The following is a 288358-nucleotide window of genomic DNA, read 5'->3' on the forward strand; positions in this document are numbered from 1 at the left end:
AAAATGTTATCCTCATTTTTCATCATTTTTGAACATGGGCTATAGCCCCTACCGTACGGCATACTATAGCACGCCGTTTTTCATCATTTTTGAGGATTTGAAGAAAATTCAAAATTTCAAAAAACATGGGTTATAGCCCATCGTTTTTTTAATTTTTGAAAAAAATGTTATCCTCATTTTTCATCATTTTTGAACATGGGCTATAGCCCCTACCGTACGGCATACTATAGCACACCGTTTTTCATCATTTTTGAGGATTTGAAGAAAATTCAAAATTTCAAAAAACATGGGTTATAGCCCATCGTTTTTTTAATTTTTGAAAAAAATGTTATCCTCATTTTTCATCATTTTTGAACATGGGCTATAGCCCCTACCGTACGGCATACTATAGCACACCGTTTTTCATCATTTTTGAGGATTTGAAGAAAATTCAAAATTTCAAAAAACATGGGTTATAGCCCATCGTTTTTTGAATTTTTGAAAAAAATGTTATCCTCATTTTTCATCATTTTTGAACATGGGCTATAGCCCCTACCGTACGGCATACTATAGCACGCCGTTTTTCATCATTTTTGAGGATTTGAAGAAAATTCAAAATTTCAAAAAACATGGGTTATAGCCCATTGTTTTTTGATTTTTTGAAAAAAATGTTATCCTCATTTTTCATCATTTTTGAACATGGGCTATAGCCCCTACCGTACGGCATACTATAGCACGCCGTTTTTCATTATTTTTGAGGATTTGAAGAAAATTCAAAATTTCAAAAACATGGGTTATAGCCCATCGTTTTTTGAATTTTTGAAAAAAATGTTATCCTCATTTTTCATCATTTTTGAACATGGGCTATAGCCCCTACCGTACGGCATACTATAGCACGCCGTTTTTCATCATTTTTGAGGATTTGAAGAAAATTCAAAATTTCAAAAAACATGGGTTATAGCCCATTGTTTTTTTATTTTTTGAAAAAAATGTTATCCTCCTTTTTCATCATTTTTGAACATGGGCTATAGCCCCTACCGTACGGCATACTATAGCACGCCGTTTTTCATCATTTTTGAGGATTTGAAGAAAATTCAAAATTTCAAAAAACATGGGTTATAGCCCATCGTTTTTTGAATTTTTGAAAAAAATGTTATCCTCATTTTTCATCATTTTTGAACATGGGCTATAGCCCCTACCGTACGGCATACTATAGCACGCCGTTTTTCATCATTTTTGAGGATTTGAAGAAATTTCAAAATTTCAAAAAACATGGGTTATAGCCCATCGTTTTTTTAATTTTTGAAAAAAATGTTATCCTCATTTTTCATCATTTTTGAACATGGGCTATAGCCCCTACCGTACGGCTTACTATAGCACGCCGTTTTTCATCATTTTTGAGGATTTGAAGAAAATTCAAAATTTCAAAAAACATGGGTTATAGCCCATCGTTTTTTTAATTTTTGAAAAAAATGTTATCCTCATTTTTCATCATTTTTGAACATGGGCTATAGCCCCTACCATACGGCATACTATAGCACGCCGTTTTTCATCATTTTTGAGGATTTGAAGAAAATTCAAAATTTCAAAAAACATGGGTTATAGCCCATCGTTTTTTGAATTTTTGAAAAAAATGTTATCCTCATTTTTCATCATTTTTGAACATGGGCTATAGCCCCTACCGTACGGCATACTATAGCACGCCGTTTTTCATCATTTTTGAGGATTTGAAGAAAATTCAAAATTTCAAAAAACATGGGTTATAGCCCATCGTTTTTTGAATTTTTGAAAAAAATGTTATCCTCATTTTTCATCATTTTTGAACATGGGCTATAGCCCCTACCGTACGGCATACTATAGCACGCCGTTTTTCATCATTTTTGAGGATTTGAAGAAAATTCAAAATTTCAAAAAACATGGGTTATAGCCCATTGTTTTTTGAATTTTTGAAAAAAATGTTATCCTCATTTTTCATCATTTTTGAACATGGGCTATAGCCCCTACCGTACGGCATACTATAGCACGCCGTTTTTCATCATTTTTGAGGATTTGAAGAAAATTCAAAATTTCAAAAAACATGGGTTATAGCCCATCGTTTTTTGAATTTTTGAAAAAAATGTTATCCTCATTTTTCATCATTTTTGAACATGGGCTATAGCCCCTACCGTACGGCATACTATAGCACGCCGTTTTTCATCATTTTTGAGGATTTGAAGAAAATTCAAAATTTCAAAAAACATGGGTTATAGCCCATTGTTTTTTTATTTTTTGAAAAAAATGTTATCCTCCTTTTTCATCATTTTTGAACATGGGCTATAGCCCCTACCGTACGGCATACTATAGCACGCCGTTTTTCATCATTTTTGAGGATTTGAAGAAAATTCAAAATTTCAAAAAACATGGGTTATAGCCCATTGTTTTTTTAATTTTTGAAAAAAATGTTATCCTCATTTTTCATCATTTTTGAACATGGGCTATAGCCCCTACCGTACGGCATACTATAGCACGCCGTTTTTCATCATTTTTGAGGATTTGAAGAAAATTCAAAATTTCAAAAAACATGGGTTATAGCCCATCGTTTTTTGAATTTTTGAAAAGAATGTTATTCTCATTTTTCATCATTTTTGAACATGGGCTATAGCCCCTACCGTACGGCATACTATAGCACGCCGTTTTTCATCATTTTTGAGGATTTGAAGAAAATTCAAAATTTCAAAAAACATGGGTTATAGCCCATTGTTTTTTGAATTTTTGAAAAAAATGTTATCCTCATTTTTCATCATTTTTGAACATGGGCTATAGCCCCTACCGTACGGCATACTATAGCACGCCGTTTTTCATCATTTTTGAGGATTTGAAGAAAATTCAAAATTTCAAAAAACATGGGTTATAGCCCATCGTTTTTTGAATTTTTGAAAAAAATGTTATCCTCATTTTTCATCATTTTTGAACATGGGCTATAGCCCCTACCGTACGGCATACTATAGCACGCCGTTTTTCATCATTTTTGAGGATTTGAAGAAAATTCAAAATTTCAAAAAACATGGGTTATAGCCCATTGTTTTTTTATTTTTTGAAAAAAATGTTATCCTCCTTTTTCATCATTTTTGAACATGGGCTATAGCCCCTACCGTACGGCATACTATAGCACGCCGTTTTTCATCATTTTTGAGGATTTGAAGAAAATTCAAAATTTCAAAAAACATGGGTTATAGCCCATTGTTTTTTTAATTTTTGAAAAAAATGTTATCCTCATTTTTCATCATTTTTGAACATGGGCTATAGCCCCTACCGTACGGCATACTATAGCACGCCGTTTTTCATCATTTTTGAGGATTTGAAGAAAATTCAAAATTTCAAAAACATGGGTTATAGCCCATCGTTTTTTGAATTTTTGAAAAAAATGTTATCCTCATTTTTCATCATTTTTGAACATGGGCTATAGCCCCTACCGTACGGCATACTATAGCACGCCGTTTTTCATCATTTTTGAGGATTTGAAGAAAATTCAAAATTTCAAAAAACATGGGTTATAGCCCATTGTTTTTTTATTTTTTGAAAAAAATGTTATCCTCCTTTTTCATCATTTTTGAACATGGGCTATAGCCCCTACCGTACGGCATACTATAGCACGCCGTTTTTCATCATTTTTGAGGATTTGAAGAAAATTCAAAATTTCAAAAAACATGGGTTATAGCCCATCGTTTTTTGAATTTTTGAAAAAAATGTTATCCTCATTTTTCATCATTTTTGAACATGGGCTATAGCCCCTACCGTACGGCATACTATAGCACGCCGTTTTTCATCATTTTTGAGGATTTGAAGAAAATTCAAAATTTCAAAAAACATGGGTTATAGCCCATCGTTTTTTTAATTTTTGAAAAAAATGTTATCCTCATTTTTCATCATTTTTGAACATGGGCTATAGCCCCTACCGTACGGCTTACTATAGCACGCCGTTTTTCATCATTTTTGAGGATTTGAAGAAAATTCAAAATTTCAAAAAACATGGGTTATAGCCCATCGTTTTTTTAATTTTTGAAAAAAATGTTATCCTCATTTTTCATCATTTTTGAACATGGGCTATAGCCCCTACCATACGGCATACTATAGCACGCCGTTTTTCATCATTTTTGAGGATTTGAAGAAAATTCAAAATTTCAAAAAACATGGGTTATAGCCCATCGTTTTTTGAATTTTTGAAAAAAATGTTATCCTCATTTTTCATCATTTTTGAACATGGGCTATAGCCCCTACCGTACGGCATACTATAGCACGCCGTTTTTCATCATTTTTGAGGATTTGAAGAAAATTCAAAATTTCAAAAAACATGGGTTATAGCCCATCGTTTTTTGAATTTTTGAAAAAAATGTTATCCTCATTTTTCATCATTTTTGAACATGGGCTATAGCCCCTACCGTACGGCATACTATAGCACGCCGTTTTTCATCATTTTTGAGGATTTGAAGAAAATTCAAAATTTCAAAAAACATGGGTTATAGCCCATTGTTTTTTGAATTTTTGAAAAAAATGTTATCCTCATTTTTCATCATTTTTGAACATGGGCTATAGCCCCTACCGTACGGCATACTATAGCACGCCGTTTTTCATCATTTTTGAGGATTTGAAGAAAATTCAAAATTTCAAAAAACATGGGTTATAGCCCATCGTTTTTTGAATTTTTGAAAAAAATGTTATCCTCATTTTTCATCATTTTTGAACATGGGCTATAGCCCCTACCGTACGGCATACTATAGCACGCCGTTTTTCATCATTTTTGAGGATTTGAAGAAAATTCAAAATTTCAAAAAACATGGGTTATAGCCCATTGTTTTTTTATTTTTTGAAAAAAATGTTATCCTCCTTTTTCATCATTTTTGAACATGGGCTATAGCCCCTACCGTACGGCATACTATAGCACGCCGTTTTTCATCATTTTTGAGGATTTGAAGAAAATTCAAAATTTCAAAAAACATGGGTTATAGCCCATTGTTTTTTTAATTTTTGAAAAAAATGTTATCCTCATTTTTCATCATTTTTGAACATGGGCTATAGCCCCTACCGTACGGCATACTATAGCACGCCGTTTTTCATCATTTTTGAGGATTTGAAGAAAATTCAAAATTTCAAAAAACATGGGTTATAGCCCATCGTTTTTTGAATTTTTGAAAAGAATGTTATTCTCATTTTTCATCATTTTTGAACATGGGCTATAGCCCCTACCGTACGGCATACTATAGCACGCCGTTTTTCATCATTTTTGAGGATTTGAAGAAAATTCAAAATTTCAAAAAACATGGGTTATAGCCCATTGTTTTTTGAATTTTTGAAAAAAATGTTATCCTCATTTTTCATCATTTTTGAACATGGGCTATAGCCCCTACCGTACGGCATACTATAGCACGCCGTTTTTCATCATTTTTGAGGATTTGAAGAAAATTCAAAATTTCAAAAAACATGGGTTATAGCCCATCGTTTTTTGAATTTTTGAAAAAAATGTTATCCTCATTTTTCATCATTTTTGAACATGGGCTATAGCCCCTACCGTACGGCATACTATAGCACGCCGTTTTTCATCATTTTTGAGGATTTGAAGAAAATTCAAAATTTCAAAAAACATGGGTTATAGCCCATTGTTTTTTTATTTTTTGAAAAAAATGTTATCCTCCTTTTTCATCATTTTTGAACATGGGCTATAGCCCCTACCGTACGGCATACTATAGCACGCCGTTTTTCATCATTTTTGAGGATTTGAAGAAAATTCAAAATTTCAAAAAACATGGGTTATAGCCCATTGTTTTTTTAATTTTTGAAAAAAATGTTATCCTCATTTTTCATCATTTTTGAACATGGGCTATAGCCCCTACCGTACGGCATACTATAGCACGCCGTTTTTCATCATTTTTGAGGATTTGAAGAAAATTCAAAATTTCAAAAAACATGGGTTATAGCCCATCGTTTTTTGAATTTTTGAAAAGAATGTTATTCTCATTTTTCATCATTTTTGAACATGGGCTATAGCCCCTACCGTATGGCATACTATAGCACACCGTTTTTCATCATTTTTGAGGATTTGAAGAAAATTCAAAATTTCAAAAAACATGGGTTATAGCCCATCGTTTTTTTAATTTTTGAAAAAAATGTTATCCTCATTTTTCATCATTTTTGAACATGGGCTATAGCCCCTACCGTACGGCATACTATAGCACGCCGTTTTTCATCATTTTTGAGGATTTGAAGAAAATTCAAAATTTCAAAAAACATGGGTTATAGCCCATTGTTTTTTGAATTTTTGAAAAAAATGTTATCCTCATTTTTCATCATTTTTGAACATGGGCTATAGCCCCTACCGTACGGCATACTTTAGCACGCCGTTTTTCATCATTTTTGAGGATTTGAAGAAAATTCAAAATTTCAAAAAACATGGGTTATAGCCCATCGTTTTTTGAATTTTTGAAAAAAATGTTATCCTCATTTTTCATCATTTTTGAACATGGGCTATAGCCCCTACCGTACGGCATACTATAGCACGCCGTTTTTCATCATTTTTGAGGATTTGAAGAAAATTCAAAATTTCAAAAAACATGGGTTATAGCTCATCGTTTTTTGAATTTTTGAAAAAAATGTTATCCTCATTTTTCATCATTTTTGAGCATGGGCTATAGCCCCTACCGTACGGCATTTGTAAGTGTAAGGCTTAATTGGGTCGTCCACTCACAGTTAACAGTCTTTGTATTGAGTTTGTGCTTGAAATGTAGGCCTACTGTAATTCTGCAAACTGTTAATAAATATTTCAATCAATCAATCAATCAAAATTGACATTTCAACTATTGATCAGACGCTGTGCATTGACGATACCTAGTGGTCATTCATTTTAATTGCATGCATGCAGAGAAATCACAACATTGTGAGACGCACTGGGTCGTTGCCATGTTTTGCCTTGTGTAAGTAAGTAAGTAAATTTTATTTATAAAGCACCTTTCTTAACAATGTTACAAAGTGCTGTACAGTGACACAATAAAATCAATCATAATTAAAACAGCACAGTACAACAAGCAAATAAGAACAACATAATCAAGTCAAATAAAATCAGAAAAATGTTCCCGAAATAAAAACGTTTTCAGTGGACGAAGCCAGGCTTGATACGAGCAGACGTGGCAACGCGATCGAAACACAGGGGCAATCTCCCGTTGGCCGAGAGGTTGGAACTCACGGGCCAATGGGAGCCTGTGTCGTGTAATTTCTCCCTTTACACTGACTATAATTCTATCTATTTGAGACAGAAACGGCTAAGCAATACGGCAGGCTGTAGGCTGTAGTCAAAAGCACCGGACGAATGAAGGCAGGCAGAGAGTGTTCTGAAGTGTAGTGTAGAGTCGATCATTTTATTGCAACCGAGACCAAGACAGAGAGCTTCGCCATTGTCCCTGAGCCTGGAGCTCAGGGACTCCCTCGTACTGAACTGCTGCCGCGGCCAGTTTAAGACTCCCTAAACCTTTCATTTTACAGGACATATATACAGTGTTTTTGCATAGACACAGATATACGGAGGTGGAGACTGAAACTTTACATACCGGTATTCATCAACATATTGCCACTTGGTAAGCAAAGGTCTCTCCTGGATACAATAGAATGCTAAGTTCCCTATCACACCTGGCCAGGCCAAGCTACTTGACTAAGGCCCACGACACCTTGACTTTAAATATCAAAGACAGGCCTCTGCAGACACAGTGACTGCAGATAGTGACAGTTGACTTATTTAGCATGCCCTTAGCACAGTGACCAAATGTATAAGTCGGACATTTTAACATGGCTTATATATGAATATCATGAAATATAGATACCACACCTGCATGCTTTTGGGTGGCCAATAAGGGCAGGGGTAAAACAGAGAGAATTGTTCCGGATCCTTAACATCAACTAGCACAGAAAAGCTGTGTTGTAGTAACCAGCAGTTAGCTCAGTGTGATGAGTGTCTGTGTTTGTGATCCACAGGTCCAGGGTTCAAATCCCACATTATTCATGTGTCTCTGTCATGCTTTGCTTTGCACACTGACTTTCAGAAGGACAACTTTAAAGCGGCACAGAAATTCCCAATGATTGTGTGCCTCAGTGGACCAACGGATAAGTCAAATGATATCCGTAGTATACCTCGTAGAAGTGTGCCGGTTCGAACCCCGACATACTCAAATCTTTACTGACACTTTGCATTCCACACTAACATCAACTAGCACAGAAAAGCTGTGTTGTAGTAACCAGCAATTAGCTCAGTGTGATGAGTGGCTGTACTTAGTTGTGATCCACAGGTCCACGGTTCAAATCCCACATTATTCATGTGTCTCTGTGATGCTTTGCTTTGCACACTGACTTTCTTGAATAAAAAATAAAAACTCAAAAGCACCAGGAGACATCTGCTGAATGCCCCAAGGTGCCTTGGCTCAATGGTGTGGAGCGCTTGACCCAGTTGCCAGCTTCAGACAGTTGGCCGGTTCAAGTCCCATGTCATGACATCAAGGTGCTGGGAAGGACCATCGGGAGACGGTGCTCTCTCCCCCTGTTTCCTGAAAAGTAACGGTTGGGGGTTATGCCGTACGATATAGGCTATAGCCCACGGTCCAAAATGATGAGAAACGAGGATAATTTTTTTTTTTTTAAATTTCAAAAAACATGGGCTATAACCCATCGTTTTTTTTTTTTTGCATTTATTCCGCAATTTCCGCAAATTGCGGAAATTGCGGAAATGGAAATTGCGGAAATTGCGGAAATGGTGAATGCGGAAATTGCGAAATTGCGGAAATGGAAATTGCGGAAATTGCGGAAATGGAAATTGCGGAAATTGCGGAAAAGGTGAATGCGGAAATTGCGAAAATGGAAATTGCGGAAATTGCGGAAATGGAAATTGCGGAAATTGCGGAATTGTGGAAATTGCGGGAATTGCGGAAATTGCGGAAATTGCGAAATTGCGGAAATGGAAATTGCGGAAATTGCGGAAATGGAAATTGTGGAAATTGCGGAAATGGAAATTGTGGAAATGGAAATTGCGGAAATTGCGGAAATGGAAATTGCGGAATAAATGAAAAAAAACGATGTGTTATAGCCCATGTTTTTTGAAATTTTGAAAAAAAAAGTTATCCTCGTTTCTCATCATTTTGGACCGTGGGCTATAGCCTATATCGTACGGCATAACCCCCAACCGTTACTTTTCAGGAAACAGGGGGAGAGAGCACCGTCTCCCGATGGTCCTTCCCAGCACCTTGATGTCATGACATGGGACTTGAACCGGCCAACTGTCTGAAGCAGAGGCAACGGGTCAAGCGCTCCACACCATTGAGCCAAGGCACCTTGGGGCATTCAGCAGATGTCTCCTGGTGCTTTTGAGTTTTTATTTTTATTCAAGAAAGTCAGTGTGCAAAGCAAAGCATCACAGAGACACATGAATAATGTGGGATTTGAACCGTGGACCTGTGGATCACAACTAAGTACAGCCACTCATCACACTGAGCTAACTGCTGGTTACTACAACACAGATTTTCTGTGCTAGTTGATGTTAGTGTGGAATGCAAAGTGTCAGTAAAGATTTGAGTATGTCAGGGTTCGAACCGACACACTTCTACTAGGAATACTACTGATATCATTTGACTTATCCGTTGGCCCACTGAGGCACACAATCATGGGGAATTTCTGTGCTGCTTTAAAGTTGTCCTTCTGAAAGTCAGTGTGCAAAGCAAAGCATCACAGAGACACATGAATAATGTAGGATTTGAACCGTGGACCTGTGGATCACAACTAAGTACAGCAACTCATCACACTGAGCTAGCGCGCATTTGAACCAGTGACCACGTGGTCCAGAGGTGAGAGCTCTACCAACTGAGCTAAGCAGACACAGTCAATTTTCTCATTGTAAATAGTAACATCATACAGTATTCATATAGGTATTAGATGCAGAAGAAGTTTCACAAAACAGCAATTTTCATTGGCTCATAAAAACTAAATTTTTTCACTTAGAAAAAATGTGTTACGATTTTTTGTTCGTATAAGTCCAAAGTTCAAGTGTAGACATTTTTGTACATTTTGATCAAAGATTCTGGGAGGAGATAGATTTTAAATGGTTTTCATATAATTCAAAATGGTGGGTAATCTAAAGGTCAGAGTATGAGAATATGGAAGTTGTTCGGCATGAGGAGACAGATATGTGGATCAAAGTGTCATTGCCAACGGTCAAACGGTTCATGAGATATGCACATTCAAAATTTGCATTTTCAACTTAATTCTCAATTTTCAGTGCTATAGCGCCACCATTTGGCCAATGGTCATGGGCTTCACATAGTCACCGTTTGGCATGGCCCTCTACCAGATTACCGAGTTTCACAAAAAGCGACTGCACGGTTCAGTCAGAACAGCTATTTTTGGCGGAAGGAGAAGAAGAAAAATAAACACAAATACAAGAAGTGATCATAAACATTTGGCTATACTATGACACATGTCAAACAATTATGCTTGTCCATGAATATATGACAAAATGTAAACAGCTTTCATCTTTTATTTCATTTGAAAAGCACAAACATAAAAAAGAATATGAGTAAGGCATCAGTTACATCAATGTAGTATTATATATATATAATCTTTCTCAATCACTGGTTTCCGATATTCACACAAATAAATTATTTTTATTTGTGTTTAGCTAGCCAGTAGTTCATTAGAAATTGTTGATGCATCACCACTGACAAGAGTATTTAACAATGAAATTCCATGTCTGATATCAACTAATGATTATATATTAATTTGTTATTAAAACATGTTGTTGATGCATTCATGATTTATCAGATTGGAAATGAGCAGAAAAACTGAACGGAAACTGTTATTTATAATATGTGAGCAAAACACATGGACAAGCCTACTGTGTTATAACTCATTTGGCAACAAAGGCAATCCACCAGAGATAAGGCAGACAAAGTAAATGGTCTAATGGTAGGGTCTCCCCCTGCTTATAAAAAAAAGAAAGCAAATGAATGAATGTGTAGTATGTCCACAAACAGAATATCAAATTAAACTCCATTTCAATGCAGAAGATTGGAATTTTGCGGCAAAGACCCAAAGCATGTTAAAAGGAACAAATGCATGCAGGCATGAAATGCATGAAAGGATCATGCAAGTATTTGAAAGGTAAGATGACTTGCTCTTGTTCAGTTAAATTTCCATATGCACTGGACTCAAATATTGTCTGAATAGTATGGCTATGGCACAAATATAGCTATACAAGGAATGAAATATTGAAGGGGAGAGAAATCAGACTTAAACATGAAAACAATTCTCATGCTGACGCGACACGTAATTTTCCTGAAAATGAAGGGGGGAAAATGCAGGAGCTGGAATAGCAGAGCCAGTTGTGCCCCGTACAGTATATTTTTGAGCGGGCACAATAGTGATGAAAATAGACAGTAAAGTGGGATTAAAGGGGGTGGAGATAGCAGACTGTGCTGCATCATGGGTAATAATAATCCTTAAATGGGGCAGGCATGGTGGATGGATAGATGGAAGCCCCCCCCCCCCACCCTCGAGGGAATGGTGACCCCAATAGAAAATCCACCTCACAGGACTGCTTTTCAGGAGACTGCTAGATCTTAATGAAATAGATGAATGCTTCCCCCCCCCCCCCCATTCAGCACAAAGAATAGATAGTGATAGTAAACAAATACTGTTTTCTGGGAGTTTTCCTGAGAGAAACATTAAGCATCTGTGGTTGGGTGGGTGTGTGTGTGTGTGTGTGTGTGTGTGTGTGTGTGTGTACAGTAGCTAGCTACTGTGCTGAAACTATTGTTTTCCGTCAGCACAAATGTATGTGAATGACAGTTGTTCATATGAGACTGTATACTGTACAGGTGCATATGTATACACACTGTACAGTATGTACTAATACACACAAACACACCCTGTGAGGAATAACATTTGATAGACTGGATCACGCAGGTGGAAATAAACAAAATCCGTTTTCTTTTTTGCAAAAAGTGACTCATTTCATTTGTCGTTTCATGTCTACTGTCTAACACCGGGGCTCCACCACGCGCGTCAGTGTCTCCGTCACCGTCAGGGAATGTTCCCTTTTTAATCAATGAAGGGTGGCTCCACTGCCCGCGTTGCGCGACTGCATTAAAATTGCCCTGGTTCGTTTTTGGACGCACGCGACTGAGACGCAACGCACCCGGTGGAGCCCCGCCGTAAGTCACATTGGGTAGAGAATCAGATTTATTTTATGTCCCTTTGCTACGTATCCATTAGATTACTTTGTGTACAGTCTCAGTAAGGTGGGTGTAGAGCTCCTGCGTTAGACAGTCTTCCTGGCTGTTAGTACCCTGACGATGCAACCCACTCCACCTGCTGACAGTGCCTGCAAGAGAGGGAAAAACTTTACTGATGATGAAGTGGATATGTATTTGGGGGTGCTAGCCCCTAATATAAACAGCTATAGTGTAGATTTTGTCTTAACACAAACATTAAATGCCATTGACAATGAATGGAGAATTTATGTGTCTGAGCAAATTGGCATATGTACAGTATGTCGGTGGGAAGCCTTGGCCAATAAGGGACCACCATTCTTGATGATGTACGATAATTAGAGCACGGGTGTGATTTTTCAGTTATCATAATTAATCTTTAAGGCCTACCTTCTCATGCCACTGTAGCAGGACTGCACTACTGTTCTCCGATGGTTTTTCAAAGCCTTTGTAGATGTACTTCATCAGCAGGTCCACACCGTTCTTGTCCAAGGACTGGACTCCTTTCTCTATGTCACTGCTTTTAAAGGCACTGAGCACTTTCAGCACCAAACCTTCAGCACGATCCTGTGAGAAAAGTGAGAAAAACTAAGATTGAGACCTAACCAACGAGGGGCCACAGTTGAATACAATTTCTTCAAAGAAGCAGATCCCGCAAACTGTCTCAAGCACGCAAAATCGCAAATACAAGTTTGAGACATTTATAGCCACACTGTACCTTTCTCTGGTCCTTGAGAGACCAGAGGAAGAAGCTGTGCGAGTTGAAAGTAAACGCTGCAAGACAGTAAACAGGATCTACTTCTTTTCTATAAAGTGTGCAGAAGAATTCTTGGCATTTTATTTTTGAGCCCCTCCTATGCCCAGCTTTGCAGGTTTGTGTAAACACACATTGAAGATAAAAGTGAAGACGGAAAAGTGAGGACGCAAATTGTGATTGGCCAGAATGAGATGATGTATGATGATTAGGGCTGACCTTCGATCACGTTTTTGATGATCAACGCTTCGAAATAAATTTGTTTAGATCGTCGACGCTTCGAAACTGCTTAAACGATAAGCAACAATTGTTGCTTTCGCCCAATTGTAGCAGCCTTCATGAAAGCAGTGACGCACAAATAATTAGGCTTACAATAAAACATCCGACCGTAACAAGTAAACATAAAATAAAACATTACCTCTCAAATAAAAAAATATATAATCCAGAAATTGTAAACGAAAGGCATTTTGCTTCTCTTCAGAAGTTCTTTTCTAATGTGAAAACACGAGAAAAAAAAACACCACCCGACCGCAACTTGAATGAAATCTTCTCCTCTTGCCGTAAATAAAGCTTTAATTTAATCGAGGCCTTATTACTTTTGATGAATTGAACAACCAGTGTAATGCTTAATTCGGCCGTCCACTCTTTGTATTTAGTTTGTGCTTGAAATGTAGCCTACTGTAATTCTGCAAACTGTTAATTGCCTCTGTTCATGTGATACGCCAATTTCTTGTCACATATGACACACTACTTGTTCTTTGTTGTCTTGGCATATTTTGTGGCGGCATGACTGCAGGCTGCAGCTGTTCTGTGTGTTGACTTCCTTGTTGTTACCACGAGTGAGGGGGAGAGGGGAGGTGGCGTTGCGAAGTGCTGCGAGGCGCGAGCATGGCTCGCGGACCAAAATGGGCCGTCTCGCGGACCAAAAGCGGACGCTTTTTATTTTAATGACTATTCGATTCAAAATTTCAAAATCGATTCCCATGCGTATCGATTGAACATCGTCGTCGATTAATCGATGATGTATTCACACAGGTGTGATTTTTTAGGGGCGCCAGCCCCTCCTGTATACAGCCTTTTGTCCTAACACAAACATTAAATGCCATGGACAATGAAAGGAGAATTTACGTCACATGTGTCAGAGAAAATCGGCTAACAAACATTAAATGCCTTTGACAATGAATGGAGAATTTACATCAACACATTTAGACAGTGAATGGAGAATTTACATTAACATATTTTAGAAGTGTACCGGTATTCATTTTTTTGTTTTTCAGGGGCGCTAGCCTCTCCTATATACAACTACTGTATAGTGTAGATTCTGTCACACAAACACAAACATTAAATGCCATTGACAATGAATGGAGAATTTACGTCATATGTGTCTGAGTAAATCGGATATTTGCTAACTGCCATTGACTATGAAGCAATAGACAAGGAGAGAGCAAATAGACATGTTAAGTCATGATGACAAAAGCCTCCGACACAAACACTGATACGTTATGTATATATTGGATCTCTCATTTATCTTGGTGATCAATTAAAAGTGGGCATAAAGCATCGGGATGCTGTGAAGTGGGAAAACAAATCACACCTGTGTGAAGTGAGGGGCGCTCTTATCATTATACATCATCTCATGAACAACTGAATGTATGCGATTGGCTCGCCGATTTGCTCGTCTACATATGACGTAAATTTTCCCTTCATTGTCAATTAATCTTTGCGTTGCCACAAATTTACATCATATTTGAAGGACAATAGGACATATGACCTAATTTCTTCTTTCATTGTCAATTTAGTTTAGTTTACTTGCACATATGTACATAACAATAATGGGAAAATAAAATAAATACAGAACGCAATACTTCAATAAGAAACAAGATTAGTTACATACACGATGTGCCACAAATATGAGACGTGAGGGGACACAAAGCTGTATATAGGAGAGGCTAGCGCCCCTCAAAAATCACACCCGTGTGAAGTGAGAGGCACTCTTATCATCGTACATCATCATGACCTAACATGTCAATTTGCTCAGACACATATGATGTAAATTCTCCATTCATTGTCAATAATGGCATTCAATGTTTGTGTTAGGACAAAATAGCCGATTTGCTCTTCTACATATGACGTAAATTTTCCTTTCATTGTCAATAGAATTTAATGTTCATGTTTCCTGTCCAAAAAAAGCCGATTTGTTCTGAAACGTATGACGTAAATTCTCCTTTCATTGTCAATGGTAAATGTGACAAGAGTTCAGGACAAAAAAGCCGTATAGCTGTAACTCATCTTTTCATCATGATCATGTAAGATGACAACTGAATTTATGTGTTTGGTTAGACGATTTTCTAGACTACATATGACGTAAATTTTCCTTTCATTGTCAATGGCATTTAATGTTTGTGTTGCCACAAATTGACCTCATATTTCAGGCACACATGACGTAAATTCTCCTTTCATTGTCAATGGCAAATGTGAGACGTGACAGGACGAAAAGCTGTATATAGGAGGCCCCTCAAAAAGATTCAGTTGGCTAAGCCGAAATCAAAGAGGGGATATCAAGACAAAACTCTACTACGCCGAAGAAGGAATGCAGAGACGGCTAACCTGGTAAAATCTGAGACAACAGGATAAGACACAAAAGATAGTGTAGAAATACATTGTGATTAGAATTTACATGCCGAAGGGAATATCAGAGATGAAACTTTGATAACAATAGGTAGGACAATGGAGGAGAAGTTAGAATTATCCGTCATACGTATTGTAAAAACCCCAAACCGATATGGACAAGTAGGCCCAAGCAGATCCTTGAAGCAGACATACGGTAATAAACTAACCTTGACGTTCTGGTTCTTTGTGTTGATGGGTGGGTTCTTCAGAACAGCATGTAAAGCCTCTGTGAGATTCCCTGTGCGAAGAACGTTAAGGAAGCATCATTCTGTAGATACAATTTAGAGTAACTTACAAAGATCATGAATGACATTTACATGGCAAATGGTCAAGTACTGGAAAGAAAACAATTAACTGCAACGAACAAAGTTACTGGGATATTACCAGGTATTAAAAATTAAATCTAGCATCTGTAATATTTTTTTTCATATTCCATCTGAATTAGTTAAAAGCAGGCTCTGTACCCAAAAAAGCCTGTATTAAGCCTGTCCCCAGCAAGTGGTCACAATTTCAAACTGCCAAAAAAGTGTCTAATACTGTCACAATCACATAAATATACATACTAAATGAAAGTAGATTGTCAACAACATAGCAAACCAATAAATATCGTCATCTCACAACAAATGTCAACTCCGTCTGACGGAGTTGACATTTGTTTTCATCTTAACCCTCTGTAGTACAATGTAGCCATTTAGTTTTTTCTTCAGTTGTTAGACCCTTTGTAGTACAATGTAGCCATTTAGCTAAACCTAACCCTAAACTAAAATACTAAACATTATTTTGTAATTCTTAAAAAAGCTGTGACCACATTGATATCAACATTGTTTGTTTAAAATATCAAACAATTGAATGCTTGTCAGACGAGGTGCTCCACTGTTGTAACAAATATAAACAGGACTTGGAAAAGGAGTCTTCAGGCTAAATCTGTCGACAATATTTTCTGATTAATTTAAGACTTTTAAAAAAACCTGACGGAGTTGACGGAGACGTGGGACACACATTTGATATGATATTTATTGGAAAATATAAAATTAACTGTGTATATTGTTTGCTATGTTGTTGACAATCTACTTTCATTTAGTATGTATATTTATGTGATTGTGACAGTATTAGACACTTTTTTGGCTGTTTGAAATTGTGACCACTTGCTGGGGACAGGCTAAATACAGGCATTTTTGGGTACAGAGCCTGCTTATAGTAAGCTAGCATAGTATACCTGTAGGCTGTAGCACCTCTCTCTACTCAAAATAATCCTCTTTCTGACACAGGAACTTGAACTGAGGTATGATATGAATGATACAGACTTATAAGGCAATATATGGAATAGCTACAAGCTACAGTACTCCCTCTTTTAAAAAAGGACCTATGCATCGATTATAACAGCCTGAATAATTGGCAGGCTACCCCTTTGTTAGAAAGCAAATGTTTACATATTTAACGTCCATGTAGCGGTTTACTATTATGTGTAGAAGCAAAACAATATTATTCAGATTATTCCAGCAGCAGCAGCAACCCTTGGAATGTGGGGTGTTTTTTTCTAGACAAGTCTGGACAGTGATTGGCCTTTGGGTGCAAGAGCTGTGGATGTACAACAAGACGCCTATCAAGTATCAATGAACGAAAAGAGCTATCGTCTAATAATAACGTAAACAAAGACATTACGTAGGCATACATAGTGTGCCATTTTGCAAACCGTATAGCCTAATTCATTGAAAGGATATTGTCTGATGAGTGAATCAACCTCAGCTTCGTCAGGACCCACTTGGTTTTCTCCTCCGTCCTCCTCGTCCACAAATTTGTTCTCGTCGTATTCATCCACGTCTACTCGCCTGAAGCGGTCGGACACGGTGTTCTTCGACATGTTGCAACGTCTGGGTGTTTTATTTTGAGTAAAAATAGGAGAATTTAAGATATAATCCCGGTCTTCGCTATAGTCCTTTCTATGGCCACCACTGCAGCTCCCTTCCTCCCTTTACTCTGCCTGCCCTGCACTTCCGCCTTCACCCCCAGTGGCCAAAATGTGAAAATGCGCTTTCTTGCTTTGTAGTTACAGTATGTTCCCACTAGAGGACAGTACAACCTAGGACATGAGAGAGAGAGAAAGAGCGAGAGACTGATTGATTGATTGATTGATTGATTGATTGATTGATTGATTGATTGATTGATTGATTGATTTGTAGAATGGGTACAGTTCAAGGAAAGTACATATACTGGTACAAGGATAAAAACAGAAAAAGCACTAAGAACAGTTTGCAGATGTACAGAGGAGATACGGTTTTAAAAGATTGTTATTGTTATAACTATTTTTTTAAGATATATAAAATATTTAAAGTGTTTTTAAATATAAACGCCATTGACAATGAAGGGGGGGGGAAACGTCATAATCATGTACCTCATTACGTCATATTGTCTCTTTATTGTTAATGGCGTTAATTAATGTTTGTGTTTGCACCATTTGTTTTACATCAACATTACATTACCTAATCAACATGAGTTAGACTTTAATATATTAGCAAGTTTAATATAAGAGAGAGAGAGAGAGGCTGTATGTGCTAGTTCTCCTGCTATCCTCTATTTACCCAGGCCTGCGCTAAATGATTACTGTAAAGAGCCCAAATTGCTCATACGTTTGCCAAATGTGCAAGATAACGATCTCGCTCTTACAGCAGAGAACATATAAGCGGCGAGCGCCGTCTAGGTTGCCCTTCTTCCAGTAGAGAACACTTGGAGTGTCCACTAGGCCGGGTGCCCTGGCAGTGTAGAGTGCCATATTTGTCATGCTCGAAAAGTATTTGGCCTCTATGTGCTCCTACGTGCGAGACAATGTGCCCTCACCCCTCATGATTGAAGCTGATGCCTTTTTTTTACCCCTGCTTGGCTCAGACAGCCTGAATCTAGCACTGGGCTCCAGGAAATATATAGCCTATTATCACATTGATACACATTGATTTAAGAGGTGACTGAAGCAATTAAAGTTTAGTGTCATATGTTACAGGTCAATGTCAAGGTCATTTTGGATCCCAAATTGGCATATCTTGGCCTTGACGTCTATGTTGACCGTGCCCTCAATAATACCCGTTTTCTAGCAAATAAACAACAAATGTTGTTTTATTGTTTTTGTTTTTCAATTATTATCACAATAATCACAAATATAATATTACAGTCTACTCTAAACAGTCTTAATATTCCAATAATATGACATTTGACATTAACTATGCAATATCCTCCTCATCAGAACTGTCCTGTTTTTTTTAAATAAATATATTTTTATCCCACGATTTTTCACCCCTGTGTCAATCATCTAATGTGATCCTGGGCTATACACACCCTCCGCCAACCTGGGGAGAGCAACGGACTTGAACTCATGCTTCCTTCATGCCTGAGTGTCCAAGTTGCTCCTTTGCACCTGACAGGGGGGAGTTTCCCTGGTTGGACGTAGCGTGTGGAAGGAACACGTTATTCCAATCAGTTCCTTTCCCCTCCATCAGGCGCCCCGGCTGGCCAGGGGGAGGCAGTTTAGAGACCAGGATTACTGCATGTTTTTTGTGAGGGTACCTACCCTAGGGGACACGTGGAGAACATGCAAACTCCACACAGAAAGGCCCTTTCGCCAACCCCGCCTTTGGGTATGGGCACTGATGACGTGGAGGAGGAAACACGGCGCCAGCACCCACAGTGTCCCAAGCAGGAATCGAACCCAGGACCTTCTAGCTGTGAGGCGACAGCACTACCAACTGTGCCAGTGCCACCGTGCCTCTCGAAGAACTGTCCTGTTTAACTGTGGATCTTAGTACACAGTTTTGTATAGTTCTGGAGTGTGCAGAGGTTCATACGTCATACAGCGCAACCAATTGCTGAGACAACTAGGATTGATCTTGCATAGTTCGTGCACATTTACAAGCCAAAAACACAAGGACTACATCTGGTGCAGGGGCTGTGCACATCCAGTGAATTGCTAACTGTCGAGCATCAACAGTTGTCCATCCACTCTGTATGGTATCTGGTGCAGATGGGTGAGTCTACAGATTAGCATTGGCACGGAGGGCATAGAGCATAGAGAAATCATCCCAATACCAAAGTCAGTCCAAGTTGTTTGAATGTAAATGTGTGTAGTGCAACCAGACTCTCACAGATGTTTTCTCCCAAAGCAAGGCATAACAAACTGTGTACGGTTTTGTGTACCATAGATAGGACAAGGGATGTGTTTTTGGAAGGTTAAACAGAGACCCATTGTCTCCAGAAGTAACAATTACAGCTTTTGCACCTGTGTGTGTGTGTGTGTGTGTGTGTGTGTGTGTGTGTGTGTGTGTGTGTGTGTGTGTGTGTGTGTGTGTGTGTGTGTGTGTGTGTGTGTGTGTGTGTGTGTGTGTGTGTGTGTGTGTGTGTGTGTGTGTGTGTGTGTGTGTGTGTGTGTGTGTGTGTGTGTGTGTGTGACTCACCTCATTCACTACTTAAAATAAAGGTTGCAGTGGATGTATTTATTTTACTAGGTTGGTTATGGGTGAGAGATTGCTGGTCATCCATGGTGGTCCATCATGACAGATAGGCTTTTAAGTCAGAGCTTTAACTCATGATGTCAGGTCAACGCCTACGCCAATGAAAGCATTTTCGGGAAATAAGCTGAAATTTCCACTTTGCTAATGTACTGTACTCATCGTAACTGTAATCATTTGTCATAAACAAATCATTGCATCTTCTTGACCAAACTTTTACATCATGGATAAATAACCAACAGTGATCTTGAAACCCTTTTAGCTTTAGAACTTAAAATGACAAATGCACTCTCAACCGGAGACCCTATTCATTGAAAAACATCGCTTCCAGAAAAGCTATTGGCAATAGGCTCATTATTTATTTAGAGTCTGGTTAAAGAAATCAGATCCAAAAACTTTCAAAGACAGAGCCTTGTTCTCAGGATTTCTGGGGGAAGTGACACACCTGCTATACTCTATATTACTGTAAGTTTTCATATTTCCTGATGGCACACTGTCTAGACTACTGGCACTTTGCCTTAGGAGGTGCAAAGATAACACAAACACACTATTTCCCATCTGGTCAAGACATACTGGAACGCCCCCGGGCCCTCATATCTCCCTGAGGCAGGCAGGTTCCGGCCTGTCCGGGTTGTGTCAACTCTCGTCATGAGAAACTTTTGCTCACTATGCTGGACATTCCAGCGGACGTATTTGAAGTGCAGTAATACAACCAGAATAGTAGGATGGTGTCAGCGAGGAACAGAAAAGGAGGGAGGGCAATAAACCCTCCCACATACCGTACTTGTTTAATGAACTCCAGGGCTTGACATTAAGGCTTGTCCACTTGTCCGGGACAAGTAATAAATCTTTCCGGACATCAACATTTTACTTGTCCATTGGACAAGTGACTTGGTTTCACTTTTTCTGCGACGCTCCTAGCAGCCAACAATATTGTCTGGCATAATTGTCTGGCTTTCCAAATAATCACCTTTCCAATATTGGTAATAGCCCTAGAATGTCTGTGATCTTACATAGGCCTACATTTCACAGTGAATGGGAAATTTACTTCAAAAACCTAACTCTACTGATACTCACCTGGGTTCAGAAGCTTCTGTATCTGAGGTGCATGTGTGTGCACACACACACACACACACACACACACACACACACACACACACATGCGTGCATTGGTCATGAGTGTCCTCATTGCGGGATTTGTGGTTTGCCACAGCCCGTCTGTGCTATGTGTATGACTCAACACATAAAAAGTCAAGCATACAGGCACATACAGGGCAATCACGTGAATGTGCACTTTAACAAGTATGGAAAACATTTGACCGCCTATACAGTCAATCGAGACAGGCAGGCATTGAATGTCTGCTGGGGTTTCACTGAAGAACAAACACAGCGAGACATTTCCTAGCCAGAGAAAAGAGCCTCCAAGACTTGCACCGCAGCAAAGTATCCTAAGTACATAATTAGTACTCTCATATGATGGAATATTGCTCTTGCATGATTCTTTAATTGGGGAATATAATGATTTACCAGGTGATGAGTTGGAGCAAGTCTGCAAGAGTCTGTGTGTGGCTGCATGCTGCCCTTGTCGAGGTGAAAGAAGCAGTTAAGAGACTTGTGCTGTTTTGTAAAACTCCTCAGCCATAAAACTTCATGACACCAAGCATAAGAAAAAGTGGACCAACGCATCAAATGCACTTACAGTAACCAATTTCATCATAAACCCCAAAATGGAAACAAAAGGGATGTATACTTTACAAACAAAAGGGAGTGAGCAAGTGAGCAGACAAACCCACAGGCCTCATGGGCTTCTTATCGCCTGTCCATCCACACGGGGTTTCAATGAGTGCTGCCATAATCTAGAAATAGAACATGTACAGGTACAGGTAGATTTTATACAAGCTAGAAGACAGTAGCAAAACGGCAGAAAGACCCGTCATAGAGCTGAGCATAATTAAAATAATGTAGTGCAAATATCTAAGGTTTTAGATTGAAGGTTTTTTCACAAATTGTATCCACAACACACCAACACTCTGAATCAAAGATTTGACAAACAACTTTGAACGCAATATCAAGCAACCATTTGCATGAAAATGGTTAATAGTAGGGAATAACATTTAATGTTCAAACAAAGTGAACGTAATACTTTTCAGGGGGCTTGAGAAATCTTTTCCAGAATAGGCTACTTTATATTATTTGCCAGTGCTTACACAGCTTTTCTCAGGGAAGAATAAACCTTATGAAAGTTGTATGGCCCCATTGAGGTCATACAGACAAAAGGACTAGGAATCTTCTTTCATATCTCTTGAGGATCCTGTAATGAAAGCTACATTTTAGTACAGTACACAAGAGTATCATTTGTTGCTGTCAGGAGGATACCTCATAACTCCATTTTTGAGGGTTTCTTTTTTATTCTTTTTGCATAAATCAGTGCTATTGAACACCCTTTACGTCTGTGTGTTTCGAAAATATTGAACCAATGGAAAGTAGTAAAAAGTGCTTTGGACAAAACCTCTCAACTCCATTGGACCCTCAAAATGTCTGCTAAAGCAACTAACTCCACCACCTCTCCCCCTCTCATGGAAGTAATTTACAATATATAAAGAACTACAACACCAACTTTGATGAGGCTGTATTGCTTTGTTTAAAAAATATATAAGGTTTTCTTAATTTCCTGAAAAGTGTATATTTTTCATTTCCTGAAAAATGAACATTTTAGAGTTTCCTCCCGACAGCAGAGAAATGTATACATATTGCTGTTGAGGAAGCATTATGCAGTCTACATTTGAATAATGAATTACCTTTATTAATATGGGTAATATGGGTAAGGCTACCTGTCTGCTGTTCAGTTACAATTAACAGAACAATGGCATGGTATCACAGTATCACGGTATAATTAACATAAAATGTAACATAAAATCCATGGGAGGGGGTCAGGGGGTACTGTAAAAGTATGTTTATTTGAAAAAGACACTGATTTGGCTAGCTCTCCTCAGGCAGGTTGTTCCAAAGCCTCAATGGTTGCCTTTGGTCTTCAGTCTAGACTAGTTTAACTACAGTACCAGAAGGGTCCTGTCAGAGGAGCAAAGGTTGCATTCAGAAAAATAGCCAGGGGCCAGCTCCTAGGTGAGCTGGTCAGTAAATTCTAAATCAATTCTAAAATGCACAGCTAATAATGTAAGAATTCAAAAAAAGTTCAGTTTGCGTTCCTTCCAAACATGATATTTCAGGGAGGGGCATCAAATAAAGACAAACAACTGTACATAGTTTCCCCCCCCCATGTTTTAATTCAATGATGTGTATTTTGCAACAATATGCATGACATTATTTATCCATCAAAGCTATTGAGCAAAGTGTTTATGTGCACAACTTGGTCCCCTTGATTTGATTTCCTGAAAAACTAATGTAAACAATGTTAAAGGACACAAAAAAGGTAGCACGTTAACACAAATAATGAAAACATATTTTTGCTACTGTAACAGTGCTTGACAAATATGTATTATATAGTCATTAAACCTACGTAATGTTAAGTATTTAACCTATTGCATAATTTCACTATGCTCCGAAATGAATTTGTTTCAACATAGAGATGTCTACAGTCTTCATAAGACCAGCATTGCTTGTCGTGTTTTGTTGCACTCAGCTTTGAGTATCAATTCAAGTCAGTCATGAAATACAAGAGAATATTCTGATAAAAGGTTTTAAATGCAACAAAGGTTTTGCCCGCTTTAGTAGAACTGTCTTCTGAGTTTATGTGATCCTATGAGGCTGGGGTTAGGGTGTGTGTAAAATTCCACTTCTCTCTGCACGGCCAGGCCCCCCTGCAGGTATAGGTGTAGTGTGTCAGATTCCAGGCCTCCAACGCTGCAGGTATAGGTGTAGTGTGTAAAATTCCACTAAGCGCAGCCGAGAGGCAACGTAAAGCTACAGGCGGATGTCGTGATCACGCGATCATGCTCTCCCCACCCCGCCTCAAACTTAGCCTCTCTCTCACCTCAACTCCAATTCTGAGAGAGAGAGAGAGAGAGAGAGAGAGAGAGAGAGAGAGATTGAGAGAGAAAGTGATGAGATAAAATGGACAGTTGTGCCTTTAATAATCCTGTAATTCCCGTCACCCTATCCACCCCTCCTCCCCTCTGAGATGTCCAACAGCAGTGGGTTTGGGGAAGGAGGAAATTAGTTGATAAAAACAATGTGTGCCAGTAAGGAATAGAGAGGCCTGAAATAACATAGTCAGGAAAATAACCACACCTTACATCATTTACCCTATAAATTCAGAGGGATGAACCTCAGTACGTCAGTAAGAGCAAAAGACCAGGGCAAAAGACCAGGGCCGTTGCCACGGCTCCAAGCCTTGTTTTTTTTTTTTTTAATGGTGGCTTTAGAGACCATCCCTGCATGCCATGAGGTGGTTAAACATCATTGAGAAGTTTCAGGTATCCAGACCCAGAGGGGGTGCACCTAGCATGTTTAGGAGTTGCCATCAAACAAACCCAATCGTTATCAGGTGCCGTTTCATGTTTTCACATGATATAGCATATTTGGACGAGCCAAACATGCTTCCTTCAGGGGGGCTGAAGGGAGCAGGGGAACATGATATCTGTGTTGAACACAGATGCTGAAAATTTAAATAATTGGGTCGGAGAGTCTTATATGGAAAGTTCCAAACAATGAGTAGGTGACCGTGAGACTCCTTATGGCTTCCAAACTCAAAGAATCTTTTACATAAAACCCTCAGCCTTTAGATCAGAACCACAAGTTTTTATCAGACCCACAGTGTTTCACATTATATACATAGGAAAAACCTCAGCAATTGTCTCCAAATTTGAGTCCTCAGCTTTTCACTTCCGGGGTTTCGTCCGGGTCTCTCTCTTGCCGAACTTCTTCTTTTGGATGTCGTTGAGGGAGAGGGACAGCGAGCAGCGTGAGGGATTGTCCTTCCGGTACACAATGCTCTCCTTGATGGCCTCTTTGATTATCTGGGGGAACATTTTATCATGTTAGAATAAAAAAACACTGGTAAAAGTACATTATTAAGAAAATATATCTCCAGTGTTAATGTGATTTGCTTTAATTATGCATTACTTTCATGGCTTTATAGGTGGGCCCAGGTGCAATAAACTTCTTCATGCCGAGGGTGGCTGAATAACTTCAACCCACGCAGTTAGCCCACATTGAATTAGTCCATTGTTAATCTTGATTGAAACGTGGTTGGCAAATAGATATAGAAATCAGCATATAAACATTAATTTGAAGTCTTATGGGAGAGACCCCATTAGTGCTGGATAATTTGGCCAACTTTGATGTTGCTGGGCAGATTTTACACATTTTAGATCATGTTCATTCTGGCGACATTTAGTGGTAATGTTGTTTTACAACAACAGCACTGGCTAACTGAGCTCGCCTCCATCAATATCTCTAAAGGCTTTGAGTAACAGTTGCATACCTACAGTATACACTACTACAATTTTATTGACAAACAGGGCAGGGCAAGTGAAAGTAAATTCCTACAGTTATGTGTAACACAGCTTCTGTGTAGTCAAAACTTGCGTAATCCTAATCCAGATATAGCCTTTCAAATTGGACATTGCAGTCTTGGGATACAAGTAAATGACAAATGCATTTAAGACAAATTAATTAATCAATGAATTAATCATTAACAAACAAGCAGTAGAGTGTGTGGGCTAATTTTGTGTGTGCTTGTTTGTTCATGACATTGTTATTTTGATGAGTATCAAAGCACTAGTCTGAACAAGACAAATTCCTTGTACATGTAATGCACTTAATGCACAAAGGTGACTGTACCTGTATAAACATTCATAGCTTTCACTGAATGGCATAACTCTCAAGTAGGCAGTTGTGTTATGCCATTTGACAAAACTATCTATTGAAGAATTCACAAAACCTGTGTGACCTGTGTGAGTGCGCGTGCGTGCGTGCGTGTGTGTGTGTGTGTGCGTGCATTTGTGCGTCAGTCAGACCGGCTGTTGTCCAGAGCCGAAAAACCTTAGAGTATATATGAATAGAGAGGGCACCCGAGTTCTCCTTCCATCAGAGTAGGAACAGAGAGCATTCTGGGATGGATTGGCCCCAAACACATGAACGCTCTGCCGTTGAACGTGCACAAACTCGCACGAACGCGCACGAGCGTTCTGCTGTCGTGAACTTGGCTGAGCTTTGTGTCACATCTGTGGTAGTGGGTACCACACTGGGTACCATACTGGGTACTCTAACAACGGATACAGCAACTACTCTGACAACAGGTACAACGGGTGTTGTACCTGTAACTGGGCGGAGCATGCATTCCCAACTTGCATCGGTCCCCGATACAAGTTGTGTACTTCCCAACTTGTACAAGTTGTACTTCCCAAGACAAGTTGTGTACTTCCCAACTTGTGTACTTCGGGCACCGAGTACACAGTACTGGTGCCCGAAGGACATCCTGTCTAGGTAATTCAAGAAGATAAAACTGACCTCTAGGTTGTTGAGTGTGTTAAATTCCATGAGGTCATGGAGCTGAATATAGGCCTTGTTGTTGTACTGGAAGTTAAAGGTGGAGTATGGCGTCTCAGGGTCATCAAAGATGTCAAAGTCGGCAGCCTCTAGCTCTTCCTCAGTGTCTCTTGTGACTCCTGCAAGAAATGGAGGGCAGATAAAAGATGAAGAAATGACGTTATGGCGGTCAGTTAAAACATGCCCACCCAGGAGGGTATCTACTCCATACAATCAAATGTTAATTGATCTCTGAGTGTAGAATTTGAGTGTACTACTGTATGCAAGGCAGTGAGTTATAATCCCATAAACCTAAGTTAGCATTACTGTTAGGGAAAAACCTTGCAGACATTAAATTTGAATGAAACGTCAACTAGCACATGCAAAGTTATGAATATGTCTCAATGTATGGTGTGCAATGAAAGCACAATTTGTAACTTCATAAAATTATATATAGTTTTTTACTTAGTCACTTCAACATGTCCTTTCTCCCAAATTTCCTGCAGTGTAAAAAACTCAACCCTATGTAACATATATAAACAGACAGAGGAAGTATGTAGGTGGATGACCTGTATGTGAAGAGGTATGATATCCTGTACCCCTCCTTAAAGTGGATAGGGACCTTCATGGATGTGGTGTTAGTGTGTAACTTTGTACGGCTGAAGATATGCGGTCTGTTTACACTCAGATCTCTCCCACTGATGTGAGAGAGAGAGGCCCCAAGGCACCGGACCCGCACTCAAGGTGTCCCCCCCCCCAGCACGCATGCCCCCACACACACACACACACACACACACACACACACACACACACACACACACACACACACACACACACACACACACACACACACACACACACACACACACACACACACACACACACACACACACACACACACACACACACACACACACACACACCACAGGCCAAGAGTTTATAGCAATATCTAGTGTGTGGAGATCTAATTTGATCGCGTCATTGTAGTTTGGACCTTGTTGCAATTACCCCCCTCCACACTGTACATAAAACCTATGGATTGTGGCTTTAAGGTGATGATTTACTGGGGTCACGCAAACAAAGGGGCCCAACTTTCTCCTACGTATGTGTAAAACAACGGAAATTACCTAATATGGTGGAATTCCACTGTTTTACTTGGAGGAAGAGATGCCTCATATGCTGTGATGGTAAACGTGCCTCATTATAATCCTACAAAAGAGCCCCAAAACTATTTTCCACACATGAAAACCTCCACATGTGTATATACTTACCGGGGGCTTTGAACTTCCTAAAGTTGATGTTGACCAGCACAAAGTGGATGACGGTGGGGCAATTCCTTTCCCCCCTTTTTGGTTTGAAGACGTAGCATTCTTTCAGACCCTCTCGGTCAAAAACTTTGGGGTCGATCTTGGGAAAGGGCAGTTTGTTCATCCGAGCCCACTTCTCTGCAAGCAGAAGTTCCTAGGGTGCAAATTTAAGAAACTGAAAAATGTTTCCTCTACGTGTGTCATTTTAACCACTTCCTAATTCACTTCCTTATTCTTCAATCCAATCCCTGGGTCTGTCCCAGGGTCTGTCAATATAATTATATTATACACAGTGAAATCCTCAGGGTCAAGAGTGTACAAATGTTAACAACTGGCCGATTTGTACAATATCTTAGTTAAATTAAAAAAGCATTCCAGCCATTTTCAACCTTATCTCAATATAACCTCAATAATGCTCATATCAGAAACCTTCCTCCAATGATAACATCGATGGGAAGCTAAACTTTCCTAAAAGGTTTTATCACTCTGAAATAGAAGCCATTGTTCACTGTACCAGTTCTTGTGAAAAATGTGATTCGTCCTTTCAGAGTGGGTAAATACAGAAATGTTTCATCTTATAATTATCATAGTGAGGACAAATGTTATGAACAAGGTTTAAAATGATGGGAGTGTTAACATAAGACCTTTATTGATCAAGCTGGGTAAATTCAGTCACCTAAAATAAATTAATTACCTCTGTTGCTAAACCTTCCCACAATCTCCATGAGGGAGCTAGCTTTCCTGACCAGCCTGTTCACGTTGCTCATAACTCCCCCAACATGCAATCGCAAAGAAGAGAGAGCTAGTCATTACAGACTGATAGAACACCTGTAGCATCCTGACTTGTACACACAGTGTTCCGTTAACACCGCAGATTTCATTGTGTAAATAGAAACAGTTATTGTGGGAAAGCAATGTTAGGAATTTCGCCAATCAGGATGGAATATGAACAATCTGCCGGTTCTGTCTTGATCGGAAATCGCAGTGTTTATGATTTGAGGCATTTTGTTCAAAACGGACCGATCCTGCAAACTTTGAGAATCAATCATAGTCAATCAGGATAGAATCTGAAAAAATCTAACAGATCCATCTTGATCACATGACTATAGAGATACTGATTTGTGTGATATAACATGTAAAATGCTGTGTCACTGCTTTAGTACTCCTACAGATAAAATCTGTAAGATTAATATAAAAAAATAAAATAAAGAATTCTGTATCGGGCAGTTAACAGACAGACAGACAGACAGACAGACAGACAGACAGACAGACAGACAGACAGACAGACAGACGGACGGCGGGCGGACAGGATGCAAAACCTCTTCACCAATTAGTGAACCAGGTGTGGGGTAACAGTGATTGGCCTTCAGGTCAACTGACCTTAAAGGGTGGGCTGGAGTCGCTGGGTCTGGCAGAGAAGTCAAAGGAGATGATTAGATCAACACCACGCTGCGGCCTCAGGATGAGCGGGTAGGGAAGGTTATAGGTTAAACCACTGTCCACCACATGGATCTTCTTGCTCTTCACATCCAAAGGCTCATAGATACCAGAAAACTCATCTGGGTCTGAATGAGAACAGAACAGATACGAATATATTTGGTTTATCGAGAACCACGTTTTGGGAAGAAGGATGATGTTTAAGATTCAGTTTAGCTATACTTTCACTGTGAAGTTATCTATTTTTTATTTGTTTTGTTTGTTTATTTCACCATCAATCAATTAAAAACACAACTAACACTATTTACATCATCTGTTACAAAAGACACACATACATACAGAGGGATCGGGGAATAACTAATAATAAAGCAATAATAATAAAGAAATAAATAGCATTTTCCACCTGTAACAGCATCCACCTCATCCTCTGCAGGACCAAACTCGTTGAGGATGTTGGCGCTGAACGGGGAGAAGGGCATCTCTGTGTTCAGGTTCAGACCCAGCATGAAATTGTGTACCTGTAGGTTTAGGTGTGGAGATTTTATTCCAAAATGAATCTCAAAATGTATCTCCTTTTCATGGACTATTCATACGTTTGTACTAATGCACTCATACTATTGTACTATTGTTTTGTCAGACAACCCAACCTACTACTATATTATATTAAAAAAAAATAAGAAGAAAAAAGGTGTACCTTCCCTGCCCGACCCTCTCGTGAGTTGAACAAAGTAGAGTCTGTGAAAAAGGACATCATTCTCTGGACCCAGCTGGCCTGATGGATCTCATCTGTTTCCGGGTTTTCTGTGCCTCCTGGCGAGCAAGATAAATGTAATTACCATATATGGTTCAGTAGGTCCACTGACTGAGAAATATTCCCCTTTTCGTATTTAAATTATACTTCTGGTATGTAATAGTAATAATAAATATATAAATACCTGATGCGCAAGTTCAAGTTCATCTTTATTGCTCATTACTTTACATCAGAGATGCACAGCAGAACAAAATTACGTTGCACTGGCGCCATTAAAAACACCACAATTCATCATAGAATGAACTCAGTAATGATTAAAATCAATATTATAACTAGCATTAAAATAATTGCCAAAATCATTCCACCATCATGATGGTGAGAATGTGCAATGTGTATAAATAATAATAATTATTATTATTATTTTGGGATAAGTATCCCGGGCAATCATTAAAATATGCCAGTTCTTATTATTCCATGACTTGTGTTTACAGCCTGTTTATTGGACTATCAGATAACTCTTGCAAGATATCAGTAGGCATGCCCCGCTAACAATACGCTTCTGGTCTGGTTTTTTTGCATGCCACATACTTGCGAAAAGGTGCATCATATAGACAATGATTTTTCACATTGACATCTAAGATTTAAAAAAATATCAGACACGCACATTTTTACAGGACCAGTCATTAGACATATGTTCTATCCATGACTTGCATAGGTTGAAAACAATATTTTCAAAAAAAGTTTAAAAATAAAGAACCTCTACAGATGGCTCTACAGAGCCGTTAAAACAAAAACGGCAGGTGCCTTCAGTCATGACACCTGCTAGTGCCCACAGCACTGCCATAATAATAGCCTTAAGGTCATTACACACTGGCGAATTAGCGACGCGATGCAGTTCGCCTGCGAATCTCTGCAAAATACGACACCAGAGCGAAAACGGTCGCATTTTCACCACTGATGTGGAAGCTTTCAATTGTTTTTTTTTTAAATGCGAATTATTCGCATGAATATATCGCGTCGCTAATTTGCCAGTGTGTAATGACCTTGACACAGCATTTAACATGGTTAAACATGGCTAAGAAGGCAATCAGTGTCAACAGTGTCAAAATGCGCCTGTGAATCACACAATGTTAAGTTCTCGTCACCTTTTTTGCGTGGTTCCTCATCATTATCCAGACTGTCCTCTCCAAGGATGTGCTGCGGCTTGATCTGCTCTGTTAGGAAAACACATGGAGTCATTAGGACCCATCTTCAAGAGTTATTTGCAGTAGAACATCTATAGATCAACATTATATCTGCTATAACTTTTCCACATAATTATAGCGATATAGCTCATAATTTATCTCCAGTGGTGTACTGGCATCTGCCATCTGGGGAAGTGGGTATAGGCCTGGCCTACTGAAATTTTGCAGTGGCCCATGCCATAAAATAACAAACAGCGCCCTGTGTAAAAACATTCCTAGAAACAGTGCCATGCGTCTTATATTGGCAGGCAAATTGTCAAAAACAACAAATTGTCAACTACTTCCGGATACAATTTTCAGTGCAGAGCGAGAAAGACACAGGATGGTTTCTTTCTTGACGTTTAACTATTTCACACAATTTCAAATAATCAATATATGTATCGAAACATATAACATACACATTATCTGTGACAACAAAATATATTACTACACACACAGAAGTGAGTATAGAAATGCTACATCTCTGCTCTGTTAGTGCAGTGTCCTGTCCATTCAGCCGATCAGAGCTTGTGGCAGTTTCGAACGTGTTTGGAACGGGACTGCAGCAATATACGAGAAGCGAACACTCAACATTACAGACAGACAGACAGACAGACAGAGATTCTGTCAATAGATATGAAACGCTTTGGATAGTAATACAATACGCCTAATAAACTAATACATTCTTTGACTGGGCAGAGACATTCTAAGCACTTATGAACGTCCCACGCCATTGTTCCTGTGAGAAACCAAACAAAGCCCCCAAGCTAAACACATATCTGATGAGCTGTCAGAGAGAACTACAGGAAGCTGATATATTTTCTTTTGTCTGTGGATATCACACATGAACACACACCCAATCCTATGTAAGCATTTAAGACTATTTAAAGGGCAATCTTTTACACTGTTGAGGTGTCAAAGTTTGCCAAAGTCAATCTACTATCAGACAATGACGAAGGTGAGACATCACTGACAACAATGAGAGGTGCAGTGCTGAGGCATTGATGTCTGGAAGGTAAAAGCCTTATAGTTATATTTAGCACGTGTTGCACACTAAAAAAGGCTTAAAATGTCTGAGTATAATATCTCTAACTGTGTATTATGATGTATTTCTAAAGTTGTCTTAGTGTAACCACAAACCCATGGTGTCTGCCACGAGAAACCAAACATCTACCACTCTCATCCAAACAGGAATCCCCCATTGGCCAAAGAGGATATTGGGCTACTGGGCTTCAGGCAAGGGATTTTAATTCCGCCACACACTCACTGGAAAACCATCCTGATTTCAGCAGTGTCCACTGTTAGTGTAAAGTATATAAGCAGTCAAAGTCACTGAACTCAGTGCTAGCCGAGGTGTGACTACACACCTGTTGTGTATCAGTTGAATCAATGCACACAGCATGAGCGGGATAAGGAAGAGCCTATGCTTATCATGCTTTTGCTTGTCTTTTTATCGTTTGTTTCATTGTGACTATCTACAAAATCATTCCAACAAAAATAACTTTTGACCTAAAACCTTCCCTGTCATCCGTCCTTCAATTGAGCCTGTCACAGTAACCACTTGGATTCAAACCTGATTTTCCTGGATGGGAAACCAAGCATAGTCACTGATGGCAGAGAGAAAAAAACCTAAAAAACAATAACGATTTTCAGAGGAATAGAAATTAAATTACCTATTTCCTCCTCCATGGTGATGCCACCAACTGTGTCTTTTACCCCCAGCACTCTGTTGAAGAGGATAGAGAAGGCACTGCCCCACACACCTGACACAGGAAAATAATATAAATGTGTGCATACAATGCTCTGTGTGAATGCACAGTATATCTGTGTACCTTATTTGTTGTCAATAATTTTATGTCATGGCGTCTCTCTCTTACCCATGAGAAAATGCAGCGGGTTTTCCTCATATTTCTTAATAGCCGTTCCCATGAAGAACTTGCTTCCAAACAAGTCAGGGGTCATGAAGGTTCCATACTTAGCCATCCCAATTTCATAGGGACTGAACTCCACCCAATCTGCATGTTGAAACAGAGCATCAAATACAAATTAAAAGCAGAAGAATTCATAAATCAACCATAATTGCCATACAACACCGTTATCTCTTTACATCAACCCTGATATCTGGGGTCAATAAACTTTATTATTATTATTGTCTTTATTGAATAAAGACATTTTCATTAATTTGCTATTGAGAATGAGCAGTAGAGTAACAACACAAGCCTTGAGATATGCAGCATTTAGTCGTTGTGATAAAAGGCAGTGAAAAATGTGTACACACATCGTCACTATCGTGCAAATACACACACACTACACACGCAAACCACCAAGGATTTCCTCAGCTCAGAGCTCTGCAACCTATTATTCCATTATTTTCTGTCTATGAAAGAGATCAATTTACAAATCTGGCTTATTTTTACTTTCTTTTGTTATTGCTCTGTGGTTTCCAACACGACAGAGTGGCTTGTGTTCCCGGGCCATGGAAACAACAACACTGTCGCATTCACGGAATCAGGTCACTGGATCAATGACATTGTAATTTGTAAAGATTATCACAATACAAACATTCCCAAATCAGAAGGCATGGTTGAAACAGGGACTTTTGCACCATGATAAAGGTTTGAACTGCTGCTTGCAATTGGGATTATTTGGAAATTCATTTTTTTGATTAGCACTGCAAAGGTACAATACGTAGTCACACGACTCACACCTTTATGGGGCTGGTGCCACTGGGCGGTGGTCGTTGCCTGTTCCCTGTTCACAGAACAGGTATTCAAATGCACCCCTGACCTGACAGTTATAAGAACTATTCGCCCCTGGGTATGCGTGTGACATCATCATGAAACTCTGAAGTTATGCAGGAATGCCTAGTAGTGAGTGGCAAAAAACTATACTTTCTGGCCTTAACAGCCCATACATCCAAACAGAAAAGTCCTGTCTGATTGCATTAAACTACATTAAACAATGTTAAACTCACTTTGCCTGTCGCTTTGCCACTCGATTTGCCATTCACTTTATGCATGCGCATACCCTCTATTTTCAGCATTGAAGAATCAGCCATTACAGCCAGCCAAAATATGTTTTGGTAGGCTGTAAAACTAAATTAAATTGTATTCAAGACACTAAAACTAAGTCTAAAACTATATCAAAATTAGCTGTCAAAATGAACACTGCTCCAATACCAGGAACATGTGGAATGGACTAAATATCTTTACAGATTCAGAAAACATGTGGTAGAAGTGTCTGCATGATCACTCCCAGGTGAATTTAGAAATTCTATGCACGCTTTGAGAAAAACACGCATGCCATAGATGCAATAAATGTTTGTTCCAGAAAGCTGGCTCAAGTTAAACTTAAACCTGCATGCATTATGTCTTGATCAAGCCAGATCCGGCATATCCAGACGTGATATAACCCTGGGGGCTTTAAATTAAGTTGGCAGCAAGTGAAATTTAAGTAACATCATTAAGACAGGTAATATATGATATTTACTACAATAATGTAAAGTGCAGTTACTGTTTAACCTTACATTTTTCTAACTGACCTACACACTTTGTGATACAAAGAAATGTCACTGACATGAAAACAAAATAAAAAACAGTGCAAAAACAGCGGGGGGAAACTGCGTGGGGAAACTGCCCCTGTCAGGTAAAGAGAAGCGACTTGGACTCCTCATGCATTGAAGGAAGCAGGAGGTCAGTCCTTCACCGGTCTAGTACTTATAATCTAATTATACTTTTCATAAACAGAATATGTAAGCCCCGTTTTTGGAACTGTAAATTATAAATATGGCTTGACAGACCTGGCTAACTTGAAAAGGGTAGGGTAAGGGATTTTCTTTATGTTAAAATAAGTGTGAAATAGCTCTAAATTCTGCTATGGAGTGTTTGTTCAGTGGGAGTCTCCATGTCTCTGGAGCTCTTAAATAAACAAAATATGTATATTCAGGTCAGGATAGCAATTTTATCATTTGGACAGGGGTTATGTTTTCACCCCATTCCATTTGTGTCCCTGCCTGTTATCTCAGGATATCTCTGGGAGTGGCTTATCGTAAAAACATATAACTTCCAAATAGCTGCACCTAACATTGTGCCTAATGCCTATCAGCAGACGTGATGTGGAAATGGTATATTTAAGTACCCGTAGTAGTACCCGTTCTGTGTCCCTATGTACAGGAGTTCTGTATCAGGCATGCCCAAATATGGAGTGTTGTGATGTTATAACAGGCCAGCTCCATATAATATATGGAGCTGGCCTGTTATAACATCACAACACTCCATATTGGCCTGCCCAGGCGGCTCTGACCACCGTGGGTCCGACCGACTTGACACCGGGCACTGCACTCCCTGTGGGGGTGTGGAACGCGTGTGGGGTAAACTGGGAACCGCACTCCATCGGTTCCTCTGCGATACGCATGCCAAGTTTGAAGTCGATTGGTCTGTCGGTTCTCAAGATATGATGGGAACAGATACACACACATGCACTCGCACATGCAGATTTTCTGAATTTATATATAATTTAAGCAATCTGTTAATTTATTACTTTAAACTGAATGGTGTTACAATAACATCCTGCATTAAACAATGCACATGAACCATGCTTATGACACTCCTGGTATAAGATATTGCTTAATTGTAATAGGTTGAGTTTGATAACTACCAGTAGTGGTATTCGCTTAATGAGATTTCTGTCATTTTCCCATTGGAAAGACCATCATTCAACTGCCAACAGTGTAAAAGATCCCTGTAACAGAATAAATATCTATCCTATGACTTCCACAGTTTTGTCTTGATTCATGAGCAATTCTTTGTCTGCATTAGAATTTCATGATGTAACAATCTTGTGAAAACGACAGCAGCGCTCAGCTGTTCAGAATGTAGGCAATAGGTATAATGCAGAAGATCCTACATTCTAGGAATCTATAAAGTCAGTCTACTATTCAATTCCAATGAAGCAGAAAATATCACTTGATGGTAAATATACTAAATGTTTTGGGAGACAGCAACTATGCATTCTACAATCATTGAATAACACTTGTATAATACATGGTCTTGTAGATTTTCTCTCCAAATATACTAAATATACTACAAAAAATAATGAGGAAGTACAAAATGGGAAGCTTGAATCGGAAAAAGAAAAGAAAAAATATATTTCCACCACTTATTAGTTCCACTTCAAAGCTAGAATCAGCATGATCTTGTGCACAGTTCAGTTCCTTGATGTAGCAGCAAGAGTTCATATCTAAAACCACCAACCAAGAGCTGCCACTGCATATCAGCTTATCTCACCATGGTACATAGTTTCTGTTATAAGGAAATATGTCCTACTTGGTTACTTTGCATGTGGCTAAGCTCATTTGAGCACTTCTATTTACTCATTATGTATGCAAAAACAAACGGCACATAAGACAAACGCACATGCTAGCGCATGCACAGACGCACACGCACACACACACACACACACACACACACAGGCTTACCTGCAAACATGAGTTCAGACACGTCAGGCTTGACATGCAGACAAGTGAAGAGAGGAAGTGGACACTGAGCCTCATCGATCTTGTCCTGCAGTTGACTCAGCTTGGTATCCATCCTCTGAAAAAAATGAGACAAACAAAACAAAATCTCATCATGAAACCACAACAAAATGTTTACGTCACATACTGTATTGCAAGACAAACTAGAAAGTTGCATGTGCTCAGTGAAGAGCCTAATTCTGAAGTGTGGCCAGTCTATTACGTCAGTCACCTATGACGTATTGGCCATGGTTTCAGTCGATCCAACTGCATTTGTCATCCATTACAAAATGAAAGTTAAACGCAATATATGAGAAAACTACTTTACTGGCAGCGTGCGTGCACAAGAAATGTGACATTGATTGGCCAATGGTTTAAACCAGGGGTTTTCAACTTATTATGAACCAGGGACCACCACCCTGACTGAGAATCAACCTGGGGACCACCACCCTGACTGAGAATCAACCTGGGGACCACCACCCTGACTGAGAATCAACCTGGGGACCACCACCCTGACTGAGAATCAACCTGGGGACCACCACCCTGACTGAGAATTAACCTGGGGACCACCACCCTGACTGAGAATCAACCTGGGGACCACCACCCTGACTGAGAATCAACCTGGGGACCACCACCCTGACTGAGATTCAACCTGGGGACCACCACCCTGACTGAGAATTAACCTGGGGACCACCACCCTGACTGAGAATCAACCTGGGGACCACCACCCTGACTGAGAATCAACCTGGGGACCACCACCCTGACTGAGAATCAACCTGGGGACCACCACCCTGACTGAGAATCAACCTGGGGACCACCACCCTGACTGAGAATCAACCTGGGGACCACCACCCTGACTGAGAATCAACCTGGGGACCACCACCCTGACTGAGAATCAACCTGGGGACCACCACCCTGACTGAGAATCAACCTGGGGACCACCACCCTGACTGAGAATCAACCTGGGGACCACCACCCTGACTGAGAATCAACCTGGGGACCACCACCCTGACTGAGATTCAACCTGGGGACCATTGTTGTGTTGGGAGGGGGGATATGGTCGTGGTGTGGGTGAAATATTAAACTCATGTTGCTGTTCATTGTAACTTATTTTATGAGTAAGCAGACACTTGCGATTGATTATGGGCACATTTCCTTATAAAGGTCACTCAACCAGGAAATCCGGTACGGTTTACCACTTTTCTGAGGAAGTTCTTGACATCCGACTTCCCAGTAACTGACAACATCGACGCGTCATCATTTGTCACCAGATCATTTACTGCATTGTTTCTCAACTTGTGGTCAATACAATAAATTAAAATACGAATCTTCACTTTCCGACATTAATAAATGCATGGTCAGGGACCACATGCAACCCCACCTGTTGAAAACCCATGGTTTAAACAGACAAAAACATAATCTCCCACTTTGCCTTCACCCTGGCAGGTGATAGCTAAGGTGAAATAAGAGAAAATTAATGTCAGTTGGTTGCATGCCCTCACAATTTTAAGTGTGATGCTGGCATAATTTTTTAAGAATATCTGTGCCCAAAGCAACTCAAGGATACGCATGCGACAAACAAAACAAAATCTCATCATGAAACCACAACAAAATGTTTACGTCACATACTGTATTGCAAGACAAACTAGAAAGTTGCATGTGCTCAGTGAAGAGCCTAATTCTGAAGTGTGGCCAGTCTATTACGTCAGTCACCTATGACGTATTGGCCATGGTTTCAGTCGATCCAACTGCATTTGTCATCCATTACAAAATGAAAGTTAAACGCAATATATGAGAAAACTACTTTACTGGCAGCGTGCGTGCACAAGAAATGTGACATTGATTGGCCAATGGTTTAAACCAGGGGTTTTCAACTGATTATGAACCAGGGACCACCACCCTGACTGAGAATCAACCTGGGGACCACCACCCTGACTGAGAATCAACCTGGGGACCACCACCCTGACTGAGAATCAACCTGGGGACCACCACCCTGACTGAGAATCAACCTGGGGACCACCACCCTGACTGAGAATTAACCTGGGGACCACCACCCTGACTGAGATTCAACCTAGGGACCACCACCCTGACTGAGAATCAACCTGGGGACCACCACCCTGACTGAGAATCAACCTGGGGACCACCACCCTGACTGAGAATCAACCTGGGGACCACCACCCTGACTGAGAATTAACCTGGGGACCACCACCCTGACTGAGAATCAACCTGGGGACCAGCACCCTGACTGAGAATTAACCTGGGGACCATTGTTGTGTTGGGAGGGGGGATATGGTCGTGGTGTGGGTGAAATATTAAACTCATGTTGCTGTTCATTGTAACTTATTTTATGAGTAAGCAGACACTTGCGATTGATTATGGGCACATTTCCTTATAAAGGTCACTCAACCAGGAAATCCGGTACGGTTTACCACTTTTCTGAGGAAGTTCTTGACATCCGACTTCCCAGTAACTGACAACATCGACGCGTCATCATTTGTCACCAGATCATTTACTGCATTGTTTCTCAACTTGTGGTCAATACAATAAATTAAAATACGAATCTTCACTTTCCGACATTAATAAATGCATGGTCAGGGACCACATGCAACCCCACCTGTTGAAAACCCATGGTTTAAACAGACAAAAACATAATCTCCCACTTTGCCTTCACCCTGGCAGGTGATAGCTAAGGTGAAATAAGAGAAAATTAATGTCAGTTGGTTGCATGCCCTCACAATTTTAAGTGTGATGCTGGCATAATTTTTAAAGAATATCTGTGCCCAAAGCAACTCAAGGAGAGGTCCTAAATTATAATTATAAACTCTGAAGACCAAATTGTCTCTTCAATAACAATAAAAACGTTTCAGTCTCTCTCGACCTTCATCAGAACTGAAGGTTGAGACTGAAAGTTATTTTTATTATTAGAAAATGAAACTGGCCTTGAGAGAGTAGCTCTTCTTCCCTTTTGTTTCATAACTTTGAAAGAGAACAGTGAAATAGTTACTGAAGGTCACATGTTACAAAAGAGAGAGAGAGAGTAATGGGGGCATTGGGCGGCGACAGCTAGAGGATAGCAGGTCAATAAGCAAAGAACAGGAAGGAAAAATCATGATAAACCACATGAACCCTAGCGCCACTATTCTGGGAATATCATAATAAGTGGAAATTCCGTGAAAATAGGCAAATGTAAGCGAAACATTCTAGCAGATCTACAAGCTCACAACATGTCGCAATGCATCGCATTGTGAACTTGTAGATTGTCTATTTTCGCTATTTGATATACAACGTATAAGGTTAAACCACTAAACCAAAAAAGCATGTGGTAAACACATCATACCGCGGGTAAAAGCGTCTCTCCGATGAGCATGCCAAATATATCGGTGAAGGTGACAGGCTGCCCTCCAGCCTTCTTGGTCCACAGAGCTTGGGCATAGTTGCTGATGTGCTGGGGTAGCAGCAGCCGCAGTGGGTTACTGCTTACACTCTTCATCAGCTCCTGGTTTATCTCTTTAGGTCCTTTGGTGGGGAACTCAGGGTGGGAATAGAGAGTGGACATATACCTGGGGAAAACCAAGAGGGGAACCACAAAAGGATTTAGCCTTCAATTAATATCAAACCGCAAACACTTTTCCAAAACTAAGTAAAGAGTTTGAAATATGACCGATCTAACACACTAAAAAAGAATCACAGGCTAGCAGGAAAGTGTGAATTGGATGAGAGAAGTGGACAGAATGTGTAAGAAAGGCTTGATAAATGAGAAGTGAGGGAAGTTCAAAGCGGAAGACAAGATGGGGCAGCAGATTGGGAAGTGCTAAGTTGCTAATGAAGAGAGAAAGGAAGAGAGAGGGTTTAGAAAGAGAGAGTACAGAGACAGCCTGAGAGAGGAGAGTGAAGGCCTATTCATACATACTATAGTTTTAGGTGATAAGGTGACCACCGAAACGGTGGTTAGTAAAAACAGAGAGATGTGTTTGGGTGAGTGGTGAAGCACCACACACACACTCACCGTGGCGTGACGTCATGTTGTAGTTTTCGGTGGTCACCTTATCACTACAACCGGAGTATGAATAGGCTTTGAGAAAGACTAAAGGCCCACACATACTCCAGTTTTAGGTGATAAGGTGAACACTGCAGTGGTTGGGAAACTACAACATGTCACTGAGCTGCGTTGATAAGCAACTCATACGCAAACAACATCACCACGTTCACCCTGGCTCTCTCCGGAGGGAGGCGGGACCCACCTAAACCACTGTTTAGGTGACTATGAGCGTCTAGTATCAAAACCATCGTTTAGGTGAAAATGTTCCCACCGAAAAGGTGAGTATCTTATCACCTAAAACTGAAGTATGCGTATCCCTTTAGGAGAGAGACTGTCCGTCTGAGAGAGAGAGAGAGAGAGAGAGAGAGAAGCAAAGAGAGGTCACATCACACACAAATGCGTGTTTACTGACCATGTGGATCCAGAGAGGCCTGCGACGTATGTGGCACAATCCAGGACCCCAGACTCATACAGGGCTTTCATTACTCCGGAGAAACCTACCATTGCTCTGAAACCTCCCCCTGAACCTACAATGGCTATGATTGGCACCTGTAATGGACCAACAATAACATGCAGACGTACGCGCACACACACACACACACACACACACACACACACACACACACACACACACACACACACACACACACACACACACACACACACACACACACACACACACACACACACACACACACACACACACACACACACACACACACACACACACACACACACACACACACACACACACACACACACACACACACACACACACACACACACACACACACACACACACACACACACACACACACACACACACACACACACACACACACACACACACACACACACACACACACACACACACACACACACACACACACACACATCAATTAGGCCAAGTCGCATAATGTTTCATATGGGTGAATAATTATCAGTAGATCTCAATGTGCCTCGCTTTCATTGATAGAATCTCGTTCTTTCAGCATAAACAACGTCCTCTGCCATCTCTAGTCTCTGCACTGACACTCGTTTTACAACGTGGTTACATCACCCCTTTGCAACGCTATCCCAGGTGGAGTTCACTTTTTCAACCTTTTCATGCTTTTTTCATCCCATCTCTTCCTCCCTGAATTGTAGCCAAGGCCCTATCTGCATGTTTTGGCAGTCTGACAGCGCTACTTCCAGGAGTCTACACTGGAGAGTGAGCTGAGGAATGTTCTAGTTCACAAACAGTGGCTCGGGAGGGATGCATGTTTGGACCACTTGTTTTAAGTAAATATCCCCATTTCTTAATTTCCTACATAATATATAGATTTTAAAAAGTTAAAGCAAAACAGATCACAACTTTATCAATTAAAAACAATTTCAACATTATTTTATAGTATCCAAATAACTTCCTTAAATAAATGAAAACAACATTCAAGAAGTAGTGAAAATAGCAGATCTACAAGCTCACAAAGTGACATGAAGCAAAGGGTTGTGAGCCTTTAGATCTGACATATTTCACTATTTCCGGGCTCAAAAGGTTTGGGAACCACTGTTCTAGTGCCGTGCAGTGGAAATCCAGTGCCATTTCTTCTTGCATATCGCTGGTTATTTTGTTTATGACTGGAGGTTAGAGAGAGTTCACATTGAGCCCAAGGGGCTGTCGGCAGAAACCCATAACCACAATGGGCTGAGAACGTATTTCAGCTCAGCACAGGAATGCACAACTCTTGCAGCTCAGCATACAATATGGTGCAGTAGATGTAAGAGACATTCAGTCAGCGCCAGTGGGAGTTTCTCTAACTGTGTGGGGTGGTGAGAGGAGCGAGAATGCCAGACTGATACAAACGAGAGGGGCTGTTGTTCCCACCTCCTGAGGAGAGCTGGGGAGGAAGCGTGGTTTCTCCATGTCCAGCAGCTTCTTAATGCCCAGCATCACTATGTCCCTGCGCTTCTGTCTATAGAGCTTCTCTTTCTCACACAGGGCCAGGCTGAACCGCAGGTCCAGTTTGGTGCTAGAGATGCACGCACGCGCACACACACACACACACACACACACACACACACACACACACACACACACACACACACACACACAATAATCAGTGGACATTCTCTATTCCTCTCTCACATTTGAATGCATAGTGCATTCTACTGTAACACAGGGTACAGTACAAATATGGTTGCACACGCAATCACGCACACACATGCAGCCACCTGCACACACAGCCGCGCACACACATACGGTACACACACAGACACGCACACACGGTCATACTCTCATACACATTTTCACGCGTGAATCTATTTGGCGTCCGAGCATAGACATGGTAACGCCCTCGCCTGCCTCTGATTGGCCTACCGACACTGCCCGTCTCAACTGTCCTCCGAGGTGGATATAGCTATGCTGGATAGTCTTATGCGGGGTTACTCCGTGGTGGGAAATAATACAAGTACGGTATGATACAAGTATTAGTTTACTAATTAGATTAATACACGATAATCAACACTAACACTTTATTTAGAACACACCAAAATCAAATCATAGTACAGCGTACGTGTTCAATCAATTATTCAACTTCTTCTACAAAAATAAAAGGTTACAAGTTAGTTACAACAAGGCTGCGTTCTGTCGCACGTGCCAAGCTGTCATTCTCTTGTATTATTTCCCACCACGGAGTAAACTCGGATGACAGTCAAGTCGGGCACTGTCGGTAGGCCAATCAGAGGCAGGCGAGGCGTTACCATGTCTATGCTCAGACGCAAAATAGATTCACGCCATTTGCACAGTAATCTGTGAGGTGATTTGTCCTCTGTGACAAACAGTAAACAGACAAACACTTAACCTTTCATCTCTAAGCCTTCACCTTTGAAATTATGCCTAATCTACAACAATAAAAGACATTCTCTTGTCCTCCCACTGAACAGCACTTAATTTTACTTAAAACCCTACATTACCCGAAACAAGCTTCTTAAAGGAGAATTCCATACTAAAAGGCTTTCTTACCTTTCTTTGTAGTTGTTACGTCCCCATCAAAGAGGTCCAGGTGTTATTTTGTGCAAAAGCTCCTTATTGGCTATTTCCCCTACCGTAAGCCCTAAATGAATTGCATTGAATTGAATGGGATGTATGGGGTGTTGTGCTAATTCGCTTATTTCCATCGCTCAAAATTATAATCTTTTTGTATATATCCTCTCTTCATAATGTAAATAATAACCCAAGCGGCACACTTTACTACTTATTTCGATGGAAATAAGCGAATTAGCACAACACCCCATACATCCCATTAAATTAAAAGCAATTCATTTAGGGCTTATGGTAGGGAAAATAGCCAATAAGGAGCTTTTGCACAAAATAACACCTGGACCTCTTTGATGGGGACGTAACAACTACAAAGAAAGGTAAGAAAGCCTTTTAGTATGGAATTCTCCTTTAATACAATACATTGGGCCAACAAACATCTCAATAGAGATAAGCACTGCTATGCAAGGGTTAAGGTTGTCCTCCTCAGGAATTCCTGTGCATTGTTCAACATCTGACTCCATTATTATGCAGCCACGGTGAGAAGCTATGGTGTGGGAAAGTGCAGATTAGAGTTGTACGTACCACACATCCAGGGACATCTCCAAGTACACTTTGGTTTTCTGTTGAAACAATGTGTGGTTAATTTACAGTGTAGTGACTGCTGATAAATGTTGATTATCCTGTCGACTGTTAACCCCCGGGGTCACACTGAAGAATCCACAACAATACAAGAATGAGTAAAGATGGAAGAGAGCAGGGACTACAGAGAGGCAAAGGATTAGAGGTAATGTAGGATAATTGATAACAAGGAGTGGCAGCGCACACTCGCACAGATCATAAAAGTGTAAAATGGCAATGAAAGACGAAGCCACACATTGCACCACACAATCAACAGTTAGTTATAATTAGCAGGTATTTTTGAGACACTTTTTTTTAGCTGTTGCTGAACAGCTCAGCATTCTTACTTCATATATCTTAAAATTCATATTTTCATCCATCTTACTGTATGCTATTGACCTTTAATAACTTAATATTAATATTAACTAAATATTAAGATGGGGAAACCAATCTGATTATACTGTCTCATTTTAATGAATCAAGTGTCTTACTTTGCCAAATGGGAAAATCACCGTCTCTGGATGAGCCACTTTAATTTTGTTGTTTATGTCATAGGTGGCAGTTCCAAGAGTCTCATCCATCACAAAGTTGGCGTCCATCAATGTCAACTGATTGAAACAAACATAAGCAATGTGTATAATAAAACATGGAGAACCATCATGGGTATTTTGTGTATGTTCACTCATTTAAAGCAATAAATAAAATTGTATAGGCTGTTTCTCAATATGCATGGTTTACAGTCTTGATGTCGAGTATTATATCCAATCATCATCCTATGCAAAACGGACTCTGATCAGATGGAGTTCTCACCTCCAGGACGTTCTGTTGGTTGGGGTCCAGTATGAAGGTAAAGGTCTCGTTCCATTGTGGATTTATGTCGTTGTCTATATGCCGAGTTCTCTTTCTGCTCTCTGGGGCCGTGGGAATTAACAGCTCCACATATGGGTCTGGGGTGTCCACTGTAAGGAGAACAATACACATTGATTCCTGATCATTGAATGGATGAAATGGGCCTCTACATGGGTCCTTGGATGGATTTATCAATATATATATTATATATTTATTATTATATTATTTTCATTTCTGTCTGTTTCTCTACCACGTAATCTATCTATTTGATATATATTCTAGACTTTTTATGTTTTTATTTATTCATGTACCACAGTAATGTGTATATCAGACTGTAACAACCATAAATCTGACCACTACTATTTCTTACCCCACCCCCTTAGATAGAATTTGATAGACTTATAGCATGTTATGTAGACAGCACTATAATTGCATTGTATGTAGTCATAGCACGTCATAGTACATATGTATAGCATAGTAGTATATATGTATAGTTTATATGTATAGTTTCATTATATAGATATTCCACTGTTACTTTCTTAGCTTACGCATGTTTCATGATAAATGTTTTTATGTGATGTATTCCCATGCTTTTTTGTTCTTGCTTAATGTACGTCGCTCTGGATTAAGAGCGTCTGCTAAATGCCTAAATTGTAAATTGTACTATGCTGGTCTTATCGCTATTAGGGGCTTCTATCAGGGAAACGCCAGTTTCCATTTAGCCATATAAATGTTATGTTAATGCAGACATGCATACAAACACCTTTCTGTTGTGGACAACTGGTCAGAAAACATTATGAATGCAGAGTGTGTCATACTCATTACACATGGTAGCAACCAGAATAACATGGGGTAAGTGGATCAAGATCATCAAGACTCACACAGGTCACCCAGAGTTCCCTTGGTGACACCTTCAGCCCGCACTACAGTCACTCTGAAAGTGTGAGAAAACTGTTGTTCCACCTGCAGAGAAACATAAACACATTTTTCAGCTCATAATGACCCAGAAATCATAAACTGCAGAAATACAGTACAGTAGTAACAAATTATGTCTAAGTGAGCAAATATATATTTCTCAAGGACAGCTGATAGCTCACTCTGCAGTAAGGGACAATCATGCTGGAGTTCATACGGTAGCTTCCCTCTGAGTATTGTAATTGTCAGATCAGCGTTGACTGTGATATTTGCAATAATGTTTTTATTTTTTTATTTTTTTGATCCCAGCTTTTGTGTTTGTGTTCCACTGGGAGGAGACCCCCGGACAGACCGGGGTCTGTGTTTGTGTTCCACTGGGAGGAGACCCCCGGACAGACCAAGGATCTGTGTTTGTGTTCCACTGGGAGGAGACCCCCGGACAGACCAAGGGTTTGTGTTCCACTGGGAGGAGACCCCCGGACAGACCAAGGGTTTGTGTTCCACTGGGAGGAGACCCCCGGACCCCCGGACAGACCAAGGGTTTGTGTTCCACTGGGAGGAGACCCCCGGACAGACCAAGGGTTTGTGTTCCACTGGGAGGAGACCCCCGGAAAGACCAAGGATCTTTTGTGTTTGTGTTCCACTGGGAGGAGACCCCCGGACAGACCAAGGGTTTGTGTTCCACTGGGAGGAGACCCCCGGACAGACCAAGGGTTTGTGTTCCACTGGGAGGAGACCCCCGGACAGACCAAGGGTTTGTGTTCCACTGGGAGGAGACCCCCGGACAGACCAAGGGTTTGTGTTCCACTGGGAGGAGACCCCCGGACAGACCAAGGGTTTGTGTTCCACTGGGAGGAGACCCCCGGACAGACCAAGGATCTCCATGCTGACCTTGGACCGCCTCGGAATCCCCCAGGAGGAAGTGGCTAATGTTGCCCGGGAATGGGAAGTCTACTCTGGAGCTCTCTGCTGGAACTGTTCTCCCCCACGACCTGACCCCGGTTAAGCGGTTGAAGACGGAAGGACAGATGGACGTGTTCGGCATGAATTATAATTCAGATACTTGTGCAAATACAATAATTGAGTGACTGTACCTTAGCTTCTCACTGTGGCTGCATAATAATGGAGTCAGGTGTTGACTGTTGCTTTACCCCTCTCATTTATCCTTTCTGATTGGTTTTCAGGTCTTGGCCATGAGTGAAATTGGGCCTGAGTGCTCACACCACTTTAAAAGCCTGTCTCCCCAGTCCTTTGCTCAGTTGCTTAGATTTTTGCATCTCACCCACTTCTGCATCTTTTCCATCATGTATACGTTACAATACACTCTCTAGTCTGCGCAATCCACTCATGAATCATTACATTGCTGACTTGACTGATTTCCACACGTCATCTGTTCAGCTTTTATTTGTTTTAGATTATTTATTATAATAAATTAATACATACACAAATGTACTGTTCTGCTGGCACCCCTATAGGCTAGGGGCATACAGTGACTCACTGGAGTTTGATGAAAATCATAAAGGATGTGATGTAGTTTTTCTTATTAAAGCCTCCACGATAAAAGTATTTTGTAAAAATGACAAGGAGCTTTGGTTTCGCAACCATTACCCATTAGTTTGCATTAACATTTTTTACTTTCTACTTCCTCAATGGGCGTGAACAAAAAGCTTAGTTTATAGAGAGTCGCAAGTCCCGCCCCCTACCAGGGCCCAGGAAATGATTCCCCGTTCATTTTGCTCATAGACTTTTCATTTCATTAATATGTTGGCTATTAAAAAAATGGTTGGACATTTTTAAATAATTTTGATTTTTGACACAAATCTTCTCTTCTGGGAGTCCCTGGCACAAAACTAACCTCGCCTCACCAGGCTTTCCACCGCCTCGGAGGAAAGCCTGGTCTCTGTTTCAAAAGTCTGTATGATCCGAGCTGGGGCCGGATGATGTGGTTACGTCATGTTGTAGTATTGTTTTGTAGTCGCCAGACAGGATGAACAGGCGGCGACAACTTATTTTTCCCTCTCAATAAAAGCTCTCGCTTACGAAAGCTTTTATTGCTTTTATTCAAACAGGAAGCAACAAACAGCTTCCTGTTTGTTGTAGGCAAACCATTGCCTACAACATGACGTAAGCATATCATCCGGCTCCAGCCCGGATCATATACCGAAATGAAATGGTGCCCAGGCTAGCACAAAACAGGTTCAGATGGGAGTCCCTGTCCAAATCCATATTATTTTAGGGGTCCATCAGTTGAAAACATTTGAGAACCACTGGTTTATAATCCATTGCAGCATGACGGTGTTGCTTGCCAACAAGAACTCACTGAAGTGACACTGTCGTACTAGTACAATTGGCCTTTACTAGTTATCATTTGTTTGAGTTATTGCTGCCAGATCCGGCAACTGGTACAAAATATAAAGGGCAAGGTCATAAACACATACATTCTTAACATTAGATAAACACTCTCAAGCCTAGATCAAGCCCAAAGATAGAATCCCCAATTTCCACATAGTCAGAACTAGGGTTGTCAGTGTACTTACAATGATGTACTGGTAAGGGTCTATGGACGCCATTGGGGGCTGTCGTGGTGATATAATTCTCAGCTTCCAGGAAAAAAGCCTTGGTCCAGATGCAAACTTGAACTCAGGAAGATCCTTCCGTTATTAAAGGAAGCATTAAAAGACTGGTGAAAGAAACAAAGCATTTAACATCAGTAAAACTGCCATACCATAGATTAACACACCAAAGTCTGATGAGTCAGACTTTGCATAAACATAGCATAAGTAGCATGGCCTCAATGTGAACTATACACACAGTTCATTGGGGCAAAATATAATTTCAAACATTTTGACATCTTGGCGTTTGTGGTAACGTACAGGGGAAGTGTGTGGCGCCACAGACAATAGATATAGTCAGTCCAGAGTCGTGGCAGATAGTGTGTGTATTTGTGTTTTTTTGTTTGTTTGTTTTATCTGTTATAGAGAGAGTCAAGGCGTTGTAAGCTAGTAGGCTATTTTCAGAGAATGACTTCTGTGCAACTAAATATATCTCAGGCTTTCGTGTTAAGGGGAAGAACGGGGAAAGGGGGTAAAATGTAATGTAAAAAAAGTTTAAAAAAAAACTTTGATGTCCTCTCAAGCTGATATCACACGGTTAAAAATGATTGTCTCTGTTGTTCAGCAAAGCATAACAACACTGAGAGTGAGAGGACTTGTGGCACGTAGTGTGTTCGCAGCACTGGTCACGTAGTTTGCATAAATGGTCCAACTTCTGAATGTGCCAATTCCGGTCACCCTCGAAACCATCAGGTCACTTGTGATGAATGACAAAAAAACTCACAGAAGCTGCTTTTGTGGAGGTCATTCATTGTCATTAGAATTTTCATTTTGATGCACCAGCATATTCCTTGAACTATAATACATGAAGGTTTACTGTGAAAACAAAAGCTTATAGTATTTTCTTTGTGAGTAGGCCTGTGCGTGGTGGGAAATATGAATCTGCATGTTATTATTAAAATAACAGCAATAAAAAAATAGGCCAAAATGTTTACTTTATAAACCTAGATGAAAATAAATGTTGGCGCCTAATTAGATAATGTGAATGTGAATAAGGAACTAATATGTATAGAACAGTAGATTTGGATGAATGAATGAATGAATGAATTAATTAATTCTTTCATTTATTTAATTGATGATTAGAATATATATAAGACTGTGGTAGAGTCATTACATACATTAACATTACATCAAAAACTTTAATATGGAGAATGAAACCATTGTGGTCCTCTAGTCCAGGGGTTCCCAAACTTTTTTGGACCAGGTACCCCTTTTGGGGTAGATATTTTTCCAGGTATCCTCTCATCCTCGCAACACGGATAACAATAAATTTACAACCACAAGCAGTGTTTCCTGCAGGAAAAAGCTTTGGCATGGTGCTGGGCACAGGCCGCAATTTTGATTAATTAATTAATTAATTTGATTCATTAATTAAGATTAATACATTAAGATTAATTTGTATTATTGCTCTTGTATTGCTATTGGAGACACTGGGGGGACACTGGGCAGGCACTGAGGAGGCACTGGGGAGGCACTCAGGGGCACACTGGGAAGGCACTGGGAAGGCACTCGGGAGGCACACTGGGGAGGCATTGGGGAGGCACTCAGGGGGACACTGGGGAGGCACTCAGGGGGACACTGTCTAAATGTAGACGTCTAAATGTATACGTCTAAATGTAGATGTTTAAATGTAGACGTCTAAATGTATACGTCTAAATGTAGACGTCTAAATGTATACGTCTAAATGTAGACGTCTAAATGTAGACGCCTAAATGTGTACGTCTAAATGTGTACGTCTAAATGTAGACGTCTAAATGTAGACGTCTAAATGTGTACGTCTTCTCTTATGGGGGTCCCTGGCATATCTTTTCAAATGGGGGTCCACGGGCTAAGTAGTGTCAATTTGGGGGTCCTTGACATGAAGTTTGGGAACCACTGCTTTAAACACTTTAGCACTTTATGAACATGAACAAAATAGATGGGTCCCCCCTGGAACTCCCTCAGGTACCCCTGGGGGTCCCCGGACCCCACTTTGGGAACCACTGCTCTAGTCTAACACACACAAGATAAACACAAAACAACAACAAGCAATGGAAGGCAATACAACAACATATACAACAGCAGGCAGCAGGTTATGTCAAAGTGCTATGCTTTGTTGGTCAAACAAAGTTTACATTTTTAATTGAATTACATGCAATGTTATGTAAGCATTTCTGCAAGTCCACAGGTTGCTCTGTAAAACATTCCATTTTAGACTTGTGGGGAGACTATTTAGTATCACTTACTATGATGACCATTTATAACTTACGTAGGCTATAAGTTATAAATGCTTATGATAATGCTTAATGTTTATGTTTTATAAGCATTAACTGCTATAAGTATAGCCTACAGTTATATGAGCACTCTCAAGTAGGCTACTCAAATTCTTTATAACAATAATTCTATAGCACATTATAAAGTAGCCCATGCATTGTATAACGATTTAAGTGGTAATGTTTGCACTAGCCTATATTTAGCACTGTATAATTGCAGTTATAGTGTTATACGTGGATTATAATGCATATATAGACATGGGATTCATATAGATTTTTACCACTGCTGCACTAGGCCTATAGAATTTTTGTTTTCCCCCACATTAGTCAATTGAATCATGGTATGACAAATGAAAGTATTGCTAAATAGCTCTATGTATAAAGGGACATTCTGACACTTAACATGGTGCTAAATTGTGCATTAGTAGGCTAGCTATAGCTACGATCGAACAGTGGATTGGCTTTATGTAACCGGTTATGGCGTTGGGATGGGTTATAGCCACTATTAGCCAGCCAGCCCAGGGCAGTTTATAGGCTACTTTTTCTAGATGTAGGTGCTTTAACTTTTTGTACCAGTCACATACAGCTCCATGGAGACTGTCGGCTCCTGCTGAAATATGTATAGGTGCAGGGCCGGCTGCAGGATGAAATGACTAAGGGTGCAGATGAAAATTCTTAGGGTGCACAGGAAATAGTGTTATTTTATTTCAACATACAACTATAGCGTTGTTAAATCAAACGGGGTGATAACTGTACAAGTGCCTCCAGAAGGCGCTGTGGACTGTAGGGGTTTGGAGAAGTGTAGGACGGTTGTTACAGAATAAGAATGGCTTGTCTGTGACCGCAGCCCTGCACTGCACATTTAGTAAAACTTGTATCAGCCTGTTGCCATGTTGAATGATTTAACAATGCATAGCTGAATGCTGAAATATTTACTGCTGTTAAATAGGCAGCATTTATTTAATTTAAGTGTGGTATAGCTACAATCTGCAAACTCTTTATACAGTATTCAATCAATCAATCAAAAACCTGAGTTTCCGTCTGTTTCTACTGCAGCCGCAGCAGCATTTATTGAATTAAGTGTAGCCTACATGCATGCTACTGCATGCAATCTGTTATAAAGTATTCAATCAATCAATAAAAATAAATTGTCTGAACTGCAGCCACAGCCAGGTCGGAACAATTTCTAAAGCATAAAGCACTGTGCAAGAATAGGCAGAACAGGCAGTTGCCTAGGTGCCATGACCAACCATGCATTCTTTTTTTAACTCATATATACATATTTTTATATCATTAATTGAAAAAGCTCCTTCAAAATTTTAAGTTTTGACAAATCTAAGTTTGGGGCATCACAACACACCCTCTGACTGAACTGACATCCCCCATGTCAGTTCATGTGTTCGGTGCCCCCCACCCCGGGGGACACCAAAAATCCTGCCTAGGGCACCAAATTGGCCCCCCACCCCGGGGGACACCAAAAATCCTGCCTAGGGCACCAAATTGTAGGGCCGGCACTGTAATAAACGGATCGCCTGAACTGCAGCCCAGCCAGTGAGCCAGGACCCAGGACAACATTTTCTAAACCAACATAAGTTCAAGATTATACATCTGTCAATGTGGCCATGGTGGCGCTGACTCGCGCAGCTCAGCAGCTAGTGGGGGGGGGGGGGGGAGAGAGAGAGAGAGAGAGAGAGAGAGATCGAGGCGCAAACATCTCGCTCGTTCAAAAAGACAGCCATTCCTTCACCAAGTTCACCATTCTGTTGCTACTGCTACAATGATACAAAAAATAGAATAGTGAAAAATAATTAAGCCTATAGCATAGCCTAAAATAGCCTGTTTCAGACAGACATGACAAATAAAACCAGCAGAACAAAATATGCCAGCTAAATTCCAACTGAACCAGTCGTAGATTGCAGCCTACCAATAATTAGGAAATGTCCGACATGGAAAGCAAAAGGCAGCACCAGCCTCCCAAACCAGCTAATGCTAAATTAGCTGTTTTATTGAAAAATATTCGAGTTGGGTAGGATTGTAGCTCCTGGCTTCGTTCTCTGTCCCCAAATCAACCGGCGGTGGGTGTGTGGTGTGATGGCAAGCTTAGTTTAGGCTTACCGAGGTGGAGTTCTTCCACAGCTAGAGCCAGGAGAGGGCAGATCTTCGGTCTTTGAATCACTTTGTTTTAATTTGTTTCGCACGCTTTTACTTTCCACAACAAAACACAAGAGGAGTCAGGACGAGGTGAAAGGGTGAAAATTAAAATCACTAAACTGTCCGTGGTCACGGTGCCACTGCTGAATAATAGGCTACTGCCTGCAGGCAGGTAATTGTAAATTGGGGAATTAGACTGGAGCTGCGCTGCAACGACAACGAGCAATTGATAGGGTGGATGTGGCTATATAATATTACTGGGTAAAACGGAGTGTTTTGATACTGTTATTGTTATCTCTATGACAATTATAATATTCTGAATATAATTTTGTTATTTTTGATATTGTCATAACTTTACATAGAACATAAACTGAGGGTGCACATTTTGCAACTGAGGGTGCTTTGCACCCCCAGGCACCCCCGTGACGCCGGCCGTGTATAGGTGACTATCACTATAGCCTACTGCCTACATATGATGAAGGCCTATATTTGCAAAATGCAGATTAAATACATTTTCGGAGCGCGTTACGCACGACCCTCTCACAGTCAGACTCGAGACGAAGGCTATGCAGCACCAACCACACGATGACACGAATAGGCTTTTTCGATTAATTTTGAACAAAATAAAATGACTACATACCTTTACAGACAAAGTTTGAAAAATGTGACATGCTGTGCGAAAAGTTAGAACGGTTCCGCGCTGTGGTGCTACTCCAGAAAGACGCTCACACAAGCCAGACATGCAGGAATAGGAAGTTAAGAAACTGGTCTAAAAACTCAAGCTCCAAGGAAACGGAGTATATCTGACGTCTGTAATAAATAAAATGGGCTGGCTATATGTAGGCTATACCGCGTTAAAATTCCGACAATAAAAGGGCGCGTCGCAAAAAAGTGAATTTCTAAAGGACTTCGAATCTTAGATAGAGAATCTGTATCTGACTGCACCGCATTCCATTAGAGACACTGCTCTCCCCAGGCGCACTCCAGTTTCCGTGATGCGCTGCAGGGTATAGCCTACATGCCACAGGGCCGTGCGTGGCGTTTCCACCTGAGGGCGCAGACGGACGAATCACTGAAACCTGCGTAGAAGCGGAGACTATAGTTTATTTATCAATTAGTAAGAGTTGAGTTGCCATGTGGTGAGTCGGTGACCAATCATTGTTTTGAGTAGTGACACACTCAGCTTCTACATTATAATAATCTAGAAGTGTTCCTAATATAATAATAGTGTTTGCCCTCACGAAAATTCATTTAAATTAAAACTTTATGTCAGGCACTGAGGGGTCCATAGGCCTATAGAGCTAGGCCTATATGGTTGTGTTTAGGTTACATATAGAATATCATTAAAATATAATGAATATTATTATGATTATTAGTATTAGTAGTAGTAGTAGTAGTAGTATAGTAGCAGCAGCCTAGTAGTAGTATAGGCGTAGTAGGCCATTGGGCTAATATTGTAGACTATATTTGCTACGTGTTTATTTGCTATCCAAACAGCATTATTTGAATATGTGCTAGACCTAAAACCTACTTGAGCAGGATGGAATCAGTGAATCACCAACTAAAAATATAAACATATATGGGTTATATAGAACTCCTAGGCCTATCTGTTCATATAGGGGTTGTGAACCTGAAATGACTGTGCGTGACCAACAAATATGACTGATATAAACAGACTATTTTTAGACTTCTAGATTGGGTAAGAATAAAGATTCTCACTCACTGGTCATTCTCTTCGGCATTTCTTTTCATCCTCAGACTGCCGTGCTTGGCACCGGCTGAATGGGGGAGGCTTAGCCTACGTCACGTTCTGCCTCACACCTCGAATGTATATAAGTTGCTGCGCGCACGGCTAAGATCATTCACAACCTGAGTTGCATCCTTCTGAAGAGAAGCGGAGATTAAAGAAAACTACAATCAGGACCACTCAAAGGCAGAGGAGTATGAACACGAGAATAGCTGTGGTTTTACTTTTGGCACTGGCGGGTTTACTTGTCTGCGAAGGAGGTAAGCATGAAAGAGAAGCTGCTTAGTATAGCCTAGTTATTCTTGTGTAGTAGTATGGACTATGTAGAACATCATAAAGTTGAGGGTATAGGTATTCGTACTGGTCAATAATCTATGTTGGGTTATACTACAGAATGTTTAGATTTTAGAATACATTTTCTAGGGCTATACATTATATAGGCATATTTAATTTACTACTCCAGTCCAGTTAACGCCACAACTTGTCTGAACAGGTAATCCGTGTTGTTCGGAGCCATGCCAGAACAGGGGTGTATGTACAACTCTTGGAGAGACGTTTGAATGTGATTGCACACGAACTGGATATCATGGATCAAATTGCACAGTCCGTAAGTAAAATTTGTTTAAAAACGTGTAGCCTATATATAAAAAAGATCATTTCAATGTCTCTTTTGATTAATCTATTTAAATGTATTACATTTATCAATGATGATCAATAATATGTTGTCTTACAGCTGAATTCTCCACATGGCTGAAAGTGTCCCTGAAGCCATCCCCAAACACCATTCATCACATTCTTACACACTTCAAGGGATTTTGGAACATTGTCAACAACATCTCATTTCTTAGGGATGCTATCATGAGATATGTACTGACATGTAAGTAGGCCTATACATGAATTAACTGAAACCTCATGTAAGCTAACAATGTGAAATGGAACCCATACAGTATATGAAACCTTCCAATCCATGCATTCATTATTGATTAATTGAAACAATCAAATGTTAATTATGAAACAAGTACAACAGGCCTAATTAATTATGTTCATTTCTTTCCAGCCCGATCCCATCTGATAGACAGTCCACCTACCTTCAATGCAGACTATGAATACAAAAGCTGGGAAGCCTACTCCAACCTCTCCTACTATACACGCACCCTACCCCCAGTGCCAAAGGATTGCCCAACCCCTATGGGAGTAGTAGGTGAGTGCACAGTCTTACTGCCTCTGGGAAACCTGTTTTCTTAGATTCTTGAATACTGAGCAGGAATCGAATGGTCCCATTACACCATGGTGAGAACATGCCAAAGACTCCGTCTTGACTCTTGAGTTAGCTGACTTATGCAATGCATTGCGCTGGATTCACCACAGTCAAAACAGTTCAACAGCCAAAACTTTCACAAGAGGAAGTGTATATCAGTCTCTGTCTCTCTTGTTAAACTACTCACAAAACTGGCCCCGGCCAAAAAAACAGCTCTTGAAACTTAAAGTTAGATTTTCTTTCCGAACATTTCACATATAAAATGTATCAATATTACATTAAAAAAAGCTCTATGTTGATCTAGCACATTTATTTCAGCTTGACAATATATTTTTCTGTATGATTTTTCCAGGTAAAAAGGAGTTGCCTGATGCCAAGTTGTTGGCTGAGAAGCTTCTGATGAGGAGGCAGTTTATTCCTGATCCTCAGGGTACCAGCTTGATGTTCGCGTTCTTCGCACAGCACTTCACTCATCAATTCTTCAAATCTGACATGAAGAAAGGACCTGCCTTCACCAAAGCTCAAGGCCACGGGGTGAGTGCAGATCACGGGCATTATTTATGGTAATGTGAGCGAAAGCTGAGAGGTATAGAGGGTAGATGTATAGTTGATGTTACGAGATGAACTGAAATGAACCACTGTATTAATGTGACTGTGCTTACGCTATCAGGTGGACCTCTCCCACGTCTACGGAGACACACTAGAGAGACAACACAAGCTCAGGCTTTTCAAGGACGGCAAGATGAAGTTCCAGGTACAGGACATATTATTGTTCAGAATGCAGACACAGGTCTTTCTTATTCATGTTTTGGTACATGTATCTTGAAGACCACAACACCTTCTGACAAGTGGTTCCTCCTCTCTATCCTTCCCATGGCTCCGTTTACAGGTTCTGGATGGAGAGGTGTACCCTCCAACAGTGAAGGACGTTGGCGCCGAGATGCACTACCCTCCTCACGTTCCTGACTCACACCGCTTCGCCGTGGGACATGAGGCCTTTGGACTGGTCCCTGGTCTCATGATGTACGCAACCATCTTCCTCCGGGAGCACAACAGGGTTTGTGGTATCCTGAAGGAGATCCACCCCGACTGGAACGACGAGAGACTCTTCCAGACCACACGACTCATCCTGATTGGTGAGTGTGTGAGAGATGATGATATTTGTATTGAGTGTATGAGGCCAAAAATACAAGAGAACGTTTAAAACTCAGCTGCTCGCTAAGGTGAAAATAAATCTAAAAGGAAAAAAAGGACATTTTAGAATGATTGCAGTAAAGTTTAAAATTACCCTAAATACATGGTATCATAAGAACTCAGAGAGGGGATTAGGGGAAGCACAATTTTTTATGGAGTTGAATGTCAAATTCTGAATGAAAATTCCTGTAATATTCTGTCATCTAATCAGAATGATATTTGTCCTGTAGGCGAGACCATTAAGATAGTTATTGAGGACTACGTACAGCATCTAAGTGGCTATAACTTCAAGCTCAAGTTCGATCCTGAGCTGCTATTCAACCAGCGCTTTCAGTACCAGAACCGCATCGCATCAGAGTTCAACACCCTGTACCACTGGCACCCACTGATGCCTGACACCTTTCACATTGAGGATAAAGAATACAACTATAAGCAGTTTGTCTTCAACACTTCTGTGGTCACAGAACATGGTATCAGCCATCTGGTGCATTCCTTCAGCACGCAGATTGCAGGACGGGTAAGAACTACTATTAATTGTAATAGGAACAGTATTTTCCTAAAGACGTAGTAGTATTGTTGCATAAAGACCCTTCAACTGACCTCCTGTCCTTTGTTTAGGTTGCTGGTGGTAGAAATGTCCCTGGGGCTTTGATGCCTGTGGCCATCCAGTCAATTGAGAACAGCAGAAAAATGCGCTATCAGTCTCTCAATGCCTACAAGAAACGTTTCAACATGAAGCCCTACAGCTCATTTGAAGACCTCACAGGTAAGAAAAAGTATAGATCTACCAAAGATAGATGGTAACACACATGACATGTTATTGACATGTTATTGATTAAAACCTTTATTTATTCTCGAAAGAGCATTGGGGTTTACCCTCACTTGCAATGCTGTCGAGATTACACACACAACAATTAAGACAATTAAGACAGTTCCCCACAACGGGGAACCGTCTCTGGCATGTACACCGGGTACTTGTCGAAGCAGTGTAGTTTTTAAGTTGCGTAGTGCCTGGCTATAAAATATGGGCATAATATATGGATGGGTCATGTTGAAAAACCATTAAACTGGTCTCAACAAGCATTTATTCCCTTCAGCTTTTGGTTTCCGCTACATGTAGTTAGGAATTCGGCACCATGCCTCCTGCACGAAACAGATGTTCACTTCAGCTTGAGATAGTGTAAGCAGTTTAGCATGGAAGAGAGTACCATATAAACAGGCACAGTGGCCTCCTGGAGGAGCCACAAACATGTACTGCTTCAGAGAGGGAAACTTGCATTCCTCCGGAAGAGTTTTCTTTTTTAATATGATCTGTGATTTATGAGGGAATAATAGTTTGTGAGTGAGAGTGAGGGAAAAGGAAGAGGCTGGAAGAGAGCTCAGTATGTGTTTTCTGGATTCCACTTAGACAAAATACAAGTGGACATATTTAGAGCTCATGCAATTTGTATAACTGCCGAGGCAGTGAGAGAAGCCAGGCTGAGGAACTAACCGGTTTCCTCTTGTGTGTTCCACTAGGAGAGAAGGAGATGGCAGCAATACTGGAAGAGATGTACGGACATGTCGATGCTGTGGAACTCTACCCTGGTCTGCTGGTGGAGAAGCCCAGGCCCAATGCCATATTTGGGGAGACAATGGTGGAGATGGGAGCCCCGTACTCTCTCAAGGGCCTCATGGGAAACGCCATTTGTTCCCCAGAGTACTGGAAGCCCAGCACCTTTGGTGGCAATGTTGGTTTCGACATAGTGAACACCGCCTCATTACAAAGGCTGGTGTGTAACAACGTCAAAGGTCCCTGCCCTGTGGCGTCCTTCCATGTGCCTGACATAGAAGACACAGGGTCGTTTACCATCAACTCAAGCACATCACACTCTCGCAGTGATGTTAACCCCACCGTCATTCTGAAAGAAAGGGCTACTGAGCTCTAATTTACTGTTACATTTTGGGCAGTATATGTATTCTATTTATATATTTATTTATTTGTCATATTTATTATTCTATTTATTATGTACTGGAAACAACTTTATTTTATATGGAATTTTGTATATTTTCGTACGTTTTGTAAGAAGACCTTGTTTTTTATTTATTGAAAAGGCTTGTTTCATGTGTTTCATGTTATTTCTACGTTAACTGATGACCTCAGAAATCGCACTGATATTTTGAATGACTCGATACTTGAATTTGAACATGCCTTAGTTTACAATTTCACTCACATAATACCTTCAGTCTCAATGTTGAATTAGAATGTAACTGTACCGCTTTCTTTTTTTAATCCTACCTAAACTTGAATTGCCGAGTAAACTTTTAGACTGTTCTTGTCTGATATTATCTACAATAAAGTACATTGTAACTTGATTGTTCTCCTCCTGTGATAAATTATTATAACTATAAAAACATAGCATTCATTTTAACCCATTCAGGACGGGAACCCCTTCTGGTGTTTTAAGCATTATGTTATACTTTAGCTATTGAAAAATAGCAGATCTACAAGCTCAAAGCGCGACACTACAAGCTTGTAAATCTGCTATTTTTGAAAAATCATGAAAATGTGGCGCAAACCTTTATATATCCTCTAACATATTATTTTAGAGCAAACGTTTTTAACTCAAATCTTTACTTCTGAGGGGTTCCCTGGAACAACATATTTTCAGATGGGGGTCGTGGCCAATTACATATATATATTTTTGGTGGTCCGTGACATGAACATTCTTTGAGAACCACTGACATAGACACATAGGGTTTTTCAGACAACTGTCAGGATTTAGAAAAAAATGATTTGTAGAATTGTTCTGGTTAATAAAGTACAAACGTTTGAGCTCTAAATTCAAGGCTTACCAAAGCTAGAATAACGTGCGAGATGCCAGCAACTAAGCAAGTCCACAAAAAAACTGGGAAAAATATCTGACATACTGACAGACAAAGGTTGAGGCTCTTGGGATGCAAAAAATGAGCATTTGCGCCTGTCGTAGACATGCGCAGAGCAAGTTCAGTCAGGGAACCTCAGTCAGCGCGCCGGCCGTTAATTGGGCCACCACAGCATCATCCACATTCACTCAGCCAATCACAGCTCACCCCATCTCTCATACCGGCTACTTGAACCAGAGGTCTGCATTCCTCTGCCTTCTTGTTTCAGCGTATCAGCGTGCTGCTGTCATACACTTGCGCTCATTCTGCATGTGATGTATAATTTGATATCTTATGACTTATAACAAAGGTCATATGGTCATGACTCTGGTGTAGATTAGGGGTCCAGGAAGCTAGGCCTGGGAAGATCTCACCCCAGAGATATCACGCAGAGAGACCCATTGTCTTTATAAATCACTCAAGGAAACCCATTGTCCATATGAGTAAATCTTAATCACCCACTGTCGGTTGAGTTTATTTCAGGTACAGAATTTACATACAAGTCTTAGAAATGGCTTGTGTAAACAAAGCCTTTGTTCCTGATGCTGACAGCACTCCAGAGGTTGGAGACAGTGTCTTATCTTAAAAGTAATGTAGTCTCAAAACTGCAGTCTAGAATATATTTATGCTCAATTTGTTAGACCTATTTATACCTTCTATCTTTTTCATTACTTAGTTTCATATTCCGTTTGTTTAAGACTGAACTATAAAGTTAGTTGAATGTATGACATTACAGAGCTATTCTTATCATTTGTAAATATATAACCTATTTTGAATTAGTCTTTAAAGTAAGATTCGGTTAACTTGTGTTTTATCCTTTAATTGATAAAGTTTATTATGAGTCAGTAACAGTTCAAATGTATTCCTTTGACATTTCATTCTTATAGTTACATGTTTTAATAAGGTTCTGTATACATAAATATTATAGATATTTAACTAGTCTTATTAATATAAAGGTACAGTTAGCTGGCCACATGAGCAACATGCATTATGTCCCGCCTACTCTCACAGGCCATCCTGTGACGGCAACAATTTGATTGGCTCCCATAGAGAGGAGGCAGCCTGTTTGAAATCTGAGGCGGGACTTCTGAAGTGAATATAATGTAATGTTGTAACCTACTTAATTTGTGCTCACACTGTGTAAGTCAAATTCGAAGAGACTTTAAGCTGTGTGACTCCTGGGGCCTTTGTTCCCTGTTTTGTAAACTGAGAGTACTTTGGTCAAATAAAACTTTGATACCTACAAACCGACTGAAACCTCCGGCTGGAATTCCTTCAGAGAAACACCATCGATTGATACCCACTGCACAGAGAACTTGACCGAAAATATACGTCACTTGCTTACTTGCTAATGCTTTATTGTATACTGTGCGCTGCTGTATACAAGTGCGTGCTCACCCACCTCCACCCCAGCTACCACCTGTCGTTTTGGATCTACTGTTTTAGGTACGGGGGATTCGGAGTCCCTATGGTCGGGACTGATGCGCTTGACCCGTACCTAAAAAGCAGATCCAATACATCGCCAAACCATAATAAATATATTGCATTGATTATCTATATTCAATAAATATATATATTACATCCTCCTTGAGTTGTCTGACTGAACATATATTTTATTTAAAAGAGTGTGGACATTTTGGGCCAGACCTCATCAGCACTATAGTTACAGGTATATTAGAGGTATACTGAGGCAGATAGAAACTGCGCCATCAATCATCAATAATATTGTCAATTGCAAATAAACTTAAACAATGGCATAAAATAAATACTATCCTTTTAACTTTCCATAGTTTTCACAATCATTAGCAACCTGGTTGCTACCTAGTAGCAACCTGGTAGCCTGGTAGCCTCTCAAAACACAGGACAAAAAATATAGTTTTGATTCAGCCCAGAAATACTGACCATGAAAGTGTCCTTTTTCTCCTTTTTTATAAATCTTTTATTATTTTTATGTTGTTGCCATAGCAGAGCAGAGCCCACTGGCAGAGAAAGAATAGGCAATAGGCAATTTGCCTATTGTCTATTGGGATTGATGTTCAAACAATGTGCATTTCTAATAAGTTTAATTTAATTATCTGAATAAATAATTACGTATTTCTGTATACTTTACCAGACAACTTTATATAGAGCACATTAACATTCAACCAGATATTGCCCAAGGTTGTGCTTCATTGTTACATCTTGTGTACAGGTGTGTGTGTGTGTGTGTGTGTGTGTGTGTGTGTGTGTGTGTGGTGTAGTAGTAGTAGTGTAAAATAAATTAATATTCAGGATTGTTTTGTTATTCCTTCATAGATATTTTGATTAACGTTTAAATATGACGCTGCCCGTACAGTACAAGAAATGACGAAGTGCTTATGGGAAATGCTGTGGTGAGCATACCGAGTGAAAATATGCTGTGAGAAAACGTTCCATATGCAGGACTGACGTCGACTTTGTCGGGAATACAGTAGTACGGGAGGAAAATTAATATGTAGTGAGGAGAACAGCACTTGGCGTAAAAGCAATGCATAGCACATTACTGCTAGAGAGGAAATCCTGCCTCAGTGGTTATGTTCAACAGAGGAATCGGATCATGGTTATTTTTGCATCCAAAACAAACATGGCGGCACAGCAGAGGTTGGCAGACCCCCTGAAGAAAGGCTTACGTGCTTAGAGGCACAGTGAGTGGTGTGTCAGAGAGCTGTGCATCATCCGCTCTAAACACAGACAATGACAAGGCAAACTTTCCCATCCATTCACACATCTCACACTGATCAAGAGAGAAAGCATCAACTTCTCCGTCCACACAGGGGCAAAGACAAAGAATGTTCTGTCACCTCCCATGGAATAGTTTATAAATATTACGCACAAATGCACGCACGCACGCACGCACACACTCTCACACGCACACATGCATGCACACACACACACACACACATGCATGACATGTACACAAACACGCAGACGCACACACTCGCACATGCACACGCACACGCACACATGCATGCACACACACGCACACATGCATGCACACACACGCACACACACACAAAATACAATGTATAATTTAGCCATTTAGCAGATGCTCTTATGCAGAGAGACTTACAAGTGCGAGATCAGAGTAAGTAGAGTATGCATGATCCCTAGTCAACAAACAATACAGTACAGTAAATAGTCATATAAGTACAGAGCAGCACAAGTCAACAGTGCCGGTAAATGGGATTAATTGAGTTATGTGCATCAGTTGTCATCTCAACTGGGACAGTCCCTCTCATCATTGTTGTTGTCCATTTTAAAGATGGCCTGTCAGAGACACTTTGCCTAGAAGGAAAGTGACCTAATTGTGCGCATAGCGGCGTACATTATTTGTTTTCCCCACCATCCATGACCAGAGGGTAAGTATTATTCTGTTCTTGTGCAGCAATGTGTGGTATGCTCGGATCAAGCGGTATGAGATGCATGGAGCAGGGGAACACATCTCACTTTGTGTGTGTGTAATGAGCATGAGCAGGTCGTGGGCCCTGATGTGGGAGAGTATCAGAAGATTGCCCTGCGTTTTTTCGTAGAAACGATTGACCACTGGCACCAACTGGCTCAATTAATAGGGATAATTCAACTCAACAGACAGAGCGAGAGATACTTCCAGAAACCGCTGGAATGTTTTCAGGCAAATATAAGAATATGGGTATAATATTTGGTAAGGACACAAAAACGGCATAGTTTGAATTACCGGATTGCCAATCTGGACAAAAAAAGCCCAGAAGCGATTGCATGTTGTATGGCAGGCTATACAATGAATAACCCAGAGGTTAGGTCAGAGTGTTTGTAGCTAAGTTTAAACAAAAGATGCACGGAAGACGCAACATCCCCGTAATGAACTACCAGTCTCATCACGTCATGACAATTTCTACCCTACCGTATGTAATTTTGACTTCTGTCACAAAAGGCATGCACGGATTCCACACACACATGTTCCACTAGTGCACACCCAGGTTCAGGAGTCTCAGGACAAACAACAGTTCAAGATAATGATAAATAAAGTCTGCACACTGGTTGAATAGGCTCTTCTGTTTTTATTGTGGAAGTCATAGGCTGAGACTGATCTCCCAAAAAGAATAGATACAGCCACAAATCCCTGTATATGGAGTACCCTGATGTCATCAATGACATCAATAATTCATACTCATTTTAACTCATTTCATCTCAGTGAATACTCACAAAGTAAGAAAGAAAGAGACAGGGGAGGTTGTGTTGTGTCACCCACAGTGTAGTTGTTGCCCCATAGCGTTTTCCAAACAGGAATGCCTGGCATCTGATTCTGTGTTTATAATTTCCATCCAACCCATGTCTTGTGTGACGTGTACATTGAGCGTTCCAAGGACAAGCATTACCTTTCTGGTTGAGGTACCATGTATGGTCTTACAGACTATTGGGCCTTCTCTACTCACTATGCCATGTGTCACTGCCACTGGATGACATACAAACAGATGGTGATACTGTGATACACACCTGTGCATCACACTTACCTATGTCACAGGTCACAACAACTACATCATAATAAATATATGCACCTGTTTCATACAAGCTCATTTGAAGACCTAAAGAAGAAGTGAAGATGAGTAGAGAAGATGCATTCCAAAGATATTAGAGCTGGATTTATATTTAGCTAACACCACAGACAAGACAAAAGGATAGATAAACACTGGGATTAGGATTGTCATCATTGAGAAATTACTGAGCTGTGAGCTCAAAATCATTCTCTTATTAATAACTAAAATACTGGTAAGTTGTTTCAGTGCTGGTCTCGCTCTTCATCTTTAGATGCTGTAGGAATTCTTCAAGCTCAGAGATCCTACTGACACCAACGTAAGGACTTAGTGTCAGATTTAGCCTAAGGATACATTTACGTGACTCCATTTAATTTCACCACACACACACACACACACACACACACACACACACACACACACACACACAAAAAATCGTGGACGGTGCCCTACCTTTTTCTCACACAAGTGAGTAATGATATGGGACAGTGATCTTATCAGCTACAGGTCATTTAATGGTGCTGGCTCTAAATATTTCACATGTTACTAATACCGTGTCTCTGTGAGCTGTCATGGCATTGGCACATACTACATCATTAACAATTCACACCTTGCTAATAGCACTCTTCCGCTGTACTGTATGAATAATGTATCCTTTGTTTATACTGTACTTTATTATGACAACCACATTCTTGTCACCAACAGAGATAAGATTTCACCCGGTATCAGTATACTGTACTGTTTGCACATATATAGTTGATATGAATAAAATCAAGACACAGCAGCTGATTCAATGGTAACTTATGTTAAAGTAATTCAAGGTAACAGGCAGCTCACACATTGGAATATAGGACAAAGATGAAAAATGATCTACAGTAAATGCACACTGACAAAAACTTATTTTTCCTCTGATTAATAACATGGCAATAACTATAACTAAAAATACATGGCATGGATGCACCTGGGACGTATCCTCAGTGATGTATCCTGAGGTCAACAGGGTTAAATCCGACTTCCGTCTTATTTTGCACCCCCAGTTTCCCGATTCAGACTAATCAACTGTAGATTTAGTTGACTAAAATCCTATGATATTTAGTTGACTAAAACTAGACTAACACTAAGACATTCCAGGTGACTAAAATGTGACTAAAACTATATGAAAACTATTCAAGAGACTATGACTAAAACTGAAATAAAATTTGCTGCCAAAAACAACACTGCTCTACACTGACACAAATAAATAAATAACCCCCCACTACCAGTATTTTTCCTTTTCTCACAATTCACAGTATTTTTCCTTTTCTCTTGGCCCCTCCGACTAAAATTACGTGTTTGGCTCCGTTAGAAATCCCTGGAGGTTGAGCATTTGGCAGTAATGCAGTAGACTGGCTCAGAGTGAGTGCCTCAGCATCCGCAAGCAGCAAACTGATGCTTAATTTGGGCCAAGGTTCGGCATGTAACTTCAAATAACGTGTGTGTGTGTGTGTGTGTGTGTGTGTGTGTGTGTGTGTGTGCGCGTATGTGTGTGTGTGTGCGTGCGTGCGCAAGCTTTGACTAAATATGATTTAAGGTGAATCACCCACATTACCAAAGGCAGTCATTATAGTATTAATTTGACGTCAGCCCTTGTCTGTCTGATTGTAAACAAAATATCTCAACCACCAACATTATCGGACAAGCATTATAATGAAATTATTACACTTTGACTGCAATTAGATTTATTTTTCTAAAGTAACAAACTGTTTAGTGTGAAAAGTACCCTCCTCTGCTAAAGACATATAATAAAACATCTTTATTTAAGTAATTATTACATACTAGCCCTTACCCGTAGTTCAATGTTTGTTTTATAAACGCATTGACAATGAAGGGAAAATCTACGTCATAATGTGTCATTTATGTCATATTGTCTCTTTATTGTTAATGGCGTTTAATGTTTGTGTTTGCACTGTTTGTTTTATATCACCATTACATCACCTAATCAACATGAGTTAGACTTTAATATATTAGCGATTTCTTTTTTTGAATTATTTTTACAGAATGATTTTTTTACAGAATGACATGAGTAAAACAATGCTCGATACATGAATAAGGAAAACAAAATGTATCCATAGATTCCACTTCCCTGTCAGTGCAAAATATCCCCAAGGAAACCCAGCATGATTGTCCAAACACTCCCACACCATCACCACCACACAATACGCATATGCTGTATGTTTTGTTTACTGGGACTATGATTCAACTGTATATGCTCTGCTTGATATTTGTTATTACAGACATAAACATGTTCCAGCATACGCTTTCCATGAGTCTAATTACGCAAGCGGTATAGGGCCCCATTACAACGTGAAGATAGCAGACCTAACATGACATGTTGTGTGTTGTGATGCATTGTGAGCTTGATCACGACACTGACCTCATCCTACCCTGGATAGCCATACATGGAGAAGACTGTATATGAAGATCACTACCCCACCCGTCCTTACTCTTCGATGTCTGCCTTTTGACTGATACCTGTCCATTCAAACTGTAGATGGGCCCGCCCCAGTTATTAGTAGAGTTCTCAACAGGCCTGGTCCTGCCTGGGCCCTAATCAACCCCTGTACACTCAAGACACTGCCCCCGCTGCCACCTCCACCTTAGATCTCCATATATGGAGCTGACCTGTTCTGACATTCCATATGTTGATTTGACCTCATCAAACCCTTTACACTCAAAACACACTCCATATATGGCCAGACCTCATCAAACCCTGTACACTCAAGACACTGCCCCTGCTGCCACCCTTAGATCTCCATATATGGAGCTGACCTCTTCTGACATTACATATGTTGATCTGACCTCATCGAACCCTGCCGTCATCCAGGCGGATGCGTGCACGCGACCTCGCGCTTTAGGACGAGGTCGCTTCTCACCCTCTTACTGGTAGATCTACTATCAGAGCCCACCCAGGGCTCTACACTAGGTCCACTAACACCAGTTAACGTATATAAACCAAGAGATAAATAGTCAAATATACAGTGACTATAATTGAATGATTTAATGCTATTTAATGATATGTTCGCCTACATACTGCAGACCGTGACTAAACTGCTAAATTATTACTGCTAAATTATTTACTCAGTAAATACACCCTGATTTACAAGTAAAATAAGGCATACGCTTTACCTAAAGTCATACAGTATGAATGAAAAGCAGCCCAGTGGTCTAAAAATAACCAGAAGATAACAGAAAGGGAAGCCCTTCAGTATAACCCACTACAGTATTTGCATTCCTACAGAGGATGAGTCATGAAAAGCAGAGGCGGTGTGTAGAAGCTACACATAATACAGATGTCAAAAGTAAACAACTGAAGAGGAAGACGGGGGTGTTGGTGGGGGCGGGGGGGGGGGTACGGAAAGAGACAGGGAAGAGCTATGCGCTGGTTTCTGTCTACAGTAGGTATCATCATACAGCCTTACGACGATGTAATGGCATGTTGACGTCACCACACACACACACACACACACACACACACACACACACACACACACACACACACACACACACACACACACACACACACACACACACACACACACACACACACACACACACACACACACACACACACACACACACACACACACGACGTGTCGTATACCCTCCTCTGCTAAAGACATAAAATTAATAATAATAAAACTTTATTTGTATAGCACTTTTTTAAACAATGCTACAAAGTGCTTGAACAATCAAAAAAAGTAATCAAACAACAATAATGCAATAACGCAACAACAAAATTCAAGGAGATAAAAAAGCAATTCTGGGCCCGGGCCGGCCTAGCGGTCCGGGCACGTAGGCTGCTAATTCAGCCTGACAGCGTGTCGCGGGTTCGACTCCCGATCCAGACGGCCTGTCACTCCCCATCTCTCTCCTCCCATTTGATTGATTGATTGAAAATGTTATTCACGGTATGCAGAATGGGTACTTCAATATTATTTCAAACGAAAGCACAAGTCAATACAAAAACTGTGGACGACACCATGAATGGAGTTGGAACAACATATGTTCAGGAGGAGGAGAAACGCTCATTGGCCCTGCCCTTCATGCCACTCTCCGCCCTCCACATCAATCTACCTGTCCCCATTTATACCTGCCCAGTACCACCAGAATCCTCCATGTTTCGCCCACCTCGCTGCGTCGCACACTAGCCGCCTTCCTACAGGCTTCTCGCAACCCACCCCTTCTGATTTCTGTACATGGACATTAATATTTGTGTGGAAGTGGATTCCAATATTGACTTGAGAATATTATGTTCCCTCAACTATAAAATGCGTAATAAGTAATGTAATATTCCCAATAAATATCCATTCACCTCGCCAAAAGTGGATCAAACGATTAAAACAAAACTCTCGCCTCTCCTTCTCAGGTTCCCGCTGGGGGATATCGTCCATGCGCACCGCACCATAAGGCTATAGGCCTATTCGGAATGCCAGGGTGTTACCGAAAAGGGGTAAACCCCGCCATTTCGAATAATGGAAGTCAATCTTCGGAATAGCGTTGTTTCGGAATGGAGGGGTGTACCCAAAATCAAAAGCTCAAACCAACGTATAGTAAGTATACATATGTATATATTTTTCCAGACCAAAGTTAATTTTCCAGAAACTATATAATAATGTACAACATTTCATGAATGGTCCTTAAATCAGCTAGGCCTATAAATGTGGTGCTGATCGGACCAGTATTTTGCAAGATTAGCTCTGGACACAGACGTAAGCCACACCGTAAGTGTATGGTACAAATATAGTATATAACTGAAATTTTGTTCAATAAATTATGGCATTTATGATTCAATAAATGAATGCATTATTATATTGAGAGATAAAATGAGAACAGAGTTATGTACTGCTGTATTCATGTGGCAATGAATCCTGGCCCTCCCCCATAACAACCTTTCCCTAACCTGCTCATTGGCCTCTCCTCCAGAGCCAGTGAGAGTGAGGGAGTGATTTGAGCAGTCCTCTATGGTTGGTGAGCTTTGTGTTCTTGCAGCGCCCCTCAGTGGGGAGTTCAAACAGGATTACACAATGGTTAGAAAAAGTTTCCCTTGGAGTGAGGCCTCCAAAACTCCATGGCAAACAAAAACATCACTGTTGGCTGTAGGGTGAGTAAATGTTTATGAATGACAAGCCGTAGTGACAGTAGCAACAATGAGGGGAATAGGAGAGTGTCCAGTAGCCACGTCATTCTCTCCTCCCCCTCTTACGCATTTCTGCTACTGCTGTCTGGATCTGCTGTTGCGCAACAGACACACGCGTGCGTATATGCGTGGCGGCCGTGGCCACACACGCAAGCACGCACGCACGCACACACACAGTGAATCAGGGTTTCATGTGGCATATTAAGGCAATACCTCTAAACCACAAATGGGAGACATATCCTGTGACTTTCTTTTCTTTCCCAAGCACATTTGTGATGATGACGATGATGGTGATGGTGAAGAACAAGGAAATTTACTGAAGTAACTGAACCATTTGTAGCTCCATTGCCTGGTCCGTTAACACTAAAAGGCTGCATTTTGTCCATGTAAGGGTTTATAACAACAAAACCCAAGTTTTCTTGTTCTTTTCCATTACTAACAGATTGCTAAATTTTGCCTTGAATGAGAGTCTGAAAAAGCTGAAATGTGTTTTTATGCGCAAAAGAAATCACTGCAATCTCTTAAAATTTGCAAGCACTTTTGAAACAAATTTTCATAAAGATTTCATAGAATGGACACAAACCCATTATTAATGTCCCAGTTAAATTACCAGGCCAGGCGGACCTTAGCTGCGTGTCACTATTCGGCTCATTCTTTCTCTGTCTCCCATTTCTCTACACTGTGACTATATTAAGGCAAAAAATTAAAGATTTAATCAGCATGTATCATTAACAAATTAATAATAGCCTAAATGCATCCCATACATATAGAATGATATCTTGAAACTATTTAGTACATAAGCAGAGTAAATACGATGTGATGCTATTATTAACCACTGTTTATACAATTTCTCATTACTGATTACGTCCGAGAGACGTCACTAAATGGTCATACTGTATGCACATGTATCAAATGGACACTGCTCTCATTTGGATGACGTGAACAGTGAGTCCAGACAACTACGTACATGCATGCACTGCGCTGCCTTGGTATTTGAAAAGAGTCACTCAATCCAAATAAGACTAACCATGTCAAATGAAGGTCAGACAGTGGGATTCCTAGTTCCTACTCTGTGTGTGGGGGGGGGGGGGGGGGGGATAAACTTGCACTTCCAAATTTTGGCACAAACAAACTCTTTAATTTGATTGAACGATTCATTGAAAATGCAATTAACTTATACACGAAAGGTAGCAGGCTGCAACAAGATTATAGGTTGGTCTTTTTTTAATGCATATGCGTGAGCGTGAGCAATTTTATGTACATTCGTCACGGTTTGCAGACTGAGAGGCCACGCAAAACATCATAAGGTCACGAGAGGTGGCATACACTGTTTTTTCTCAAACAGGCAGGCGTGCTTCTTTGTAGACACTTTGTCTGCGTACAGTATGTGCACTTAGCTTTGAGCGTGCACACTATGGAGAATATTTGTGCCCTTTAACACGCATCGTTTAGGAGGGAGGAATAAATTGGTCAGGACGAACAATCATGTTGGTGACCACAATGAATCACTGAGGTAATGTTATTTGTAATCTCCTCCGTGAGACCACACCATGTGTCCTTGCATTTCCAGCATCTATGCGTGCTCACACACATAGACCTAGACATCACGAATTACCGACATCACAAACATAAGGTGGACACGCATGCAATGTGGGCACGCACGCGCACACACACACACACACACACACACACACACACTTCTGAAGAACAAAGAAACGCTCGTTGGAAATATCGATTATTGAAGAGATATTATCATGTGCATATGCTGACATGAACAAGTATATAATAGCCGTTATTAATCATCATTCACATTTCATTCTATTCTTTAAACCTGTGAATCTGATGTGACTATAAAGTTGATTCATGTCATGAATATACTATGTCCTTCATCTCTGCAATCCATCATCATTAATCAAGCTTCCAAGAGCAAACAGGCACCTGATGCTCCAAGCTGTATCTTCTCAAGGAGTTCTCAAGTGTTTGCTTTAGTGAAGGTGCAAATGCTCACCAGGGTTCAAAAGGTTGACTGATTTGTTTTTGGGCTTTGACCAACAAAAAACTTAAATGCAACCATGTGCTTGTTGAAATTAAGAGAAGAGGAAGCGCTGTCTGGGTCCGTAATTTTCCGAAAGTGAAGCAGGTGCTCTTTGGAGAGGGTTTAATTGCTGTAGGTCAAAACATTTAGGTTCCTTCCCTTTGTAGTAGGCTGACAAGTGAGAGAATCAGGCGAACTTAAGAAGAATCTAAGGCAGTTCGTTCAGTTGATAAGCTCAGTTTAATACGCCTTTATTTTGTCATGACTTCGCAAAGTTAAAAACACAGGTGACCAATCTGTTTCGGCTCAGGCACTTTCATCAGGGATGAAGGATGAAGGCCTCAAGGCCCCTGAGCCTAAATATCCCTTGTGGTCTCAGTCAAGTTGCATAGCGAGCATGCATGGAATATGAGAGAGAGAGAGAGAGAGAGAGTGCACTGGCAGTGAGAACAAATGATTCTAACCAGAGAAACAGGGATGGTGCAGCACAAATGATCTCTAGAGTTATTATTAGCACTGTGTTTTTATGGCGAGACCGTTTACTGTAAACCACTGCGTGAGGAGAGCTGTTTTAAACTAAAACCATACAGCTGAGGCAGAGGCAGCAAAAACATGCTGTGCCAACACACAGACATACGCACAGACACACGAATAGGGAAAGGCACACGCATGTGCATATGCATATGCATATGCATATGCACACGCACATTCAAACTAAACAGAGTTCATATAATTGACAGGGCTGGTTTTTATCATGAAAACAATCAGGTAAATTATGAAAATGTGCATTCACTCACATTCAGAGTGTAGAATTATAAATGCCCTGCTCAGGTTCACCAGTTACCATAAAGACAGACAGTAGTTTATATCCTATAGTGGAACCAGTTTTCTTCCAATACTCTGACCTCACTGGTTAGATTGTTGGGCCCTTTTCATTTTTGATATCAACGTCCTTTCCAATGCTTCAGATGAACTGTCTATTCTATTTTGATTTGCAGATAATACAAGTGTGAAGTGTGCATAAAGAAACATCACACTTGTGTGAAGTGAGGGGTGCCTTTTATTGCTTTTGTACGTCACAGGGGTGTCCATACAGACTTGGCTGCAACATGACGAGGTGGCAGCCTAGACTATGTACAAAATATGGACAAAGCTTATCTATAGATATATTCAAATTGTGTAATTATTTAGTGTAATATCCTGCCAGGACAATGCCACAGCATAGAGCACTGAAGTCTGAAGTCAATATCGATAGAGGGCGCAAGTATGCGTATATCTATTCTACGTCCAAGCATAGACATGGTAACGCCCCGCCTGCCTCTGATTGGCCTACCGACACTGCCCGTCTTGTCTGTCCTCCGAGAGTTTACACATGTATACAAATAAACAGGCCAACGGCAAAAAACAATATTAGTTTGCCTCTTCTACAAAAATAAAAGTTACTGTTGTGCGTGCAAAGCTGTCATTCTCTAAGTCTTGTATTATATCGTACTTGTATTATTTATTTATTTCCCACCACGGAGTAACCTTGCGGCAGACTATCCAGCATGTATCTTCCACCTCGGAGGAAACTCTGGTAAGGCCGGCAGTGTCAGTAGGCCAATCAGAGGCGGGGTGTTACCATGTCTATGCTCGGACGTAGAAAAGATATTCGCCGCAAGTACACAGGTTCATGTCGCCTCATAAGAACTGTGTTTGAAAAATGCCATCCTAGCTGTTTCATTCATATGGATATGAAGAATCAACTGACTGAGAGAAAACACTAATGTTACTGCTGCTGAATTAGTTATTTTTGTTAGAAACAGACTGTATCAAATATAAGTGACTGACTGTCGTAAACGATACAGAGGCACCTCCCTGACAATATCGCAGAGACAGCTTGTGTTTTTTTGGACCACAATGCTTATATGAGGCGATTTCAAGATGACCCCATGTTATTCTCCTTAGAGAAATTACTTGCATGAACCAGGGGATGAGCAAGTGACGTCAGGACTTCGGCGCTCTATTTGGAGAGTTTTTAGACAACTCTTCCTAACATTCACGTGCAAATCATATCTTGTATGTTTAGAGTTTTTATATGAAACTACACTAAATGAATTATGTATTTTTCCTCCTTCCATCCTAGGTCATCGTCAGTGATGATGACTATAGGAAAGCTTAAGCTATTATGATAAAGCTTCTACTCGTAGGCTACCACTCATTTAGGTTAAATAAACCTACATTCTGGTTAAGTGAGCATTTAAAACAAGTTAAACTGAGACATTCCAATTCATAAAATCAGAAGTTTATCTTTAAAAATAACCACCAACTCTAAACAAGAGGAATGTTTCACTCCCACAGCGAGCATAATACGTCAACCATTACTACCTAGGAATAAGTGATGAACTGCAACAGGACGGCGACGGCAATACAAATCGTTGCTTTATAAAACTCCTTAGTCACCATGGCAAGAATGGATTGGCTCCAGGCTCATAAGAGAGCAAGGCTGGACTTTTACATGGACATTACACTGTAATACCATGCACATACCATTATCATAACATAGACGTGGAGGAAGAGCTATAGGGAAGCTGTGTCCAAAGTGCGGCCCACGGGCCAAATGCGGCCTGCCTGGGACGAATTTTATGCGGCCCACAGTGCCATACCTGAATTGTATTATGAACGGCCTGCCCAACAGTATGGGACATTTTTACATTAACGTTTTTTAACCTGGTGAGTATAATTTGGCTGAAAAAAGGCTGAGATACTCTTTCTGTTCACAGCACACGCCTGACAAAAGACAATTGATATTAAATATTGGTTATGATAGTTAAATAGAATTGTTTAAATCCGAAGGTATATTATGTAGTTGGCCCCATGAGTGTTTTAATATTTTCTAATATGGCCCCCTTTGAAAAAGGTTTGGACACCCCTTCTATAGGGCATAGAAGTGGCCGTGGTTTTCTGGTTCCACTGAAAAATCACCAATTCACCCTTTGTCAAGTCCTGCCCCTGGTTGTGCCCCTCTTCACACCCATTGGTTGCCATTTCGTGGTTGGAAAAAAATCCTTTCTCTCCGTCCACTACCATTGAAATAATGTGTTTTTCAGTTGCTTCGTATTGATATTCTGTGCATTCAATTCTAATTTAAACTTGGTGCATGATGACTGGCCATATCATATTTGTTTTTAGTTTTACCCAAAAAAATATGCTTTAGCAATTCAACATAAACAAGGCGGAACCAGGGTGGAACAAGGCTAGTCAGTCAGGGACCAATCAGATGAGATGACTGACAAATGGTGAATTCAAGTTTCCCATAGAGATTTACAAGAATATTTATATCAATTATTTTAAGCCTATAGAATCAAGCCATCCAGGATGCCGGTGAATCATGACCATAAAACCTTTGTTTATGTGAGAACGAATAAATATTTAAATATTTAATATAATACATTTAATAAATACCCTTGTTTATCGGTTTTAATTTTCTTTTTTTCACAGAATCAAAGGTTTTATGGTCATGATTCACCAGGATCCTCGATGGCTTGATTTGAGGCTTAACATAATTGATATTGGATAGATCTTTCTAAATCTCTATGGGAAAAATTAATGGCCGATATTTAAGTGGAACCAGAAAGTGTGTGTGGGTGTTGGGTTGTGCCATGCAGGCAAATAAACAAGCCTATAGCTGTATGAAGAATTTTCACATTTGTATTTTGCAGAGAGATCAATTGAGAGATTGAAAGTGCTTTCACTCATGTCCATGCAGGGTGCCTCTCACGTGAAAGAGTGGCGTGCGTCACGTACAGAAGAGGGTGTCACCAAGTTACGTTAGTGCGAACCCGTGGCAAAAGCCTGTTCGCGCCTCAAACGCCAACAGCTGCACCATCTGACGTACAAACAAACAATTTCCCCCGCAGCTCCCTCGTGTTCTGATGGCTGCAGCTTGTTGCTAATCTGCGTTCAGAGGAGCGCATCACATTTCTGGTTCTCACTGCTGTTGCTGCTATGACACTTGATTATCTCTAAAGATCAGTTAATCTTATCTTTAATAACTCAAAAGGCTATATGAGGTCATCATACTTGAGATAATAGCTTCCGTATAACATGTCACCACAGACTTACAGTCAGTCAACCATTACCTACTACCCTTTCTATCTCGTTTCCCTACATTACGGGATGCCGTCTTAACAGACCGTGACTCACTTGAGAAATCTGAGGTGAGAATGTGGCAGTATGTGGCAGAGAGTGAGGCTCTGATGAAGTTTTTCCAAAAATGTTGTATTACTCACTCTAACGTAAACTAATACTATGGCGTACAGTCTGAACCATCAGTGCTGAATGTGTAATTACAGGATTTGTGTGAATGGGGTAACCCTATACCTCCTCTTCCAGTAACGGAAACAGCACAGAAAATATGGTTCCTATAATTTTAGTAGTTATAGTACCTTGCCTGGCCTCCAACCGCCTATATAGCAAATTAAACCAAGCACGTACTTACATGTGAGAGTCATACCTCGTGATTATTGGCTATACTGACACACTATCAGTATAGTATACGTTTACTTTATATCCATAATAATAAATGTTTCCCTTAAAAAATCTGCACTATCCAGATGTTTCACACAGATTTCATGTCTTCTCTAAATAGTTACTGTATAGAGGGGGGGGGGGGGGGGGGGGATGATACATGCGCAAGCACATTATCTATATAATCAAGTAGATAATGATAATCTTATGATAATATGAGGTTTGGGCCCTCACACCTATGTCGCCCTGCCAATCTGACTGATGTACTGTACTGTACCATTCCTGTCCCCTGATAGTATGGCTGACAAGGTTCAAGGTTCAAGGTTTATGTTATTTGTCTTGGACCCCAAGGACCCGCCCTGCAGCATACAGATACAATGACGTGAGTGAGATACTGTAGGTCGGCCCGGCTGCCAGGCGGTCGGCCGGCCGGTCCTCCCTTAAGCCAAGGTTAGATTAAGTCAACATTTTGATCTTGTAGTATCTTGATAAAGCAGTGTAACAAATACGGTAAATATCCCATGAACAACGCACTGACGTGTTTTGTTTCTTTCTACCACCTTAACTAGTCTGATATCATGTATATCATGCACAGCATACATCTGCTGCTATGCTCACGCACGCACCTTTTTATATCTTATCTCAGGCACCATGTATATATGTAGATATTTTGTATTTGATCTCCACCCCCCCCCCCCCCCCCTCTTCTGCTTCCTTTTCTTACCTCTACGAAATAAGGTTACGATGGGAACGATGCACAAAAACGAATTTCACCCACGTTATTTACTGCTGTAAACCTGTAAACCAGAAAAAGCTGATTCTGAAAGATGTGAAAATACAGACAATTTCCAGCACTCACGGTCATGTCTGCACGTACCTTGTATATGTAAATAAAAGTACCAGAAGGACTTGTGAGAGCTGGCATTTCTTTGTTTCGTTGCCGTACTGAAAACAATGCAATACTGCCTCATCAAAGTTGGTGCTGTGACTTTATATAATGTCATTACTTGCATGAGAGGGGGAGAGGTGGTGGAGTTAGTTGCTTTAGCAGACAGTTTGAGGGTCCAATGGAGTTAACGCTATATTACGTTATTACAACAACATACCAATTGCTATAATTAGTATTACATATTTGTTTGTTGTTTATTTTACTGTCTCTGTGCCTAGATACATAAACACACATAGCATATCAAACATTATTACGTAATGTCTTTCTGCCACCACCAACACCGTCATCTTAATGACTAATAGAATAAATATAAACATGGGGTTACAGACAAAGACAAGAGACACACCTTGTCAGCATACCTGTTGATATTCCCATTTACCATGTCACTACATATTTATTATTCTCTCTTCTAACCAAATCCTAGAGGAGACATATTTGCTGTGGAGGCTCATGGGGACAATCAAACAGATAATGTTCCGGTCAATCATGTGCTGCTCAGGTATCTCATCTCCTTAGTGGCACACCTTTCACGTGTGTCACTTTAAGGTTGTCCTATGGAAAAGGGGAGTAAAACTTCCTGTGTAAAACTATTCGAGGAATTCAAATAATTTCACCTGAAAGGCTGGTGAAAGGGGTTGTGTAATTGCCAAGCACAGAGCTGTGAGGCAAGACTGGAAAACAGAAAGCCGTGCAATCATTAAATTGTGATCCGAGAATCAACCAAATAGTAAATTTCACTGTTGTCAGCAGGTTTGTCACTTATATCTCAATGTGCCTGGGAAACATATGGAGACAAAAGCACTTTGCACGTTAGACTATAGGATCAAATACCTGTGAGATCCATATCACCTCCCCTTGATTGTATGTATTATTTATTTGTCAGCTGGCTTTATATCAGTTAATTTCTCAAGACGAGTTTAGCAGCAAAGGATGCCGATGAGTTCCCAGATTACATATCAGTAGAGAACAAGACCCCCCTTTCCCATCATAGAAAATTCAAAGTTTGTTTTGTGGTATCCATATTTCATGATATTCATATATAAGCTATGTTCAAATGTTCGACTATACATTTGGTCACTGTGCTAAGGTGATGCTAAGTACGTCAATGGTCTAGTCTGACTGACTGCAAGTTTGGAAGCAACTGCTTTTGTTGCAATAAATGGTCAACTCTACACTTCAGTTCACTTCTCTGCCTGCTTTTCTTCAACTGATCGTCCGGTGCTTTTGACTACAGCCGGCAGTTTGCTCGGCCTTTTTTGTCTCTAGTAGATTTAATTAGTCAGTGTAAAGGTGATGAAATTACACAACAGTTTCAATGCACTCCTGGCCATGATTAATAAATACCCAGTTACATATAGGAAGGTACACAGTAAAATCCGAAGTGTTCATTTAACTTTGAAAGAGGAAAAATGGACCAGATCCAATGACAGAACATCTAAATTCCAGAGAAGCAGTATAGGTGTTGTGCAAAGTCATTGCAACAGGTGTTCGTGCAAATCTTTTGCAATAGATGTTAATGCAAATTAGTTGACCGTCTGTACACAGTTGTTGACCAAATTACAGTCAGAGTTTACCGAGCACCAGACAAGGCACAAGACTGCCATCTAGTGCTAGAGTGCTATAGGGCTGGACACCGCACTGCTGCCTGCACACACCCACGTGTGTGTGTGTGTGTGTGTGTGTGTGTGTGTGTGCCCAGACATGGACCCTCACAGTACAACAGGAAAAAGCCCTGGATGGAGTCTACACAAGAATGCTACGAATGGCACTAGGTTTCACATGGACCTGGACGGACTGCATCAGAAATGTGGACCTCTATGGGGACCTACCACGGGTCACGGACAAAGTCAGAGAGAGAAGGATGAGGCTGGCAGGGCACTGCGTCAGGCACCCAGAACTTGAGTAAATTGACCCTATGGGAGCAACAAAGGGCAAAGCCAGGAGGGGAAAGAAGCGTACCACCTATGTAGACGTGCTGCGGCGCGACAGCTTGGCTGACAACACTGCAGAGCTCAAGAACCTGATGTTGGATAGAAAATTGTGGAGGGCAGCGATCTAGGAATCCCGAGTTGGTGTTGGCTAGACCTCACTCTCGCAGCAACTAACTAAATAATGAATGGTTATTATTAAAGATGAGTCTTACTGTACATTGTTTCAGTCATCAAATCAATCTCTGTAGGGCTACGTTTTACATTTTAATGGCTGACCCCCAGACCTCCCGTTTGGGGAGTCCCTCCCACCCCACAAAACAATCTCCAATGTTGGAAATGCACGCACGTGCACACACACACACACACGCGCGCACACACACGCACACACCTTATTATCATTCTCTACAGATGGGTTCTTGCTAAAGGGTTACTTGAATTGGTCCCAAATAATTATAATTAATAAATGTAAAACATTTCCTCATGTATGTTTTGAACTGATACTCATCCATCTCTGCACTTCTTAGAATTGGAGAGGCCAGAATAGTTGCAGGAGGCTAATAATGGACCCTACAAGGTGCTACAGTAAATAATCTGCTGGATTCTGTAATCTATGTTCATTTAGAGCTTGAGCACAACCTTACTTGCATGCTTAGTCAGCCTTTATAAAAGGTTCACTAAGCCTTTAAGCCAATAAATACAGTACACCGAAAGATGGATAAAAGCACTTAGAAAAGTCAAACCCTTTCTATTTTCTCTGCAATGTTTCAACATGTTCAACAAAAAGAAACCTTAAAATGTGAGATTAAAAAGAAAAAGAAGGATTACCAACATTTCTATGACTGTATGCAATGGAAATGTACAGGCTAAATGTGGTTAATGTGTACCTGCTATTTATTGAACATCTGGAACGTCATTCCATGTTAGAATCAAAATCACGCCAAGAACATCCTCACAAAGAATTTTACTTTGACAGTTGCTTTCAAACTCAAAGTTCAGACATAAATACAAAATAATTAAAATGTTTTAAAATACAAAATATAAAGAAAAGATATCACACTCGTGTGAAGTGAGGGATGCTCTTATCATATACTGTACATCATAATACATCACATTCCGTGCTCAGCCAAATCATATTTCCGTGGTAGACCCACAGACACACAAAGCTGGGCATAGGAGGAACTATATTAGTAAAGGATAAGAAATGTACAACTGAATTCATAGAGAGAAAATACAAAAGTATTTACAGAATCAAAAATCACACCCGTGTGAACTGTGAAGTGAGGGGCGCTCTTATCATCATAGATCATATAGTCATATCACATTCTGTGCTCAACCAATCAAATCATCACAAATGGCAGAGCCAATCACAATTTGCGTCCTCACTTTTCGTCTTCACTTTTGTCTTCAATGTTTGTGTTTACAGACTTCACCATGAACTGTCCCGTCTTCATTGCAACAAGAAGAGGCTAGTAAGAGGTAGAAGTGTCTAAACTTGAGGTTGGGGGGGGGGGGGGGGGGGGTCAAATGAAATAATCATGGACTACAAGACAAAGCATCACCACACATTCCGTGCTTACAGAGTTTAGTGCTTTGAAATCTTCCAGCCGTGTGCTCGTTTCGTGTGAAGCCCAATGCCTGGGAGAACGTTTAATTCCACAAAAGAATGCTTTCATTTGAACAAAGTTCATCCAGGGGATATGCATGGGGCCCTTGCTTGAGTTGACTCCTTACACATTGCATTGTTTAGCAAGGTTAGGAATTTGATTACGATTTCCATCCTCAGTGGGTCCCAAACTTTTCAGGTCAAGACCCAAAAGAGACATTGTGAACCGCATTGTGAGATTGTAGATCGGCTATTTTAAGTCTTTATTATTATTATTATTGTAAATAATAAATTCATAACATTTGTATTATTTTTTCATTAAAAACAATATTTTGAAATATAAATATATATTTTAAATGTAGAGTCGTGACCCATAGAAATTGATCTGTGACCCACAAATGGTTCCCGGCCCAGTGTTTGGGAAACGGTGTTCTATAGTACCTACTGGCACTGCTGTATATTGTGTAAAAGAACACAAAATCACACATATTTCTTACTATTGCTGGATAATCTAATTAGGTGTCCGAGTCGAAAGTATTGTATTTTTCACCTATGATTCTTTTGGACAGAGTCAAACCTAATACTTTCTATTTCTGCGCTCTTTATTTATGCCTCTCTCTCTCACTGGTGTGTAGTTACGCCTTTGTAAAGCAGAGACCTCTAATTCTTGCACTTAAATCCTCTTAGGACCGATACGCTATTTTTGTTTGGTCCAACCGTGATGGCATAACACCTTTTTTAAATCTCCAACCGTCCAACCTCATTGGTTGGAAAATACACACACATGCACACAAAAATACAAAGCATCTAAAACTAGATATCTCAGTTCAGTGTGCCGACAGTATTGACCAGTCCAAGGATTATTTGCACATACTGAAGAGCTCAACCTAACCACAGGAGGTAAGGAAACACAATGGAGTAGAGATACAGTAGCAACTATTGTTTGGGCTTGAAATACTATAGAGCTACTGTCTAGCTTCTGACTGTTTCTATTATATATGCTTACACCATCTGTAGTAATGGTTTAGCTTATTGGCTTACAAAGCTAAAAACAAAACAATCTTGGTGTCAAATTTTGTCATTTGACACCATCTCATATTATTTCTGTATGTTTACATGATAAATATAAGTCTATTTATATGTGTGGAAACGAACAGACATATTGACCTATTCTCTCACAGTATACATAATAAAATAAAATCATCTATCAAATCAGAGATGGGGTTGCTACAAACTCAGAATTTGTCCAGTCCAGCATGCAGATTGAATGTACTAGTATCTACGTAATATATCCACATACACTTTAAAACACAATACTAAATCTGGTTGATTCAATGACATGTTGGCTCTATAGGCTACTTTATGTACCCTTGCATTTGCAAACACCGACATTAGCACAATAGACCAGTCTCTTTCAAATGTTAGCTAAAAGGGCCAACAATGTACAACTGATCTGGCAAGGCTGTAATCCTCTTAGAGCACCTTCATTTGATTAATTATCGTGGGACTATGCTCCTTTTATGTATTGGATACTATGGTGTGACATATGGCCAGTTCCTAAAACCTAATGAAAAACCTAAATGTGATGATGATCATAAAATGAGAATCAGAAAAGTGTAAACATACAGTAGTATTCACTATTAATCAGAATTCATGTAATCATGATATGGCATTTATGATGTTGATTATGTCTTTGATTTCGGACAGGTAACTCATAATGTCTGGCAACTTACTAGAAATGGATCAAGAGATCAAGGCACAAACAGGTAAGAAGCAGCGTATACACCCACTCCAATGTGGGGAAAAGCACCGCCTTCATCAATGCTTGTGCCAAGTTCAAAGGGTTAGGCCTGAGTTTAACGACTTTAACCCATCTATACTTAGTAAACCTGTCAACTAATACTTGGTTGACTGAAGTCGGCAGAGCTCTACCTCTTTTCTCTACAGCCGAAAATAGACAATTCCATGTGACAAAGATCATGTCACATCGGCAATTACAAATTGTTTCTATAAGAACAATGCTGCTAGAGTATGAATGCAATAACCAAGTCAAAAGGAAAGCAGAGAGACAGATCTATAGTGCTTAAGCAACACACACACTCTAATCTTCTTTCTGTACCAGCTCTTATACGTAGGTAACTGTAATGCAATTAATGTTGACAATTGTCAATATTAACCGTGCCCCGGGCCCGAGATGGTCTTGCGGTTGACTGTGGAATACTAAGCAGAATATAATGAAACATAATATAAATGAATAACCTAAAGGGCAGGCTGCTCACTCACAAAACATATTCATTATAGAGCCCAACCTTACATGATTGGTTTGGATATATCTGCCATTATTTGACTCTTTTGATGACTATGCACCCGATAAATATAGGTCAAAACATGAGTAATCAGTGGTCTAAGACTCTCCAAATTCAGGCTCGGCATCTGACCAAATGTATTACCTTTATATTCTAAATATGTTCCTCGTCCACAGGACCAAAAGGCGTGATCAATGACTGGAGGCGATTTAAGCTGGAAAGTATGGAGCACGAGAACTTGCCACCTGCCAAGAGGGAACTACTGAGGCAGATGTCCAGACCCGAGGAGAAAGGAGCCCGCAAGGTATGACACAGTGATAAAGATTATCACATCAACACATGGCGTCATGCTGCTTTTGATCAGCATGGTGCATGCCAGCCTGTCCTGCAGTGCTGCGCAGCATACATTGAGTGCTTCAAACATATTTCTGTAGGTGTCTTATAGCTACCTACTTTGGTCATCTTTATGAATTAAATAATTGTGTCCTACCTAACCCATACAGCTTTGAACAATTAACCAATAAGCATTACATTAGCAAAGTCAGCACACTATCTGATAGGAAATTGTCAAATTGATTCTATCCTTTTTGTTTTTCAGGTGAGCGTCCAAGAGTATGAACTGCTCAAGGAGGACGACGAGTCAGGCCTTAAACACTACCGCAAAAAATGTATGGTGGAGATGCATGAAAAGCTCAGCTTTGGACCCAAGTTTGAAGGTGTGCATGACCTGGACAGTGGCGATGCCTTCCTGGAGGTCATTGAAAAGGAGCACCACAGTACGGTCGTGGTAGTCCATATCTATAAGGTCGGCGTGAAAGGTTGCGAGGAGCTTAACAACTGCCTCGACTGCCTGGCCCTGGAACATCCCACTGTCAAGTTCTGCAGGATTGATGCAGTGGCAACAGGTGCAAGTGAGAGGTTCTCAGATGAGCTGTTGCCCACATTGCTGGTGTACAAGGCAGGTGAACTGATAGGGAACTTTCTGGCCTGCACACAGCACCTAAATGGCGAGTTCTTTGCCACTGATGTGGAAGCCTTTCTCAATGGCTATGGATTGTTGCCAGAGAAAGAGCTGAAAGGGATGGATGAAGATGAGAACGAGGTTGAATGAACCATGAGGAAGATCTATGTGGCTGAAAGGGATGGTTTTGGAAGTAGTGAGGTAATTTGAAGAGCTGATTTTGGATCAATTGGCAGACAATTTGGGTATTGATTATAGTGAATGCAGAACATTGCTGCTAGTTCACAAGGGCTTGAGAATGAGCCGTAACATTATTTTACATTGAGTGAACTAAGAAATCGGAGTGCAATGTAAAACATCTGCATGGTCTCATTATTATATGCCCAAACCAGCCTGTTCTTCAAGGGGAAATATGTTGTAATATAATGTAATGTAATAACATATATATTGGATTGCAATACATTTTATTTATTATAGATGTATTTATGTTTCAGGAATGTTTTTTTTTTTCTTTTAAGAATTTATTTAATAGGATGGAATCTTTCCATGATCAGTTTTTAATTAAGGGTTTGTTCATCTGAATCTTATTTAATTCCATGTTGAACGAAGTATAATGTCAGCAGCTGAATATATATATATATTTACTGTGATTAACAAAGCAGTCTGTTTCTACTCTGGCTTATCAATTGAATCTTACCAGCACAGTGCGACGTGCATGTTGCATTGCATCTGGAACAGCTCTACACAAAACACTGACATAAATATTGTTATCAGACCCGAGTGATTCCATTTCCTGTGTATACTGCTGAGGAGGCGACAGACACTCATGGAAACATCCATTCCAAATAGGGTAGTTTGTGAGGCTTTGTTGGTCTCTATAATAATGAACAATACAAACGTGAAGCAAAACAGCTGCATCACCTGACTAAAATAAATACAAAAATGACAGTAATCAATGGTATGGTTGTGTGGTTTGTTTTTCATGTACAAAAAATTAACTCCCCCTTGCAGTCAAAACTGTAGATTCACTCCTCATTTCCCCCCTGCAGTCTGAAAACTCACCTTTACTTGTTCACATGTTTTGTTATTTAGATTTGTTTTGTTTGACCATGAAGGCTATTTGAATGTTGTTTAGACAGCACGGACATGCTCGATTTGATAACCTGGTATCCCAGTTTCTTTGGAGAACTGCAGAGAATTGCATTCTACAGCAGTCTACAGCATACTGTATACAGTATGCTGTAGAATGCCATTTATCTTGTATTTATTGAATAGGGATCGTGCCATTTACTCTGATTTCATTCTGGATAAGAACATGTTGCTGAATGCCTAAATGTTGACTGGATAAAAGTACATCAATACATGTTTTGTTTCCTATAGAAACTGTGACTTATAAGATAACAAAAATACAGAGGCAGGTATAGAAGAATACAGAAAAGGTCACCCTCCATTTCTACAATAGGCTGTAACATGTTAACCAACCTCAACCAATAGCCTGAAAACAGAGCAAATATGACTCCTCTGTGACCCTAATGAGGTTTGAACAGTTCAAACATAACAAAACCACGACACAGAAGTATGTTTAGTACAGACCTATTAGCTACCCACAATTTGAAGTGTCACAAATCAAATTAAGCTGCTTCCTGCTTACAGTTAGAATTGACAGACACTTAAGCGGTTAGGTGAATTGCGGCTTATGCTAGTAAACAGAGGCTGGTAGAGATCGGAGAGATTGGGACATTCTTTACAGAGGGTCTGTACTAGGGATGTGTAAAAGTGATGATGAAAATGTATACATTTTACTATAATTCAATATTAACAATTAATCATAATGATAATTAAACCATAACTTTTATTCTGATATCCATCCACATAAATATAGCCTCAATCAGGCTAATGATAACAGATACCATTATCATCAATACCAATAATGCAGGCACACTTTGGTAGGCCTGTAGCCCTGTACTCAACATTGCACCATATTCAAGTCACCTGCAGTATAGCCTCGGAAACCCAGACGTTTTTATTTCACCTGCAGTAGGCCTAAGCTAACAAAATAAATGGTATCCTCTAAAATGTAGTTACTATTAATCGGACCCATCCCTAGTATCTATGCACACTGCAGTGTATTAGTATTTATCAGGTGTCATTTATAAGTGGCTACATAATATGGATCTGCTGTTCACCCTTCTCTTCCAGTACAGACACAGACATGTAATGCCATACATCGTGGCCTTAGTTGCCATTGCTTTCCTGGAATATACAGAAATTGAATCAGACAACGGTCAGGTTACATAATCCTGCATCAAAGAGTGTCATTCAGTGATGGACAGTCCTTGTCTTCACAGAAGACCAAATTGAGCTGATCAGGCCAATCCTCTTAAAAGCGGATTAAAGCTGGAGCTTTGGTGTCTGTGTGCTTCTATATCTGCACGGGCCTGAGAGACATGATAAAAAGGAAAACTTTTACATTTATTTCAATCCTCAGTAAAAGCAAGCTAAGGAACTCTAGTAATACATTTATATAATAATTAATGTATTAATTTACTTATTTTGACCTAGCATAATTATATACTGATCAGTATAGGCCTTGATCAGAGGCAAGGATAGAAGACTTTACAGAAAAGGTCACTCTCCATGTCTACAACAGGCTGTGACTCGTTAACCATGAACCCTCAATCAATAGCCTGATAACAGAGCAAATCTGACTCCTCTGTGAACCTAATCAGGTTTGAACAGTTCAAGCATAACAAAAACCACAACACAGAAGCATGTTTAGTACAGTCAGACGCATATTATTTAGCCGCAATTTGATATCTAAATCATAAATTAAATTAATCTACTTCCTGTCTTCTGTTAGAATTGACAGAAAATGGGCGTCATTATGTTTTACTTAAAGCTGCCATGATCTTCTAAATCGTGCATCTTCATGGCAATACTCTGTGGGCTATTTTTAATTCTTTACCTTATTTACCGTTGAGAATGTTCAAATAATCAGTTGACCCTATACCAAGTTGATCGGGGTTTGGCCATTTACTCCGTCTGTATATCTATAAAAAATATGTTGTTTCTGAAATTCCCCCTACTGCAGACATCTTGTCTGCAATAAGGCCCTTGATTCATAGTACATTTATCTGAGAATCTGTTTTTGCACTGATACATTTGGCATCGCCTGCATAGCCCATAGCTTGGTGTGCTCAGAGTAGCGTGTCTAAGATATATCATAATTTCTGGGATACCTCCCACAAGAACCTTCCGTGCAACAAGGCTTTCCCAAGGTGCACAAACATGTCACAACAGTCTCACAAGGCTTTGCACCCAGACTAACAGTGCATGCCCTAGACAAAACATCACAAGGAGCTAAAATATTGCGTCTGGACTCTTCAGGCAGCACGGTACGTACATGTTACTGCTGGCCTTCACATTTCAGGCCAACCAAAAGTGTTTCTACATGCATGTAGATAATGTGGGCTTGCACAGCATCACAGCCATGCATAATAATAAAGTGCAACATATCTGCCGTTCTGATCACAGGGGGTCAGAGTTCAACGAGTGCAGTGAAAGCCTCTGGCTAAGTGGCAGCAATAGAATGTTTCAATTCACGAGGGTTATGAAACAACTTACAACCAAACAAGGTGACTCAACTCTATTTAGAGGAGGCCCAAAAAGGAAAACAACCAACAGCATGCCATCAGAGGACATGTCATGCCTCAATATGCTATAACCAAACCCTGTCAGAAGCAGATGACTCACTGCTGCACCTCACATACAGTAAATATTTACGTCCAAACCAGACCTTCTGATTCCTCTCATTTTGATCGTACAATTCTGTTGCTTTCCTAATTGGAAAGCTTTTGTTTCGTTTGTTGTTGGGCCCAGCTGCAATGCTCTAGTTCACCCACACAAAAGCCCAGCTCACTGAGATGACATCATGGCACAGCAATACAGACCGCATCGGAGGCATCCCCTTCCGGTTACCCAAAATGGACGGTGGGTGGGCTGGCACTGGAAAATATTTACAGTTATAATAATGGGATTTTAATGTGTATAGGCTTTTTCACAAATAACTTATGGGCCAATTTGTACACTTTCATTAAAGTGAGCCAAATCTCCAATACAATAATATTATATATTCTACGTATAGTGACTCATAGGAATAGACTATGTGACAACCGGTTCCGGGAATAGTCTGGTGACCACCGGAGAGACGGGTGACAGCCGGAATGTAGACGGCACCCAGGAGCAGTATGGGTTGGCGCCCCAGCCTGTGTCCTCCGTGAGGAGGAAGCCCAAAAAACCATAGATATTGGATATATACCATAGAAATATATAGATGCCTCATTGTCCGCTGCAGTTAATTGGAGCGACCTGTCTCCAACGGGAGGATGAAGTCAAGTTTTTTTTACTACATTTTTCACAGATGCCTTATTATTATTTACTATAGTCCTACTAAACCCCAGGAAATTACATCTGGCCACAAAAGATCACAGAATCTATTGAATGTGACAAACTGAAGTATTGAGCCTACGACACAGTATGGCAGCACCCTAGTATCCAGAGATATAGGGGGAGGGCATAGTGATGCGTTCGGTAGAATTTTGGCTTATTTGGACGCCATCTTGCTGCCTACATGTAGGCTAGTAGAACGCTATAGGCTACTTGGCTGCCAGTCTGTAGTTCGTAAGTTTGCTTGTCAGTGACGATTGTGCCGTTTTCTCGATTTAGCTGTTTTCTCGATTGTGCCGTTTTCTCGATTGTGCCGTTTTGCCGTTTCCTCGATTGTGCCGTTTTGCCGTTTTCTCAATTGTGCCGTTTTGCCGTTTTCTCGATTGTGCCGTTTTTCCGTTTTTGTCATTGATAATGACTGCATAAGGTTTTCCAGACTGGACACGTGCACTACCAAATATGCAATATGACAAAGGGGGAGGGAGGGTAAAGGATACATGCCATAGTACATAGTCACAGAAGTATAATTCGTGCACAAAACTAATTAATGATAGTCCTGCTGCCACCCACACATTTCAGTCCTCTTTTAGGGCAGGTCTTATAAGAGAGGAGTTTGTCTGAAGAGGTAGTGATAGCTTACTGCTGTTTTTCACCAACATTACTGTGGGATGAATCATTCAGCCCATTCATGGATGGGTGGGTGGATGAATGGATAGGTGGGGGAGTAGATGAATGGGTGGACAGATGGATGGATCATGGATGGATGAATGGATACATGACACTGACAGATACAATAAACACTAAATCATTGCATATTTCAGGCTTTTTCTGTATTCCTGATTGTTTTAGTACAATCATGAGGAATATGCAGGTCAGTGAAAAAGACAATATTGGTGATGGGTAATAGAAGATATGGCTGGGCCATATATCGATATTATTGATATCATGATGAGACTAGATATCGTGTGGGATTTTGGTCAGATATCGTATGTCTTTTCCTGGTTTACTTACCGGTACTCAACATTTTTAAAAAATAGCCAAAATTACCATCTTATAGAAAATGTATATTATTGTCACAATGTTGATATCGTGGCCTAGCCCTAATAGAAGAGTACAGTAGGCATGAGTCAGGTGGTCACAGGTCAGGTGCTACACCTGACTATTACCACACCTTTCTTAAACACTATGGAATGCAACATATGCGGCCACATTTGACACCCACGTATTTACTCTGGGTTTCACTTTTCTAACAAGTGTTGAAACATCTAAAGCAGTTTAAGTTTGCACAGCAAAGTAGCTTCACTGTATCCAGGAGACAGACAAAAAGGAGTACTCTGGTGTTTGTTAAAACCTGTCTAGACATGGTTATACTGTGTACAGTATGTGTCACAAGGGGCACCGGTGGTGTTGAAACTGAAACTGCGGAGGCGTTTACTTAATAAAGCATCCTCTTTGAGGAAAAAGCAGTAATCCAGGATAATGCAATAAATGCCCTGATCAATTATTAAGAATTAAGAAGTTGCCAGAGGAAGGCCTCAATCATTTTTCTCTGACTTATTTTATTTCCATTATCAAACTTTCCTTGAAATGTGAATGAAGTGATAGTAATTGAGTGGTAGTTTTTATGATGGGGAAGATTGCCATTAAATTATTGTACATTATGTATACTGAATCCATATTTACTTACATTAGGTACTGTAGCCTATATTGTTTTAGGAATGATTAAGTATTGGAAACAATTGATTTCCAGATGTCACTGACTACTATTAACAACTGGCTTCCCTACTTTTAGTATTTAAGCTTGTAGATGGGCTATTTTAGCATTTTTCTTAAATAGGGCTTAAGTGGTTAACAATTGACCTTTAAGCTTTGAGCTTGGTTGGCAACTTGACCTTGCTGGTCTCATTCCTGTGTAGTTCTCATAATGCTAAACACAAGGCCAACAATATCATAATTTACAATATGAAGCTAAAAAAGACCTGTCAAAAAGAAAAAAGAAACCAATTGTCCGGCAATAACGAAATAAATGTGATAGTATTTAAGTGGTAGTTATTTTGATGGGAAATTATCATATTACAGTATATTGCATCTCTATTTGATCATAATAATCATCATCAGCAGAATGTTTAAAAGTGCTATACAAATAAAATGTATATTATTATTATTATTATTATTAAGTATTAACAACAGTAAAATTATTGACTATATTTTTGAGCGCAGTATGAACATTGCAGTTCGCAGATTAGTCACCATTGGCTGCTGTTTGATACATACATGGATTGGACACACATTGGTATGACTAGTCCACTTTGTCCTCCATCCTCAGTTCAAACTGCTTAACACAATTAGCAGGCGCAGGAACTAATTTGCGTGCCTAAGACTGTCTGTTGACTGTGTCGAGTCAATGAGGCTGTAAGAGAAAACCAGGGATTATCCTTGAAATAGTTTATCCGCAACAATTCCGTGCATCTACATAGCTTTTAATCCTCTTAAAATGTGATTTGGACCTAAAGTCTTTTACAGCTAGTAGCCTTTGATACAATCTGTTTAGGATTTTCCCTGTCGCAGAGTCTTCTATTTCAAGCGGCATTGTACTGTGTTGTGTTGTTGCCATTTTGTGTTGTACCTTGATGTGGTAGATTTGTGATTAGTAGCTACTGTTGTCTCACAGCAAGAAGATTCATACCGGGACACTTGCATGTTCTTCTGACTCCCAGTGTTCAAGTGGGTTTCCCCTGGGTCTTCTGATTTCCTGCAACACCAAAAGACATGCATGTTAGGGTTAGACCAAAGACCAAATATGAGGGCTTCATATATACCTATATCACACAATTATTCTGTTGATACAGGTGCATTGATACAAATAGTTTTGACTGTTCAGTGTTCAAGATCTCGTGCAGCCATTACTCTCGACAATTACACAGCAACAACACCTCTCCACATCCTGTCGTCCCTTCACAAGTGTCTCCCCTTTACCTCCCAATGCTGCACATTTTACTCAGGTTATTAACAGGAAATAAGTGTAACTTAACATTGTGGGAGAGAGTAAGGCAGCGAGTGAGCGAGAGAGAGAGAGAGGGCCAAGGGTGGCAGGCAGGGGTTGACTGACCTTGGAGTCTGGGCTCGTCTGGCCTTGCTGGAAACTATAGGTCCGTGGAGTTGCTCAGTGATACTCCTGCTCCTGATACGGCTATCAGGAGAACTGATCGGAAAAAAACAAGTACATTTTAGAACCCATTTCTAATCACTGCATGAACAATGCGTGATACAAATCAAGAGAGAGAACCAGGACCCCACGAAGATAATTTATCAGTTTCAGTTTTTCAGTTCAAATTTTGTCTGCTCTCTCTTGTTTTCATAAATTCAAATTACACCTGTATTATGTATGAATTCTGTCCCTGATTGGATTGAAGAGTTGAGACAAAGAACCATTTAAGTCCATATACTAATTGTCAATCATTTATAAATTATGGATAAATAATGGCAAGGGGTCAGGACAAATGGGAATTTTGGGGGAGGGCTCAGGATAAATTATGGACTTAAATGTCTCAACTCTTAGCCCAACTTGAAAATGTTTTATTCTGTTTGATAAAGAGCTGTACGACCCTGAGGCTGTTACTGAACAAAAACAATGGCAATTATTGCAATATAGAACTATGTAACGCTTATTTGAAACAAATAAAAATATCAATATCAATATAATGAAATCGCAGCGCTCCGCTTTTCCAAAGTTATGCATTATCGCCATCTTCTGGGGGAAATGAATAGGTCTACCAAACGACTAGCCTATACCTGTTACCTGGGAAATAGCCAAGTGTAAATCAGTGACCTGCATAGTCCATACATGATTAAATTATCGACAGTTGCACCACCTCACATTCAGTTCAAACTTAGCATGTCCTCAAAGCGAGTTGAAACTAAGTTGTAACATTGCCAGTGCGCGCAGTGCCACTGCACTGTGACTTTGCTGAACGATTTATTTTCTGCAAGGGAAACTGTAAACTGCATAGGCTACACGCTACAGTATAAGTATCTGCATTCCAGCCAGTATCTCACATGAAAGACTTTGAAAGTTAAAAACCATACTCGCAAACGAGCGTTTCTTCTCTTCGAGCGATTTGTCCTGGACTCTGGTGGAGGGGCCTCTGGCATAGAGCTTGGTCCAAACAATTTTGAATTTGAATTTGAATTTCCCGTGGCCGTGCTGCCTGCATCACAACGCGTACGGCGCCATCACAGGCTCGGGCTCCGTCTTATGACGTTGCGCGTCAGGTGTGTTAAATCAAAACAAATACTTCGGCGCAGTACCAGTGTAGCCTTTATTATTGAATTTTCATACATTTTGAGTTTAGACTACAATGGCTGGTTAATTTGTCAAACTATCGCTTCGTACACTCTTTATAGGCTATAATAATATATTTATTTCAGACAGAGTACAATAGTGAAATAAAGTAGCATAGCCTACTATACACTTGCTAAAGTTGCTACCCTACCTAATCAGCAGCAGGCTGCAGTGCTGAGCCATGTTTCCAGGCTTTCCACAGATAGATCCACCTCTATGATGATGCTGTTGTTAGACGCGTCCAGCCAGAGCCAGGCGTTGCATAACATTGCATAAAAATCAGTTGGCAGTTTGGCACACCAACAGAAGTAAACAACTCTGACTGGCACTGTGACACCCGCCACCATAACGCTTATGCCACCTAGAATTTAGAAACATGAAGAAGTAGGCGGCAGGGCCGGCTGGCCTAATCTCATGCATTATTTTAACTCTGTAGTAAGAGGACCATAGTGACCACATGGTGGCGTGTTTTCACTACCTTCGAAACTTTAATAGCTGGAAGACTTCTTGTGAGGGCGTAGGCATAGTCAGTTCTGTTTAAGAGACATCGGATAAGTGTTTCAATTCAAACCAACGTGATAAGGGCTTGTCTATGCTACTTCCTATTCGCGCCAGCCAATTACTTCCATTAAAGGGTAATTGTTATAGGGTTATTCTTATTTCCCCGGTGGTCAATCAGATCCTGTTTTCTAGAATGAAATGTCATGCACCAACCAACACTAGTCCACTAATGAGCAATTTTCCTGTAAAACCTACTTGACATGATGAGTAAAAACCACAGACATGCTACCATCTCCAACCACAAGCCACAAATAATACAGGCCAAACCACAATGAAAACAAAATGGTCATGGGGTGGCAATTAAAGAGCACCCCACCTAAAATAACTGTGATTGTATTAGAGATTTTTTAAGATTAATTTTCCTAAACTTTAATATTCCTTAAAGAATAAACTGTGGCCTACACTATTGCTTATGTCTGCCTGAGTTTGACCATGGGTAAATCGTCAACTGAATGGCTATTCTGAACAGTGTAGGCTACATCAAATTAGCTGATCAATTGAAATTGCATTTTTTTTTAAAGTAACTTTAATACAATTAACTTTTTTTTCCAGTGATCTGTCAGTCACATCTTAACCTTAGTTTTTATTATTATTGCTATTCCAACTTCCAAGACTGAAGACTGTGATGTCACCAATCTGGCACATACGCCTATTAGGCTGCATGCGTTGATGTGCTTCCAAAGAAACATTTGTGTGGAAACATGTAGTCTGTCCTACCTCCCTAGCTGAAGGGTGCATGATCCTCCCCACCCAGACTTGCGTGGGACGTCTGTGAACTCATCATTTCACTTGCCCCGATCCTCCAATTAGCGTTAACGGGAATTCGCAGCCGGCCTAGCCCTTTAAAAGGTAACGCCATCAGACATTCATCAGGTCTTGGACAGCGGCTGTCTGGGTGAGAGCAGTTTCTTGTCTACTCTTCTTTAGCAGGACACGTTCTTTCTGTGTTTCTGAAGCCTGTATTATGTGTTTAAATCTAACTGGAAATTTACAGTAGGCTATTCGTTAATTTATTTCTGTTATATTATGTTCAGTTTTATAGGGTCGTCGTACAATCTCTAAAGATGTCTCCACCTGCACTTTTCGCGGCTATTTGTATGGCTTGTGCCTTTACATGCAGTGCTGCTGCCCAGGGTGAGTAGGCTAAAGGCTATTCTAACCTGGATCATAATTATGGAATGTCATAGGACTATTATAGGTGTGAATTTACACAATGTCAATAGTAGCCTAATGTGAAATACAGCAAATATTTGTATAATGTATTTTAGAGCGCATTTTTAACATTTAAACTGACCAAAGTCAAGTGCTATAGGGCTATACACAAAGGATATTACAATATTAAATACAAATGAAGATGTAGTAGGCTAATCAATATAAATGTGTATTGTGTAAATTAAATGCTTTTCCTGGGGGTTAGGCTACCAAACTTTGTTGTGCTCACACTCATTTCTTATTTGCTAACCCTAACCCTAACCCATTACTATGTTAGTAGAGAAATTTATATTTTATTATTAGGCCTATCTCTAGTTGCAGATAAAGGTTCACTCCCCTGAACAATTATGATTTATGTTCCCCATGTGCTTAGTCGGCTTATGTTTTAGGACTTTCCATGTGCAAAATGTGTTTTAATTACAGCAAGCTGCAGAGGACGGTGTGGTGGTGAATACTACAGAGGTAGTCCGTGTCAGTGTGACTATGAGTGCATGGGTCTTGAAGAGTGCTGCAAAGACTACGAATCCCAGTGTACTACAAGTAAGGCCTTTCCCTGGGAATTTGTTGTGGCTTGTAACATATAGTCCTTACCTGAGTCATAATGACATAGGCCTAAAGTTGTTTTAACTGTAGAATTGTTTTCTTTTAAGCGAGAATATATATAGGTAACATAAAGCTGCACTGCCTGCACAAAGCAACAGTAGGCCTACATTTCCATTAAACCACTGTTCCTTACAGATATCTGATGATGCTATGAATACACTTTTTTTAATGGCATTTGTCCTTTAAATTATGTATGTATCATGAATATATGGCATCAATTTTGGGAGAATCTGCATGTAGCCCTACTGATGCTCTGTCTGTCTGTCTGTCTGTCTGTCTGTCTCTGCGTGCGTGTGTGCGTGCCTGTGTGCCTGTGTGCGTGCGTGCGTGTGTGTAACACAGGAGATTCGTGTTTGGGGCGGTGTGGAGAGCCCTTCAAGAGAGGCAGGCAGTGTACCTGTGATAGTGACTGCTCTAAGTACAACCAGTGCTGTGCAGATTACCAGAACACCTGTGGCACAGATGGTAAGACTTCCAGTCAAACTTTGATATATATCCATCCATCCATCTATAACGAAGACATTATACGGTATCATATCATAAATTAACTTTATGATTACACTTGAATGCAAGCATGGGTAAATCATGGCCTGCATGTTAACCTCAGCTATAGCACCCAGCTGTATTAAACATTGATCATCTTATTAGAGAGTTATATTTTTTATTGTTATGGCGATTTGGAATTAGATGCATGTTAAATATTGGTGATTCCAATTGGGGTAATGGTAGGCCCTACTGCATATTATTATGGCCCATCTTGTTTGTGCGTTGGCTTGGCAGTGTACTATTTTGTCCAGAAGAAGAGAGTACCCTTGCATGACAGTCATGCATGGCAGCATGTGGTACATGAAGTAATCTGCATAAATGCATCAGGTCATACAGTAGCTGACAATCTCTTCTGTCTTGGTAATTTATCACAGAAGCAATGAATGGACCAGACAGTAATACGACTCCGGGGGTGACTAGCTCATGCGATAATGTAAATAATAACAAACCCAAAGGTATATTATTTCATCAAACTAAAGCTTGGATTGGATAGCTATAATAGATGCATTTTAGGGGAAATTATTTTTCATCATAGGGCTACCCTAATTCTCAATTTTATTTCACAGAACCCACTGTGGTTGAACAATCTGAGGATCCAGATGTGACCCCGTCCACATTCAGTGAGGGAGATTACCCAGGTTGAGTAGACAACAGATGAGCATCACTGTAAATGAGAACCTTGATTAACTTGCCTAGTTAAATGAAGGCTAAATCAAATATACATACACACACGCACGCACGCGCGCACACACACACACACACACACACACACACACACACACACACACACACACACACACACACACACACACACACACACACACACACACACACACACATACATACATACAAGAATACTGTACATACATACTGGTACATAAATACGTAAGTTAAAATCAATAATCTTCAGTACAAAAGAATAGGATCTGAGAGCAACGTTTCTTTTGAACAGTGATTGAACAGAAAAATAAATCGGTAATGGCACACGATAGAAAGATGTATCCTATGGGGAGATGTTTTTTTGTTTTTTTGTTGGCTGTGTCACACAGTGGTTCTGTCGCTGGGACATGTTTTGAGGACAAGGTCTTGCCAAGAGCTTTAAGGTCTCAGTGGCCAAGACAAACACAGGGAACATGTGTTGTTGTGATTGGACCATGTGGAGGAGGTTTATGGGCACAAGCCCAGTCACACAAAGTCAAGAGAGGGAAGCACACAAACAAGGCTAATAATGAATGACTGTATGTTTTGACGTTTTTATGAATTACAAGCTTGGTCTGGGACAGTTTACCGAATTCAGTGCAGGAGACACGCTGCCATCCACATCATTCATCTCCCAGGATGCTGACATGCCATTTCCTCCCGTCAGCTTATGTCCACGTGCTTGGCATAAGTTGGCAATCACTGAAGCTGAGAAAATAATAGATAAATGTGGAAGGAATATAAATGAAACATAACTGATCAAAATAATAATAAATAAATAATGCCAATTGTAAAGTATTTGCAATTAATGTCTAATTTTACTTCATCTGTTAACAGATGACTATATGCCGCTGGTCACTCCAGACCCACAGGATGATATTGGAGATGGTGAGAGAGATGGATTGTTTGTTTAACCACATTAATCTTGGCGTCCCTATTTTGGGCAAATTTTACATTTTCACAATAAAATAATAAATAGTGAAAATATCAGATCTACAATGGCTATGCATGTATATTTTCACTATTTGTCATACGATTAAGTATATAGAGCTTGGGCTGATGTTTCACTAATTAAGTAAATGTACTTTTCCTCACTATATGACATACACTAGCAGATGTGCTTGGGCAGACCTTTCCTAATAACGCAGACGATCCGTATTCTGAGACTGGACTACAGGAGCCAGAGCCAATCCCAGACCTGCCTGAACCTCTAACTGACTTGCCTGAACCTATGACCTCTGACCCTTCCCTGCCAAACTCAGAGGATGACTCTCAGCTGGAGGTGACACCAGAGGAAACGTTCACACACCTCCCTCCAACTGATGAGGCCCCTGGGGAACCTTCAGATAACAGGCCAACACAGCAGGCCAACACCAATCTCTTGCCCTCTGACCAAGCCGATTTAGAAGGTCCCACTGAGAGTACAGGTATGCCAGAGCCAAGAATAACTTGGCAATACTACGTATGTGCTGATAGCACTGTTCTGGGAAATTACAGCATTTAATTACGGTATGTGTTACTCATTGTCACGTCCGTTATTTGGATTCCTGATGATTAAGCTGTTTTTAATCATCTTTTTTAATCATGTTTTTCTAGTGGCAGACGCCAGCAATCCTGAGGAACAGTCTGATCCCACCCATACATCTGAACCAGGAACAACTTCCCCTCAGCTTACTCCGACCTCCGCTGTATCCTCCCAGGTCTCCACTCAGTCTACCCCAAATTCAGAGTCTTATACTGGATCCCCTTCCTCCAGCACCCCAGAAATCCAGCCTGAAGGCCAGGATGAATTAAAGCCTGAAGGCAGTGAAGTGATACCTGATGATGAACTACTTCCAGAGGGGCAGACTGTAGACCAAAGTACATCCACTACTCTTCAGCCTGAAGACCCGCCTTCTGAGCCAGAAGATGAAGACTCACCAAATGCAGACTTGAACCAGTCATCTATCACAACTATGAATCCAAGCCTGGCCACAACCACAGCCTCCACTGTAACCTCTAAACCCACAACAACAGGCAGTGAAGCGATACCTGATGATGAACCACTTCCAGAGGGGCAGACTGTAGACCAAAGTACATCCACTACTCTTCAGCCTGAAGACCCGCCTTCTGAGCCAGAAGATGAAGACTCACCAAATGCAGACTTGAACCAGTCATCTATCACAACTATGAATCCAAGCCTGGCCACAACCACAGCCTCCACTGTAACCTCTAAACCCACAACGACAGGTCTGGTATCTACTGGACTCACAGATGGCTCCTCACCATCCCCAGGCAATCCAGAACAAATGTCTGGCTCTTCAGTGCCTCTGACCCCCTCCACAACAACCCCTGACTCCTCTCCTTCAGACACCCAGGATCGCGATACCACCATTTCCCAGGCTGACAATGGGCCAGAGCCAGGATCTGAGTCTGGGCTCGGGGTCAGAAGGGACAATCCGGATAGTTGGAATGGGCCTGGACCATCACCCACAGACCCAGCACAGGACCAGGGAATGGATGATGCAACACCAGCCCCAACCAGTGTCATGCAATCGAATCCTACCTCCAAACCCCACAGCAAACCCGGCCAAACCAAACCACCTCCAAAAAAGCCAGGCCAAGTCAAACCTACATCTAAACCCAAGCCCAAGCCTGTAGAAATAGCACCTCCAAACATAGACAACACTAGAGACTATCAAGCAGGTGAGTCATGCTAGGACTTTAATCCTGTTATTTGAACACTATTGCAAAGATGCAGTTTCTCTTTCACAGTGGTTCTCAAACAGTGTGCTGGGATTGCAGTATATACAATTATATGAAACGCAATTATGTAATCTTTAATTTATCAGTACTTTATGCTTACAATTCGTTAAAAGAGTTTGTAGATTTTCACTATGAATATAGAGTTTGAAAACCACTGTTCTACTACACTAACTCGTTTCTCTCTCTCTCTCTCTCTCTCTCTCTCTCTCTCTCTCTTTATGAGCTGGTGTTTATTATGCCTCTGGGTGAACAAGCTTCAAAGTTTCTCCACAAGATATTAAGTGACATGAGCAGTGACCTTTTTCCTCCACCCCAAATTAGTTTGGAAACAGTTATTTTAAATAGTGGAACATAACAGAGTTTGCAGTGTAGGAGAATGCAGGCAGGCAGCTCCAGGAAAAAAGCTATTTCACCAATTAAAATACTTTGTTTTAATTATGATATATTATTTATCCTATTCAGCCACCACACAGGGCTTCTTAGTAAAATGCTTATTTTTCTCTAGATGACAACAACGATACCAACCTCTGTAGCGGACGGCCAACCAGTGGAATCACCACCCTGAGGAACGGGACAATGGTTGTTTTCCGAGGTTGGTGCCAGACCGTTGCTGCAGGGCCAGCCTGACCCCACCTACATGACTAACATTGAACATTGAACATGGCTCTCTTGCACGTCCCCCACAGTCAAGAGATATTGCATTATTATGGCTTAAAGATGCTATAAGCAATAATATGTCAACATTTTAATGACCTTTTTATCTTTCGGTATTCAGACAACCAGCAATGGGTAGAACGCTCCCAATGTTTTTTGTCTCTGTGACACATCTAGGGGCCGCAATCTGCATTCAAAGATTTTCCTAGAATCTTTGTCATTGGTCGATTTGCCTGTCTGCTTACTGATTCATTCAGTCATTGCGACCGTGTTTTTTTCGACCAATGACAAAGCTTCAAGGAACATCTTTGAATGCAGATTGCGGCCCCTAGATGTGTCACAGAGATTATATTCTTTGGGGGGGGGCGTTCTACCCATTGCTGGCTGTCTGAATACCAAATGTTTTTGACATATTATTGCTTTATAGCAGCTTTAACGAAAACACCTGCCATTTTGTTTGTGTATAGGAGAACACATAGTTATCATACACATACATTATGCAAAAGGAAACAAAATATATATTTCAGAATTGCAATTCTTTTTTTTAAGTAATGAGATTAATATGTAGATGGAGCAGCATTCCAAAAGGATGTTATTTTGTTATAGGACACTACTTCTGGGTCCTGGATGGAAACAGAGTGCCAGGTCCTGCCCGTGGCATCACAGAGACTTGGGGTGTCCCCTCTCCTGTTGACACTGTTTTCACCCGCTGCAACTGCCAAGGCAAAACATACATCTTCAAGGTAAGCCCCCTGTATACAATGAGCAGGATGTTTCTGTCAAGTACTCAGCGGTGGAAAAAGTACTCAATTGTATTACTTAAGTAAAAGTATCAATACTGAAATGTACTGTAGAACTACTCCGTTACAAGTAAAAGTCCAGAATTCAAAATGTACTTGAGTAAAAGTACCAAAGTATTGGTTTCAAAATGTACTTAAAGTACCAAAAGTATAAAGTACTCATTATGCAGTTTACAAATGTATACAAATATTTTGAAAATGTGTTGCATCGCAATGCATTGTGAGCTTGTAGATCGTCTATTTACACAGAAGACAATGGTGTGTAGGGAAAAACGATGGAACCAGGTATAGACCCTTGGGGAACCTCGGTCAATCAAATATTCATAGGATTATTGTGCCAGTTAATCACTTTCAACCTGGGGTCCCTATTTTAGATATTATGCATGCCATTATTGTCAAAAGTTTGGTTAAAGGTTCCATTTTCTTTATGAATGTGTTTGTGACATAATGTGTGACCCTGACAGGGATCACAGTACTGGAGGTATAACAACGACATGGTGGACCCTGGTTACCCCAAAGCCGTCTCCACAGGCTTTGGCGGGCTGCGGGGCCACATCACAGCTGCTCTGTCAGTGCCGGAGTACCGGCAGAGGACGGAATCTGTGTACTTCTTCAAGAGAGGTGATTGTCCACAACAGTGGTTTTCAGTTCACAGGATTGTTGTGCCAGTTAACCGCTTTCAACCTGGCATCACTAGTTTGTGGATTGCCTATTTGCCTATTTGGGGGGTCCAGACAGAGTCTATATGGCTATTTGGGAGTCCTTGGCATAGAAAGTTTTTGGAACCCCCGGTCCAGTCAGTTTTACTGGTATTTACCTTTGCAAAATGTGATAAAGATTAATATAAACTATCTTTAGGACAAAGTCGATATCAATGATAGCTTATGATCATATATATCTTTCCTTTTGTGAGCTCTAATTAATTTCATATGCAGTACATCTTCAGTGGTGATGGTCTGAGTTTAGACACTGATGTCCTTGTTTGGTTCTGCCCAGGGGGTCAGGTCCAGAAATATTCATACCAGTTTGGCACCCGGCCAACATGTGGGAGGAAGCCGGTCCAGTATGCTGTCCAGTACACTGTCCGCACTCGAACGGCCCGCCAAGCACCGCAAGCAGGTGCACTCATTGAAACTGCATATTTGCCTGACCTTGAGAATCCTTTGAGAAATGAGTCATCCAGTGGTTGTTGTTGACTGTAAAATGTGGGGGTTGGTTAAAGACATAGGTCCATGGCATGGCATGTGCAAGTAGTACAGAGAAACAGTCCTGTTTATATGTGTAACTGCACAAACAGTATAGGCATTTTTGTGAAAGAAATTATATTCAAATCAGAAGACCCGTCTTATCCAAATTTCATCCTATTATTCCATTGCTTTATTGTTTCCAGCATCTAGCCTCGGATCCCCCATCAACATCCGGGTGTCCTGGAGAGGTTTCCCCACGGCTGTGACATCTGCTGTGTCAGTCCCCACCCGCGGTATCCTGGATGGATACAAGTACTACGTCTTCTCCAGATGTAAGTTTTATCCAAATTTTAAGTCCTAATTTTGCTTAATCTTAAAGCTACAATCCATACACTTCATTTGTTGCCTCTCTACCGGAGTACAGACGTAACTGCAACAATATCCTAACTACAATAATGTGTCCAATCTGGTGCAGTGTCTGCTTCAAGTAACTGACAGGACTGAAATGTCTTAAGGGAAGAGTAGGGAAAACATCTCCAACTCCTGCAGATGTGCAACCTATATTGTATTAATAGTCATGACAGACAGAATACACAAGCTACATTTAAAAATATGTGGATGCCATTCCTGGTAGTGCTTATAGTACAATAGTGGAGTATTTTACATGTTTTGTATATCTGGCTGCTATGGTGCAACCGTGCATCTTTCACTAGTGGACTCTTAACTATCCCTGCTTTCTCATCGGTCACCGATCCCACCCATCTGTCCCCTTTTTTGTCTTGTGTATGTATCGTTACGTTGACTTTTCTGTCATTTGATGTTTAGTATTGTGTGTCTTGTATTTGACAAAAAAATTATATATATTTTTAATCTACCATCTAGATTGGTTAAAATACCACTATGAATTAAAATAAGTCTCAGATAATAGCTTTAAGAGCTTTCACAGATGGACGTGTAAAACTGTTGCATTTATGGTTTAGTAGCTAAAGCCCTCTTTACGTCCTCACACATCATTCCTCTGGCCTCAATATAAAAACTTTATTTGAATTGCCTACTCTTGAAAAAAACAAAACACTCTCGCACCTGTCTGCAGTCAGACACGTGTTGTTACCATTACCCACATCATGTCTGACAAAAACCATGTGTGTTTGGGTGGGGTGGTTAGGCAGACCAAGATGAGAAGATTGGGTTCATTCACCAAGTGTGAGAACATTTATCATCCAATGAATAAAGTAGCCTACAGGGTCCAAAAAAACTATACTACAAAATAAGGGATCCACAAAAGCAATCGTGACATTTAGGTAAAAAGATATATTCTCACAAAAAAACATTTTCTTTACAGGTTTAGGCTCCAACACTAATGAATGGAATTTAGTTGGCAGGGGTGGGCTACTGTCCATCTAGTTATGTCACTGAAGCAACATAGTAAACATGACACCTCTTAAATCTCATGGTCAGCCTCGTTTGTGCCCACCAGGCACGTTGAAGAAGCTGCATGTGCTTTTTCCTGTTTCAGTGCTAGTGCCCTAGACTAGATACTGTAAATTGCATGAATTGAAAAAACTAAATGTAATTTCATGGACAACTTTAAAAAGTCCAAAACAATGATCAACTAACCACCCATCTTCCACTTTTAGCCAAATACTACAACGTGAGAATGGACGCTGAGAAGCCAGTCATTGCAACACCTCAGTCCACTACACCACAGAAGAACTCAGCCAAAGACTTTTTCAAGTGCCCCAAGGAGGTCTGATCAGAAAACACTCACTTATTCACTCACTTTTGTCTCCCTTTGAAAACTTTATTATCTTATAATAAAACAATGCTTCAGCATGGACTGCTTAACATAAAAAATAGGCGACAACACCAAATGAACATGAACTAGTTACATCAAACACAGGTGGGAAATTTCACTATAAAATGTTTAGTCGGGAATGAATCTTGTATTGCGTCACGGTTGAAACAGTGGATCAGTGCCTCATCTTGCAAATCGTCTCCCATGCATACCTCGAGAAGGGAATGGATGCCCTGGTTTCAAAGAAAAGTTATGTTAGAAAAAGCCTGTTATATTCATGTAAAAAGTATAAATGTGTATAAATGTGCTATTTTGTATTAAAAAAAAAGATAATCTCAGATGCAGTTTGTCTTCTGATTGTTTTGTTTTACCAATATTAAAATGATAACGTACACACATTGAGTGGTGTGCCGTGTGTAAGATTATCCACAATGCTATTTATCGGTTGCTGGGAACTTGTGGGAAGATATTATATACTCGCTACAATCTAGTGCAGGGTATTGCACATCAACTGCAATTACACTGTCAACTGTTTTTAGAAACAAATATGAAAGTGATAGTCCTCATATTGCCATATATGTGATCAATATGGAATCAATAGTCAATTTCAATGCATGTGAACCATATGGAAGCTATAGTTATATTGTAATATATGTGATGAACATGGAAGCTATAGTTATATAATATACTGTACAGCATGCGAGTATCACTCATGAGAGAAAAAAAAGCGTGCGTTACCTCCTCTCTTCATACGGCCACCACGGCCCTCTGGCCAGCGCTGCAGCTGTCTGCTGGGGGCAGGTCTGCTGGGTGAAGGTCTAGGTTTCACTGGAATACTGCTGGTATCTAGACAAAGACAAGATGAATATCACAATTTACAAAATGTTAGTGACCGTAGTGCAGTGGTTTAAACAATTTTCATATCAAGGGCAAGGCCCATTATTGATTTGGCATTTGAGCCACAGACAACAGTTTGATGACATTTAGCTTAGCAGACCCAAAACGAAAGAATATTTCCACAATTCCATGCTGTACTGATGTGGTACCATTAGGAGAGATAACGGGCTAATGGACAAAATAACAACTCTTCTACATTCTATAATTGTGTAGACTTCTTGTAGATGCAGTAAGAAGTCTTATAATGTAAGTAATGCAGATGTTTAACAAAAATGTAACTCTTGAGTGTAAAATGAAACCAAATGGACCCACACTAAAAACTAGGCATAGGAAACTGTAGCAAAACAATGTTTGTGTTTACACAATGCCTCAAAGCTGGACATAGGGGGGACTAGTGCATAGTGAACTTAAAAAAGAATGTGCACAATGAAAGTCAAGTTGCTGAGCAGAGTTGGCTGGAGACATACTGAACGTAATGTGTGGTTTTGGTAGCAAAAATCACAAAAGCCAAAACCTCAAAGCTATGCAAACTCTTTGGTGGGATTCTACTGTGGCTGCAGAGCGGTAGTTCACAGACTTTGTGAATAAGAGTCTTTTAATAAACACCAAAGAGTTACTTAATAAACACCAAAGAGTTACTTAATGCTATCAAATCACAAACCCAGGAGATGTGTAAATGAAGCCGACTGGAAAATGCTTCTACTGTACCTGCAGAGCTGGAAGAAGGCTCCTGGCTGGTGGAGGGGAGGCTTGCCTCATCAGAGGGCTGGTTAGGCTCCCCATTGTCCCCCTGGGACACCACAGGATCCACCGATGCCTCTGCACTGGGCCTGGAACACACAAACAACCCCAAAAAGATAGGACTTGATTCAGAGGATAATAATAATAATCAGTCAGGCTGCATTGAAACAAAGCTTTGAATAAACCCAGAAGACCCTAAGTTAGACCCTCAATCAGAAGCATCAACAGACCTGTCTCCATCCGGCTCCAGGAAGTCGTCATCCCTCTCCTCTCCTGGACTGGCTCCTCCTGGTACCAGCAGGCCTGGCGTGGAGGTGCTCACCATGGGCACCGACTGGGAGACGTGGTCTGTACAGTCAGAAGAAAGCACCTCTGAGAAGACCGTTACTGTGGGAGTACAAAATGGAAAATTAAGTTGACGGGCATCCGATTTTGAATCTACAAGGATCATATGATCTGTGCACTGATCATGTGTGCTGAGCCAAAAGGCACCCCTGACCCCACTGTTACAGCAATGGAGAGCGCCATCTTGAACTGCGCACGCACCCGCAACCACTGTATCCCTTTCTTTTGATCGCCTTTATCTCCAATTCCATGTCCCACATGGCATTTCCGGTCAAAGCAAGGTTTATTCGACGGCCGATGCTGTAATAGCCACGGTCAGCCATTCTGATCGAGCAGTAGATCCGGATATGGTCCGAAGTAAGTAATAAATGTAACATTGGGTCGCAGGTTTTGGTTCTTCAAAATGAGGGTAAAACGGGTGAAAATCCTGGTGTGAATTACAGCAAAAGTATTCATTAATCTTGGCAGCCAAACTGTTTAACAATACAAGAGCTCAGAGTTCTTGGTGAAAAGGTTGTGCTTTTGAACCATTACTATATTGAACTATGTAATTAACCTGATACAGCTATTGTCAGGACATTAGTGAGAGAGAAAGAGGACCTGGGCGGTACCTGGTGACATTAGTGAGACAGAAAGAGGACCTGGGCGGTACCTGGTGACATTAGTGAGACAGAAAGAGGACCTGGGCGGTACCTGGTGACATTAGTGAGACAGAAAGAGGACCTGGGTGGTACCTGGTGCCGCTACTTGTAAAGGTGTGGTTGGAACAGTGCGTCCACCAGACTCCTCTTCGTGAGATACTAGGAACAGAGGGCTTTCATACATCCCCAGACCTGCAACACACACACACACACACTTACTAACTGGTTCCTATTGAGATACATCAAATTATGAGACAACAGAATACATAAATTGCCCATAGATTCAAGTCTGCATTGAATAGACTATACTGCAGCAGTGGTGAAAAACAAGACCATCGTACATACATTTGGGAGAAGATCATCCGGCTAATGCTCTACCATTTAACTTGAAGGGGTTAGAGGCACTGCCACCCCACCTATAAGTCTTTCATTATTAGCACTTGGTTTCATAGGAGGTTTTGTGTTGTATTGTATAATATTTCCCAGAGACCTTTCCAACATGAACATAAAAATACCACACTTCACTACGGTGACGTACCTCCTTGTGATGCAAGCTGTCCCAGATCTGAGTGGGAGGAAGAACTGGCCTCCTCTGGAGGGCCAAACCTGAACCGAGGAACACCTGCCACCTGAGGGGAACTGGTGTGCGCACACACACACACACACACACACACACAGAGGAAAAAGTCAAGAACAATACAAACTCGAGTGGTGTGTGTGTGTGTGTGTGTGTGTGTGTGAGAGCGAAAGAGAGATAACACAATAATGGTGGTAGTGGCAGAAGTTGTATCATAGCAAGGGAAAAATATGTTAAAAAATCTGCTTTTCATTCGCGATGTCATACTGCACATGTATCCAGTTTGACTTACTGGATTGCCTGATCAAATCCATCAGAACGGTGAACCACCAGAGTAGGGGTGCTAGGAACCATCCGGTCATCATCATCAAAAAAGTGCTGCTGCAGACAGACAAAGTGACAAACATTAGCACACCTACATAATAGAACATGTCGGTATGTAATATTGGTGAACTGATACTTACTGCACTGCTGGCCATCCCAGGTGTAAGCTGAGGGACTCTGGGGACAGACTGCCGACGAACAGGAATACGCTGCAAGACAAAATTGTTTGTCAACAACACAGATCTGCAAGTGTTTGGCCACACCAAAGATGCTCTACCAAGGCTACAACCACACCAAGATGTTTTAGTTTTAAAAACACATTTTTCACCCAATATCCACACTATACTAGTCAAAACGTACATTTTCTTCCAGAAAAGGATCATGTAATAGGGACATGAGGGAAGGTCATTAAATAAGAATCAAACATGGGTGCCTCCCTCATTGTCAAGTCTTTGTTTGTGCAGTCTACCCTAAAATGTATTGCCACGAGTTTTCATAAAAAGAAAAAAAAGGTGCCAATGTGTTAAGTTTCCGTTTTGAAAACTGTTACTCAACATGGACAGCGAAACAGACATTACTGACCTTTGTTGTCTATGCTACCAGCTGTTGTGCAGTTCAATTCTATTTATACTGCCATTACCGACTACATGTGCAGGAGGCAAGCTATTTGACTATGTCCCATGCCTGTGGACGTACTTATCAAGATAGCATGCCGTATACGTTGTATTACTAGGGTGATGAGGGAAGACTCACTACTGCATTGATATTATAGGAGTTTCATATTTTGTCAGAAGATATTTTACCTGGCTGACACAGCGAGTACAGGCTTTAGTTCCGACATACTATTGATCCGAAACCTCAATCCCTAACCTAACCATAACCGCAAGCACGGGAGCAGCGTATGTCGGACCATCGCATTCATTTTTTTTTTTTAATGTTTTTGCGGCTTTCGCCTTTCTTATAGAGAGACAGAATACAGAATACCAATTCTGCTGACTTTTGCCCACCCTGAGCAGTGAGCACCCTTATTACTTGTTCATTACATACCTCCCCCAGTGCTTTCAAGGCTATAGGAGGAAATCGGGCATATTTTTGACCAAACTCACAGAGTTTAAGACTTGGATGAATGGAGCAGAAATGCGCATCTCAATTCACAAAACTTGAGTATTATAAGGTCTGAATTTGTTCTTTGGTACGACTACAATGTTCACATGTTTAGAAACGTGTGGGAAGTTGTTAAGCTGACACAGCTTCTACTTAGAGAATTGTTCCATTCTTTGTGCCATAATGGCACCAAGTACAAAAGCAACTGCTGAGAAGAAAAATAAATAAATAAAAGCACACAAACACAAACCAAAACTATCCGGCCCGCAAAAAGTCACATTTTATAACCAATCCTGCCCGCAACGTAAAATTTGTTTGGCAGCCTGACCTATCTAGTATTGTATGGACAGAGCGTCAATAGCTGGTCATTTTAAAACAAAAACAAAAACATATTGGTGTAGATGTAGCCTAAGAAATATATAACCAAGTACCATTATCAGGTGAAAAAGAAAACAATTTATTTCATTCATTTATACATTTTATTTTATTTAATACAAAATGGCAAAAAAGATAAAACGATAAAAGCAGGGAAACAGACAAAATGGGTGTTGTCAAGGGTCAACTGTGTGGCTAAGGGTTACATTTCTATGCTTTATACCTGGACCTGGGCTGGGGGCCCCAGCTCCTGTGTCTGGGAGGGGTGGATGTTTAGGCGGGGGGGCAGTTGGTGTGGTGGTCTCCGTGGTGACTGGGACATGCGTGAACCGGAACTCGTGATTGGTTGCTCTGTGGAGAAGGCTTCCATCGTGCTTCCTTCAACTGAGAAAAAGGAGCAAGATTTAACAGATCTCAACACCCAAGACGGGTCATGGGTCAATGTCTGGTAGGGCCAACCAGTAAAGTGGTTAACATTATGTTTTAATATGTCTGGGTCGCAATATCACTGTATCTGCTCAATTTGGGTCTGAGCCCCCAAATGTTCTGAAAGTATATACACCACATACATTACAGGGCTATAAAATAATGCAAAGACCGTAAAAATAAATTCTTTGCATGCAAGTCATTCAACATCAAACTAAACCAACCAAATAACATTTAAAATAAATTCTCCATAGCACCAATAGGTCTGCCACTCTCTGCCCCAGACAGACAATAACATATTACAGCTTTCTCCGTCATCACAAAGTGGTCAGATAGCTAATTCTATGTCGGGACAAGAGAGAGAGTGAGTGTGCGTCTGTGGGGTGAGGGATACATTGGGGTGTGAGCGTCTGTGTCTGTGAATGTACGTGTGGAGAGACTGGGGCGGGTGTATGTGTGCATGCATGCTTTTTGTCAGCGTTTTCCTGGATCTTACAGCTGGAGTCGGCCGGCCGCTGGGTGGAGTCAGTCGCTCCCAGGCTTTCCTCAGTCTCCGTGCCTGGATCAGTCGCATCAGCTCCCTGGAAATGGAGACAAAGAGAGGTGTGTCAAAGTCATAAAAATGAAAGCGGGAAATCACAATGAGAAAGACAGAAAAGGGTGAAAAATGAAAGAAAAGTAAAAAGGCGGTGGAAGGGTGGGAGGGTGTACACTGTACAGGACACCGAGGACAGTTCCCACACACCATGGCTGCTGCCAGGCTATATTGGCAGGTCCCCAGAAATCCATTATGATTCATTTCCCACTACCCTGGAAAAACAGCAGCCATATGCATGCACGCATATGAAATATAATACAAACAGGGGCTAGGGGCTAAAGTGTAAAAAAACAGTGGCCTCAGACTGTTTGTGACCAAAAAATATTTTCCCTGGCTTTTCTTTTGAGGACAGGGAAGTTATGACAGGCTCATTCTTTGTTTCACGTATTGACTGATCTAAGTGAAGACCATCTTCATTTCATTTGACCTCTTGGTGAAAAAACCCAAAGAAGCGACAGCAGCCCATGGTACAATTTGCCATTTGGTAATTTAATTGAAACAACCTTACGTCTGTCTCATGTCCATTTAAAACGTTTTAAATATATTATATATAAAAGTTAATATATTTTCACATAAAATGCTGAAATCATGACAATGTATAGTATTATTTGAGAGCATATTAGCTAATTATACAATATGGATTATTCTATACATTTATTGGTTGGTTTGATATCAAAGTTAAATAAAACTGTATTGGTGTGTAAAAAGACTGGTAGTCGTCTATGACATATCTATAACTTATGACTCCATATTTGGGCAAGTTTTCAGTCTCGTTCCACCGCCACTCACTTCCTTATTGACGGCATGGCTCTGAAAGAGTCTAGCCGATGATGTCACTGGTCAATCGGAATCTATTTTACTTCCATTCTAAGTGAATAAAAGTAAAAATGTAATAATATATAATAATAATACTTGTGTGAAGTGAGAGGCGCCCACTGTATTTATCGGCCATACGATGTCTTACGTCGTCATTTAGTGACAAACAAAAATTAAAGTCCATAGACTTGGCTGGTAAACAATTTACATCAGAAAGGCTCTAAAACAAGCTGCCATATGACGTATTCTTCAGAAGCCATGCATTGGAGTGGCTAGCGCCCCTCAAAAAATGTAATGTAAACTAAAATGGAATAGTGATACTGGGATTCCACTTAAGCCTAGTGAAAGTGTGCTCAAGAAATGTGGCGCTGATTGGTCTAGTGGTTTGCCAGATTCGCTATGGACACAAGAGAGAGACATTTTTTCAGACACAGTTAAAAAAAAAAGGCAAAAAGCCTTGAGTTGGAACTGGGGAATCCATTCCAATAATTACTGCCATTGTAGATTATGTGTACAAGTAAGGCCAAGGTCTCTTTAGTATTCATCTACACACTGATTCCCGTTTGTTGCGCGCGCACACACACACACACACACACACGTAAGGTAAATAGCTCAAGTCAACACACCGTGTACACAGAGACATAGTTATGACGAGGCATAACAACACACATGTGGCGGGGGGATGAGTGTGTGGAAAAACTGAGTGGGTGTGCAGAGGAGGGTGTGTGTGCATGTTTGCGTAACAGACTGTGTGGAAGGGATTCTGGGATACGGGAAATGATAGCTTTGTGGGTGAGGGCAGTAACTCTGGGTGTGTATGCATGTGCGCGTGGTGATCGAACCTCTGTGTCGTCTCCCTCGTAGGCCTCGTTGCCGTCCCCGCTCCCGTCATTGCTGTCCTCCCCATCCTCTCCCATCGCAGCGTCATCCTCATCATCATCTTCCTCCTCATCCTCCTCTTCCTCATCATCCTCTTCCTCCTCATCCTCTTCATCGTAGTCCTACAGTAGCCATGAAAGCTGGTATTTACAGACAATATCGTACAGATCGTATAGCACTGGGTCTAAAAGTGGGGTCTGGGGAGGGTACAGGCTTTAGTTCCTACATACTATTGGTCCGACAGTCAGACCGACAACCTAACCTTAACCGCACGCACGGAGCAGCACATGTCAGACCAACGCATGTTTGGGAGCGATGGGTGATTTCCACACATTTTTGAAAAGTCAATGACATGAACATATTGGTAAGACTCAACCACTCGATTACAGTATCCATGCCATTTCATATGCTGCTCGATCAACCTTTCCTTGATTGTATACATTCATCGATTGTATACATCTTAATAATAAGGTTGAACATGTTATCATTACTGTACTGTAACTCCAAAGTGTAACAGATTTAAAGTTATGTTGAATGTTTATAGCTACTTCCGTCAACGTGGTCAATACAGACATTTCACTTCCTCAAAATTAAGTACCAGGAATCGTTTTCTTATACAGTACATTGTCAACATCTGCTTTGTTCGCATGTTTTGCAATGTGAGCTCTCTTCACAGCTTCCAGTGGAAGATACTGTACCTGCTCATCGTCTTCCTCGTCCTCCTCTTCATCCTCCTCCTGGTCATCCTCACTCTCTGTGTCAGTTAGTATGACGATAACGTCGTGCTGGGGCTGGTCAGGGGTGTCGGGCTGTGTCATAGTGGCGATGTCCAGCTCCACAGGGACAGACTGGGAGGCTCCCTCCAATTCACCCTCCTCCAATACCTGAAACTCTCCCTGTACGATCACATACAATGTTTTTAACTGGCCTTAGTAATTAATTAAGAAAAAATAAAATCCTGGAATAATGCATCGATACGATTGAAAATAAATGGTTGACCTGATTTGCATCTGGGCCTTCCTGACTGTCTGTTGGCACCACTCCCTCTGCCTCAGTACTGTCCTCAGCCAGCACCTCCTCCTGAGGGAGAACCCACAACACTTAAGCCTCACACAATAACCATGACCAGATTACTGGAACCACCCAATTAGTAATTACCTTCCAATACTGAATGCTATAAAAAGGTAAACGGGTAGATTAGAGGTAATTCTTCCCTCACCTCAGGGTCCACCCTCTGAATGATGCGTAACTTTTTGGGAACGGGGAACTCAGAGGGGTCCTCCTGCTCTGTGTCGGTGACCATTGACGAACTGTCTTGCTCCTCCTCACGAGGCCTCTTCGACATGGAGGAGGTGCCTGGTGTAGCTGAAACTAATTTTAGAAACAGAGATGGGTAACATTTTGACTTTTAACATAACTTTTCTCACAGCTATAATAGCAATCATTACCGTATGCCAATTGAATTATTAACCACTTACATACCTACCTACATACCGGGGTCCCCAATCGTCTGTACCCGACTTCCCCCCGGCCCACCCCCCCTCCTATTTCACTCAACACCAAATCTTAGCTGAAAATAGCTGATCTGTTGTGCTTCGTGTTGTGAGCTAGTAAATCTGTTTTCTCTAAATATTTGTCTACTTTTGTTGAATTCATTATGACATGATGCTAGGGTTCATGTTAGCATAGCCAGACAACTATTACACAATCTTTGAATGCTACAATAGTCTGGAACTACACCTCCCTGAAAGCTGTTCACAAAGAAAATATTATAACCATTTGTTTCTCTCTTCATAACATGAATGAGTCTCACCGGTGCCGAACACAGACGTGGACGTGGAAGGTCTCTCCACCTGTGAGCTGGTTGCTGCCTCCATCACCATGGACTGTGGTTCCTGGGTGGCTGGTTCGGTGTGGGTCTGCTGCTGCGTTGGTTGAACAAACGCGGTGGTCTGCGTCTGTGTCTGCTGAACAGTCAGCATGGGGCCAGCCAGTGTGGTCTGGACGTTGGGGCTGGTGGAACGCACAGAGCCGCTGGCACTGCCGTACACTGTCACATGCTCCACCGGAGGACCCTCACTGGACTGCATGGCTGAAGAAAGGGGAAAGGAAAGTGTACTTCTATCACACACCTGTGGTAGAAGTTAACCCATTTAGGCCCAACGTCGAAATTATAAAAAAATGTCTTCTAGGGGGCACGGTGGGACAGTCGGTAGTGCTGTCGCCTCAGCTAGAAGGTCCTGGGTTCGATTCCCGCTGGGGACGCTGGCTGCGTGTCCTCTCCTCCGCGTCATCATTGCCCATACGTGAGGCAGGGTTGGTGAAAGGGCCTTTCTGTGTAGAGTTTGCATGTTCTCCCCGTGTCCCCTAGGGTAGGTACCCTCACAAATAACATGCAGTAATCCTGGTCTCTAACTGCCTTCCCCTGGCCAGACTTACCTTCCTGGTTCTCCACCTGTGTAGTGGGCATGACAGTGGCTGTGGGTGTTGGGGTGTTTGGAGTGACCATGGGTCGGATGCTAGCCCTTGGGGTGGGCTTGTTGCCTGGGTTGACAGGCTGCTTGCCGCCCGTAGCAGGAACTGGGGTCGGCTTAATGTTGGCGGTCGGAGTCTCTGATGTACTGGCACTGAGAAAACAAAACATGACACCAAGTAATGTCATGGATGAAGTAAGCAAACCTTTTGTAATGAATGACAAATATACAGTATATAGTCTGAATGAGAACATACCTGCCCCGGTCTGCAGCTTGGGTGGTCTTTAGACTGCTATGTCGTTGCTCCGTATTCCTTTGCTGTTCTGACTGTGTCTAACATTAAGACAGGTGGATAATGATCACATACTCCACACAATCAACGTCACAACTACATGGATTATTGCAGAAATAATAGTAGTAGTTTCAGATTGGTAGTAAAAAAAAACATAGTGGATGAAGTCTGAGCATTTTGTAATCACACAGGTAGTTATCAAGTTAAAACACAAAACATAATGGCTCGAAAAATCGAATATATATTTTTTCAGAAGACTTTTTTATTTCAACGTCAGGCCTAAATGGCCTAAAGTTTGTGAGGGAACACACTGATAACTCACTTTGGGGTATTATAACTAGCAACTGTAGCAGTCTTTTCCCTTACTTTAATATTATTTTATTATTAATAACTAGTGGTTGTACAAAGATAATATTTAGGTTGATTCCCGTGTGTCCATTCTGTGCTCACCTTGCTGGGGCCCGCCTCAGGGGGCTCATCCCTCTGTTCCTGTCTCTCCTGCTGACCCCGGAGCTCCCGGATCTCTCTCTCCTGTCGGTTCAGACGGCCCTCGTACTGGGATTTGAGCGCGCTCACTCGCACCTCCAGCTCCTCGCGCTGCTGCTTCAGCTCCTCGTTTTCCTTCTGTAGAACGTCCTTAGTGGCTGGAGAAAAACAAACAAGTAAGCATTATAATTAGGAATAGGGCTATTTCAAAGGGCAAAATATTGCTCAGTTAAAATGTTACGTTTTTGAATGATGAATGATTTGAATGAATGGACAATTTTGAGTTTGTGTAAACACAAACACTGAAGATGAAGGTGAGGACGCAAACTCTGATTGGCCGGAATGAGATGATGTATGATAAGAGCAGCCCTCACTTTTATTTTAAAAATAGAAAATCAATATATAGAGCTCAAGTGGTTAAAATAGTGAATTAACCACTTATAAATCATCTATACTTTGTTGAGCAGTGTCCCCAGGAGTTTCATCTCTTCCCTTGACACAAAATCTCTCCTTAAAAATAGTCGATCGACAATGTCACAACGTGTCGCAACACATGTTGTGATCTTGTAGCTATGGTATTTTAGCATTATGTTTGTCTATTTTCACCAAATGTTCGCCTATTATGACACGATGCTAAGGTTCAAGTCGCTAGACATATGCTACAAGTGGATATGGCCAGGGATCTAAGATGAGCACTTCAATGCCTGGCTCATAGGGAGGCTTCCCCGATTTGAAAGCTCCCTTACCGGCCAGCTGGTTGATCTTCTGCTTTGCACCCACAAAAGCTTTCCTGGTCTTTTCCTCCTTGTCTGCCATCTGCTGCTTCAGCGAGTCCTCCTGGGTAGCCTTGTCATGCAATTCCTGCCTCATCCTGCCCATCTCTACCTGCAGCCTGGATGACTGCTCCTGGGTCGCACGCACCTCTGCATCACGCTCCCCGAGCACCTGGCGCGTGGCAGGCAGACACAGTCATGGTTCATACTTCGATAATACATAATTTTGGCAGATACCAACAGATACTTGTCTTAATAATCATGAAAATCACATTTTTGCTACTACTCCTCACAAATTGGTACACATCATCTCTGGGGTCATGAGATCCAGATTCAAATAAATAGATCAAAAGCGTGACATGGTCTCTGACCGTGTTGAGGTTCTCCAACTGTGCCTCCAGATCTCTGGTTCTGGTTTCTGCCTGGGCCAGGGAATCTCTCAGGCCCTGAAGCTCATGGACTGAGGCTTGATGGGCCTCCTGGTCCTGGGATGGTCCCGCTGCTGCCTCTGCCACAATCTGGAGGAACCACGGCAAACATGTACATCGGTGGAAGTGCACCCATTATTAAACTGAACTCTGTTTCAAATATTTGTGAGGAACTTGGTTAGTACACCAACTGGCTGAGCCCCCACACCTTGTCATGATCCATCTTGAGCTCATCATACTGGGTCTTGTAGCGTCGGCCGATCTTCTTGACCTGGGTGATTGTGCGAAACTTCTCCTGCAGATCCTGGTTCTTGACCTCCACCTCCCTCCTCAGGTTGTTCCTCTCCTCAGTCACCTTGATCATGTTCTCACGCAGGTTCTGCAGCTGACTCTGCAGGGAAGTCACTGACCCACTGGTCCTGTAGACAGATATGACACAGGCTCAGGAATGAGAGAATTAAGAATGGACAGGAGGAGGAAATTTGGGGACCCGTGTGAGCCATGAGCAAGTTAAAGGTCCCTTCATCACCTGGACACCTCTGCTTTGAGGCGGCTGTTCTCCTCGATGAGCTGCTGTATGCGTTTGAGGTGAATCTCCTTCTCTGAATGCATGCGCTTGTATTCTTCTGGATCGGTGTCTTTCTGCTGGCTCACCAAGGCCTGGTGAAACACATAGGACAAACTTATTAATATATTGCTACAATCATTGAAAGAAAGTTAAAACTAAATATTTGCATTCTCCGTCTTTCAACAAGATACAAATGTGACCATACAATACTTTGCCAACGTGACATTTTCCTCCAGTTATAGTGTTCTAGTCTAGGTATCCAGCTGACCTGAGTGCGGTTCTTCCAGCGTTTGATCTCTTCTTCCAGAATCTTTTTCTCAGCCTGCAGCATGCTGCTCTTCTCACTCAACTCAGAGTTCGCCTGCTGCATCGGCATGATGTCAGACTCCAGCTTACGCACCTGAATGACGCAGGGGGAGAAAGGGTATAAGTATAATAAGTGATTTAGTTTCTATAGTTTGAAAAATATTAGTATACTTGATAAAGCTCAGTGTTCCCTCCTCCTCAACAAACTACAACACTACACTACTACTTTCTTTATTTTATTGTTTGAGTGAACTTGTTAGTTATCATTTTGTAATCTGCTGTACTGATTTGGCCCCGTTTTGGCCAGGTCTATCTCGGTTTCATACCTCAATGAGAGTCTCTTAAAGGTTACATGCATACAAACAATCAACAGGATCCTTTCACTGAACACAGCTCTTACAGTACCTTGGCCTGGGTCTGCTGAAGCTCCTGATCCACCCTGTCCTTCTCCTCTCTCAGCATCTTGTTGGTCTCCATCAGGACACTCATGGTGTCCGTCTTCTTCATCAGCTCATCGTGCTGAGCCAGCGTCTTGGCCGTCACCTAGTCAGACGACAAGGTTTAACACACCAACACTTGGACATACTTCTAAATGCCATGTCTAAAAGGATACAGGAAGGGGAGCAGGCGTCTCAGGCACTCATGCTACACGTTTCGGACACGCAGCAAAATACTTAAATTTGTGCTGTTGAGCTGACGGCTCTGAGCGGAGTGACCGGTGCGAAAATCGAGGTGAGCGGCGAGGAGCAGAGCAGGGTGAAATCAACATGCGATTGAGCGAGTGTCACCACAGCCCCCTGGAGCGAGGAGCAGCTTTCCCCCCCGCTCCACTCCCTACGATCGTATGCTCTGCGTAGGGCTGAACCTCTAGTTATTTAACTCTGAAATGTGTGTGTCTGAAAATCGTTTTTGATCGTATGATCTCTTATGAGATATGGTCTTATGAAGCCCCGAATATCGCATTTTGACCAGATTATGAGCCATAATGCATATAAAGACGGCTTGCGTGCGTGCGCGGGAGTGCACGCGGGAATTTTGGCCGTTTTTACGTGGTAACTAGCGTACTGTAACTAGCTAAGCTACAACTGATAGTAGAATTTCCAGTTTTTACCACGTTTAATGTATATAGGTCAGGGGACCTATACACCTACAGTAACACTGACCTGCATTCTCTCCCTCACTGCGTTCAGGCTGTCCTGAGCCTCCTTCAGCTCTCGCTCTAGGTGTTGCACCCTCAGACGGTGACGCAGGCTCTCCCCCTGGGCCACTTCGAAACGAGACTCTGAAATCTCCTTCTCCCGACGCACAAACCTGGAAGAGCACAGGGGCACAATTTAGCTCCGAGTTAGCACTTCAATGTTTCTTTCCCATATTAAAGCTTGTTATTTTTTTACATAATTCTTTTTCACCTGAGTATCTCCAGGACTTGGTCTTGAGATTTTCCCTCCTCAGTGAGAGAAATGTTCATCGGGCTCTCGTTGGCAGCACGTTGCAGATTAGCAGCCATCTTGCTGCTCATGGTTTGGATCTGCTCATGAAGGAGTGTGTTCTGTCTCTGCAGCTCCTCAGAGCGGGTCTCCAGTTTTGACATCTCTTCCTGGAAGGCATTCGTAATTCATTATATAATATATACAAGTGATTTTATCACAGTATACATTTATTTAGTTGACCTTTACATCCAGGCTTTTGCAGCATCCAAACTAAAACTTTTTTCGACTCTGCAAATCAGTAGCAAAATGGCAGTGCCGGGACAAGATTTGTCTGGCAGAATGCATTCCCAACTTACATCGTTACCGAGGCCTGTACACATTTATAAATAACCCATAGATTGTAATATCTAACATCATTAGTGCTGTGGTAATGAGTACGGCACACTCCAACAACGGGTGGTTGTTGGAGTACAGGTTCAACGGGTATTGCATAACCAGGTGGGCTATGCCTGGTCCCTGCATAGGCCAGTGTTGGTATAAATAATAATGCCAATATTGTACCATATTGTGGCATGAGTTATTTCTATAATATTGACCAATCCTTGTATCCACTCATCTTTTTGGTACCAACCTTGAAGATCCCCTCTTGCGTCTCCCAAGACACCCTGGCCTCCAGCAGCTGAGCACTGGCTCTCTGTGCCCTCTCCTCCAGCTGGTGCTTGAACTCAGCAGCCTGCAGGGCCTGGGCCTTGGCTGCTTGGAGGGCTTCCACATCAGCCGCATGCAGCATCATCTCCCGCTCATATTTATCCTGGGCTTCAGCCGCCAGCTTAGCCTGGGAAACAGAAAATAATAATAATAATACATTTAAGAAAAGTAAGAAACTGTATCAGTAAAGACATGTTAGTCAAACTGCACCAAGCTATATCAGTTCAGGTTCCTGACCTGCTCCTGGCTGTCCAATACAGCCTGCTTCTGCTGGGCCTCAGCCACGGCTGCTTTCTGCAACGCCTCCTTGTGGTTTTCCTGAACACTGCTCAGACTTTTCCTCAGCTCGTTCATCTAACACACACACACAGCGATATAATAAAATGCATTTCAATATTTTTGTTGCACATCCCTCTAAAAAGGAGATTTAGAGTCCAGAAATGTCAAAGTGAATACTGCAACACTTTTGCCCATGCAAGCTAAAATGAGCTGCACGAGCTAATATGCAGTACAATACTGTGTTGATTAACTGCATTTGTCATTCTTTGCTGTACCTGCTCCTCAACAGAGACCAGGGCTCTCCTCTTTTCCTCCTCCACCTCCTGCTTTGCCTTCTCTGCCTCCAGAAGCTTTTTCTCCAGCTGCATGAGCTGCTCCGCGGCCTCCTTCACGCGGCCTTCAATAGAGGAGCGCACCTGCTCCGTCACCTAGACCCAGACCACAGGACAACGCCTCATGAAGACATGCAGGCTATAATAACACCCCTCCCCATGGCAATATCTATAACATGCATGCATCTCAATGTGATCCTGTAACTTCATTTGTGGTGAATAGGCATCTGTTTAAGTGGTGGTAAAGTAATGTGGCTTGTTGGGATTGCGTCATCCCCAACAAACATCACAGTATACTAGACCCACCTGCTTCTCTTTGTTTAATGACTCCTCCAGACTCTGAGCCATGGCTCTGTACTGCTCCATGCTGGAGCTAGCCCCCTTCAGGCGCTCTGCCAGGTCCTCCACCCGGGTCTCTGCCTGCTGCAGGCGACCACGCAGGTCCTCGCTGTCCTGATCTGACACCTGAACACCTGCAGGTGATAGGTGGGAGGGGTGTGATGTCACAGCACAGTGAGCAGTGCATAGTTTACATTGGTTGGATGACGTTGCCGTCTGCCAGAAAGCTTGCATCTCCATATTTCCCCTTTGTTTATTTCTGTATTTAATAGTACTTTGTTGTATGTCCTACAAAGTAGCAAAAAACAATGTTTACAATTTAGAAAAAATACAGACACCAGGTTGAAACTGGGTTTGTTTCTACAATGAAAAGTATTAACGAGAACTCATGCCTAAATAACTACATTGGATCCATTGGAACTGTCTGGAACACAGGTCCTTTTTTCCATTTCCTGAAAAGTCATGGTTTTGGATTTATAAGGCTTCTGCCTAACAGTAACAATGAGGTCAAAGTAAAGGAGTGATAGAGAGCAATACGAACTACGACTAATAAAACTACCATTTTAGTTCTAATTGTGCTTAACCAACCACAACATTTTCAAAGCTGACTGCTTAAATATTTCATTGGGGTCTTTTTCTATGTTTTGCCTGAAACCCACATGAGCAAATGAGAGCCATAAATTCGGATCGCCATCTAATAAATTACGACAAACATAAAAATAAAGTAAGACATGTCTAAATATTGGACACAAAATATACCAATTGAAATAAAATATTTAATGGACTGTGACTGGACGGATTCAATTGGCTGCCATTTCCTTTGGATGAAAAGTACTAAAACAAGGTTAAGTTGACATTGACTTCAGTAACTCACGTGACTCCTACAGACTTTGAGAACTGAACTCACGATAACATCCTTTCAAGCTAAGCATATTAGCCTAGAACTGGGGTCACAGAATGTGATATTTCATCAAATTCATAAAATAACTGTGTACAAACCTCTGAAGCCCAGAGTGGGTGTGGTCGGAGCACTGAGCACCATTCGGGCCTCCCCACTTCCTTGCTGCCTGAGAGTGTTCATCTCCAGCTGGGTGGCAGTGAGAAGCTCCCTGGTCTTCTGGTACAGAGCCACTTGAGTCTCTAGCTGCCTCTTGGCCTCCATCAACTGGATCTGAGTGAAAAAAGGACATGGAGAGGCACGGAGAGATGAGTTTACCATGTTTTACTTCAACCTTTTGATTTTATTTTAAATCGCCCCGCTTCAAAGAGTGGGCGTGGATGTCAAAAAAGGAGGATGGGAGACAAATCATTCTGTGGTGCAAAAGCAGGTAAAAACGGATGGGTGACAATTGGCGAGAGTCCATGCTTACATCTTGGTTCCTGTTGAGCAGATGGCGTTGCTCCACCTCGTGCTCCAGCCTCTTCTGCAGTTGAGAGAGCTCCCTCTCCTGCTTCTCCACCTGGCTGTTGAGACGCTGACGGGTGTCCGTCTCAGAGCGATCCAGAGTGGCCTACGACACGTTGGAGGTTAACATTAATGGAGGGGGAGTCGTTTCTCCCTTAAAGTATTGCTCCCATGTCTCAATTACTTATGGCTGCCAGTCTGTCAGTGTTTGGGACATTTCTGTGACTGTCACAATATTTAGTTTGAGCCTGTAGTATAGCCTGTATAGTTCCGATACATTGAAACAGCAACTTTCTTTGTGCCAGATTCTATGGTGACAACCAAGGGGAAGGAAACCTGTGCAGCGCAGCAAAGTACAGGCTCAACTACTAATGAATTTCTTGAGCTGTGTGTGTGTGTGTGTGTGTGTGTGTGTGTGTGTGTGTGTGTGTGTGTGTGTGTGTGTGTGTGTGTGTGTGTGTGTGAGCACACCGAGGTTAATTACCTGGATGGTCTGAAGGTTGGTAAGCAGCAGGTTCTGGTTCCTCTGCTGGCTGAGGATGGTCTCCTTCTCCTGCATCAGTCTGGACTCTACCATCTTTAGCAGGTCCTTCTCCTTACGCAGGTTTTCAGCGCCACCCTGAGTTGGTAGAGGAGACATGCCTCAACATTTTACAACACTTGTTATGAAAAGCATGACAAAATAACACCTGCCATGTAGAATATTCACCACAATGTTGCTTAAAACACATAATAAATAATAAACACCTCAGCCATGGTGAGTTTCTCCTGAGCAGCCCTCAGGTCTTGTGTCATGGTGTGAATTGCCAGCTCACTCTTCTGGGCGGCAGCAGCCATCTTCTGCCCCTTTTCCCTGAGGGAGGCGATCTCTTTCCTGTAGCCCTCCACATTGTCCTGCAGCATCTCATACCTATTCACCATCATCAGATTGAATGAAGTATGTTAGTTCTCCAAAATACAATTTTCATCCATTTCTAATGTTGGGCAAACTCAGAATAATTTGAGATATTGAGTTGATGGACAAGAGCTCTTAATTATCAGTTACTTTGTGCAGTAGAGAGTCATTGTTTCTGTTGTTGAGGTTCATGGCTCAATAAAATACAATACAAGCCTGTGGTCCAATGTCAGGCTTTTTTACCAGACCAGACAATAATGTGACAAACAAAAGAGAGGAAAGCAGCAGGAAATCTACTGGAAATTGACCACATGAAGCATAACTTCCCATGTCATAATAGGTGAATATTAGAGACCAGCGGATGAGCTTTTTTGTCACCCGAATCCGTGTGTGCACCGCCGTTATCCGTCCGATTTCCGGACTATAAAGCGCACCTGAATATAAGCCGCACCAGCAAAATTTAGGGCAAAAAACGAATGTGTACATATACAAGCCGCACTGGACTATAAGCCGTGACGCACAGCCAACCTCAGACTGGCTAAGAGGGGTTGTTTATTTATTGTCGCTGGGGGGCCTTGAACATGTTTTGACTTCCACTCTTACCTCTTGGAGGCAAACTCCAGCTGGGTGGATATCTTGGCATTCTGGGAGCGTAGGTCAGACAGCTGCTCCTGCATCCTCTCATTCTGCTCTGCCGAAGCCTTGTTACTCTCCACACGCTCCTTCTTGTGGGTGGAGAACACCTCCTGCAACTGCAGATGCAACAAGACACACATTCTCACATACTTATAACATTAAGTTGGTAGTAGAGTAGGAGTATACTGCCCTCTAGTGTACAACACAACATTTAGCCAAGCCACTCTGGTTGATGGATAAACCAGCCCACAACAACTGATCTAGGGAAGGTTTGGGGACATTTTAGTAGTTGATAGTGAAATTCAGAACCTGGTTACCACAAGGTTCGGAAGCAGGGTTTATCCACATCAGACGGATGACACAGAATATGTTTAACATGTTTAATGGGCTCCAAATGTTGCTGAAAAATTACACAGCGTTGTCATCTTCTGGTTAATTAAAAATACCCTGTTGTCATCTGCTGTCTTCAGAACTTCCACAATATGCACATCACCACTTCCACTCAATCCACCACAACAGACTCACAGTGGAACTGACACTCACCTGTCGCAGGGCGGCCTTAGCCTCCACAGCTTCAGCAGACTCTGGAGTCATGGAGACAAGTGCAATGGGCGTGGCTGTGGTGGGCGTGGTTGCCGGTGAGCGGCGAGGAGTGGAGGTCAGGGACAAATCCTCTTGTCCCGTTCCTTAGGAACAATTAGGTCAGTACAGTAGCTCCAGACCCAACTAAAGTGTAAAGTGCAGTGCACACTAAAGTACAATAAGATAGCTGAATATAAATAGATTTCTTGGTGTACGATACCTTGCTGAGGGAAGCTGACTCCTGTGGCCTGGGCCAGGAGTACACGGTACATGTCCCTCTGCCTGACAATGGACTCGGTCAGCTGCATATGCTGGTTACGTTGTTCCTTCAGACCCTCCAGCTCAGACTGGGCTTTCTCCAGACTGCACTCCACCTCACTGCGCCTAGGGTAGTTAATTTAGAATTACAGACTGCACTCCACCTCACTGCGCCTAGGGTAGTTCATTTAGAATTACAGACTGCACTCCACCTCACTGCGCCTAGGGTAGTTCATTTAGAATTACAGACTGCACTCCACCTAACTGCGCCTAGGGTAGTTCATTTAGAATTACAGACTGCACTCCACCTAACTGCACCTAGGGTAGTTCATTTAGAATTACACTCCACCTCACTGCGCCTAGGGTAGTTCATTTAGAATTACAGACTGCACTCCACCTCACTGCGCCTAGGGTAGTTCATTTAGAATTACAGACTGCACTCCACCCAACTGCGCCTAGGGTAGTTCATTTAGAATTACAGTGACTATAGTCAAAATCGCATGCATAAGATAACAGGGTTTAACCCTATACTTTTAAAACACTGGGCAGGTCACCTACTTTCCAAAAACACATAGATTATTTTATGGTCTATTCTTGTTGTGTCTCAACATCTCACAAACAAGAGAAACATTTGGGTACAACTAAACAGACATTGTGACCCATTGTATGAACTGTCATTTATCTCTCTTACTTGCTGCCTGCAGTCTCTAACTCCTCTTCCTCCTGGGCTTCACTGAGATCCCTAATGGCCACCAGGAGGCGCTGGTTTTGCTGCTGCAGCTCCTCTACGCTGCGGAAGGTCACCAGGTGCTGGCTGATCACCTCTGACGTGCTGCTGATGTCAGCTGAGCTCAGCTCCTCTTCATGGACCACATGGTTCCCACGGGCTTCCTCCAGCTCCAGCAGCAGTATGCGCACCTGTAGGTGGGAAGAACCATAGATATTAAAAAAATATAGATGCCTCATTAGTCGCTGCACTTTCATTTAGTCTCCAACATGAGGAAGAAGTCAAGCGGAATCTCGGAAGGCAAGTGCTACTGGGAAAGGGGGAGTCCTGCCTCGGATTGGCCTACCGAACGTCCCCTTTCGTTTTGCTTCCGCTATGCTACGCAAGGAATCTCAGGAAAGCTTGCCAATGCAATCCAATCACGCATCGCCGCTGCCTTCCGTTGAGATAAAGACGCCCCAGAGCCGGAAGAGGCGTCTACCTTTATATGTCTATGGGAAGAACAGCATGTGGTTTAACAAGACTAGTGCCACATCATTGTCTTTTCATAAACACTTTTATTTGACCTCAATGGAAAATGTCATGTGGAAAGATGTGAAATTGAAGTCTAAATAATTTTTATTTTTTTATTGACATAGGTCTCCCTTGATGAAACTCACTACAATTTTCTTCAGATGGACAACTAAAAGCTATTTCTTTCTAGGCTTAGAACAACATTTACAACCAAGTATACATTAATGTTCTTGTCTGTGTATTACACCTTACAACAAGCAAACAAGCACACTTTCACACCAATTGTATCGATTCCATTTCTGTGTCAAAGTTCCAAACTCACCATTTGTGCTGCCTGCCAAATGGCAATGAAGATCAACGCTCCCAAACTAGGGGACTGTTTTACTTAAATATCTATGGTCATTTGCCATCTAGAACAAGGTTTGTCTGTGCTAGGGCTGACCTTCGATCACGTATTTGATGATCGATCAATTTCAAAAAAAAATTTGATCGTCGACGCTTCGAAACCCAAACGGGGGGGGGGGGGGGGGGTGCGATGCGATAAACAACAATATAGCGGAGAGAAAGGCATGCTTGGATCGGTCTCATTTATTTTAAACAATAAGCAACAACTGTTGCAGCCTTCATGAAAGCAGTGACGCACAAATAATTAGGCTTAATAAAACATCCAACCGTAACAAGTCAACTGCCTGACACAGGCATTACCTCTCAAATAAAAAATATATATAATCCAGAAAATGTAGGGATTTAGCATCTCTTCCGATTGAAACTCAGATGTGAAAGCACCACCCGACCGTAACATGAATGAACTCTTTTTATTTTTTCTTCTCCTCTTGCCGTAAATAAAGCGTCATTTAATCGAGGCCTTATTACTTTTGATTAATTGAACATGCAGGGGACCCTCTTGTAAACCAGTGTAATGCTTAATTGGGTCGTCCACTCACAGTTAACAGTCTTTGTATTTAGTTTGTGCTTGAAATGTAGCCTACTGTAATTCTGCAAACTGTTAATAATTTAAATCAATCAAACTCAGCAGCAATTGCGAGGCGCACGCATGCGGCTCGCGGAGCAAAGGAGGAATTGAGGAATTAAACAATAGTATCAGTGCAACACTATACAGAAAATATGAACAGAGGCATTACTTCTCTTATAACATAACGAAAACAAAACTCACAGCAGCAATTGCGATCGAGGCGCACGCATGCGGCTCGCGGAGCAAAGGACGGAAACAAACCAACAGCAGTGAGTAGAGTGACTGTCGTCATTGTGTCAATCAAGGCCTGTAGCTAAAGGCAAGCTCAGTAGCCTATATTAAGACTACTTATTGTTTTCTTTAGTTTTTAATTATACTTTGTCTTTTATTTGTGTTCATTCAAGAATTTAGTATTCTGGTATTTAGCCTCAAATGAAGGCACAGCACTGTGAGCACACAGGCCTGCACTTTGTTTTATTTATGTAAAAAAAAAAAAGAAGTAATGCTGCACTTTGTTTTCGTTTACTCAGGTTAAGAGAAGTAATGCCTCGGTTCATATTTTCTGTATAGTGTTGCACTGATAATTGCGGCTGTGAGTTTTGTTTTCGTTATGTTAAGAGAAGTAATGCCTCTGTTCATATTTTCTGTATAGTGTTGCACTGATACTATTGTGTTTAATAACTCAATTTCTCCTTTGCTCCGCGAGCCGCATGCGTGCACCTCGCAATTGCTGCTGTGAGTTTGATTGATTGAAATATGTATTAACAGTTTGCAGAATTACAGTAGGCTACAGATGAACCATCCAGATTTATCGCATGCACCTAAAAACATAATAACAATCTAACCTTACATTAGCCATGGGGTATTATGTTTCGCTTCCGAAGCACGTTTCGTTTATTATAATACTTGTTCCAAGTGATTTTTCAAACTCGTCGTGGACTTGTGATACGCCAATTTCTTGTCACATATTTGACACACTACTTGTTCTTTGTTGTCTTGGCATATTCTAAAATGCAACCACACTTTAGATTTATTTTGTGGCGGCATGACTGCAGGCTGCAGCTGTTCTGTGTGTTGTCTTCCTTGTTGTTACCACGAGTGAGGGGGAGAGGGGAGGCGGCGTTGCGAGGTGCTGCGAGGCGCGAGCATGGCTCGCGGACCAAAATGGGCCGTCTCACGGACCAAAAGCGGACGCTTTTTATTTATGACTATTCGATTAAAATTTTCAAAATCGATTCCCGTGCATATCGATTGAACACTGATTAATTTTGGGTCAGCCCTAGTCTGTATGTATTAAATAAACCAATCACTTTATGCCACTACAGCATGACGTCACAAAACAGAACTTCTTATGGCCATTATTGAGTGGCGAGTGCTGGGAGGACATCTAGGCAACAGCCTGCAGCATACTCCAAATTATATGTGGTCTCGCATAGCCAGATGATCGGATATAATCTCCGCCTTCCAATTGTCTGGATACATTTAAAATCATTGTATGGGCTTGGATAGTCGGCAAAGACAACCAGTGACAAAGCTATGCCATGTAAAGATTATTACATTCATTAGAAGAAAAGTCTGGAAAAACTAATGTCCGACTTATTTTGGGGCATGCTCTCAGGGGATGCACACGCAGATTAGACACACCAACGGGCCGACATGCGGAAACAACGGTTGGACATTCGGTCGAACATGCGCTGCTCCCGTGCTTGTGGTTAGGGTTTGAGCATTGTGTGGGATTCTCCCGGCTCATATCACACACGCCACTCCTGACATTGTGCATGCAAAGTCTCACCTGTTGAGCCATGTCTATCAGCTGCAGCTCACACCTCCTGTTTTCCCTCTCCAATAGAGAGGCGCACTTGTTGGCCTCATCAGCCTCCTTCTGTAGGCGGTGCACATCCTGAAGATGTGTAGACACACGGATAGTATAAGAAACAAATCACTGCTATAGCGGCAAAAGGATATGAATGAAATGCTAATGAATGAATACTCCCATCCCTTCCTGCACAAAACCAGCTTTGTCTAAATGACTCACCTTCACAGACTGTTCCAGCTTGGCAGACAGGCTAGCAACGGACTTCTGCATGCGCTCGTGTTCATCTCTCTGTCGTTTAAGGATGGGAGCCTTGGCCTCCACCTCCTGCACTATGTCATCCAGGTACTTGTTCACCCTCTTGTTCTCCAAGCGCTCCAGCTGAAGCTGTTCTTGGCTCTCCACATAGGCTGTGTACAGCTGCGGTACAGGGGAGATTATAACACTCAATGATGGTTCATGATTACTGAGTACAACTGTAAGTTTAGACTACTTTCAGCAACAACGTAACCTGAATGCATTGCAGAGTAAGACAATTCGCCACATAAACGATCATAAACGCCACATGTCCATTTTCAAACGTTTGTGAACCATACCGGTAATTAGTTTGGGATATTTTGGTCAAGTTAGTAAAAGAAAGCAATATGCAATATGAACCTCAGTCAGCTTCATGCCAGGTTTTATCTTGGCTACAGCGGCTGCTGTCGGAGACATGGTGGTCATATGCTCCTCTGACAGTAATGAGGCTGCACCAGCAGGACCTGGAAATACAATGTTACATCTAAAAATGTTTAAATTGACCTTAACCTCTCTTATGTTGTAGATTTAATTCAAAACGAAGACAATCATAATGTACCAATAATGTTATCAATACAAAAAGAAAGTTCAGACAAGATGAAACTGAAACAGTAAGACACCATCAGGGGTGAAAAGCACCTAAAAGAGCACAGACTAACCTCTGAATTTGCAGTCTGACAGCAGTACGTTAGCATTGTCCAACTCTTTCTCTAGGCTCTGTATCCTCTCCCTGAGCTCAGCGGCAGCCTCATCTTTGGCACCATTCATTTCCTCTAGCTTCTCCTCCATGGCCTTGTTTGCTGTAGTGGGGAGAGCATTTCTTTGTGTTTTTCCGCAGTATACATGTGAAATAGGGCAACATAGCAGTTACCACTAGCAGCAAAGCAACTAATAATAATTATAGAAAAAGCATCTAGGGGAGCAACAGTTAAAACAAATAATTGAATCTAATAATCAATTCGTTTATCAGTAATTGTGAAAATAGCCTATTTATCGCAGCTTCTCACCTTCTCCAGCATCCTTCAGTAGCTTGTGCAGCTCCTCCACCGCACGACTCAGCTCTTCACTCTTCGACTCAGAGTCAGCTGCTGCTCCCTGCAAACAGAGGTATAACTTTAGCTTCCAGCAAATGGCTACTAGTCAATATTCTACATGACCACAAAGGCATTTTCTTCTCATGTAGTTTAGTACTAGTTTGAATGTCAGAAGAAGAAGAAAAAAAAGAGATGACATTTACATTAGGCTAGGAAAGAAAAAGAGGCAGGGTGTAGTAGTGGTGGTGGCGGCATAATAGTATTAACTTAAAAGTATTACGTCTAATTATAATATTATATTCTATATTATACCATATTCTCTACCAACCTTGTATAAATTAGACAGCTTAATGTTCGCATTCAGCTCGTTCCTGAACTTCTCTTCCATGTTTGCCTGTTGTTCCTTGGCCTGAAAGGAAATGTCAAATCAAATGAGATACTGTATCTCACAATGCTGTCAAAGAAACATTTACACAGGGACAACAATTTTTTTTTTTTTTTAAGACATATGTGATCCTAATTTCTGAACTGCATCTTAAAGTAATTGTAGCTATCACAATTGAAGGCAAAAAAGCACATTTTGTCCAACACAGAAAAAAGCAGACCTAAAAGTTCACGTGTCATGGACGCACCACGTTGTAATCTTGTACTGTAGGTTGGCTATTTTCGCTGTACCATTCTTAAGCCTGATGCATCTGCGGGTGCAGATCTTGGTGGTAGTAGAAAATATTCAAACTGATTTATACAAAGTATAAATCATATACAAAGTATAAATCAGGCATAAGAAAAACCATACACATACCTCTTTCAATTTTCCAATTATGTCTTCAGCCTGTCTCTGAAGGTTTTCATTTGACGTCTTCAAGCTAGCCACTTGGTCTTGCAATCTGTTCAACTTCAAACGGAATAACACTTCTTGAGAGCCTTATGTGACCATATTAACACAACTCGCATCTCAAGTCAGCTCTTATATACTACTAACCATATTATTATTCATATAAATTTATTTTTCCAACCGAAAACATCTGATAAAAGCAGATACAAAAAAGGGACAGGAGAAAACAATGACATACCTCATCCTCTTTGTTCTCCAAGTTGCATTTAAGTTCCAGGATCTCATTACCCTTCTGGCGGGACAGAGACAGCAACATCTCGCTCTTGGCTTTTAGCTCTTCGTTCAGCCAGGTTATCTGACCCTGAAGTAGCTCCTTTTCCTGGTCCATACGCTTCTCCCTGTACTGAACAGCCAATCCAAAAATAGAAGTCAGGGGTGGGTAGGATCGGCAATATGGTCTCTTCTTTTCGGCAGAACATTCAGTTTCTGTGGATTTCACTGGGGCATCTCAGCCACAATGAGTAAGCATGGGACTTACATCCATCCAATAACAAGTGGTCTGAATTTAGACCTATGGCTTACCTTTATGTTCACCTCTGCTGCTTCAAGCTCATCCAGGTTCATTTGCAGCCCCATCTTGGAGGCGCTGACTTCCACCAACCTGTCACTGAGCTTCCGGGTGTCCTCTGGTGAGAAAAACAAATTTCTCAAGAGTTGAATATGATGTGTGCAAAGGTCTGCAAATTAACTTGAACTTGTTTGTCAGCACTTATAGGCCTATGTTCTGATACATTTCAAATGCAATCATCAATACCATTAAGATTGTCCACTTCCAAGGACCTCCTCTCCAATGTTCGCACAAGCTCTCGTTTTTCTGCCTCCAGTTCTTCTTTGGCTTTTGACAGCAAAGTCTAAAAGATATGTTTTAGCTTTAAGCAACTGTACATATTGGTACTTGTGCTGGCTACAACTGGTGAGTTGTAACTGGCATGGACATTCAAGTTATCTCTAATGCAAATGTTGACTTCATAACTTTCTATGGTAGTACACAACAAACATTAACAGATTGCTATAGTATTTACAGAAAATACATAACTTTGAAAACCAAACAAATTTGCCAGAGCCACCATGGTCATGTATCCAGCTCTTAAAATAGATAACTTCCATTTCCCTTACCTGTTCTGATAATAATTTCTCTTGAGCAACTTCATATTCCTTGTTCTTCTCCCGAATGGTATTTAGTTCCTCCTCTATTTCAAAAAAGAATAATCAAAAGGGAAACATTTAAAACCCTATCGTGATAAAAATGGCTAGCCAGTAAGTAGCCACATCGCTTAAATTTAAATAAATAGTAGTGGTACTATAGTGCAGACAGTATTTTTTATTATCAGTGTAAACTACTAGTCTACTAACATAATATGCGTTTATGGTTCCAATCTGCTGCTGGAGCCAACTAAAATGAAGCTATGATAAACTGATTCGTTACAGGAAATGGGAATGTCACCTTGTGGAAAATGAGATTACATTCATGCAGAATGTATGTGTTAAACCATCATTAAATTCAAGACAATCTTACGAAGCTCAGCGAACGCCTTTTTCAGTGCATGGTGATCATGAGTCTGGTGCACAAACTCTTCCTGGCAATGTTCCAGCAGCCTCACTTTCTCGAAGAATTGTTGCTCTGGGGACCGAGGTAAATAAATGACAAGACACAAAACACACATTGAAATGTGTCACTGTCTGACACAAAGTGTCTGTTGAAAGTTCGTGTGTGGCAGTGCTGTGAGCTGTGACTTGCTTGACCATGTGACATGTGTGACTTCAATTGTGCCCAAATTGTGTACAAATAGTATTAAATAGTAAATACTAGTTAGTTAAAATGTGACGCTTTATTGATCGATCAGGCTTCGTTCACTCTATGAAAAACGGTATGTTTGTGACTAGTGACTACTAGCTAGTAGCTAGACAACTAAGTCCGAGTTGGTTGCGCGCCGTGTCGCGCATGGAAAATAGCCGATCTAAAAGCTTACACCGCTTCTCATCGCGATGCGTTGAGAGCTTGTAGATAGGCTATTTTTGATGCGCGACACGGCGCGCAGCTAAATGGATAATTGCCAAAACAAGCTACAGCTACCTCAGCTTTCTACCTCAAACAGGCTTTAGCTTACCGTTGTCGACTCTGGATTGCTCCTGCTGTGCCTTCAACGAGTCTATCTCATATTGCTGGTCCAAAAGGAACTTTTCGAGTTTATTTTGAACCGCTTTTGGTAATTTACTTATCTCCGTTCGTTCCAACACTTGCAGCAGCACCGCCGCCATTTTTTCTGTAGCTGTGATCGTGAGCACGCGCAGTTGGCGTTTTTCACATCAAAGGCATTATGGGATCTGTAGTGTTTAGAATTGGTTTGACAATTTCAATTTCAATATTAATTTCAGTGGAAGTTGCTCAGTGGCGTGGGGTTCAAGGGTTCACCGTTCAACCTTCAACGCAAAGCTAATGCGAACGAAAATAAAACCCTGCGTACCGAGTCGACTACAGAGGCTAACCGGTTCACTAAAGAAAGAAATATGAAAGTGATGTTCCAATTATGCCACCACCTCCAGTCCTCACCCTATGCCCAACTTGGTATTGATTGATTGATTGATTGATTGATTGATTGATTGATTGATTGATTGATTGATTGATTGATTGATTGGTTGGTTGGTTGGTTGGTTGATTGATTGAAGTATTTATTAACAGTTAGCAGAATTACAGTATATTTCAAGCACAATTGAATACAAAAACTGTTAACTGTGAGTGGACGACATCATAAAGCATTACACTTAATTGTTTACAAGAGGGTCCAGTGGTCCACCGTTTTCAATTAATCATAACATTTAGAGACACAAATGTACACTTCTATATAGCCACAAACAGGAAATCATCATATAGGAGGTAAAAGGGAGAAAAAAACATACCGGTATACAGTGAAGGGAAAAAGAGGTGGGTGGGTCATTCAGATTTTACGGCCGGGGGCCAGTTTCGAATGGCAGCCATCCGTAGGTGCCCTTTGAGAGCTTGAAGGAGTCAAGGGATTCACATGTCTTAATGACAGTTGGTAGGGCGTTTAAGGTACATGGGTATCTTGGTGGTGTATCGAATCTTGTGGACCAGACCCATTGAAAGATGTACTCTGTATTGTACAGCCTGCCATTCCAGCCTGTCAAAGTGGGCAGGGATGAGGTGGGTTCGGGGGGTGAGGCCCAGTAGTAGCCTAACCAGTTTGTTTTTGGAAGTCTGGAGCCTTGTTTTAAGGGCCTTTGAGGTGCTGTGGTACCAAGAGGTGCATGCATAGTTGAAGAAACCTTGTACGAGGGCTCCTGTTAGTGTTTTTGTTGACCAGTGAGGAGATCCTGTATAGGAATCTTGTTCTTTGGTTGACTTTTTTTAATACATTGGTGGCCATTTTATCACCGGAAAGATTTGCCTCCCGGATGGAACCTAGGTAGGTAATTTCATCTTTTCGTGTCACCCACTCTAACGAACCAAGAAGCCAGCCATCTGCCTTGCTGAGATTATTTGATCCAAAAATAATTGATTCAGTTTTTCCCAGTTGTAAAGAGCTGAGGGCCTTTTCAACCTGCAGTTTGTTCCTGTCCGAGACCAGCAGTGCTGAGTCATCTGCGAACAGGAACAAGTTGCAGTCACAAGCTGATGTCATGTCGTTTAAATATATTAGGAACAATAAAGCCCCTAGTATGCTTCCTTGTGGAACGCCACAGCTCATGGGAGGGTATGGAGTCTATGGACAGTGTTCCGTTCACCTACACCATCTGTTCTCTCCCCTCCAGGTAGGATTGCATCGGATTGGTGTGGTGAATAGTAAAGTCTGGTGACGTCACACCCTGATCATAATCATCAGTCCTGTTAATACGCTTAAACTCTTAATAAACTAACTAATAAACTGTGTTTTGTAAATTAAGATATGCATCTCTAATAACACCCATGTTTTTTACTTGCTCACTGCAGGATTTCAGCCAGTTTAGCCAAACAGGTATGTGGTGTACGTGGTACGTATCTTGCATCTGACCCTTGTCATCTATTAATCTGTCTCCTCTTCAGTGTTGATTTCGTCGACTAAAACTAAGATGAAAAATGTTCGTCGACTACCTTTTTTCACTGACGAAAACTAAATGAAAACTAAGCTTTGATGACTAAAAGACTAATTATATTGACAATTTTGTCAACAACTAGACTAAAATGTTAAGAGGCGAATAGTTGACAAGAGATCCAGAGATCTACAAGCTCACGCTATTTTCAGCAAGTGTCATTACGACAGCATCAAGGCCCGCCAAAATACAAATTTCTCGACCAAATTTAATCAACTGTAGATTTAGTCGACTAAAATTTTATGACATTTAGTCGACTAAAACTAGACTAACACTAAGACATACAAAAATTTGCTGCCAAAAACAACACTGCTCCTCTTTGAAGGTTTGGGGACATCTAGTGGCTGGTGTCATCAGTGTTGATTATATATTGCATATTGCGCTTGAGGTAAATAATATAGTCAGCTGATGATAGAGGATTTTAACTGTGCAATATGATTACAGTCAGTTAACTCTACTTAATGTTTATTGAGGCATTTTAAACAAATGTATTTGTCTACTACAATATCTTTGTTTATTATAAACATGAATCATATCAACCTTTAGGGGGAGACAAATGAGAACATTTGAGCCAGTGTATGAACTCCAGAGGACAGAAATAGGAACATCAACACCAACAGGTGGCAGAGACTGACACATAATTAATTTCTAGGCTTTGACATCATTTCATTTTATTTGTGCATATTTTAATGGTAGATTAAGGGCTCAAAACATCATCTTCTGTTTCATCTGTTTTTATAGATGAATCCAAGAAGACTGTCATTCAGTTTGTTTGCAAAAATATAAGGTTTTGCACACAGGTCTTTTTTTCTATATATTGTTTTGCTTTCCTTTCCATGCACCTGAAGGTTATTTCCAACCTCAAAACATGAAATGTTAAAGCTCTGCTCTTTGCAGAGCAATATTTTGCTGTATGTCAATGAGTCAAACATTGTCTGTCTGTCTGGCAAACAGTCTAGTTCAGCCTCCCTTTGATTATGCCAGCACGGCCTGGTATAGAGGGCTGACGGAGGCACTCAGGTCAGCCGTCTATACCAAGCTGCAGGTATCCCAGAATAAACTGGTTAGGATGGTAATGGGCATGCCAACTACAGGAGCTCAATTTAGATGCCACGATATATCCCAACTTATTACAATGGTTCATAGAATATAGTCAAGTTACAATCTAAATACATGTTGAACTAGAAAAAGTGCACACAGGTCTCCACCAGGAGGATAGGAGTGTGTGTGATATTTGGCAAAATGTTTAGGAGTAATATAAACATGTTTGTGTGTGTGTGTGTGTGTGTGTGTGTGTGTGTGTGTGTGTGTGTGTGTGTGTGTGTGTGTGTGTGTGTGTGTGTGTGTGTGTGTGTGTGTGTGTGTGTGAGGCGACTTGGCCTGCTGTTGTAGTGCCACCATGAAGCTGAAAACTGTCAAGTGGCATTTTTTCCTCAGCCTAGTGGGAATATATATGCATGCACAGTTTCACCGCAATTGAGGAGTTGTGGCGACTTTGTACAAAACGGGTACAAAGCAGGCTACTCCTGAAAACTTTAGAAGCCAATCGTAGCCAATCTGGATGGATTATGAGAAATCAAACAAACCCGTCTTGATCACATGACTATGGAGAGCATGTGTACCGATTTTCATGAAATGTGGGTACAATCTGAAGGAGTAATATTAGAAAAGGTGTTTTACATATGTCGACCTCTTGTTGTGCTATAAACAGCAGATGTGAAAGATTCCAGGCAAAGGTTTTTCCTTGGCCTCTAGGGAGTGTGCATACAAAGTTTTACACAGATCCATGCAGTTTAAGGTGAAAACACTAATCGGCCAGTTATAGTGCCACCATGAGGCTGAGTTGAAAATGTTCCAGTGGTATTTCTTCGGCCTAGTGGGAATGTGCGTGCACAATTTCACGGAAATCACACAATGTGTTCATGATTTGCGGCATTTTGTTTAAACCGTAACATACAGAAAGGGTATAGCGCGGGAAAGAATTAATAAAGCATACAACAGAATACGCCCGGCATACAGTACAATAGCCTGCAGGGAATCGGGATGATATGCGGCATTGTGTCAACTTTTATTAGGCATAGGCCATGGGCATATGTGTTGATAATGTTTGATTTTCTTTGTTTTAGATAATATTGGAGTGTAAAGCTGTCAGCCTATGAATGCAGCATTTTTAATTTGGAGGTTGTGCAAGCAATTTCTGCTTTATTTATAAGCAAGTGTAGAGGCAAGACAATGACGACAGAGAGAGGGTAGACATGCAAGTTGTCAGTGCACTAACTGGGTGTGAGCCATCAGGCTGCAGATCTGTGAGTATGGTGGCCATACCAATTCCATTAAGCAGAGTGCATTCACTAATCTGATACAGTATTTAAACAATCAAGCCTAAACTAATCTTTTATCTTTTTGAAGAGGCCCTCCTTTCTGAACTTAGTTTTGGCAACTTGTACAAATTCAACAGTTTTTCTGTTTCTTTCACTGTGACTGAAGTCAACACTTCTAAACACAACACACCAGCACAGTAGTGTTCCCAAGATTTAGATTTTTTATTATTGTTTTCAAGTTTAGTTTATTCAGGATTTCAGGACATCCATTAAATAATGATGTGTTTTGTGTGAAATGCCCACATACAGAAGAATGGCAATAATATATTGACATACAAATGCTGTACCATCACTGTAATGAGAGGACAAGAAGTGCATACAAAAATAGGCAGAGTTAGTATAAAAAGTGAAAAAACAAGCATAAAAACAAAGAACAACATTTTTTATGAAGAATAATACTAATTAATGGTCCATAAAATAAACACATCAACAAAACAAAACATGGCTGCATGGTCACCCAACAGAGCTAAATAGATTTTGACTTTGTGATGTATACCTTCTGATTACCAGAAAATCTCTCTTCCGAATGCACACAATTGTGTCAAAGCAGACCCTGAGACATAAAACAACACCAGACTGTGTTTTGTTGACACAGTATAGCTGTTGTCACTGCATGCAGCCAACATTCGTGCAAAGGTTTCTGTATTTATAGTAAACAATAGCCTAATCTATTTTGAGACTCATGAGTTCTTACTGCATACAGGGGAGGGACTCTCTTCCTTTGGTGTGTCTGTGTAGCACAGGTAAATGGTGCATTTATATAGCACCTTCATCCAAGGTGCTTTACAGAGATTGTGCATTACATTCACCCATTCACACACAGATGCCGGAGGAAACCATGCAAAGCACCAACCTGCACATCAGGAGCAATTAGGGGTTCAGAGTCTTCTTAATCAAGGACACTTTGACACTAACTCTGGGGGAGCCCGGGTTTGAACTGGGAATCTTGCGGTTGCCATCCTGTTCGGCCACTCTACCCTTGAGCTACTGCCGCCCCAGTCCGCACCCCAGGTGGCGCCTAAAGCTTAACCTTTAACTTCACACACACAAACTATGCCTAAACCCTAACCCAAACTAACCCATAACCTCATAATAAACAGTAACTACGCCTAACCCTAAATCCCTAACCTTACCCTAACCTCACAGTTGTACCTAACCTCAAAACCATGAAGTTAAGTGTAAATCGATTAAAAAAAGATTAAGAGCATCTGCTAACTGATAAGTGCCTAAATTGTAAATTGTAAACCTGCACGTTGTCCGGTAAGCCTACTTCATGGTTCAATAATGATTGATGACAATTTCATGTATTGTGTTCTTCGACAAACGCTGAATTATTATTATTATCTTTATATATATATATATATATATATATATATATATATATATATATATATATATATATATATATATATATACACATATATATATATATATATATATATATATATATATATATATATATATATATATATATATATATAGAACAGGCTGTCAATATTTTTTAATTCTTGAAGTTTGCCTTGTAGTGAACAATGTGAACTTCAGTCCTGTGTTTGGTCATTGTTCATCCTTTGTATGACCTTGAGCGCCACACTTAAAAACTTGAAGTATTATTGCTACAGTCAGTAACACACTACAACCTTTTTCATATTTTTTGTGGGCGTCATGTTTGAATCATCATCCAATAGGCTATAGGCCTAGTTGGCCCGCCTCTATATGGTTGCTATGCCTACAACACATTTCTTCCTGACTGAAGAACATATCGGCCAATCGGGTTAAAGGTGGGCGGTGGTTTCCGCGCACAAATGAAAAGTGCCTGGTGAAATTCTACTATGATCAAATCTCTCCGGGTGCATGCATGCTTCGATCGGACATTCGGACTCAAGGCTGTTGAATGGGCTCAGGATGGAAAATGTACTATAAAGGTTTTCTAGGAAACACATAGCAGGTAATAATCCGTTACCCGAATTCTGTGTTGTAGAATAGAATTAGATACGATTCTGAAACTACGAGGGAATACAAGCCAATTGATATACGACCGACTTGATCGTGGTTGTCAATGTTTAGTCCAAGCTAAGCTTGCAGCAGTTGTAGACAGTAGACACTGTGGCAGACGTACGTGTGGCTAATGATGAGGAATATATAAATATATGACTGAACGTGAACGAAGTAATGTGGGTGGATAAATTAACTACGGATTACAAAATGATTGAATGTGTGGTGGAAATAAATTAACTACGGAATAAATCGGGCTTAATTTTACTGCATTATCCTAAATATATCAACCCCAGAGTTAAGAATGTTTCGAGAAGTAATTATCAATGTGGATTTGCGCTTATATGCTTTCAAGGCTTTTTAATGTAGGAACTTCTCCCAGGACAGAATAGGAATTTTGTCATCAACTCATCATTTGACAGACTGACCCCTATTCAGCAGTTCTTCCTCCTTTCAGATGCTAATATGTGAGTGACCTTTGGGACCAAAGTAGGTTATAGCTTTAGCTATGGTTAAACCACAATCTCATCACCAGTGATGCACCATCTCCCTGATACAGTATGTCACTGATGATGAGAGACTTCATCTTAGGTTTCTAGCTAGGTTAAGGTTAAGTTGTTGAGCAGCACAGTTATCCCATGTGAGTCCTTGGTAGATTAAGATTCTCCTTTTTAAAATAAGAGTTATGTGGTTGGCTTAATTGCTTAAGTTTAAATTGGGAGTAGAGTAGCACCCACCCCAAAACTTCTAAAAGTAATCACAATACCAGTTTGTCTGTGAAGTCATGATTTTTAAGTATGGGTTATAGCCTATTGCATGCTTTCTAGAATGTGTTGTTAGCCTATTGTACCTGTTGTTACAAATGGCAGATAATGCAAAATACTGCTTTGAGGCAACCACACTAATTATAGAAAGGAATATTTCCCCCCCATGTATTAGAGTAGTCTACTCTAGACTTCACTTCGTCACTGACTGAATCCAGTACATATCTACAGTGCATTCCCTTTCTTCAGAGCACCAGTAGATTCTCACTGTGAAGCCAGATATAGTGGGGTTTAGCCTGGCTGTATCTTTTGATATACAATAGTTAATGGTTGCCTGACTTCAGCATGGAGCAGCAAAGAGGATTGAGAAACTGAGTCAGGGTGAGTGGGATGGGTCATGGGAGTGAGAAGAAATGGAGGGAAGGGAGGAGGTTTCGCTATCACTTGATGATGAAAATGTGTACCATCCTTGTGAGGAATGAGTTTCTCTACCAGGTTGCTTCAATCTTAAAGGTATCAGCTTGACAAAACACCTTTGGTACTGGGCCTGGCCAGCATGACAATAAATGTTCAGTTATTGTTGTTTGAAGGCTGTTCTCTGTGTATGTGTTTGGGCATGTCAATACTGTGCTGGGATTTTTCCTATGCCCAGCTTTGTCTGTGCGTGTGAACACAAACGCAATGATTTGATTGGCTGATCACACCATAGCGATGATTTGATTGGCTGAGCAAAGTACATAATGCCTGTACCCAAACATAAGCGTCAAGAAAGCAACCTCGAGCAGGCGTCTCTTCCGGGTTTTTAAACAGCTGGTGGATGGAAATGACTCTAGTGTGTGCGTGGCTTCAACTTCGGCAAAGCGTTTCCATTTTTTGCCGACGCTGCAAGTTGAAGCCATGCGTGAGCGTTATTTCCATCCACCAGCTGTTTAAAAACCCGGAAGAGACGCCTGGACTAGGTGGCGTAGGCGCTTTCTTGATGCCTCTTTGATGCTACTGTCTGGGTACAGATATTGATGAATGTGATGTATGATGATAAGAGTTCACGCAAGTGTGATCCTCCTATGTCCAGCTTTGAGGTTGCGTGTAAACACAAACTTGTCCCAACACAAACACAACGTAAACAGAAACGCAAACACAAACATTGAAGACGAAGGTGAGGATGCAAATTCTAATTGATGATAAGAGTGCCCCACACTTCACATGGGTGTTTAATTATTTTTTGTAGAGTGTGACACCAGGACTATCTCTGACAGCTCTCCCATAGTCAATTAGAAAGGCCCAAGTACATTTAGAAGCAGAAAGAAAGGGTAGTGCACATGATTCATTTGGGTTCAGATAAAGTAGAATATCATACATCCGTTTTAGGTTTTCTGAGAAAGCTTGGCCCTCTGCGAATTACTATCTGCTGGGAAAACGCTGGCCCAAAAACTGGCTGCTTGTTTGCATTGCCTTTCAAAGACACACACACACACACACACACACACACACACACACACACACACACACACACACACACACACACACACACACACACACACACACACCTGATACAATTAGACCTCCTTTCTACTCATCCAGTATCCATTGATGTCATCTGTCTCAACTCCATGAAAGACTGTAATGTAGAGAGAGTGAATGAAAGAAGGACGAGGTGAGCAGAAAAGGAAGAGCAAAATGGCCTTTCTACTTTGCATTTAGATTTGAATTGTCTTTGCTGTTGAGTTCAGGCCTCATCAGATGATACTGAGCAGTCAGGCTTCGGCCAGAAATATGTCAAGGAAGTCACTAACACGTCTCAAATTTCTCATGTGTATGTTTGAAATCATATGCATAACTGACATCACACATTTCACAAGTAGGGTCATGGAGATCACATCTCTCAGCTTGATCTGCATGCAGATCCTCTTACTATCCTCATTATGCCGGGATATGCCCCCTGCAGCTCTCCTACATGGGATGGTGCTGATGACAGATATTAATTATGAATGGGCAGCCCCTGTGTAATATAGGCTGCTAGCCCTCTCTCTCTCCTTTGCCAAACAGGGTAGAGCCGAGAGGCAGAGAAAACGAGGCGACAGAAATGTCGGTTAACCTATTAAAGTCAGAACATCAACAGAAGATGCTAATCTCTGAAATGCTCATCGATTGTTTTACATACATCAATAGATTACTGTGCAAGTGCATAAGAGGTATTCAATATGTGTGGCATATCCTGAAAAGAGGTCTTGTCCTTTATGTCCAACTCTTGTATTAACCATGATCCTTGCCCAGGGCGGTGAGTGAGGCCTGGTCAGGATCCCTGCTTGCAGCAGATGGAGGGATCCTGGCTAGTTTCACACCGGCATTTTACCCTGGGGAAGCCTGGAGGAGCAGGCCTGCTTTAGTGCCTTCTTGGCCTGATCCTCGGTCTATTTCTGGGTTATTGGTTCACTTCATGCAGGGGTCATTAAACATGAGTGATAGGGAGAGGTGGATGATAAAGGATTACTCAAGTGTGGTGAAACAGATCCTGACACCCGGATGGCATAATGGTTAGTTTGGTAGGTTGTTGGTTACTTTAGCAGCACTTTATTAGTCTCTGTAAAACTGAGGCAAAGCAGTTTGTTTTTATTTGCATGTGTAGCCGCCTAGCCGGGTTATTAAAAGCCAAGGCTGTCCAAAAGAAGCACACAGAAACTTCAGTTGGAGGGAAAGCTGGTAGGAGTGTTCAATTCACACATACTGTATCTTGGAGAGTCCTCTGCTACCTTTCTAGTTAGTAGACTAGTAGTTTGGCTACTAGTTGACTCGCATCAACTAAAATTCAAAGGAAAAGTGGGTGCTGTTTCTCCTTTATTTGCCGATGGGTTCTCATATTGGTAGACTAGTAAATACTAAATAGTCACAAAATACATTTTGTGGTGTGGCAATCGTCTGTATTTCATTTATTTCAAATAAATTGTGAGTCCTGCGTTACAACTTAGCTTTGCTCTATGCAAATATGTTCCCAAGCAATGTATGCTGTTTGTCTTCTTGCCCATTTTAGAATACTAATCTTTTGTCTCTTTATGAACATTAACATGCATTGTGGAAGACGGGGCTGACTGACATTTGTGCCTACCATGCTCATGCTGTCATGCTGTGTTTTTCTCGGCTGTCTCTCACAGCTGCCAATGCCAGGGCTGGGTAGTGATGCCCGCCTGGCACATTGTCATAGACTGTACTGGACTGGGCTGTATGCTGCCTGCACCCACAAAAGCACATTCAGGCCAAGACAATGGGGAGCTGAGAGTGCATGGCTTGTTTATTTATCTTTCTCTCTCTCCCGCTCTCACTATGGTCTGCCTAGCTCTCCTGCTCTGCTGATTTCTCGGTTTTGTTCTTTATCAGCACTGGCCAAGTCTTAAGTCTTATGAAGTTTGAGCAAAATGGTCATAAAACGTAGGGTGTTGTTAATTCATGACATCAGGATAGAAGTGAATAAGTGATTGACTCCAGGTTCTTACTTCTGGGGTCCTCTTGTCTGTTTTTGTTTAAAGCTCAAAGCTTTGTTGTCTTTGTTGGGTCACAAGCTCTGTGTCTTGCTTTGTTTGATTGCTTGGTGGCTGCTGCTGATGGTGATGGTAGTTGTGGTAAAACGGATAGAAATCTTTCCCTGCATGCATATAAAAAGGAATGGCTCTCATTGTAAAGGTGCAATGGACAATGTTAAAGGATTGTTTCATGCAGTTCAGTGTTTTCATCCAGCACTCATCTTAAGTTGACACTGCTGTTAAAATGATGGCTTCTCCTGGATCTCATGTGTCCGAGTAGCCTATTCTTTGCTGTTGCAGGGGCAGGGGAAATTGGCATTTACACACAAATCACTGTCCTTGCCTTGCCAAATCAGGTTTAGTAGTGAAGGACAAAAGTTAAGTTGTTATGCAGTGCCAGTAGGCTCTGGCTGTTCTCCAGCCATCTTGTAAAAAATATGTTGCAGAACTTGCAGCTCAGCCTCAGACTGATGCTATTTAAGTTCCAGTCTGAAGAAAGGAACAAGTCAACAGTTCCTTCCTTGTATAAGCTTTTCTGGCCTGACTGAGGTCTTTTGCCAGAGAGAGTGGATGTTATCTTCCAATCTGTTCTGGAAATTTACTGAGGTAATAATAGTTAAATTATTGTGGTTGCACCAGGCAGCCACCAGTACTGGCAGTTCTTGTATTGAACATCTTCCCTGGTTGTTCACCTGTTTGGAGTTGACATTTTTCAGCATAACTGTCGGATATTTCAATTATTTTTTACCTTTCCTCATAGTCCGTCCATTTACCCACACTCTGTCTCTCTCTCGCTTTCTGCCTTGCCTCCTGTGCCAGTGACAGATGGGGCTGTTAGCAGCCTGGCAAAGTGTCTGCTGTATATTCCACTATGGGTTGTGTTATTACACTTTAAACCCACCTCCTCTTCATTGTGTTCTCCAAGAGAGAGAAAAACATTCTCTAAGGCTGTCGGTGACGGAAGCACGGGAAGCCGGAATCACTGCTCGTCTGTCTGTCTCTCTCTCTCTCCCTCTGTCTCTCTCATCCCTCACTGAGGAGCGGGTGGGCGAGGTGAGCAGGTGGAGGTGGCGATGAAGAGGAGAGAATTTCTGCTGAGCTCTCCCTCTGAGGCAGAAGCATCTGACACTGACAGTAGAGTCCCCCCCCCCCTAGCTGCAGAGAAAAGGGGGAGAGAAACGGCAAGTACAGTATAAGCTCAATATGGGCGAAGAAGTTGCACCATTTATCTCCTGCTGGATAAAAAATAATGTCCTTGCTCGACAGTTTCTGTGTTGGCGATTAAGAAAGAGAATCTGTCTTCCTGTCCGCCCCCCCCCCCCGGCCTTCTATAAAGGCCCAATTTTCATGGCAGCCATCTGCGTGTTGTCAGGCAGCATTAGGGGTTGAAGGGGCTGATAATATGATATGATAGCAGGAAACAGAAGTAGGAATGCTTTATATATATATGTGTGTGTGTGTGTGTGTGTGTGTGTGTGTGTGTGTGTGTGTGTGTGTGTGTGTGTGTGTGTGTGTGTGTGTGTGTGTGCATGCGTGCAATGGGTGCATGCATGGAGAAACATGCGTCAGGTTGAAACATGCGCACATGGGTCCATGTGCTCACATTCACAAGCAGCATAATGGTGTGCACTAACTGTGGTTGAGCCATACCACAAGGCACATATGGGAATGTATCTTTACTGATATGGCTACTGGGCTGGCCTCTCTTGACTGTCACTCACTGCCTGTTTGGGCCTGATATGATCACCTCTCTTCCCTATTGCAGCAAAACTTCAGACGCCACTGGCCTGTCCACATGGCTGTATTTGTCTCCCTGCAGATTATGTGTCTCTGTGACTCGCTCTCTGCCAAATCTAATTGTACTGAGTTTCTGTTATTTTTTGTCCCACAAAGTATGAATTAACCACAAGTGATTGTCTGTCTTGGGGGTGCTTGTCATATGCGTTTAAACTGACTTTAACCTCAATAGTGTAATCTGCCACTACCTGGATGTCTGCGTGTCCCACTCCGTCATCAATGGAACAAGGAGGCATCAAGCAGTCATGTAGTGTACAAAGATTTGCCTGGGTACAAGAGATTAATTTGGATTTTGGTTTTTATGGAGCGCAGCGGGTTATTCTTTTTTCCCTCCCATATTTGAGTCAACTTGAGTACCAGTGTGGGATTTAATTGGTATTGTTTACTGCTGTTAGACGTTTCACATGTAGCCCACCCATCTAGTGCTTGCTGGGTAAAGTCTCATACTTCTTATGACAGTGTCGTGTGCCACGCCGATCTACAAGCTAACAACACGCCTCATCGCAACACGTAGTGAGCTAGTAGATATGCTATTTTCACCATGTGACACCATTGTACGACTGTGTGTAGAATTGTAAATTAAGCATAAGTCCTGGGTCTGCTAATGGAGTCAAGCCATCTGATGCAAACCCTCTGTGACAAAATGCATGCAGAGCGTAACCATAATTTGCTCCGGTAGCGGTAAATGATTTTTGAATAGAAACCGAAGATGATTTACGATGCGTCTGTCCTCACTTCATTTGAGCTTTGTTTGCCTGACAGCAGAGCTCAAACATCATGTAGTTGGAACCACATCATGTACAATGCTGAATGTCGGCTAGTTCAGTCTTGCTACTACATCCCAGCAAGTGACTGGCTTGGCTTCCACATCTTAGGCCGCAACCGTTCTGTCACTCCCTGTATAAAAATATATAGGCTATAAAAGGAGCACAGTAAAGTCCCAATTCAAATTTCATTGTGGCACATCAAGTCTACCTAGCTGGAAAATGTATGTCAAATCCAATATTTGTCTCTTTTCTCAAACTCCATCCCTGTCTGTCTCTATTTTTAGGTGCTCATTGGCCTGCCCTTCTCCCTCCATCCGCTCTCCCTCTCTTTTGAAGTTTTCTTTTTTTCTACTAAAACAGCTGGTACATTAGTGGGGATCATTGTCCCTTTGTCCTTGTCCCTACATGGATACTTTATCATGGCAGAATGTGTTCAGGGACTTGTTTGTTGGCACCGGCAGCACATGATGGTGGTGTGACCTTTCATAAATAAACTGAAAGAATCTAATAATTTTGATGAAGTAGTGAAAATAGAAGATTTGCAAGCTCGTTACGTGGCGTGATGAGGCGTGTTTTGAGCTTGTAGATCTGCTATTTTCACTAGTGTGGGTCCTGGGCAAATGTCTAATTTCTCTTTTGGGTCAGGGTCTCCCGGGCTCTCCCACTAGACCTGCAAGCAGAGAGGGTAGTACTTTGTCTGTCCTTCCGTCTGTCTGTCTCTCTCTCTTTCGTTTGCTTTCTTTCTGTTGTGTCCGAGTAGCTCACTCTGCCAAACAGAACACTGTCCACAGGGGGCCTTTAGTCCCAGCGCTGAGCTAATTAACAAGGTGAGAGGCTGCTGGTGTGTGTGGGTGTGTGTCTCTTTGTGGTATTGTATTCCTGGCTGCCTAATGCTAGGTCGCCTGGCCCGAGCTCAGTCTGCCAGGAGAGGGAAAGGGCTGTTGTCAGCACAAAACACACACACACACACACACACACACACACACACACACACACACACACACGGTCAGCACTCGGCAGAATAATGGATGGCAGAAACCCTCAATGAGATCTGCCCTGGGGAAGTACTCTATATTATGGGCCGGTGGCATATTCTGTGTGTATAAAAATCGACTATTACCTTTATTTTGACCAAATGGATAGTACTGTGATGATGATATGTTGTTATTGTTTTCTTTTCATGTTTTCTTTTTATTTATTTTGTATGTTGTAAGCTTGTAGATCTGCTATTTTGATATAGTTATCTATAGCCTAGTTGTAAGGTAGCTCTGGTCCATATAGCTCTAATGCTGTGCATTTAGAGCTACCGTATGTTACTGTTGACTGCAGACCTGCCTCTTGTCTTTAGTGTAAATAAAAATAACATTTTACCTACTCACCAATACAAAAGTGGGTTGTGTCATTAGAAAGACTACTTTCCTTAGTGGAAGCACTCTGAGCGCAGTTGAGACCAGGAAGTTGTACATGCCCAAATTTGTGCATGTACAACTTCCTGGTCCAACTGCGCATGTTTCTTTCCTTCCATGGAGCAACATGGCGTCGCCCGTACGGTCTTCGCGTCTCGTCCTCTTTAGACAGTCCTTGCCTAGAATGAGGATGTGGCTCAAATATAGAGGGCTATCACTTCCGGGTTGGGTTGGGTTCTGTGTTTTTCGTGCATTACACTGGCCTCCCGATCCCACCTATAGTAACGGGAGGGAATGTGTTACAACTGAGTGCTGTCCTGAGGTACTGTATCAGATCAATGCATATGTTTAATAATTCTGAAAGTAAAGTCTGTATCTTTCATCTCCTTGGCAGTTACAGTACTGTACCTCCTGTTTATTTCTCGTGGTGTCTCTCTCTCTCTCTGTCTGTACTGCAGCTTCCTCTTGTACTCTCTGTGTGGGTGTCCTTGTAGTTGTCAAACATGCCTATTTTCCAGCCAGGGCTGCTGTTACTTAATTAACTACTTGACATTACCTTCAGTATCGGTGTATTGCTCCAGACAGGTTTCTCCCTGTTTGACTCTCCATCAGAACGTTCCACACTCACTCTGTTTCATTACTCTGTAATATATACTATGTGATGCTTGTTGCATTGTAGGGCAGAATTATGGTTCCTCCCTGGGCTGAGACTATGACAAATGTGGAGTATGCAGCAGGTTAAGATCAATACTAGTACCTATTAAAGGGAGAAAAGCTGCTGGCATACAGTACACACACCTCCTATACCTTTGTGTTTGGAGTAAGAGAACAGAGGTCAGATATAGAGTGACTCAAGTCTTGCTCCAGCTGCAAGACAGCAGATAAACGGCAACTGTATCCTCCTGGTTCTAACGCATTCTTTTCTCTTTTCTTTCCTTTTACCTTCTCTTCTTTCTTTACAGATCACTGTACAGTAAGTCCTTCTGAGTGAAGATGGCTGTCTTTCAGAACAACTTCTGGGTGAGTTTGCATAATGATTGCAGTTGCCACCGGAAAGCATTTAGTATTATCATTTGAGTGTGTGCAATGTCAGGACATGTTAATATTGTGAGGTCAATGTTGGGAGATACATGCCTGTAATGATGACAGTCTTTATGTAAGGCTTGCAAGCTTATTCTTTTAGCTGTCTAGGACACATTCTATTGCCCATTCAGCACAACATTGAGTTAGGATAATGAGTCACAGAGCTTTGGGAGTTGTACAGTATTCTCACAGGCTCGAGGTACCCAGGTACCCACCCACGCACGCCTCCTGCTTTCTCCCACCTCCAAAATGTGGAAGTTTTGTAGAAATTTTAAAACGCAAATGTTGGATCAATAAATGTAATTTAAGATGTAACCTTTTGTGTGGTATGAATCATTGCAGGAGGTGGTGCTTGCTTACTGCTTGATACTGAACACACACACACACACACACACACACACACACACACACACACACACACACACACACACACACACACACACAATAGACTATATTGTCTATAACACCCTTTTCTGAGTTTTTCCCTTCCTCCCCATCTTGTACACCTGGTGCAGCTATTTCAGGTGTGCCCTACTTCTACATTGCCCCTTCGGTGAAATATTGGGACAAAAACGTATCGGACCAAAATGTGAACCCTTTATGAGGGATAAAGCCTCTCAAAAGTAGGTTCTGATTAGATTGAGTAAACTTTATGCTTCTGAGCTAGAGGTATACAAGGTTGTTATTCATTGTTCAGGATCAAGCGTTCAAACAGGCAGAGATACCGGCAAAAGACCCTGAGTCGGACCAATGCTCCGTCGAACCAAAGTATGCCTCCCTGCCAACTTGCTCCCTGACGCCAACAGCTGTGTGTTCATAAATCAGCCTTCAAGTTAATGAGTCAATATAAGCCACCTGGGAACAGGTTGCACACAGGCTGATCTTGGATCAGGCACATTCCAAATGAGCACCTGCTCACAAAGCCTTACAGCATGTGCTGTCAATTTCCATCAGGAGCCATGAGAGATCTGCTGCTTACAGCACAGAGGGGGTACACCTGTTTGCTCTAATTAATACATCCTTCTTAGTAAATTAGGAACTTGGGAGTCGAATTTCCTTTGCAGTATGATTTGCCGATTTGTTGAATTTCCCCACACTGCACAATAAACTCAATGACCTCTAGTTTGAGTGCAGTAAACTGGCACACTTGGCCAATACTGTATACACACTGTATACACAGCACAGTGTTTTCACACAGGCACTAGGGAAATATCCCATCAATGCCGAAATTCCTTATGTGCTGCCTTGCCGAAAACCAATAATGTTTACTGTCCTCAAGCTACTGTACTTGTACTGTAGATGTTTCTAAATTATTATTATATATTCTTTTATGTTAGAGGGGGGCATAACTGCATGTGGTTGCCATGCATGATTCTAAACTACGTCTGCTGCATGCATGCTGCAGGTCAGAGTGGGAGGTGCTTCTAGTACATAGTCAATCCCGGTGGGATTCCGAGTCCCGACACCCTCTGACTTCATGTCGAAATGTCCTTGAGTATAGTATGTGTGGAGGAGGAGTCGAGGAGCGTGTCACTTGTCAGCATCATCTTCTCCTGTTTCTACAGGCTCCTCCTTTTCATCTTCCTCCTCATCTTCCTCCTCACCCTCTTCAGCGTCAGTGTCTTGTTCCTTGTTTTTCTCCTCCTCCTGTTCTGTGTCATCTTCTTCTCTGGTTCCTTTGAGACACCCAATGTCTCCTTTCCAAAGTCTTGAGCCTCCTTCACATCATCTGTGATGATGAAGTTGTCAAAGATGGAAAATTCCCAAATGTATTAAATCTGTATGACCTAAAGCAGTGTTTTCAACCATTTTCATGTCAAGGTCCATTATTTATTCTGCATTTTTAAGCCATAGACAACCATGAACAATTTGATGACATTTAGCCTCTCAGACCCAAAACTTAACTTAGAATATTTTGTTGTCGTTGAATAAGATGTTGTCCACAATTCCATGCTGTATTGATGTGGTACCATAGGAGAGAGATGACAATGACGGTGTTGCTAGTCACCCATCACCGTGGTTCGTGAAGCTCTCTCTCTGTGGTGTGGGTGTGTCCTATGAGAACGGTAAACAGAGCTCTTCTTTATAGGGTTATAGCCTACTATCTTCTATCTCTGTCTGTATTTTCTACCTCTGTATCTTTGTACTTTTTTCCTTGCTCTCCCCATCTCTCTTTTTTTCATCATTCCCTCGCCTGCTCCTTTTCACTGCTTTGTTCATCTCAAAAGACCTGTCCTTCCTCCAGTCGTTTGTCCTTTCTCATACCATGCTTGCGGATCTGTTCCATGCCAAGCTAGATTAGATTAATAGCTCTGCATAGTGGCTCACTGTCCTGCAAGATAAATGGACATTTCAGAGTTATTTACCTTCAAGTTTGCAATAGCAGATGGTGTGTGTGTGTGTGTGTGTGTGTGTGTGTGTGTGTGTGTGTGTTGGAGTTGTGTGTGTGTCATGAGCTGATCCTGTGCTCAGACTCACTGCACCACATCACTGTAGCCTCACGTGATGACCGCTGTCATCACTCAAAGGCTAACGGGCCTCGGCAAATAACTTTGGCCTGAAGGGGAGCCAAACTTGTGTGTGTGCGCAAGAGAGACAGTGAGAGTATTGCTGTCACAGTTCTATGAAGGGGTACTGTTTGTAATTGAAGCATGATCTCACATGCACACATCTGGTATCTTTTCTATACACGTTTGTGTGACAGGGAGTTTTCACAAATGATGATTATTCACTCAGCATCAATGATTGGATTGGGGGTAAGTCCCTGCGACATAGTAGCATCATTCATGTCCAGGGGGTGTACTTGTACATCACGCTGCCTCACGCTACAGAAACAGCAGATAGGCTCCTGCCCTATATGGGCCTCATGGCTCGGCAAGGGTTACTTGGTTACAGTATAGACCTCCACAACGCAAGTTATGTTGAATAAACCCTCCTTTGGTAATCCATTATCATCATTTATTTTCTCCACTATCATTAGTGTGGGGTTTTAATGATGCTAGGCTATGTTGGCCGCTACTCCTAACACTTGAGGGGACTGTCCATTTTGCTAAACCCCAGTCGATCAGCAGAAAAACTGAGTCAGCTAAACCCTCTCAAGTCACTTACTGGTTTGTTGACAGCCTAATGGATTGCTACGAGTCCATCCACTCGCCATGGTGGCTAAATAGAATCACCATTAAGGACACATTAACAAACACATTCTCTCACCGTGAGAAAGAATACAAATAGATCCTGACTTGCTGATTAATGAAAGAACAAATATTTTACAACCTGATAATGCTGATCGAGCTCATGTACAATGCACAGATTTAGCAAATCTATGAGAACATTGTAATTTGGTGAAAGACCTATAGTAAGGTTGAATAGAAGATACCTGAGGCCTTGTTTTGACGCGATCCTGCTCTCTTCTCTGCCCTGTTCTGCAGCAGTTTCATATGACTGACTGCCCGCCTGACTTCCTGCATCACAGCACAAGAATGTCCTCGGTCACCGGACCCCCTTAAACTGTCAAACTGATATTAGGCAGTCGGCCACTGAGTCAGGTGTCCATAATGATGAGTCAATCTGTTTGCATCAGACACAGCTTCAGCCTGAGACAAACTGAGCCTTGCATTTCTTGTTTACATATCTGTTAAAGTTCTAGCAAGAAACTAGAGACTGAGGACTATAGGCAGAGGACTCCACAGAAGCTACGACATGTTATGACCCCTCTGACTGTCCCTCTCTTCCTGCCCTTAACCACTTAAAACGCTATAGTACTTAGTTGATCAATGTCCCCCAGGGCTCTATACTAGCTCTGTTCTTAAGGAGTAGTGGGCACTGGGCAGCCACCATGCAGCACACAAGGAATTTGATTTCACTCTACTCTCTTGGGTTGTGTTGTGGTGCTTTGTGTGCTGGCAGATCCGCAAATTTTGCCAAATGTTCACAGCCAGAATAAGGACGCTAGGTGTTATATGGTTAAGGCAGACAGGCAGGTCGTGATGAATCAAACGGGTCCTTTTTGTTTATTCTAGTGGGCGGCATGTGAAGCTTGTTTATGCAGCCTAGGTTTGTTCTGTCTGTAATTATTCCCGATGGAGGGGCAGGGGGTGGGTGTCTAATTAGAACCAAGTGAGAGTAGTTACTGGTGTGTGTGTGTGTGTGTGTGTGTGTGTGTGTGTGTGTGTGTGTACCAGACTAAGGACGAGGTGGTGGGTACTCTGGAGGCGGTGCAGGTCCAGAGCGGTCACCTCCAGAAGTCCAAGGAGGCCTACCACGCAAAGTGTATAGAGCTGGAGAGACTCAAGAAGGAAAGAGCTGGAGAAGTGTGTGTGCTATAAAGGGAGTTAGGCTGTGTGTGCTATAAAGGGAGTTAGGCTGTGTGTGTGCTATAAAGGGAGTTAGGCTGTGTGTGTGCTATAAAGGGAGTTAGGCTGTGTGTGTGCTATAAAGGGAGTTAGGCTGTGTGTGTGCTATAAAGGGAGTAAGGCTGTGTGATGGTGAAGTGACTGAAGTCCCTGGGGCAAATGTTTAAAAAAAAAAAAAAACCCTTTTCAATATGATGTGACCTTACTTCTTGATGTGTATCAGTCCAGGGCTCAATTGATCTAATGCAAGTGATCTGATCAGATTTCTGTATTGAGACATCGTCAACCTATCCGCATTGTTTGCTAATCTACAAGCTCACGTGTCCTGGTATGAAGCAGTGTGAGCTTGTACTGTAGATCAGCTATTTTCGGTGAGCGACACCATTATTATGACGACGTATAAATCAGGCTTTTGATTGATTGAATCCTTAATCGTTTGCATAAAAAATCACAGGAAAGTACAGTTCAATACAAGGTCTGCTAATAGGATTTAAACCCAAGATTATGGCCTATATATTCGATTGGGGAAATACTAAATTCAGCAAATATCTGTGTCTTTATGTTTTTGTTGCTGTTCAGACCTGATAAAAACTAATCTGATTTTAATCTCGATAAGGCAAAAATTGGGCTGGCAGTCTGAACATAGCCCTAGTGTTGTGCATTCCATCAAATTGCCTTGTGACCGATCACCAGACAACCACCGCCATTATTTTGACCGATTGGATGTGGGGATGAATGGGGATCCTGTCCTCTATTGTTAAACTTCTTCCCCATGCTGACTATAGATTTTCAGGGAGAGAAACAGGCTAAATGACAAGTCCCCTGTACCTCACCATCCTCCCTTGATAGAGTTGGAACAAATTCGCCCTGCAGCTGTGTGAAGTGCTCAGAGCCGTCATAAGAAAAGTTGTCAGAAATCCCCCCCATGCAGATTTTACACACACCCTTCATTCCTCTATCCTTGCTCCCCTCATTGTCATGATAATGTGCTTCTTCTTGCATGACCAAAGCGGTCATCTTAATTGATGAAAAAAAATGAGAGAGCACACTTGGGGCGAGAGAGAGAGAGAGAGAGAGAGAGAGAGAGCAAGCAATCTTTGCTGCATGGCAAGATAATTTGAGATGGCAATATCCACAATACACAAATAGTTTCTGAGAAATTGTTCCCTATCTCTAGTATCTCATAATACATTTTATGTAATGTCCATTGCAAGTTATTGGGATGCAAGTTGCCAAACTACTGTATTTGCTTTAATAAAAATTCAAGGTCTGTCACAATTCTCCTTGAGGAGGTTTCCAGCGCGTAGCAACCATCTTGTACTGAACTTAGTTAACTATGGCAACTGATGAAGCATATTTGCATACAGCCTATAGACTGGCCTACTGACCTTATTGTACATGGTGTAATGTCAAGCGAGGAGAGGGTGGATGCGTGGGGGTGTGTGTGTGTGTGTGTGTGTGTGTGTGTGTGTGGCTTAACTTTCTATGACCAGGGTAGGGTTTCAACAAGAGCCAAGTTGCTGTGGAGAGAATGAGACAAAGGCTGAGGCGGCCTGAGAAGATAATAGAAACCCAAGGAGAAACCAGCCTATCACCAAAACCAACAGCCACATGTCTTATTTCAAGTCTTTTTATACTGCAGAATTAAGCAGTTGCAATATTAACTCCATAAACGCTAGCAGCCCTATTCTTGGCACTCATTATTTCTACATAATTTAATTCAAATTATCATAATACTACTTAAAGGTATATTCAGTGATTTCAATTAATTCAAATAGCACTTATTTTTTTGTTTTATTGTGATAATCCTCCCTACTATAGAGTGTGCTGATCATAATAAGGAGTTCCTCCCTGTCCCCAGTTAACCCCTGGGATAAAAAGATACATAGGTTTCGTTTTGCATAGAAGCTCAAACAATATTGAAGCTCTCAAGATAAAAAATACGATAGCTTTGTATCGCTGTCTGTGAGGTCAAAGTAAAATGACATGCTGTTAATTATGTTGATGTTGTCAGCCATGAGGGTATATTATGGTTGTGATTTGTAAGGCCATGCACGAATGAGCCTACATGTCAACAGACTGTCTGACTTCCGCTGTTGACACACACACACACACACACACACACACACACACACACACACACACTGTGCGTAGTTTGGTTTTAGGTAACATCGCGTCTCTACAGTATATGCCCAGACCCTTCCTTGGCATTCCATCCATTTCCCTGCTACCTGGGAATTTGTCTGGGCTGCTCTGATGGGGTATTTATAGTTCCTGAGAAGCAGCTGCCTGTCTGCCTGCCTTGAAACACAAGTTAGAATGGGCCCTCTGTTGGATGGTCAATGTGTGTTGGTGTTTTTCAATCAACGAGACAGGGCTATTTTTAATTGTGTTGCCTCAGTCTGGCTCTTTCTCACAATTACCGACATTAAAGTTAAGCCAGGTGTCTGTGATTACAGAAGAGTGGTTATGATGCCGTGTTTTGCTCAGTGGTAATTCTGGTATTGGTTGAGTCGCAGGGGAACCCTGCTTTGCGAATCAGCATGACTCTGTGCTGTTCTCATGTTTGAGTAATGTTGTTGAGTCATGGTATTCCTAAGCTGTTTTTGCTTACCGCAGCCAAACATCCATGGCAAACAGTGTGTGTATGCTGCAGTGGTGTTACTGCGCACAATATGGCACACATCAAGTCTGTTGTGAGCAAGCAAAGAGACTTGCAGGTAGATATCAGCCGCAAAACCCATCTGAAAGGTTTTCCATTTATTTCTGGTTCTCGTTAAAATGTCATCCCAGGCTTTGATTACCCAAAAACATTGAAGCACACACACACCCACACAGCACGAAAGCCTGGCGAAAGGTCGTCAAAAAAGAAAGAAAAATGTGTTTCTTCTGTTGCGTGGGTGTGTATAGGATACTAATGTGACCAATTAATCTTGTCACTAAACATTTTGATAAGGGTCTAGACTTGTACGAAGACCACGCTGTACTTAACATTCCTCTCTTTGTCTTTAGTTTCTAATAATGGCCCGCCTGTGTTTTATGATTTGTTTCTCGTTAGGGGGAGAAGAATGCTGGCTTTGACGTGCTCTACCACAACATGAAGCATGGCCAGCTGGCTACCAAGGAGCTGGCTGAGTTTGTCCGTGAGAGGTAAGCCACTGTGTGTGTTGTACTGTATGATAGGGTTGCACAATATATTGTTTCAGCATCAACATCGCAATGTACACATGTGCAATATTGACATTGAAATGACACAATGTAGCTGAGGCAAAAACACTTATATATATATATGCAAACCTTGCTATAAAACTAGCAAGGTTTGCATTTTTCATGAGTAATCTGGAAGTAAAACATTACAGTCCATCTAATAAATCATAAGGATTTAATGACTAACCTGGCCTTGCAAAAACATTCTTCATTCACTTCACAGAGGTGTCATGTTCAGTCGACCAGTATTGAACATCTGCCTAATATTTCACCCTCTAAATTCACCCTAATAATTGCTAGTGATACATTCTTTCAAAGTGGAACTATTGAAATGTATATGCAATTCAGAAAATTGTTTCTATTCATTCAGCCCTGAGTGTTTGTGTGTGTGGGAGGTGGCAGAATTCGGAAGTTTTCAATTGGAAAATAATTCTACCGTGGCACACTAGGCCTGCAGTAAATTAATTGTAAAAACATTGCAAGTACAATATTGACTTGTTTGGCTATTGTTTAGTGGGAAAGTTGTTTCAGATTACCTCTCAAACGAATGCTTTAGTCCCCTAAATCACAAGTGTGACACAGCAGGACATCTTTTATTCGGATCCAGAGATATTGCCACCAAGTTTCACCAATATCATGTAATAAAAAACAAAATATAATAATATCGTGCAGGTCTTGCATGATGACATTGATGAAGCTAAAGACTGGTTGGGTGGTAAATGATGCATTTATATAAATCAAAAGCGCTTTTACATAGATGGTGCATTATATTCACCCATTCGCATACAGAAGGCGGAGGAAACCATGCAAGTCACCAACCTGCACATCGGGAGCAAGACACTGAACCCCTAGTTCAGTGTCTTGCTCAAGGACACTTTGACACTGAGGGCTGGATTTTGAAGGTGCGTTTTAGCCATTTGGCTATTCTGAGTGGCCAAAGAGCATTGACCACGCCTCCAGGTCTTAAGTTAAGTAATAAGACCTGGTACTTAAGACACGCAAAATACAGCCCTATCTCTGTGAAATGCTTGGTGTCTGAAAATAAACTGTCAAATCATTTATTCAGTCACAAACGATAGTTCTGTCAGCAGAATGCAAAGTGGGCAGAAAAGATCACTCGCATGTCAAAAACCTGTTAATGATCTTGGATGGGAAACTGGTGTATCCTTGAGAATCGGAGTTTATAATTTTTATGTTTTTTGTACCTGGGTGCCGAATGCTGAGATACATTTCACAAATAGTTATACAAGTGTCTTCTAGACTGATAGAAATTGGATTTTCTGGTGCAGAAGTAGTTATTGCAAGTGAAGTAATAACCGTAGTGTGACCCTCAAATTGCCCATTTCAGGGGCCTATTGGTTGATTTCGACAGACCCATTCTGGCATGGTGTAATAAAGATATATTGCTACTGTTAGAATAGTGGGGACACCGGTCGTAACCCGTGATCCAGTTTTTCATCCGATGTGTAGCGCACCAGCAGTCTGCTCAAGATCAATGCGTTTGTTTTATTTCTCTTCCTCTCTCCTTCTTCCTTCCACCCCTCTCCTGCTCTGTCTGCCTCAGTATCCTTCCACCCCTCTCCTGCTCTGTCTGCCTCAGTATCCTTCCACCCCTCTCCTGCTCTGTCTGCCTCAGTATTGTTCTGTTTGCCCTCTGACATTTGGATCCATATATCCTCCATCCTTGCTGTCTTTGGGGGTCTACAGATGGTTATTCAAGTTTTATGTTCACTCTTGGTGAAATAAGGACAATTCATTATTTAAATGTGGTATTGTTGCTCAGAGAGTACATTTATCCAACACTGAAGTGAAATCATTTCTCTCACTGGTTTTGGTTTGTGTCTGTGTTGAACAGGAGAGAATGTACAGTATGGGTTAACGGGGGCAGGGGGGTTGTGTGAGAAGGTTTTATTGAATTTGTACAACCTCTGCTGTGTAGTGTTAACTCTCTGTAGTCTAGTTAGTTCTTAGTCTTGTCTTCCTGATTTATTACTCGTAAACTAAAGATTTCTTGTTCTTTGTTGTGTGTGTGTCCGGCAGGGCTGCAATAGAGGAGACTTATTCCAAGTCCATGAGCAAGCTGGCGAAGCTGGCCAACAATGGCAGTCCACAGGGGTGAGTGATGTTATCAGGCCTCCACACGGTACTGTCTGTCAAACCACACCTAATTAACAGGCCTCCACACGGTACTGTCTGTCAAACCACACCTAATTAACAGGCCTCCACACGGTACTGTCTGTCAAACCACACCTAATTAACAGGCCTCCACACGGTACTGTCTGTCAAGACCGGGGCTGACGGACAGATCGGTGAACCAATCGGGGTGCGCGTTTTTCTGAGCCGCGGCCCTCCCATCTAGGCCAGAAATGTCTAGCGTTAGCTCAGGCTAAACCACACCTAATTCTCCTGACGGCCTCTCATCATGTACTGTAAATATGTAAAATATGGACTTTGCACTCAGCATCAAGTCCCTGTGACATACTAGCATCATGTCCAGGGGGTGTACTTGTACATCAAGCTGCCTCACTCTACAGAAACGGGAGATAGGCTCCTGCATAGATATTTAAAAAAATAGATGCCTCATTGGTCGCTGCAGTTCATTGGAACGACGTGTCTCCATTGAAGGCAGGAAGTCAAGCGGAAATGCCATAGGGAAGTGCTGACGGCACGCTGCCCAAGTGACGTCACTCATGCGACTCATCCATGTTTCTCGCTGTCACTCAACTGACTACTGGCCAATCACAGCGTGTCTTTTCCGGGACTTCCATTACGCACGTGCATGCTTCGCAAGGAATCTCAGGGAAATCGTGCCTTCAATTTTGATGCGCGTCCTAGAGCCGGAAGAGGCTCCTTTAGATCTCTATGGGCTCCTGCCCTGTGGGCTTCATGGCTCGGCAAGGCTCACTTACATTAATACTAGACACAAGGCTGGGTGATATGGACAACATCATGTCACTGTATGTTTGACAAAATATATTGATATTGGTTATTGGATGATAAAAAAAATCTCCAAAATGACACATGGAGCTGATCTACAAGCTCACCCATGCGTCGCCGTTGTGGGATTATAGATCTGCTATTTACATTTTAATTTTGAATGTGTAAAATAGAAAATCAGCAAAAGATAAAATCACTATTATTAGAAAAATGGCAGATGATGTCTAGTCTCGTATCACAATATGGATATAATATGGGTAATGGTATACTGCCCAGCCCTAGACACCACAGCAGTGTTTCCTAAACCTTTCAGCTTCTCCCCGGGACTCAACGTTACAAGAATACATTATGAATGAACCACTTAAAATGTTTTAAGTTATGTAATCTTTGTAATCCTGTAATTCTTTTGAAACATATTTTTAACAATATGTTTGAAAGGTGAAAGAAGCGCTGGTTTCTTTATTTAGTAACGAACGCTCCTCTCAACCGGCCGGTCTCAATCATAATCATAACATTACGTTACATAACATTGGGTGTCTCTAAATATTTCTGTTACCCGCTTCCTGTTACCTGGTCTTGTGACTTGAGTAACCAAGACATAATAAGGATTAAGTCTTCAGTATGACTCATGTATGACTATAGGTCTTTCACCTGACAAAAACAACATTGAAAAAATGGGTATATTTACTCGTGATCGATGAAAATGACGCATGCACGCACGCATGGAGACTAACCCAGTCATCTGAAATGGCCCCAGACTGTGTTGGTGTTTTAAATGTTTTCCTACAGAGGCTGTAGAAGTGTGATGGTACCCAGATACTAGATCACATCTCTGCTCTGTGGTTTCTGTCCTCCTTCCTCTCAGAGCTGTCTTTTTCACTTCCTGTACATTGTGTGGGTGCTCTGACATTTCTCTGTGTAAATAAGTACACTGTAGCAATTGAACCACTTCTTAAACCATACTGTAACTGTACATTGTTGACTGGGTCCCCCAGGGGTCTATACTTGGTCCCCTCCTTTTTTCCCTCTACAACAAATCTCGTTGTTAAAAATAATCTATAAGCACGACATGTTATGAGCTTGTAGAACTCTTACTTATTAAAAAAAAAATTGTATGTGTTTGTATAGATCGCCTATTATTGACAAATGTCTGCCAGAATATGGAAGCGAGGGTTTATCTGGTTAACCAGTCTAGTCACTAGTGATCAGTTTCTACAAGCGTTCTGTGCAACAGCGACGATATATTTTTGCTGATTTGTTCAGGTAAAAATACATTTTGATGCTACTGTGTCTTCATCAGAGTCAAAGGTTTGACTCTCATCCGTGACCTTTAGTCAAAAGGTGAAACATGTGTTTGTTTTTCAGGACATTTGCTCCCATGTGGGATGTGTTTCGGGTGTCCTCAGACAAGCTGGCTCTCTGCCACCTGGAGCTGATGAGGAAGATGAACGACCTGATCAGAGACGTCAATAAATACGGAGAGGAGCAGGTTAAAACACACCGCAAGGTAAATTAACGCATCAGCACTAACAGAAGTTAGTTGTTTTGTGTGTGTGTGTGCGTGTGCGCACATATAATAGTATATTATATTTTGGAGTATATGTTTGTGTGTGTGTACCAGACTAAGGAGGAGGTGGTGGGTACTCTGGAGGCGGTGCAGGCCCTGCAGGTCCAGAGCGGTCACCTCCAGAAGTCCAAGGAGGGCTACCACGCAAAGTGTATAGAGCTGGAGAGACTCAAGAAGGAAACCGCTCCTCAGAAAGAGCTGGAGAAGGTCAGACACTCCATTTGAATCCCAGCATCCCTATTCTGGGGGTGTACGTTTGCCAATAATAATACATCAAGGTCTCCCCATTCGAAGCCTTTCATTAACTCTGCTCATCCCTTATAACACCTTTTGGTATATCTAAAGGTAGAGGGACTTAAACTAGGTCATAGTTTGCATCTGGGGGCATGGAACATGGAACAGGAGGGCCAATGTGTTAATGAGCAGAAATTGATAAAGTAATCAGATTTGTCATTTGCTACAGAAAATGTTTCTCATTGATCTGTGCTGAGCAGACTACAGGGACACCCAGTGTGTGAATTAATTGCCACTCAGTTCTTCTGTAAATACTCTGCAGAATGGCTGTAATTGCTCAGAATAAATTGTTCCTAATGACTTGGCAAGTCATATATTTTATTTAAGGTTTCGGAAATAGTCAGTTGTTAAAAGGCTCTGATTTATTTCCTTGTCCTTCTTTCGCTCACTAGGCGGAGCTGAAGTCTAAGAAATCGGCGGAGTCTTTCGCAGTGTGCATCGAGAAGTACAACCGCGTGGGAGGAGAGTTTGAGCAGAAGATGAGCGAGTCGGCCCAGGTCCGTTCTGACTCTGTCATGACCATCTTCATCTGTCTTTCCCTATTCTCCCTTATGCCATGCCCCCCTCCCAAGCTTTATCTTTCTCCGAATCTCTTTCTCACTCTCTCTCTCTCATGGTCTGTCTCTCTTTCCCTATCACCTGTCACTCTTAAAGAAACACACCGTGTGTATGATTGGCACCAGGTGACGACCAATTTCAAACCTTTCACCCTGAAAAGATTTTTCCCCAAAATTGGATGCCACGTTGCCCGCAGCCGTACACCGCCACTCATTACCCATAATTACTGCCTCCGGATCTCCATGGCTACCGCCGCCGTTACCATGGACATTTTTAGCAAAAAAAGCCATGCCTGCTTCTATGTGAAATGAGGATTGGAATCCTTTCCATCCAATTATCAGGATGGATTCAAGGGTCACTCTGTCCATATTTCTGAATGGTTGCACAGAGGAGCAGAAGTAAGGTGAATACAGCAAGGGCAGACTGGGACGGAGAAAGAGTCAAAGACGTATACAAAACCGGCCATACGTGTTTAGAAAAATGGGGACCTTGTTTATACTAATTGACGAGGAGAGATCATTGATCATTGGACTGATTGGAGGCTACGATGCGTAGTCGGGGAGAGAGGGTGGTTTACCAATTCACATCAGGGAGCTTCTCAGTACAACCTCCAGCAACCGGACGGCTTGTAGTAGTTAAGCAAGTCTCTTCACAGACAACGGCTAATCTACAAGCTTGTAGATTGGCTATTTTTGCTGATTGTTTGCCTTTTATGACATGCCCAGAATAGCGACGCTATAGGGATCATGTGGCGAAGCGCCTTCAAGGCCTCATCGGAGTGCTGCACAATCACACGCTCTCTGCCACTGCATATCAACGCAGTATGTGTGACTCCGACTGTGACAAATGAGGCCACACACTAAATCCATTCCAATTATCACAAGCTTATTACCTGGCAACGTCCGGTTCCATTCTTAACCCATTTTGACCTGGGAACGATTTAGCAAATGTCTTTTAAATCCTGACTGTTTTCTTGAAAAAGCAGTTTTTCTATGTCAGTCGTTCTCAAACACTTTCATGTCACTTTTCACGATTCTTCAAAAATAGCAGACCTACAAGCTCGTAGTTTTTCAATAGCTAAAGCATTACATGATGCAACACCAAAAGAGGTTCCCGGCTACTTCCCGCCCAAAATGGGTTAAGCTGAATGCTTCCCTGGTGATTGTGTTGAATCCTCCATAGACCTGGACGCACTGTTTGTTCTTATTAATGAGTTAATGAGGAAAAGAGAAAGAGAAAAAAGGCCCACCTGTGGCAGATGGTGGAATTAGTAATTACAATTCTTCATAGCTTGTGTGTTATTACATTTTTGGTCTGTGCATGTGTCTGTGTGTGCAGAAGTTCCAGGAGATCGAGGAGGCTCATCTTCGCCAGATGAAACAGCTGATCAAGGGATACTCCCACTCCATAGAAGACACTCATGTCCAGGTTGGACAGGTATGTCAGACAGGTTGACAGATCTCGGATCTCCATTAGAAGACTTGTTTATTTGTGCTTCAACCCGTGCTGATGAGGCTCACTGAGGCTATTGGCTAGGCTGGCTAAGGTAGCAGTTTGCATGGAACATTGAGGTCGTACTGGCTAAATCTGTCATTAACAAATTAGGAATTTCTATAGAATATTTTAGTTACAATGAGATTAAATTGATGTGTTTTTTAATTAAAACAAATAAAAGAAATTGCACACTAGTGCATAAATTCTTGTAAATGAAGTAATGCAGATGTTTAACAATAAGTGGTTTGTTTTTAACCAATGCTGACCTGCAAAGCGTTTGAAGCGACTGGAAACAAATATATATCTTCAGGTTTGAAGGCCTTAACAGCAGTGTTCTAAATCAACAGCAGTTGTCTGATCTGGGTACACAGGTGGGAACACTAGGAAGTCCGCAGACGATTGTGTCCTTGTCACTGCACTTGTGACTACTGGTTGGTAGGTGCTAGTGTTGATTTCGTTGACTAAAACTATGAAGAAAAACTACCTTTTTTCACTGAGGAAAACTGAATAAATACTTAGCTATGATGACTAAAACTAGGACTAAATATATTGACAATTTTGTCAGCAAATAAAAACTACCGGTAGTCTAAAATGTTATTTGTAAAATTATTTATGTGAATAATTGTTGTATAAATACTTTTGTCAAAAGAAAATTTATTAAAAAGAAGAAAATAGTTTCTCCTCTTTAGTCCTTCTTAACGCACCTAGTAATTCATTTTCAATGAGACCTGCGTTTCTTTTTCTGTACGCGTGGAGAAGTGCATACGCCAGCGACTGACTGGATTTACGCTTGCGTCTGAGTTAATCGATGCCCGTCTGAGGGCACCTTTTCTTTGAATTGGTGCCCTTTAGACAAGCACATGGTTGGCTAGTTGCTATTGCTAATGTATCAGTGCATCCTTGTCTGCTGTTCTCAGGTTCATGAGGAGTTCAAGCAGAACGTGGAGAACATTGGCATAGAGAACCTCATCCAGAAGTTTGCAGAACAGAAGGGCACTGGCAAGGACAGGCCAGGTACAGTATGCTAGTATGTTATATTCGTTGGATGGTAGTAGGTAGACTCATGAATAAAGGTGACCTCGTTTGTGTCCATGCTCCCTGAATGTCTAATTAATTATATTTGGTTGTGTAGTTAGGGTACGATTCTGAGGAGATCATCAAGGGTAGCACTGAGATGAAAAACAAGCACGCCTGTCCTACAAAGGAAAGGCGACTGCGTGCAGTGCTCTAGAGTCAGCCTAGTGTCTAGTCAAGGCTGCCATTTCTCATGCAATAAAAAGGATAAATAACAATCTCTGCTGCTTATGTAATATTAAACTCATCACAAACACCCACATGCTTAACAGTCGGCTGCTCAGGGCAGTAGTGGTCACACTCACATACTCATGTTTTGAATTGATTTGTGTATTCAGAACTTGAATGTGCTTGATACATTCACACGCAAATCAATTCAAAAAACGAGTATGTATGAGGTGCGCATGCATTTTGTTTCTTACCTTTTCTTTGCCTGGGTCTATTGTTGGATTGAATGCTGGCTGTGTAGCTCTGGCGGGCTTTGAAGAGTACATGACAGCCGTGGTGCCAGAGGGGGTAAAGAAGAGTCGAGGGAAAGCCTTCAGGATCCCTGGCCTTGGAAAGAGGGACAAGGACTCCACGTGAGTGGAACACACAAGCATTTGTTGGACGTTTTCACATAGACACATAAATTACACTGACTCACACTCAGCCCACCCATGGTCGCTTGCCCTCACTCAATTTCATCTTTACTTGAATTATCTTACGTCACTTTACTTTGAATTATCTTCTGTGGATAGAAAATGTTACGTTAGTAAGTTTATCCATTCATTTCACTCACTCACTCACTCACTCACTCACTCACTCACTCACTCACACACACACACACACACACACACACACACACACGCGCACACGGCTCTTCTGATATTAAATCCTGATCTGTCTTTCTCTGTATCTTCACAGAGACTCCGCAGTGACAGAGGCTCCAGTGAGTATTGAGGACAATTCACACCCAAACACTACATCTCCAAAACCCTCAACCCAATTATCAGTTCTTTGCAACCTCCAGCTGCCCCCGCCCTCCTACACACTGATCTATCTAGTCTAGAGTGCATTTATTTTGTTTGGTATGTGAGCAGGAGCAAGTGTCGATGGGTAGGGGAGCCTTGTGTGCGTGTGTGGGGCTTTGGTTTGTGTATGCCTGCATGCGTTTTTGTTTGTCTATAGTGTCTTTGTGGGTGGACTTGCATTTGTATATTTCTGTGCTTCCTGAGTGAGCTTAACAGAACCTGTAAAGGGGAGTAGGCGGGTGAGAGGCAGCAGGCAGTCGTGTGTGAGTGATAATGACGCAACTGAGCGTGTCGGGTTACCCACTTTATTCTGGGCCTTCTGAGAAGGAAGGGGCTTCTGAGGTAAGGTTTGTGTGTGCGGCACTGTGCGCTAATGTGCATGCTTGCTTGCTTGCTTACGTGTAACAGCACGTGTGTGTGTGAGGCAGCTCCCGGGAGGCTTTGTAACAGACTGGAGAGCAAACATCTTACTGGGGCCCCTGGATCTGTAATTTTGTTGGCTCACAACATTTTCAAATGCTTCCAAAATCAAGGCCTATGCACTTGCTGCTTAAAAAAATATATATTTTAAAGGGATTTTTAAATATATTATTGTAAATAGAATGTCAAACAGATGACTGCTGTGCTTGACTTTTAGGAGGCGGAAGTCGTTGTTTTCGCTGTAGCATTCCAAACGGAAAACAACAAAGTTGACATCACATGCTAACTGCTTAAAAAGGGACGTTTTAAATTAAAGTACTATTAAATAGGCTACTGTTAATAACAAACTATAACAAAATAGTTGAATTACAGTGAAGAAAACTGCAACACTGTCATTGGGTTCATGGTGTTGAAGCAGCAGTATAGCCTGCTTGTTGGGTAGCATTGCCAGCTTTGTTAATTGTGTCAACACTGTTAATGTCAGCCACTTAATTGGCTTAATGTTCAGTAATTGATCCCTGGATTGACTAGAGAAGTTGGTTTTCCATCATGACTGGTAGCATTGTTCACAAGCTTGATCTGTTATCTATAGAGTCTGGCTGTGATGGCTGTAGTAGTGACTTAAGCTCACTTGTGTTGCTCTCAGAATGTTCTGGCAACATAAAGCGATACACTGCTGTGATGGCATGCTACACTTTCTACACTAAATCCAATAAAAATCTAATTCCAAATGGATAATGTGGCTCACAACACCTATTTAACAAGAAGGAAACACTTTACAGAAGTAGCCTCCTTTTGGGTAAATGGCACATCTCACGACAGAACCCTTGCAGGGCCGTAGTGGTGGTGGGTTACTGACACCACCCAGTAGAGGAACCACTTGTGCCTTTTGTAACAGAGGCAGCTGAGGTGCTACAGTAGGTCTCCATCTTGCTGACACAGGTTTGTGTGCGCGTGTGTGCCCCTTACAGAACTCGCCCCTGGAAGTGGACGATGAAGGATTTGTCATCCGAGCCGACAGCAATCAGAATGATATCCTTTCACAGTTTTTCTTACAGGGCTTGTACTGTGAAACTCCCATTTATGCCATAATAATTTACTATCGCCTACATTTTTGCAAGCGGCGGGTCATATCGCTAACCACCACTTCTTTCACCACACCTTTATTTACCATTTACACCTGTGCACAGTATGACGCACCTTCACATGCTCACTAATAACAAAACTGTGTACAAATGCAAAATCAGACCCGTGTGTGTGCGTGTCCGTCCTATGAAGACATTTACGAACGCACCAGCATAGAGGTGATTCTGCTGGCTAGGTCATGTGATCCGTATGCCTGCAGTTGGTCTACCTCAACGGGTCCTCTACGGCCAACTCCAATCTGGCCCGAGGTCTGCAGGAGGGCAACACAAGCGCTACACTACAAGGACCACATGATGGTGCTGCTCAAGAGCTGCAACATACCACCCTCCAACCTGGAATGGATAACAGAAGATCCAGATACCTGGCACTCTTCCTGCATGCCTCTCAGATGTCATCCCTGAGACACGCAGCAAAGCGCAGGCATGAGCGTGCTGTAAGAACTGTCCAACCAGGTTCAACACACACCTGCCCCACATGTGGAAAAGTGTGCAGATCAGTAATTGAGATGAGACATGAGCCACATGAGATGGCATGAGCGCACCAAGCGCTGAAACCCCCCCTTCCCCTAGGAGATATGAAGTCATCATCGACAACGATAAGCAAGTGTGTGTGCAAGTGTGTGTGCGCTGCAGTGGTCAATGGGCCTGTATGTGTTTGTTAGGCTGCTCAACAGTGACACTTAGTGGTCAACCAACGCTATTGCCGTACTCATTTGGAGATACATACTGTACATGGGGACGGACACACATTGCTGTTCCTTGGAGTGGCTAGCAGCACTCAAAAACATTGGTGCATTGCCATGCTCTTATCATTTCTTTTCAGTGTCATTTGGAATGCTCACAATCATTTAGAGAATGAGTAATATTAAGCCCACTCATTGATAGATAGATGTAGTGTAGTGTAGTGTAGTGTAGACTAGAGGAACATCTACAAGTCAATTAAACACTATCAGACCATTAGCTGAGTAGACCATTACGTGAGACTGTGATACAGGAGTTATTTATAAAGTAATTTGAGGAAGATGAAGGGAGGTGAGGGGGCAGCAGCATACACTTTGTTAGTACCGATTATTAAATGTGTTTCACTTGTAAAATGGTAGATTACAAGTAAATGCTTATAAAAGCATATATAAAGATATTTTGTTTAATGATACAGTACAGTAGGTAGGTGCAAAATTATTCTAACCACAAATTTCAGAAGGGAAGACATTGAATCTGGTGGCCATTGAAAAACAGGCAGTGTATTTTCCATTGTTTTCCATCCGTCACATGCTACCGTCTATTCATATTGTATATGTACTCACACCTATGCAGACATTTTGCTCTGCCTTCTTTCATTGTTTCTTGGTCATCCTAATCTAATTAGTCCCCCAAAGATGTAATTACACGCAGCGTGTGCCCAAATAGCAATATCCACCAACGAGCCAAGGTATAATAAAATTCGTGCCTGCTGGCAAATAATCCACTGTCTGATGCGTTTATGGCTATGTGCAATTGTTTTATATTTAATTTTACCCCTCTGAGCCCATGAGTGGTTTTCTTACGAGATGTCTGAACCTTAGAAAGAGATATATTTTAGAGGGAACAAGTACTAAGCCCTGGGAGACTTAAGAAATGACCTAGCAGCAGACATGTTTTCCTGATTTCTCTCTTTTTCAGACTCTTCCTTTGATGGTTTTCTCTTGCTCTCGCTCAGTGTTTTACGCCCACACTCACACCTTATATAAAATCACAGGGCGCCAGACAGTCACCATGTCTACTCAAGCTAAATTGTTTTTCACAAGCTTGTGTTCCTTGACCCTCTGCTGTTCTCCATACGTTGTGTTGAGGAGAAGGAGAAGGACAACAACTTCTACTCTAGCGACTCAGACTTTGACGACGAGGAGCCCAAGAAGTTCCACATCCAGATCCGACCGGTAGCCAGCAGCAGCCGCAACAATTCTGCTGCCACCGAGAAGGAGCTGAAAGCCACCGTGGGGGCTCTTACACTGCCTCCCAACAGAGCGGTATGGAAACTGTGTGTGTGTGTGTGTGCGTGTGTGCCATAGCTGGCATGCTATTCATCATCACAGTGTCTTCAATTAAATTCACAAAAGCAATAATCCAAACTGTACAGTGATTTCAATAGTTTACTCCAAAACAATTAACTCCTCCTAAAAAGCTAGACTACAGCGGAAGTCTGGACTTTACTGTCTAACAGTAAAGAATTTATTCTTGCAATTTGAATTAGACAAAAGTTAATCGTATTAAACTTTGCAATGTTTGACTTTCAGGTGTCAGTCAAGCGACATCTCTCCAGTAAGTTTCTTGCTTCATTCCTCGTAATGCATTTATTTACTTGTATAAACATTGAATATAAATATCGGTAATACAGTTTGCTTTATCTGCGTTGCCATTTGATATCAGTTTTCTCCTGTCTCTACACTTAAGGAAACTCCAGTACAGCAGGACAGCGTTCAGAAGGAGAGGGGGAGGGCGCTTCTCACAGGGGTTAGTCTCTCTTTGTCTTTACTTTCCTTTTCTTCTCTGGCTCCCCAGCACAAACGCGCTTCCTCCTCTGTTTTACTATTGTTTATCTGAGGTTGTAACAGGCACCAGAAATGAGGCAGACCTTTTTAAGACCCGAGGTCGATTCTACAAATGCCTCGAAGTTTTTGGAAACACTTCGATAGGAGGGGCTTTGTGCTACTTTTGTGCATGAAGTAGGGCTTTAATTTACAAAAAGATACAACATACTAATTTGAAACTTCGTTGTTATACCTTTAGGCTTTCCAGTTCTAAATGGGTTAATTACAAATCAATATCCACGCATCGCTTTTAATTTCACATTAATCCAAAAAAAGAGCAATAGCAGCTTCATTATTTAGTAAAGAGAAGTGCAGTGGACTACTTTAACAAACAAAAAACTAGCATGACATCTTGGCTTTATGAGACTGTTTATGATAATGATAACCGGGGCAGAGAAGAACTGCAGTAACATTGGGAGTACCGTTATGCCAATGTACCACTACACTGTAAAATCTGGAGTATTCAAAGTGGACCCGTAATGGTACAATCTTTTATGTTTATTTCATAGGGTCCATTTTTACACTTTGTTTGTTAATTGAACGCTCCAGATTTTATTGTGCTCATGTCCCCTCACACCCAGACACTCATTCATGCACCATTGGTTCAGTGAGGAGGAGGCTGCTGCTGCTGTCTTTCTGCCTCTGGCTACCTTGAATGAAGAATGGATGCCCTCTAACTCCCACCCAGCCCTCTGCTACTGCTCCCACAACCATGCTTGATCACCCAGAGATTAGCTCACTTCCTGTAGGTAAGGTGAGGGCGGGATGCTGCTAGCCGCAGTTATTTACAGCAGAGCAGAGATTCACTCTCTCGCTCTTTCTCTCTCTCTCATAAATTTAATCCAGGGGAGACGTGATTAAGGATGAGCGTGGGCGTGATTAAAGCAGTTATATAAGTGTCTGTGGAGGTGTGGTGCTAAGCGAGGCCATGCTAATGGCTGGTATTTATCACTGTGAAGGTAATGGTTGATGGGCATTCTCTCTCGGAAGGAGGGAGACATGGGGAGATGAGACCTCTCCATGGTCCCCTCCTTCCCCCTCCCCCTCTTAGCTCTGACTAATCGCACCGTTGCTGATTAGATTTGATTAAGGTACAAGCTCCAATTAAATTCCGTGTGTGTGTGTGTGTGTGTGTCCTTGCAGATGGAGAACAGGATGGTCTACGGAGGTCCACCTCCAGTCCTGATCATAGCAGGTAGCTCTCGCCATCTGTTCTGTTTGCTCTCCTGTCTGCTTCTTTCACGGGACACTATCGGTCTCTTTTAAACTTCATCCATTCCATATTGATGTCTTTAATCAACATGTTGTTGGAGAGAGATGGGTACAGTTGGGGGTCTTTTTTGATTGCACCCGTCATGTTCTTTCAAGTGCATATCAAATGGTGTCCTTGCTGGCTCAGATGCTTTGCGAAGTCATTCCTGTCTCTCTGTGACTTCCTCTCTTAACTCCCCCCCCCCCCCAGTGGTATTGTGCAGTGTAACACGAATGTGAACTCTTTATTTTATTGTATCCGTCTTCCATCATCCTTTGTTCACTCTACACAATCGCTCACATTCACTCTGTCCTACCTGAAATTAATTCTGCTTCTTTACTTAGGTTGAACTCTACAGTATCTGGATCAGACAGTCTGTTTGGACCTCCGTTGGAGTCAGCTTTCAAGTCCAAAAGCTTTGCCGGACGAGAACAACTCAGAGAGCAAAGTACTTTTGGTCCATCCGAATGTATGTTAATTCCCTCCATTTCACTTTCGAATCCATTTTCATAAATGGAAGAATCCAAAAGATAAGAGTAAAGTGGTTGGATGGCAGTTTAGTGGGGAACATAATGGCCAGTGTTGATTTAATTTGGTGGGTTTCATATAACTGTAATCTTCCCTTGGAGTTAAATTAATTGCAATGCAATCTTGTTGTTGTGTTCTCTGTTGGTATTGTGCTGATACAGTGTCATGCGTTTCCCAGATGCTGCCTTCTCATCTGATTCCTCCTCTCCTGAAAATGTGGAGGATTCTGGACTGGACTCGCCGTCCCATCAGACCCTGGGGCCCTCTCCTGAACCCACGGGTTGGGCGGCGTGGCCTCCCACTTCACAGACTAAAGAACAGACCCACAGTCGTGGACGAACCTCAGACCCATTTCTCTCGGCTTTCCAAGACCCCTCTCCGGGACGCAGCTCCCAGCCCCAGGAGGACGCCTCAGGCGTCTGGTCGGTGGCACCGTCCCGCTCCGTGGACCCCTCATCCCAGCGGTTCCCTGCCTTCTCTCAGTCCCTGCCCCAACATGAGACGGAGGCGTCTGTGTGGAACTGTAAACACATCCCTCCGGAGGACCCCTTCTTGGCTGCTTTTGAGAGGACGATTGCCCCGGAGACCTTGCCGCCATCTGATGCCTGGGCACCCACAGTACCACGCCCTACCCGGGAAGGCAGGGGGATAGAAGTGCGCAAGGACCCATTCTCCATTACGCTCTCGGATACCAAGACTCTCCCTGCCCCCGACTCATCGTCGTCTACCTCCAATCGTAAGGAGCGAGACAGAAAGCGTGACAGGAGCGCCCCACCGCCATTGTCTCCTGACGACCCGTTTGCCATAACTATGATTGGCAGTCCCACACATCAGTCAACTCTAGCTGCTGTGTCTGCGATCACGCCTCCTCACAACAATAGCAGCAATGGTACCAGCAACAGACTGGCTTCAAGTGCCAGCTGTGGCTCTTTAACTCCAGCCCAGCCCAAGAAGGAGCCGGGCCATTGGAACTCTGTCCACAACCCCTTCAGTGAGGGTGGTCCTGGTTCGGGGGCTCAGGCCCTCGGCGGCTCAGCCGCAAAGGAGGAGGGAGGCGAGAGGAGAAAGCATCGTTCATCAGACAGTGAGCCGCGCAGGAATGCCCCACCCCTCACAAGGCATTCTGGGCCGCAGGAGGACCTTTGTTTTTCGACAGACAAAGATCAAGACTGCCTGGATTTGAATGCTCAGTTGCCCTGCAATATGGGCCCACACAAGGGTACTTATCTCTGATTGAATATCATCAAATCACTCAAACGTCCATAGCTTCTTATTTTAAACATTAATATATTAGAATGCAAGACTATTTCATTAGTGCTGCGCCCACTTAGTGAAACACTTTATGGTGTTAATTGTTCAAGAAAATACCATTAATTTAGTCAAGGCATTCATATACAATTCTTGAACTTTCATGCACCCTAGAGTTGATTGAGGTCATAATGAGGTCAATATATATTACAAAATGTACGCTTATATCATCAATTACATATTATGTAACTGATGATATAAGCGTACATTCTCTAAAGCCAGACTACCTTCGTAATAATATCTCTGTTTTGTGTCCCTGTTACACAGTAGTAGTACTGTGCTGTTTGTGTGTGTTCTGCTGAGTCAATACAAGTGGAATATCCTACATTCCTACCTGTGCCGTCTCATCTGGCCATGTAGACCCAACAGGGCTCTGAACGCAACCCTTTGACTATTTACAACATAGCTGCCTCTTGATCTTGTTTTTTTTACCGTTTCATTCAGATTGTTCCTGTCTTTGTCTTTCTGGCCATCTAATTCTGCCTACTACGCAGGTTCCAAGCACGGCTTCAGACAGGACAGTGCTGAGGTGCTTGTGGCTGCCCCCCCAAGGCCGACTCGGGCCAGGAGAACCTCAGGCCGACTCAGCGGCTGCGAGAGAGTAAACCTATGCCCTTTTACTATGCACATTATATTTATTTGTAGGCGGCTAGGTCAGTCTCTAGGTTGTGTAGTCTGTTTATATTGGATAAGAAAAAGAGGTTGAGCATCAACAATGGGTTTTCTCAGTGGAGTGCTAGACCCAAATCCAGTATACATATCAAAAGAAGGAATTGAAAAAAATCCCAAAAAGGTAGCACATCCAAATTTTAAAATCAAACCTGCATTTCCACTTTTTTATTGGCACACATCAAGAAACGAACGCTTATGCATTTCGGCTATGAGCCTTAGAGCATTCACATCACAGTTTCAACTACAGTTTATACACAAGGTCAGAGTTGACCTGGCTACTCAACTTTTAATCCTATTAATGTAAAAACATGAGGATGTGGCCATCTACAGCCTATTATGAAATGGTCAACACTGAACTTGTCTGTAATTGCCAAATAAATTGCCACTTCGATTCACTTTTATTTTTAATTATAACGAACTGACGTGTGCATGCATGCATACTGATTGGCTGTGAGTGACTTGAGTATCTATCACAGATTGGTTGTGAAGGAGCTTGGACTCATCAACTTATTGCTTGTCTGTGAGAGAGAATGCATCTATCTAGGAAGTATTTTATTGACCTTGTTGAATCTTGCCCCGGACCATTCTATATTACAAAGAAAAAACAAAATAAATAAATAAATAGCAAAACCCCTTTAGAAATGAACTAAAACTTACTTGAAATTTTAAAACAAAGTAAAAAAAGAAATAAAAAAATGCCAAACTAACCTGTTTGTTTCCTGTGTGTTCCAGTCCAGGTCACTGTGCTCCTCTCCTCTGCCGGAGCCCAGTCCTCCCCTCACCTCCTCCTCGTCCTCCAGCCCCAGTGACTGGGGGCCCCAGACCACCAGGGAAAATGAGTGGGGGGCCCAGAACCGTGCCTCCAGCCCTGCCAGAGGGGGGCAGGCCTCACCGGTACCATACCAGCACCAGGAGGTCCCCCAACGACATAGTAAGTCATTATTTAACTATTAGTAATACCTCTGTAGATATATTTTTTTTCTTGACTCCAGGCTAAATTGTTACGGTATGTGCATATCTCTGCAGAAACCAAAATATTGGTTATATATTTAACTTTTTTTAGACTAATCCATACCAAATAAATAGGCAAATTATACCAAACCAAATTGGTAGGTGTCCTTACATTATCATCACTTAGATAGGTTTTTGAAATTTAATGTTCAGAGACTTTTTCCGTCTGACATCGTCATTCTAATCAATCGGAGAAAAAACACCTAACTCCACAAGTTGGAGTTAGATGATTTGACCAACAGTTTGAGACTTTTCATTGGTTCAATATTTGTACAGTTATTTCATAAAGGGTGTCGTTCAATAGCACTGATAGAAAAAAGGTTACTGTGACTATATACATATCAGTAACCCTGAGTCACCCTCAAACCTCACGACTTTTGTGCTTTTATAGCTGTTGACTTACATTATTGCACTGTACTACACTACACTACCCACAGTGCACCTGTCGCGAGGTCCGAGCCCCATCTCCCTCAGTACCCAGGAGGCTTGGCCGGTGGCAACGGCCATAACGGAATACATCAACGCCTACTTCAAGGGTGGACAACATAACCGGTCAGGACTTTTTCAATTCTAACTAGTAGAGTAGTAGAAGATACCTTGGAGCATATGTTTTGCCCTTAATGACTGTGAAACGTACTGTGAAATGTTTTCAATTAGACAAAAGGTATTTTTGATAAAACTATCCATGTTTTTGTTACAACAGTGGAAATGCATTGTAATATATATTTACTGCTACGTATTTTTAAGTTATTACATAGCGTTTCTGATAACGTAGCTGTTATGTTCCAAAATATCCTCACACTAGTCTAGAACCCTACAGCATTCATTGTTGGGCAGTAGTTACATTTTTGTTTCAAACTGAATTCTAGTTTGTGTCACATCCTAATGTGTGTGTTGACTATTTTTCACAAGTGTAGCCTCTGGCAATGGCTATTTGGCCAGAGGCTATGGCTGTTTGGGGTATTAAACGACAACTCTACTTTATCTCTCACTCTGTATCTGTTGGTGTGAATTATCCCTCTGCTTAAAGTCCCTCCCATCAATCATTTCAGTAGCAAGAGCATCAAAATGTATTCTAAATCTAGTCAACCAGGCCTGCAGTAGGCTATGCACTGGACATATTTGACATTATTGCCATTATTATTTAAATAAACTAGAAATACGAGGAAATGACAGATAGATAGATATCCACGCAAAATAATACATTGGTCTCCGGTTGCCGACCGACTCTATTAAATATGCGCGACCCATATTATTTTATTGGCATTTGGTGAAAAAGAGAGAGATAAAGTCAGAATGCGACCGAGTCAGACCAAAAACTCACTTTTCGGTTCTGCACCGCTTACTGGAGAAGTATATCACTCTGTCGGGTGCGCAGCAACTACTACCCCCCCCCCCACACACACACACACACACACACACACACACACACACACGCGCGCGCAAACACGGACACACGCACACCTCTCTACACTACACACAGAGAGAGAGCAACTCCTTACTCCTCCATTACTAACCTTTGTCTCAAATTGACAAAACTATCCACGATGTCAGAGTGTGTGTGTCCTTTCCTTGTTCCAAATTGCTTGGAAGTCATGCGCATATTGCCAGGCACGTGGCAGCAGCAGCTATTAAGACGGTGAGCCTGTTAGGCTGTTAGCATTTCACCCTATTTAACTTCACCGCATAGGCAATCAAGACCCTTAATTAATGACAGCTGTGACGTCACTGTGTGTAGGGCAGGCTAATCGGACTACAGGGAGCAGGGACAACTATAATATAATAATAACTTTATTTGTATAGCACTTTTCAAAAACAAGTTTACAAAGTGCTTCACATACAATACACAAAGGCAATTAAAATCAACAATGAAAATTAGTCAAATACAAAATACAAAAAATAATAAGAGATAAAAAGCAGAGACTGGGACTGTTCATTCAAACTCATTAAAAGCCTTTAAATAATAGTGGGTTTTTAAGAGTTTTTTAAAAGTGGACACTTATTTTACATCCTCAACATTGAGGTGTGTGTGTATTAGTGTGTATGTATATATATTGAACTTGAACCATTAGAATTATTTAAAAGATGGTAACTCAGGCAAATATTGAAGTTATTAAAAAAGAAGCCTATCCATCATTGCCGTAGGGGAAATAAATAAAATAAATTCCTTGCTACCCATCCTTCCCACGGAAAATAAAATAAAATAAATTCCCTACCTACTCAGCCCAAAAATGACAGCCAATCGGAGACCAAAGTTTTATTTTGCTTGGCCTAAGAGGGAGAAATCAACTTTTTCGTGTTGCACGGTCATTAGTATTATTGCCCTCACCTGGGTGGGTCAGTCGTGTAACTTTCTCGATGTATACAGTATTTTCAACAACACAGCCATGCAAAATAACATTGACAGCTATGAGGTGGCAAAAGCTTGACCTGCATAGCAACAGTTGCTAAACTATTTGGATTGGCATTGGGCAATCGCTTTTAACGAAGGGCTAATGGAATCATGGGACAAAATCTCAGCCATATATTTCATTCAGGACTCAATCACTTTGAACAGTTCCATAGTAGTGTATGCCAGATGATGTACAATGGAGTCAAGGAAGTAAAACTTCCTTTACTCTGACATGTATGAGAGTCTCTGTGCTGCACCCTACAAGTAAGAGACCGTCACCAAGCAAGAATCTGACCTAGGCCCAGACCCACTAAGCCTGAAATGTGGATTTGTTCAAAATAGAATCTAACTGCTTATTTTCCTGTGATTTGAATGTGTGTGTGTGTTGCGCTTTTTCCAACCTCCAGCTGCCTTGTGAAGATCACAGGAGACCTGACCATGTCCTTCCCTGCAGGCATCACTCGTATCTTCACAGCCAACCCTAACGCTCCTGTCCTCAGCTTCCGATTGCTTAATATTTCCAGGGTGGATCACTTTCTGCCCAATCAAAAGTTGCTTTACAGGTACTGGTAAAATGTTTTGCGTGTATATCTGCAATATATGATTGTCACTGCTGTGGGTTTGCATGTCTCTGTATGTACAGTATCTGTGCAAATTATCCATCCAGTGTGTAGATAATAATGTTGAGAACATGGATGTTCAAAAGTTGTAATGTAGTTTTAACCACTTAAGACTTCAAAATATAATTGTAATGATAATAATAATAATCATTTAGTCCCCCTTGGGATATTTTTGTTACTGTAGATTTGTATATACATACAGTATGTGAAACTACTAAACTAGACCACCCTGCATTTACCCATCCTAACTATTAGGAGCAGTGGGTGCTATTAATAGGCAGAATATATATTCTATATTCTTCGTCACCCGAACAAGTCGTGAAAATAGCCGATCTAGAAGCTCATAACAGGTTGCGATGCAACGCGTTGTGAGCTTACTTTAGCTTTCACCAGGTTGAAACTAAAGTGGTCAATCCTCCAATATCTGTGTCTACAGTGATCCATCTCAAAGTGACCCAAATACCAGGGACTTCTGGTTCAACATGCAGGCTCTCCAGCTCTACCTACAGAGAGAGGCTGAACTCAACCCCCAGGCCTCCTACTATAACGTAGGCCTGCTCAAGTACCAGGTCAGCATACCGCTAACAGTGTTCACATTTGACATGACTGTGATTGTTGTCTCTGCCAGGGAGAGAGGCCGAAGGCTGGAGATTATGTTTGCATTCCTATCCATCTCTGTGTGTATCCGTACGCGAGCAGCTAATCTCCAACACCGTTGGACTGAACAGCGTGAAACTTTGCAAACTTTGCGTTCCTGACATATGGCATTCACTCCGGCCGGCACAGCCGGCAGTGGCTCAGGGTATCAGGTAGAGCAGCCAGATGGCGATTGCGGGCTCCCCCAGAGTTGGTGTCAAAGTGTCCTTGAGCAAGACTCAACCCCTAATTGCTCCCAATGTGAAGGCTGGTTCCTTGCATGGTTTCATCGGTGTGAATGTGGGTGAATCTATGTAAAGCGCCTTGGATAAAGGCGCTATCTAAATATATTTACCATTTATTCACCATTTCCGGTGGGACGTAATGCCTAAATGCCTTAATTGTAAATTGTATGTGTACAGAATGATTCACTTAATGAGTTTTGCACCTGCCCTAAACACATTTATTCAAGTGTTCAAAAGTTACATATTTATGTGCAAAACAACTAATATCGGTGTATTTACATCACTAACTCGCAAACTCTGTGGCCTGACACCTTTTCATTTTCACCTTCATTTATATTCAGCAGTTCTTTGCTAAAGTGTAACAATTTATTTTAATCTCCCTTTAGGTGTCATCCCAGGACCCGGGCCGGGCTCCTCTCTTGCTGTCGGCTGAATGCCAGCGCAGCGGCACTGTGACCCGGGTCTCTTTGGACTACCACTGCTGCCCAGCCACAGCGCCCTCCACCCAGCTCACTGCTGTGCAGGTGCTGCTGCCCCTGGACCACACTGCCACAGACCTGCAGTGCCAGCCCCCTGCATCCTGGTGAGGGAAGCTTCAGCAAGGACCCCCCAAATTAATATATATAGACGTGTAAAAATACACCATCAAACTTTCAGATGCTGTTTCTCTGAGTGGAGGAAGAATGCATAGGATTTTTATTGTGATCTCTCACCCTTGAAATATATAATCCTTTGTGAACAATAAAAGCAATTCAAAGCAGTTGTCCTCAAAACCACACCTGCAGTCGCTTTCATAAGACCGGAGAGAGCGCTCTATATGGGCCTGATTCGCTGCGTTCCGGGAATTTGTTTTGTCACAAGAAGCGAAGTGAGAAATAAAACTCAGCTGAACGTAGCAAGCAGGCTGAAATCCAGGCTAACCCGTGAGTCCTGGTTGGCAGAGGAAGTGTAGCGCCCAGGATTACATTAAATAATTGACACTGGGTGAAGAAATGGGTTGCAAAATCGTGAAATAAAATGTTTTGAAAAAAAAAAAGATTGCTTTGAAAATAGCAGATCTACAAGGTCACAACGTGTTGCATTGTGGCACTTTGGGAGCTTTTAGATTGGCGATTTTCAAATAACTAATTTGGCTGGAGACCCCCCCCACTTTGAAGGTCAGGGTTACTGTAGCTGTGGTCGAAGTTCTAAACTAGATAGGCAAAAAAAAGAAGAAAATCGACCGATATTGATAAATCATTATATTTATCTATTTATTTGTTATCGATAACGGTAAATTTTTGCACTGATGAAGGAATGGATTGATTTAATACTTTATTAACACGATAATTATTACAGCTTGTACAGTCAAAGGTTATGCTAAGGATAACACAAAGCCCCAGGGTCTTGTTTCTACTGTGGGTTCATTAGGACAAGGGAACTGTGGTGCTGCAGGACCCACACCGCCTGCATAAAGGTGACAAGAATGAAGGGGCATTTAAGTTCACCATCTCAGTAAGCTGTGAAAGGCCGGCAGGGACCTGTCTGTTGGATACGCTCCAGTGTTTCCTCACACTACTAGCGGATGGATACTAGATAGATGATTTTTCTATACGTACTATTCTAGGCTTCAATTATTTACCAAGTGTTCCAGACTAATGGAATGGAGCGATTCAATGAGGGTAGAGTTACTGACAGACAGAGAGGCTGCTTGTGGTGGGTGGGGGGGGGGGGGGGGTGTGCTCAGTAGGAAAGGGGTATAGTTCAAAAACATAAAAGTAGGAACAGGGTGGGCCTGACTCGCCTCTTTGTTTTCTCCCCCAGGAATGCTGAGGAGAGACGTCTGCTGTGGAAACTACCCAACCTCTCCCCGACGAACCACAGCAAAGGTCAGAGCTCTCTCTCTCTTACTTTTCATTTTCAGCCATTATTTAACAAGGGAAGTTGACTTTAGAACACATTGTTATTAACAGAAACCGCCTGAGGGAGTAGCTGCAGGGAGCGTAAGGGAGACTTGCACGTACCGTACATATACACAAACAAACCCATACACCTACACACGTACACCTGGGATCTGCACAATCAAACCGCTAGGCGTGTACCTATTGTTGGCAATTGTTTGAGGTGTTTAGTGCCTTGCTGGAGAGCACTTTGCCAAGAGTATAATTAATATGTCCTTTGTTTCCCTGTGTGTCTGCTATGTTAGCCTGTCCATGTTTCTTGGCATCCGTATGTTTCTTTCACACTCGTTTCCCTTTCCCTAAATGAGTACTGTACTGTACATGATATGTGTGTTCAGTCCTGCTGTTTCTCTTATAAGCTATATGAAGGAATATCATTATCTTGAGCATCAGTATTAGCATTTGAAAGGAGCGGCAACCACTGTGTTTCTGAATTAACTGAAGACATTGGGTTCTGGCTGAAAGCTGAACACAGAAACTGTCCAGAAACATCAACATTGAGCATTTCTCATTATGTTGTGTTTTGAAATCCATTTACAAAAGTGATGGGTCTCTCTCACTCAGAATGATAAGAGTGAGTTAAAGGAGTGTTTGTCTTTGAAGGACAAACGCTGCGGCTATCCAGCCTTTGTCAGTGTTTTGCAATCCAGACATACAGTATATTCATTTAACAATGGCAAAACCAATTTGCTTTGACTTGATGATAGAAGTGTATTAAAGAATAACTCAAGCAACTCATAGTTTTACAACATCTAAACCTGACAAAAAGCTGGGACTGGTTGGACTGTTTAGCTATGTTTGTATAGTGGCTCATCTGATTGAAATGCATGTTTTGCCAGCACCTAGGATGGTATGCACTGCTGTGCACCGGGCGGACACCCACAATCTATTTTAACTATTTATATATAATAACTTATTTTCTGAAGCCACGCAGTTGGGGAGCAATGAAAACAGTACTTCATGGCCTGTGGTGATAAATAGTGAGTTTTAAAGAACATTGAAGAAGACTGTAGTTGGAAGACCTCTGTGGTTTATGATCCAAAGACAAAACACAGAAAGGTTACCATAACTCCTCCCTGTCCTGTCTCAAATACTGTTTTCCTGCACACGTCCTTTTGCCTTAGTGCTGAGATGTCAGGAACCACAACCTCACATAAATAATGTCTTGCTAAGGCAAGTCAATAATTACATCAGTGGCACTGGAAGCCTTGTAAACAGAGGCCTGCCTGTCACTGAGGCAATATCTCTGTTCTTGACAGAGCTCTGGAAAGTGGCTGGACTTCACTGCAAAGCACTATCTATCCATTTTTAGGATATTGGCTCCTTAAATGCTCCCTTAATCAATAATAAATCGTCAATTTAAAGTGGACAATGGCTTTTTTTTGCATCATTATTTTTGTAATGGAGAATAAATGCACGCAAGCGCACACAGCCTTAAATTATGGATAGTAGTAATATTATCGAATTGAATATGTATGAGTAGAAACTGCATTTTGTAACCAAAGAGAGGGTGTGCGTTAGCGGGATTATTGTTGGCTGGTATGGCCACCTCAAATCTCTGAATGTGAAGGGGGCTCCTATATAAGGGCTACCATAGTGTGTATCATAGGCTCAATATGTCAGTTTGTCACCTCCCCCTTCACATTCAATAGATCCTGTGATATTTTGTGGCCAGATGTAATTTTCTGGGGTCTAGTAGGACTATACTAAATAATAAATAATAAATTGCTATAACATTTTGTGAAAAAATACATATTTATCCCCATGTTCGAATGCCCCTGCCCCCCTGTAAAACATATCTAAAATCACTAAAACAAAAGAAAGCAGCAAATGAAAACTAAAATTAAAAACTCATCTTTTACTTTTCCTAATAACAACCTAAAACTAAAACTGAAAAAAAAACTAAAGTTGTCCTTTAACACATGGAGAAGCCGTTGTTTAGATGCCTCAATAAATGTATGTGTGTACGAAAAACAAGTGATTAGAAAACAACCTGTGATATGTCTTTCTATATTCCTGAACCTGATTAATTGACAAAGTACGTAATCTTACAGAAGTACTGTTTGTTCACATTGACTTTGACTGGCCGTGGACCACCTTCTATCATAGCAGCTTTGTGGACTGAATTGAGCATATATGAAGTGTTGTGTGCTGTGAATGCAAAAAAATGAATATTTAAACATCTCTCTCTATGCCCTCTGGTTGTGTTAAATGTCACAGGCTCGGGGACCCTGTGTGCCAGCTGGCAGTGCCTAGAGGTACCCCGCGGCCCTCCACCCAGCCTGGCCGTTCAGTTTGTAGGTTCTGGGGCGTCCCTGTCGGGCATGGACGTGGAGCTGGTGGGGAGTCGCTACCGCATGTCCCTCATCAAGAAGAGATTTGCCACAGGTGAGATTGTAACACACTTCATCTTTCTGGGGCTGTACTACCATGCTAGTTTAGAACAGTGACTCTCAAAGTGGGTTCCAGACAGGGTTCCTTTAGGGCAGTGTTTCTCAACCTTTTACACCCACATTTTAGCTTAATCCAATAAGACCTGTGGCTGATTCTAAAAATGCCTTTTAAATCCCAACCTATTTCTGAAAGACCTTTGTTACTATATACATAGCTAAAATGTCACAGATGCTTTCCCGGTTTTAACAAGTTAAGCTTTTTTTGTCTCAGATCTGAACCCATTTGATTTGGCGTTGGGAACCCGTTGCAACCACATGCCCCTGCTGAAGTCACGTCGACTCAATTTCATATAATTTCAATATCTTATTTTTTACATTAAACTGAACTGTCATTATGTAATTATTAGTCTACTTACCAGGGAGGAAAAAAAGCCTGTTACAATTACAAGTAGAACGGTATATAGTATTATGGGTCAATATCACGATTAGTATGAGTGTACAAGTCCATTTAGTTCCATACATCAATATAAAGGTTTATATGTCTATGTTCAAAATCAAAACGCTACTTATCGAAGACTACTTTAGAGTATGCCTTTACTGTTGGCTGTGTTGTTGCTCTTCTTTGAGGGCCATAATGTTCTAAACTTATTCTAGTTGTAGATTTACTATTTCTATTTTTATTCTCCCCCTCCCTCCCTCCTCCTCTCCCCCTGACAGGGAAATACATGGCAGGCTGCTCCTTGTGAGTTGTTTTCCAGACCGTCTTGAGTCCCGAATGGATTGTCTGGGCTTCACTGAGAACCTTTGCACTTTTAGCCATCTGTGTTGGGACTGAACACTTACTGAACAGACACATGAGGAAGACTGTGGGTAGGCATCAACACAACAGGATCACCAGAAACAAGGTACCATACCCAGACTCAACTGCCCAGGCCTTGAAGGACAATGTGCACTTAAACTTCTGACGGTGTTGTGTCTGCTGTATGAGGACCAAGCCTTTTCTTGTAACCCCACCCCTTCCACCATGTTCCTTCTGTGTTGTACGTACACTCAATACCCTTCTTGGGAAGCGCACCCTATTCCCTCTTCTGGACCGTTTGGCTCATTCTGTTCTGTGTGCCTTTGTATCAAGAGACACTGGAAGAAAATATTTAATGTCACAAGTGAACAGTTTTCCTGAAACGCAACACTAGTGTGTAAGAATGAATCATCTTGAACTGAGATTCCAATGAAACTGGTATTTAATTGATGTACATATTGAACAAATGTGTCTAGAACACCACGTGGACTGAATGGAGTCAAACTGTATGTGAATATAAAGTAATTGCTGTTCCTGGAGGAAATTTTGTAAATCTGCCGTTTGTTCCAAATGGTGATTTTGTGACGTTGACATTTCATAAATAAAGAAATGTGTTAGAACCAGTGGTTTACACCAATTTATTACACATTTTGACCAGGTACAAAATACAGTTGAACTATGCAGTTTGTTACAGACCATTGTCTGCCACTTAGGCTAGCTAAATTGTAGTCAAGAACAGGTTTAAAAATACGGAAAAATAAGGGTTCAGTATACTTGTAAGAACCAGATCTAATTCAATAAAAAATAATCCTCAGCCAAGTCTAAACAGCATTACAAAAACGATTACAAAGTACACATAGAAATTACTTTCCCAAAGCATTTAAAGGCAAATTACTGTGACAGGCACAAGTAAAAAAAAAAAAAAAGCAAAAAGCCTTAAATAATGCAAGTTTAGGATTATCATAGCTACTACAAAATCATCTGGGGTAGTGGGTAAATCTGGAGGGGAAAATCACTCACCAATTATTCCAACACCAAGTTGTAGTTCAGTTATAGTTCACATAAATAGAAATTGAGTTTCTCCTCTTGTGACTTTTCCTATGTGACTTGGGGGCTGCATTAGCACCCACAAATATAAGTATTCATAAATGACAGCTTTGAAAACAAGTTCATCACATAAATCGGTCTAATCCGTTAAATTAAACATCAAAGCATTTATCCCACAATACCATGTGACTAGTACAGTGAGAGTATAGGCAAAGACCAAGTAGCTCCAACGGCCACATAAGAACACACTTTCTACATATAAAGAAATATATTTATATATATATATGTATATTCATATAATTTAACAGTTTCTTGGTGTCACACATTGAGGCCCATGTCCAACTGTATGGCTACTATATAGCATTTCATCAATGGGCATAAGCTACAGGAGCTGAACGCATTTCCATATATCATGTAGACAGGACTAGATGTGGAAAGCACGCACAGAGAAATTCCCCAAGGATCATATACTGCATTCTCTCATTTATTCCAGGAGGCATGAGGTCTTGGGATCTGAGCATGTGCTGGCTCAGATGCCAACAGGAAACTATCTTTCAATAAGGGTTTTGGTTGTACTTATTTGATCTATTCTGTAGATAAATAAGACAGGCCAGGAATGAGACTCTGGGAAACGGGTAGGGCTTTAACACGTACTAACTATTGAGTGGCTGTTCAGTCAGCCACTCCATTTACAGTAAAGCCTGAGTTCAACTTTGCTGTGCATGGTATCGCACCGAAAATAGTCGATCTACAAGCTCATAACTGCTTGCATTATGAGCTTGCAGATCCACTGTTTTTGGTGCACGACACCTGACATGCAACCAATTATAAATCAGGATTAAGTGGCTTACTATATCTCTGCAAATAAAGAGATGGCAGGGCAGGCCCCAAGCACATCTACAGTTCAACACATGGTCACCAAGTTAAGTCTAAAAGGTTAAATGCATTCTTAAAAATCACACTTGTGTGACGTGGGGGCACCTTTTATCATGATCATGTCACCCACTTACGTCATTTGCCATCGACACACACAAATCCAGAAAAACAAAATGCTGACCAGAAATGCAATCACAGGATTGTTACCATTTGAATGAACAGTGTGGAGTTGTATTTACATGATCGTACAAAGTTAACAGTAACAGTGGCTACACTTTTTTTTAAACTTGCCTCATGTCTTCTGAGCTGAAAAGAGCACAGCATAGAAAATCTATTGAGGTAAACAAACGTCATCTTATCAGCCAAGGATGATCGAATGTGAGTTTCCTGCCTTCTTGACTATGGCGAGGCTGTGAGGGTTGTCTGTATCATGAGGCCCTACTGACTTTACAGATCCACACACTGTAGCCGTGCTGGTGGGTTATACATTGACACGACAGGTCCTTTGGGTCAGTGGGTTGCATGAATGTGCGCTTTGTTTTTTTCACTGCTAGCTGCAGCAGAGGCAACAACGAAGTGCAGGCCTACACCTAATTAGTTTTCTTTTTCTACTTTTCTTTAAAAAGGTGCTTTTGAATGTCTGAGGTTCTGAGACAATACATTCACTGCGGTAGAGGCACAGCTGAGGGATATATAGACATCTGTAGTGGTGGTTAAAGAGTTAGCATTCTAAGGCACTCAGATGACACTATGGCACAGCTATTTAACAAAACCAAAAGAAAACTGAACCAAATACAAACACCACACACCACCACTCATACAAAGTTACACGCCCAATGAAAGATACTGCACAAAAGTAATTGTTCACAGTTGCAAAACAAACAAAAAAAAATGTAAAGAAATCCAAACTGCATTACACCCCTGTTAAAAACCACAGACACATAAGCCTCCTTCTGGAGTGAGAATTACAGTCTCCCCCCCTCCCCCAGCAGAGAGATCACTTTGTTTATATACATTTTATAGCTAGGGGAGAGAGCAGGTAGGTAGGATGGGCATGACATTGCTACACACTTCTCTATGTACACTGCACACACACACACACACACAGACACACAGGCTGTTTAAGAGCTCTGAGTATGCTGGGGCTCGCTGGACCCAAGAGCTGCAGGGAGAGGCGCTGGGCTGGTTAGGCTAGAAGCTAGAATGCCATACTGGGCTCAGATCTCCTGCAGCGAGTGGTTGATCTCGATCCTCTCTCTCTTAACGGCTGGCTCGCTGGGCCCTCTGGACACATCTGCATCGCTGCCCATGTCGCTCATGTCATCAGAGAAGGACGGATCTGGTCACACATAGGAGGGATGTGGTCAACATAAGATGCAAGCACAGCTACTACTACCATGATCTCAGTGTAGACTAGTAGACTGAATATCATCTGCAAACTAAATGTCATGGAGTGTGAATTTGGGCACAGGAGAAACATAAGGGTACGTTTCCTCATATCTTATAGCTTACCTTTATCCATCAGCGATGGCATCATGGAACTAAGGTCACTGAACTAAAGTTGACAACAAAACAGAGAAGAAGTGACATTAATGATAATTCACCAGGCATGATTAAATGAAGCATGAAAAACACATTTTACCATCAAGAAATAAATATTGTGGAGTACAGAGGGAAACCATCATTCCTGTTTTATTACTATAATTTTATGTTATTGTTAGTTGAAGGATAAGCAGTTCACTGCCTATTACTGTATCGTAACAATAAACACCTTTAACCTCCTTCAGTCATATCCTAAGGATGTTCCACAGATTGAATAATACATTTAGCTAATGCAGACCATTCTGTAAAAAAAGAATCACACCCGTGTGAAGTGAGGGGCGCTCTTATCATCATGAATGATCTCGTACTGGCCATTGGCCAATCAGAATGCCTGTTGCCTGTGATTGGTTATCTGATTTGCTCGTTTACATGATACAGTACAGTACAAATTGCATTTAATGTTTTGATGTTTAATTTACGTCATATTTAACGGGGAAAAACTTGAGACGGCGGGGACATAACCCTTCTGCGGATTGGGGTTTAGGAAGCCATGGGCAAAGGTTGAGGGATTTCAAGTTGTAAGTGAAATTTCTGCAAGCCCAGCTAACAGCTCTGTTAGCTGGGCTTGCAGAAATTTCATGTTGTATGTCTTGTATTCACATTCATTCATTCACATTCATTCATTCAAATTGTATGTCTTGGGCTAATCTCTCAATGCGACTACTGCCATAAACATGTATTGTTGCTAGTAGGAATAAACAGAAGCACAAGTGGACTAATAAATGGGAGGAGCCAAATCCAAAATTGAGGTCCAGACTAGAGGGCAGCACGTCCATAAAATTGGACCCGGTCCGAAACGGGACCGGTGATATCTGAACCGAACAGCTATGGATCCCAGAAACATTCCAATTGGCTGCACCCGCCCTGGAAGCTTTGGATCCGAAACGGAGCCAAGAAGGATTTGACTGTTTGGAACCAGTCCGACCAAAACCGCACCGATCCGATATAGATCCGGACCCATAGTGTGTTCTCTGCAATATTCTATGCTTTAACATGACATGAGACTGCTCCCTATCAGCGACGTGTACCCCGCTGCCGAAGGAGGAGGGTTGCAAACTTGCATAGGCTTAGGCTATAGTGCATTTTAGCACACCGACATTCTTCCCAGAGCTGTTGACAATCACAACAAAACTGCCACACATTTTTCCTCCGAGGTGGAAAACCTGGTGACGCGAGGTTAGCCCCACATTGCTCGTTGCTTTGCGTTTCACCTCGCTGGGTCGCCATGATTGCATTAATATAGCAAGCGGTGTGTGTGCTCGTGCGGAAGCGAGAGAGAGAGCGCTCTCGCTCATGTCGAGGTGCATGACGAGACCCAGCCCTCGTTGACTCTGTTCAACAGACAATATGGACTTTAGAATGTAATATCATGCATGTCTATTTTTTAAACCCATTTTTTAAGTTGAAGGGTTTAATATAAAGCTCGGATCCTCATGGTTATTTGGGGTAACTGCATTTCAGACGATCTGACCGAGACCCGCGGCAATTTGGACTGGATCCTACCCTGCCCGAGGGACAAGTCAATATTTTGGGCCCGAACCGGCTCGGTTCTCGGGTGTTACGGTTCTGGATGGACCCGTGCTGCCCTTTAGTCCATACACAGACAGACGGACACACAGTCTGACCCTCTTATACGCTGTAATAACAGCACCCTCCTCACCTCTCCCATGACGGCGATGGGCGTTTCCCCAGTGGCCTGGGCCACGCGGTGCTCCACTAGGTAGAACATGTACTCGTCGTAGAGCAGTCGGATGAGGTGAAAGGAGCCAAAACTGGCCGCGCTGCGCAGGGTGAGGTCTCTGATCACCATGGAGCTAAAGGGAGGAGGATTATCTTATTAGCACTGTGTGAAGTTAAGACAGCATCCGAAACATTCAATGCTTTGCTAAAATTACAGGTTTTGCCTGTGTATAAAGCATAGACTGTAAAAAATATGGACAAAGCGTTCTCCGGGTCTAACATGAACGTAAAATGAAGCCCGCCAGTCCTTGTATTGTAAGTCGCCATCTTTCTAGATCCGTTTTGGCCCAGCTGGCCATTGGCTGGCCCAGACAACGAGGCGGGACTTCCCCCCTTCTTCTCTGTTGGTTTTTATTTTGACTCGAGTGGGAGGGGAATCCCGATCATAGACTGTAACGGTAGCCACGCCCCTCAGAACATATGCGACTTTATGGTAATTACATTTTAAAATTTAATTTCCGCAATTTCCAATTTCCGCAATTTCCAATTTCCGCAATTTTCAATTTCCACAATTTTCAAATTTTCAAATTTATTTTAATAAATGGGACCATCATTTTCCAAAAAGAATATTATGACATTAGAAATGAGACGTTAAACTAGTGACTGGAAGCAGAAAGTATTCATGACCATGTTTATTAAGGTAATACAGTCTAGGTGAAGTTGGGCCAAAATACATTCTATGGGGCTATGGGTTTTTCTGGGTCCAATGACAGCGCCACAACAGGCCATTATATGAACTTTCAGTTAATTCCGATTTCCTCAGTGGCTTCACAAAATATCTGTCTGACTGCCCCCCTGGTATAAAGACATGGTGATAAAACTAGGTCTTTTAGGCACCCACATGTTTTAACAGCTCTGGGGGGAAAAACCTTACCTGTAGAAAGACCATTTGAGCAGGAACTGGCGTGCGGCTTTGGGAAAACTGGGGCTTCCTTGGTGAGGCTTAAGGACCTGGGTGACGACATCATCCAACCAGGTGGCCCACTGGTCCAGTGAGCTCTGCTGCTGCAGGGTCACCTTGAAGTCCTGCTCCAAGCGCTGGACAACGCTCTCATCACACTGACACACCCACGATGCTTGCTCCTGTCATTCAATTCAATTCAAATCATCATGAACAACTGTAAATGATCCTTGTCCTAGCACAGCATAACCACAAATACAAGCGTTGCAGATATGTCTGCCGCGTCAAATTTACCTGGACGTTTGCAAAGTCAACGCGGTTGAGGTCTGAGAGCATCTGGTTGATCTGGGAGGTGTTCTGCAGAACTGCACGGGCCGCCTGGGCCAGGTGGTTCAAACTGGTGTAGCGACGCAGCGTCTGGGCAAATGCGCTGACCACTGCTGCCTACACCACACATACACATTTACACAGAATCCAGTGATTAAAACAAAAAATATATATATATTTTCAAATGTCTGGTTTCCATGGTAAAAATGAATTGAATAAACAAAACAAGGCTTCAGAGCGAGTGCTTTACACTTTGAAGTTTTCCTCGCCCACCTTAGTGCGGACAACCTCTTGAGGAAAGTCTGTCATGGCTGTGGTCAGCCAGCCTTCTAAACTCTTGGCAAAGTTCCGGATGGCCTGAGTGAGGGTGCCTGAAAGACACAATGCAAGTTGAATTACTATCAGTGTTACTACAACTCAGCTGTTTTTATAATATCCAATAAACTAGGATTTAGCCATTCTTTAAAATAAACTAGGATTTTCCTACATATTCTTTTTTACAGTGTACATATGCACAAAGCACAGTTATTTGCATTTTAATTTGGTATAGTTTGCATTACTAGGATTCTTACTGGTTCTGCAAGGGGGCATAGTCACACCCAAAATGTAATTCCTGTCTTTCCAGTCATGCTCCACTTTATTCTATCTCAGAAAGCAGAAATACCATGCTCTTACTTGGAACTGGTCGCAGAACATCAGGGATGAGTATCTCCACTAGGGCTTGATAAAGGATGTGATCACAACTCCTCATCCACAGTCTGACTGGTTCATATTTACACAGAGCCACCAGGTTCTCTCTGGGAATCATGCCCTCCATGTCGTCATCGCTGTACACACACACACACACACACACACACACACACACACACACGTCAAATGTCTGTGAAATTCTGTTGTACAAGCTCCCATCATTTGAAGGTTCAGGAAAGAAAAATGTGTAAAGGAGAAAGAAACAAACAAGGATGATTGTCAAATATTCTAATATAATTCAAGTAATGGATGTGTAGTGCCTTGTGCGTATAGGGCCTTATCTTGCACGATGTTTATGTCTTAATATTCGTAGGCATTTTTGTAATACATAAAAACATGGCTGCAAGCTTGTAGATTTTGTTTTGTAGAAAATGTTTTTCCAAGTATAAAATAAATGCCAACGAAGCATAGATATACGGCATAAGGCGTAACACTAAAAGTGCAGCGTGTGTTGTGTAAAACAGAAGTGATTGAGAAAGAAATTAAATATACCTCTGTACTTTGGATTTTCAACTGGTGTTGACTGGCTATATTTGGGGACTAGGTAGGAGGGAGTCCATTTTGCAGGCTGGGTCGTAACAGGTAGCACATCCAAGAATTCTAATAAATGGAGGCCAGAGTACTCACATTTACACTTTTTTATTGAAAAAAGTGGAAATGTTTTTTTGTGTGAAAATCATTAGTTTTATTCACTTCCTGCTTTTTGAAAGAAATGAAAATGTATGACTCTCTCTCTCAATTCAAAGGGGGTTTATTGGCATGGGAAACATACATTTGCATTGCCAAAGCAAGTGTAAAAATTATAACAAATCTCTCTGTCTTGTCTTTCACTTCACTGATGTTGTTTGCTCTAACCTGTTGGGGATGGTCGTGGCTCCGTCACTAGATGGCGCCGTTGAATACCAGAAGCTCTGCCACAGCTTCTCAATGTAGTGGAACTGGAGGTTCATCACAACATCCAAAGTAGCCTGTGGGAGAGCGGCAACAGAGGGAAGGAGGGGGAAGAGGTAGCAAGGGAGGGAAGAGGGGAGGGAAACGAGAAGGGGGAGGGGAGGGGAGGACAAAACACACAGAGCTGAACCATGGCAACCAGACACACAACAAAGTTTCTGCAGGCAGGCTCTCTCTCCCTCACCCTTTCTTTTAGTCCCAGCCCTCCTGGTTGGACAATGAGCCAGCTAAATGCTGCCCCTTGCACATTAATCACATTTAGAAAGGCTGCGTTTAGGCTTTATCAGGAGTTTTATTTGAAGTCAATGTCACTCACTACCCCCCACCCCCTACCAGTTGTCTCCATTAGACTGATTCACTTTACAGAGTTGTGTCAGGACCTTTCTCTCAAAACATCTATTGACAAGCCAATCTAAACTACCATGTGACTTCCTGTATAAGCCTTTTGATTTAAAAAGCTGGACATGTTGCACATAGTGCAAAAATACACACGAAGGCACAGTAAAGATCAAACAATGGTTTGCTCCAGACACAGATGTATTCAAGAAAGAGCTCAGTCACCAGACAGTTAAGAGTAATGTGAGGACTGAGGAGCAACAGTTATTGAGCCATTCATATGAACGGAAGAAGTGTCAGCTCTCCGCCTCTTCAGTCAGAAGTGAAACTCCAGTGTAGTGTGTTTTGTTGCTACAGTGCGTGGTCTATCGACTATGATTCACACCATGCCCAGAGATTCTGCCTCTCACTGGCAGGACAAATGCTTTGCCCCTGGATCTTGTTACACAGCAGTGTAGGCTTTCCTTCAATCACATGATATGTTTTTGCTTCCTCTCTGGCCGTCGCCATGGTAACCTTGTTTACCGTTGCCCCCGGCAACAACTCAAACACCAAACTCCAAAACAAAAAGGAGAATTCCCCAGTCCCTTCCAAACAAGCGCGTTTACCTCCCGAGTTTTCGCTGCGCAGGAAAAACAGCATGTCTTGATGAATTGTGAAATGTCTAGGAGACAACACGCACGCAGCAGACAGACAGTGAGAGGCCTGTGTCAGAGATTCCTGAACCACCCTCCTGTCTCACACGTAATGTGGTTTTTACAATGATTTATTCAATTTGTTATTGCCCAGTTTATCATTCAACTCAGTCATCAGGATTAAATGGCAAAGAGATTGTGGACTGCATCCATGTTCAACATTAATGAATGTGTGATCGATGTCCGTCTGTGTCTCTAATGCACTAATGCACTGCCTGTTTACATCACAAAGAAAGTCTTACAGACTTTTACATGACAGCCTACATAAAAATATGAAAGTCGAAATATTGACTTGCATTATACCTTGTTACCTGTATTTGCGCTGTACATTTAATTGATGCCAGTAAAAGTCACTTGTGTGCCAAGTTAACGGGTCGCTGTTACTCACAATAGAAAATAAAACAAGACACACACACACACAAACATTAAGCTCGCCATGGACGGCACAGGGCGCTGTGAGAGTGACAGAAATGCACTGGCAGACAAAGGCAGGCAGCCCGTGTGCCCGTCCACAGACAAGGCTGCACAAAGGCCCACGGGGAGGCTGCCACAAAGACACCAAGATGTCCACACAGCGCGCTGAAAGGTTAATTGGCATGTCTTGAAAGCCGCGCCGAGATGAAAGGATGGCTGGAACAAAAGGAGCGTGGTGTGGCTGGACAAGGGGAGGGCAGGGATAATATGATAAAGCCAGCGCTTTCACAGCTTTAATCACGGTCTCACCTCCCCCCACTCTGCACCCTCACTCCTGTCAGGATGGAAAGGCCCTCCTTTAACTATTCAATATAGTTTCTCTCATCCTAGTTTTGTTTAATGCCAGTACAAAGTGACCCTTCTGTCCATTGACTTATTCTGGTAAGTAGGCCTTTTTTTGCCATGCCCTTCCTCCCTAAATCATATCATTCTACAGCTTATCTCCTCAGCCAATGCTGTACTTTCTGCTGGGGGAAAAAAACCTACACAATGCTCCCTTAATGCTGGAAGAACCCCGACTTCTCAGTGCTCCCTCAATGCTGTAATAATTGCTTTATTCCCATTCCTCTCTCTCTCAATGTCAGAGAAACACTCTGTAGTGTTTTCTTGCAGCTTATGTCCTTCCCAGATGCACATTTCTACAGCAGCAAAGTCAGAGCTCAGCACAGAGTAGGCCATGTTGGAGCACCCTTCCTTTTTGCAGGACAGTCCGACTCTCTCTGACCCAATGCACTTGAAGAAAGGGCTCCACTGAGCCAAAGAAGGGAAATCTGTATTGTTAGTTTATCCAAAGTAACTTTTGGAAATACACATCCCATTCCAATCGGTGCTGGTGCAGAGGAATCACCTAGATCTGTTGTTCCGTCTCTCTCCGTTCCTGAGATATGACCATTTATGTAATTTTGGCCTCGACCTTGATGGTGACCTTGACATTTGAGTCCCAAAATGTAATGATCCCTTTGAGGCAGCTTACTGATCATTCCCACCAATCCATCTTCTTCATGAAAATCTGTCCATCCGTCCTTGATGATGATCAGGAGACCTTTGACCTTTTCAACCAAAACACACTCACTTGTGTGAGCCTCACTCCTTTAAACAAACATCGTACTCTAAACAAACATTAAAAGTCCATAGACTTGGCTACCACATACGGGTGTAACGAAATATCAATATAAATTAAATATATATATACTATGTACAGTATATTAGCAGCATAACATTTTATCCATGTGGGGGTCCCTGGAACTTCCAGACCCACATGAACGTGGCCAGAGTGCCGGCCCGGTTCCGGCGAGCCGCTCCACGTTGCGGAACGGTTGAGAAATGACAGAGTTACCGTGTGGGGGTCCTTGTACTGTACTGTCACACCCAAAATCACTTAATGGATGCTAAAAACTCAGCTTCCCATCATGCAGCTGTGCACAGTGTGAAAAGGATGGGATGGTAGCAGTGGTGTGTGGTCTTACCTCACAATGCTCCCTGTAGAGTGTCTGCAGCTTCTTGATGTCATTGATGCTGATGCGCTCAGGTAGCGGCTGGCTGCCCAGGTCAAGGGAGGGGAATGGTGGCAGGGTATGGGACACATCTAAATAAAACAGGGACAATGACATTAGTCATTACTCAAATTCCTCAACACACACACACACACACACACACACACACACACACTCTCACACTCTCTCTCTCTCTCTCTCTCTATCCGTCTTGGCTTGACCAATACTTAAAGTTACCCTCTGTAACTTTCCTGTTCTAACCCAGATTTGAAGGCAGGTTTCCAGTGCTGAAATGTTTACCACTACGAGTAGAGCCTGCCTGCTTGCCCAGGGAAGAAATAGAATTTTGATCGTGCCAAACCAGGATCTAAATGTCTTACTAGAAGAGGAGGGAGTCTAAATACAACCATCCCAATTGTATAATTTATATTGTATTAACAATTGCAATACAAGTAAAATGTATTACTATTGCAACCATGGGTCGCAGTTTACTATGAAAACCTGCAAAACCTGTCAGTCAGTCACGCCTCGTGACACGCTCCATGGCCAATACAGAATTCATTCCATATGTTGATCTGACCACAAATATGAAGTTCCATACCTATATACTGCTGGTGGTGCTGACTCTGAGCCGCTACTGACTGCTCTGGGGTGTTGGTGGTGTGCTGAGAGCCGCCAGATAGGTGATCCGACATGCAATCCACCTTATGCATGGGCTTGAACCTGTGGGGGCAGGAGAGGAGACAATTATGATGGCTTTGGACAGCATGGAGCCTAGTGGACGACTGAGGGGGTGGGAGATCAAGGAGGAGAAGGAGTGGAGGGAACGATGACATTAATGGAGACATAGAGGTGAGAGAAGTGCTGAAAATAAAGGGCAGGAGGAAAAGAAGTGCAAGAAAAGGAAGGATGCGGAATGACCACCAAAGGAGCGTGGTGATACAAAGGTTCTTGTCAAAGACGAGATTCCACATGGCATTGACCTCGGATTCTGAGGTTGCAAAAGTGAGTTAAAATGTTGTGTAGATTTAATGTAGAATGCCGTAAACACACACACACACACGCACACACACACACACACACACACACACACACACACACACACACACACACACACACACACACACACACACACACACACACACACACACACACACACACACACACACACACACACACACACACACACACACACACACAGCATCAAAAGGAAAGTCGATCAAAGCTTATGTCATGCCAGATGTGAGAGAGAAATGAAAAGGGAGGGAAAGGAGGTGGGGTCGACAGTAGGCAGAGATGACTGACCTCTGCTTCTGGTGGATAGGCTGCTGCCTCATGGCCATGTACTGAGTGTCCTCCTGCAGCTGGCTCAGAGGCGAGTCAGGCTTCACCCGAATGCCATAGTAGTGGTACTTGGAGTTGCCTCTGATGGGACAGCAATACAGAGGAAAGCTTGTCATCAGTATAATCACTATCATTTACCCCCAAAACCCCAATGCCTATGAGCATCATCACACTCATCGTCATATAATGGTTACAAGATTACAGTAATCGGCATGCTTAGTCATCATCATCGCCATACGTCCTGCTGCAGTGCAGCACTCTCCTACCTGGTGCCAAGGCGTCGGGTCTTGAGGCCCATGAAAACAGATCGGATGAGCTTGCCAAAGGAGGCTGCATTGACTGGGTCCAGCTTCTGCTCCTGGCAGTGGCGCAGGTAGTGGTAATACAAGGAGCACCTGGGCAGACTCACACCCTCCGCCGTCTCATAGTTATCCAGCAACCACTGCAGCTGAGAACACAAACACACGCGCACACAATCAGTCAGTCCTAATGGATCGACTCTGCCCTCTGATCACCATCTGGCCAGTGATGAAGATGAGAAGTGTGTCTTATTATCACATCAAAAAGGCAGATAAGGCACGTACACCGCATGCACACACCCTCACACCTGTTAAATAAGGGAGAGACCACTCTTGCTGTGTCTATGCCTACTGTCTCGACTTCTTGGTCGTGGGAGTGAATGAGTGCCTGACTTTGGAACGGATCATTGTGCAAAGGCGCATCATTAGGGAGCTAATAATTCTGTCTGGTTACAAATCAGTTACAATCAGACTACAGAGAGGCACAATGAATAAATGTTCAGTAAATTAGTGATTCCTCAATAATGAATGTTTAAAAAGAGATTTAACATAATTGTATACAGTACCGTCAGACTGGTTACTAGAGGGTGGATAGAGTTTGAGGGGACACCTGCCTAGAATGGAGGAAAAGTTCCTACTTCCTAACCAGTCGATTTGTGAGTTAGAATAATGGCTGAGGTCTCGATTAAGTACAGTTGAGTTGTATTGAATCTCATTTCCATTTCAGTTATTATGGGCTGATTTGTCCCTCAACTAGAAGATTCACACTATAACCGCTAAATAATTGAGTGACGAGATGTATATTGTATATGAACTTTGACAGATGAGGGTTGTGTGTCAGACAAAACCACAGCAATCACACAGCCATCACCATGGCAGGGCAATTGCACAGCACAATTTTGAAGAAACCTGTTTGACTGAAGTGCGTGCAGAGTATTGGACAGGCTGCAGCAGTCACATTCTTGCGCAGCAAGTGATAGCAAATGCAAGTTTAGAGTCAGGAAGAGAACTAATTGGGAGAAAGGTTCTGCATGCCGATGAAACAATGAAGGGTACAAGCAGCTAGCAGTAGGCAATGTGTTCAACTTTAGCCCAAGTAGAGCACATTGCCCAAGGTGCAGCCAAGGCTTTTTTTCTCCTCTCCTGTGTCCTTTCCGAGGAGAGTTCCTGGTTGACTTACATGGCTGTTGAGCAGGGTGCTTTTGTGAGATGCAATCCCTTCAGACTTTTGGAGGTTTTCAATCGCCATTTCAAGCTAAAGAAAAGAAAAAAATGACCATGCAAAAAAGAAGACGAGGGGGGGGGGGGGGGGGTGAAAAAAGAAGAAGGGGTGGTGGTAAGAGTGAGAGAGGGGGTGGATAAGGAGGGGGTACACAGGGAAAACAAAAAAAAGAAAGGAAATAAGACTGTTAGCAGGCAGCCAGATCTTTGCATTTCCATTAAAATCAGTCAGTGTTGCGGCCAAATTCATTATTGGCAGACAAAAGCATGCAAATCAAGAGACTCGTAGGGTTAAGCTGCCGACTGACGAAGACTGTCAGACACTCTTAGACATATACAAATAAGAATCACAAACAGGACAACAAGTCATGTCAAGCCCTCAGAGAATGGGATGATATTCACATTTTACCACGCAGAGCTAGAGGGTTATTTGAAATGCAGTGGACATTTGTACAGAGGAGTAACCAAAACAGAAAGAGGATCAGGGAAATAAAAACATATGTCCAAATAATTCTTAGCTTTTCTTTCCACTAGGTATGCTATTTTCAATGAATATACCAGATCAACTTTTAGTGGTATGGAGGTCTGAAAATAATAGAGAATTAGGTTGGCAGGCATTGGGAATGACAAAACCAGGGACTTTCTTTTTAGATTAAGAAAAAAGTAGACGAAAGAAAAGATGTGTGGTATAGCAGCCAAACTAGAACCTTGGGGGGGGGAAAAAAGAATCAGGCAATATTCCAAGCCTTAAGAAGGCTCCCCAGGGCTCATGGCCAAATGGTAATGAGCCCCAGGGGTTGCTTTGTTTCACAGTGGCGCTCAAGTGCCTGTGAAAACCTCTGAAACAAGGCAGAGCTGAATTATTTAATCCAGTGCCCTGGTTCTCTAGCCTCTACAGGGCTTCTCTCCGCTCTCCACTGCAGCACATGGAAGCCACAAATTCAAGTTACTTTCTAGCTCGCTCGTCTCCCATCTTGCTCCAATGTCACCGCTGCTCAGGCAGTGGTGACAATTAACACAAAGACCATATGGCACGGAGGACGTTAGCTATGCAGGGTGGCTTGTGTTTGTTAGCGGACTTAGCACAACTACCGGTAATGATTTATGACACTTGACACATAGATGACTGTCAGAAGAATGCAGAACTTACTTTGTGTGTACGCTAAATACTATATACCGTACTTCTATAATTACGCGCAAGCAGAGCGCGCAACTACTGCGATCGGCTGGGTATGTATGTATGTATGTGTCCGCAACAGCCAATAAGGGTCAATAACGGGTCTAAAGGATTAAGTACAGCAGTTGTATTATACATTAGTTAGTTAGTAGCACTCAAAGTAGAGAGGATTTACAGAGGATTTAGACCAGCAGTTGTACCAGGCAGTAGACACTAGACACTATCGGACACTACATCAAAGTAGCTTATATAGGGACTCTATAGGGACTCAGAGCAGCAGTAGTACCCAGATTCTCACACCGACACCCTAGGACTCCGAGCAGCAGTTGTACCCAGACAGAGAACTCTATAGGGACTCAACACAGCAGTCGTACCCAGACAGAGAACTCTATAGGGACTCAACACAGCAGTCGTACCCAGACAGCTCTAGGACTCAGAGCAGCAGTCATACCCAGACAGCTCTAGGACTCAGAGCAGCAGTCGTACCCTGACAGCTCTAGGACTCAGAGCAGCAGTCGTACCCAGACAGACAGCAGAGAGCCCTAGGACTCCGAGCAGCAGTTGTACCCAGACAGAGAACTATAGGGACTCAACACAGCAGTCGTACCCAGACAGCAGAGAGCTCTATAGGGACTCAGAGCAGCAGTCGTTGCGGTGATGCCAGTGGTGAGCGTACCTCATGGCGTGCTTTGCTTGCGCACAAGTAGTGTGAGGCACAAGTTGGCATTTCTAGTCAGTCCTCTATTAGTCTCTTTTTTCCCTCTACACCAATCCCTTGCCAAAAAATGACATGCTATCTCACACGTGTTGCAATACACGTGAGCTTGTAGATCTATTTTTTTCTGAATGTTCAGATAGGAGATTCCCAGAATAGGAACACTAGGGTTCATATGGAACACTAGGGTTCATGTAGAAAAGAGTCATCTAGTCAGCAACCCTCCCCCTTTTCCTCATGGATGGGATCCACCCCCCTCACCTGCTCCTACTCATCACCAATCACTGCTGTCCTCACTCAACTCATTGGTGGCCTGGTATATAATGCTGCCTGTTCTCTCAGTCTGTTTGGAGCAGCAGTAGTAGCAACCAACTGAGAGCCCTCTGCTCTGGAGTCTCAGCAGGCCACGGTTATGCGTCACTGAAGTGAGTCAGTTAACTTAATGAATGCATATGTTGTACTTTATTGGGCTTGTGATGGAGATACTGTCTATTGTAGCTACATGTTTGCCTTGAAGCTCATAGTATAGGTGTGTTTGTAGCTACTTGCTTGCCTTGAAGCTCATAGTTTAGATATGTTTGTGTAATGCAAATGCACATGTGCTTGGCCTATGGTGAACGTCAGGGAAATACATTTATCACAGGCTTAGGAGAATATTCACTTGTGTATTGTTAATATGGTTGAATTGTATAATAATTATGTGTTTCTATCTTTCATAGTTCAAAACCATAACCGTGATGCCTCACCATCTCCTTGCTCACTATAAATGCGTATCTGTGCAACGGAAATAAAGGCTCAAACGGAATCTCCTTGTCTATCCATTCTTGCCGATGCACCATGATGATGTGAATAGTCCATGAGCCAGGCTCGACCTATCCCTACCTAACAGTTCATATGGTTAATATAATTCAGGCACTGACCATCACAGACTCTTTGTCTGTGGTGGTCTTTTTCCCCCCCTCTATGAACACCATTCAGCTGGAGCAGGCCTCGGTAAAGCCATTCCACAATGAATCCCCAACCGGAGTGCACTCAAACTCAAAGACACTGGAGGGATGGGTGTTTGCTACCCACCATGGCAGAGGAGGAGCGTGCGGAATGCGAGGTGTGGAGGCGGCTGCTGTCTGCACCCCCACCATGGATCAGGTAGGCACCACCGCTGCTGGAGATGATCTGGCTGCCTCCCATGTCCATGGTGAGGCCCACCATGCCGTGAGGGGGAGCTCCACTGCTGGCAGAGGAGGAGACCACCGTGGTGACCTGTGACCCGGCCTGCGAGTCAAAGTAGGCACCGCCCTGTCCGTAAAGCTGGGCCTCCGGGTTGTAGCAGTAGGCTGTACGGCTAAAGAGAAACAGGAATGAGATATGGGACAAATACAGGCCAGGGATTCTCACTTCTTTATGGATTTTATTTTCTCATCACAATGCACACAGATGAGATCTTGAGCCTTCAAATACATTTGGAATTTGCATTCAATGGCATCGTCGCTTTATGCTGGTAGAGAGGTTTAAATAAACATTTAGAGTGGATTTTCACTTTAGAAGGAATCATACAGCTGATGACTTTTTTTTTAAAACATCCAAAGTTTGAAAACTGCAGGAATGATTATTGTCTCCAAAGGTGTGGCCGGTCAAGACAGTTTTTTCACATACTCTCCCTGGAGACCAGAGCAGAACCTCTGCCCCAAACCTTTCACAGCGCCACCAGGAGGCAGATTTTTGTTTATATATTACTCCTACAGATTTGGTCCAAACATCACGCACATATTATTATACATCAATAGTCATGTGATCAAGACAGATCTGTACAATTTTTCATATTCCATTCCAAGATTGGCTTCCAAAGTTAGCAGGAGTGGTCCGTTTTGAACAAAATGCTGTGAAATTGGCCTCATGGTCTACAAAAGGCCGATTCACATTTTTTACTTTAACTGGACCGATGTGTGTGAAACTCTGCACCCTAGAGGCCAAGGAAATGTCTCGGACCATCCTGATTGGCTAAGACTGCCAAAGTTTACAGGAGTAGCCAGATTTGAACAAAATGCCTAAAAAAAGGTTAGTTTGAAATAAATTAGATCGATTTAATCGACTTGAATAAACTGCATCCCCAAAGTTGAGTAAGGGCATTTTATTTCAAGACCCAGAGCCAACAAGAAATGTTATGGGTCTTAATTGTCTGAAAGTATACGTGACGTCGTGACGCGAACACAGTAAACATGCACTCTTAATTGCAATGTGGTGCATGTTATATATTACTGCTTGACAAGCGTTTAAACTGTATCACAGACCACAAAAGAAGAAGAAAATCACACAGCATTCAATTAGCTCTAAAAGCACGTTCATCAGTATCACAGCATATCAGCTGGATGTGGTATGGTGAAGAGTGAGGCCAGGCCACCCACCTCTCTTTCATCTGCCTGTTTGTTCATACAGAACTCAAGTGGAATCTTAATGGACCCTGCAGCAAATTGTGTGTGTGTGTGTGTGTGTGCGCGTGCGTGCGTGCGTTAAGAAATCATTAAAAAATAAAAATAACCCCACTATGATTCTCCAAAGGTTGTAGCGAAAACAAGTCCGCAGGGAACAAGAGATGATATTCCTGATCTTTTTATAATTGGCCGTGTGATACGTGATACATGTTGTGAGCTTCTAGAGGTGTGTATATTGCATTTTCATGTTGCACCTGGTGACCCCTAAGCTAACAATAACTATAAAGATAGATTTAAAATGTCTTCTTACTGCTTTGTAAAGTAGACGGTAAAGCACACAACACAACTATAAGTGCGTTGACGACATGACCACTACTCTCACTACACTGACACACTTAGTATTATTTCCTTGTAGTTGTGCTGGTACAAAAGGAAAGATCAAATGAGTAAAACATTGTAATTAACCCATTCTGGACGGGAACCCGTTTTGGTGTTTTAACCAAGCATTATGTTATACTTTAGTGGCGCTATGAGCTTGTAGGTCTGCTATTTTTGAAAAATCGTGAAAATGTGGCGCAAATCCTGACAGAAAACTGTCAGGATTTAGAAGACATTTTATACATTTCGACGTCAGGCCTAAATGGGTCAAGTAAAGTGTACAACTTTTATTACTGCTATATCCAGTTGCTGTGGGAACAGCTTGAGAAGCATGTTGTGGGATGGGCTGGGGGATAAAAACAATCACAGCTGACTGGCTGCCAGCATTTGAACAAATGTAAAAATAGCCATTCCGATTTCCTACTGCCATTGAATGCAAATTCCTGTGAGTCAGACTACAGTGCATAAGCATGCATCATGTTATTTTGTCATAACTGTAGAGAGGTCTAACATTGCTCACATAGTTCCATTTGTGTAGATTGCTTCTCCGCCTTCTCCAACATATTGGACTTGGGATGGGTATACGTGTTGGACCTGTTGGACCTATAGATAGAGACAAACAATACAAAAGTTAAAACCACTACCATTGGGTGGAGACTAGAAAGTAATACAAAAGCTCAAAACGTACAGGGAGTAAAAAAAATAAAAAGGACTAGAGTTCTCATTGAGGTCAAATAAGTATAATTCTTGGTGCGTGTATGTGTACATTTATGTACCTGCTGAGGGACCTGTTGGACCCTGGGTACTGACAGCTGCTGTACTTGTGCTACTTTCTGAGCTGACCCCGTTGCTTGCACCAGCACCCTCTGTGCAGGAGAACAGGCAGAAAGCAGTTACTTACTGTGCACGCACAAACACACAGCAATGCTAATGTGCAGGGGCCTCCTGCATCACACAGAAGCTAAAATACTTCACAGATCACTAATAGCATGGGGCAAATGCATAAACACGAATGCCTTATGGGGATTTGTTTTCCAATTAGCAAACATAATGCGAGCTTACTGTGTCAATGCTATTCTTTTCTATTTTGGAGCGGACCGGTCCACTTGAGCAATTCCCCAATTTTATAATATTTTTTATAATAGGTCTTCACTGATGCTTATTATAAGATAAGAATTTTTTGTCTATTCACTCGGCGTCTCATTGGCAATGGTGTGCTATGGACAGTTTAGAAACCTGCCTACCAATGACATACTGCAAGCGATGGGGATTCTAAGCTAATAGAAACTAAAACCTTTCTCTTCTAGAAAATACAACAGAATGTGATAAAACAGAAGCCATTGTTCTTGCATTAATAATAAATAAAACATTTGAACTTTTGCCAAACTTGTCTACTGAAGAGGTCACTGGTAGGAAAATATCAGGAACTGCCTCGCTCTAAGAATGAGCAGACAAAAATGGTACCATCCTCAACCTTATTGAGAACAATTTATATGAAGATATGGGAATGGTTTAAGTGGTCCTTTAACCGCTTAAGGCGTAATGGTATAGAATGTTTTATATTTGAAACATTTTGGCCGAAATGGTGGCATGACACGAAAAGAAATCCTTCATTCATAAAGTATGTCTTTGATTGATTGATTGACTGAAAACTTTATCATTCAAAATGTAAACGGCGTGTCGTGTGGTACAGTCAGACATTAAGGCTAAATGGACAACACCAAAATCCTGGGGACTTGTTTCCATTGTGTTTCTTCGAGGTTGTGTGAGGTTGTGTGATTGTGGACAGCCACTCCTGGTTGCCTTCTGCAATGGAGTGCTACTGACGCAAATTTGTTTCATGACAACAAAAACAAATATAAACATACGTTTTATTCACAAGCCTGAGATATGTTGTGTCCAGACAGCGGTGTCATTAGGCTTGGTGCTGTTTTTTCTCAATGTGCTCGACTTGTCCAAAAAGCCATTGGAGATTCACTACTGACTTAATGTTATTATTAGTAAAGTAATACCATTTGGTTTCCATGGATTCTGTTGAAAACAGTGCACTTCTAGTTGGCGGGAGAGACTGTTTCTGTATGCTGTGTGTGTCTGTGTGTGTGTGTGTGTGTGTGTGTGTGTGTGTACCATACAAAGGCAAGGGGGGTTCGTATCACAGCAGACGCAAGCCTACCTAATGTCTCTTGGTAGAATGGAAGGTGTAACGGCAATTAGCCTACAGGTGTGGCCATAGAGAAAGTGACCGTAATGGTCAGTACATGTGAGAACAGAGGTGTATGGGACTTGGGAATCAACCTTTTTCTTGAAACAAAAGGAAAGTCCCTTCATTTTACTGCATTTAACAGAAAACTGCTGCCACATTTTGCACCGATTAATGCACATTGAGTAGAGTAGTGCACTTACCACTAACCCTCCAGCCCTTTGAGAATTAATGAAGGATAGAGGCTCATACAGTTGGGATCTTCTCAACACTTGCAAGACGCCATTTAGCTGACCTACCATACGAACTGAATTGAGATCAAATTGACAGTTCTTTCCTTCGCTTCCTATTGGCTACTGTCTTCCCTCAGGGTCTAACACCTACTCACTCATACCGTTAAATAGCAGTGGGGATACCATTATCTTTTAAATGTCGATTAGCGTTGCCTAAACAAACATCATGTATGCTAATCCACTCACAGCTCACAGGAACGCTTCATTTGGATGGAGACAGAAAGCATGTAAATAATAAATAATATCTTCCTAGACAAGCTGAGGCTCTGGAAAGTGTTGTCAAAGTGTGGTGCTTATTACGTTGACATTGATAATCCTCTAAATCCTTGACAAAATATCCAGGTTTGTTCCACTTCCAATTTACTTTTCCAGGTTTTATATATGAAAACTTATTTTACATTCTGTTATTAACAGTACAGCTGTGAGGCAAATGTGGTTACTTCTTGAGTTAAAATGGATAAATGTACACTGAGGATTAATGTGCACCGAGGTTCCAACAGACCATTTGATTGCAATTTAGCCTACACTTAATTTTGGCCTTACAAATTAAGGCCCAAACCACACCAATGATTGGCCATGCAAATCCTTGCAACCAAATGGTTGCCGAGTAGTTGCATGCAACCATTATTCCCAAAGGCAGTTGCAAGGAGTTGCATTGGTGTGACATATCCTTAAAACTGTTTTGTAGCAAAGAGTAGCGACTAGTTGCATTGGTGTGGTTTGGGCCTTACACTGAGGATTTGTGTGCAGTTGCGGCGATTCGGTGAGATAGAGGTGGACGGAGATCAGACGAAGTTCAGAGAAGCTTTTTTTTTTGGTGGTGCCATCAAAATAGCGTTTGGTTGGTTTTCACCACCAAGTGCCAGTGTTGCGCAGCCTAACACACACACACACACACACACACACACACACACACACACACACACACACATAAGTTCCGGGGACGCAACAGGGACCCCCACACAGAGTTGCACCACTCAGTTCACACAGGTGTGATTTTTAAGATATTTTTGGGGTTTTTTGCCTTTATTGATAGATACAGTAGCTTGACAGGAAGCGGGAGAGAGATGGGGGGAAGACACACAGCAAAGTACGTCGCAATCGGGACTCGATCCCGCAACACACTGCTGGATTACCAGCCAAGGTGCCAGCCACGTTATTTTAAACTTTTTTTTAGATTTTTATAGATTTAGGGATGTCAGTCAGTGTGCCTCACACAGTGCGTAATACGAGCACAAAAGGAAAAACTGTTCTTTCAGTTAAGCATTCAAGTTAACACACTGAAACACTACACCACTTTACACACACACACTACACTACGCACAACAGATGCAAATGATCCCATTAACTATAACAATGACACATCTCCAGGTGGTCTGAGGTGTAAAGACTTGCCCGCCTTGGGGGAGAGTGGGTGAGAGCGGTCAATCGAACCTAAATGTAACGTCCGGTGCCATATTTCTGTTTTAGAAAATGTTTCAGATAATCAAGCCAATTAGAATATTTAAGAATAGTCAGGGACGGGGAGCCTTTCGAGAGCTTCCTGAGCAAAGATAATTTACTTTAAAATGTGAAAGATCGCCCACGGCCGGTGTAGAAATTTCCCTATAGTTACATTTATTTTGCCCTTTTTGTGCAGGCTTTTCAGGCACCTTGTAATTCTCCAGGACCTGGCTCATATTTTAGTGCAGGCCCCTGTATGGGCACCCTCAGTTGTTCAGGACCCCAAGTTGTGTATACTGTGCCTCTTACATGCATACAGACAAACAGAAGCTACAGAATGTGTTCTTGAAGAAGTAGGTTACAATATAAATGTATTTGTAAAGATGTATGATGAAAGAATTTATATACATATAGATATAGATATACTGTCCAAAAGATCGTTTTTGTATGTTAATTACCATGCTAAGTTGCTAACATTAGCTCCCTGATTAACTGCTACATATACTGTCCAAAAGATCGTAGAACTACGAGCTTGTAGGTCTGCTGTTTTTGAAAAATCGAAGAACGACTGACACAGAAACATAGCTTTTTCAGAAAACTGTCCTGATATAGAAGACATTTTTAGAATCTGATCTCAGGTCAGAATGAAAACTGTCAGGATGTAGAAGACATTTTTAGAATCTGATCTCAGGTCAGAATGGGTTAAAGAAGAATTTGATGGTACAGTGGAGAGAAACAGGAAGTGAAGGAAGGTGTAGAAGTACTAGAAGATTTGAAATGTGTCTGATTGGCAGTGATAATAATACATGGTCTTTTTTACTGGCAATCCTGACTCCTGGCCAGGATGTCCGGATGGAATTATATTTGTCTTTGTAAAAAAAGAAAAGAAGAAGGCCAAACCAGGCAATTACCGGCCTAACACACTGACACTATATATCTCTATTCATCTGGCTCCATGGATCCATTCCAGGTTTTCTTCCTAATGCTATACTGGCAGAATAAGTTTTGTTGACTTTCTTTTATGCAATAAAAGAGTGACTCTGAGAGCTTGTTCTCCATATAAATCAACAAGGAGACTATTTTTGGATTATCACTAATCAACGGCACGTTTACATTGTGCTTCTGTTGGGACAATGATGTAAAACTGGCCATTCACTGGCATTTAATGTTTGTGTTAGGACAAAGTTTGTGTTTCAAAGTTGGACATAGGAGGGGACAAGGTAACTAACTACATAACTTAAACCTTTATCAAAGTATGATTGCGCTTCAATTCCTGGAATCCCTGATACAGTAAATACTAATCACAAGTGGGTTTAGGTAAAAGGGATGTGATGTCAGCCAAGTCTATGGACTTTTTACAAAATATTTTATTCCGTATAAACTTTACAGGCCACTGTATGCCTAAAATCACACTCGTGTGAAGTGAGCGGCACCTTTTAGGATGAGCATGTATGATGAAGTTCATACATGCTCATGTTGTTCATCATACATCAAGTTCGATAAAAGGTCCATAGACTTGGCTGCCACATGATGTCATGGGTGGGGGTGGGCACACACAAAGCCACATGTTAGAGTGACTAGTGCCGCTCAAAAAGAGATGTATGATGACTTCATCATACATTTCCACTCACTTCACACAAGTGTGATTTTTGTGTGCCCCCGTTGACGTCATGTGGCAGCTAATTCTATGGAGTTTTTACTATGTCATAGTCCCCCCGCAAAGTGCTAATAATAAATAAATTATTTTAATCTGTGTTGCACTCCTAGGGGAACTCTCCAACAGGCGGGGAGTGGGGAGTCTGGGGACAGCCGTTGACAGGACGGAGGTAGCAACTCACCTGTTGGGAAGCTGGGACAGGCTGCACCACGGGTGCCTGGGCGGATGTGGACGTGCGTATCGCCGTGCTGGATGAGGAGTCGGAGCCTCCCTCTGAGCTCTGCATGCTGGGGCTGCAGGGAAGAGGAGAGAGACAGGTAAGCACAGGCTCACACGGAGTTGCACCACTCACTCATTTTTCCAATGCAGATAGGACTCCCTAAATGTAGATGGTTGTCATAGCAATGTCAAACCCTCTGCACAGTAGAGTGCTGAAGCTAAACAATGTTCAAGTTAACTAATTTTGGCTAGTTTTAAAGTTTAACAGTATTCGGGAACTTCCATGCAGAATAGTCCATTGTGACAGTCACACAATGCTGACAAGTGACAAGTCTCTCTCTGACCAATCAGTAGTCTAGTCTGCAGTGCTTTCACGCCACTGTTTGGCATCTGCTCAGCTCGCATGGAACCTCAATGGAGGGAATACCAAAAAGGGCCAAGGCAACCAAAAAGGGTGACTAAATTTGAGCCAAGTTTAGCCAGTACTGTGAAGTGGAAAAGTGCCATAAGGGGGCTGCTGCATCAGCCAAATAAAGCAGAGTCAGTCAAGCCATCCGAGTCCCAGAGAGACAACCTTCCCCTGGCCTCCATCAGTGGAATACTAACGGGAATAACAAGCATTGTTAGATGTAATAATGGCTGGTCCTGCTGGTAGGACCAGAGGCGTCTGAAACAGGTGGAAAAGTTAGGATCTGTCAGGCACCAATACGACTGTAACTAGAAAGGTCGCAATTTTGAAAAATTGCAGAGTGTGGTTGCCGCGGCGGCTTACATGTATACCCCTCCCGCTGATCTCGCCGGCCTGCTACGGTTTCGAGTCACGTCTCAGGTCGCGTGTAAGTAATTCTGAGGGGATGTGACCCCCGAAATTCATGTTTTCCCGACAGACGGTTACATATATCGCGTTTGCGGCGCCCCCTGTGGATGAAAATGGAATTGCTTTCGGGACTCGGTCGAACGAACCACCCCGGACATGCGATTCGAATTCCGGATGGATTGGACGTTCCGTTCGTGATTTATGGCGTTTTTCGTGATATAGGCCCCTCCTACTGACTTCGGACGACGGTTACGGCCGAACGACACGCACTACCGAAATTCTGAAGTCGGTTTTTTAATCGGATGGGTCCAGAGGTCACGTGTGCCGATTTCTGTGACATTTGGACAAAATCTGTAGGGGGAAACGCAAAAAGTGTGCTTTGGACAAAATTCAAAATGGCGGGAAATCCATCATGGCGGAAAAGGGCGTGGCCTATATGGGGAGATGCGTCATGACCCAAGGAATCCAGGGGAAAAATAATTTTGATTTTACGACCTACGGTTCAAGAGTTATGAGCCAAAAGGTAAAGTGGGATGTTATAGCGCCACCATGAGGCCGACCTAAAAAATTATATTTTTAATTAATTTTAGTGATAATTAGGAAATATCCCTGAAAGTTTTGTAACTATAGTGCTTACAGTCTCAGAGGGAAAAATACTTGAATGTGTTTTTTTGCATTTCCCCATTCATGTCAATGGGGAAATTTAATTCACTAATAAATTCATATCAAATCAAATATACAACATTTCTCTTCGCACAGTACAAGCGCTCGATTCCCGATTTTTCCGGTCAATTTGACATATGGCTCAAGTGCGTGCAGTCAAAACTTCTTGTTGTTGTAGGGCGCCAAACTTTGTCTTACAAACTTTGTCTTACTCCAGTAGTGGAGAGAATAAAGTGTTAGAGATACAAGAGTCTGGTTGCCCCTTTAGGGCAACCACACTAATGAGCATGTGTATACGGTAGTAATGTTCTGAGCAAGTTTGTTGCTGCGAATAGACATTATCCATTATAGCTGGCACAAAATCAAAGATTTAACAAGTTAGTATCGTAAGCATACTGAAACTAACTAGAAAGGTCGCAATTTTGAAAAATTGCAGAGTGTGGTTGCCGCGGCGGCTTACATGTATACCCCTCCCGCTGATGTCGCCGGCCTGCTACGGTTTCGAGTCACGCCTCAGGTCGCGTGTAAGTAATTGGGAGGGGATTTGACCCCCGAAATTCATGTTTTCGCGACAGACGGTTACATTTATGGCGTTTGCGGCGCCCCCTGTGGACGAAAATGGAATTGCTTTCGGAACTCGGTCGAACGAACCACCACGGACGTGCGATTCAAATTTCGGACGGATTAGACATGCCGTGCGTGATTTATGGCGTTTTTCGTGATATAGGCCCCTCCTACTGACTTCGGTCGACGGTTACGGCCGAACGACACGCACTACCGAAATTCCGAAGTCGGTTTTTTAATCGGGTGGGTCCAGAGATCACGTGTGGCGATTTCTGTGACATTTGGACAAAATCTGTAGTGGGAAAAGCGAAAAGTGTGTTTTGGACAAAATTCAAAATGGCGGAAAATCCATCATGGCGGAAAAGGGCGTGGCCTATATGGGGAGATGCGTCATGACCCAAGGAATCCAGGGTAAAAATAATTTTGATTTGACGACCTACGGTTCAAGAGTTATGAGCCAAAAGGTAAAGTGGGATGTTATAGCGCCACCATGAGGCCGACCTAAAAATTAATATTTTTAATTAATTTTAGTGATAATTAGGAAATATCCCTGAAAGATTTGTAACTATAGTGCTTACAGTCTCAGAGGGAAAAATACTTGAATGTGTTTTTTTGCATTTCCCCATTCATGTCAATGGGGAAATTTAAATCACTAATAAATTCATATCAAATAAAATATCCAACATTTCTCTTAGCAAAGTACAAGCGGTCGATTCCCGATTTTTCCGGTCAATTTGACATCTGGCTCAAGTGCGTACAGTCAAAACTTCTTGTTGTTGTAGGGCGCCAAACTTTGTCTTACTCCAGTAGTGGAGAGAATAATAACCGTGAATAAAGTGTTAGAGATACAAGAGTCTGGTTGCCCCTTTAGGGCAACCACACTAATGACATTCCCCAAGGACTAAACCCACCATAACACTGCCACTGCTCTGCTCTTCCATTGGATGACAGTGTGTGCTCTGCATAGCAAAGCAGTGGAGCTAAAAATGGAGAGACACAAAGCTCTCTCTTTTAAGAGGGGAGAGAGCGGGAGTATGGGAGGGGTGAGAGAGAAGAATGGAACTGCAATGGGGAGCGAGCATGAAAAAAGAAACTACTTCCCCACTCTCTCTGAAAAAAGGGGGGGGGGGGGGGGGGGAATGGCAGTGGGACTCCAACCCCTGGCCAGGGTTCTGATGATATCCAGCGTTTGTTTCGAATGAGAGCCGTTCTCCGGGGGCTCCAATAATCCAGCTGATATGAGGAAATTCCTCAATGCTTTGTAAACGTTTGTCGGTTGCTATGGTGAGGAATCCATGACGACCACCCCTTACCCTGCCCCCTCCTCTCTGCCCCTCCCCCCCTCGCTCGGCTCCCCTCCCATTTCTCCTTTTTCTTTATTTCTTTTTAAAGCTCAGGCACAAGAACTTTTGAGTGTGGTGGCCACAGAGAAAGGAGGGAGAGACAGGGATGTGTAGTGTGTGTGTGTGTGTGTGTGTGTGTTGGTAGTAGTAGTAATGGCGGTGGGTAGATAAGGTCTTTAGCATAAAAGCTTTACACAAGTCTGACTATTAATGCAATTCAATGTGAGTCAGTCAGTCCATAGGCAGATAGTGACATGCTGTTGTCGCACTTCATTACAGCTGAGAGCAGTGCGGTTGCGGTATAACCGGTTTAAGGCACAAGTTAACCCTCTTCTACAAAACAAAAAGCCAAGACACAAAATTGTGTAACATGTAAAATTGTTTCTAATTCACTGTAGGGGTTGCAGAGAATACATTGCTTCAATGGCTACAACAAGCTAGCGGTCAACTCAATCGTTGCATCTGATATCCGTTTGTGCAACAGGTGCGCTCCTGGCTTTTAGCTTCTGACTTTCTCAAGACAAGTCTGTATGTCTTTCACCTGAGATTGGGGTGGTGCTTGTTCTTTTTAGCCAGGACCGTGGGCTCTAATCTACCCAATGGTAACGTTAGGTGATGGTTGACAATATCATGACCTGCCAGCATGGGGGAAGGTGATCGCCACTGCAGACCTGGAGGCTACCCGAATCAAAAAAGGGGTAAGACAAATTGTGTAACTGAGCTCTTAGTGGGGAATAACAGAATAACAACAGTTGGGTGTGCCACCGCTGACATTTTCCAAGCATGGAGACTTGGCCAGAGGCAGAAACCTTGCTCCGTCTGTCTACATGACTAATGGGCCTGAGCAAAGGGAAGCCATGTTGAAATTCATGACATGTGTCAATCGCTTGCCTTATCAAGCGGTTGAATGGTGACAGAGAGGAGATGCCACATGCAAACACACTCAATTGAAACCACCATTTGTCTGACTGTCAACAGCCCTCCCCCTCCCTCTCTCCCTGATCCGTCTCCAGTGTATTTGTCATGATGAGTGCAAAAATAGCACTCATCTGTAAAGGCCTTATCTGCGCAGAATCCTATCCAAAGACTATTTTCAGAATGGTTTGAAGGGAAATCTTTTTTTTAAGCATCTATTTATATGGTGCATCTTTTAAAGCAAGGAATTTGTCCATGGGGTGTCAGCCAAGTTATAAATACAAGTGTAACAATCCTAGCAGTTATCTTTGGACCACTTTTATTTTCACTGAACAGGGGGGGCAGACCTGAGGGTTTCTTTGCACTATTATAGGAGGACAAGGTGGTGGATGCCTGGCAAGGGGGGAGGGTTATAAAATCGAGCACTGGCCAGCATGTTTCCCTCCATAAAAGCTCAATTAAAGTGCCGTCTTTAGTGGAGTGCACCATGGCATAGGACTGGCAAGAACAGGCAAAGAGGAGTCAATTCTTCTCATCCCCAAGGGAAGGTTAAAAGCCACAAATTCCCCACCAGCAGCTATGAGCGGCACAAAAGCAGAACACAGCAGGAGACCTCACAGACAACTGCAGAAACCCTACTGTGAATGGGCGGCACTTTACAGCCTTTCCCCTTCCAAACGCTTGACAACTTCACACACGTGTGTGTGTGCGCGCACATACACACACACACACAGGCAAATCTAAAACGAGCAATTAAGAAGAAATTCGACAGCAGATCCCTTTTCCTCTGTTAAAGAGCCACCTGCGTTTCAGAAGGCATACAGAAATGGAAAAACTTAGGAACTCTGTAATTTTAAAGCTCTTAAAAAAGGTTTACTAACTTTACTATCTAAAGAAATAGACAGTAAACCTACAGCCTACCTGCTGTTGTGTTTGAAAATATGGACAAGAGTTAAACATGTCACTGACAAATCTAACTTCAACAGCACTCAATCAGAGAAAAACACATACAGATGTTCAATTAAAAACAGGAGCCCACAGTCTTGGCTCATGTTTGCACTAGCCCACATTGTTTGCAGAGCAACAACGGTTGCTAGTAGCAACACCGTCCACTCCCGTTTCCAGGAGCCTGTTGCTATGCAACCAACAGAATACTTCCCAAACCAAACAATGCCATCCCCCAACTGATCCCTCTATCTCACACTAAGCAGAAACTTACAACAATAAATATGTAAGCTATTAATTTCAGACACCAGGGGGAAGACACTTGTATTTGCAGAGAGTAAAGATTACATAAAATGTTAAGACTTCATGCTGGTTTAGACTTGATTCAGGAGGAGAGGACAGACTTGATTTAGGAGGACAGGACAGAATAAAGTGTTTTACTTTTATGTACTTGAACTGGACAAAAAAGGAGAAATGTTTAATTACAAAAAGAGTCTGTCCTCCAATCATGCTTTGCACCAGAACAACTAGTGCTTTCCTTTCTAACTTGATAACCCAGCCATTGGGGAGATAGCAAAACACCTGTAGCAGAGGAAACAGTGTTTAATGCCTTTTACAACTCGGTGGAAGTTGAAACAACACAGCAATAAAGTGGAAATACTTGTGACATCTATGGTGTGTGTGTGTGTGTGTGTCTAGGGAGTCACTACCAACTGTGCTCTGTTCAGTCCAGCTTCCATCCTCTTGACCACTAAAAGGCTGGTCACTCTGGCAAAACATGTATTCACACAGAGAGCAACAGGTTTCCTGATTTGGTTACGTTTTAACAAGCATATTATTCCCTGTCTGGGAGTTCAACCATCACTAATAGTAATAATCTAAATTGAGGAACCAAGAACAGACACTATTCCGAGAATCTCAGGTTGACTTTGTATTCTTTGATTCAATTTAGCTTAAAGAAGGCTCTACAAGGCACATGAGGCGCACACACTCACACAAAGAGCGAATTAAGATATGATAAGAGATTTCCACCACGGAGGCTGTTCTTCAAGCCTGTCTCATTAATTCATGGCTAATCCAATCAAAGCAGCTCTCAGGGTCTGCAGATGGCAGGGCAATAGGAAGAGAGACAGAGAAAGAGAGAGAGAGAGAAACCCTAGCCTCCCCTCATCTCATCTGGTCTTCACCACAACCTGTCCACTCTATCCGTCACCATGTGCAGCGCAGGCCTGACAGCCACAGAGAAGGATCAAACCGTCACCATGGAGACGGTGTGTTCGCCCATGCACCTTTCTCCAACAACCCCGTCCCCCACCTCTCTTGAACCTTTCCAGATAACCACCCCCTCGCTCTGCTTCCTCCTTCCTACCATTTAACATTTCAAGATGAAGAATAGCGATAAATATTATCGTTTTAATGCGAGGTTGGGAGAAGTAAAGTTAGGTGTGAGAGAGAAAGAGAAGGAGAGAGGAGCAACAGTCACAGGGTAATCAGTTTAATCTCTTATGAGGGCGTCTCCGTTCTTAATGAGGGTTTTTTCAAGCCTTATCGTGCTGATGACACAGTAGAGAAGTTCACTCATTTGTTGTTGTGCCACCTGGTTGCCAATGGTGAGGAGGAGGCCAGACTAATATCACTCCACAGGGATTTATTTTTCCTGTGGCAGATTCGTCTGGTTTCTAGGCTAGAAACATTGTGGAGCTGTTTTAATGTCATTCATTTGTTGATCTTTGGGGGGCGGAGGATGGGCACAAATATTTTTGTGCAACTTAGCTCAATGCATAGCTGTTGAATCCATACAAACACATGGAGAATAAGACTTGGGTTCCACTCACGGCTAGATGCAAAGGTCACAATACAGACAGGACAAACCTTCCTAAAGCCTATTATGTTAGTTACACTTTCCCCTTGATGAACCATGGGAAAAACATGATCATAGTGGAGTGGGATCACATTTAATCCAAAGTGCGCCATGCCTAAGAACACAGAGATGCTATCTTGCTAAGGACACATGATGTGGACTCTAGCCAACTCAAAACTTGAAGCGATAACAATCTTATATTGCCACACTAGTAAGACAATCTCTCTCCCATAATACATCCATCGATGGGATTGTTTTCTATAAAGAGGCAGAATCCACAATGATCTTGCTCAGAGCTGACAGAGTTAAGTCTACCTTGAACCAGTGATAACCGCTATGTCTCATAGTGGGGTGTTGGTTTTCTTGGCGAGGGCTGTACCCCCAGTCCAAACAGATATGACATCGACTGTAATTCATCGTTATGTTCTCCAAGTATCAACAGAACCATGAGTCACCAGCAGTTAATGCTTGAAGATTCAACCGATCGGAGCGCTTTTCTCCCCTCTGCGCAGTTGGCAGTGCGCCACACTGTCCTCTGGTAATCTTTCACAAATTAATGTGTCATCTCCTTGCAATGCAATATGCTCCGTTTAGATTTAGAACTGAAATGTTGCCTGATCCCATCCTAGTGGTTTACCAGTTGTTGCCATGAATGCAGTTTGTGTAGTGTGTGAACTCACTCACATTAATTTCTTGTGACTGTACATTAGCATCCAATGTGTATTATCATCGCATTTTAATTTTAGGATCTCTCATTTGTTTGGACTGAAAATACATTTAAAAAAATCACCCTCGTGTGAAGTGAGGGGCGCTCTTATCATCGTACATCATCATGACGTAAAATAGACACACACTATGATGTAAAATTCTCCATTCATTGTCAATGGGAATTTAATGTTTGTTTAAGACGAAGTTTGTGGACGGTAACTAAAAGCTGGATATAGGAAAAAGTGTGGGTGTGAATCCAACAACTCTAATATTTGTCAGACAGACAACTGTTTGCCATTGTTACTTTCCTGGCTGTAGGAACTTGGACAAGGAAAAAAGTAAGCAGATCAACCCGTTGATCTGAGTGGGCGGGAGGGTTTGTAGGGTTCGATCATACTTGTAAGAGCCTTTGGTTGCTTTGAATGCCAGCATCAAAATACAAAACTCTGATGCTGGCATTCAAACTAAAGCAACCAAAGGCATGGCTCCCCCATATCTTACAAGTATGATCGAACCCTACAAACCCTCCCGTGCACTCAGATCAGCCAACGCAGGGAAGCTGGAAGTACCTTCACTAAAAACGCCAGGACAACACTCCACACGTCCCAAACTCTTCTCCCTTCTGGCTCCAAAACTATGGAATGCACTTCCCATCACAATCAGAACTGCAGCCTCACTCCCAATCTTCCGCCATAGTCTGAAAACCCACCTTTTCAGACTCCATCATGGCCTGTAGCACTTGCCCTAGCCCCTTAGATAGCACTTTATGTAGACTTCGATAGCATTTTAAACAGACTTATAGCATGTTACAGCGACAGCACTAGAATTGCATTTTATGTAGTCATAGCATTTTATAGTACATAACTACATATGTATACTTTGTATAGTATAATATTGTATAGTATGTATAGTTTATAGTTTCATGATATAGATACTCCACTGTTACGTTCTTAGTTCTTACGCATATATATATGTGATGTATGCCATGCTTTTTGTTATTGCTTAATGTAAATCGCTCTGGATTAAGAGCGTCTGGTAAATGCCTAAATTGTAATTAAACAACTGGAATATTGTTGGGTAACTTGGGTGAGCTCAATTATAATTACACAAAAGCCAACAGACGGGAGTTTGATCAGAGGACAGAGGTGGCGTCCGTCCGAAGGCCTGCCTCTAACAAGGACACATTCCCTTCAGTGCAGCCTTCCTCCACCTATGGGAATCATCAGATCTTCTCATTAAAACGAGTCTGATGTGCAACCCTGGAGACCTAGGACAGGAGATCACTGAAACCAACATTGGAGCCTGGGTCTATTAACGCTTGATTTATACTTTGTTATGGGCAGGTATCGCACACCAAAAACAGCTGATCTACAAGCTCACTACTACTATTTTCGGTGTGAAACTGGCGCGCAAATATGTACAAATTACCCTTTACTCTCATCCTTCTGTACAGCTCTTTCCCATGTAATGCTCTAGCCTAGGTTACTCTCATTATTTTGCAGCATGTTTTCAATGACAATAGTTACTTTTTGAAGAAGAGACGAGGAAACAGCCACACAAAGAAACATCTCTTAACAAACTAGTCTTAACTACAAAAGAAAAGAACCAGAGGAAAAAGTGAGGAGAACGATGGTAGGGGGTCAGCTAACCCTGCCTGAAAGGCTCGTAGAGGGAGGGGAGAAGGCTGTCATTGTAATGCAAATGTCGCAGTCTTGTCTGCTGTTTGTGGCAGGAAATTTAATTAGCAGTTGTGTAGCTACGATACAAACCAGGTGGAATGTAAAGAATGCCCCCAGATGACAGAGTGTGTGTGTGTGTGTGTGTGTGTGTGTGTGCATGAACAAGAGAGAAAGAAATAGAAGGGCCCCTGAAAAAAAACAAAAAAACATTTCATTTCACAACAAGTCTTAACCTGTTAACCTCACATCATGAAATGTACACATGCAGGCAATGGTTAGCACAGTGGGCTCAAACACGTTTTTATGAATACCATCAACAATAACACAGACAAAATATATCCTTGCGGCAGTGATAGGGCTCATCAAGATGAGCTAAATACAGCATCAGCAAACACCCCCACACATGTATAGTCGCATACATGCGCAGAACATGTGACCAAAAGCTGTGTCGGGTCATACTCTGCCCCAGAGATCACTGCAGCTGTCCATGTGAGAGCTGCACTGTACTACTCACAAGTCCATTAAAACACTCAAAATGGCACACGGGTAACTGTGGACACACTTCTAAATACAATCACACGAGTGACTCTAGAGAGGTAGCTGTTTAGAGGGGCACCAGTGAGGAGTCAAAGTCTTAAGCCTGACGCGTCGGTGAATCACAGGTCACTGTGGCATCCATCGCTGAGAGGCAATGAAGCATGACCATGATCACAGGCTCCGGGCTGTGTCAATAATGGTGCCTGTGGTTCACTGCACTTGTGATAAATGAGTGTGATGTAGCTACGCTATGAGAGCAGCAGGTTGTTCTACATTTTGTAAAAAGACATTAAAATGCACAGATCGCACATGTCGACCACTTCACAATCAGAACACAGTAGAGTACACTGTACAAAAGTATGGTGACTCCACCAACGGCTGCTTTCCATGTTCTTCCGTTCTCCTTCCTGAACACCTTCTCCTCCTGACCTGCCTCTGCAAGCCAAAACTATGCACTGCACTCCCACCACAAAGGAGAAAAATTGCCTGATTAAAACCACTGACTTTTAAAAGAATAACATTTCGCCCCCTGGCCCACCCCAACTATTTTCTTTCCATCACTTTGGGTGTATTTGTATATGAAGTTGCCATGTAAACATAACAGCAACATGCTCAGATTGGGGGGGCAGGGGGATGAACACAGAGTTTCAGTGCGGTCATTCCTTTGTTTTCCTTGTAGCTGAGAAGAGTGTGTGACCAATCAAAGAGTCGATTTCGATTCAGTCACACCATGTAAAACCAAGCTGCATGTTCCATTAAATGAGGATTAAATTCTTGCTCTCAAAACAAATTGTGATCGTAATAAAAATCAAGTTGAAAAGCAACAAACATTTATACAGAGAAAAGTGCTGCAAAGTGTAAACTATACCACATACAGCAAGTTTCCTTCGGGATCAATAAAGTATCTATCTATACATCTATCTGTCGGAGCAGGGACAAATCATTCAATCCTCTAAAAGACCAACGAAAAGTAACAAACGTGGCCCCTTTTCACCTAAAACGAACAAGGTAGCCGCCAGCGGCATCAATAATGCATCTGGCCCAACATGAATCATTCAGCCGTGTGCCTTGGAAGATAAAATAACTATGTCGAAAATAGAATACACCTGTTACACCATGTATTCCATTACTGTAAACCAGAGAGTGTTAATTGAATTGAAGATTTCTTGTGGCAAAGAGTGACTCAATAGGAAATAGATCTTGCAAGAGTATCTGACCAACCATCCAATTCTTGGCCGATATTACAGATATTTAAAACAACAATGTTGCACGTTAAGCTAATCATCTAGTATTAATTTATAATAATTTGGGGACCCCCAGTTTGGGAACCACTGTGTTATATGTGAGTTGAATAGATTAGTAAATACTAATGGTTACTCAAAAGAGGGGAGAAAGCGGGAAAACGTCTAAATTGAGACAACTGCACTACTGCAGGGGATAAGGAATCAGGCACAAAGTAGCCTATACTATAGTATAACTGAAAAGACAACAAAAATTGCACTCAACTCATCAATTGCACAAGAATACGAAGGAGTACTACACCTGAACAACGTACGTCATTATCACCTGGGAGGCTTTCCATTAGCACACAATCACCAGACCACTGTAGCGCCACCAAGCCAATACACAAGATGGAATGTTTACAAGAAGAGAATGTAAATAAGTAAACTAAACACAAGACTTCCGGGCCGGCTAACATACAATGACTTATTATGCAGGCTGTTGGGAATTTCTAGTTTCTGTATTGAAGCCCATCACTCTTTGAAATGAGACCGTAAAACAGACAGGACCACCAAAGAATAAATAATCATCACAGCACCACCTAGCTGTAATATGCGAGTGTTTTGTCTGGCGTGCATTTGACTCGTAGAGATCTTTACGAACGTTTTTTTTCTTCAAGTAACAACAGTAAAGTGGCGCTCCAGTTGAGTTAGTAGCTGTAGTTAAATGACTCATCTAGTGTTACAGGGTAAGTTGCTTTGTTAGTGAATTAGCAAACTGTGTAACACCGAACTAGGTGCGCATATAAAGAAAGTTATTTTGTATAGGCTAATATACGCGGTCGACAAAATACAGCATTTTTGTTCAGAAAATAACCGTCTTTAACGTACCGACACAAATAGATCTAATGAACGACATTGGTTTTGCTGATGAATGTACCGTAAGTAAATCCCATCGGTCCGTTCCAGTCAATAGCCTGTTCCCATGGAGGAGCTACAGTGCCACCTGCTCCGAATCCAAATGAGCGAGCAAAACAAAACACAAACAAAGCTCGACTAAACTTTAGCTGTTTCGTAACGAAAGTGACACACTGGCAAATATTCTATGGCGGTATGAAGAGGTTGCACACTGTCTGCACGTAGCATTCGTTCAAACATCTTTGTGTAACTGTGCCTGTACGTGTTAGCATTAGCGAGCCACCTGTAGCTTGAATAGCAACATCTCCACAGCGTTACTTACATAGCAACGACCCATAGTGACGATCAAGCCGTTTCCTTACAGCGCAAATAGCACATCCAGGAGGAATGCCGCCAGCACTGCCGGGTGCTTTTAGTCAAGTTATTACTAAGTTACAGGGAGTTGTTAGTGTGGATTTGGATCAAATTAAATAAAAACTGGAAGCCCGTTAACGTTACAGTGAACTTGGGGGCAGGAAGGGAAAGTTGTGACATGGAAGGGAAACGGAGGCTGGCAATGCAATTCAATCCGGATGTATTTTAATCCAATGTCAGATCAATTTCAGGTCTCTATTTATGCTGTAAAGATATAGTCACCTTTGCCTTGAGAAAACTTCTGCCATGGTTGTGCTCTCTTTATCCCTCTCGCCCCCTCTCTCACTTGCTCGCTGACTTCCAGTTGCTGCTGCTGTTGCTGAGTGTTGCGGCCGTTGGTAAGTAACTGTCTCCACGGCTACAGTCACTATGGTGCGAGGGGGTCTCGAGGCAACTGTTGCTACCCTCTACAGACTACGTCACAGCCCCCACTGAAACCAGTAAACCCCGCCCAGGTCAAGTGAAATAGAATATGACCGCTAGGGGGCGGTCTTACCATTGAAAATATCTAATGGGAGTTTTTCCACAGATGTTTTTATGGATCATGGCCTCAAGCCTTTTATTTAGCCTGGGTTCTTACCGTCACACCACCAGTCAGAGCCTGCACAAACATGTCATGCATTAGACTAGACAAGGTTGGACTTGTTACATCTTGTGTACAGGTATATAAGAGTAAAACTTGCGTTTGGCTTCCTTAAGCCCAAACCACACCAAAGGGTCGGGTCAGGACAAAACATTCAACCATACCAATGCAACTCAATGAGTTGCTAGCCTGGGCAGCATTCCTTTTCGGGTTTATGATCCGGTCTGGAGCAGATGATATTGCTATGTCATGTAGTATTGTAGTCATCCGGAACTTCCTTTGGCCTCAAAACGATTCTCAATAAAAGCTGCAGGCTACGAGACCTTTTATCGTTTTTTTCTTCCGGGTTGAGGGAAAAGGAAGTTCCGGATTATTCTTCCTGCCTGATGACTACAAAACAATACTACAACATAACGCATCGATATCCTCTCCAGAGTTCACACGGCAATTTTGTAACACGTCAAGGTTATGAGTTGCATTGATGTAGTTTACCTAAAAGCAGTTTTATCCTAACCTGACCCTTTGGTGTGGTTTGGGTTTACAGACAATGCAGCGGCATAGCATTCAAACAAAAAACACTGCAAGCAAAGGGATAAAATAAAGAGTGCTAGAAAAATTGTAATATACATGTTCTCACAGCTTCACTGTCAAGTTAATTTCCTGTTCAACTCCAAAAGACCAGAGACAACTCAAGATTTCCAAATCAAGACAACTTTTTATTTTCCAACTTTGTTTCTTTTGAACTGTTGGCTTCATTTTGTTGATTGGTTCATCAATCATGTAGTTGGGTTGTAAACCTTAGAAGACAGAAAAAAAACAAAAGGTTAACAACATTGCCAAATAAATGATAATATATTCTTTTTAAACAATATATGTCACTCAGTTTCCTTTCAAAAATTCTTGTTTTTAAACAATAAGTGTATTTGAAATATTATAAAAATTATGAATAATATTAATATTACATCAAATGTGATGTATTTAATTCATTGTCTAATTTAAATATTTTAAACAAATTAATTAAAGTCAATATTTTAAACCCTTTAAATGGAATAGATAAATGTTTCAAATCAAGTTGGCCTACCATCTAAGCACTTTAAATGGAACAAAGATAAATAGCTGATCCTTGAGCTTGTAGATCAGATCTTTTTCAACTAGGCATTTTAAACCTTTAACATGGTGAAACATGAATTGTCCACATTTTAGTAGTAGTCTTTTAAATTCTTAAATTTTAACATTTCTAACTTTGTCGTATTCTTTTGTAATTTATACTTTAAAGCACAAATTAATTAATTTCCAAGTTAAGTGTGAACACAGAAGGTGCCCACAGTTGCCCAACACAACACACACTGTATGTGTTCTACAATGTGTTCCTTTCCTTACCTATTTAAATTGGACCTTGAACCATGATTTCAAATGCCAGTAAATAAACAATTTAACAGACCTTTGGGTTGAGCTTCTGACTGTAGTCTTCTCTCTGGTTTCCGTTTGTTTGAATCATATACTGTAAAAAATAGTTTAAATGGCCTTTTAAACCCTTCAGGTGCTACTAATGAGCAGTGGCCATTTTGCTGCTGCACTCTGGGAAGTGTAGTTTCTTTTTAGATGCCAAGCAAAAGCTCCACTACTGAGTTTTGACTCAACATTCACAGTAGGTTATGTAATGTTCCATATAATACAGTTTAGTTTAGTAAGGTGCAATTTAATGTTACAGCTAGTGTTTTCCTTTGCCTGGTTTCTCTCTGGTTCTTATCAGTTCGTTCATGTATCTGAGTGTTCAGGGAAAGAAGCTTTTTGCAGTCTATTTCCAGTGGTTTTGAGACTGTGAAAATGTTTTCCATGCGGCAGCATCTCAAACAGTCTGCGGTTGGGATGGCTTGGGTAGTTTAATGCCTGTTGGCACCGGCCCACAATACCCACAACAGATCTATCTGCCTTCTTTCTGTCTGTCTGTGTCTCTTTTATGCCCATATATGGAGATATCTGTATCTGTATGTGCTCTAATGCTTGTTGGGCACCGGCCCGCAATACCCATTGTCAGAGCAGAGTATGCTGTTGTACCTGTTGTCAGAGTACCCATTTTAGCTATCTGTCTGTCTGTGTCCCTTTTATGCCCATATGGATGTCTGTATCTGTCTGTTGCAGTTTTGGCAGTTCTGTCCTGTTGTTTTCCATGAAATTTGGCAATATGGTAGAGGATGTGATAATCTGAAGCTCACAGTAATTTGTCAAAGGACCTCTGACCTTTAAGCCCAAACCACACCAAAGTGTCGGACAATGCAACTCATTGAGTTGCAAGGAGTTGCATTGGTGTGGTTTACCTTTAAAAAAAACAACGCTTTGGGCTTAAAGGAGAATTCCTTGCTAGAATGCTTTCTTATCTTTCTTACCTTTCTTTGTAGTTGTCACGTCCCCACCAAAGAGGTCCAGGTGTTTTTTTGTGCAAAAACTCCTTATTGGCTATTTTCCCTACCATAAGCCCTCAATGAATTGCATTGCATTGAATGGGAATTGAATGGGGCTATGGGGTGTTACAAAATAACACCTGGACCTCTTTGGTGGGGACGTAACAACTACAAAGAAAGGTAAGAAAGCCTTTTAGTATGGAATTCTCCTTTAAGATCTCCCAATGAATGAATTATATGATCTGCTCTATCCACTGCACTCTTGATGTAAAAAAAGCGACGTCAAATATTTTCATAGCCTGGTTATCCACTTCCCCTTGAAATCGCATTTCCATTCATTTGTGTGGAATCTGAACCCTGCTAATAATGCATGGTTGGCTGCGGGAGTACAGTGTTGACAGACAACCCCTTCAGCCAATCAGCGGAACAAAAAAGTGATGCCATCCGGCCTCTGACTTGCTATTTAAAGCGATCATTTGTTAATTGAATGGTTTTCTTACCCTCAAGTGTTTATAACTATGGCTCATTGTGCATATTGCTTTTGTGACTTGACCTCCTCTTATTGCTGCTTACAGCTATATTTAATCATCCATCCAAAATATAACCCAAAATAAGTTTAAATTCCACTTTAATAAATGTATCTATCAATCAATGCTTTAGCCTACAAAACATTAGCCTACAATGCTGTTGTTGGGTTTTTTTATGTGTGTTGTGTGTGTCATATCGCAGCAAGCACGGTCAGGACCTGGACGAATTAGTGACGTCTATATTGGGGCCAGATCAAGTCAAACCAAGACTAGTCAGATCTGGCCCAGAATATCACCTGATTTCAACCAACATAAATTCTGCCCACTAAGACGGATGTCCCTGGAAGAATCAGAGAGAGTCCGACCGAGTCCAGAACAGTCATATCATAACTTGTCAGATCTGGCCCAGAATAAGCTATATTATTTCAACTGGTGAATACGTCCTGGAAATGACGTAAAGATCATCCCCATATGAGCTGTAATCTGGCCTAGTCCTGAACGTCCTGAACGTCAGGACGTTGTCATGACGTCATCATGACGTCATTTGGCTTGATGGGATATGTTCCAATTTCATTGCTCTCATTGTTGCTGCTCATCATCAAATAAGGTACTTGCAACCAAGTCAAAAGAAAAACATACAAATGTGAGCATTTTCACCCAACTGGGGAAATGATGTCCCAATCGAGTAGTCAGGAACAGTCTGATCTGGATTCCAGGAACTGTCTGTGTAGAGTTTGGATACAGTAGTCATGTCTTGCACTCTAAGGTACGTGTGCACTCTCCAACACACTCAACCAGTTCACCTGGGCTTTTATTCAGGTGCATCCATCCTCTATACTTTGTTATTTGCACGTGTGCCCGCACATGAAAACAAATTGAAAAAAATAAATTAGTACAATACATAGGCCTTCATTTTTGCCATTGGAAGTCTAAAGACTTGCAGTCACCTATTAGCCATTACATTGTTTTAGTGAAGGCTGCTATATAAAGTTGTGCTGCCTGGCAACCTACTGTTTGTTATGTGGAGTGTGGTATACAACGGAGCTTCACCTGTGTTTCAAATTCAACTGGCGTGAGGGTAAGTAGATAATGACAGAATTTAGATTTTGGGTGAACTATTCCTTTAAAGCTGTACATCTGTGTACATCTGTGTCAAGCTGGAACTATTGCTACCTTTACCACTACAGCTTATGTATCTTAGTATTACTTAAAACTGCTGTCAGCTATTAGGCTATGGCTATTCTTTCTTTGAGTTTTGAAATGGCATATTATTCATCTTTGTGAAAGAAGAAAATACATTTCTGTAATAGGCTACAAATTACTTATCCTCCTCAAACAGTTTGATACATTCCACATGCATAGGCCTGTACTGTACTGTACTGTACTGTACTGTACTGTACTGTACTGTACTGTACTGTACTGTACTGTACTGTACTGTACTGATCAGAGCTGAGCTCCAAAATTAATTTATTCTTAGTAGATAAACTGGCATCTAAAATGAAGGCAATAGAAATTGTTCACATTGAAAACCACGTGGACATTGTGTGTGAGTGCATGGGACCCGAATGGAAATCCCTTTGGACCAAAATGCCTCACTGTAAATTGTGCTGTTTGCATTTTTCCTCATTGTCTAATAAAATATTCAATCAATCAATCAAAACATGTGGAATTAAATGTAATTGTAATGCAATGGTTTGGTATAGATGTTAAAGAGAGAATATTTGAAATGAAACAGCACTAGTTAAGCTCAGTGTGCTGAAATCAGCAGCTTTTTCTTCCTGCTATTTAAATTTCGACCACATGATGGCAGCACATATACATTGTATGGGACAAAGTATTGTATCAGCAAAGTCAGCTGGCTGGTCTGGTTATGGTGAATATTGAGAAGTTCTGGACATTTGGAGAGGGTCACTGGGGGCCATGCATAAGAAAAAAAGGAAAAACTATGGTCATTTGTATTGTTGACCTATTTCTACCATATAGAGAAACTTTTGTTCAACTTTGACCGATCTGTTACATGGAACTATGGTTTTGTGCTGCTGCATATTTGTTGAAATATGTCAACAAAGTAACAATACAAATGATGCTAGTTTTGTGGATTAATTTATTTTTAATGCGTGGCCCCCAGACCCTCACCAAATGACTATAACTACTTTAATATTCACCAAAACCATTAAAAAACACCCTAAAGTCGGGGCACTCGCTGGCCATATGTGGCCATATACCACATATAGGTGCATGCATACCTGACAGCGTGTCATTCCCAGTCTATCCTGGTTTCCCGTCTATCTCCACTGTGTCCTATCAATAAAACTGCAGAAAAGCCCTCCGAAAATATTTAAAAAAAGCAAAAACACCCTAAAGTTTATGGTGTGTAGGGCCTTAACAGAGTGCTATATTACTAGTTTGTAATTATCGGTGTGTGTGTGTGTGTGTGTGTGTGTGTGTGTGTGTGTGTGTGTGTGTGCACGTGTATGTGTCGGAGAGTATATAGATAATAGAAATGATCAAACCCAATGCTTTCCTGCCTTATGGAAACAGTTTTTTGTATTTGTAACATTAACTGTAATGCTCATATTGTTGTGGCGACTGCAAGTGGCATTTACTATGAAATTGTACAATTTTGTCCGTCAGTCAGTGTACCAGTAAGACGCGCAAACGCGGGAAGCGAACGCAGCTGAGACCCTGCAGATCATGTCTGTCTGTGTGTCTGTCCCGCTGTTACTGTATATGTGGACCTGGCCCCTTTTGTGCCAATATATATGGAGCTGAGTGGACCTGGCCCCTTTTGTGCCCATATATGGAGCTGAGTGATTGCTGATGCAACACACTCCATATTTGGATAGCGGGACAGACACACAGACACACAGACAGACAGACATGATCTGCTAGGTCTCATAGTAAGTGCTCACTGCGTTCGCAATCACTGCGTTCGCAATCACTCAAAATCCCCAATCATGGGAAAGCCCCCATATATGGTGCCCAGGTCTCGTGACATCAGAGATCCCTGATGTCATACCATGCAACCTCCATACTGTATATGGAACTGACCTCTGACATTCCATATGTTGATCTGACCTCATCAAACCCTGTACACTCAAGACACGCTCCATATATGGAGATCTAAGGGTGACTGCCTCCGCTGCCACCCTTAGATCTCCATATATGGAGCTGACCTGTTCTGACATTCCATATGTTGATCTGACCTCATCAAACTCTGTACACTCAAGACACACTCCATATATGGCTAGTACAGAATTCATTCCATATGTTGATCTGACCCCCCATGCCAAAGCGCCAGCGCTCGTCCAGCAGTCGGCCGTCACCCAGGCGGATGCGTGCACACGACCTCGCCCTTTAGCACCAATCTTACTGGTATTATTTGATTGTACAGATGGGTGACTGTTGACCTATTTCCCCTGAAAGCTGTTTCGGAATTAATTAAAAAAGGGTGGTGGTCATGTGTGTACATAACCTAATAACCTTGGGCGTGTGTGTGTGTGTGTGTGTGTGTGTGTGTGTGTGTGTGTGTACCTTTGGGCTACTCAAATACATGTGCACTTCCTTGGGTATGTATAGGCTAGCCTACTCCAAAAAGTTGAGAAAAGTTCAAGTGGCTGAAATTAAATAACGTGATCCAGTTTTTTGCCTAAAATCCCATTAAATACATACAACTACAACATAGCCATCCTCACTGCCCTGTGCTCTCAGCCGTGTTGCTAAAACTGGGGGGAGAAAACGGAAAAATAAATCTTAGTTTTTAGTGGTAGAATATTGTATATTAACTAACTAAAGGAGGTGATATAATAGATGATATGCCATGGGGTTTGATTGATTGAAGTATGTATTAACAGTTTGCAGAATTACAGTACATTTCAAGCACAACTCAATACAAAAACCATGTCAGCAGGGGTCATTCTGCAATCTGCCCAATAATTTGTGATATCTTGTTGATATTTTGGCCTGAAGGTGGCACACTAGACTAGAGCCTACCACCTCATCCCTCAAACAATTAGTCTTCATCTACAACTCTCAGCACGTTTTTTTTGTCAAATATGTTTTATTGAGAACAAATTATGAATTGTTACACAAACATTATGATATGAATTACATTTTTCTTTTATAGAAAAAAAAGAGAAAGAAAAACAAAATACAAGGACAAAAAAGAGACTCAGCACTGCAGGCTCTCTATAACCAGAATTGTACAGAAAAGTAGCCTAAAGGCCAGTTGGCCAGTCCACACTGATGCAACTAGTCACAACTCCTTGCACAATTAGGCCTACTTGCAATGATTATCCCCAATGGCAGTTGCGTGGAGTTCCTTGGTGTGGACTGGCCTTAAAACTGTTTTGTTCCAAGGAGGGCGGGATAATAAGCCTTTAGCCTAGACCCAAGGCAGAGTAGCAAACAGACACCACGTCGATCTTACATTACAGTATTCTGATAGTGGGATTAATCATAGTAAAAACATATTCTGACCAATTCTGAATTTCACAGTGGTAATGTATCAGTAAACAAAACTCTATAATTAGGCCTTAATTGTAAAGTGACTCACGTCTGGTGCTGAAAGGATCTGCTACTTCCAGCCTAGCCCAGCCCACCATCACTGACGGAACACCTGCAGGCTGCAGGTGAAAGGAGTCAAGCGCTTACCGGTATTCTGCAGCCTGAGGCTCTCGTTTAGACGGTAATTCACTGCATGTTTAATAGTTGATTTGCTTATTAGTTAACTAAGATAATACATGAAATTACTCGACATCAATTATGCTATTGAATACTAGGCCTACTTGTCTTCTTTCTAAACAAATTGCAGGATACACTGTAGGAACTGGGTGCTAAGATAATACATGAAATTACTCTACATCAATTATGCTATTGAATAGTACTTGGCTTCTTTCTAAACAAATTGCAGGATACACTGTAGGAACTGGGTGCTAAGATAATACATTAAATTACTCGACATCAATTATGCTATTGAACTTGGCTTCTTTCTAAACAAATTGCAGGATTCACTGTGGGAACTGGCCTGGGTGCGTAGCCTATCCATTAGGCTACTTATGAAACTCGGATGTGCACCTTGCACATAATTGGCTCCTGGTCTCAATCACTTAATTTGACACTCAATGTTTTGACTGGAGGCTCGCAAAATCGGCATTTGTGTCCATGGGGACATTACTCAACTTGTCTTCATTCAGCCTGCGCTGACCATATTTATCGTTTTGTATCCCTTTTTATCTCTGTGAATTATTCACAGATAAGAGGAAGTTCGTTTAATATTTGCATAAGTCCACACACTGCGCAGTGCAGTGCACACACGGTCACGGTGTCTTGTTTGTTTTTACGACACTAATAATTTAAAACGGCTATATTTGAGCTGTGTGCACTGCTACTGTGTTACATCATAAGAGGAAAGAGGAAACGCTGTGTATTGTGGATGGAAATAATGAGATCAAGTAAACGGATGTGATGTCAATGACCGAGTGTAACCTCGTTGTAAAGTGCATCATCAGTAGCCTACTATGGTTTGCGCATCAGCCTCTGGCAGTCATGCGATGCTGTGGTGTGTTTGCTCTGGTATGTGACTGTCTTCGTCTCTCTTGGCGATTGGCTGACACTGATCTTGCTATAGTGGCGTCGCCTCTCCATAGAAGTAGGCCTAGTAGCGGGGCAGAGAACTGTAATAATCGTTCACTTGCGGTCAAGCACCAAAATTGGCAGGTAACAGGTCATGTCGCCCCAATTCCATCTTAAGGTTAGAAATAAGTTTAGGGTTAAGCATAGTTTTACTGGGGTTAAGTTTAGGAATAGGGTTAGGTTTAGGCATAGTTTTACTGAGGTTGAGGTTAGGAGCATAATTTACTTAGATTACTTTAGGGAAACTTTGACAGAAAAATACTTGCTCACCGTATAAAAAATAGAAGTAAAACTCCTTAGACTGAGACTTGAGATTTTTTTTTATTTTATTTTATCATGCTCATAAAGTGCTCTGTGATCAAAGTGCAATTAAAAAGCAAACGTTTCGGTCCTAAGACCTTCGTCAGTGCTATATGACGAGTGCACTGAGAACCAATTCTCAGTGCTTAGATTACTTTAGGAATACCAGGCCGCGCTGTTCCGCCGGCTGTACGCCCGGGGCGAGTTGACAAAGGGGCGAGCAGTCGTATTCAATTGGCACACATACTCCTTAGGGCCGATTCATACTCCTATTTTAGAGCCGAATAAAAGTCGGTTCGGCCCTGTAGAGCCTACAATGTGACGTCATTTGAGGTTCGGGGGGGCGTGTAGCCTACCGTTCTAAAGTCGCCTCTTCGGTTCTAGGCCTACTGCAAATTTCTGACGAGCCGAAATCATTTAGCCGAAACAGCGGTAAAATAGGAGTATGAATCGGCCCTTAGCGATTGCTCTTTTGATAAAACCACGTGGCCAAATAAAATTTCAAGATGGCGGCCATTTTTCATCTAATGTAGTAGCTCAACGTACAGCCAGGGCACACTGGTGGCACCGCTGCTGTGAAAATCAGCATGGGGTTCAGTATCAGCTGAGCAATTAGTTTGGTGTAGTAGCTAAATAATGACTTCAGTGTCCAAAATGTTGTCTAATAGTTACAGTTAGCTAGATTACATGAAAATGTAAAGTAGATGTTCAGTTAGACAGCCGCGTCTGAATTGACAGGGTATGCCATGCAGTGCGGGATAGCTGAGCCTAGGGTAGGCCTACAGAGACAGAGACGTGGCGCATTTATAGTTAGTGCGTGCCAGTCCGCCACATGTTTTGCCAATAACATAGAACGGTTAATCCTTCCAATTCTCCCCACTGTTTAATCTCGGCAGGGTGACAACCACCTCTCTTCCAATACACGCTTGCTAAATACCGCACTGGAGCGCACTCGCCTATTAGTTTGAGTGTGAGTGAACGATTTGTTCGCCATCCCAAACCAGGAGGCTGAAATGATCGCTGATGCCCTGGTGGTGGGCATGATTAGCCAGTTTGGTGTCATGGAATCCCTACACAGCGACAGGGGGACGAACTTTGAATCCCGGGTGTTCGCTGCCATGTGCGAGCGCCTGCAGCATACACAAACGTGGTAGTGCGGACTACCACGCTGCACCCTCAGAGTGACAGTTTGGTGGAGAGATTCCACCGGAACATGGGAGATCAGCTTTGCATTGTCACTTCCCTACACGGTAGCGGGACTGGGACAAACACCTGCCCAGACGTTTACAACGGTGGTCACTGGTCGCGAGAGGCACGGAGCCGACTGTATGATGATAGATCATCATAGCGATTTTGATCATTACAATGAATAAGCGTGGACAAAGTAGACGGTCCTTAGTGGCTGGGGCATTTGAGGGACAATATGTATTTTATATGCAACGAATACAAATAAAATAATATATGTTTTATATGTTAATTTATATGATAGAAATTATTATATTTCTTTCTGCCATATTTAGCCATTGTGACGCAAATATCCGATGTGTCCCCAGGGTCAGAAGCTGGCAGCAACAACAACCCTTAGCCTGAAGTGACATGGCTCGATGGGAGGTGGGGTGGAGCCAGAGAAACATTACTCACTTTTCTGTGTACAAGGAGTACAAGGAGTTTTCACTACATGGTGTTTGTGATATGAAATGTAAGCTCACCCTAATCACAGTAAACATCATGTCTTCAGTCATTTTCAAGTTACTGTATGTAGTATAGTCACATCAGTTGGCTGGAGTAGATTGTGATGAAATCCTATGTATTGAATCGAGAATCATTTTGAATAGAGAATCGTTTTCAATCTGGAATTGTTTTTGGATTGAGAATCGAGTTTGAATCAAATCGTGACCCCAAGAATCGGAATCGAATCGTACAACAACAGCTGCGGGTGCGGCTTCAGTTCAGGTGGATCACCACCCACCTGAAAACCAGGTATACTTAATGAACTGGTGGGTGTGGCTGATTTTCAGGTGGGTGGTGATCCACCTGAACTGAAGCAGCTGTTGTTGTATGATAAAGGGGGAGGGGTTAGGGGATGGTTGATATTGTGATATCACTAATATGGTGTATTTCGATTTTTGATTGGGCCTCAAAGGCTTTCAGGATGAAACCAAAAATACACAGGGAAGACATATTTCAATATTCTAACCACACCTGGGGGTCTATTAGTTACAGCAATGTTAACTCCGTAGACACATACAAAACAGAAAAAGTACAAAAATCATGGCACATTAATGTGGGGTACTGGGTCGTCCTCATGACTGGTGCTCGTGTGATGGTTTTCACAGCACTAGTTTGCTGTCTGGCAGCTATTGGTGTCTTTAGCAGTGTCCTGCTAGTTTCATTCTTCTGGCTGCTATTTTCTGGCTCACCTTTGGCATTCCATTATACATATTTGTGCTGGTAACATGTGTACTCTTGCTGATGTTAAGTACTGCATAATTTCATGTGTCAAAATATTTTGTCATCCTACAGAAAACCTGCCAGTTATGCTCTCAGGCATAACGGTTCAGTTGGCTTTTACTTTGGTATAATGGTCCTTTCTGGTTTGCTGTCTTCAACAGTAGGTAGAGTGCAGTGTGTAGGGGACTCTGCAAGCTAGTTTATCTCAGTTTATTCAGACATGTGCGGTTAGCTGATTAATTTGCTTAATTATTTTTTTAATTGTCTCCGTACATGGCACAGACTGTTTTGCACCCTGTCCGTCCGGCATTCTGTCTGTGTACAGCTATTCTCTAGCACCGTTGGCTTGATTGCAGCAAAACTGTGCACACACACTCCCTGGATGCCAGAGCGGGAGGGATCACATGGGCCTGTTATAGCACCATCAGTTTTTTGACAGTACCGGTACTCAGAATTTGTCCTAGAATCACGCACATTGACACGTTTGACTGTCAAGGTTTCCTCCTCCAGGAAGAAGCCCTGAATAAGGGAAGACATCATTGCACATATAACAACCACGCCAATGGGTCAAATGAAGTACTGTCACCTCATAGACAAATTAAAAACTGAAGAAAATAATCACAGCACTCCAACTTTAAACAAATCGGGTCTTTGAGAATTTTCATATTCCATCCTGATTGGCTAAGATAGGCAGGAGTGTTCCGTTTTGAAAAAATGGCTCAAATCATGAACACAGCGTGCCTTTTCTGTGACTCGGTAGTCGGTACACATTATCTCTATAGTCAAGTGATCAAGACGGATCCATTTGATTTTTTTGAGGGGCGCTAGTGCCATATGTTTTACTCTGCTTTTACTGTGTGCAGTGCACAAACTTTGTCCTACACCTACACAAACATTAAATTCCCATTGACAATGAATGGACAAATTTACGTCATAGTGTAAACACTAACATTGTGTAACAAACATTGAAGATGAAGGTCACATTCTGATTGGCCGGAATGAAATGATGTATGCATGATGATTTACGATAAGAGTGACCCTCACGATAAGAGCGCCCGTGACATGACGTCACGTCACGTACGTCTCACATTTGCCAATGACAATGACATGAGAATTTATGTCATATGTGCCTGAAATATGACGTAAATTTGTGGCAACACAAATATTAATGCCTTTGATAATGAAAGGAAAATGTACGTCATATGTAGATGAGCAAATCGGCTAACCAATCAATTTTTTTAAGGTGTGTTTTTTTTTAATATTCCATCCTGATTGGCACATTCCGAATATTGCTGGTCCACAGTTATCTACCTGACCTGGCGGAGGGAGACCTGTGCTCCGAGGATCACTCTCACAGATCTGTGATGTCATCCCCCCACTTTGACTGGCTGTTTTTGTTGTTTTATTTTCTGCTTGGATGTCCGTGATGCGTTATGATCCCGCCGCAGTTAGAAAAGCCCTGCTGTGATTGGCCAACTTGGTTTCCCCGGCCTATATGAACGTCTATTGGCCGTTGATTGTGTTCAATTTTGGTAAAAAAGATGTCAAAAAACGCTTGTCCCCCCCCACCTTCAGGTACCCTATGACACCCCTGTAGACAAGGTGTATACAAGTATAAGTACGTAACAATACTTCTGTATTGCCTCTGTGTTGTTGACCTCTGACTGCACAAATTGTGCATTCAGAGGATTCGTTGTGTTAATACCTTGGTTAATACCCTTGCCTGTATAGCCTGTCTATCCTGTTACAGAATAACTCATAAAGTACAGGAATGGACTGTCATCCAGAAGTGATTGGCACATGGGTGTAGGTTTTACTTAGGTCGCATTCTTTTGGGCATGGAGGCACAGCGCTGAGCACAGACGGCAGCATAAAATGTTTATCAAGATGAAGAAAGTCCCTACTCCCCACACAGTGACAGCACTCCATGTTTATGGACAGACAGACAGAATATTCTGTAGGCTACACTGCAGTTTTCCTTAAGCAATTGATTAATGTACTCGTCCTCATATTTTCATCAGAGCTTCGGTCTCCTCATTCGACGTCTATCCACTGTAACGGGACATCTCTACGCTGCGTAAACTATGCCTTCTCCGTCTCCAACCATGTTTAGCTCCTCACCCGCCACATTGTTTGCTTCATTTACTTTGTTTGCTTTGTTTGCATTCACACCTGCACCGAATCGAAATCAAGTGGGATTGGAAGATTTTTGGCAGAGTAGAATGCGGTTCTTTGATGCACATTAGGATTCGATCATTCGAATGAGGCTTCACACATGCCGGTACGAAGCGCACTTTCCGACAATGTGCAGCAGGATTCGTTTTAATCGCAGTAAAGCTTTCTGGTGTGAAGGTGACCTTACTTGTACACTGAGAGGGGTAGGCTACAGTATCACAGGCTTCACAGCCCACTAAACTGACCCCCCCCCCCCCCCCCCCCCCATCCTTGCAAACCCCCTAGGATGTTTTAAAACAAGTGTAGGCCTACAGTTTTTATTGAATATTTTCTTTGAGACTTTCATAATAGACAAGTTTTTTTTTTGTAAAATGTATTGCAAATTGCAGCAGAAAAAGTATGCATGTAATAACTGTACTGTATTCTATACTCATCTCATCCCCTAGCATCCTTTTTGCAGCAAAATATAGGCTGCGTACATAAATGGCTATGATGTATTAATCACGATTAACCACAACATGTAAAAAACATTATTTAAATAAAACTAAACTATAATTTCACAATGAACAATAAGTGTGAGCATGCTGGGAAATCCTGCAAAGCGAGTTGGCACACCCTAGGTAGGACGTATCTGAACTAAACAAACATTACATTGTACAATATCACAGTTAATTTTAACATATTACAAGCCAACATCGAACGTTGCGGAAAACGGGGTCTGAGACAGCAGACAAAATGGTACCATAATAATGATGAGCATTATGGAGGACCAAGGTTGAAAATGGGTGAAGTCATTTAAGCATGATGCATGTTTGCTAGTAGTTAGAATGTGTATTTTTCGTTTTACTTTTAGCCTATTTTACCTTTTCAAAAAGCACAATCTTAGCTTTTCTTGTTTTTTTAGAGTTGAACTTGGCTAAATGTAATTTTTCTAAGATTGAAAGGAGCTGATAGATACGCCAATGACCGCAAGATCCATCCATGGTAATGGACAGAATGGTCTGTCCTGATTCTGTTCTGGACAACTGTTATTTTCCTCTTCTGATTACCGGTATCTGCCTTCAATTTGCTGTCTTATACCATACCATATCATCATCAATTTCCCTCAAAAAATTAAAATATTAAACATATTTTAAGAACATGTATAAGAACATATTTTGTTAATGTCCTTAAAGCCAAGCCAGCAGAGCTTCAAATAGTATAAATACAAATTTCAAATATGCCTACAACACACCGTATCATGCATACTGCACAGCTGTACACATAGATCTATAAAGGCTAGATGGCTCAAGGCGGAGTCTCTGACGTAGTTCATCCGGCGGCCATCTTGCTTCGGGGCTACAGTACAGTATGTTCTATGGCAGCTCAAAACAAAAACAGTCATAACTCGCTCAAATCTTGACGGATTTACAAACGGGTTGGTTTAATACAAACGTTGTCCACAGTCCACGGCTATGATTCAGGATGCTTATCTGTTTAATTTTGTTTTTTATATGAACGTCGTATAAAAGCATATGAGTATGCGGACGTCTCTGACGTTTATAACAAACCAAACCGTTTGAAAATCGGTTGAAAATGTGCAAGTTATGGTTATTTAAAAGTACATGCCCCATAGGCACAATGTTATGCTGCCCCGAAGTAAGATGCCCGCCACGTAGCAACGTCGCTCTCCAATGGCCAGAGCGCGGGTGAGACATTCTTATATATATATATCTATGGTTGTACGTGCATGTACACGCACGCTCACACAAACTCGTGTTTGTCCTGTAGTAACCCCAGCCGGCATATCTGCATCGTGCGTTTGACTGTGTGCGGAAGTGGGTCCGTGTGTGAGAGGGGGGGAAGGGCTTTGAGGAGCACATCATCGTGTGTATTCCTCAAAGCCTACCCCCTGTTCCCTTATATGGAATAGGAGTTGTGGTGTGAGCAATTACAGCCAATCGTGTCGGTGTGGAATATGAGCGTGTCTGAGAAAGGAAGGGGGCTGTCCCGCCTGGGTGGGGTTTCGGGGAGGGACCAGCCAAGCCGGCCCGGTGTTTGAAAATGAATGATAATGTCATATTTGTGTAATGTGTATGGAGACTGAGTAGCCGAAATAACAGCGTTTCCATCAGAGTGAGGACTTGGCCAAAGAAAATATATCCAGAATATATAGCTCCCCCAAAAATGCAATGTGAGTATTTCATTTATTATAAAAAGAGGTTTTATGTTTGATGCAGATTATTGGTTTTCAACTGAACGGACTCTTGTCTCTTGATAAGTAAATGGTCTAAGGATTGGTGTCAAAATGCTATTTTATAGTGTCATTTTTGCATAATTCCATGTAAAATCAGCGTTCGTCTTATGCTCCATTCATTTATTGAATCTGCTAAAGGTTTCCTGTCCGCCCTATCATCCTGTTTAGAAGAACATGTGCAGCCGCTCTGTAGCAACCAGGGTGGAACCGGACCATAGACCAGTGCTGAGCTGTCAATTGAACCGAAGAGAGATTGAAACATTACATTAGTTTAAAGAGGCTCGTACTAGTGTATGAAGATTCGTATTAACCAATACATCCCTAGTTTAACATGGGCGGGGGGGGGGGGGGGGGGGGTATAGATTCCATATAGATTATAGGAATGCATTTTCAGTTTCACTACTGCTGGACGTGCTGGTGGTTAATCTGAAAGCATGCAGCTGGCAGTCGGTGATAGAAATCCCTGAGATACCAGTTGTGGTTTGCACTGAAATGGGTTCAGGTTGTGGTGTCATGAGTTTTGACCTTGTACATTGTAGAGAGTGAATGTGATAAACCTTTTATTGATCCCCTATTATTGAGTGAACTTTTGGGAAAGCGTAACAGGCATACTCTTGTTTTGACTGTGGATATGTACTGTAGTGGTCGGGTATTTAAATTCGGGGTGTGGTGGTATCACAATCATATTGGGGGTTGGGGGGGGGGGGGGGGAAGAGTAGGGCAGGCTGTTTAATTTGTGATGGATGCGCTATGTTGGTGGAGCTGGAGATTAGCGACAGACAGTTGCCTGATTTCTTATTCAGTATTTGTGCATGTCTGATAAGTGTGCCTCTGTCAGTAATATAATCTGTCCAACTGTTGAATCCTTGCATTTCTGAATGGACAGTTTGTGATGCTGACCTTAATCCTGTAGTTTTTGTATAAGCCTGCAGTTTATTTTTGGACCAAACAATCGACTGTGTGTAATTTATCAGAAAAGGGCAGGAGGAAATTGGGGAATATTAATGAAGTGCTCTGGTTTTGTCTGACAGCAGGCTACATACTATCTGTATGATATGAACCACATCGCCATAGTAGAAGACAGACTGTGATGATTGATTATACAGCAGGCTTAGGCTACAATGAGATGTGCATTAATGATCCTTGAGAAGAAATCGGGACAAGAGGCAGAGTTTTAGCATGAAACTTTAGGGTGACAAAATGTGCAGGGAATACCATATAAACCTGCTGACCATCCATAGTATTTATGTCGGGTCCACTGAACTCAAAAGCTATAAGCTTATGTTATCAATATTCATGTTTTGTTGTTGCCTGACTACTAGTCATGTCACCCGTGATGTAGAAATGGCAGCAGGGCTGTCACATTTGAACAGAAATATCAGGGCTCCAGTCTTTTTAATTTTGGCCATGAGGATGTGCATGACAGCCGATCATCAGGTGAGGCAAAAATGGAAAGGATTGGTGGGGGAATATGAGGTGAGCAAGGACTAAAGGTTGCAAGATGTGTTGCTCTAAAGCTGCGTCAGAAATGGAAGATTGCCAGCTTGTGTCTCATGAGCGGTTTTGAGTGAAATATATATTTTTTATGATCACTGTCACCCCTCCCACTCAACCTTTCCCTAGATATCCAAAACACACAGCAAAGCAGTTCTCACTGGACCTTTTAAAAAGAGATTGCCTCCACCCTATCATGATCCACCCCCACTCCCTCACTTCCCTGTCCCCTTGAGACCACCACAGTGACCACACACTCCCACACAAACCTCTGCTGTATGAGCCAAGCACACAGCTGTGTGTGTGTGTGTGTGTGTGTGTGTGTGTAGAGAGGTCTTTGAGGAATCTGCAGCTGCTTTCAGAGGAATACTGAAAATAAAATGGCACCTTGGAAGTGGTGAGCTCACCATGTGACATCTGCCGACTCCGCAAAAAAGTCAGCAGGGTTGTCTACCTGAATCCACAATGAGCTCAAGTCTCATCAATGCTAAGCAGCTACTCGGACAACGCTGCGGTGCAATCAATAAAAGGTCTGTGACGTCGCATGCCAATGGAGGTTTACATGGGATGGCTCTCAAAAACGGCTTCATAGAGGGAGGGATTCTTTTCTGTGTTTTAAGGCACCTTTCATACCCATCTAGTCCCTCCCCCATCACCAAACCTAATATTTTTGTTCGTGCTCTCTGACCCCTGCTCTGCCTGTTTGCTATCCCCTGGCCTTGCCCCTGACCAATTGTCCCGACTGTTGAGCGATGATAGGCTACCACCACAATGGACAGAATAGGCTGCTGGTATGTGTTTTCCATCCCACTAAATAAACGTGCTAAGAGGAGCGCAGACTTGTGTCTTTTTCTAAAGTGGGAGCCAAGCGAGGCTGTTGTGTAGCGACCAGGGGGTCTGGTTTTGGCGGTGGTCACGTTTCATTGTTCTGGAGGGATGGCATGCTTCCTGTGTTGACTGTCAAAGGTGGAAGAGTGAGCTTTTCTTACTTCATCTCTCTTTCCCTCCCTAATTTGGATGTGGTGTAACTTAACCAGGTCTCTCACACATGAGTGGAGGTGGTACATTTAGTGAGGAGATGCAGTGGAGGTGGTACTACCCACCTTTAATGAGAAGAAGCAGTGGAGGTGATACATTTAGTGAGACGAAGCTAAAAGCAGGTCATCTATCTTAAACCTCTGCTGTGAGCTCTCAGCTGTTTAAATTGGTTATAAATGTTATGTGATGGTTTAGAAACCTGTATATATTTTTTGAGACATTAACTGTTCTTCAAAGCTTACCACTTTTATCAACTAGGCTCCATGGTCCTACCATTTTGTCAACAGTTGCAGTTAATTTTGTCAATATTGCTTGCTTGATTACTTACACATGTTTGTTAAGCGTATGGTCTTGTTTCGATTTTGGTCCATTGTACTCAATTAGTCAACAAGACATACAATACATTACATATTGGTATTCGGTAATGACACCAATACCATATGTTTACAGAAAAAGAGGGGTGGGGGCAGGGGGTGGGATATGTGGCTCCTTCCATTCCTTGGAGCTCACTGAGGGAGTGTGTTGGACTCTCTCTGGGGGCAAGCTGGTAGGGGATAGAGTATGTACTGTGCGACCAATGACATCTTATATTATTATTTAACATTTTATCATTATGCATATTGGCAAAAGTTTCAACACTAATGAAATTAACCCATATGTTAATTAGCAAATATTATGTATTTAATTACGGAATACGGATCAGTGTTTTTAGAGTTGGCACTATTCGTCACAATAAATAATTTCACCCTGCACTTGCATAGAAACTAGGATCAAGCCATGTTGTTCAGAGGATGTGGCACCAATCCATAATTATTAATTACCTCTAAACACTGGTGTTGTGTTCCTCTAGTGCCTGATCTTTTGATTCAAAGCCAGCATCACTCTCATGACGTCTTGTGAGCACTGGTAGCCACTGGCAGTCACATGTAGTTGAGGTTTATTTTAGCAGGTGGCAGTGCCAAAGTAAGGAATGTCTAGACGTGGCTCTTGGTCTAGCTAGTTAACTAAGCACCAGATCTTTGGTCGCCGAGTGATATGCCTACCAGTATATATTAAGGGTACTTTTACTGACTGAGAAAATGATAACGGGGTCCAAAGATGGACCTGTATTATATTGTATTTGGGTCCTTAGCTGTGTAAACGTAGCCTGGGAACAAGATGAATCTACAATGCAGTGATAGTGAAGAGTCGCAGATGCGTGTATCTGGCTGTGTACTGGGGGCAGGTGGTGTGGTGGCCTCTGGTGGATCTGCTGCCCCTATAGGGTGCATGGATGGATGCAGGTCTTAGCCTAAGACTCTCGTAGATGTATTTATCGATTCTGACATTTTCAATCTACGATAGTCTAAGCGAACTCGCCCCATGGTCCTGCGCTGAAAATCCTCTGCCCTTGAATGACTCTGAACATGTACAAATGCAAAGTGTTTCACCTGCTGCCCCACTTGTCCGGTTTCCTTACGCATACGCTGCATAGCAGGGTGCAGGCTTTAGTTCCGACATACTATTGATCCGAAACCTCAATCCTAACCTAACCCTAACCGCAAACACGGGAGCAGCGCATGTCTGACCATCGCTTTTTCGCATCGCATCGCATGTCCCCCCGTTTCGGATCTTCGGTGTGTCGGAAAAGCGTGCGCACCCCGCATAGCACGCTGCACGCTCATCCGCCTGGGTGAGGGCAGACTGCTGGGCGAGTGCTGGTGCTTTGACATGGGGGTGGTCAGATCATCATATTATGTACTGGCCATATATGGAGCGTGTCTTGAGTGTACAGGGTTTGATGAGGTCAGATCAACATCGAATGTCAGAACAGGAAGGTCAGGTGGGGGACGATCACCTTAGAGCAGTGGTGTGAAAAGAATCATCTCCTGATGAATGTCTCCAAGACCAAGGAGGTCATCGTGGACTAGCGGGGGAGGGTTCCACAACCTCCTGTCATTATCAACCGGTGCTGTGGTGGAGAGGGTGGAAACCTTCAAGTACCTGGGGGTGAACATTCATGAAAAACTCAAATGGGAGGCACACACAATTGTGGTGGTTGCAAAAGCGCAACAGCGCTTATATGTACTCGGGCGCCTCAAGAAGTTCAGCCTGAGTCCACAATTAATCAAGAACTTCTACCAAGGGACGATGGAGAGCTTGCTGACGAGCAGCTTCACAAGCTGGTATGGGAGCTGCACTGACAAGGACCATAAGGCTGTCAGGAGGGTGGTGCGCTCAGCTGAGCACATCACTGAGGATCATAAAGGACCCCACACACCCCCAGAATGGTTTTTTTCATGCTGCTGCCCTCAGGGAAGAGGTACCAGAGTATCAAAGCCAACACAAGCAGGCTGAACAGTTTTCTCCCCCAGGCTGTAAGACTGCTTAACAGCCTAAATGAACAATGAGCATTTTTATGGTATTATGGCCTTGTTGGAGCTTAAAATAAACAGACCAAAAACCAAAATAATAAACAACAAAAGCACAAACCCAATAAGCATCGGAGGCCAGACACTGGAAAAGGTCGACAAATGGGAAGTGTGATAGCAGTGGATGGTGGGACAGAGGAGGATGTGAATACGGATCATAAACTTGGAGGACATCACCAATAAACTGCAGAAATTCATCATCCACTGCCTAAGACGCATCTTCAGGATCTTCTGGCCAAACCGCATGAACAACATCAACCTATGGGGAGAAACAATGTAGATACAGCTGATAAGGAGAAAGTGGAGCTGGATTGTCACACATTAAGAAAAAACAAAACGGCAATAACTAAACGGGCACTAACATGGAACCCACAAGGAGAACGGAGCAGAGAGAGACCCAAAAACACCTGGAGGAGGATCATGGAGCTAGATGTCAAACGGAAGGGACTGACGTGGCAACGGCTGGAGAGGATGGCAACGACTCATCAATGGCCTATGTTCCGAAAGGAATGCAAAGCCTTGTATGCTGATCTGACTTCTTTATTTACGTTTTTATTTGTGTATTGTCATCACCCAACCTAAGTTTTATTTTTTTTCCTTTTTTTTTCACTATGCACGTACATCTGTGTGGGAATAAACATCTTGAACATATGGAATGTCAGAAGAGATCAGCTCCATGTTATATAGAGAGGAGATCTAAGGTTTTGAGGTCAGATGTAGAGTTGCCAAGGTATCTGGTCTTACAACCCAGGTACCTTTTAACTAGCTTCTTTAAGACCATCTTCCCAATCACATGGGCGGCTGTGGCTCAGGAGGTAGAGCAGGTCGTCCAATGATCCCTGTGTCGGCGGTTCGGATCCCGGCTCCTCCTCCTGTCCACATCGTCGAAGTGTCCTTGGGCAAGACACTGAACCCGACATTGCCTCCAATGAGTCGGTCGGTGTTAGCTGGCGTCGACTGTTCGCCGCTTCACCTCCGAATGTATGAATGAATGAACCATTGTAAAGCGCTTTGAGCACTTGGAAAAGCTCTCTAAAATGCAATTCATTTAGACATCCCGGTTTAAGTTCTTACCGGACACTGTGGTGGGCTCCACTCCTAATCCTAGCCTTGAGTTTGAATATGGTCCTTTCCTTTAGTATTACAATCACTATATTTGGCCCGAGCCGACCTAGTGCTGATATCAGATAGATGTGGTAGAACTATATATGGATAGATCTAACTGGCGAAGAATATATAAAGGTTCGGCTTCAGGGAGAAAGTCGTAGTCGAAGCATCATGGTTTAAGTTCTAACCGGAAACCACTGCGGTGGGTTCTAACCTAAGTAATCAGCAATAGAGCCTTGAGCTATTTTATAACTCACCTTTCCTTCTGTATATTGTGTATGTGGGTCACTTTAGTTGACGTACCAGAGCACCAAACACACCAAATCAAATCTATTGAATCTAAAGGTACCTCTGAAATATAAATAAAGCTGTTACATGTCTGTCATTATGTGCCCTTTCCCTCAGTGACTGTGTGTGAGCCCAGTGCCATGTCAGCAGCTGTGGAACGGCCAAATGATAGCGTCTTCCTGCACTCGTCATGTGACGTTGAAGACAGCTCAGCCTCCTTGGAGAATGTGGCAATGTATGTGTACACACACACACACACACACACACACACACACACACACACACTGCTTAACGGTAGGGCATGTGATATTTCTTGGTTAAAACCAAAGGTATGGTGAAAAAGTTAAGACTGTTTTTTGCTGAGTGTGTGTGTTTAGTAATAATAGCCTAGGGGTCTCTCCAGCTCTGCAATAAACTGAAAATACATTTCAGGTGGGTTGCCAATTTAATCCAATCAGGAAAGAGGACCTTCCTTATAACATTTTATAGTGTTCCGGTTTATATTTTGTCTGCTCAGTTCTTTGTCATCACTTTCCATTTCACTTGATTATCTTGTTCTCTCTCCCGGTAGAATAAAATTGGTATCCTGAACTGAAAAAGCATTTTTCCTGGTAGAAGGAAATTGGTATCCTGAATTGAACTGCACAGACGGGGAAGACCCCTGTTACTGAACAAATAATCTATAGCAAATTAGCAATGATTACTACCAGAGCTCTTTCGCACTTGTTTTAACAAAAATATATATCACTTATCTGAACCTTTAAACCAACCGGCTTATGTCACACCGCGGACCGCCATACACTATGTTCCTCATGTCCCTCACGCAAGGATATCATGCTCCACGTCCTGCCGACTACACCAGATTGTAGCATTGTGCAGAAAGCAGGGATTGAACCCGGGCCCCCCACTCGCCAGACCAACGCGCAACCTGTTGTGCCAATAGGTCTGAGCCCAATTAGCAGGGCTGTTGCGGGCTGGGTCTAGGCTGGGGGCTACAGTAGCATCAGACGGTACCTGAGGGAGTGTTTACTTTGTAGTACTGGGAAGTTATTCAACCTCTGACTCACTGAGTGGAACTTGTTGCCCCCGGGTTAGTACCAGAGTGCAGTCAGTTTGGGGACACAAGTGTGTGTGTGTGTGTGTGTGTGTGTGTGTGTGTGTGTGTGTGTGTGCGTGTGTGTGTGCCTGTGTGGTACTAAGATTAACTCCTCTACTTTTCCTTCAGTGAGTCCACAGAGGAGGAGTCAGCTGGGGAAAGGGAAGACGACACTGGAGTCAACAATGAAGTCAAAACTACAGAGCCTGCTGAACCGTCCCATTCTTTACACACACAGACAGGTAAGCAACTACCCCCCCCCCCCCCTCTACTGGTGCAGATATCAGATCTACAAGCTCACGTATGTCCCCTGTAACACGCTGTGAACTTATAGATTGTCTATTCATGTCTGTAAAGAGATTTGGGGAGGGAAGAAAAACGAAGGGGATTAAGTATAGATCCGGGAGCCCCTTTTTCAGTGAAGTTAATTGGTTTTAAGTGATTAACATCAGTGAAGGTGATTCAGACGGGTTGTATTTGAGAATACACACAAATGCTGATAAGGGAGTTGAAAGAAGCAAATTGAGCCTGTATGTACGTTTTTGGTCAAAGTCAGCACTCTCTGTTGCTCTCCTGACCTTTTCACATGAGGAAGTGGGCTAAACGGAAGTGACCGAATACCACATTCTCTGCCGGTATGTGTTGACTTCCCTTTTCCTGCCTCTAATCTCCACTGACTCGGGCCAAGAACAATCCGTCTCCAACACTGATTCCATTCCATGCTTGCTTTATGCGCTCAAAATGCATTAGGAAAGCAGATTAGTTATTTATTTAAGGCACGCGTGAATTAAAAGGGCTCATTAAAAGGGCTCATTAAAGGGAAACTTGACAAAACACTGCAAAAAACGAAAACGACCATTATTCTAAGCGGTGTGCATTTTGTCACGCTAGTCAGAGAAGATTTTTGGAGTAAAAAAATAATAATTTAAACGTGGGACCCCAAGAGAAACAATGATATGGGTGTAACAGTGTTGCGCACAGCTGACTTATGTATAAAGCCCATCTAATGCACTACTACTATAGCTCTGTATGTTAACACAATCAGCGCTGGGATTTCTTTCAAAATAGCAGCTCGGGGTGCCACGCAGATATGGCAGCTTTTACTCTAAGAAATAATGTTGCTTGCTTACCTTACCTCGCTATGATTACGATAAAGTTGCTCGATAATCCCTCGTGTTCATATTTTAAACGAGAGGCATGTTGAAGTCAGAAATTAAGAGCTTAGTATATCCATCTGGTCAAGACTCAAAACCATGGGAGAGCTCCCTAGATTAGGAGATACGAGCCTTTCTTTCTGAGTGGTAAACGGGGAAGTGAACGGCAGCGTGCATGCACGAACGGCAAGGAGTATGGTGCAGAAGGAGAGGCCAACCCCCCAAAAAAGAAAAGAAATCCGAATAAGTTTCTTTTGTTTGATATCAATGAAAATGTGCTAGGACGCGTACACGTCCTCGCAATCCATCGGTTGGATTAGCCAGGACGGCTCCACACATTCTACGGTCTAAATGGGTTAACAGTACTTTGATGAACACCTTTAATTACTTGCGCAAGTACTGCGATCAGCTGGGTATGTGTTCACCGTATGTCTGTGTTGTCTACTGGCCAATAAGGGACCACCATTCTTGATGACGTAACTAAGGTAGGTTTGGTGATCGGCTGGGTATGTATGTCGGGGTAAGAATTGTGGTCCCTTATTGGCTATTGATGGTGACGTAACTAAGGTACGTTTCATGGTTGGTATAATGTCAATAACTGGTCTAAAGCAGAGGTTCCCAACCACCGGTCCGCGGACCGGCACCAGTCCGTGGGACATGTGATGTGCCACTGGTACACGAGAAGGGAATCTCAAGTTTTCCCGTCGTATTTTCAAATCCATTTGAAAACGGAGGAAAAAAAAGAGGACAAACGCAGGCAGCGGATTGGCAGCGGATTGCTGTTGCGCGTAGTATAGAGCACGACCCTCAATCACCCACATTGGAATGCAAAGGCATGCCTTTCAGGCAGCCTTTGTATCATACTCGTCTGGCAGGTATATCTCTTTGAAAACCTTTTGTGCTTCTGATTGTGCGGGGAAGACGACACATCTAGTCTGCCCAATTCCTAGAAACTGTTTCCCGACCTTCCTTCACAAGGTCGGGGAAACTGTTTGGAAAATCAGCAGTGAAAATGGACTCTTCTCCTCCTTGGCATCTTCACCCGTTCATACAGTGTGTGCTCAGCCGCGGAACAACAGCTGCAGCCTATGAAACAAAACACTACACGTGACTTTACAGGATTATTATTTCTTGTCAAGTATCAGAAGTTGATGTTACTCAGTTAAAGTAGGCTAATGCGCCACTCTGAAATTCTGATTGTTTAACGTTTTCCAAAAGTAATTCATGAAAAATACTTAAAAAACAATCATACTATCATTGTTGGGTCAATGATATAACATTATGTTGTGATATAATAATATACGCAGCGGGTAGACCTTAAGGGCCAGCTGTCATCCGTGAGCACGTGTTTGGTACGATGACGCACGATGCAACCGAAACGAAAAATGTATTCAGCTTTGTGAGGGGAAATGACTGACGTGTCCGGTAGTTAGTTGTATTTTTCTGTAGGACTGTGAAACATCAGTGTCGTCTACTGTACTTGCTGCCTGAACGAGCTCTAGACAATTGGCATGTGAATTAGTATCGCTTACTATCTTAGTAGTTAATGTTTTCTGCGCTCTGACAGTGGTGCGTGGGAGGTTGTTGGGGAAAACCTCTTGATGGACCTGGCTTGGTTTCCTGTGTAACCTCTCTAAAGAGAAAGGGCCATTCAGACTGATTTGATTTGGCTTGTTTAGCCTGAGCATCATCTGATAAATTGATTTTGTTCGCTCGTGTCCCTCTCAGTGACAAACTGTCGGCATGGTAAACTGAAAAGGGGTGAACTTCAAAGTGACACATTGATCACGTGATTGTCAGTAAATGTTCTCCCGTCAAGAGGACACTCACACATTTTTAACGCCAAATTGCTGTCTGTTGTATACTAGCCCACGCTGTTCATTTCTTCCCTCCACTAATTTAACTATCTGTTTCAAACATTGTACATCTGTTGCACAGTTTGCACCACTCACTCATTGTAAAAACAGCATACATGATAATCTGCGGTACACACGCACAGGGTTATTACTTATTAGTCTTATTTATGCTTAGATTGTTATACATGCCATCTTTATAGCCTATTAATACGTTAATCCACGCGTCTCCTATGTTTATTTTCATTGATTTGTCCACTGGTGCCACATTCTGGCCTGGAGGGCTGGCTCTTATTGTGTTAAACAAGAATAAAACCTATAGTAAACAAATCCTCCTTTCTTTTCAACCAATCCCCTCCCACATCCTCCTGTCTCTCATCCTACAGTCAGTGTCCAGCGCCCAGACTCTCTGTCAGTGCCAAAAGCAGGGGAGCCGCCTCTGTGGACATCCAGGGGCAATGAGGAAGTGAAGCTGAGAATGGGGGAGTCTGGCATGTCTGCCGAGCCCCCAATGACAGTCGACCAGATGTTCACCTCAGCTGTGGATCGATTCGGTAACTTCATCGCTCTGGGCTGGAAGGACGGTGAGCAGCAGAAGGTCCTCAACTACAAAGAATACTACCAGACCTGCCGCACGGCAGCCAAGAGCTTCCTTAAGGTGAGGCCTGAGCAGAGACAAATGAGTAAATGGTTCTCTAGCGCCTTTATCCAAAGTGCTGAGGTGGAGACAGCCATATACAGTACGGCACCAACCTGCTTTTCGTGAGCATTTAGGGGTTCAGTGTCTTGCTCAAGCAGGAGGAGTTGGGGATCAAACCGGGACCTAGCGATTCCAAGACGGCCTCTGCTGCTCACTAGTACCCAAAGCATTAAATACAAACTAACTGAACAGTCACAGGTGTCATCTAAAGCCTGTTTCATATCACATGAAGGTGACGCTTGTCAAATAAACTGCTTTTTAATATGCAAGTCATCAATGTGTGACAAAATCCTTATACAGTAGTTGATAGTAAGGTCTTTATCACAGGGTAGTGAAATTGTGACCTTTGACGGTGAAGCATTATCAACATAACATTCAGACCTGAAGTATCATCCAAATTGCTTCCACAGAGAAACATCACAACAATTAGATCTACAAAACTGTTAAGCTGAACAAAAGGTAAAAAAATTATGAGATGAATGTCTAAGTAAGAAGTATGCTTTATACAGAAAAGAGGCCCCAATTAATTGCCTGCCCAGCACAAAATAAATCACCTGTCTCAAAAGGTCAAAAGGTTATTCATTAGTCAACTAAAGATCTGTTGTCTATTTAATATCTACACCAGTTCGATGAGTTTATCCTCCTGGCAGGTCAGGTTTCACATCGTGCAACTCTGTCCCACAGGGTGGGCTGAAATGTCAGCCAGCCAGTGAGACGGCTTGTCTCGGGACGATGCTCAGCTGTACATACAGAGCACTACGGGGTGCACGATAGTTTATTGTGAAACCCAACACTGTTTGTCAGCAAAGACTTGGTGTGAAGTTGTGTGCAGTGTGGGGTGTTTGCAAGTGTTGCATACAAAGACTTAGTCACATGCAGCTTGTCTGCACAGACAACGCAGACACACAGACGAGCAAAGATCCTTAAGCTGCCCTGAACCTTACGGCATAGAAGATACAGATAGACAGTCCCTGAACCTGTTACCCTGCACCCCCAAGCACATGTTTCCAAGTATAACACTAACGGTGTCAGATGGCAGCATATCAATTTTCGGCACTATGAAATGTTAAAGAGACGTACAGTTTGGCCAGCTGCCAGTGTTGTATTTCTACTGTATCTGAGGTTTGGCTATCGGACCTCGTGTTGTGTGACTCGTGTTCCCACCACTGTCATTATGAAAGACTTCATAAGTTATTTAAAAAGCACATCCACTTACATACTTGGTATAACAACAGTTTCAATAATGTTCATGTTCGTCCACTTTTTATTTTATTTGTTTTTATTCAGAGTACTTTTTGTGTTCTGTTCAGCTTGGTCTGGAGCGGTATCATGGTGTGGGCATCCTGGGCTTCAACTCCGCTGAGTGGTTCATCTCTGACATTGCTGCCATCATGGCAGGGTGAGTGTCCGCCTATATTTATTACTATTCTAGTTGGTCATGGGACATTGTCATGATGTACTGTAAATTGTCCATCTGTGTTATGTGCAGAGGGTTCGACTCCCAAGCCCGACGGCCTTTGCCGCGTGTCACTCCCCATTTCTCTACCCCTTCCCTGTCTAATTACTGTACCCTGTAAATAAAGGCAAAACAATATCTTTAAAATATATATATATATATATATCTGTTTTGATTAAAGTGATTTGAAAACACGCATCGGACACAAAAATATGGCATCGGTCTGGCTCCAATTTGACACAATGCACATTTTGCTATATGCCATTTCCTGGAGCACCTTTTGTGGATGCCTCCAGTTGGAATGGAACCTGTTCTAGTGTAAATTACTTTCAATGAGCTGCAAAGGCTCAAACGGCAGTCATCGAAACCTGTCAAAGAACTGTACATTCATCAGATAAGGAACGGTTTGCCCCAGAGTCAAATAACAGATGGCTTATTATGAGACACGTACAACATCTGTCATCTGTAATCAGCTGGTGTTTCACAGAAGCATTTTTACCAATCTGAGCTGCATTCGTCATCATCCATTCACTATAGCTCTCAGAGCTGTGAGAAAGGTGCTGATCGTTCTTCTCCTAGAAAATCTTAAATCCCTGCTCTGCAATGAATCTCCGCTCAATCAAACTGTTATCTGATGTATTACCCAGGCTTTCACACCTTGTTTCTAGTCTGTGCTGAAAATGACATTATATTGAAACTGTATGCTGCCAAATCAGTCTTGATTAGAAAAGGTTTCTTTTGGTAGACTGTGCAGCAGACAGAGCATTTCACAGAATATCATAATCACAATGCCAAAATTAAATGGCGTGACCTCTTGTTTCAGTACATACGTGCTCGTTCCAGACAGTACGTACCGTACATCGTACGTGCGTCCTTCCATTAACTGACTGGTTTCTTGAGGTTCTTGCCGTCACTCTCATGTCGGGCATGGCAAAATTATTTGTACAGCACATTTCTACAACAAGGAAATGCAAAGTGGTTTGCAAACATTAACGCATTTAGACACATTGCATTAAGAGTGCAACAGAAATGCATTACAAAAATACATTTGAATATTATAATGAAATTACTTATTTTGCGACTGCTCTCTATAAGTTTGGCTCTCCTTTTTGTAGAGGGTTTGCTGTGGGCATCTACACCACCAATTCTCCTGAAGCATGCCAGTACGTAGCAGATAACTGCAAGGCCAATGTGATTGTGGTGGAGAACCACAAACAACTGCAGAAGATCCTCCAGGTGAGCTTAAAGCATGTTAACATGCTAAATTGGTGACACAAAATCTTTCTTCCATGAGAGATATTGAGTACTACTTGCATTACGGGTGTTTTACAGCAAGATATATCACATTGCCTTTTGTCATTAAATCCATGTTATTGCTTTTGTGGTATTCATGAACTGTTTCCTGTTATTTGATCACACAGAAATGTATTATGTGCTTGCTTACACATTTCTACAGGTTCAAGACCAGTTGCCACACTTGAAAGCAATTATCCAGTACAAAGACGCTCTAAAAGAAAAGAGACCAAATATATACACGGTAAGAATCTCTCAAAATGGCCTCATAACAGAAACGGAGTATTTGCCAGTAGAGCAGTTTTTCTTTGTGAACTACCTACTCTATGAATAGGCAGTTTCAGCCTAGCAAATTGTCTCACTGTTACAACATGCCTATGATCTCTTGAAGAGCTGCATTCTTAGTTGAGCATGTACTGTATGCATATAGTAAAATGTGCAGTGTTAAGTTAACTCTGAGTAATCAAATGGAACCGGTCGATTTACTTCCATTTGTAATTTAACTGAGTAACATTTACACTAGATGACTATTTAGTGAAGGTTTCTTACTTCATTTTTGTAGAACCTTAAACACTTTTACTAATTTTATCTTAGAACTCCAAATTGTTCATTTATTCATTTCATATTTCATTATGGTCTTTCTGTTTCTTAGTGGGAGGAATTTATGGAGCTGGGACGTGATGAGCCAGACGCTCCTCTTAATGACATCATCGCCAGCCAGAAGCCCAACCAGTGCTGCTCACTTATCTACACCTCAGGGACCACAGGACAGCCTAAAGGAGTCATGCTCAGCCACGACAATGTAAGTTACAATGGACAACAGCATTTTAACCTAAGATCACCAGTTTCATTATTAGAACTGACTTGACTTAAATCCAGCTACTGTATTGGAGGAAAGCTATAGTTGAATGAAATTCATAACGCTGGGTGATAAATAGAAAATGAACTCCAACATAAAGGGATATTGTAAGGACAATCTGTTCTTAGGACGTTAAACATTGACACGGCTGCCCTAGCCTGGCCCAGCCAGCGTGCTTTCTGATCTAGAGGGGCGGGCGCTCTTGGAGCAAGCGCTGGAGAATATTGGTTCAGCGATCAGAGACCCCCACCGGGAGGCGGCCTTTTTTCCGACAGCATTCTAGCCGACGGGGCAACGATCCGATCCGCAGCGGGGGGACATTCGCTGCGATGTGAAAAAGCGATGGTCCGACATGCGCTGCTCCCGTGCTTGCGGTTAGGGTTAGGCTAGGATTGAGGTTTCGGATCAATATGCTGTCGGAAAAAAGACCTGCACCGCCCCCACCCCCCTCCGTCCCTCCTCTCCCTGGTAGAAAACCGCAGAGAAAACTGACGTCACTATATTGAGAGTGACGCCCCTCTGCACTGTAGTTCACTCCCACTCCTAGACCAGGAAATGTCTCAGTTCCCCAGGCTTTCATTTTTTGAGCCGTAGCAAACGAAAATAAAAGCCTGTGTACCGAGGCTACAGCTGCCCTAATACATTTTAACAAATGTTGCTGTTATAACAGTATGTTGGACACGTAAAATGCTTCAATTTGATTCTCCGTTCCCCCATCTCCCTCCCTGCAGCTGACGTGGACAGCCTTTGCCACCAGCCAACACGTACGTCTGACAGACGCCACCGAGGCCCAGGAGACTGTGGTCAGCTACCTGCCCCTCAGCCACATCGCTGCTCAGATGGTTGACATCTGGGTCACCATGAAGGTCGGAGGAGCCACTTACTTCGCACAGCCAGATGCCCTCAAGGTAAGGTTTTTGTGTGGCTGTATGTGTGTGTGTGTAACACCCGGGATTCGAACTCTGTTCTTCCGCGTGAAAGTCCAACATCTTAAACAATAGACCAAAGGGATATCCCTATGGACCGGGGGAGATATTAGACTTTTGAGGGCATCAGGCTGAGGCTCTGAGCCTCACACCCTCACCCCCTTTTGACCCGATCCAGGTCACGGCACCAATGTAACACCTGGGATTCGAACTCGGGTCTTCTGTGTGAAAGTCCAACATCTTAAACAATAGACCAAAGTGATATCCCTATGGACCGGGGGAGATATTAGACTTTTGGCTCTTAGCCACTCTGCTACATGTGCATGTCTACTCTTCAGCATATTTGTATGTAGAATACGAACACATAATGTGACCTTGAGGGAATATTCTAGCACAGATAGCCACTGAGTAACATTCTTCAGTCTTGTAGTGCGTCACTGATCTATTTAACCACGGAAATCATACTGTACAGTATATACTTGGGGCAGCAGTGGCTCAGGAGTAGAGTAGCCAGAGTGGCTGAATGGGAACTGCAAGGTTCCCCGTTCAATCTCTGGTTCCCCAGAGTTGGAGTCGAAGTGTCCTTGAGCAAGACTCTGTCTGTACCCCTAATTGCTCCCGATATGCAGGTTGGTGCCTTGCATGGTTTCCGCCATCGGTGTATGAATGTGTGTGTGACTGGCTGAATGAATGTAATGCGCAATCTATGTAAAGCGCGTACCATTTAAATGCACCATTTTGACCGTGGTCTCCCAGGAAGAGTCTGTACGCAGCACATTATGAGCTTGTAGGTTGACATTTTTGCCGAATGTTTGCCCCAGAATGGGGATGTTAGAGTTCGTGTTGTTAAAAAAGGGCAGCCTTGTCTCTGAAGAATTTTGCAATAAAAACATGACTGTCCCATCCACCCTTCCATCCAATGCCTTCAGTCATTCAGGGTTTTTTCACAGGAATCTTCAGGATTGGTTTCACGCTTTTCAAAAAGGGCCTTGTTTATGCCATGTTTATTTATATGGGATCATGTGTTCTCGTGCCCTCATCATCCTCCTCCACATCGTCGGCATCATCTTGCTTTTCTTTTTTTATCTGATTAACACACAGCAAGCATGTAATCCAGTTAGGATATGCAGTTTAGCTATGCCTCGATGGACAAGTTAAAGAGATAGCCTCGCTGAGGGTGGACATATGGACTTAGATGAGATGTTTTGTGTTTCAGTGCACACATGCTTCAAAAAAGATCTTTCTACTGCATGAGGAGTTTATGTGGTTACTTACAGTAGTTAATTGTATCATATTTATGTGTTTTTTTCAGATGTTGAAGTATTTGTTGTTGGATTGAGGGTAACATGCATGAACACTGTCTATTTACAGTGTTGTCATCCCCATTAAGCTCACTTCTGTGTGCTACAAGACACGGACTATATTCACACCAGAAAGTTAATGCGTGAGAGAGCACCCAGTGAATATGGTCAATTGTCCTGTTGTCTGCTAGCACTTATGCAATTCTGTCTCTCTTGGGCTTCCAAGGGCTCCCTGGTCAACACCCTGAAGGAGGTGCGACCCACAGCCTTCATGGGCGTCCCTCGTGTCTGGGAGAAGATGCAGGAAAAGATGAAGTCTGCCGGGGCCAAGTCGTCCACCGTTCGCAGGAAGGTGGCCATCTGGGCCAAGGATGTGGGGCTACAGACCAACCTCATCAAGATGAACCAGTACGTACAGTCACTGGGATATTGACTTTGATCTATTTCATACATGTTTGTACATTTATATTGGACACTATTTCAGGGATTAAGAATCCTATGTGTTGTGAAAAAACTGAAAAGAAACGTGTAAAAGAAAAATCTAAGCTATCTACATATATACACATGGCATTAAAAATCAGGTATGTTACAATGTAAGTTTAGTCAATAAGGTGCAAAAAGTGACTCTTTCCTCCCCTCAACTCAGAAATGGAGCAGCTTGCCGCACGCCACTCAACTACCGCGTGGCCAAGAAGCTGGTATTCAAGAAGGTACGCAAGGCTCTGGGCCTGGACCGCTGTAACAAGTGCTACACGGGCGCTGCCCCCATCACCAAAGACACTCTGGAGTTCTTCCTCAGCCTGGACATCCCTGTTTATGAGCTGTACGGCATGAGCGAGAGCACAGGACCTCATACCATTTCCCTGCCCGATGCCTTCAGACTCACCAGGTACCCTGCTTTTACCACATCTCTCTCGCTCTCATTACATTAGACTAGACGTACCGTACTTGGCTGGAATTAACGGCATCATATCCACTAATGCACACTACACAGGTCTGAGGGGAATAAAAATCAATACTCTGAAAGAAGAGAGGGTCTCCAATCAAAATGTCCAATCCACATTAATTCTTCCTGTGGGGGAGATTACACTGCACAGATGTGTCATATGAGCAAAAGGTGAATGTAGACTCTAAAGTAGATGATGCCATGCCTAAAGGTGTCTGGAATCAATTTGTGTGAGGTTTGGACAAAATCTGTAAGAGTAGTAGCAAAAGGTGTTTTGAAAACTCAAAATGGGAATAGGAATGAATGGCCTATATGGGAAGTTTAAAAGATTGTATGATACTGACCATGTTGTAATACTGACCTGACAGTGGCTACAGGACAGTTAAATCCCCTTTTCATTCAGAATAAAAGTTAAATCCTATTAAAAGTTGTCATGTAAACGCCTACAAAATGTAGTGGAGTAAAAGTATTGGAAATACTCAAGTAAAGTACAAATACCTCAAAATTGTACTTTAGTAAAGTAAATACTTAGTAAGTACTTATTTACTTTCCACCACTGCACGTAAACATATCCGACCTGCCCCATATCCAATCGGAAGCCTTCCCAGCCCCAAACCTGATGTGGAATGAAATAATGGGATTTAAAAGTATCTACGGTAACTCTATGCAGAAAATTGCAGCTGTACAAACTCACAAGTCACTTAGCAACGGTTTCTGAGCTTGTACATCTGCTATTTTTGCCAAACGGTGGCACCAGAATAGGGACTTTGAGTGCATGGCATGTTCATGGATTAAAGTTCTCAGTCACCACAACTGATTTCAGTCATTTGGATTCCATAGTCTTCTGTGAAAGCATGCTACGCACTGAAAAAAGCAGATCTACAGCACGACATGGTGTGAGTGTGTAGATCAGCTATTTTCAGTAATTAGTTATTTTAAGATGAGAGTATTTGAACTAAGTGATCAAACTAGCAATATAATACAAGTTTAGAAGCATCTTCCAGAAACATGAGTGGCCTCAGAAATGTCATAAAAGAAAAGGGGTTAATGCCTTAAATCTGTGATCTCTTCAACTGGTCGGCTGTTGTGTGGAACAGCAGCAACAATAACTTTTCTTTATTCCATGGCATGTGGATAAACGGTTGTGAATAAATGTCCCTGCAGCTGTGGGAATGAGATCCAAGAGTGCAAGACATTAAACAAATATATATATAATAATAATAAATAAATGTCCCTGCAGCTGTGGGAAGGAGATCCAAGAGTGCAAGACATTAAACAAATATATATATAATAATAATAAATAAATGTCCCTGCAGCTGTGGGAAGGAGATCCAAGGGTGCAAGACGAAGCTTCACAACCCAGACGAGGAGGGGAACGGGGAGATATGTTTCTGGGGCCGCCATGTGTTCATGGGCTACCTCAACATGTCCGACAAGACGGAGGAGGCTCTGGACGCAGATGGCTGGCTGCATTCTGGGGACCTCGGCAAGCATGACAAGGATGGATTCCTCTTCATTACTGGACGCATCAAAGGTAAACGGCTCAACATGGATTTTCGGCCCTTTTGATCGTTCAGTTCACCACTTTAACACGGAGTCCGCCAGAAACAAGGAACACAAAGGTTTAAATTAGTACCCTAGCCCGCCAAACCCGAGATTCTATTGTGAGGGGACACTTCCCAGTCCATTTTCTGTGATGAGAGCTTGTGCTGGAAAATCCATGCCAGCCTCCCAAAAAACGTATCAAAACACATTGCTTTATGTAGGCAAAATACCAGCAAAATAATGGGGGCCAATACTGGTGAAATGTCCCCATGGAAAAAGAGTTAGGGGAAATGCACACATTTAGAAAGTTCTTTCCCAGATCTTTCATTCTTTTTTCCTACATCTTCCCTAAACCACAGAACGAACTGCTGTTACATCAAGTAATTGAACCTTGTGTTTGTGCACTGTGCAGAGCTGATCATCACAGCAGGTGGAGAGAACATCCCTCCTGTTCCCATCGAGGATGCTGTGAAGATGGCTGTACCGCTCATCAGCAATGCCATGCTGATTGGAGACAAGAGGAAGTTCCTGTCCATGCTGCTCACCATCAAGGTAAGCTTAGGAACGCGACACACTGTAACCTCACATTTCTTTTCATAAATTAATGTCCAACTTCTTCACACTACATTGTCACACAATTATGCGACGGCAACAATATACGGTTCATTCAGCAATATTGGGCATCAACTTGTAAAACACCTGTGAAGAGATCAACAGACAACATATACTCTTACCCAGCCATTCTTTTAAAATGTTATGAATGTGATAAGAGTGACAGTATTCACCAGGTTCTCTTACACACTCAGACTATCTGATAAGAAATTACTACAACTCAGATTATCGTGTTTGTGATACTGTATCTGACAAGCATTTTGAGTCAATCTTGTGTTAACATCTTATCTCTTTAAATACTTTTTCAAATGCAATTTTCAGGGTTTGGGCCAGGCAAGCTCCCAGTGCCATTTTAGTGCAGAGGCTGCCACCCAGTGGACACTTGGTCACACTGCAAGATAGAATAGAACCCAAGTATGGAGCATAACTCATGTTCTGAACAGCCCAACTAGCAACTACAAGATGAATCGTGACCATAAAACATTTGATTCAGGTCAATAAAATAATTGGAAAATGCAAGGCATAAATCATTTCGCATATACTTTTCCAATGCTTCCAACGATTGTTTAGCATGCTTCTTTATTGGTCTATATATCAGTTGGTAATAGTCTTGTGACTTGATTTCTGAGCTATGGGATCTAGTGGTAGCAGAAACTGATTGACATTCACAGGTGCAGTAACCATTTCCATGGTAACGTAACGGTGATCTCCACCAATCAGTAGATAGTGTAGTATTTCTCTGTGACATCGGGAATAAAACAGGTTTGTCTTAAAACTACCTGACTCATACAAACTTGTGGCTGCCTTCTACAGGAGCTGGAAGTGCAGCAGCAAATTTCGCCACATTATTCCAGTTTCGCCAGGAAGCTGATTATATATATTTTTTCCAAATGCATTCTTCAAGAATGTAATAAGTACTGTATAGTTGGGATTGGGAAAACAATATAATTGAGAGATGATATTTTTCTTGTCCAGTGCCAGGTAAATGGCGAGACGGGCGCCGCAGAGGATGAGTTGACACCTGAGGCTGTGGAGCTGTGCAAGAAGCTGGGCAGCAAATCCACACATGTCTCCGAGATCGCCGGAGGCCGAGACCGTGCCGTCCATGCCGCCATCCAGGAGGGAATCAACCGGGCCAATGAGAACGCCACTTCCAACGCTCAGCGTGTCCAGAAGTGGATCGTTCTGGACCAGGACTTCTCAATCATCGGGGGAGAGCTGGGTGAGTTGGGCCTGTGTGCTCAGAAGGACACCTGCTGCTAAATGGCTCATAAGAATTATGAACGATTTCACTGCCAAGTTCTGATGTTAAGTATCTGTGGTGTGTCTGCCAGGTCCTACCATGAAACTGAAGAGGCCGGTGGTCATGAAGATGTACAAGGAGCAGATTGAGAACTTCTACAAAGAGGTGGTGACCCCTAGTACTCCTGACAATCCTCTACCTCCCAAATAGAGCTGCATAGACAATATACTCTAGAGAGAGACACGATGAAAGACTTTATCTACTCATCACACAAACACAGTACACGTTATGCCTTTTCACAAATCGCCTCCCATCTTATAATATACACCCTCTTGCCGCTTTCCCATGAAACCTTTTGTGCCAGCTTTCTGCCTTGATCATTGGGCTTTTGTTTACATTTGTGGGTGATGGTGAAAAGAAAAATATCTGCAAGAAGCCATTGTAAAATATCGTTATGCATTCAGAGAAATTATTGGTATGCTGATTTCAACTATTTATTTGTATTATTGTGAAGAAGAACAATAGTATTGTGATGAAGCACAATAATCAACAGATGAAGTAGCTATGGCTGTACATAAGAAAAGGCATTGTTCATTGTACTGTAGCGAGACAAAAGTGGCATAGAATCCAAAAGTCTATAGGACATGAAAATGTAGTTGTTTTTTTTTCTTCTTTTTATATCTTGCTCTTGGGTTATTTATTGTTTTCAGTTTGCCAAAGTTCTAAAAGCTCTTACTATCCAACTATGATCCTCACATCCAGTATTGGCTGGCCTGCCTAAATGAGGAAGGTGAAGTGAAGTTTAATGGACAGGGAAAGGAAAACGGTGAGAAAGGATATCATTGTCCTATTTATTTTGTTGTTTAGTTTGTATACTTTTGTTTCGTTCTTTGTCAGTCTGGTTTCAGAGTTGTGGAGGAAAAGCGAATGTCATTCAAGTTGCAGGTAGGCACGAATCCTTCTACATCCTTCTACACTGACTTGATTGCAGGATGGCAGGAGTAGATGTTGTACAGAGGATTTTATATTGGGAGCTCCAAATACATAACTCATAGCGAACAGCCAAATTAACTTTCCTCAAACTGTGAAACCATGTCACTCAAGCCATATATCAATTGTAATTTCTTTTGTAACCAATAAATATGTATTATGTTATGTGTTTATATATTAAAGCATACGCACTGTTGGAATATTTAATAATTCTTTGGTCGGTGGAATTGCTGTGACCTTGTGAAATACTGCAAGATTTGATTATCTTTTATTTTTTTATTTGTTTGCCTACATGTATGCTTGTCTTTTGGTTATGTTTCTTGTTTAATGTTATTTCAAATCGCTGTGGACTGATCCAACAGCCCAGGAAGGTTTGGTACTGTATGCATGTAAGAAAGCAGAATTGAGATTTGGATGGGCAGATGTCAGATTGTGTTTTGGAGAATATCCACCCACTAGAAGGCTACTGTCACCACACACACATGAGAATTAAAGAAATTGTCCTTTTAAATGTTTCTGCCAACCACATCAAAGTGGCTATTGGGCAACAATCCAGATTGTGGTATAATGAGTAATGACCAAATGGTGTCTAACTCATGGTGTTTCTTACTGAATCAGATTCTGAAACACTTGATTTAGACTATCTCTTTCTTTAGTTTCGACTTGGAGGAAGACAATTAGACGTGGACATCTACTACAATCCAAAGCGTTGATTACTGTCTGTACTACTGTATGAATGATATTAGAAATTGTACATATTCTTTGCATGTAATATTGTGCAAAGTAAATACTGGTCTAGCTTGTTCAAACCAGTTGAGGTTCAGGATAAAATGTTGCAAAGGAATCTTAAGCCAGAAGGCATCTAGTGTTTAATGAGGAAATGACGGTAATCCATAGCATGTTTGGGTGGTCCAGTTCTCTGGTGACTTGATTTTCTGACGCTAATTACGGCTGTGAAGGCACAGCTAAATGCCTCAAGCATTCAACTGTTTGAGTTCCTGCTGCTCCTTACAAATCCAAAAACCCTGCAAGGGACAGTAAACCTCTAGGAACATGGCCTTCTAACCTGTCATGTATTCCCCCCCCCTTTTTACAATGAGATTAGAGGGGGGAAAAAACACAATCCTGACAACCACTTGAACACTAGTGTCCCTATTCTGGGGTGAACATTTGGTGAAAATCTACAACTGCTACATGTTGAGCTTGTAGATCAGTTATTTTTGGCAAAGGGATTTGGTGTTGAGCGAACATATTCCAGAGCCCTGGGAGACCCCAGTCAACAGGGAATGGAGGGTTTATTAAAGTGGTTAAAATCTTGTTCTGACAAAAGTCACCAGACCTTACAGTTCCCCTACAACTGAATGCTGTGTTTACCTGACCCTAGTTAGATTTGAGAGCTTGGATAGCCTTTCTTCCCAAGAACATAAGGGTGGGAAGATAGAAATAGCCTGCATGTTGCTCCTTCTGTAGGATGGTGGAGCAAGGCCGTTTATATCAGCAACTGTACAGCTTAAAGAGCTCAGAGTGTTCCATGTATGATACAGCGATTAAAAATAAAACATGTAGGCTACTCTTGAAATGTCTCAATGGATTACTTATATTTTGCTCAATGCATACTGAATAGTGTATTATTACCAGTGGTGGAATCATTGTACATTTATTCAAGCAGACCTATGTATTTTTACCTGTAGATCTGCTATTTTCAAAAGATTTTATACATTTTTAAAACTTTAAATGGAATGGCCCTGTGACACTGTATGAGTATTTTACTTTTTAAGTATATTCTGATGTCAATTATTTTGCATTTAAGTACATTTTGAATACTATACTAAAATTTAGATTTTAATTTTTTTACTTTTAACAGTATTTTCTACATTGTAACATGTTACCAGCCCCATAGTCTCGCGTAGCCAGACAACTATTCCACAATCTCCGAATGATGAAAGCATTTGGAAATTGCAAGAGACAACAGTCTTTTTCTTTTAAATATATTTTTTATCCCACGATTTTGTAACACATTTTTCACCCCTGTGTCAATCATCTAATGTGATCCTGGGCTCTACACACCCTCCACCAACCTAGTCCTAGGAAACAGGGGGAGAGAGCACCGTCTCCCGATGAATTTTGAAAAATAAAAGTTATCCTCGTTTCTCTTCATTTTGGACCATGGGCTATAGCCCATACCGTACGGCAGTGATACTCAACCTCAGGCCCGCGGGCCACATCAGGCCCGCGGGACCATTATGACTGGCCCACCAATGAAAATCTAAAAAAAAGAAGAAAAAAAAATCTGGAAAATGAAATAAAAATAAATAAATCTGAATGAAGTTATCTTTAATTACATTATTATAAGTAATACTATTAGAGTTGTACTATTACTCGAACGAAAATAAAAGCTTCGGGGGGGGGGGGGGGGGGGGGAGATGCAATGCAAATGAAATACATATACTCTGTATCCCTATTCCCTGACATAATTTTATAGCTAAACGGACAGAATTCTATTTTATTTGAATGATGAAACCCAGCTGCCATTAATAGTTGGAAATGGAAATTGCGGAAATTGAAATTGCGGAAATTGTAATTGCGGAAATGGTGGAAACGGAAATTGTGGAGATTGCGGAAATGGAAATTGCGGAAATTGCGGAAATGTTAATTGCGGAAATTGCGGAAATGTTTCAAATGGAAATTGCGGAAATTGCGGAAATGGAAATTGAGGAAATTGCGGAAATGGAAATTGAGGAAATTGCGGAAATGGAAATTGAGGAAATGGAAATTGTGAAAATTGCGGAAATGAAAAATTGCGGAAATTGTGGAAATGAAAAATTGCGGAAATTGCGGAAAGTTGTCCTTCTGAAAGTCAGTGTGCAAAGCAAAGCATCACAGAGACACATGAATAATGTGGGATTTGAACCGTGGACCTGTGTATCACAAGTACAGCCACTCATCACACTGAGCTAACTGCTAGGGTCCGGCCCATTCCTCTCTGTTATGTCATATGACGAGCATTTAACTTTTAATATCACAATTATTGTAGCTAATCTTCAACTGAATCTGGTAATTATTTATTAAATACTTTATTATTATACTCTAGTTTGTTGTGACTTTGCTCCTGGGTTCAACTCTGTCTGCATCCTTGACAACTAAAGTACTTCACATATTAAACTTTATTTATATAGCACATGTCATACATAAAATGCAACTCAAAGTACTTCACATGAAAATAAAATAAAAAATAACAAGCAGCGGAATGCCAGAAACAAAAAGTAGGTCAATCTACAATTAGCAAATAAAAATAGCAATACAAAACGAAAACATTAAAAATGGTAAGGAAATTTGTATTGGATAATACATTTTAAATTGATATTATTAGATATTCAACTTTATTGACATTTATAATTAAATTGGTGTCTTTACACTGTAGAATCCATTGTTGTTTGTTTCTGTTGCTTAACTCTGTTGCTTTAACTACATATAAGTGTCTATTTGTTTGTCTCTAAATGTTTTGATGAATTGAACAATGCCCTTTTGTAAACAAGTGTAAGGCTTAATTGGGTCGTCCACTCACAGTTAACAGTCTTTGTATTGAGTTTGTGCTTGAAATGTAGGCCTACTGTAATTCTGCAAACTGTTAATAAATATTTCAATCAATCAATCAATCAAAATTGACATTTCAACTATTGATCAGACGCTGTGCATTGACGACACCTAGTGGTCATTCATTTTAATTGCATGCATGCAGAGAAATCACAACATTGTGAGACGCACTGGGTCGTTGCCATGTTTTGCCACGGAAACCAGCGACCTGCCTTGTGTAAGTAAGTAAGTAAATTTTATTTATAAAGCACCTTTCTTAACAATGTTACAAAGTGCTGTACAGTGACACAATAAAAGCAATCATAAATAAACAGGACAGTACAACAAGCAAATAAGAACAACATAATCAAGTCAAATAAAATCAGAAAAATGTTCCCGAAATAAAAACGTTTTCAGTGGACGAAGCCAGGCTTGATACGAGCAGACGTGGCAACGCGATCGAAACACAGGGGCAATCTCCCGTTGGCCGAGAGGTTGGAACTCACGGGCCAATGGGAGCCTGTGTCGTGTAATTTCTCCCTTTACACTGACTATAATTCTATCTATTTGAGACAGAAACGGCTAAGCAATACGGCAGGCTGTAGGCTGTAGTCAAAAGCACCGGACGAATGAAGGCAGGCAGAGAGTGTTCTGAAGTGTAGTGTAGAGTCGATCATTTTATTGCAACCGAGACCAAGACAGAGAGCTTCGCCATTGTCCCTGAGCCTGGAGCTCAGGGACTCCCTCGTACTGAACCGCTGCCGCGGCCAGTTTAAGACTCCCTAAACCTTGCATTTTACAGGACATATATACAGTGTTTTTGCATAGACACAGATATACGGAGGTGGAGACTGAAACTTTACATACCGGTATTCATCAACATATTGCCACTTGGTAAGCAAAGGTCTCTCCTGGATACAATAGAATGCTAAGTTCCCTATCACACCTGGCCAGGCCAAGCAACTTGACTAAGGCCCACGACACCTTGACTTTAAATATCAAAGACAGGCCTCTGCAGACACAGTGACTGCAGATAGTGACAGTTGACTTATTTAGCATGCCCTTAGCACAGTGACCAAATGTATAAGTCGGACATTTTAACATGGCTTATATATGAATATCATGAAATATAGATACCACACCTGCATGCTTTTGGGCGGCCAATAAGGGCAGGGGTAAAACAGAGAGAATTGTTCCGGATCCTTAACATAGGGTCCGGCCCATTCCTCTCTGTTATGTCATATGACGAGCATTTAACTTTTAATATCACAATTATTGTAGCTAATCTTTAACTGAATCTGGAAGTATTCCTTTATTAAATGATTCTTCATAGTCTGGAATTGTAACTGATCAATTTTCTTTTGTGACTTTCGCCTTTATTTTATATGGAGGGACAGTCAGTGGTGTAAACTTTATTTATATAGCACATTTCATACATAAAATGCAACTCTGTCACATTCTGTCTCTCCCTCAGTCTCCACACTGGCCTCCCATATCCCATTCCAGCACACCCAGTTCCATTTACACACCTGTCAACTACCTAATCAGCCCAGCAGTGAACACTTCTCCAATCAACCTGCTCACTATAAAACTGGACTCAGTACAAACACTCATTGTCAGTTCATAACCTGTGTCACAGATGCCTGTTCATGTGTTGACTTTGATGTCATTCTGATTCATGCCTGATTCCTACCTGCATTCCCCTGTGTAAGATATCTCGTAATTCTTTATTAAATACTTTATTATTATACTCTAGTTTGTTGTGACTTTGCTCCTGGGTTCAACTCTGTCTGCATCCTTGACAACTAAAGTACTTCACATATTAAACTTTATTTATATAGCACATGTCATACATAAAATGCAACTCAAAGTACTTCACATGAAAATAAAATAAAAAATAACAAGCAGCGGAATGCCAGAAACAAAAAGTAGGTCAATCTACAATTAGCAAATAAAAATAGCAATACAAAACTAAAACATTAAAAATGGTAAGGAAATGTATTGACATTTATAATTAAATTGGTGTCTTTACACTGTATAATCCATTGTTGTTTGTTTCTGTTGCTTAACTCTGTTGCTTTAACTACATATAAGTGTCTATTTGTTTGTCTCTAAATGTTTTGATGAATTGAACAATGCCCTTTGTTCAATTCATGCCATACTATAGCACGCCGTTTTTCATCATTTTTGAGGATTTGAAGAAAATTCAAAATTTCAAAAAACATGGGTTATAGCCCATCGTTTTTTGAATTTTTGAAAAAAATGTTATCCTCATTTTTCATCATTTTTGAACATGGGCTATAGCCCCTACCGTACGGCATACTATAGCACGCCGTTTTTCATCAATTTTGAGGATTTGAAGAAAATTCAAAATTTCAAAAAACATGGGTTATAGCCCATCGTTTTTTGAATTTTTGAAAAAATGTTATCCTCATTTTTCATCATTTTTGAACATGGGCTATAGCCCCTACCGTACGGCATACTATAGCACGCCGTTTTTCATCATTTTTGAGGATTTTTGAGGATTTGAAGAAAATTCAAAATTTCAAAAAACATGGGTTATAGCCATAGAGTTATTATACAATAGAGAAGACACCCAGAGGAAATCCTGAAGCGCAATGGACATAGTGGCCGAAGAAGGTATTGCAGTTTGGTAAGGTTTTGCCCTCAAACACATGAACGCGCACTAGGCTCCGTCCACTCTGCCGGTCGCTCGCGCGTTCATGTGTTTGAGGGCAAAAATCCAGAATGCACAGGGCTCCTAAACCGGAAGGAGGAGTGGATTCGCCTCATGCGCTTCTGAGCAACTCAATGCAAGTGGACGGGAGGAGAACTTGGGTGTCTTCTCTATTGTATATATACTCTAAGGTTATAGCCCATCGTTTTTTGAATTTTTGAAAAAAATGTTATCCTCATTTTTCATCATTTTTGAACATGGGCTATAGCCCCTACCGTACGGCATACTATAGCACGCCGTTTTTCATCATTTTTGAGGATTTGAAGAAAATTCAAAATTTCAAAAAACATGGGTTATAGCTCATCGTTTTTTGAATTTTTGAAAAAAATGTTATCCTCATTTTTCATCATTTTTGAACATGGGCTATAGCCCCTACCGTACGGCATACTATAGCACGCCGTTTTTCATCATTTTTGAGGATTTGAAGAAAATTCAAAATTTCAAAAAACATGGGTTATAGCCCATCGTTTTTTGAATTTTTGAAAAAAATGTTATCCTCATTTTTCATCATTTTTGAACATGGGCTATAGCCCCTACCGTACGGCATACTATAGCACGCCGTTTTTCATCATCATTCATCAAAAAACAAAAAACATGAGTTTTAATTGTTTTTTGAATTTTTGAAAAAAATGTTATCCTCATTTTTCATCATTTTTGAACATGGGCTATAGCCCCTACCGTACGGCATACTATAGCACGCCGTTTTTCATCATTTTTGAGGATTTGAAGAAAATTCAAAATTTCAAAAAACATGGGTTATAGCCCATCGTTTTTTGAATTTTTGAAAAAAATGTTATCCTCATTTTTCATCATTTTTGAACATGGGCTATAGCCCCTACCGTACGGCATACTATAGCACGCCGTTTTTCATCATTTTTGAGGATTTGAAGAAAATTCAAAATTTCAAAAACATGGGTTATAGCCCATCGTTTTTTGAATTTCTGAAAAAAATGTTATCCTCATTTTTCATCATTTTTGAACATGGGCTATAGCCCCTACCGTACGGCATACTATAGCACGCCGTTTTTCATCATTTTTGAGGATTTGAAGAAAATTCAAAATTAAAAAAAACATGGGTTATAGCCCATCGTTTTTTGAATTTTTGAAAAAAATGTTATCCTCATTTTTCATTTTTGAACATGGGCTATAGCTCCTACCGTACGGCATACTATAGCACGCCGTTTTTCATCATTTTTGAGGATTTGAAGAAAATTCAAAATTTCAAAAAACATGGGTTATAGCCCATCGTTTTTTGATTTTTTGAAAAAAATGTTATCCTCATTTTTCATCATTTTTGAACATGGGCTATAGCCCCTACCGTACGGCATACTATAGCACGCCGTTTTTCATCATTTTTGAGGATTTGAAGAAAATTCAAAATTTCAAAAAACATGGGTTATAGCCCATCGTTTTTTGAATTTTTGAAAAAAATGTTATCCTCATTTTTCATCATTTTTGAACATGGGCTATAGCCCCTACCGTACGGCATACTATAGCACGCCGTTTTTCATCATTTTTGAGGATTTGAAGAAAATTCAAAATTTCAAAAAACATGGGTTATAGCCCATTGTTTTTGATTTTTTGAAAAAAATGTTATCCTCATTTTTCATCATTTTTGAACATGGGCTATAGCCCCTACCGTACGGCATACTATAGCACGCCGTTTTTCATCATTTTTGAGGATTTGAAGAAAATTCAAAATTTCAAAAAACATGGGTTATAGCCCATCGTTTTTTGAATTTTTGAAAAAAACGTTATCCTCATTTTTCATCATTTTTGAACATGGGCTATAGCCCCTACCGTACGGCATACTATAGCACGCCGTTTTTCATCATTTTTGAGGATTTGAAGAAAATTCAAAATTTCAAAAAACATGGGTTATAGCCCATTGTTTTTGATTTTTTGAAAAAAATGTTATCCTCATTTTTCATCATTTTTGAACATGGGCTATAGCCCCTACCGTACGGCATACTGTAGCACGCCGTTTTTCATCATTTTTGAGGATTTGAAGAAAATTCAAAATTTCAAAAAACATGGGTTATAGCCCATCGTTTTTTGAATTTTTGAAAAAAATGTTATCCTCATTTTTCATCATTTTTGAACATGGGCTATAGCCCCTACCGTACGGCAAACTATAGCACGCCGTTTTTCATCATTTTTGAGGATTTGAAGAAAATTCAAAATTTCAAAAAACATGGGTTATAGCCCATCGTTTTTTGAAATTTTGAAAAAAATGTTATCCTCATTTTTCATCATTTTTGAACATGGGCTATAGCCCCTACCGTACGGCATACTATAGCACGCCGTTTTTCATCATTTTTGAGGATTTGAAGAAAATTCAAAATTTCAAAAAACATGGGTTATAGCTCATTGTTTTTGATTTTTTGAAAAAAATGTTATCTTCATTTTTCATCATTTCTGAACATGGGCTATAGCCCCTACCGTACGGCATACTATAGCACGCCGTTTTTCATCATTTTTGAGGATTTGAAGAAAATTCAAAATTTCAAAAAACATGGGTTATAGCCCATCGTTTTTTGAATTTTTGAAAAAAATGTTATCCTCATTTTTCATCATTTTTGAACATGGGCTATAGCCCCTACCGTACGGCATACTATAGCACGCCGTTTTTCATCATTTTTGAGGATTTGAAGAAAATTCAAAATTTCAAAAAACATGGGTTATAGCCCATTGTTTTTTGAATTTTTGAAAAAAATGTTATCCTCATTTTTCATCATTTTTGAACATGGGCTATAGCCCCTACCGTACGGCATACTTTAGCACGCCGTTTTTCATCATTTTTGAGGATTTGAAGAAAATTCAAAATTTCAAAAAACATGGGTTATAGCCCATCGTTTTTTGAATTTTTGAAAAAAATGTTATCCTCATTTTTCATCATTTTTGAACATGGGCTATAGCCCCTACCGTACGGCATACTATAGCACGCCGTTTTTCATCATTTTTGAGGATTTGAAGAAAATTCAAAATTTCAAAAAACATGGGTTATAGCCCATCGTTTTTTGAATTTTTGAAAAAAACGTTATCCTCATTTTTCATCATTTTTGAACATGGGCTATAGCCCCTACCGTACGGCATACTATAGCACGCCGTTTTTCATCATTTTTGAGGATTTGAAGAAAATTCAAAATTTCAAAAAACATGGGTTATAGCCCATTGTTTTTGATTTTTTGAAAAAAATGTTATCCTCATTTTTCATCATTTTTGAACATGGGCTATAGCCCCTACCGTACGGCATACTGTAGCACGCCGTTTTTCATCATTTTTGAGGATTTGAAGAAAATTCAAAATTTCAAAAAACATGGGTTATAGCCCATCGTTTTTTGAATTTTTGAAAAAAAAATTATCCTCATTTTTCATCATTTTTGAACATGGGCTATAGCCCCTACCGTACGGCATACTATAGCACGCCATTTTTCATCATTTTTGAGGATTTGAAGAAAATTCAAAATTTCAAAAAACATGGGTTATAGCCCATCGTTTTTTGAAATTTTGAAAAAAATGTTATCCTCATTTTTCATCATTTTTGAACATGGGCTATAGCCCCTACCGTACGGCATACTATAGCACGCCGTTTTTCATCATTTTTGAGGATTTGAAGAAAATTCAAAATTTCAAAAAACATAGGTTATAGCCCATTGTTTTTGATTTTTTGAAAAAAATGTTATCCTCATTTTTCATCATTTCTGAACATGGGCTATAGCCCCTACCGTACGGCATACTATAGCACGCCGTTTTTCATCATTTTTGAGGATTTGAAGAAAATTCAAAATTTCAAAAAACATGGGTTATAGCCCATTGTTTTTTGAATTTTTGAAAAAAATGTTATCCTCATTTTTCATCATTTTTGAACATGGGCTATAGCCCCTACCGTACGGCATACTTTAGCACGCCGTTTTTCATCATTTTTGAGGATTTGAAGAAAATTCTAAATTAAAAAAAACATGGGTTATAGCCCATCGTTTTTTGAATTTTTGAAAAAAATGTTATCCTCATTTTTCATCATTTTTGAACATGGGCTATAGCCCCTACCGTACGGCATACTATAGCACGCCGTTTTTCATCATTTTTGAGGATTTGAAGAAAATTCAAAATTTCAAAAAACATGGGTTATAGCCCATCGTTTTTTGAATTTTTGAAAAAAATGTTATCCTCATTTTTCATCATTTTTGAACATGGGCTATAGCCCCTACCGTACGGCATACTATAGCACGCCGTTTTTCATCATTTTTGAGGATTTGAAGAAAATTCAAAATTTCAAAAAACATGGGTTATAGCCCATTGTTTTTTGAATTTTTGAAAAAAATGTTATCCTCATTTTTCATCATTTTTGAACATGGGCTATAGCCCCTACCGTACGGCATACTATAGCACGCCGTTTTTCATCATTTTTGAGGATTTGAAGAAAATTCAAAATTTCAAAAAACATGGGTTATAGCCCATCGTTTTTTGAATTTTTGAAAAAAATGTTATCCTCATTTTTCATCATTTTTGAACATGGGCTATAGCCCCTACCGTACGGCATACTATAGCACGCCGTTTTTCATCATTTTTGAGGATTTGAAGAAAATTCAAAATTTCAAAAAACATGGGTTATAGCCCATCGTTTTTTGAATTTTTGAAAAAAATGTTATCCTCATTTTTCATCATTTTTGAACATGGGCTATAGCCCCTACCGTACGGCATACTATAGCACGCCGTTTTTCATCATTTTTGAGGATTTGAAGAAAATTCAAAATTTCAAAAAACATGGGTTATAGCCCATCGTTTTTTGAAATTTTGAAAAAAATGTTATCCTCATTTTTCATCATTTTTGAACATGGGCTATAGCCCCTACCGTACGGCATACTATAGCACGCCGTTTTTCATCATTTTTGAGGATTTGAAGAAAATTCAAAATTTCAAAAAACATGGGTTATAGCCCATTGTTTTTGATTTTTTGAAAAAGATGTTATCCTCATTTTTCATCATTTCTGAACATGGGCTATAGCCCCTACCGTACGGCATACTATAGCACGCCGTTTTTCATCATTTTTGAGGATTTGAAGAAAATTCAAAATTTAAAAAAACATGGGTTATAGCCCATCGTTTTTTGAATTTTTGAAAAAAATGTTATCCTCATTTTTCATCATTTTTGAACATGGGCTATAGCCCCTACCGTACGGCATACTATAGCACGCCGTTTTTCATCATTTTTGAGGATTTGAAGAAAATTCAAAATTTCAAAAAACATGGGTTATAGCCCATTGTTTTTTGAATTTTTGAAAAAAATGTTATCCTCATTTTTCATCATTTTTGAACATGGGCTATAGCCCCTACCGTACGGCATACTATAGCACGCCGTTTTTCATCATTTTTGAGGATTTGAAGAAAATTCAAAATTTCAAAAAACATGGGTTATAGCCCATTGTTTTTGATTTTTTGAAAAAAATGTTATCCTCATTTTTCATCATTTTTGAACATGGGCTATAGCCCCTACCGTACGGCATACTGTAGCACGCCGTTTTTCATCATTTTTGAGGATTTGAAGAAAATTCAAAATTTCAAAAAACATGGGTTATAGCCCATCGTTTTTTGAATTTTTGAAAAAAATGTTATCCTCATTTTTCATCATTTTTGAACATGGGCTATAGCCCCTACCGTACGGCATACTATAGCACGCCGTTTTTCATCATTTTTGAGGATTTGAAGAAAATTCAAAATTTCAAAAAACATGGGTTATAGCCCATCGTTTTTTGAAATTTTGAAAAAAATGTTATCCTCATTTTTCATCATTTTTGAACATGGGCTATAGCCCCTACCGTACGGCATACTATAGCACGCCGTTTTTCATCATTTTTGAGGATTTGAAGAAAATTCAAAATTTCAAAAAACATGGGTTATAGCCCATTGTTTTTGATTTTTTGAAAAAAATGTTATCCTCATTTTTCATCATTTCTGAACATGGGCTATAGCCCCTACCGTACGGCATACTATAGCACGCCGTTTTTCATCATTTTTGAGGATTTGAAGAAAATTCAAAATTTCAAAAAACATGGGTTATAGCCCATTGTTTTTTGAATTTTTGAAAAAAATGTTATCCTCATTTTTCATCATTTTTGAACATGGGCTATAGCCCCTACCGTACGGCATACTTTAGCACGCCGTTTTTCATCATTTTTGAGGATTTGAAGAAAATTCTAAATTAAAAAAAACATGGGTTATAGCCCATCGTTTTTTGAATTTTTGAAAAAAATGTTATCCTCATTTTTCATCATTTTTGAACATGGGCTATAGCCCCTACCGTACGGCATACTATAGCACGCCGTTTTTCATCATTTTTGAGGATTTGAAGAAAATTCAAAATTTCAAAAAACATGGGTTATAGCCCATCGTTTTTTGAAATTTTGAAAAAAATGTTATCCTCATTTTTCATCATTTTTGAACATGGGCTATAGCCCCTACCGTACGGCATACTATAGCACGCCGTTTTTCATCATTTTTGAGGATTTGAAGAAAATTCAAAATTTCAAAAAACATGGGTTATAGCCCATTGTTTTTGATTTTTTGAAAAAAATGTTATCCTCATTTTTCATCATTTCTGAACATGGGCTATAGCCCCTACCGTACGGCATACTATAGCACGCCGTTTTTCATCATTTTTGAGGATTTGAAGAAAATTCAAAATTTCAAAAAACATGGGTTATAGCCCATTGTTTTTTGAATTTTTGAAAAAAATGTTATCCTCATTTTTCATCATTTTTGAACATGGGCTATAGCCCCTACCGTACGGCATACTTTAGCACGCCGTTTTTCATCATTTTTGAGGATTTGAAGAAAATTCTAAATTAAAAGAAACATGGGTTATAGCCCATCGTTTTTTGAATTTTTGAAAAAAATGTTATCCTCATTTTTCATCATTTTTGAACATGGGCTATAGCCCCTACCGTACGGCATACTATAGCACGCCGTTTTTCATCATTTTTGAGGATTTGAAGAAAATTCAAAATTTCAAAAAACATGGGTTATAGCCCATCGTTTTTTGAATTTTTGAAAAAAATGTTATCCTCATTTTTCATCATTTTTGAACATGGGCTATAGCCCCTACCGTACGGCATACTTTAGCACGCCGTTTTTCATCATTTTTGAGGATTTGAAGAAAATTCTAAATTAAAAGAAACATGGGTTATAGCCCATCGTTTTTTGAATTTTTGAAAAAAATGTTATCCTCATTTTTCATCATTTTTGAACATGGGCTATAGCCCCTACCGTACGGCATACTATAGCACGCCGTTTTTCATCATTTTTGAGGATTTGAAGAAAATTCAAAATTTCAAAAAACATGGGTTATAGCCCATCGTTTTTTGAAATTTTGAAAAAAATGTTATCCTCATTTTTCATCATTTTTGAACATGGGCTATAGCCCCTACCGTACGGCATACTATAGCACGCCGTTTTTCATCATTTTTGAGGATTTGAAGAAAATTCAAAATTTCAAAAAACATGGGTTATAGCCCATTGTTTTTGATTTTTTGAAAAAGATGTTATCCTCATTTTTCATCATTTCTGAACATGGGCTATAGCCCCTACCGTACGGCATACTATAGCACGCCGTTTTTCATCATTTTTGAGGATTTGAAGAAAATTCAAAATTTAAAAAAACATGGGTTATAGCCCATCGTTTTTTGAATTTTTGAAAAAAATGTTATCCTCATTTTTCATCATTTTTGAACATGGGCTATAGCCCCTACCGTACGGCATACTATAGCACGCCGTTTTTCATCATTTTTGAGGATTTGAAGAAAATTCAAAATTTCAAAAAACATGGGTTATAGCCCATTGTTTGTTGAATTTTTGAAAAAAATGTTATCCTCATTTTTCATCATTTTTGAACATGGGCTATAGCCCCTACCGTACGGCATACTATAGCACGCCGTTTTTCATCATTTTTGAGGATTTGAAGAAAATTCAAAATTTCAAAAAACATGGGTTATAGCCCATTGTTTTTGATTTTTTGAAAAAAATGTTATCCTCATTTTTCATCATTTTTGAACATGGGCTATAGCCCCTACCGTACGGCATACTGTAGCACGCCGTTTTTCATCATTTTTGAGGATTTGAAGAAAATTCAAAATTTCAAAAAACATGGGTTATAGCCCATCGTTTTTTGAATTTTTGAAAAAAATGTTATCCTCATTTTTCATCATTTTTGAACATGGGCTATAGCCCCTACCGTACGGCATACTATAGCACGCCGTTTTTCATCATTTTTGAGGATTTGAAGAAAATTCAAAATTTCAAAAAACATGGGTTATAGCCCATCGTTTTTTGAAATTTTGAAAAAAATGTTATCCTCATTTTTCATCATTTTTGAACATGGGCTATAGCCCCTACCGTACGGCATACTATAGCACGCCGTTTTTCATCATTTTTGAGGATTTGAAGAAAATTCAAAATTTCAAAAAACATGGGTTATAGCCCATTGTTTTTGATTTTTTGAAAAAAATGTTATCCTCATTTTTCATCATTTCTGAACATGGGCTATAGCCCCTACCGTACGGCATACTATAGCACGCCGTTTTTCATCATTTTTGAGGATTTGAAGAAAATTCAAAATTTCAAAAAACATGGGTTATAGCCCATTGTTTTTTGAATTTTTGAAAAAAATGTTATCCTCATTTTTCATCATTTTTGAACATGGGCTATAGCCCCTACCGTACGGCATACTTTAGCACGCCGTTTTTCATCATTTTTGAGGATTTGAAGAAAATTCTAAATTAAAAAAAACATGGGTTATAGCCCATCGTTTTTTGAATTTTTGAAAAAAATGTTATCCTCATTTTTCATCATTTTTGAACATGGGCTATAGCCCCTACCGTACGGCATACTATAGCACGCCGTTTTTCATCATTTTTGAGGATTTGAAGAAAATTCAAAATTTCAAAAAACATGGGTTATAGCCCATCGTTTTTTGAAATTTTGAAAAAAATGTTATCCTCATTTTTCATCATTTTTGAACATGGGCTATAGCCCCTACCGTACGGCATACTATAGCACGCCGTTTTTCATCATTTTTGAGGATTTGAAGAAAATTCAAAATTTCAAAAAACATGGGTTATAGCCCATTGTTTTTGATTTTTTGAAAAAAATGTTATCCTCATTTTTCATCATTTCTGAACATGGGCTATAGCCCCTACCGTACGGCATACTATAGCACGCCGTTTTTCATCATTTTTGAGGATTTGAAGAAAATTCTAAATTAAAAGAAACATGGGTTATAGCCCATCGTTTTTTGAATTTTTGAAAAAAATGTTATCCTCATTTTTCATCATTTTTGAACATGGGCTATAGCCCCTACCGTACGGCATACTTTAGCACGCCGTTTTTCATCATTTTTGAGGATTTGAAGAAAATTCTAAATTAAAAGAAACATGGGTTATAGCCCATCGTTTTTTGAATTTTTGAAAAAAATGTTATCCTCATTTTTCATCATTTTTGAACATGGGCTATAGCCCCTACCGTACGGCATACTATAGCACGCCGTTTTTCATCATTTTTGAGGATTTGAAGAAAATTCAAAATTTCAAAAAACATGGGTTATAGCCCATCGTTTTTTGAATTTTTGAAAAAAATGTTATCCTCATTTTTCATCATTTTTGAACATGGGCTATAGCCCCTACCGTACGGCATACTATAGCACGCCGTTTTTCATCATTTTTGAGGATTTGAAGAAAATTCAAAATTTCAAAAAACATGGGTTATAGCCCATTGTTTTTTGAATTTTTGAAAAAAATGTTATCCTCATTTTTCATCATTTTTGAACATGGGCTATAGCCCCTACCGTACGGCATACTTTAGCACGCCGTTTTTCATCATTTTTGAGGATTTGAAGAAAATTCTAAATTAAAAGAAACATGGGTTATAGCCCATCGTTTTTTGAATTTTTGAAAAAAATGTTATCCTCATTTTTCATCATTTTTGAACATGGGCTATAGCCCCTACCGTACGGCATACTATAGCACGCCGTTTTTCATCATTTTTGAGGATTTGAAGAAAATTCAAAATTTCAAAAAACATGGGTTATAGCCCATCGTTTTTTGAATTTTTGAAAAAAATGTTATCCTCATTTTTCATCATTTTTGAACATGGGCTATAGCCCCTACCGTACGGCATACTATAGCACGCCGTTTTTCATCATTTTTGAGGATTTGAAGAAAATTCAAAATTTCAAAAAACATGGGTTATAGCCCATTGTTTTTTGAATTTTTGAAAAAAATGTTATCCTCATTTTTCATCATTTTTGAACATGGGCTATAGCCCCTACCGTACGGCATACTATAGCACGCCGTTTTTCATCATTTTTGAGGATTTGAAGAAAATTCAAAATTTCAAAAAACATGGGTTATAGCCCATCGTTTTTTGAATTTTTGAAAAAAATGTTATCCTCATTTTTCATCATTTTTGAACATGGGCTATAGCCCCTACCATACGGCATACTATAGCACGCCGTTTTTCATCATTTTTGAGGATTTGAAGAAAATTCAAAATTTCAAAAAACATGGGTTATAGCCCATCGTTTTTTGAATTTTTGAAAAAAATGTTATCCTCATTTTTCATCATTTTTGAACATGGGCTATAGCCCCTACCGTACGGCATACTATAGCACGCCGTTTTTCATCATTTTTGAGGATTTGAAGAAAATTCAAAATTTCAAAAAACATGGGTTATAGCCCATTGTTTTTGAATTTTTGAAAAAAATGTTATCCTCATTTTTCATCATTTTTGAACATGGGCTATAGCCCCTACCGTACGGCATACTATAGCACGCCGTTTTTCATCATTTTTGAGGATTTGAAGAAAATTCAAAATTTCAAAAAACATGGGTTATAGCCCATCGTTTTTTGAATTTTTGAAAAAAATGTTATCCTCATTTTTCATCATTTTTGAACATGGGCTATAGCCCCTACCGTACGGCATACTATAGCACGCCGTTTTTCATCATTTTTGAGGATTTGAAGAAAATTCAAAATTTCCAAAAACATGGGTTATAGCCCATTGTTTTTGATTTTTTGAAAAAAATGTTATCCTCATTTTTCATCATTTTTGAACATGGGCTATAGCCCCTACCGTACGGCATACTATAGCACGCCGTTTTTCATCATTTTTGAGGATTTGAAGAAAATTCAAAATTTCAAAAAACATGGGTTATAGCCCATTGTTTTTTGAATTTTTGAAAAAAATGTTATCCTCATTTTTCATCATTTTTGAACATGGGCTATAGCCCCTACCGTACGGCATACTATAGCACGCCGTTTTTCATCATTTTTGAGGATTTGAAGAAAATTCAAAATTTCAAAAAACATGGGTTATAGCCCATCGTTTTTTGAATTTTTGAAAAAAATGTTATCCTCATTTTTCATCATTTTTGAACATGGGCTATAGCCCCTACCGTACGGCATACTATAGCACGCCGTTTTTCATCATTTTTGAGGATTTGAAGAAAATTCAAAATTTCAAAAAACATGGGTTATAGCCCATCGTTTTTTGAATTTTTGAAAAAAATGTTATCCTCATTTTTCATCATTTTTGAACATGGGCTATAGCCCCTACCGTACGGCATACTATAGCACGCCGTTTTTCATCATTTTTGAGGATTTGAAGAAAATTCAAAATTTCAAAAAACATGGGTTATAGCCCATTGTTTTTGAATTTTTTAAAAAAATGTTATCCTCATTTTTCATCATTTTTGAACATGGGCTATAGCCCCTACCGTACGGCATACTATAGCACGCCGTTTTTCATCATTTTTGAGGATTTGAAGAAAATTCAAAATTTCAAAAAACATGGGTTATAGCCCATCGTTTTTTGAATTTTTGAAAAAAATGTTATCCTCATTTTTCATCATTTTTGAACATGGGCTATAGCCCCTACCGTACGGCATACTATAGCACGCCGTTTTTCATCATTTTTGAGGATTTGAAGAAAATTCAAAATTTCCAAAAACATGGGTTATAGCCCATTGTTTTTGATTTTTTGAAAAAAATGTTATCCTCATTTTTCATCATTTTTGAACATGGGCTATAGCCCCTACCGTACGGCATACTATAGCACGCCGTTTTTCATCATTTTTGAGGATTTGAAGAAAATTCAAAATTTCAAAAAACATGGGTTATAGCCCATCGTTTTTTGAATTTTTGAAAAAAACGTTATCCTCATTTTTCATCATTTTTGAACATGGGCTATAGCCCCTACCGTACGGCATACTATAGCACGCCGTTTTTCATCATTTTTGAGGATTTGAAGAAAATTCAAAATTTCAAAAAACATGGGTTATAGCCCATTGTTTTTGATTTTTTGAAAAAAATGTTATCCTCATTTTTCATCATTTTTGAACATGGGCTATAGCCCCTACCGTACGGCATACTGTAGCACGCCGTTTTTCATCATTTTTGAGGATTTGAAGAAAATTCAAAATTTCAAAAAACATGGGTTATAGCCCATCGTTTTTTGAATTTTTGAAAAAAATGTTATCCTCATTTTTCATCATTTTTGAACATGGGCTATAGCCCCTACCGTACGGCATACTATAGCACGCCGTTTTTCATCATTTTTGAGGATTTGAAGAAAATTCAAAATTTCAAAAAACATGGGTTATAGCCCATCGTTTTTTGAAATTTTGAAAAAAATGTTATCCTCATTTTTCATCATTTTTGAACATGGGCTATAGCCCCTACCGTACGGCATACTATAGCACGCCGTTTTTCATCATTTTTGAGGATTTGAAGAAAATTCAAAATTTCAAAAAACATGGGTTATAGCCCATTGTTTTTGATTTTTTGAAAAAAATGTTATCCTCATTTTTCATCATTTCTGAACATGGGCTATAGCCCCTACCGTACGGCATACTATAGCACGCCGTTTTTCATCATTTTTGAGGATTTGAAGAAAATTCAAAATTTCAAAAAACATGGGTTATAGCCCATTGTTTTTTGAATTTTTGAAAAAAATGTTATCCTCATTTTTCATCATTTTTGAACATGGGCTATAGCCCCTACCGTACGGCATACTTTAGCACGCCGTTTTTCATCATTTTTGAGGATTTGAAGAAAATTCTAAATTAAAAAAAACATGGGTTATAGCCCATCGTTTTTTGAATTTTTGAAAAAAATGTTATCCTCATTTTTCATCATTTTTGAACATGGGCTATAGCCCCTACCGTACGGCATACTATAGCACGCCGTTTTTCATCATTTTTGAGGATTTGAAGAAAATTCAAAATTTCAAAAAACATGGGTTATAGCCCATCGTTTTTTGAATTTTTGAAAAAAATGTTATCCTCATTTTTCATCATTTTTGAACATGGGCTATAGCCCCTACCGTACGGCATACTATAGCACGCCGTTTTTCATCATTTTTGAGGATTTGAAGAAAATTCAAAATTTCAAAAAACATGGGTTATAGCCCATTGTTTTTTGAATTTTTGAAAAAAATGTTATCCTCATTTTTCATCATTTTTGAACATGGGCTATAGCCCCTACCGTACGGCATACTATAGCACGCCGTTTTTCATCATTTTTGAGGATTTGAAGAAAATTCAAAATTTCAAAAAACATGGGTTATAGCCCATTGTTTTTTGAATTTTTGAAAAAAAAATTATCCTCATTTTTCATCATTTTTGAACATGGGCTATAGCCCCTACCGTACGGCATACTATAGCACGCCGTTTTTCATCATTTTTGAGGATTTGAAGAAAATTCAAAATTTCAAAAAACATGGGTTATAGCCCATCGTTTTTTGAATTTTTGAAAAAAATGTTATCCTCATTTTTCATCATTTTTGAACATGGGCTATAGCCCCTACCGTACGGCATACTATAGCACGCCGTTTTTAATCATTTTTGAGGATTTGAAGAAAATTCAAAATTTCAAAAAACATGGGTTATAGCCCATTGTTTTTGAATTTTTGAAAAAAATGTTATCCTCATTTTTCATCATTTTTGAACATGGGCTATAGCCCCTACCGTACGGCATACTATAGCACGCCGTTTTTCATCATTTTTGAGGATTTGAAGAAAATTCAAAATTTCAAAAAACATGGGTTATAGCCCATCGTTTTTTGAATTTTTGAAAAAAATGTTATCCTCATTTTTCATCATTTTTGAACATGGGCTATAGCCCCTACCGTACGGCATACTATAGCACGCCGTTTTTCATCATTTTTGAGGATTTGAAGAAAATTCAAAATTTCAAAAACATGGGTTATAGCTCATCGTTTTTTGAATTTTTGAAAAAAATGTTATCCTCATTTTTCATCATTTTTGAACATGGGCTATAGCCCCTACCGTACGGCATACTATAGCACGCCGTTTTTCATCATTTTTGAGGATTTGAAGAAAATTCAAAATTTCAAAAAACATGGGTTATAGCCCATCGTTTTTTTAATTTTTGAAAGAAATGTTATCCTCATTTTTCATCATTTTTGAACATGGGCTATAGCCCCTACCGTACGGCATACTATAGCACGCCGTTTTTCATCATTTTTGAGGATTTGAAGAAAATTCAAAATTTCAAAAAACATGGGTTATAGGCTAGCCTATCGTTTTTTGAATTTTTGAAAAAAATGTTATCCTCATTTTTCATCATTTTTAAACATGGGCTATAGCTCCTACCGTACGGCATACTATAGCACGCCGTTTTTCATCATTTTTGAGGATTTGAAGAAAATTCAAAATTTCAAAAAACATGGGTTATAGCCCATCGTTTTTTGAATTTTTGAAAAAAAAATTATCCTCATTTTTCATCATTTTTGAACATGGGCTATAGCCCCTACCGTACGGCATACTATAGCACGCCGTTTTTCATCATTTTTGAGGATTTGAAGAAAATTCAAAATTTCAAAAAACATGTGTTATAGCCCATTGTTTTTTGAATTTTTGAAAAAAATGTTATCCTCATTTTTCATCATTTTTGAACATGGGCTATAGCCCCTACCGTACGGCATACTATAGCACGCCGTTTTTCATCATTTTTGAGGATTTGAAGAAAATTCAAAATTTCAAAAAACATGGGTTATAGCCCATCGTTTTTTGAATTTTTGAAAAAAATGTTATCCTCATTTTTCATCATTTTTGAACATGGGCTATAGCCCCTACCGTACGGCATACTATAGCACGTCGTTTTTCATCATTTTTGAGGATTTGAAGAAAATTCAAAATTTCAAAAAACATGGGTTATAGCCCATTGTTTTTTGAATTTTTGAAAAAAATGTTATCCTCATTTTTCATCATTTTTGAACATGGGCTATAGCCCCTACCGTACGGCATACTATAGCACGCCGTTTTTCATCATTTTTGAGGATTTGAAGAAAATTCAAAATTTCAAAAAACATGGGTTATAGCCCATCGTTTTTTGAATTTTTGAAAAAAATGTTATCCTCATTTTTCATCATTTTTGAACATGGGCTATAGCCCCTACCGTACGGCATACTATAGCACGCCGTTTTTCATCATTTTTGAGGATTTGAAGAAAATTCAAAATTTCAAAAAACATGGGTTATAGCCCATCGTTTTTTTAATTTTTGAAAAAAATGTTATCCTCATTTTTCATCATTTTTGAACATGGGCTATAGCCCCTACCGTACGGCATACTATAGCACGCCGTTTTTCATCATTTTTGAGGATTTGAAGAAAATTCAAAATTTCAAAAAACATGGGTTATAGCCCATCGTTTTTTGAATTTTTGAAAAAAATGTTATCCTCATTTTTCATCATTTTTGAACATGGGCTATAGCCCCTACCGTACGGCATACTATAGCACGCCGTTTTTCATCATTTTTGAGGATTTGAAGAAAATTCAAAATTTCAAAAAACATGGGTTATAGCCCATCGTTTTTTGAATTTTTGAAAGAAATGTTATCCTCATTTTTCATCATTTTTGAACATGGGCTATAGCCCCTACCGTACGGCATACTATAGCACGCCGTTTTTCATCATTTTTGAGGATTTGAAGAAAATTCAAAATTTCAAAAAACATGGGTTATAGCCCATCGTTTTTTGAATTTTTGAAAAAAATGTTATCCTCATTTTTCATCATTTTTAAACATGGGCTATAGCTCCTACCGTACGGCATACTATAGCACGCCGTTTTTCATCATTTTTGAGGATTTGAAGAAAATTCAAAATTTCAAAAAACATGGGTTATAGCCCATCGTTTTTTGAATTTTTGAAAAAAATGTTATCCTCATTTTTCATCATTTTTGAACATGGGCTATAGCCCCTACCGTACGGCATACTATAGCACGCCGTTTTTCATCATTTTTGAGGATTTGAAGAAAATTCAAAATTTCAAAAAACATGGGTTATAGCCCATTGTTTTTTGAATTTTTGAAAAAAATGTTATCCTCATTTTTCATCATTTTTGAACATGGGCTATAGCCCCTACCGTACGGCATACTATAGCACGCCGTTTTTCATCATTTTTGAGGATTTGAAGAAAATTCAAAATTTCAAAAAACATGGGTTATAGCCCATCGTTTTTTGAATTTTTGAAAAAAATGTTATCCTCATTTTTCATCATTTTTGAACATGGGCTATAGCCCCTACCGTACGGCATACTATAGCACGCCGTTTTTCATCATTTTTGAGGATTTGAAGAAAATTCAAAATTTCAAAAAACATGGGTTATAGCCCATTGTTTTTGATTTTTTGAAAAAAATGTTATCCTCACTTTTTCATCATTTTTGAACATGGGCTATAGCCCCTACCGTACGGCATACTATAGCACGCCGTTTTTCATCATTTTTGAGGATTTGAAGAAAATTCAAAATTTCAAAAAACATGGGTTATAGCCCATCGTTTTTTGAATTTTTGAAAAAAATGTTATCCTCATTTTTCATCATTTTTGAACATGGGCTATAGCCCCTACCGTATGGCATACTATAGCACGCCGTTTTTCATCATTTTTGAGGATTTGAAGAAAATTCAAAATTTCAAAAAACATGGGTTATAGCCCATCGTTTTTTGAATTTTTGAAAAAAATGTTATCCTCATTTTTCATCATTTTTGAACATGGGCTATAGCCCCTACCGTACGGCATACTATAGCACGCCGTTTTTCATCATTTTTGAGGATTTGAAGAAAATTCAAAATTTCAAAAAACATGGGTTATAGCCCATCGTTTTTTGATTTTTTGAAAAAAAAATTATCCTCATTTTTCATCATTTTTGAACATGGGCTATAGCCCCTACCGTACGGCATACTATAGCACGCCGTTTTTCATCATTTTTGAGGATTTGAAGAAAATTCAAAATTTCAAAAAACATGGGTTATAGCCCATCGTTTTTTGAATTTTTGAAAAAAATGTTATCCTCATTTTTCATCATTTTTGAACATGGGCTATAGCCCCTACCGTACGGCATACTATAGCACGCCGTTTTTCATCATTTTTGAGGATTTGAAGAAAATTCAAAATTTCAAAAAACATGGGTTATAGCCCATCGTTTTTTGAATTTTTGAAAAAAATGTTATCCTCATTTTTCATCATTTTTGAACATGGGATATAGCCCCTACCGTACGGCATACTATAGCACGCCGTTTTTCATCATTTTTGAGGATTTGAAGAAAATTCAAAATTTCAAAAAACATGGGTTATAGCCCATTGTTTTTGATTTTTTGAAAAAAATGTTATCCTCACTTTTTCATCATTTTTGAACATGGGCTATAGCCCCTACCGTACGGCATACTATAGCACGCCGTTTTTCATCATTTTTGAGGATTTGAAGAAAATTCAAAATTTCAAAAAACATGGGTTATAGCCCATCGTTTTTTGAATTTTTGAAAAAAATGTTATCCTCATTTTTCATCATTTTTGAACATGGGCTATAGCCCCTACCGTATGGCATACTATAGCACGCCGTTTTTCATCATTTTTGAGGATTTGAAGAAAATTCAAAATTTCAAAAAACATGGGTTATAGCCCATCGTTTTTTGAAATTTTGAAAAAATAATTATCCTCATTTTTCATCATTTTTGAACATGGGCTATAGCCCCTACCGTACGGCATACTATAGCACGCCGTTTTTCATCATTTTTGAGGATTTGAAGAAAATTCAAAATTTCAAAAAACATGGGTTATAGCCCATCGTTTTTTGATTTTTTGAAAAAAATGTTATCCTCATTTTTCATCATTTTTGAACATGGGCTATAGCCCCTACCGTACGGCATACTATAGCACGCCGTTTTTCATCATTTTTGAGGATTTGAAGAAAATTCAAAATTTCAAAAAACATGGGTTATAGCCCATCGTTTTTTGAATTTTTGAAAAAAATGTTATCCTCATTTTTCATCATTTTTGAACATGGGCTATAGCCCCTACCGTACGGCATACTATAGCACACCGTTTTTCATCATTTTTGAGGATTTGAAGAAAATTCAAAATTTAAAAAAACATGGGTTATAGCCCATCGTTTTTTGAATTTTTGAAAAAAATGTTATCCTCATTTTTCATCATTTTTGAACATGGGTTATAGCCCCTACCGTACGGCATACTATAGCACGCCGTTTTTCATCATTTTTGAGGATTTGAAGAAAATTCAAATTTTCAAAAAACATGGGTTATAGCCCATCGTTTTTTGATTTTTTGAAAAAAATGTTATCCTCATTTTTCATCATTTTTGAACATGGGCTATAGCCCCTACCATACGGCATACTATAGCACGCCGTTTTTCATCATTTTTGAGGATTTGAAGAAAATTCAAAATTTAAAAAAAACATGGGTTATAGCCCATCGTTTTTTGAATTTTTGAAAAGAATGTTATCCTCATTTTTCATCATTTTTGAACATGGGCTATAGCCCCTACCGTACGGCATACTATAGCACGCCGTTTTTCATCATTTTTGAGGATTTGAAGAAAATTCAAAATTTCAAAAAACATGGGTTATAGCCCATCGTTTTTTGAATTTTTGAAAAAAATGTTATCCTCATTTTTCATCATTTTTGAACATGGGCTATAGCCCCTACCGTACGGCATACTATAGCACGCCGTTTTTCATCATTTTTGAGGATTTGAAGAAAATTCAAAATTTCAAAAAACATGGGTTATAGCCCATCGTTTTTTGAATTTTTGAAAAAAAAATTATCCTCATTTTTCATCATTTTTGAACATGGGCTATAGCCCCTACCGTACGGCATACTATAGCACGCCGTTTTTCATCATTTTTGAGGATTTGAAGAAAATTCAAAATTTCAAAAAACATGGGTTAAAGCCCATTGTTTTTTGAATTTTTGAAAAAAATGTTATCCTCATTTTTCATCATTTTTGAACATGGGCTATAGCCCCTACCGTACGGCATACTATAGCACACCGTTTTTCATCATTTTTGAGGATTTGAAGAAAATTCAAAATTTCAAAAAACATGGGTTATAGCCCATCGTTTTTTGAATTTTTGAAAAAAATGTTATCCTCATTTTTCATCATTTTTGAACATGGGCTATAGCCCCTACCGTACGGCATACTATAGCACGCCGTTTTTCATCATTTTTGAGGATTTGAAGAAAATTCAAAATTTCCAAAAACATGGGTTATAGCCCATTGTTTTTGATTTTTTGAAAAAAATGTTATCCTCATTTTTCATCATTTTTGAACATGGGCTATAGCCCCTACCGTACGGCATACTATAGCACGCCGTTTTTCATCATTTTTGAGGATTTGAAGAAAATTCAAAATTTCAAAAAACATGGGTTATAGCCCATCGTTTTTTGAATTTTTGAAAAAAACGTTATCCTCATTTTTCATCATTTTTGAACATGGGCTATAGCCCCTACCGTACGGCATACTATAGCACGCCGTTTTTCATCATTTTTGAGGATTTGAAGAAAATTCAAAATTTCAAAAAACATGGGTTATAGCCCATTGTTTTTGATTTTTTGAAAAAAATGTTATCCTCATTTTTCATCATTTTTGAACATGGGCTATAGCCCCTACCGTACGGCATACTGTAGCACGCCGTTTTTCATCATTTTTGAGGATTTGAAGAAAATTCAAAATTTCAAAAAACATGGGTTATAGCCCATCGTTTTTTGAATTTTTGAAAAAAATGTTATCCTCATTTTTCATCATTTTTGAACATGGGCTATAGCCCCTACCGTACGGCATACTATAGCACGCCGTTTTTCATCATTTTTGAGGATTTGAAGAAAATTCAAAATTTCAAAAAACATGGGTTATAGCCCATCGTTTTTTGAAATTTTGAAAAAAATGTTATCCTCATTTTTCATCATTTTTGAACATGGGCTATAGCCCCTACCGTACGGCATACTATAGCACGCCGTTTTTCATCATTTTTGAGGATTTGAAGAAAATTCAAAATTTCAAAAAACATGGGTTATAGCCCATTGTTTTTGATTTTTTGAAAAAAATGTTATCCTCATTTTTCATCATTTCTGAACATGGGCTATAGCCCCTACCGTACGGCATACTATAGCACGCCGTTTTTCATCATTTTTGAGGATTTGAAGAAAATTCAAAATTTCAAAAAACATGGGTTATAGCCCATTGTTTTTTGAATTTTTGAAAAAAATGTTATCCTCATTTTTCATCATTTTTGAACATGGGCTATAGCCCCTACCGTACGGCATACTTTAGCACGCCGTTTTTCATCATTTTTGAGGATTTGAAGAAAATTCTAAATTAAAAAAAACATGGGTTATAGCCCATCGTTTTTTGAATTTTTGAAAAAAATGTTATCCTCATTTTTCATCATTTTTGAACATGGGCTATAGCCCCTACCGTACGGCATACTATAGCACGCCGTTTTTCATCATTTTTGAGGATTTGAAGAAAATTCAAAATTTCAAAAAACATGGGTTATAGCCCATCGTTTTTTGAATTTTTGAAAAAAATGTTATCCTCATTTTTCATCATTTTTGAACATGGGCTATAGCCCCTACCGTACGGCATACTATAGCACGCCGTTTTTCATCATTTTTGAGGATTTGAAGAAAATTCAAAATTTAAAAAAACATGGGTTATAGCCCATTGTTTTTTGAATTTTTGAAAAAAATGTTATCCTCATTTTTCATCATTTTTGAACATGGGCTATAGCCCCTACCGTACGGCATACTATAGCACGCCGTTTTTCATCATTTTTGAGGATTTGAAGAAAATTCAAAATTTCAAAAAACATGGGTTATAGCCCATCGTTTTTTGAATTTTTGAAAAAAAAATTATCCTCATTTTTCATCATTTTTGAACATGGGCTATAGCCCCTACCGTACGGCATACTATAGCACGCCGTTTTTCATCATTTTTGAGGATTTGAAGAAAATTCAAAATTTCAAAAAACATGGGTTATAGCCCATCGTTTTTTGAATTTTTGAAAAAAATGTTATCCTCATTTTTCATCATTTTTGAACATGGGCTATAGCCCCTACCGTACGGCATACTATAGCACGCCGTTTTTAATCATTTTTGAGGATTTGAAGAAAATTCAAAATTTCAAAAAACATGGGTTATAGCCCATTGTTTTTGAATTTTTGAAAAAAATGTTATCCTCATTTTTCATCATTTTTGAACATGGGCTATAGCCCCTACCGTACGGCATACTATAGCACGCCGTTTTTCATCATTTTTGAGGATTTGAAGAAAATTCAAAATTTCAAAAAACATGGGTTATAGCCCATCGTTTTTTGAATTTTTGAAAAAAATGTTATCCTCATTTTTCATCATTTTTGAACATGGGCTATAGCCCCTACCGTACGGCATACTATAGCACGCCGTTTTTCATCATTTTTGAGGATTTGAAGAAAATTCAAAATTTCAAAAAACATGGGTTATAGCTCATCGTTTTTTGAATTTTTGAAAAAAATGTTATCCTCATTTTTCATCATTTTTGAACATGGGCTATAGCCCCTACCGTACGGCATACTATAGCACGCCGTTTTTCATCATTTTTGAGGATTTGAAGAAAATTCAAAATTTCAAAAAACATGGGTTATAGCCCATCGTTTTTTTAATTTTTGAAAGAAATGTTATCCTCATTTTTCATCATTTTTGAACATGGGCTATAGCCCCTACCGTACGGCATACTATAGCACGCCGTTTTTCATCATTTTTGAGGATTTGAAGAAAATTCAAAATTTCAAAAAACATGGGTTATAGCCTATCGTTTTTTGAATTTTTGAAAAAAATGTTATCCTCATTTTTCATCATTTTTAAACATGGGCTATAGCTCCTACCGTACGGCATACTATAGCACGCCGTTTTTCATCATTTTTGAGGATTTGAAGAAAATTCAAAATTTCAAAAAACATGGGTTATAGCCCATCGTTTTTTGAATTTTTGAAAAAAAAATTATCCTCATTTTTCATCATTTTTGAACATGGGCTATAGCCCCTACCGTACGGCATACTATAGCACGCCGTTTTTCATCATTTTTGAGGATTTGAAGAAAATTCAAAATTTCAAAAAACATGTGTTATAGCCCATTGTTTTTTGAATTTTTGAAAAAAATGTTATCCTCATTTTTCATCATTTTTGAACATGGGCTATAGCCCCTACCGTACGGCATACTATAGCACGCCGTTTTTCATCATTTTTGAGGATTTGAAGAAAATTCAAAATTTCAAAAAACATGGGTTATAGCCCATCGTTTTTTGAATTTTTGAAAAAAATGTTATCCTCATTTTTCATCATTTTTGAACATGGGCTATAGCCCCTACCGTACGGCATACTATAGCACGTCGTTTTTCATCATTTTTGAGGATTTGAAGAAAATTCAAAATTTCAAAAAACATGGGTTATAGCCCATTGTTTTTTGAATTTTTGAAAAAAATGTTATCCTCATTTTTCATCATTTTTGAACATGGGCTATAGCCCCTACCGTACGGCATACTATAGCACGCCGTTTTTCATCATTTTTGAGGATTTGAAGAAAATTCAAAATTTCAAAAAACATGGGTTATAGCCCATCGTTTTTTGAATTTTTGAAAAAAATGTTATCCTCATTTTTCATCATTTTTGAACATGGGCTATAGCCCCTACCGTACGGCATACTATAGCACGCCGTTTTTCATCATTTTTGAGGATTTGAAGAAAATTCAAAATTTCAAAAAACATGGGTTATAGCCCATCGTTTTTTGAATTTTTGAAAAAAATGTTATCCTCATTTTTCATCATTTTTGAACATGGGCTATAGCCCCTACCGTAGGGCATACTATAGCACGCCGTTTTTCATCATTTTTAAGGATTTGAAGAAAATTCAAAATTTCAAAAAACATGGGTTATAGCCCATCGTTTTTTGAATTTTTGAAAAAAATGTTATCCTCATTTTTCATCATTTTTGAACATGGGCTATAGCCCCTACCGTACGGCATACTATAGCACGCCGTTTTTCATCATTTTTGAGGATTTGAAGAAAATTCAAAATTTCAAAAAACATGGGTTATAGCCCATCGTTTTTTTAATTTTTGAAAAAAATGTTATCCTCATTTTTCATCATTTTTGAACATGGGCTATAGCCCCTACCGTACGGCATACTATAGCACGCCGTTTTTCATCATTTTTGAGGATTTGAAGAAAATTCAAAATTTCAAAAAACATGGGTTATAGCCCATCGTTTTTTGAATTTTTGAAAAAAATGTTATCCTCATTTTTCATCATTTTTGAACATGGGCTATAGCCCCTACCGTACGGCATACTATAGCACGCCGTTTTTCATCATTTTTGAGGATTTGAAGAAAATTCAAAATTTCAAAAAACATGGGTTATAGCCCATCGTTTTTTGAATTTTTGAAAGAAATGTTATCCTCATTTTTCATCATTTTTGAACATGGGCTATAGCCCCTACCGTACGGCATACTATAG

At 41.1% G+C, this 288358-nt stretch overlaps 9 protein-coding genes across 19 annotated transcripts; 5 read left to right on the plus strand and 4 right to left on the minus strand.

Annotated features, from left to right (window-relative positions):
- Positions 1–10505: 10505 nt before the first annotated feature.
- On the minus strand, positions 10506–17661 carry arpc5b (actin related protein 2/3 complex, subunit 5B). Its single transcript, XM_080769699.1, has 4 exons — positions 17396–17661; positions 15843–15914; positions 12642–12818; positions 10506–12364 (listed from the first exon to the last, which is right to left on the minus strand). Exons 1-4 carry the CDS (start codon positions 17534–17536, stop codon positions 12302–12304), a joined length of 453 nt encoding a protein of 150 aa, XP_080625825.1. The 5' UTR covers positions 17537–17661; the 3' UTR covers positions 10506–12301.
- Positions 17662–23442: 5781 nt separating this feature from the next.
- pla2g4ab (phospholipase A2, group IVAb (cytosolic, calcium-dependent)) lies at positions 23443–55208 on the minus strand. The gene is made up of 20 exons (XM_080771325.1): positions 55066–55208; positions 53963–54421; positions 48865–49007; positions 46294–46375; positions 45374–45522; positions 45055–45171; positions 44528–44565; positions 42791–42935; positions 41339–41475; positions 40225–40447; positions 36852–36966; positions 33253–33390; positions 33049–33138; positions 31298–31366; positions 30096–30211; positions 29805–29919; positions 29345–29529; positions 27929–28118; positions 26640–26797; positions 23443–25144 (listed from the first exon to the last, which is right to left on the minus strand). Exons 3-20 carry the CDS (start codon positions 48895–48897, stop codon positions 25007–25009), a joined length of 2238 nt encoding a protein of 745 aa, XP_080627451.1. The 5' UTR covers positions 48898–49007; positions 53963–54421; positions 55066–55208; the 3' UTR covers positions 23443–25006.
- ptgs2b (prostaglandin-endoperoxide synthase 2b) lies at positions 55181–59896 on the plus strand. The gene is made up of 10 exons (XM_080771324.1): positions 55181–55349; positions 55583–55696; positions 55823–55966; positions 56147–56290; positions 56700–56881; positions 57018–57101; positions 57237–57483; positions 57772–58058; positions 58160–58307; positions 59060–59896. The coding sequence occupies exons 1-10, from the start codon at positions 55286–55288 to the stop codon at positions 59467–59469; spliced, it is 1824 nt and encodes a 607-aa protein (XP_080627450.1). The 5' UTR covers positions 55181–55285; the 3' UTR covers positions 59470–59896.
- A 23019-nt stretch (positions 59897–82915) lies between these two features.
- Positions 82916–84594, plus strand: pdcb (phosducin b; the record flags this gene model as incomplete). The annotated part of the gene is made up of 3 exons (XM_080770531.1): positions 82916–82943; positions 83660–83787; positions 84082–84594. The coding sequence occupies 3 exons, from the start codon at positions 82916–82918 to the stop codon at positions 84592–84594; spliced, it is 669 nt and encodes a 222-aa protein (XP_080626657.1).
- Positions 84595–94533: 9939 nt separating this feature from the next.
- Positions 94534–104372, plus strand: prg4b (proteoglycan 4b). Of its 5 annotated transcripts, none has more exons than XM_080770221.1 (15): positions 94534–94688; positions 94828–94927; positions 95429–95545; positions 95951–96073; positions 96529–96609; positions 96721–96792; positions 97691–97741; positions 97966–98280; positions 98450–99538; positions 100104–100190; positions 100859–100995; positions 101517–101673; positions 102049–102171; positions 102443–102571; positions 103877–104372. In XM_080770221.1, exons 2-15 carry the CDS (start codon positions 94858–94860, stop codon positions 103990–103992), a joined length of 2667 nt encoding a protein of 888 aa, XP_080626347.1. In that variant the 5' UTR covers positions 94534–94688; positions 94828–94857; the 3' UTR covers positions 103993–104372. The 5 variants fall into 5 exon arrangements, with proteins under 5 accessions (XP_080626347.1, XP_080626348.1, XP_080626349.1 ...); XM_080770222.1 differs by having other exon boundaries at positions 97969–98280; XM_080770223.1 differs by having other exon boundaries at positions 96532–96609.
- On the minus strand, positions 104020–132459 carry tprb (translocated promoter region b, nuclear basket protein; the record flags this gene model as incomplete). Of its 3 annotated transcripts, none has more annotated exons than XM_080770220.1 (51): positions 104020–104267; positions 104773–104880; positions 105640–105761; positions 105903–106059; positions 106752–106850; positions 107197–107297; positions 107528–107616; positions 107700–107768; positions 109262–109422; positions 109961–110045; positions 111721–111879; positions 112456–112653; positions 112757–112837; positions 112977–113128; positions 113571–113849; positions 114197–114384; positions 114488–114558; positions 114974–115167; positions 115756–115954; positions 116154–116300; positions 116419–116629; positions 116740–116870; positions 117047–117178; positions 117490–117627; positions 118248–118395; positions 118494–118681; positions 119146–119349; positions 119460–119576; positions 119777–119929; positions 120140–120306; positions 121172–121343; positions 121543–121683; positions 122062–122196; positions 122325–122487; positions 123076–123224; positions 123652–123794; positions 123911–124074; positions 124640–124866; positions 127954–128061; positions 128197–128394; positions 128632–128735; positions 128931–129071; positions 129279–129366; positions 129634–129714; positions 130108–130200; positions 130379–130543; positions 130723–130826; positions 130955–131051; positions 131317–131390; positions 131717–131821; positions 132309–132459. In XM_080770220.1, the coding sequence occupies 51 exons, from the start codon at positions 132457–132459 to the stop codon at positions 104218–104220; spliced, it is 7101 nt and encodes a 2366-aa protein (XP_080626346.1). In that variant the 3' UTR covers positions 104020–104217. The 3 variants fall into 3 exon arrangements, with proteins under 3 accessions (XP_080626346.1, XP_080626345.1, XP_080626344.1); XM_080770219.1 differs by having other exon boundaries at positions 112757–112834; positions 114488–114564; XM_080770218.1 differs by having other exon boundaries at positions 114488–114564.
- Positions 132460–138509: 6050 nt separating this feature from the next.
- fcho1 (FCH and mu domain containing endocytic adaptor 1) lies at positions 138510–183044 on the plus strand. The gene is made up of 27 exons (XM_080769321.1): positions 138510–138618; positions 147877–147934; positions 155408–155499; positions 157597–157671; positions 159859–160000; positions 160115–160267; positions 160747–160851; positions 162251–162349; positions 163324–163420; positions 163950–164061; positions 164387–164411; positions 165885–165945; positions 167877–168064; positions 168332–168356; positions 168489–168548; positions 169769–169820; positions 170222–170346; positions 170584–171624; positions 172208–172314; positions 173118–173316; positions 173834–173948; positions 176196–176351; positions 176845–176977; positions 177676–177872; positions 179093–179157; positions 181450–181617; positions 182340–183044. The coding sequence occupies exons 2-27, from the start codon at positions 147908–147910 to the stop codon at positions 182366–182368; spliced, it is 3648 nt and encodes a 1215-aa protein (XP_080625447.1). The 5' UTR covers positions 138510–138618; positions 147877–147907; the 3' UTR covers positions 182369–183044.
- rfx2 (regulatory factor X, 2 (influences HLA class II expression)) lies at positions 183042–219925 on the minus strand. Of its 5 annotated transcripts, none has more exons than XM_080769322.1 (18): positions 219795–219925; positions 206951–207062; positions 201953–202042; positions 201697–201779; positions 199444–199711; positions 196437–196511; positions 195224–195405; positions 194919–195038; positions 194215–194336; positions 193587–193705; positions 190520–190632; positions 189590–189741; positions 189188–189285; positions 188882–189031; positions 188561–188769; positions 187607–187760; positions 185857–185899; positions 183042–185683 (listed from the first exon to the last, which is right to left on the minus strand). In XM_080769322.1, exons 1-18 carry the CDS (start codon positions 219818–219820, stop codon positions 185562–185564), a joined length of 2238 nt encoding a protein of 745 aa, XP_080625448.1. In that variant the 5' UTR covers positions 219821–219925; the 3' UTR covers positions 183042–185561. The 5 variants fall into 5 exon arrangements, with proteins under 5 accessions (XP_080625448.1, XP_080625449.1, XP_080625451.1 ...); XM_080769323.1 differs by lacking the exon at positions 219795–219925 and adding an exon at positions 219132–219341; XM_080769325.1 differs by lacking the exon at positions 201953–202042.
- Positions 219926–235692: 15767 nt separating this feature from the next.
- On the plus strand, positions 235693–258388 carry acsbg2 (acyl-CoA synthetase bubblegum family member 2). The gene is made up of 15 exons (XM_080771115.1): positions 235693–235817; positions 242336–242453; positions 243444–243556; positions 246708–246979; positions 248332–248420; positions 249593–249713; positions 249934–250014; positions 250423–250572; positions 251361–251537; positions 253083–253264; positions 253503–253745; positions 255119–255336; positions 255760–255899; positions 256935–257181; positions 257294–258388. The coding sequence occupies exons 1-15, from the start codon at positions 235811–235813 to the stop codon at positions 257410–257412; spliced, it is 2277 nt and encodes a 758-aa protein (XP_080627241.1). The 5' UTR covers positions 235693–235810; the 3' UTR covers positions 257413–258388.
- Positions 258389–288358: the final 29970 nt, after the last annotated feature.

This window comes from Protomyctophum bolini (genome assembly GCF_963924005.1).
Source record: "Protomyctophum bolini genome assembly, chromosome: 8".
In the NCBI taxonomy this organism is placed as follows: Eukaryota; Metazoa; Chordata; class Actinopteri; order Myctophiformes; family Myctophidae; genus Protomyctophum; species Protomyctophum bolini.

What these genes read in the sequence shown, in the direction of transcription:
- arpc5b (XM_080769699.1), bottom strand. Translation starts at nt 17,536, where the DNA reads ATGTCGAAGAACACCGTGTCCGACCGCTTCAGGCGAGTAGACGTGGAT. An exon ending in TTGATTCACTCATCAGACAA is followed by an intron (nt 15,915 to 17,395) that starts TATCCTTTCAAT and finishes GTTCTTCGCACA; the next exon opens with GGGAATCTCACAGAGGCTTT. An exon ending in TGCTACAGTGGCATGAGAAG is followed by an intron (nt 12,365 to 12,641) that starts GTAGGCCTTAAA and finishes CCTCTCTTGCAG; the next exon opens with GCACTGTCAGCAGGTGGAGT.
- pla2g4ab (XM_080771325.1), bottom strand. Translation starts at nt 48,897, where the DNA reads ATGGCGTCCATAGACCCTTACCAGTACATCATT. An exon ending in GGCCTCTCTGGATCCACATG is followed by an intron (nt 40,448 to 41,338) that starts GTCAGTAAACAC and finishes GGTTTTCCCCAG; the next exon opens with GTATATGTCCACTCTCTATT. An exon ending in ACACACTCAACAACCTAGAG is followed by an intron (nt 25,145 to 26,639) that starts GTCAGTTTTATC and finishes ATGTTCCCCCAG; the next exon opens with ATAATCAAAGAGGCCATCAA.
- ptgs2b (XM_080771324.1), top strand. Translation starts at nt 55,286, where the DNA reads ATGAACACGAGAATAGCTGTGGTTTTACTTTTGGCACTGGCGGGTTTA. An exon ending in ACGGCAAGATGAAGTTCCAG is followed by an intron (nt 57,102 to 57,236) that starts GTACAGGACATA and finishes CTCCGTTTACAG; the next exon opens with GTTCTGGATGGAGAGGTGTA. An exon ending in CACACGACTCATCCTGATTG is followed by an intron (nt 57,484 to 57,771) that starts GTGAGTGTGTGA and finishes TTTGTCCTGTAG; the next exon opens with GCGAGACCATTAAGATAGTT.
- prg4b (XM_080770221.1), top strand. Translation starts at nt 94,858, where the DNA reads ATGTCTCCACCTGCACTTTTCGCGGCTATTTGTATGGCTTGTGCCTTT. An exon ending in TGTGTACTTCTTCAAGAGAG is followed by an intron (nt 101,674 to 102,048) that starts GTGATTGTCCAC and finishes GGTTCTGCCCAG; the next exon opens with GGGGTCAGGTCCAGAAATAT. An exon ending in CCGCCAAGCACCGCAAGCAG is followed by an intron (nt 102,172 to 102,442) that starts GTGCACTCATTG and finishes TATTGTTTCCAG; the next exon opens with CATCTAGCCTCGGATCCCCC.
- fcho1 (XM_080769321.1), top strand. Translation starts at nt 147,908, where the DNA reads ATGGCTGTCTTTCAGAACAACTTCTGG. An exon ending in AGATGAGCGAGTCGGCCCAG is followed by an intron (nt 160,852 to 162,250) that starts GTCCGTTCTGAC and finishes CTGTGTGTGCAG; the next exon opens with AAGTTCCAGGAGATCGAGGA. An exon ending in CAATATGGGCCCACACAAGG is followed by an intron (nt 171,625 to 172,207) that starts GTACTTATCTCT and finishes CCTACTACGCAG; the next exon opens with GTTCCAAGCACGGCTTCAGA.
- rfx2 (XM_080769322.1), bottom strand. Translation starts at nt 219,820, where the DNA reads ATGGCAGAAGTTTTCTCAAGGCAAAG. An exon ending in GCACCACCAGCAGTATATAG is followed by an intron (nt 193,706 to 194,214) that starts GTATGGAACTTC and finishes TGTTTTATTTAG; the next exon opens with ATGTGTCCCATACCCTGCCA. An exon ending in TCTACAGGGAGCATTGTGAG is followed by an intron (nt 190,633 to 193,586) that starts GTAAGACCACAC and finishes GCTCTCCCACAG; the next exon opens with GCTACTTTGGATGTTGTGAT.
- acsbg2 (XM_080771115.1), top strand. An exon ending in TTCTTTACACACACAGACAG is followed by an intron (nt 243,557 to 246,707) that starts GTAAGCAACTAC and finishes CTCATCCTACAG; the next exon opens with TCAGTGTCCAGCGCCCAGAC. An exon ending in CCATGCTGCTCACCATCAAG is followed by an intron (nt 255,900 to 256,934) that starts GTAAGCTTAGGA and finishes TTTCTTGTCCAG; the next exon opens with TGCCAGGTAAATGGCGAGAC.